The 287088-nt window shown below is 44.5% G+C and overlaps 9 protein-coding genes, 1 long non-coding RNA gene and 1 other non-coding gene across 15 annotated transcripts; 5 read left to right on the top strand and 6 right to left on the bottom strand.

Annotated features, from left to right (window-relative positions):
- Positions 1-7220: 7220 nt before the first annotated feature.
- zmp:0000000991 (flocculation protein FLO11) lies at positions 7221-25994 on the top strand. The gene is made up of 5 exons (XM_041861864.2): positions 7221-7472; positions 11575-11690; positions 12869-13013; positions 20400-20442; positions 21142-25994. Exons 1-5 carry the CDS (start codon positions 7342-7344, stop codon positions 25951-25953), a joined length of 5247 nt encoding a protein of 1748 aa, XP_041717798.2. The 5' UTR covers positions 7221-7341; the 3' UTR covers positions 25954-25994.
- An 18219-nt stretch (positions 25995-44213) lies between these two features.
- trnac-gca lies at positions 44214-44285 on the bottom strand. The gene has a single exon. It is a non-coding gene; the product is annotated as a tRNA-Cys (tRNA).
- Positions 44286-44461: 176 nt separating this feature from the next.
- LOC121549518 (proteasome maturation protein) lies at positions 44462-46624 on the top strand. The gene is made up of 6 exons (XM_041861310.1): positions 44462-44541; positions 45458-45558; positions 45676-45736; positions 45892-45993; positions 46123-46216; positions 46393-46624. Exons 1-6 carry the CDS (start codon positions 44539-44541, stop codon positions 46458-46460), a joined length of 429 nt encoding a protein of 142 aa, XP_041717244.1. The 5' UTR covers positions 44462-44538; the 3' UTR covers positions 46461-46624.
- A 5087-nt stretch (positions 46625-51711) lies between these two features.
- Positions 51712-53893, top strand: LOC121549900 (NADH dehydrogenase [ubiquinone] 1 beta subcomplex subunit 4). Its single transcript, XM_041861863.2, has 3 exons — positions 51712-51927; positions 52523-52666; positions 53727-53893. The coding sequence occupies exons 1-3, from the start codon at positions 51751-51753 to the stop codon at positions 53787-53789; spliced, it is 384 nt and encodes a 127-aa protein (XP_041717797.1). The 5' UTR covers positions 51712-51750; the 3' UTR covers positions 53790-53893.
- A 229-nt stretch (positions 53894-54122) lies between these two features.
- Positions 54123-69304, bottom strand: LOC121549899 (homogentisate 1,2-dioxygenase). Its single transcript, XM_041861861.2, has 14 exons — positions 69125-69304; positions 68167-68238; positions 62646-62734; positions 61222-61327; positions 61019-61078; positions 60808-60899; positions 58451-58485; positions 58277-58356; positions 58043-58142; positions 57817-57941; positions 55549-55653; positions 55234-55360; positions 54849-55030; positions 54123-54766 (listed from the first exon to the last, which is right to left on the bottom strand). The coding sequence occupies exons 1-14, from the start codon at positions 69137-69139 to the stop codon at positions 54623-54625; spliced, it is 1332 nt and encodes a 443-aa protein (XP_041717795.1). The 5' UTR covers positions 69140-69304; the 3' UTR covers positions 54123-54622.
- A 28025-nt stretch (positions 69305-97329) lies between these two features.
- On the top strand, positions 97330-103987 carry arxa (aristaless related homeobox a). 2 transcript variants are annotated; one of them, XM_041861859.2, is made up of 5 exons: positions 97330-97653; positions 98122-98710; positions 100837-100882; positions 102740-103065; positions 103440-103987. In XM_041861859.2, the coding sequence occupies exons 1-5, from the start codon at positions 97467-97469 to the stop codon at positions 103696-103698; spliced, it is 1407 nt and encodes a 468-aa protein (XP_041717793.2). In that variant the 5' UTR covers positions 97330-97466; the 3' UTR covers positions 103699-103987. The 2 variants fall into 2 exon arrangements, with proteins under 2 accessions (XP_041717793.2, XP_041717794.2); XM_041861860.2 differs by having other exon boundaries at positions 102740-103077; positions 103440-103531.
- Positions 103988-107972: 3985 nt separating this feature from the next.
- Positions 107973-197283, bottom strand: pola1 (polymerase (DNA directed), alpha 1). 2 transcript variants are annotated; one of them, XM_041861857.2, is made up of 37 exons: positions 197056-197283; positions 196042-196160; positions 195798-195894; positions 195636-195716; positions 195441-195556; positions 195203-195265; positions 194790-194888; positions 194512-194656; positions 189658-189817; positions 188956-189122; positions 187555-187667; positions 187246-187359; positions 186976-187050; positions 186763-186901; positions 186486-186640; positions 183661-183745; positions 183481-183542; positions 183218-183307; positions 180425-180541; positions 180048-180223; positions 179816-179945; positions 179587-179706; positions 179130-179223; positions 178433-178557; positions 178199-178348; positions 177880-178002; positions 144106-144138; positions 143740-143832; positions 143338-143543; positions 142951-143083; positions 142682-142813; positions 142341-142515; positions 140032-140213; positions 136350-136481; positions 131602-131718; positions 125975-126071; positions 107973-109669 (listed from the first exon to the last, which is right to left on the bottom strand). In XM_041861857.2, the coding sequence occupies exons 1-37, from the start codon at positions 197120-197122 to the stop codon at positions 109530-109532; spliced, it is 4422 nt and encodes a 1473-aa protein (XP_041717791.2). In that variant the 5' UTR covers positions 197123-197283; the 3' UTR covers positions 107973-109529. The 2 variants fall into 2 exon arrangements, with proteins under 2 accessions (XP_041717791.2, XP_041717792.2); XM_041861858.2 differs by having other exon boundaries at positions 197074-197283.
- A 38021-nt stretch (positions 197284-235304) lies between these two features.
- pcyt1ba (phosphate cytidylyltransferase 1B, choline a) lies at positions 235305-249574 on the top strand. Of its 3 annotated transcripts, none has more exons than XM_041861855.2 (8): positions 235305-235669; positions 241477-241576; positions 241789-241902; positions 243411-243562; positions 243862-243940; positions 244059-244201; positions 244954-245142; positions 245330-249574. In XM_041861855.2, the coding sequence occupies exons 1-8, from the start codon at positions 235580-235582 to the stop codon at positions 245543-245545; spliced, it is 1083 nt and encodes a 360-aa protein (XP_041717789.1). In that variant the 5' UTR covers positions 235305-235579; the 3' UTR covers positions 245546-249574. The 3 variants fall into 3 exon arrangements, with proteins under 3 accessions (XP_041717789.1, XP_041717788.1, XP_041717790.1); XM_041861854.2 differs by having other exon boundaries at positions 235307-235669; positions 241786-241902; XM_041861856.2 differs by lacking the exon at positions 235305-235669 and adding an exon at positions 236739-236879 and having other exon boundaries at positions 241786-241902.
- A 17-nt stretch (positions 249575-249591) lies between these two features.
- On the bottom strand, positions 249592-257854 carry pdk3a (pyruvate dehydrogenase kinase, isozyme 3a). Its single transcript, XM_041861853.2, has 11 exons — positions 256645-257854; positions 255559-255700; positions 255184-255255; positions 254598-254782; positions 254306-254395; positions 252646-252723; positions 252179-252258; positions 251998-252099; positions 251716-251826; positions 251397-251510; positions 249592-251234 (listed from the first exon to the last, which is right to left on the bottom strand). The coding sequence occupies exons 1-11, from the start codon at positions 256742-256744 to the stop codon at positions 251085-251087; spliced, it is 1224 nt and encodes a 407-aa protein (XP_041717787.1). The 5' UTR covers positions 256745-257854; the 3' UTR covers positions 249592-251084.
- A 173-nt stretch (positions 257855-258027) lies between these two features.
- On the bottom strand, positions 258028-264330 carry LOC121549893 (organic solute transporter subunit alpha). The gene is made up of 8 exons (XM_041861852.2): positions 264021-264330; positions 260684-260835; positions 260396-260469; positions 259830-259988; positions 259379-259490; positions 259067-259213; positions 258717-258822; positions 258028-258575 (listed from the first exon to the last, which is right to left on the bottom strand). The coding sequence occupies exons 1-8, from the start codon at positions 264088-264090 to the stop codon at positions 258430-258432; spliced, it is 966 nt and encodes a 321-aa protein (XP_041717786.1). The 5' UTR covers positions 264091-264330; the 3' UTR covers positions 258028-258429.
- A 3782-nt stretch (positions 264331-268112) lies between these two features.
- Positions 268113-274841, bottom strand: LOC121549610. Its single transcript, XR_005996843.1, has 2 exons — positions 274800-274841; positions 268113-268768 (listed from the first exon to the last, which is right to left on the bottom strand). It is a non-coding gene; the product is annotated as an uncharacterized LOC121549610 (long non-coding RNA).
- Positions 274842-287088: the final 12247 nt, after the last annotated feature.

Genomic DNA, 287088 nt, shown 5'->3' with positions numbered 1-287088 from the left:
AGAGAGAGAGAGAGAGAGAGAAGAGAGCGAGAGAGACAGAGAGAAACAGAGAGAGAGAAACAGAGAGAGAATCAGAGAGAGAGAGTGAGACACAGAGAGAGAGAGAGACACAGAGAAAGAGAGAAACAGAGAGAGAGATGGAGAGAGAGAGAAAGAGAGCGAGAGAAACAGAGAGAGAGAGAAACAGAGAGAGAGAGAGAGTATTTAGTTAATTACCTGCACTCTTTACAACCCTTAAGAGACCCAATGGACCAAGACCCCATCTAGTCCTACTGATCCTCATCAGTAAGAGGAACGACCACACACAGGTTGTTCCACGAAACGAGTCCCTTTTGCGCTTCTTTGATATTTTAAGTAGATATTGTGCACCAATACTGGAATTTAAAAGCCTGTTATATTAAATGGAGTGTCCTTTAATATAGACCACATGAAAAATGTAATAAATAAGATTTTTAATATAGATAAAGACTTGATAAATACCCTAAATTCAGCATTTTGATATGTCCCTCTGTGCACTCACTGTGACTTCTCTGAAGATTTTAACCCGCTTAACCCCACATTTCTCCAAGTTTTCACCATCATTGTAAAGCCCTACTTATTTTGTTGCTTTGACAAAGTCATTTCTGAAGATGATCATTTTAGGGTCAACCCTGTAACGTGTACTGAACTCTCGTTTTAATAAGGTGAAACTATTCCTTTTTAAATATTTTTTTCAAAAGATACATTGAACATCTAGTAGTCAAATCATGGTGTAAAAGCAGATGAGCTGGTTCTACTCTTCTTTACCATTTTCTGGTGTTTTGTGGTGGAAAACTGAGCAGGTCGAGCATAACACGTCAACCCTGTTACCGTAGATAGACAGGCTAGACATTTTTTTACAATTTAATTTTTTTTGTGAAGCTTACATTCAATTGACCCTCCCTGTTGCACACAACAAGCATCCATTCCCCCTGTCACAAGGGGATTTATGGCTGATTTAAGATGAAATCATCAACCCTGTTACAGTCAACTCTGTTACTTTATTTGACACTTAACAGGCACTTACTATAGTATTTTTTTGAGATGGAAAACATGTTTTATTAAGTTGAACATGTGCTCATCATGATTTGGTGAAAATAAAATAAAAATAAATAAAAGTTACACTACTCAAAAAGGACTCATTTCGTGGAACAACCCACACACACACGCTCACACACACACGCTCCAGCCATTCCTTCAAACACAAATATACTCACACACACATGTGTACCCGTCGTCGTCAACTGGTTACTAGTATAGTGTTCTATGGGATGACATCAGCAGATGAGGAGGTGTCACAGCAAAGCTAATGTAATCAGTGATTACATAATAGGCCACAGGGTCAGGTCACCAGACCTATAAACACACACACCATCCCATTCGTCTTTTTATCTATGCTATTATCTGTCCGGAGAGGAGAATAAAAGGGGAAAAGAAAGACAGCAGTTGAGAGAAAGTAGAGGAAAGAGAGGGAAGGAGGGATAGGGAGGAGAACAGAAGAAAATAGACAACTAAAGGGGGTTAAAGAATACATCTAGAGAGACTAGATCGAGGGACTAAAGTAGACGATTGGAAAATAAAGAAGGAAAGGCAGGTAATAAGGGAAGGGACCTAACCAAAGTCAGAGAGAGAGATTGTTACTCCTACCCTGCCTAAGTGTATACTGTCTGGGCCAGGGACAGGGGCGTATTTCTCCCCAAATTGCTCAATTTCCACAAATTGACTTGTATTGATTAGAAGGAATGCATCTCTTCAGAACTGCTAATCTGTTAGTGCCATTCTCCCTCCGCCAGTCTCCACTTAAGGCTAATTACCCAGAAGTCAATAATGCGGCCGAGGACGGTTAACTTGTCGCTCTCCGATTGGACAGTATAGCCTGGAGAGAGCGAGAGAGAGAGAGAGAGAGAGAGAGAGAGAGAGAGAGAGAGAGAGAGAGAGAGAGAGAGAGAGAGAGAGAGAGAGAGAGAGAGAGAGAGAGAGAGAGAGAGAGAGAGAGAGATGTAGAGGGGAAAGAAGAGAGGAGATAGAGAGGACTAGAGAAGTGTAACCAGTCAAACTCAGACTGCAGCCAGGTCTGTTTATGTTTATAATGGTATCAGTCATCAGTCAGAGAGAGAAAAAAAAAAGAGAAAGGTCAAAAACAAAACAGCAGAGGCTAGATTCACCTGCTCTATGAGAATGTTTCTCTCTCTCTCTCTCTTTCTTTCTTTCCCTCTCTAAACAAACTATTTCTCAAGCAATAATTTTGCTAGGACTGTCAGGGGGTATCTGTACTTTACTTTAGTATTTATATTTTTGACTACTTTTACTTTTGCTTCACTATATTCCTAAAGAAAATTATGTACTTTTTACTCCATACATTTTCTCTGACACCCAAAAGTATTTAGAAGGACAGGAAAATTGTCTAATTCACACTTATCAAGATAACATCCCTGGTCATCCCTAATGCCTCTGATCTGGTCAGACTCACTAAACACAGGCTTTGTTTGTAAATTATGTCTAAGTGTTGGAGTGTGCCCCTGGCTATCCGTAAATAAAAATACAGGTTTAAAAAATGGTGCCGTCTGGTTTGCTTAATATAAGGAATTTGAAAAGATGTATACTTTTACTTTTCATACGTAGGTTTATTTTAGTAATTACATTTACTTTTGGTACAGTTGAAGTTTTGGCAAGTCAGTTAGGACATCTACTTTGTGCATGACACAAGTAATTTTTCCAACAATTGTTTACAGACAGATTATTTCACTTATAATTCACTGTATCACAATTCCAGTGGGTCAGAAGTTTACATACACTAAGTTGACTGTGCCTTTAAACAGCTATGAAAATTCCAGAAAATGATGTCATGGCTTTAGAAGCTTCTGATAGGCTAATTGACATCATTTGAGTCAATTGGAGGTGTACCTGTGGATGTATTTCAAGGCCTACCTTCAAACTCAGTGCCTCTTTGCTTGATATCGTGGGAAAATCAAACGAAATCAGCCAAGACCTCAGAAAAAAAATGGTAGACCTCCACCAGTCTGGTTCATCCTTGGGAGCAAATTCCAAACGCCTGAAGGTACCACGTTCATCTGTACAAACAATAGTACGCAAGTATAAACACCATGGGACCATGCAGCCATCATACCGCTCAGGAAGGAGACGCGTTCTGTCTCCTAGAGATGAACGTACTTTGGTGCGAAAAGTGCAAATCAATCCCAGAACAACAGCAAAGACCTTGTGAAGATGGTGGTTAACAGGTACAAAAGTATCTATATCCACAGTAAAACAAGTCCTATATCGACATAACCTGAAAGGCCGCTCAGCAAGGAAGAACCCCAATAAAAAAGCCAGACTACGGTTTGCAACTGCACATGGGGACAAAGATCTTACTTTTTGGAGAAATGTGCTCTGGCCTGATGAAACAAAAATAGAACTGTTTGGCCATAATGACCATCGTTATGTTTGGAGGAAAAAGGGGAATACTTGCAAGCCGAAGAACACCATCCCAACTGTGAAGCACGGGGGTGGCAGCATCATGCTGTGGGGGTGCTTTGCTGCAGGAGGGACTGGTGCACTTCACAAAATAGATGGCATCATGAGGAAGGAAAATTATGTGGATATATTGAAGCAACATCTCAAGACATCAGTCAGGAAGTTAAAGCTTGGTCGCAAATGGGTCTTCCAAATGGACAACGACCCCAAGCATACTTCCAAAGTTGTGGCAAAATGGCTTAAGGACAACAAAGTCAAGGTATTGGAGTGGCCATAACAAAGCCTTGACCTCAATCCTATAGAACATTTGTGGGCAGAACTGAAAAAGCGTGTGCGAGCAAGGAGGCCTACAAACCTGACTCAGTTACATCAGCTCTGTCAGGAGGAATGGGACAAAATTCACCCAACTTATTGTGGGAAGCTTGTGGAAGGCTACCCGAAACGTTTGACCCAAGTTAAATAATTTAAAGGCAATACTACCAAATACTTATTGAGTATATGTAAACTTCTGACCCACTGGGAATGTGATGAAAGAAATAAAAGCTGAAATAAATCATTCTCTCTACTATTATTCTGACATTTCACATTCTTAAAATAAAGTGGTGAACCTAACTGACCTAAGACAGGAATTCTTATTAGGATTAAATGTCAGGAATTGTGAAAAACTGAGTTTAAATGTATTTGGCTAAGATGTAAACTTACGACTTCAACTGTATATTTAAAACCAAATACTTTTACTCTAGTATTTTACTGGGTGACTTTCAATTTTACTTGAGTAATTTTCTATTAAGGTATCTTTACTTTTACTCAAGTATAACAACTGAGTACTTTTTCCACCACTGCCTATTTACTTATAATGCCTGGTGATGTCACCAGGCAAGCCAAAATGTCACCCATGCAAAACTTGCTGTTTAGAAGGTACTGTGTAAATAGATTTTCAACCAGCAACTATCAGGAAATTACATTGATCACATTTTTTCACAGTTTTACAGTGTTAGTTTCATCAGTTGTACAATATGAAGCAAAACACAGGAAAAACAGCATGTTGACTTCACTGGGCCTTTGAGCAAGTCTCTCTGGTCGTTGTGGTAGGATGTGGCCACTTTGGACGGTTCTCAAATTAAAAAGACATTTCCCTGTGGGCCCCTATTGCTCCAACAGCTCTCCCTACAGCCGTAAGGGCTCCCTCAGGATCACAATAATACATTTTCATACAGTCATAAAAAACTCCTGACTGCTCTTAGTAGCACAACCACAGGTACTAAGAGGATAATGTATGGTGATGTTTCAGCTGGAGGAGAGGTAGGGATTGACAGAGGTAAGCCACAAACCTGACACCATACATGGAGACAGATGGACTGACACATCAATCAAGTGTAGGTGACTGTGGGTAGTCGGTTCAAAGCATTGATCAAACATTGTTGAACTGTCTGTGCTCTGAATATATATCATTTTATCCAAATTTATCCAAATTATCCAACATATCATAAAAACCGGTGACTGTACACTGAGTGTACAAAACATTAGCAACACCTTCCTAATATTGAGTTGCACCCCCTTTTGCCCTCAAAACAGTCTAGGGGCATGGATTCTACAAGGTGTCGAAAGCGTTCCACAGGGATGCTGGTCCATGTTGACTCCAATGTTTCCCACAGTTGTGTCAAGTTGGCTGGATGTTCTTTGCATGGTGGACCATTCTTGACACAGATAGGAAATTGTTGAGTGTGAAAAACCCAGCAGCATTGCAGTTCTTGACACACTCAAACCGGTGCGCCTGGCACCTACTACCATACCCCGTTCAAAGGCAAGTAAATATTTTATCTTGCCGATTCACCCTCTGAATGGCACACATACACATACACAATCCATGTATCTACACTGATTGAAGTGGATTTAACAGGTGACATCATTAAGATATCATAGCTTTTATCTGGATTCACATGGCCAGTCTGTCATGGAAAGAGCAATGTTTTGTACACTGTGTATTTCAGGGGTTTTCAGAGCTAATCTCAAGGCCCGTTTACAAGCAGTACTTACCCCTTGACCTCTGATAATTTAACAGGTGCTCTTTTACAAGGCATCTTAGATGTATAGGAAACATCTGTACAGCTAAATGTAAGGTATTATTGAAGTGTCCTGGCTTGTTATAAGAGTGCCCCCCCCCCCAACTCCAACCCTGCAGAGCACTACGCAATCCTGACAATAATCAAACAACAAACAAAGCAGAAATGGAGTGATTATCCAGGTCCTGAATCTGTCTCTCAGCCTGTTTACTAACAAATTAAGCCCCAGAGTGATTGTGTCCTCCCTGATTATCCTTTGTGATTACTTTTTTTGGGAGACCATATAAAAACTCAATTATGCTAACTACAAGACGTGCCCTGAATGGCTCTCCCTCAATGTGGCCACTTTTAAAAAAATCAATTCTGGGTTATGAATTGGCCCTGTCTGAATCCCTCCTGGAGATAATGTATTTTTAAAGGCCTGACGGCAATTTATGGATCAGATGACAAGATGGGCTTATGAAGTATGTAAAGCCTACCTGTCTCAGTCTGCCAACTACACCTCACTCACACACACACACACACCACCACCTCTTCATTCCAAATAGGTTTGTGGCATCAGTCACAACAGAACTCAAATGTCTTTATTTCTGTCTAACTTTCTCCATCTCTTCCTTTTTGCCCCCATCATTGATTAACCCTGATGTATAGTATAGTGTCTTGCATTATATGCATTTGTGGTGTAGGAGCATGTGGTGTACATCTGAGTGTCAAAGAAAGTCTCAATGTGCATGTATTTGTGTCTACTTGTCTGTACCCGTGTGTGTGTGTGTGTGTGTATTTCTCATTGGGGATAATGAATGGCTTCCAGCGATTCGATACAAACAATTATTAGCCTCCTCGCATCATCAATCTCCACAGAGTTATCCTGAACAACAGCAGAGGCACCACCACACACACACACACACACATACATACACACAAATCCTGATTTCTCAGCTGGAGAAAAACAGCTAAAAATCAAACCGTGTGTGTGTGTGTGCAAGATGTAAAAATGCAAAAGCCTCTTCGAATCAGCCCAGTGTGGCTGCGTCCTCTAGTGTCTATTCAGTCACATTACAGTGCGAGAGAGAGAGATAGTATCTATTAACTTGCTTTGGCTATGTATACATGTTTCCCCTGCCAATAAACCTATTTTAATTTAATTGAGAGCGAGCGAGAGGGGGGAGGGCGGTATGTCTCCTGTTCTAAAGGTGAAATTCCTTCCAGATTACCTATTATTTACTCAGCGCCAGACTGTAGCCTATTTAAAGAATAAGAAAGTCATTCAAATCCGCAAGTGTAGAAATTAGACTAGCCTACTTTAGGAAGACGTTAGAGCTCGAAAACGTTTTATCGCAAGTGTAGAAATTTGACTAGCCTACTTTAGGAACACGTTTAGAGCGCGAAAACGTTTTATTGCCTATAAGGCCAAAGCAAATGTCGGTTTGTTTAGAAGTCTGCGTACATTCAGCAAGGAAATGACCCTCACCTTATCTCGGTAGTAACCTTATCTAATCGATTCCCTAACGGTCTTTTGTTTTCAGAAAGTGAAACTCTTCGCTGCACCTGTCCTGTCCAGTTCCCATGCTCAAAGGTGACCTTGGGTCACACCCAAGGGCGGGAGAGAGGAAACCCATTTCACTCGGAGAGTGCCAGGAATGTCGGATCTGCCTCAGGAATGGAGATGTGCGATGTATTTAAATTCCTTTCTGCATTTTTACCGCCTGTGTGTTAAGCCTCCCTCCCGCCTCAATTGGTTAACGGAGGCTAACCAAACGGGAGCCGCCAGCCAGGAAGTCTGATAATGTCAACACATGACACAGCGAAGGTAGAACTCAGATTTCTCCGTGGAGAGAAGGATAGAAAGGAAGAGGAGACAGAGGGGCCAAAGGTTCCTGGCCAGAGAGACTCGAAGAGGACGAAAAAGACAACAGAGTAAGTGTCTTGATTAATTTAAAACGTAGTTTTAAAAAAATAATCAAGCTGTAATTGCTTCTTTGCAAATGATATACTAGGGAACTGTGAAGTCCATACATTTGCAGCAATTTTAGGTCAGTGGGCTGATATCATTCCATATAATTTGGACACGTGTTTGGTTTTACTATTGTTTTGTGTTTTTTTGTTTTATCTTTTAGCCTTCTTGTTCAGCCTAGGCCCACTGCGTTTGAACTTGTATTATTTTATCAAATGCAAGACACGAACTTTCGAGGTGTTTTATGTAACAGTCAGATAGTTCAGCTCTGGTTCATCTGTAAGGGACTAGCTCACACATGCATGCTCCCTGACATTTAAAGTAACTGTCCAGTGTTTCCGATTTCTATTAAATATAACCTATAATTATTTTAAAATATGAGTTAAATAATTTATCTTCCAAAAAATGGTAATGAAGTATTATAAAAAGCAATTTTGGAATGGTGTGGGCATACCCCAACAACAGAATGGTGTGGGCATACCAGTCATAAAGAATATTCATAAAAAGGCGTGGCTTAACGTGACCACGCCCCTGAGTAGGGTACAGATGAAGGGTACTCCCGTTACTCCCATGTATTTAGCCTAACTTTGGCATCATCCTAAGCAAACTACTGACAGTTTTTTGTCATTTCAATAAACGTTTTCAGCAGCATCATGTGTAGTTATTAACAAAATGATTAGCATGATACTTATTCTGCCACTCTAATGTGTTACCCGACCTGCTAACACTGACAGTAAAGCTATTAAAGCTGTCGCATAATACTTACCTCACTGTTTGTTTACCACTAGCTTTTTCGCCAGTTAACTGACATTAGCTGGCTGGCTAGCAAGAGAAGTTAATCTCGATCTAATTTGCTAGTCTTAGATATGCCACGTAACTACTTCCAGTCTTTGCCTGCCCTTGAACGGTCTAGGTATTTAGAAAAGTGTATTATTGTTCGTTTGCCTATTTGTTCTTTCAACTTACCGGAAACCAGCTGTGCAGACAACCCTACCAAATGGCCCAAAGTAGCCTATGGCAATATTTACACCTACTTGGTGGAATTTCCAGGTTTGCACAGGTAATACACATAGCTAGTTAGATACAAATAAGTGTTAGCTAGTGACTTATCATGAATGAAGTGCATAGAACACACAAATGTATTGAGTAACCACAGCTCACGGCTTTCCATCATCATCGCGGCATATAGCATGAAACCATGAGGTTCGTCTAACCTGGTCCTTGGGCAGTTGATTAAACTTAATTTGGTGGTCTTTTCTCCTACTATTGTTCAAACAAAACAGTACGCAACAGTTTTTCTTCATTTTAGCTATAAAAGCAGGGTTAGTTAGCTAACATTAGCTAGCTGAAGAAAGTCTATTGGAATCGGCTCTTTGGCTGATAATCATCATAGACTGTAGCATGGAATGTTCATGCTAATCTGTTCATGCTAACATTTTTATGTTTAGAGTCAGTGTTTTTAGGTATGATGTAGTTTATTGATTAAGACGGCATGGAAGTATGTTAAAAACAACCAACCAAGCATATACAAAATGTTTATAGAATGGAGTAACGGGAGTACCCTACGGCTGTACCCTACTCGGGGGCGTGGTCACGTTAAACCATTCCTCACCGTGTGTATCTATGCGAGTAGACCGCTGATTTGCCAGCTCAGTCAATGAGCCAACATAACATAGCAAGCATTTTTGAAACGGTCTGTTTGAGATACAAGTTTGAGGTGGGGTTTTTGAAGAGTTTTTGCTTTGGCCACAAATATGAGTATAGGACTAGTCAACAACATTATATGGGTATGAGTTAACAGAATATTAACTTTTAAAAGTGAGATTTTCACTGGACAGTTACTTTAAACGTCACCTAGGAAACATAGTTGTGCTGGCAGTTGTATATATCCATAGGCCTCCATGCATGTTCAGATTTGTTCCTTTGCCAAATAAGTCAACCTTCTTAATCCCATACCAATCCCTCTACAAACGGTCAACAAATCTGTGCTATAAAGCATTGACTTTACTGTACAAGTATTGAGTTGGGGTGGGACTGGCAGATGGTTGTGACATTACCAATGTTTGCAGTGAGGTCATAGGCTAACCTATTGCATAGGCAAAATTGACAACAGGTCAATTCGTCCCCCCCCCCACAATAATGTATTTGTGTTTCCAGATCATCCTGTGTGAGGAAATAGCAACTTCCACTTATCCTTCCACTTATAGTGTGTTTTCAATATACCCCTCGAGGGCCATAATAAGTCATGTCAAACTGTGTAGAATTGCAGGAAATCTGTTTTAAAATGTCGGACCCCCCCGTCTACTATTCGTCCCCACCAGTATCTACACCACAATTTCGGCCTTGACCTATTGTACAGCTAAATCCCCTTGAAGGCTTAAAAATCCTTCTTTCACCTGTCTCCTCCCCTTTATCTACACTTTAAACAAGTGACATCAATAAGGGATCATAGCTTTCATCTGGTCAGTTTATGTCATGGAAGGACCAGGTGTTCCTAATGTTTTGTACACTCAGTATACATCTGTGAAGATCAAAATGGACAGCCATTATATGGCTTTACAATAAGCTTACAGAAATGTTGATTCATGCAAATCATTTTGAACGTCTTATGACAGGACTATGACCTTTCATGTAGATATTATCTTGCATGTCGTGCTGGGCTTGTTAGACATGAAGAGAAGAAGCCTTGAAGCACATGCATGCAGTTATGGAGTGCAGAGTGGTTTGACCAACTTTTTTATTTACTCAGAACGGAATGTGAAGCTTTCCTTTAGGATAGATGTTTGCTTTGGCTTGAGGTGCTCAGTGCTGTAAGCATGCCAGTTTAGTTTGATCATAGTTTGGAAGATTTAGACCAACCTCACCAGCAACCAACAACAGTGTGGTGTTTCTGTGAATAGAACATGTTCACCTATTTTTCCTTGTTGACATCAATGCCAAGAGTAAAAACATTGAGTGAATCTGCCCTGCAGTTTGTTGAATTTGGCATTCATATCCAGTTAAAGGAATGATTACCACAGAAGAGATCTACTTATAGCATGTCCTGCCACGTTGTCCTGTTATGATACAGAGCTTAGTAAGCCTTACAGCCAAACAAGTCTTTTCTAAAGGAAAGGCGTAACAGCTTGTGTAATGGCTTGTTTCACCCACAGTATAGGGCCACGCCTCTGTATTGGGAGGGAGAAAGAAAATGAAAGAAAGAAAAACAGAAGAAGGGCAGACTGAGAGGCAGACTGAGAGGCAGACTGAGAGGCAGACTGAGAGGCATACTGAGAGGCGGACTGAGAGGCGGACTGAGAGGCGGACTGAGAGGCAGACTGAGAGGCAGACTGAGAGGCAGACTGAGAGGCGGACTGAGAGGCGGACTGAGAGGCGGACTGAGAGGCGGACTGAGAAGCAGACTGAGACAGAGAATCCTTGTGTGACTTCCATGCCAAAGACAGCCAGAGGCTTTAAACTGTAGTCACATTGGATTTGAACTTGGCCCATGCTAGTAGCCGCCAGCCAGCCAGGCCAGAACAGGACAAGACAGTGTAGTTGAGATGGTAATCACTGCATCTCCCTGAGGTATAGTACTCTCTGGTTACTTTGGGATCTTTCCCAGTGACCAGATAATGTTTAGAATCAGGGTGAATAATCAGATCTTTAGTGGGATTATTCTGACAGGTTGTGATTGGTTACATTAATCTGTGCAGAGACAGAGATCATCAGATAGATGTGTGTCAGATAGTTGCTCTGTAACAGCATTGTGAGCGTTATGGGCATATTTATGTTATCAGATTTCTGTCTGTGTTGGTGTTTTAGCTGGTTTATCAGTCAGCAGTGTGTGGCTGCCTGGGCGTGTGAGAGTGTTGAGTGACAGGAGCGGATCATTATAAAATAAATCAACTGATTTTATATGTCAGGTAAGGCTGATAGACAGATAATGTGAGTGGTAGAATCAGCCTATGACTGATTGGACCTTGTCTTTATGGTCCTGCTATGGTCTAGTTCCATATTATTGGACTTAGGTTCTGGTCATACCTGGTCTGGTTTCTATGGATACTTAGGTGTGTTGTTCCCTAGGAGACCCCAGGATGTGAGGTGGTCCCAGGAGAAGAATCATCATGGAAATGAAGTGGAAACTGACCAGTGCACTCAGACGCCACTCAGTGCCAACAGTGGGGGGATAGAACAGACAGGTGAGACTACTCATACACCTTAGAGACACAGGGGACTAGTGCTGAGCGATTATCAGTTCAATTACTTGAATTCCATTTAGTTCTGTGTTTTTGTGAGCCCAATGCGCCGTTTCTCTAGAGAGAAATCAAATCATTCACGAGAGAAATTGGAGAAATCAATTCAAGAACTATGTGGGCTGAAGGGAGTTGTAGTTTTCATTAAGTAAACTCAACCTAGGTCGGCGCAGAAACTTGGTAATTAAATACAATGACCATAATCCATTGCGCCAGTTTTTTCTGTCTCAGAGACAGATCAGAGAGGAAGAGGCGAAGCGAGAGGTTTCACTCTCGCCAAAATCTGTCCAAAATAAGCCCAATGTGTTTCTATGGGTTTATTTTGGACTTAAGCTTGTTGACTGCCTTCACGCGTTTGGAACAACGACTCCCATTGTTAGGGAATAGACATGAGCATCTCGTCATTGTATATAGATCTCTGGACGGATACACTTTTACGCCTGCTACATTAGGTTAGATACACATAGACCGCATAGACTGCATGAGAAAGGAATGTACACAACACAAGGACAAGAGGCACAGAGACAGTTTGTGAAAGTATACCTTATCTACTAGTAAAATGATTTTGTCAGCCAGCTCTGCAGCATACTCAGACAGGCTAGCTAAATAGGATGACTAAAGATTGTACAGTATGGGGAGCACATAACGTTAGATGGCCTGGCTGCTACTGATGAGATGACTTTAAGGAATGAAAAATAATAGTAATTAAATAAAAACTAAGTAATATACACAACTGAAATATTTTTTATTTCATAGTAATTTCCTATTTCTCTATTGATGTCTACCCAATGTGGACCTGACAGAGCCAATGGAATAATTGAAGTTTTGGCAATTAAATGTTCACTATTTTTGACTTTGTAACGTCATTATTTCATAATAGGTTTCATGTTTTTTTTAAATAATCGAAATCGAAACAGTGATTCTTTTTTAATAATCGAAAAGAACCGACCTCAAAAAGCACTATACGCTCAGCACGACAGGGGACACAACTGAGAGAACTTACAGCACTGTGCAGTGATATACCTGTCTGCTGCAGATCCACATGGACTGTTATACTATTACCTATTACAGGCGTAGCTATAAACTCTAAAAACTCTAATATCATATGTAATGTTTGTGACCAGAGCTAACTTTGAGGACCAGGGAGGAGAGTCACTGCCAACCTGCAGTTCTGACCAGGAACCCCAACCAGACCTGTTTTACATCCTCCCTCTCCTTCAGACTCTCCTCTCCACACAGCAAGAAACACGACCTGGAAAAACTACACAGGTGAGGCAGAGCATTTTTAGAGTTTATACAGTGATGCATTTTTTTTTTATGGCCTTTCTCTTAAAGACACTCTATCCTTCTATCAGCATCTATGTACAGTACCAGTCAAAAGTTTGGACACACCTACTCATTCAAGGGTTTTTCTTTATTTTTACTGTTTTCTACATTGTAGAATAATAGTGAAGACATCAAAACTATGAAATAACACATATGGAAGAAATGTTAAACAAATTAAAATATATTTTAGATTCTTCAAAGTAGCCACCCTTTGCCTTGATGACAGCTTTGCACACTCTTGGCATTCTCTCAACCAGCTTCACCTGGAATGCTTTTCCAACAGTCTTGAAGGAGTTCCCACATATGAAGAGCACTTGTTGGCTGCTTATCCTTAGCTCTGCGGTCTGACTCATCCCAAACCATCTCAATTGGGTTAAGGTTGGGTGATTGTGGAGGCCAGGTCATCTGATGCAGCACTCCATCACTGTTATTCTTAGTCAAATAGCCCTTACACAGCCTGGAGGGGTGTTGGGTCATTGTCCTGTTGAAAAACAAATGATAGTCCCACTAAGCGCAAACCAGATGTGATAGCGTATCGATGCAGAATGCTGTGGTATCCATGCTGGTTAAGTGTGCCTTGAATTTTAAATAAATCACAGACAGTGTCACCAGCAAAGCACCCCCACACCATTACACCTCCTCCATGCTTTACGGTGGGAAATACACATGCAGTGATCAAAGGACACATTTCCACCTGTCTAATGTCCATTGCTCGTGTTTCTTGGCCCAAGCAAGTCTCTTCTTATTATTGGTATCCTTTAGTAGTGGTTTCTTTGCAGCAATTCGACCATGAAGGCCTGATTCACACAGTCTCCTCTGAACAGTTGATGTTGAGATATGTCTGTTCCTGGAACTCTGTGAAGCATTTATTTGGGCTGCAATTTCTGAGGCTGGTAACTCTAATGAACTTATCCTCTGCAGCAGAGGTAACTCTGGGTCTTCCAGTCCTGTGGCGGTCCTCATGAGAGCCAGTTTCATCATAGCGCTTGATATTTTTTGCGACTGCACTTGAAGAAACTTTCAAAGTTCTTGAAATGTTCCGTATTGACTGACCTTCATGTCTTAAAGTAATGATGGACTGTTGTTTCTCTTTGCTGATTTGCCATAATATGGACTTGGTCTTTTACCAAATAGGGCTATATTCTCTATACCCCCTCTACCTTGTCACAACACAACTGATTGGCTCAAACGCATTAAGAAGGAAATACATTCCACAAATTCACTTTTAAGAAGGCTCACCTGTTAATTGAAATGCATTCCAGGTGACTACCTAATGAAGCTGGTTGAGAGAATGCCAAGAGTGTGCAAAGCTGTCATCAAGGCAAAGGGTGGCTCCTTTGAAGAATCTCAAAGATAACACTTTTGTGGTTACTACATGATTCCATATGTGTTATTTCATAGTTTTGATGTCTTCACTATTATTCTACAATGTAGAAAATAGTAAAAATAAAGAAAAACCCTTGAATGAGTGGGTGTGTCCAAACATTGGACTGGTACTGTATGTGTACAGATAGATTAACAATAACACGGCTCCATAAATCAATGATATTAATGTAAACAGGTTTAACCAAGGTTAATTAGTTCCTTGGCCTGCTGTACTGAGGAAATACTTCAGATTGATTTCTTAGATATACTGTGTGTGTGTGTGTGTGTGTGTGTGTGTGTGTGTGTGTGTGTGTGTGTGTGTGTGTGTGTGTGTGTGTGTACACATACATGCTGGCATGATTCCGCGCGCGCTTGTGTAATATGTGTCAGAGATTAATGCAACTCTTATCAGTAGGAGTCATTTATCAAACACTGTCCCTTAGTAACAGACAACCTTTAACCTGGTTATCTCGTCACCTATCCATGTCAGCCCTTTAGACTGAGGCTACACACCTCTCAGCATCACGTTATATAGTAGCACTGTGGCCCTGTGTGTGTGTGATTTAAGGCATTCAGTTATTAGTTCCTCTGTTCCACTATTGCTAACACAACCGTGCTGAAGATGTCTATATGGTGTCTGCTAAAACAGGACTAGTAAAGGCCCTTGGCACTACTTTTATGATTTTTGTTTTTTTAACTAAATGTATTTGTATTTGAGTGTTTACCAGCATGTGTAACTTGAGTCTGATAATTATCTGTACCAAACAGTTAATCTGATAATACTTGTGGAATATAAAAACACTTGTTATGTCTCCCAGTTTCTTGAAATACTTTGCAAATGCAACTTATTTCTATGTGAAAACTGAAATGGTCTATTCATTCCTTTTACATTTTAGTAGCTGCTCTTATCCAGACCAACTTACAGTAGTGAGGGCATACATTTTCATACTTTTTTGTACTGGTCCCCCGTGGGAATCAAACCCACAAACCTGGCGTTGCAAGCGCCAAGCTCTACCAACTCAGCCACATCATCACAAACCACTTGATGTCTCAATGTACTCAATTACTGTGTTGTGCATTGTTTTTCTTCATGGTGATGGAAAGTACAATACAGTAATGTACATTTACATTAAGTCGTTTGTAAGGATGGTAAATTAATACTGCACAAAAAGTGGTTGTTTTCCATGTTATTTGATCAATACAAATATTTAATTTAATGTATTTAATGTTTTGTGTCTTTTCCCATAACTTTGCACCTTTTGATGTAAATGTTTGAGGACATGGTTTTGTTCTTTCTGGATCCCATTAGAATGACAATAGCAGAGAGAGGGACAATTCCAACAATTGAATCTTGCAAAATACTGTTCTTAATTATACAACTACCATTTTTTGCCAAAGCGGAGACGCTTACATTTTTTTGTCTGTGCTACAGACAGCTACATACATCCATATCAGTTTGCTAATACCTCCTGAGTGGCGCAGTGATCTAAGGCAATGCATCGCAGTGCTAGCTGTGCCACTAGAAATCCTGTTTCAAATCCAGGCTCTGTTGTAGCCGGCCGCGACCGGGAGACCCATGGGGCGGCGCACAATTGGTCCAGGGTAGGGGATGGAATGGCCGGCAGGGATGTAGAGCATGGCGTTTGCAACGCCAGGGTTGTGGGTTCGATTCTCACAGGGGGCCAGTATGAAAAATTAAATAAAAATAATGTATGCACTCACTAACTGTAAGTCGCTCTGGATAAGAGCTTCTGCTAAATGACTAAAATGAAATGAATGAAATGTAAAATGTCTAATACTAGTAAAGGCCCAGTGCACTACCTTTGTGAAAAAATATTTTTTTTTATTCTGATATTTGAGGGGGTGCTGCATCACCCTCAGCACCCCTACTTTCCGCGGCTATGAGCCCAGGTAAACATAAATCATGAAAGAAACAGTGAGAAAGGGAGAGATTGAGGAAAGACGAGGAGGGAGAGAATGAGTAATGGAGGTAAAGAGAGAAGATGGAATGTAGTTGATCCTGTGGATCGGGGTGAATGTGTAACGTGTGACGCCTGTAATCTTTACAAAAACATTAACACCCAGGAGGTGTGTCTGTGCATGCTTGTGTGTCTTACCTATGTTAGTGCATTCGGAAAGTATACAGACCCCTTGACTTTTTCCACATTTTGTTACGTTACAGCCTTATTCTCTGCAGATCCTCTCAAGCTCTGTCAGGTTGGATGGGGAGCGTCGCTGCACAGCTATTTTCAGGTCTCTCCGGAGATCAAATCAAATTTTATTTGTCACACGCGCCGAATACAACAGGTGGGTAGACGTTACCATGAAATGCTTACTTACAAGCCCTTAACCAACAATGCATTTCACAAAATAGTTAACAAAATATTTACTAAATAAACTAAAGTAAAAAATTTAATAAAAAGTAACACAAAATAACAATACCGAGGCTATATACAGGGGGTACCGGTACCGAGTCAATGTGCAGGGGTACAGGTTAGTTGAGGTAGTTTGTACATGTAGGTAGGGGTAAAGTGACTATGCATAGATAATAAACAGCAAGTAGCAGCAGTGTAAAATCAAAGGGGGAAGGTGTCAATGTAAATAGTCCGGGTGGCCATTTGATTAATTGTTCAGCAGTCTTATGGCTTGGGGGTAGAAGCTGTTAAGGAGCCTTTTGGACCTAGACTTGGTGCTCTGTTACCGCTTGCCGTGCGGTAGCAGAGAGAACAGTCTGACTTGGGTGACTGGAGTCTTTGACAATTTTTTGGGCCTTCCTCTGACACCACCTAGTATATAGGTCCTGGATGGCAGGAAGCTTGGCCCCAGTGATGTACTGGGCTGTACGCACCACCCTCTGTAGCGCCTTACGGTCGGATGCCGAGCAGTTGCCATACCAGGCGGTGATGCAACCGGTCAGGATGCTCTTGATGGTGCAGCTGTAGAACTTTTTGAGGAACTGGGGACCCATTCCAAATATTTTCGGTCTCCTGAGGGGGGAAAAGGTGTTCTCGTGCCCTCTTCACGACTGTCTTGGTGTGTTTGGACCATAATAGTTTGTTGGTTATGTGGACACCAACGAACTTGAAACTCTCGACCCGCTCCACTACAGCCCGTCGATGTGAATGGGGGCATGTTCGGCCCTCCTTTTCCTGTATCAGCTCCTTTGTCTTGCTCACGTTGAGGGAGAGGTTGTTGTCCTGGCACCATACTGCCAGGTCTCTGACGACCTCCCTATAGGCTGTCTCATCGTTGTTGGTGATCAGGCCTACCACTGTTGTATCGTCAGCAAACGTAATGATGGTGTTGGAGTCGTGCTTGGCCACGCAGTCGTGGGTGAACAGGGGGTACAGGAGGGAACTAAGCACGCACCCCTGATGGGCCCCCGTGTTGCGGATCAGCGTGGCAGATGTGTTGTTGCCTACCCTTACCACCTGGGGGCAGCCCGTCAGGAAGTACAGGATCCAATTGCAGAGGGAGGTGTTTAGTCCCAGGGTTCTTAGCTTAGTGATGAGCTTTGAGGGCACTATGGTGTTGAACGCTGAGCTGTAGTCAATTAACAGCATTCTCACATAGGTGTTCCTTTTATCCAGGTGGGAAAGGGCAGTGTGGCGTGCGATTGCGATTGCATCATCTGTGGATCTGTTGGGGCGGTATGCGAATTGGAGTGGGTCTAGGGCTACCGACGTTAGTGCTACGGGGCGGAAGTCATTTAGGCAGGGTACCTTCGCTTTCTTGGGCACAGGGACTATGGTGGTCTGCTTGAAACATGTAGGTATTACAGACTCGGTCAGGGAGATGTTGAACATTTCAGTGAAGACATTTGCCAGTTGGTCCACGCATGCTCTGAGCACACGTCCTGGTAATCCGTCTGGCCCCGCGGCCTTGTGAATGTTGACCTGTTTAAAGGTCTTGCTCACATCGGCTACGGAGAGCGTGATCACACAGTCGTCCGGAACAGCTGGTGCTCTCATGCATGCTTCAGTGCTTGCCTCAAAGCGAGTATAAAAGGCATTTAGCTCGTCTGGTAGGCTCGCGTCACTGGGCAGCTCGCGGCTGGGTTTCACTTTGTAGTCCGTAATAGTTTGCAAGCCCTGCCACGTCCGACGAGTGTCAGAGCTAGTGTAGTAGGATTCAATCTTAGTCCTGTATTGATGCTTTGCCTGTTTGATGGTTCGTCTGAGGGCATAGCGGGATTTCTTATAAGTGTCCTGATTAGTGTCCCGCTCCTTGAAAGCGGCAGCTCTAGCCTTTTTGCTCGGTGCGGATGTTGCCTGTAATCCATGGCTTCTGGTTGGGATATGCACATATTGATGAAGCCGGTGACTGAGGTGGTCACTGGTACTTCCAGCTTTAGTTTTTGCTTGTAAGCAGGAATCAGGAGGATAAAATGATGGTCAGATTTGACAAATGGAGGGCGAGGGAGAGCTTTGTATGCATCTCTGTGTGTGGAGTAAAGGTGGTCAAGAGTTTTTTTTCCTCTGGTTGCACGTGTGACATGCTGGTAAAAATGAGGTAAAACAGATTTAAATTTGCCTGTATTAAGGTCTCCGGCCACTAGGAGCGCCGCTTCTGGATGAGCATTTTCTTGTTTGCTTATGGCCTTATGCAGCTCGTTGAGTGCGGTCTTAGTGCCAGCATCAGTTTGTGGTGGTAATAGAGATAAACTCTCTTGGTAGATAGTGTGGTCTACAGTTTATCATGAGGTACTCTACCTCAGGCATTAGATCGGGTTCAAGTCCGGGCTCTGGCTGGGCCACTCAAGGACATTCAGAGACTTGTCCCGAAGCCACTCCTGCGTTGTATTGGCTGTGTGCTTAGGGTCGTTGCCCTGTTGGAAGGTGAACCATCGCCCAGTCTGAGGTCCTGAGCGCTCTGGAGCAGGTTTTCATCAAGGATCTCCCTGTACTTTGCTCCGTTCATCTTTCCCTCAAACCTGACTAGTCTCCCACAGCATGATGCTGTCACCACCATGCTTCACCGTAGGGATGGTGCCAGGTTTCCTCCAGACGTGATGCTTGGCATTCAGGTCAAAGAGTTAAATATTGGTTTCATCAGACTAGAGAATCTTGTTTCTCATGGTCTGAGTCCTTTAGGTGCCTTTTGGAAAACTCCAAGCGGGCTGTCATGTGCCTTTTACTGAGGAGTGGCTTCCGTCTGGCCACCATAAAGGCCTGATTGGTGGAGTGCTGCATAGATGTTTACCCTTCTGGAAGGTTCTCCCATCTCCACAGAGGAACTCTGAAGCTCTGTCAGAGTGACCATCGGGTTCTTGGTCACCCCCCTGACGAAGGCCCTTTTCCCCCTGATTGCTCAGTTTGGCCGGGCGGTCAGCTCTAGGATGAGTCTTGGTGGTTCCAAACGTCTTCCATTTAAGAATGATGGAGGCCACTGTGTTCTTGGGGACTTTCAATGCTGCAGACATTTTTTGGTACCCTTCCCCAGATCTCTGCCTCGACACAATCCTGTCTCGGAGTTCTACGGACAAATCCTTCGACCTCATGGCTTGGTTTTTGCTCTGACATGCACTGTCAACTATGGGACCTTATATAGACAGGTGTGTGCCTTTCCAAATCATGTCCAATCAATTGAATTTACCACAGGTGGACTCCAATCAAGTTGTAGAAACATCTCAAGGATGATCAATGGAAACAGGATGCACCTGAGCTCAATTTTGAGTGTCATAGCAAAGGGTCTGAATACATATGTAAATAAGGTATCTGTTTTTTAGTTGTAATACATTTGCTAACATTTCTAAAAAACAGTTTTTGCTTTGTCATTATGGGGTATTTATTGTGTGTAGATTGAGGAAACAATCTAATTCAATCTATTTTAGAATAAGGCTGTAATGTAACAAAATGTGGAAAAAGTCAAGGGGTTTGAATACTTTCCGAATGCACTGTATAACCATTAACGGTCTTTCTAATGATGTGTTATGTTTTTCTCTACATTTCCCTGCTGCGCCAGTTCTCAGGGAGCTGTAAGGAACACACCAATAGCTCATGCACAGGTAAACAAGCATGACCATTTAGTGACAACACAACAGTCATGTTATTAATAGTCATTACAGTTAATGTCACCAGTTTGTGTCATTACAGTGTTGCCATTAGCCAACATCAACTGTCATGACTGCTAATGGCATCTGCTATATTAAGTCATTATAACAACAGCGCCATGGAGGCCATATTATAAACGGTTCAATTAAACTGTTGACACATAATCAATGTCAGTTTGAACATTGTGTAATCTGAAAACAACCAACATGAATGCCAGTTTGGAGAGGAGAAAAGTTGTGTTTCTGTGTAAATCTCATGTACTTGGAAATAACCTGTTGGTCCAGTCTAATTATCTTAACATTTCCATGGGAACATGACTCCTGCAACGCTCCAGTTTCAATAAGTACATTATTTGGATTTCAAAGTCAGATTAAAGGCGTTGTCAAACACAAATGCTCTACCACTCAGCCTGCATAGCTTTGGGAGGCGTGGAGTGACATGCCAGAGTATTGACATAAGAAAACCATTACATGCTGCAGTTTGATCTAGGGCCATAGACTTGACATGTTTGACGTTGCATAACTAAAAGCAAAACAGTTCAATGATATATTCTCTTTTTCATGGAAAACCTTTGGCTGTGAGGTTAATGCTTAACAGATCCCTAATTGTTGAAATCAATATAATCTGATTGGAACTTTGAACTTTCTCGATAGGTAAAAGGAGAAGTCTCAGCATCGGATTATTTTATTCCAGCCAATCGCCCTTCAGAGGAAGAGGAAGTGACATCGCTTCCTTTTAAAGAGGAAGAGGATTCCGAGACAGCCATGTTGTCCTCCACGCTGGTGTCGGTTCTCGCCCCACAGTGGAGTGGCCGACTACGCAGGAACAAGCGGGGTGTGGCCGGTACAGACATTGGTGTGGTTGGCACGGCAACCAGTGAGTCTGGACAGGAAACCCAAGGTAGCGGACAGGAAGTGAGGGAGGGGATAATGCTTTTGAAGCCGCAAGTCCCTCTCGAGACAGACTCTGTAGGACAACGGCAACAACAACAGTTTCTGGAGACCCAGAACCAACGTGTTGGGGAGAGGGGGTTGACCCTTGGATCACAAGCCCATGAGAAGGCTTCAACACTGGGTAGCAGCAGAAGCACAATGGGGGGCTGGTATGAGGGAAGCACTCCCAGCCTCAAACTGGACAACCCAACAAAGTCCCCAGTTTCTAAGCCTGTCTCTCTGGATGTGAGTTGGGGGAGGCTGGTCAACAGAGGGGAAAAGGGGGGAGCTGTCTCCCCTGTTACTCCCAGCTCTCCCCTCTCTCCCGACCTGCATGTACACAAGGGAATGTTACAGGCCGGTCGTCAAGGAGACCAGACATCATTGCTGAATTCCAAACCAACAACCAGTAGCCTTCTTTTCTCTCTGAGGAGGCTCAACACTATTGCTAGCTCTACCCACTCAGAGACCAATATCTCCTCTCCAACCAATAACAGGCCCCTCCCCTTACCAACTTCCAATCACAGAGAAGCAAATACACACAGGACACACCTATTTTCAACCTTGCCCAATTACAAAGACACAGAGGGCACACCCTTTACCAAACTACTCCAGACTTCCAGGGCATATCCAAACCCAACCTTCCCCAGCAAGCAGGCTCTTCTGTTTAGTGGTCTAGAGAGACTTTCCCCCTCAGAGAGACCAGATGGAACCACGGTTCCCATCAATGATACTCATCTTCCTTCCTCTCCACCGTCCCAATATGACCACCTGGATTTTCAAAGGAGCCAGTCTCTTCCCAGAGGAACCACCCTGAGATCTACTAGCTGGAGAAATCACATTACTCTGGAGGACAGTGTGTCTAATCCCAGTTCCCCCCTCAGTCCCACTACCACCACCACTATCAACAACAACAACAACACATCCAGCCTCTCAAGCACTTCCAGCAATAATATCACAGGCCCCTCTAGCACCAATGATAACACTGGTGTCAATCTCCAAAGCAGCATCAATAACAACAATAACTTAGTCACCCCCAACAATACCAACCTAAACATCAATACTGTCACTGGCAAACACTCAACTCCGAGCACCCTTATAAGGACTTATGCTCAAGATATCCCAGACCAGGATTCCTATAGAATACTCAAAACTCAGGATTCCCTTAACTCGAATGACCGACAATCACAAAAGCCCTATTGTTTGTCCAATATCTCCTTCAGCTCTAACATCAGTAGCCCAGCTAGCTCGAGCACTTTGAGTAGCCCAATAAAGTCCAGCAAGCCTGATCGCTACAGTAGACCATCAAGTTATGACACCATCTACACCCCTCTGACCGTATTTAGCCCCAACTCCCCCAAGACTCCAACCCGCACTGAAACCAGCGACACTCTATCCTCCCTCAGTAGTCATAGAATCCTTTATAAGTCCCATTCCCCAAACCCCTCTTCCAGACAGCTCTCTGCACAAACCAGTAACGCCCCCACATCCCTCAGTAGCCACAGACCCCTCTATAGTTCCTGCTCATTCAATACCACCAGCTCTATGAGCCAAGACCCACAAAACACCCCAAAATCTCCACCCCCGGTCGTCAGAAGCCAGATTCCCATATTGAGTAACACCCACACCCCCACATCCCAACTGCAGGCACCTAAAACTGCTTACACCCCTACCACATCCCCCCAAGCACTCATACTTAAAACCGCCTACGTCCCCAGTATCCCGACCCCCACCCGCTACACCCGACCGTTGTCCCCAGCCAGCTACACCCCCATATCTCTGAGTATCACCACCACCCAGGCCCCCTCCACCCTTCCCCTCTCCCCACCCAGCTCATCCCCTCTGGTGGAGAGGACATTCAAGGGCAGCCTGGACCTCTCCCCTAACAAACACCAGCCCCCAGTGGAAGGGAGGGTAACAGCACATAGAGCGTGGCAGGAGTCTCTGGAGCCACAACGCTCTGAGGAAAGCAGTAGGAGGCTGTCACAGTCTCATTCACCTCAGAGCCCTCTGTCCCCAACCAGACCCCTCCGTAGTGTAGGGGGTCCCGCCATCTTCTCCTCCCTGAGATCGGGCAGCCCAACCTGGGCTACATCACCTTTGTCTCCCCCAACTCCCAGGACCACCAAACTACAACTTTGGAGGGGAACCTCGATGCACAACTTATCCATAATATCTGATACGTTAGTGAAGGAGGGAGAGCATCTCTCAGAGCGTGTTAGCGACCACACTTCACAGTTCACATTCAACCACACAGGAACCGACTCGACCGCACTAGGACCACAGAGGAAGACCGCTGCTCCTCTCTCCCTTCCCAATTTTGAGAGCTTTTACAAACCAAGAATTAGCTCCCCACCCTACTCCACACTCAAGTCTTCAAGCCCAACACTGGGTGAGGTCACACACACAACCTCACCCCAACCCCTTCTCTCACCCCCTACCTCACCCCAACACTACCCATTCTACAGCCATCACAGGGCTAGGTCACAGAACAGTTCAAAGATTGTTGCCTTAGAAATGGATTGTGTCAACAACAACTCCAAACAGACCAGTCAAGAAAATGTTGAGACACTTGTGTACAGGATTTCTAAAGTTGATTCCTCTGCCATATTGGACAGTATTAGGCCTGCACAGCCCTGTTTTCCTCGACACACCCCAGACACACGAGTCGTCACAGAGATAAAGTCCAATGAACACTCCCGTCTCCCCTCACAACACAGCCAGGTGATTGGAAGTCCCAGCTGTCAATCATACCAAAGCTCCAATGACAGTGGAGCATTAGACACTGAGAAGGTTGTGTGTAAAAGAGAGAGATTCCCTAAGAGTGCAGTGGCTCCATTACAAACCCAGAGCCCAAAGAAAGGCTTATTCTCACTGAGGAGTAAGAGAGACAATGTTGTTGGTACACCTGCTGCCAATCTCCCTAGAAACCCAGAGATACCTCAGACTGAGAAACCAAAGAAAGAATCAGAGAAGTCGCAGAAGGAAAGTAGCAAAATGGACCTGGTGCTGAGTCGACTCCGGCAGACCTTCAGAGTCAAATGTCTTGATGAAGAGAGGAGGAAGAGAACACCCCAGCCTCTTTCTGTCAGAGGAGCCAGTGACAGTGATGTCACTGAGAGTAGTGGTTCTAGCGATCGAGCAGAGGAGGAGAGAAAGGAGAAATGGAGGGAGAATGATGAGGTTCTCAAACCTTCAAACTCTTTCTGGGCTGGCAGTGAGCACACATCAGATATGACTAAGGAAAATGAACACTCACAGTTTGAGGGTTTTAAAGACAATGAAGAGGCTAGAAACAGAGACCAGCCTCGTGTTATGGACCTTCCTCAATTTGAGGCTTACAAGGACGAAAGCGTCACTAAACCCAAAAACCAACCTTCTAGTAGAGAGATCAGCCCAACGAGGCGGCAGTTTGACGCTTACAAAGAGGAGAGTATCAGTAGAGCCAGAAAGCAACCTCCTCAGAGAGCCTTCAGCTCCGTTAGGTGTCAACCCTGGGACCAAAGCCGCTCTGCAACCCTCCCTGCCTACAGAACCTCCTCAGGCAGCCCCAGAAACACTTTCTCTGTCTTCCACTTCAGCCACAAGGACTCTGAGAACGACAACGTGTTCCACATTCCCAGGTTTCCTCAGAGGAAGAAGACCACCTCTCTCTGTGAGCCAGGGGACAGAGGGTTCGGTTCCGGGGTGGGTCAGCATGGCAGTGAGGGACGTCTGGCATCCTTCTCCTCCTGTGCTGATCTCAAATACGGTCTGGAGGCTGTGCGTTCCTTCTCTGTGACTTCTGTGCTCTCCAGCCGACCCTCGGGTCCTGGCCGCATCTCCACAGGCCCTAGGGTCAGCAGTGTCAGTGACCTCACTTACCCCGCTCTGACCTTTGGAGAAGAGGTCATGACTTGGGATGACTTTAGGGTCAAAGGTGATTGGACAATACCAATGTGGGACACACACACAACCACTGGCCACAAAACCACAGGTGACAACCAAGCTGTAGATGAGTGGTCCGTCATTAGTGACAGGACATCCAAAAATGAGCGCAAAACAATCAAAGCAAATTGTATAAATCCACACAAGGCTAGATCCAAATCCTTACCCAGAAATGTATCCTGGAGTTCACAGGTCACCGCCCCATCTCCGACCTCCACCACTGGCCGCATGTGGAACCCCGACAGCCTGGAGACCTCTCACTTCCTGTGGGATACAGAGGGTCCTCCAACCCCCCCTCCGTCCCCTCCCTGGTCCCCAGCCTCCAGACGCATATCTCGCCCCCCCCCAGCTCCTCCTCCTCTGCCTCTCCCTCCCCCACAGACAGCAGGGCGTCACAGGACAGCCTGTCCCCTAGGGGGCGCCTACCTTCCAGGGGCTACGTCTCCAACCTGGCAGCCTTCGAGGAGTCCGACTCAGGCTCTGACATGGACTCTGACACAACCACAGATGATGAATACTACTTGGCAGGTGATGGCGGTGAGAAGGAGACAGAACTGTGAGAAGAAATACTGTATGGGATCAATCAATCAATTTTATTTTATATAGCCCTTCTTACATCAGCTAATATCTCGAAGTGCTGTACAGAAACCCAGCCTAAAACCCCAAACAGCTAGTAATGCAGGTGTAGAAGCACGGTGGCTAGGAAAAACTCCCTAGAAAGGCGAAAGCCTAGGAAGAAACCTAGAGAGGAACCAGGCTATGAGGGGTGGCCAGTCCTCTTCTGGCTGTGCCGGGTGGAGATTATAACAGAACCATGCCAAGATGTTCAAAAATGTTCATAAGTGACAAGCATGGTCAAATAATAATCAGGAATAAATCTCAGTTGGCTTTTCATAGCCGATCATTAAGAGTTGAAAACAGCAGGTCTGGGACAGGTAGGGGTTCCATAACCGCAGGCAGAACAGTTGAAACTGGAATAGCAGCAAGGCCAGGCGGACTGGGGACAGCAAGGAGTCACCACGGCCGGTAGTCCCGACGTATGGTCCTAGGGCTCAGGTCTCTCAGTTGGCTTTTCATAGCCGATCATTAAAGAGTTGAAAACAGCAGGTCTGGGACAGGTAGGGGTTTCGTAGCCGCAGGCAGAACAGTTGAAACTGGAATAGCAGCAAGGCCAGGCGGACTGGGGACAGCAAGGTGTCATCATGCCCGGTAGTCCTGACGTATGGTCCTAGGGCTCAGGTTCTCAGAGAGAAAGAGAGAACGAGAGAATTAGAGAGAGCATACTTAAATTCACACAGGACACTGGATAAGACAGGAGAAGTACTCCAGGTATAACCAACTAACCCCAGCCCCCCGACACATAAACTACTGCAGCATAAATACTGGAGGCTGAGACAGGAGCGGTCCGGAGACACTGTGGCCCCATCCGAAGAAACCCCCGGACAGGGCCAAACAGGAAGGATATAACCCCACCCACTCCGCCAAAGCACAGCCCCCGCACCACTAGAGGGATATCCCCAACCACCAACTTACAATCCTGAGACAAGGCCGAGTATAGCCCACAGAGGTCTCCACCACAGCACAAACCAAGGGGGCGCCAACCCAGACAGGAAGATCACGTCAGTAACTCAACCCACTCAAGTGACGCACCCCTCCCAGGGACGGCATGAAAGAGCACCAGCAAGCCAGTGACTCAGCCCCTGCAACAGGGTTAGAGGCAGAGAACCCCAGTGGAGAGGGGAACCGGCCCGGCAGAGACAGCAAGGGCTGTTCGTTGCTCCAGCCTTTCCGTTCACCTTCACACTCCTGGGCCAGACTACACTCAATCATATGACCTACTGAAGAGATAAGTCTTCAGTAAAGACTTAAAGGTTGAGACCGAGTCTGCGTCTCTCACATGGGTAGGCAGACTGTTCCATAAAAATTGAGATCTATAGGAGAAAGCCCTGCCTCCCGCTGTTTGCTTAGAAATTCTAGGGACAATTAGGAGGCCTGCGTCTTGTGACCGTAGCGTACGTATTGGTATGTACGGCAGGACCAACTCGGAAAGATAGGTAGGAGCAAGCCCATGTAATGCTTTATAGGTTAACAGTAAAACCTTGAAATCAGCCCTTGCCTTAACAGGAAGCCAGTGTAGGGAAGCTAGCACTGGAGTAATATGATCAAATTTCTTGGTTCTAGTCAGGATTCTAGCAGCCGTATTTAGCACTAACTGAAGTTTATTTAGTGCTTTATCCGGGTAGCCGGAAAATAGAGCATTGCAGTAGTCTAACCTAGAAGTAACAAATGCATGGATTAATTTTTCTGCATCATTTTTGGACAGAAAATTTCTGATTTTTGCAATGTTACGTAGATGGAAAAAAGCTGTCCTTGAAACAGTCTTGATATGTTCGTCAAAAGAGAGATCAGGGTCAAGAGTAACACCGAGGTCCTTCACAGTTTTATTTGAGACGACTTTACAACCATCTAGATGAATTGTCAGATTTAACAGAAGATCTCTTTGTTTCTTGGGACCTAGAACAAGCATCTCTGTTTTGTCCGAGTTTAAAAGTAAAAAGTTTTCAGCCATCCACTTCCTTATGTCTGAAACACAGGATGCATCTTAATAGTCTAAAGTGGGTCTGTCTATCTCCTTTTGGTCTCCTTATATAGAAAGGATACTTACAAACCTAGTTATGCTCACTAAAAACGGACTTGTTAAGTGTGCATGGCTGACAGTAAAGACAGCACTGTCATAGTGAACATGATATCATATCACAGGTTAATGTCGTGCTTTTATACTGGGATCCAAAGAGCAGCTTATCACATGAACTCCACACCACATCCAAGAGCATGGCACTTTGTTTGTTTTGTCATGTCGCAGGTTGGTTAGATATATGGGCCTCTCACTCTAGCTATAAAGCTATCCTGTCCTGTTTTAATACTTATGCAGCTATTCTGATCAGGGCCTTTATTCCCAAAGCATCTTAGAGTAGGAGTGCTGATCTAGGACCAGGTCCCTCTGTACATACACACATATTCACTGTGATCTGCAAGCCAAAACTGATCTTAGATGAGCACTCCTAAACTAAGACTTGTGAATACGGGTCCTGTTGTGGTAGCGCCCTGCACCCGGTGAGAGGAATACCTACCATACTTAGTTTGACCGGGGTCACATTTCATTGTCAAGTGCTGCTTATCAATACGCTTTAAGCTAGCATGCTATATGATATGCAAGGTAAATATCTTTGAATGTTTTAATTCTCATGGAAATCAGTATTTTCTATTTTGGTTGTCATGGAAGGTTTTCCTGAAATGCGTATGTGTGCATTATAAACAGATGATTGTTATTCAACTTTTGTGAATTAATTTTTGTGCAATTCAACTGTTGTTTTGGATCAAGTATATGATAAATATATTGTGGATGAACAATAAACCATTTCTAATTGTGTATCTGCCCCAATGTATTATATTTATATCAAACTGTTATGTCCAACTATCATATCTAACCAAAGACTGTGTGCTGTGACATTAGTGTTTTGACTTTCCCCTTGCATACCTGAATAGTTATGCCTGCCACCAACACCAGAAGAGCAGGCCTACCAAACCACATTCCAACTATAATAATGGACCTAGACTAACAATATTGAACACAAAGCCTTATTACATACTTGCTGCTTTAAATAGTGCATTTAACCAGTGTGTAGGTGGGGCTATTTAGCTATATTTTACTAAAGAGGGTGTTTTCTCAGTATTCCAATTACAATGCTGTTAGAATACCGCGATATAGTCATTTGTCTGTGTGGTTAGCAGGATAGAGTGCAGCTGGTCACAGTTAACTTTGGCCATTTTCTATGATGTCACTTGGAAAGAGCCACACAGGCCTACACACCCAGAACAATGTGTACAAGCTGTAATGGTTTTGTCATACATTAGACATCTTGACCTCTTCGACCATCTTGGACTTCATTTGTGTTCAGTGTGTCTGTTCAAACTCTGTCTGTTTGTGTCCGTGTCTATAGTGTTTTCCACATTGATTATTAATAGGTAATGCAATGTTATGTATACAACACAGGAGGTTGGTGGCAGCTTAATGGGGGAGAACGGGCTCATGGTAATGTCTGGAGCGGAATCAGTGGAATGGTATTAAATACATCAAGCACATGGTTTCCAGGTGTTTGATGCCATTCCTTTGGCTCCGTTCCAGCCATTATTATACGCCATTCTCCCCTCAGCAGCCTCCTGTGGTATACAATGTTATGTACAGTGCATTCGGAAAGTATTCAGACCCCTTGACTTTTTCCACATTTTGTTACCTTACAGCCTTATTCTAAAATGGATTAAAAAAAAAAAATAGATTCCTTATCAATCTAAACACAATACCCCATAATGGCGAAGCGAAAACAGGTTTTAGACATTTTTGCACATTTATATAAAAAAAAAAAGGTATTCAAACCCTTTGCTAAGAGACTCGAAATTGAGCTCCAATACATCCTGTTTCCATTGATCATCCTTGAGATGTTTCTTCAACTTGATTGGAGTCCACCTGTGGTAAATTCAATTGATTGGACATGATTTGGAAAGGCACACCTCTCTATATAAGGTCCCACAGTTGACAGTGCATGTCAGAGCAAAAACCAAGCCATGAGATCGAAGAAATTGTCCGTAGAGCGCCAAGAAAGGATTGTGTCCAGGCACAGATCTAGGGAAAGGTACCAAAACATTTCTGCAGCATTGAAGGTCCCCAAGAACACAGTGGCCTCCATCATTCTTAAATGGAAGAAGTTTGGAACCACCAAGACTCATCCTAGAGCTGGCTGCCCGGCCAAACTGAGCAATCGGGGGAGAAGGGCCTTGGTCAGGGAGGTGACCAAGAACACGATGGTCCAGAGTTCCTCTGTGGCGATGGGAGAACCTTCCAGAAGGACAACCATTTCTGCAGCACTCCACCAATCAGGCCTTTATGGTAGAGTGGCCAGACGGAAGCCACTCCTCAATAAAAGGCACATGACAGCCCGCTTGGAGTTTGCCCAAAGGCACCTAAAGGACTCTCAGACCATGTGAAACAAGATTCTCTGGTCTGATGAAACCAAGATTGAACTCTTTGGCCTGAATGCCAAGCGTCACGTCTGGAGAAAACCTGGCACCATCCCTACGGTGAAGCATGGTCGTGGCAGCATAATGCTGTGGGGATGTTTTTCAGCGGCAGGGACAGGGAGACTAGTCAGGATCGAGGGAAAAATGAACAGAGCAAAGTACAGAGAGTTCCTTGATGAAAGCTGCTCGAGAGTGCTCAGGACCTCAGACTGGGGCGAAGGTTCACCTTCCAACAGGACAATGACACTAAGCACACAGCCAAGACCATGCAGGAGTGGCCTCGGGACAGGTCTCTGAATGTCCTTGAGTGGCCCAGCCAGAGCCCAGACTTGAACCCGATCGAACATCTCTGGAGAGACCTGAAAATGGCTGTGCAGGGACACTCCCCATCCAACCTGACAGAGCTTGAGAGGATCTGCAGAGAAGAATGGGAGAAACTCCCCAAATATAATAATATGCCATTTAGCAGACGCTTTTATCCAAAGCGACTTACAGTCATGCGTGCATACATATTTTTTTTTTTGTGTATGGGTGGTCCCGGGGATCGAACCCACTACCTTAGCGTTACAAGCGCCGTGCTCTACCAGCTGAGCTACAGAGGACCACAATACAGGTGTGCCAAGCTTGTAGAGTCATACCCAAGAAGACTCGAAGCTGTAATCACTGCCAAAGGTGCTTCAACAAAGTACTGAGTAAAGGGTCTAAATACTTATGTAAATGTGATATTGCAGTTTTAGATTTTGTATACATTTAATACAAAAACCTATGTTTGCTTTGTCATTACGGGGTATTGTGTGTAGATTGATGAGGGGAAAAAACAATTTAATCAATTTTAGATTAAGGCTATAACGTAACAACATTTGGAAAAAGTCAAGGGGTCTGAATACTTTCCGAATGCACTGTATGTATGGCTCTCAGGTGACATTGAATATGTATTCAGTGGGCGTAAGTGCTATCAGCAGCGCTCATGGTATTACATGCATGCACCTGCTTGTCTCTGCCGCTACACTTCAAAGTACTTCTCCCCACTACAGCTCAACCTGTCAGCACAACAACAACATTCGAAAGGGCATCTCCTAATAGTTATTACATAATGATGGGTTATTAAAATTAAAATTAAAATGGTCATTTGGAAAATATTACCTTTCTCTTCTCCCCTCCCATCCTCCCTCATCTTTCCGTCTACCTCACACCCTGGCAAGGTTTCTCGCTCTCTCTGTCTCTCTGTCTCCCTCCTCTCTCTCACATATTCTGGCAAGGGTTCTAGAGTCATTGTTTCCCATAGCTGTTGGGTGGAATGCAGTCTCAGTCAGAACATTGGGTGCAGGTGTGTGGTGTTCACTGTTTGGCAGGCAGGAGACAGCTACACCCCAAAGTAAGTGTGAGAATCTCTTTCTCTGTTTCATGTAATGTACAGTACCAGTCAAAAGTTTGGACACCTACTCATTCAAGGGTTTTTCTTTATTTTTACTATTTTCTACATTGTAGAATAATAGTGAAGACATCAAAACTATGAAATAACACATATGGAATCATGTAGTAACCAAAAAAGTGTTGTACAAACAATAGTACGCAAGTATAAACACCATGGGACCACGCAGCCGTCACACCGCTCAGGAAGGAGGCGTGTTCTGTCTACTAGAGATGAACGTACTTTGGTGCGAAAAGTGCAAATCAATCCCAGAACAACAGAAAAGGACCTTGTGAAGATGCTGGAGGAAACAGGTACAAAAGTATGTATATCCACAGTAAAACGAGTCCTATGTCGACATAACCTGAAAGGCCGCTCAGCAAGGAAGAAGCCACTGCTCCAAAACCGCCATAAAAAAGCCATATTACAGTTTGCAACTGCACATGGGGACAAAGATATTTTTGGAGAAATGTCCTCTGGTCTGATGAAAAAAAATAGAACTGTTTGGCCATAATGACCATCGTTATGTTTGGAGGAAAAAGGGGAATGCTTGCAAGCCGAAGAACACCATCCCAACCGTGAAGCATGGGGGTGGCAGCATCATGCTGTGGGGGTGCTTTGCTGCAGGAGGGACTGGTGCACTTCACAAAATAGATGGCATCATGAGGAAGGAAAATTATGTGGATATATTGAAGCAACATCTCAAGACATCTGTCAGGAAGTTAAAGCTTGGTCGCAAATGGGTCTTCCAAATGGACAATGACCCCAAGCACACTTCCAAAGTTGTGGCAAAATGGCTTAAGGACAACAAGTCAAGGTATTGGAGTGGCCATCACTAAGCCCTGACCTCAATCCTATAGAAAATGTGTGGGCAGAACTGATATTGCTCTTTGCGAGCAAGGAGGTCTACAAACCTGACTCAGTTACACCAGCTCTGTCAGGAGGAATGGGCCAAAATCCACCCAACTTATTGTGGGAAGCTTGTGGAAGGCTACCCGACACATTTGACCCAAGTTAAACAATTTAAAGGCAATGCTACCAAATACTAATTGAGTGTATGTAAACTTCAGACCCACTGGGAATGTGATGAAAGAAAAAAAGCTGACATAAATCATTCTCTCTACAATTATTCTGACATTTCACATTCTTAAAATAAAGTGTTGAATCTAACTGACCTAAAACAGGGATTTTTTACAAGGATTAAATGTCAGGAATTGTGAAAAACTGAGTTTAAATGTATTTGGCTAAAGTGTATGTAAACTTCCGACTTCAACTGTAGGTTTTCCTCTTTTCCAGGTGGGAAAGGGAAGTGTGGAGTGCAATAGAGATTGCATCATCTGTGGATCTGTTGGGGCGGTATGCAAATTGGAGTGGGTCTAGGGTTTCTGGGATAATGGTGTTGATGTGAGCCATGACCAGCCTTTCAAAGCACTTCATCGCTACAGACGTGAGTGCTACGGGTCGGTAGTCATTTAGGCAGGTTATCGTAGTGTTCTTGGGCACAGGGGCTATGGTTGTCTGCTTGAGACATGTTGGTATTACAGACTCAGTCAGGGACATGTCAGTGAAGACAATTGCCAGTTGGTCAGCGCATGCTCGGAGTACGTGTCCTCGTAATCCGTCTGGCCCTGCGGCCTTGTGAATGTTGATCTGCTGAAAAGTCTTACTCACATCGGCTATGGAGAGCGTGATCACATAGTCATCCGGAACAGCTGATGCTCTCATGCATGCTTCAGTGTTGCTTGCCTCGAAGCGAGCATAGAAGTGATTTAGCTCGTCTGGTAGACTTGCGTCACTGGGCAGCTCGCGGCTGTTCTTCCCTTTGTAGTCTGTAATAGTTTGCAAGCCCTGCCACATCCGACGAGTGTCGGAGCCGGTGTAGTACGATTCAATCGTAGTCCTGTATTGACTCTTTGCCTGTTTGATGGTTCGTCGGAGGGCATAGCGGGATTTCTTATAAGTGTCCGGGTTAGAGTCCCGCTCCTTGAAAGCGGCAACTCTACCCTTTAGCTCAATGCGGATGTTGCCTGTAATCCATTGCTTCTGGCTGGGGTATGTACGTACGGTCACTGTGGGGACGATGTCATCAATGCACTTATTGATGAAGCCAGTGACTGATGTGGTGTACTTCTCAATGCCATCGGAAGAATCCCGGAACATGTTCCAGTCTGTGTTAGCAAAACAGTCCTGTAGCTTAGCATCTGCGTCATCTGACCACTTCCTTATTAACCGAGTTACTGGTGATTCCTGCTTTTGTTTTTGCTTATAAGCAGGAATCAGGAGGGTATAATTATGGTCCCATTTGCCAAATGGAGGGCGAGTGAGAGCTTTGTAAGCGTCTCTGTGTGTGGAGTAAAGGTGGTCTAGAGTATTTTTTTCCTCTGGTTGCAGATTTAACATGCTGGTAGAAATTAAGTAGAACTGATTTAAGTTTCCATGCATTAAAGTCCCCGGCCACTAGGAGTGCTGCCTCTGGATGAGCGTTTTCCTATTTTATTATGGCCTTATACAGTTCATTCAGCGCAGTCTTAGTGCCAGCATCAGTTTGTGGTGGTAAATAGACAGCTACGAAAAATATAGGTAAATAGTGTGGTCTACAGCTTATCATGAGATACTCTACCTCAGGCGAGCAAAACCTTGAGACTTCCTTAATATTAGATTTTGTGCACCAGCTGTTGTTTTTATAAATATACACAGACCGTCACCCCTTGTCTTACCGGAGTCAGCCGTTCTATCCTGCCGATGTAGCGTATATCCCGCCAGCTGTATGTTATCCATGTCGTCGTTCAGCCACGACTCAGTGAAACATAAGATATTACAGTTTTTAATGTCCCGTTGGTAGGATATCCGTGATCGTAGGTCGTCCATTTTGTTTTCCAATGATTGTACGTTGGCTAATAGGACTGATGGAAGAGGAAGATTATTTGCTCGCCGTCGGATCCTTAGAAGGCACCCCGACCTACGTCCACAATATCTCTGTCTCTTTCTCATGCGAATGACAGGGATTTGGGCCTTGTCGGGTGTCTGTAGAATATCCTTTGTGTCCGACTCGTTGAAGAAAACATCTTTGTCCAATACGAGGTGAGTAATCGCTGTCCTGATATCCAGAAGCTCTTTTTGGTCATAAGAGATGGTGGCAGAAACATTATTTACAGAATAATTTACAAATAACGCTAAAAAACATACATAACAGCACAATTGGTTAGGGGGCCGTAAAACGGCAGCCATCTCCTCCGGCGCCATTCTGCTATTTCAGCCACACCCGTTGCTGACAGGTGTATAAAATCGAACACACAGCCATGCAATTTCCATAGACACACATTGGCAGTAGAATGGCCCCCGAAGAGCTCAGTGTCTTTCAATGTGGTACCGTCATAGGATGCCACCTTTCCAACAAGTCAGTTTGTAAAATGTCTGCCCTGCTAGAGCTTCCCTGGTCAAGTATAAGTGCTGTTATTGTGAAGTAGAAACGTCTAGGTGCAACAATGGCTCAGCTGCGAAGTGGTAGGCCACACAAGCTCACAGAACGGGTCCGCCGAGTGCTGAAGCGGGTAGTGCGTAAATATCGTCTGTCCTCGGTTGCAACACTCACTACCGAGTTCCAAACTGCCTCTGGAAGCAATGTCAGCACAAGAACTGTTCATCGGGAGCTTCATGAATTGGGTTTCCATGACCGAGCAGCCGCACACAAGCCTAAGATCCATGCGCAATGCCAACTGTTGGCTGGAGTGGTGTAAAGCTCGCCGCCATTGGACTCAGTGGAAACGCGTTCTCTGGAGTGATGAATCACGCAGTCAGATGGAAGAATCTGGGTTTGACGGATGCCAGGAGAACGCTGCCTGCTTGAACTGTAAACTGTAAAGTTTGGTGGAGGAGGAATAATTGTCTGGGGATGTTTTTCATGGTTCAGGTGTCATGAGGTGAGGTGTATGTGGGGTGGAAGTCAGGCGCAGGACACCGAGGCTCAGTCCAACAGAGTTTACTCAAATAATCCAACAAGGAAACGGTAAACAAACTGCCTCGAAAAACACAGAGGCGAGCATTACGCAAAATGCGTAAAACACTAAAACAGAAAACAAGAAACGAAACACGCAGCACTACGACAGGCGAACAACAACACACAATCCTACTAAGCAAACAGACAGAACTTATAGGACAGGTGATCAATAAACAATTGGACACCGGTGTGACAGACAGACAAAAGCAATCACACACAGAACAAAGATCGGTGGCAGCTAGTACTCCGGGGACGGCGACCGCCGACGCCTGCTCGTACAAGGAGGAGGAGCAGCCTCGGCAGAATCCGTGACATCAGGCTAGGCCCCTTAGTTTCACTGAAGGGAAATCTTAACGTTACAGCATATTTTTACATTTACATTTTAGTCATTTAGCAGACGCTCTTATCCAGAGCGACTTACAGGAGCAATTAGGGTTAAGTGCCTTGCTCAAGGGCACATTTACGTCATTTAGCAGACGCTCTTATCCAGAGCGACTACAAATTGGTGCATTCACCCTATAGCCAGTGGGATAACCACTTTACAATTATACTATTTTTTTATTTTATTTTATTATTTTTTTTTTTTTTTGGGGGGAGGGGTAGAAGGATTACTTTATCCTATCCCAGGTGTTCCTTGAAGAGGTGGGGTTTCAAATGTCTCCGGAAGGTGGTGAGTGACTCCGCTGTCCTGGCGTCGTGAGGGAGCTTGTTCCACCATTGGGGTGCCAGAGCAGCGAACAGCTTTGACTGGGCTGAGCGGGAACTATGCTTCAGCAGAGGAAGGGGAGCCAGCAGGCCAGAGGTGGATGAACGCAATGCCCTCGCCTGGGTGTAGGGACTGATCAGAGCCTGAAGGTACGGAGGTGCCGTTCCCCTCACTGCTCCATAGGCAAGCACCATGGTCTTGTAACGGATGCGAGCTTCAACTGGAAGCCAGTGGAGTGTGCGGAGGAGGGGGGTGACGTGAGAGAACTTGGGAAGGTTGAACACCAGACGGGCTGCGGCATTCTGGATGAGTTGTAGGGGTTTAATGGCACAGGCAGGGAGCCCAGCCAACAGCGAGTTGCAGTAATCCAGACGGGAGATGACAAGTGCCTGGATTAGGACCTGTGCCGCTTCCTGTGTAAGGCAGGGTCGTACTCTCCGAATGTTGTAGAGCATGAACCTGCAGGATCGAGTCACCGCCTTGATGTTAGCGGAGAACGACAGGGTGTTGTCCAGGGTCACGCCAAGGCTCTTCGCACTCTGGGAGGAGGACACAACGGAGTTGTCAACCGTGATGGCGAGATCATGGAACGGGCAGTCCTTCCCCGGGAGGAAGAGCAGCTCCGTCTTGCCAGGGTTCAGCTTGAGGTGGTGATCCGTCATCCATACTGATATGTCGGCCAGACATGCAGAGATGCGATTCACCACCTGGTTATCAGAAGGGGGAAAGGAGAAGATTAGTTGTGTATCGTCAGCGTAGCAATGATAGGAGAGGCCATGTGAGGATATGACAGAGCCAAGTGACTTGGTGTATAGGGAGAAAAGGAGAGGGCCTAGAACTGAGCCCTGGGGGACACCAGTGGTGAGAGCACGTGGTGCGGAGACAGCTTCTCGCCACGCCACTTGGTAGGAGCGACCGGTCAGGTAGGACGCAATCCAGGAGTGAGCCGCGCCGGAGATGCCCAGCTCGGAGAGGGTGGAGAGGAGGATCTGATGGTTCACTGTATCAAAGGCAGCAGACAGGTCTAGAAGGACAAGAGCAGAGGAGAGAGAGTTAGCTTTAGCAGTGCGGAGAGCCTCCGTGACACAGAGAAGAGCAGTCTCAGTTGAATGACCAGTCCTGAAACCTGACTGGTTTGGATCAAGAAGGTAATTCTGAGAGAGATAGCAAGAGAGTTGGCTAAAGACGGCACGCTCAATAGTTTTGGAAAGAAAAGAAAGAAGGGATACTGGTCTGTAGTTGTTGACATCAGTGGGATCGAGTGTTGTTTTTTTGAGAAGGGGTGCAACTCTCGCTCTCTTGAAGACGGAAGGGACATGGCCAGCGGTCAAGGATGAGTTGATCAGCGAGGTGAGGTAGGGGAGAAGGTCACCGGAGATGGTCTGGAGAAGAGAGGAGGGGATGGGGTCAAGCGGGCAGGTTGTTGGGCGGCCTGCAGTCACTAGTCGCAAGATTTTATCTGGAGAGAGAGGGGAGAAAGAAGTCAAAGCATAGGGTAGGGCAGTGTGAGCAGGACCAGCAGTGTCATTAGACTTAACAAACGAGGATCGGATGTCATCAACCTTCTTTTTCAAAGTGGTTGACAAAGTCATCCACAGAGAGGGAGGAGGGGGGAGGATTCAGCAGTGAGGAGAATGTGGCAAAGAGCTTCCTAGGGTTAGAGGCAGATGCTTGGAATTTAGAGTGGTAGAAAGTGGCCTTAGCAGCAGAAACAGATGAAGAAAATGTAGAGAGGAGGGAGTGAAAAGATGCCAGGTCGGCAGGGAGTTTAGATTTCTTCCATTTCCGCTCGGCTGCCCGGAGCTCTGTTCTGTGAGCTCGCAATGAGTCATCAAGCCACAGAGCTGGAGGGGAGGACCGAGCCGGCCGGGAGGATAGGGGACACAGGGAGTCAAAGGATGCAGAAAGGGAGGAGAGGAGGGTTGAGGAGGCAGAATCAGGAGATTGGAGGGAGAAGGATTGAGCAGAGGGAAGAGATGATAGGATGGAAGAGGAGAGAGTAGTGGGAGAGAGAGAGCGAAGGTTGCGGCGGCGCGTTACCATCTGTGTAGGGGCAGAGTGAGTAGTGTTGGAGGAGAGCGAGAGAGAAAAGGATACAAAGTAGTGGTCGGAGACATGGAGGGGAGTTGCAGTGAGATTAGTAGAAGAGCAACATCTAGTAAAGATGAAGTCAAGCATATTGCCTGCCTTGTGAGTGGGGGGGTGGTGAGAGGGTGAGGTCAAAAGAGGAGAGGAGTGGAAAGAAGGAGGCAGAGAGAAATGAGTCAAATGTAGACGTGGGGAGGTTGAAATCCCCCAAAACTGTGAAGGGTGAGCCATCCTCAGGAAAGGAACTTATCAAGGCGTCAAGCTCATTGATGAACTCTCCAAGGGAACCTGGAGGGCGATAGATGACAAGGATATTAAGCTTAAATGGGCTAGTGACTGTGACAGCGTGGAATTCAAATGAGGAGATAGACAGATGGGTTAGGGGAAAAATTGAGAATGAACACTTGGGAGAGATGAGGATTCCTGTGCCACCACCCCTCTGACCAGATGCTCTCGGGGTATGCGAGAACACATGGTCAGACGAGGAGAGAGCAGTAGGAGTAGCAGTGTTTTCAGTGGTAATCCATGTTTCCGTCAGCGCCAGGAAGTCGAGGGACTGGAGGGTAGCATAGGCTGGGATGAAGTCAGCCTTGTTGGCGGCAGAACGGCAGTTCCAGAGGCTGCCTGAGACCTGGAACTCCAGGTGTGTGGTGCGTGCAGGGACCACCAGGTTAGAGAGGCAGCAGCCACGCGGTGTGAGGCGTTTGTGTAGCCTGTGCGGAGAGGAGAGAACAGGGATAGGCAGAGGCATAGTTGACAGGCTGCAGCAGATGGCTACAATAATGCAGAGGAGATCGGAATGAAATGAACTAAACATCAGGGAAAGGAGAGAGCAGGCCTCCCTCACCAAAAAAAAAAGAAATATATATATAACTCTCCCAACTTCCACCTCAGAAACTATAATTGTTTCACTGAACCACCCGAGTAAAACTCTCCCAACTTCCACTTTAGAAATTAGAATTGTTGTAAACTACAGCAGACTGTTATCAGTAGCTGTAATTAAGTACAGCAGCTACCAACCACCTAACGTTAATGCCTCGGATGAGGTTAGAAAAACAGCTGAATGGTAGCAGCTAGCTGGCTCAATCACAGGTACTCTTAAGCATGAAATAACATTGGAAACAATTAACCACAGTTGCAAAAAGTTACCAGTAGCTACCCGCTAGCTAGCTAGCTAGCTTTGTTGGTCCAAGTAGTGGGTAAGCTAGCCTCGTGTTCGCCGGGTCCGCCGAATACAGTCCTTACCTACAATAATTACCTACAATAACCTTCAATAACTACCTGAGTAAGCTACCTATAATACCAAACTACAATACCTACCTACAATCTAAATACATGGTTTAAGCTTAACTCAACACCATATAAGAAGCCAAGCTTACCTTTCATAACGCAGCAATGATTAAACGTTGGGTAGCTAGCACAAAGATATTGTATTTAGCTACCACAGTACAGCCAGCTGGTAGTGTTGGCTGGCTAGCAATGGCTACTGTGTTGACTTTGTTTGAAAAACGGCGTCGCTGCAAACGAATGTAGCTGGCTAAAAGGATATTGTTTTTTAGTTGCAACCGTTGCTAATAGCAACTCGCCAGCTAATCCAGGAGGTGAGTTAGCTAGCTAGCTTCGTGCTACACCCGGCACCGCCGAATACAAAAGTAACCTACAATAACTACACAACAGCTACCCACAACAGCCCACGATGCCTACCTATACTACTTAATAATATACAGCCCACGATGCCTACCTATAGTACCTAACTACAATCTAAATACATAGTTTAAGCCTTACTCGACAAAGCCCAAGCTATGTATAAAGCCAAACTGGCAGACTGCAGTCAGTAGCCGAAATTAAGTACAGCAGCTACCAACCACCTAACGTTAATGATAATGAGGTTAGAAAAACAGCTGAAGGTGGCAGCTAGCTGGCTCAATTACAGGTACTCTTAAGCGTGAAATAACATTGGAAACAGCTAACCACAGTTGCTAAAAGTTACCGGTAGCTACCCGCTAGCTAGCTAGCTTTGTTGGTCCAAGTAGTGGGTAAGCTAGCCTCGTGCTTCGCCGGGTTCCGCCGAATACAGTCCTTACCTACAATAACCTACAATAACTACCTGAGTAAACTACTACCTATAATACCTAACTACAATACCTACCTACAATCTAAATACATGGTTTAAGCTTTACTCAACACCATATAAGAAGCCAAGCTTACCTCCTGCTAGAGAAAACACAACCTCTCCCGTCAGCTCTCCGTCGTGACAATGGACATTTTCAACTCTTATTATGGTGGCGATTTGACAAAATTACAATCATGGTCTTGAATTGGACTCACATTTTTCTGGTCTCGGTCTTGACTCGGTCTTGGACCCCTTGTCCCCCTCCCGGTCTTGGTCTTGACTCTGTCTCGCCCCCCCTCCAGTCTTGGTCTTGACTCGGACTCGATTTGCTCCGGTCTTGGTCTAAAATGTAACGGGAGTGCTCCTAATCTCAGCTTGTTACCTGTATAAAAGACACGCAATCAATCAATCAGATTCCAAACTCTCCACCATGGCCAATACCAAAGAGCTCTCCAAGGATGTCAGGGACAAGATTGTAGACCTACACAAGGCTGGAATGGGCTACAAGACCATCGCCAAGCAGCTTGGTGAGAAGGTGACAACAGTTGGTGCAATTATTCGCAAATGGAAGAAACACAAAATAACTGTCAATCTCCCTCGGCCTGGGGCTCCATGCAAGATCTCACCTCGTGGAGTTGCAATGATCATGAGAACGGTGAGGAATCAGCCCAGAACTACACGGGAGGATCTTGTCAATGATCTCAAGGCAGCTGGGACCATAGTCACCAAGAAAACAATTGGTAACACACTACGCCGTGAAGGACTGAAATCCTGCAGCACATGCAAGGTCCCCCTGCTCAAGAATGCACATATACAGGCCCGTCTGAAGTTTGCCAATGAACATCTGAATGATTCAGAGGAGAACTGGCTGAAAGTGGTGTGGTCAGATGAGACCAAAATCGAGCTCTTTGGCATCAACTCAACTTGTCATGTTTTGTCTCCTGAGTGGCGCAGTGGTCTAAGGCACTGCATCGCAGTGCTAACTGTGCCACTAGAGGTCCTGGTTCGAATCCAGGCTCTGTCGCAGCCGGCCGCGACCGGGAGACTCATGGGCGGCGCACAATTGGCCCAGCGTCGTCCAGGGTAGGGGAGGGAATGGCTGGCAGGGATGTAGCTCAGTTGATAGAGCATGGCGTTTGCAACGCCAGGGTTGTGGGTTCAATTCCCACGGGGGGCCAGTATGAAAAAATATGTATTCACTAACTGTAAGTCGCTCTGGATAAGAGCGTCTGCTAAATGACTAAAAATGTTTAAAAAATGGAAGAGGAGGAATGCTGCCTATGACCCCAAGAACACCATCCCCACCGTCAAACATGGAGGTGGAAACATTATGCTTTGGGGGTGTTTTTCTGCTAAGGGGACAGGACAACTTCACCGCATCAAAGGGACGATGGACGGGGCCATGTACCGTCAAATCTTGAGTAAGAACCTCCTTCCCTCAGCCAGGGCATTGAAAATGGGTCGTGGATGGGTATTCCAGCATGACAATGACCCAAAACACACGGCCAAGGCAACAAAGGAGTGGCTCAAGAAGAAGCACATTAAGGTCCTGGAGTGGCCTAGCCAGTCTCCAGACCTTAATCCCATAGAAAATCTGTGGAGGGGGCTGAAGGTTCGAGTTGCCAAACGTCAGCCTCGAAAACTTAATGACTTGGAGAAGATCTGCAAAGAGGAGTGGGACAAAATCCCTCCTGAGATGTGTGCAAACCTGGTGGCCAACTACAAGAAACGTCTGACCTCTGTGATTGCCAACAAGGGTTTTGCCACCAAGTACTAAGTCATGTTTTGCAGAGGGGTCAAATACTTATTTCCCTCATTAAAATTCAAATCAATTTATAACATTTTTGACATGCGTTTTTCTGGATTTTGTTGTTGTTATTCTGTCTCTCACTGTTCAAATAAACCTACCATTAAAATTATAGACTGATCATGTCTTTGTCAGTGGGCAAACGTACAAAATCAGCAGGGGATCAAATACTTTTTTCCCTCACTGTATACAGTGTAGGCCTCCACCACCTAAACACTCAAGTTACCATGAAATATATCAGCTATTTTAGAGTAGGTATAAGAGAGGTGCCACCACTCAAGCCGTAAAAGTGCAGGTTCTTAGTACCAGTCAGCACCACCCCACTTTAACCACTGATCTTAGCCCACCATTTATGGACCCCCCTCTCTAACCCAGTGGTTCCCAACCTTTTTCAATTACTGTACCACCAACTGAATTTTGCTCTGCCCGGAGTACCCTTTAAGTACCTCCTCATGTGCATTTTACCAGTAGGCCTATGGTCTCATGAGTCTTCTCAAATATCCATGTGGATTGGCCAAGTCCCCCCTAAGGGGGTTCTGGTACCCCTGACTGGGAACCACTGCTCTAACCTATGCTCCACCCTGATCCCCCAGTGCCCCTACTTCCTTGTGAGGTTCCGTAACCAGGGAGACCCTCGACTCCTGCTCAAAAACGTCAACCCCAGAGAGGTAGCACCCTATACACACGCACACATTGACCATTATGAATGGTACTATGGTTGTTATTGCAGGCAGATATTCTGGATGCTGCAGCAGGAGTCCACATCAGATTCAGACTGGGAAGGGTGAGTTCATTTTGACAGTGCTAAAAAAGCTGAAAAAACACCCATCACTCACAATACAAATAGATGTGTGCATGCTAATGTGAGATTTGTTTGTCTTTCCCCACATAGACCACCTTTCCCCCGAGCACATCGTGGACATGTGTGCCAACAATGAATAAAATTATTTATTCCTTGAGTTGAGGCACAAAATAACCAAACCAACAACTTCTGTGTGATTATAGCATCCCCTTCTGGTCAAATGGAGTAATAACTCTCTGTCTCTGTCTCTGTCTCTGTCTCTGTCTCTGTCTCTGTCTCTGTCTCTGTCTCTGTCTCTGTCTCTGTCTCTGTCTCTGTCTCTGTCTCTGTCTCTGTCTCTGTCTCTGTCTCTGTCTCTGTCTCTGTCTCTGTCTCTCCCAGATAAGCGGCTGGTCCCGTCCTAGCTGGAACCTTGTGTTGAGTTCTCAGGGCTGGGGAAGGAGGACAACCAAGTTGGCACCTACAGCAGTATCCTCCACCCCCTGGTCTCCAGCCTCATGAAGTCAGAACACTCCAAGGCCAATCTCTCTGACGGACTGAATGGCTGGCTGACTGACTGTACTGTATCGCTGACTAGACCAGAAAATTGCAATACAGACTAACAGAGACTACTAAACCATGACCCCTATGCAGTGAGATTCAATTAAATGTGAAGAGAAATAAAGCGAAGTGTTGAATGTCACTTTGTGATATATACTTTTAGTCCTACATTTTGGAGCGTAAACTATGTATTTTCTACACCACTGTTTTACAAACTGTAATGGGTCTAAGGAAATCAGATGTAGTAGGCAAGCCAGATACAATGTGCTTCTAAAGATTATCCCTATTCATCTTCAAATTATCACTCAAAGAAGGACACAAAAATGAGGGGGCACCCGGATTTGAACCGGGGACCTCTTGATCTGCAGTCAAATGCTCTACCACTGAGCTATACCCCCATGGAGTGATAAGTGAAATATATTCATATATAAAGACACATCTGTCTAACTGTGGCTGTTGTGTATAGTATTATAAATTATATACGAAAACATGTAAACGACAACACTACAACAGTTTAAACTGCAGCATACGTTGTACTTTCCTTTTTATTTCCTTCTACTTGCCTGGTTGTATTCGGATGTGTCGTAAAACTAACGCGACCCCAACCGGAAGTTTTGTACTGAAAGTGAAAACAGCCGCATCACAGCGACAATGGTAGCAACATTTGTTGTTTAATTATTACAGTAAATGTGTAAAATTGATGTTTGTTCTAGATAACTATATTGTTTATAATACCAAATAATCGTGGGGTTCTGGGCCTTTACTGCTAGCTGTATTTGTAGAGACGTTTTGATTTTGATTAGTCACTTACTAACAGGAGCTAGCTAACGCTAACTAGCAGCGATGATGTAGCCAACGTTAGCTAGCTACCAGTAGCTATCTATCAAGCTATCTCTTTTTGCGTCAGTCCCTTTGGTTAATGTATCTAACTTAAGCGAAAAACAAACCAGAAGTGGGCGAAGCAAGCAGAGCGAGGCAGGTGGAAAGGAAGGGACAGGCAGAGTAGTGACTATGCTAGAAGGATAGGCCAAAGCTCAAATATTATTTGCTGATAGCGATATTGTATCCATAAGTTGATGAATTTGTCTAAGTTAGCATGTATGGTAAAGCCTCAACCCTTAGCTACCTCTTCCAATTTAAATGAGGCCGGGAAAAAACGGAATAAGGACTAAGTGTTTTGTTTTATGTGACTACAGGGCAAGCGGTAACACACACGTTCTAAATGAGTGAGGCATCAAAGCGGACAACCCGCCCGCCCGGCTTCGGTTGGGTCATTATAATGAAAAACAATGCATTCAAAAATAAATCACAATGAAAAACAATGCATTCGAAAATAAATCACACACGCTTCGCACGACACCTTTGGTGAGTTTAGGTCATTAACGTTAGCTAGCTAACGTTAGCAACATAGCAACGCGCCAATCATCATCTTCCTCTGTCATTTGTTTCGTGGCAACTATCTAACAATGTAGCAACTCGCTGAAGTTAACTCAGTTGTTTGAGTTGCCGTAAACAGTGTTACCATGCCTCTGCTATAATTCTAATCGAGTTGTGTTTTGTTAATCTCCAGAATACCCGTGGACTCAGATCACAGCTGAAGGACAGTGTACCGGTGACGGGCATGGGTCCCCAGGTTGGGGCTTATGGCGTTCAGGACACACTCAGGAGCGGGTGAGAGTACTGTCTCTGTGTTGGACACTCATTTAAGTCAAAGTATGTAGCTAGCTAACTATCCGTTTTAGATATATAACTGACATTTGCACCTCTCCCTCGGTTTCTCTCTCTCAGATTCAGCAGTGTGAAAAATGAGCTTCTCCCCAGCCATGCGTTGGAGCTGTCAGAAAAGAATGTGAGTGACCAACACATTTGACACACAAGGTGTGCTACAGCCTAGGCATCTTTCCTGGGAGCTAATACAAATCTTCGGGTCTCATACAGCATTAATGTCCCAACCACCTCTGCTACTTTAGCTCCAGTATTGAGTGTTTTCTCCTCTCCCTGCAGTTTCAGCTGAACCAGGACAAGATGAACTTCTCTACCCTCAGAAACATCCAGGGCCTCCACGCTCCCCTTAAACTACAGATGGAGTACAGGGCAGCCAGACAGGTATATACAAACTCTATCTCACTCACAATAGCGTATCTCTGATGTTCATTGAAAACAATGAACAGTGTCTGAGCAATTTCAAAAAATACCTTTCCCACTTATCCCTTCCCTCTTTCCTCCCCATCTCAGATCCAGCGCCTGCCGTTCCTGCAGAGCTCACACCTGGCTCTGGACACTCTCAAAGGGAACGATGAGAGCATCAGCTTTGAGGACATCCTCAACGGTAAGTCACACATTAACAATAGGTTTTCTACAAAGGAGGAGAACAGAAAGATGAGATCAAGAACTAAAGCCAACAGGGAACACAGTTGAAGTGAAACTGATGAGAACTCACTGCCATGTTGTTTTTCTGATGCGAAAATGTTGTGAGTTCACCATTTTGTGTCCATTTCCTTGCAGATCCAGCCCAGAGTGAGATGATGGGCGAGCCCCACGTCATGGTGGAGTATAAGTTGGGCATGATGTAAGAGCCGTCCAACACCAGGACGTTTGTTTTTACCCTCTGTTAATTAGTTACCGTGTGACAATGCATCTGCTTTAGAGGTGGTCACTCACTTCCTCATTTGTGAGACAGCACTCAAGACTTTTGTATCATTGGATTCCTTTGTTTCTAATAAATCCTGTAACTCAACCATGATGGTGTTGATTTATTACGGGTGTGTGGTAATGTTTTTGTTGTATGATTGCTTGTTCATTTAATTTCTAGAAATACACACCTAAGCACACAACGCATCAAGTTTTTTATTGTTAATACAAAGGCAATATTTGTTGCACTGAGCAATGGTTAGTGGTCCTTATTTGATTCGTTGATTGTGTGTAGGTTTAACTCTTCAACGATTCATCTTATCCATCATGACCACACTAATCTGTCTGTCGGATGCCCCTGACAGTACGTACTCTCCCTTGTAGTCAAAAACAACACTGCACAGTGCCCTCGTGCTTCAACACACACGCCACATAGGACACCAGATCCACCACCCGGTTGCTAGACTGTGGCCCTGTCTCTATGGTGAACATGTCCGCTGCCCTCCTGACTTCACATAGCATGACAGCACCACAGGAATCGCAGGTCGCAATCAGCTCTCCTTCAGGAAGCCCCCACAGCCTCCAGAGCTGGTCGTCACTAGCCGAGGCAACCAATAATTTTCTGGAGTGAAGAGCCAGGCAGCTGACAGGATGTGGGCCTAGAGAGATATGTTTTGTGACAGAACAAGACAACAGTAAAGTTGATAGCGTACACAATAACTTAGTAATTTGAGTTGCTACTAGGTATAGCCGTGGGAAGTAGGGGTGCTGAAGCACCCCCTGAAAAATGTAAATAAATATACTGTATATACAGTGCATTCGGAAAGTATTCAGACCCCTTCACTTTTTCCACATTTTGTTACGTTACAGCCTTATTCTAAAATTGATTTAATTATTATTTTTCCTCATCAATCTACACACAATACCCCATAATGACAAAGCAAAAACATAAATACCTTATTTACATACGTATTCAGACCCTTTGCTATGAGACTCGAAATTGAGCTCAGGTGCATCCTGTTTCCATTGATCATCCTTGAGATGTTTCTACAACTTGATTGGAGTCCACCTTTGGTACATTCAATTGATTGGACATGATTTGGAAAGGCACACACCTGTCTATATAAGGTCCCACAGTTGACAGTGCATGTCAGAGTAAAAACCAAGCTCCGAGACAGGATTATGTCACGGCACAGATCTGGGGAAGGGTACCAAAACATTTCTGCAGCATTGAAGGTCCCCAAGAACACCGTGGCTTCCATCATTCTTAAATGGAAGAAGTTCGGAACCACCAAGACTCTTCCTAGAGCTGGCCGACCCGGCCAAACTGAGCAATCGGGGTAGAAGGGCCTTGGTCAGGGAGGTGACCGATGGTCACTCTGACAGAGCTCCAGAGTTCCTCTGTGGAGATGGGAGAACCTTCCAGAAGGACAACCAGCTCTGCAGCACTCCACTAGTCAGGCCTTTATGGTAGAGTGGCCAGACGGAAGCCACTCCTCAGTAAAAGGCACATGACAGCCCGCATGGAGTTTGCCAAAAGGCACCTAAAGGACTCTCAGACCATGAGAAACAAGATTCTCTGGTGTGATGAAACCAAGATTGAACTCTGGCCTAAATGCCAAGCGTCACGTCTGGAGGAAACCAGGCACCACTCATCACCTGGCCAATACCATCCCTACGGTGATGTATGGTGGTGGCAGCATCATGCTGTGGGCATGTTTTTCAGCGGCAGGGACTGGGAGACTAGTCAGGATCAAGGGAAAGATGAACGGAGCAAAGTACAGAGATCCTTGATGAAAACCAGCTCCAGAGCGCTCAGGAACTCAGACCGGGGCGAAGGTTCACCTTCCAACAGGACAACGACCCGAAGCACACAGCCAAGACAACGCAGAAGTGACTTCGGGACAAGTCTCTGAATGTCCTTAAGTGGCCCAGCCAGAGCCCGGACTTGAACCCGATCTAACATCTCCGGAGAGACCTGAAAATAGCTGTGCAGCAACACTCCCCATCCAACCTGACAGAGCTTGAGAGGATCTGCAGAGAAGAATGGGAGAAACTCCCCAAATACAGGTGTGCCAAGCTTGTAGCGTCATACCCAAGAAGACTCAAGGCTGTAATCGCTGCCAAAGGTGCTTCAACAAAGTACTGAGTGAAGGGTCTGAATACTTATGTAAATGTGATATTTCAGTTGTTGTTTTTTTTATACATTTTCTAAAACGTCTAAAAACCAGTTTTTGCTCTGTCGTTATGGGCTATTGTGTGTAGATTGATGAGGGGGGTAAAAAACAATTTAATCCATTTTAGAATAAGGCTGTAATGTAACAAAATGTGGAAAAAGTGAAGGGGTCTGAATACTTTCCGAATGTACTATATATATATATATATATATATATATATCTGTATTGCAGCACCCCCACCCCCAAACTACTTCCTGCAGCTATGCTACTAGGGAAATAATAAAATGACTGGATACATAAAGGGTGTGCCATGACATCCAGTGGTGTAGAGGAGGGTATACACAGCATACCCCCACATTCTTCAGTGGACATTGCCTATATTCCCTTCTTAATCCCCACTGATATGTATCAAAGTAGTGTAGTGGATGTATATGCCATATCAATGAATAAGGCTTGAACAGATCAGAATGTTTAGCTTAAAATGTTGATAAATTATTATAATTTCTTCACATTTTAGGCCCAGAAATGTACACATGGCGGTAGGCCTAGGCTTGAACGTTCCAAAATGCAATTGCGTGAAAACACTGTTCTAAAATACACACCGCACATGCGAGTTTCAGATGGAAATATCCGTTAGAAATGTTGAAAGGGGGATTTAAAGATGCAACAACTATCATGGGTTGCTAATATTACTAGGATAATGGCTTTGGCTGCTAGACAATGAAATACATTTTAAAGAAAACCAATAGAACAGGATAAGACATGAGTAAGTCTTTATTAGCTATAGGCTACTTTGAAGCAAGGTAAGATATGCCTCATATGAAGTAAAACGTCTAGGTGTCAAACAATTAAGGAAAAGGGAAAATATAGCGATGCTGTCTTCAGGTAGATGGAAAGGCTTTCCCAAAAACATTCTCTATTAAATGTTAACTAGCTACAAAGTAGCCTATTTTGCTTCAATCCAGTGCCCATTTCTTTTGCAAACACTGCTAACCAAACAACAGTGCTATGTGCCTGCACACTTGAATTAAAAGGCAACTAAGTACACTCAAATCTAAATTTCTTAGATTTTTTCCCAGACCTCAAAGGTGGTATCCTGATGTGGTTCAAGCATTGTCGTGGTATTAGAACATACCATTTTGGTGTATTTCTGTTTTTAAAAAGTGTAACTTTGAGAGCGAAAACCTGAAAAAATTGCAACATTTGAAAGGTGAATTTCTGACTCAGTTGACAGCCTAATGGATCTGTTTCAATAGTAGGCCTACTATTAGCCTACTTGCACAGCTTGGGTTGGCCTGACTGTGTTCAATATGGGATTCATGATTTTAGGTCATTCAGAGTGTATGTCACACAGTTTCTCATATAATCTTTCACACAGGGCACCTTTCCTTCGCTGGGCGGCGGTTTGGAAATGTTTTGGCAAAATTAGAGTATACCCACTTCTCCGGGCAGCACTACACCACATCTCAACATCATCCTCTTACCTCGGCGCGTTTTTCAGCTCGCTGTCAAGAATATGGTTTTGCATATACACATCTGGAACTAGCCCCACATCCTCCATGCTCAAGAGACATTTGTGCGCCATCTCGTTCCACTCGATTTGAAAGCAGTCCATCGTTTTGTTCATGCCCATTCTGAAGAGGAAGTTGCGTAGAAAGTCGTCCACAATTTCGTGCATGCAAGAAACTTGGGGCTTGGTGTCTTGTTTTGTACGCTTTGTACAAAATTATAAAATGCAGGACGACAGGATATTTATAAACGTAGCTCTTTATTAACTAGCTATAACGTGCATGTCCATGTGTCTCTGGCCATGATCATCTTAGAATGACCTCACCACCTGGGTGGTCTTAACCAATCATTGCACAGTATGATGCATCCAATTACAATTCAGTATGGTGACACATATGAATATTACACTTGGATGTGTCAGGGTTTTGCACAATGGACGCAGCAGTCATCTGCGCGTTCCTGGAATAACCTTCACCGTTGCCTCAATCCTCATCCACCCTCTTCGATGTCAACCTCTTCGTATGGAGAGTCTATGGATATTGTAACGGACTCAAGGTAAAATATATCGGACTTTGATGTTTGGAAGTCTTTGTGTACATTTTTCGCCACTCGAAAGTTGACAGTCCCGTGTGGAACGCTTCGAGGAGCTGATGGCCATACTGTTGGCCTTGCAGTGGGTGGAGGAAGTTAAGCCAGACAGCGTAGTTATTTGCTCTGATTCATGTGCAGTGTTAATGAGTCTCCAGTCCTTTAGATCACGTAGCAGACAATACCTGCTTTATGAGGTGCTACAAACCCATGGCAGGATCAGACAGATGGATAGACAGATAAGATTTACTTGGGTCCCAGCCTATGTGGGGGTGGAGGGGATGAAGCAGTTGATGTACTGGCTAAACAAGCACTTAGTAGTGGGGATGTTGATGTTGTAGTTTCAATGAGCAAGGCAGATGGGGAAAATACTGATATGGACAGTGATGGTGCAGAGATGGCAGGAGCAGTGGAATAGAGATACTAAGGGCAGGCATTTATTTCAAGTACAGAGGAAAGTCGGGGAGGACGGCAGGAAGGCACAGAAGAGAGGAGGCTATTTTTTTACAAGAATAAGATCTTAAATGTGATAGGAAAACATCCAACAGGAAAGTGTGATTATTGCCAGGAAACAGAGACCGTGGAGCATGTATTACAGTTTGGGCAGGATCAGACGGAAAGAGAGAGGATGAGATCTAGTATGAGGAAGAAGGGGATACAGGAAATTAGTTTAAAGAGTATATTGAGTAGAACGTCATTAGATATAGTCTCAAATATTTTGTTATCTTTTTTTTAAGAGCAACGGGGCTGGCAGGTAGGATTTTGTTTCACACTGTCTCTGGCCCACACTCCAGTATAGTAGGTGGCGGTAATGCACCATAACGTTGGATGCCAACCGCCGATAAAACCCACTGAAGAAGAAGAATGGCACGCTTCGTGTTTCCATGGGAAACAGTATTGCTGGATGAGATAACGCGAGATTTTGCGACAATCACGTTGCCTGTCTCTTCTCACAAACATGGCGGACTACCGAGAAGCGCCCTTGGCCACTCGGCCAAAAACGTTGGACCCAGCTGAATATTTCAACCTTTCGCTGGACCAGAGACGTGCCGAGGAGGAGAGGGCTGGTTTAAGGGCTCAGCTGAAGAGACAATATCAGATGCAGCTGAACAACCCCCACAGAAAAGAGCTTATTGTAAGTACAGAGGAAGCTAACATGCAAACGTTAGCTAACTTGCTAATGTCAAACCCACATTTCACCCAGGGTAATGCTAACGTTTGGTAGCCAGCTAGCATTCGCTAGTCAGACTAAAAACCCGAGCCGACAAGATAATGTTGTGCCTGCATTCGGCATTTGAGCTATTCAGCAAATGCCATCTTATGTTTATCTACCTAACTAGCTAGTTTGCTAATTTACTAATCTAACATCAGGCAACAGCACAGGAAGTTTTTGAGAGTAAGTTAGCTAACGTTAGGCAAGCTGGTTATATGATGCCTGGCGTTCGCTAGTTTAGTTGATGTGACCTTGATGTTAGAATTTCATAGTCATTTTGCTATTTAAACTAATTTGGGTTGCATTCAGTAACATGTATTCTGGGGGGAAATTACTGTTTGTGCATTCAACCGTTTCTGCCCTGCATAGTAGTTGACTGCAATAAGACTGGCACCAACTCTCAAAGAATGGCCATCATTATTGACATCAAATGTTATTAGTCACATGCGCCTAATACAACAGGTGTAGACCTTACCGTGAAATGCTTACTTACATGCTGCTGTTTTTTTATTTACAGGAAGACCCTGCCTTGACACGCTGGGTGTACGCACGTACCAACCCCTACAACCACTTCAGAGCCACCAAGAAGACGTCGCTGCTAGGTGGGCTCTTCGGAGTAGTGCCACTCTTCGTCCTGTACTACGTACTGAAGACTGACAGGGTATGGATGAGATGACACAACCCGTTATCCTACTCATTCCCTGACATTAGGTGTCTATTCCAAATCCACCCTAGCCTCTATACTAAGGCACTTTATTTAGATAAGGGATTGGATAGATTTTACATTTACATTTTAGTCATTTAGCAGACGCTCTTATCCAGAGCGACTTACAGTTAGTGAGTGCATACATTTTTCATACTGGCCCCCCGTGGGAATCGAACCCACAACCCTGGCGTTGCAAGCGCCATGCTCTACCAACTGAGCTACAGATTTGAGCAATATGGTGGACATTCCTCCCATCAAAGGGCTTGGTGAAGTTATTGCCATATTGATCATACTGAAGTAGTCCTGTGCCTTGGGTTAGGGGTTGATTTGCAACTGTTGTGTGGTGGGCTGTAGATTGATCAAACATGTAGATCTATCTTTAGTTTTTTTACAAAAAAGTTTGGGAGAAACCTTAAAAATATTGTCAGACAAAGCTTCAAAGCGGATTCGCTCCCCATAATGCAAAAATGATCACTTTACCATGTCAATGAGCTAAGATGAATGAACAGAGTGACTTAATACTGGCTCTGAGGTCTCATACATCACTGCTGTATTAGGCTACATTTGTGTCTGTTCAATAGATTACTTTAGTGGGCACAGTCTGATGGCCCTGTATGAATGTAGTAGGCCTACCTAACTATAGTCAGGGGGAAGAATATGTGCTGCTCATGTCTAAGCTCATCTTCTACTCTGCCACCGTTCTCTGTAGTGTCTGTGACATTTTAGTCTGAATGGCAGCCCTTCCTTCTCCCTCCATTGTTATTGAGATCCTCTCCCTGAATCTGTGCCTGAATCAGAGAGCGATGTCACAGAGACCTGGGTACTGAGTGTGCCATTGTCACACTGCTGTAATTCCTCTGCTATTTCTCCACTGAGAGGAAGAAAAACGACCTTGTATTTATTCATGAGACATTCATTCATATTCTAAGCGGTGGAGGATGAGGAGGTTGCTTAGGTGATGATGCCATCTCTCTGTTGCCATGGGGACCTCACTAACCCTCTCCTCTGTCTCCAGGACAAGAAGGAGGAGCAGATCAAAGCTGGGACCTACGACCGCAAGTTCAAACTCGCCTACTGAGTTTGCTCATCACGGACGTCCAATGTAAAGTGTTGTAGAGATAATGTCAGTGTGTATCTATTATTGATAACTGAATAAAACTTCCTTCATTGTTTAAAACAAAATGAGTGTCTGCATGTCATTACAAACATCAAAGAGCTATGAATGTGTGGTCCTCTGTAGCTCAGCTGGTAGAGCACGGCGCTTGTAACGCCAAGGTAGTGGGTTCGATCCCCGGGACCACCCATACACAAAAATGTATGCACGCATGACTGTAAGTCGCTTTGGATAAAAGCGTCTGCTAAATGGCATATTATTAATGACATGAGCAGCAAAGTGATGAAAACATGCTAATAAGACTTCCAGGGTATTTATTCATTTCTGTCCAGTACAATTTTTTATCAATGAACTGGTCAGTCAAAGAAACGGGCATAGACCAAATTACCCAAGCACTCAATATTATGCTGTGAGTGATATGTAAGGGATAATCAACGAGAGGCTATGTGTTCTAAGGAAAAATAATGAATGACGTGGAAGGTGTGTTCCACGACGCACTAGTTTAGCTAACCAAACCATCAGTCCTAGCTTGCTATTTTGAAAATCGAATTCAACAATGCCGAAAATGTCTTCAATTCGACTTTTGCTATCAAAAGCAGCTCAAACATAGAACATGTAAGAATGAACTAGAGCCATTGAATTCTAGAGCTCCAGAATGCCCTTCAAGCCAATCAGAAATGAGTATTAAACAATGCCATTATATAAAATCTATTGAGCCACAGTTTAGTGGTATTACATTAAATCCTAGATTATCTTCTGGGTGATCTAGGGGAAACAATGACTGTTCTGCCTCTGCTCTACTGTTTCCTGGGCCTCCAGTTGGGGTCAAAGTGTTTGCGGAGCGGCTCCCAGCACTGCCAGTAGCTCTTGTCCAGTCTCTGACACGTCTCTAGACCCCACTTAGTTACCGCCATGCTGAACGACGACTCAAACATGAAGGCCTGAGATGGAGGAAGGATGTTACTTGATGTCCCACTCTGATATGTACAGCTGTTTGAGAATTGTGATCACATCATGTGTTACCATGGTCCCCTCGGCCACCCTCTCTGGTTTGAGGGGAGCGGTGCTGTTCTTCTCGAAGCAGTCTCTGTCAGGACCGTGAGGGGTCATCATGCTGTGGAGACTACCCCCTCCTGGCTGGAAGCCCTCCTCCTTGGCCTCATAGTGGCCCTTGATCAGCCCCATGAACTCACTCATACAGTTCCCTGGAACACAGACAGGGGGTGCTCTGACATAACACAAACACACTACTACAAAACACACAAAGAGACCAGGGTAAGGGTAGTCACTAGAGTGGCATGCTAGAAAGGACAAACTTGTCGGTAACATCAGAACTAAAGACAAGCATAAGAAGTAGCTATTTAGTTATTCTTTCTGAGGGTAAGGCTTAGAAGTGTATGTATCATACTGTGGTAGTAGGGGGGTCTGAATGTGTGGTCGGCCACTCCCCAGCGCGGGGGGAAGATGACAAAGTCAGCGATGGCGACTCCTGGACGAGTGGACTTGGCCGTCAACACTGTGAAGATGGAAGGATCCTGGTGCAGAGATGGAGGAGAGGAAGGATAAGTGTGCGTGCTTGTGCGTGTGCACGTGTATGCATTTGTGGGAAGATCTCAATTGCATACTCCTGGCATCCTCTCCTCGTCACCTTCTCAAAACCCATTGGAGGAGAAGGTCAGAGGGGAGGGACCTCTGGCTTTCTGCCTGTGTGTGAGGTTCTCACCGCATGATCGAAGGCCACACAGTTGATGACCATGAAGTTCTCCAGGTTGTATTTGTACGGTGTGTAGTTCCCGTGCCACGCCACCACATTGAAGGGAGAGAAATCCTACAAACACACACAAGAAGAAACATAATAATAAACAAATGTATAGCAGGGAACGCGGTAGCAGGGGTGAGGCAGCACCGCCTGGTCTACTGCACCTTTGAACTTGAGATATAGCCTTACCTAAAGCCAATGTTCATTTTAGGCAATTGAAAAAAAAACAGCCGTAAAGCTACATGAAAATAAGAAAAAAAGAACTCAAGGGTGATTTAAAACACGGTGTACCTCTTTTCCTTCTCTGCACTTTTTTTAATTTACCCCGTTCTTTGTGATCCTCAGCACCAGCAGGTATTATGCAGTAATTGGCTTCACTATCAAACTTTCAGCGCCCGTGGCGCAGAGAGAGGGGGGAGAGGGAGACGGTGTAGAGATATTTCTTTATCTTGATTGTTAAAACCAGAGCAATTTTATATAGCAGTGCTGTTCTGATAATGTCACTGTGAAAGAGATATTCAATGGTAGCTCTAAAATCAATATAATTCATTACAAGCTGTCTTCAGGGCTGACCCATGTACCTTGTCACATGTGCGCAAGCACACACACACACATTCTCACACACATATATTCTTCCTACTCCCACAGACATAAACCATAAAACACACACTAGCATACAGTTCAAACACACACACACACACAGTCACCATACACCCAGGGGGTCTAAGGACCCCAAGGCAGGTAATCTCTTGGGCATTACAGTTCCGGTGATAACTCTGGCAGACTCGATTAAAAATGTAGCACAAGATAATAAAAACACACACACACAAAACACAAACATATTGGCCCAGTCAAGCAAATAATAAGTTAATTTGAGCAATTTCATCTCTCTGCAGGAGGACCAAACAGCAGGATGAGATGCAGCAGAGATGGAACCTGCCCCCCCCCCCTCCACTTCCAATCTGTGTGTGACACACACACACTCCCTGCAGTCTCAGGTTAGGTGGGGGGAAAGAGCAAGCCCCAACACCCAGTCTGACCCCAAAGAGGGAGACAGAGAGAAAGAGAGGGGTGGATGGAGAGAGGTAGAGAGAGGTTAACGAAAGAAAGAAGGGTCCGGTGTATATCCCATGCATATATCCCCTCTAACAGGTGTTTCCACAGTTACCTCCCTCACACACACATACACACAGAGACACACGCATCCTTTCGCCCTGTCTCCTTAAAATCCCCTACTGTCAGACAAAATGAGTCGATCCAATTACCTGCTCGACAGGACGCGTTCAGAGCAGGGCGGGAAATCATTCCCCAGTGAAATATGCTGAAATTAGTGCTTAACTCAAGCAAGGTTTTCTCCCCTGAAAGGACAGGCAGGTATCTGGCGGGAACTCCTGGACGAGCTAACTAATTATTAGTGATTAAGGCTGGTAAGGGAGCCGAGACTGGAGCCTGCTGCTGAGCAGAACAGTCAGGCGTTTCACATTAAATCATTTGGGGATGGCAGTTTAATGTTAATGTGCAGCTAACCGCTAATAGAGCCCAATAGCAGTTCTGTATTAACTCGCAGCTAACTGCTAATAGGCCTCACTTTAATAGTCTGTACAGCTATTCTCAGGGCCCGATTCAATCAGATCCGCTTTAGCCGACATCCGCATAGCTGATGTTTGGACAGTGTCAAAGGTAGAACTGCTTTAGAGCTGTCAAATCCACAACCAGCTCCCGGCATTATACCTAAAGCAGACGTTGCCATTGGCTGCACTGAGTCACATTAAGAGAAATCCCATGCAGCCTTGTTTACAAGTTCGAACACTGGAATGTGAGATGTAATCTACACCTTGATTAGGCTGATAGAAATCCTCATTAATTCTATATAGCCTACACTTTCTTGTTCTGAACTTCTAATGGGAGTGGGATGGGTGTGGCTTAATGGCAATGATCACAAGAGCAGCTGCTCACCGATTTGACAGCTCCAACGCAGTTCCACCTCCGACACCGCCAAAACATCAGCTATCGGCTATCTGATTGAATCTATGCCTCAGTGTTGGGATGGCTAGCTAAACGCTAAAATTAGTGGTGTCCCATGTATACATTACAAGCTACTATCATGAATTATAATGCAGTGTATTGTAATGTCTGTGCAAGAACATGCGCATATGCTCCCAAAGACACACACGTGTGTACTAACGCACATAGCAGAAATAAGCAAGCATGTCCCCACACACACACACACACCTGTTGGCTGGAGAAGAGCTTGCCCTGGTACTTGTTGATAACAGTGTAGCCTGTGGCTACCTCGCGGTCCTCATACCACGCCACCGGAGTTACGAAGTCCCTGGGATTGGCCAGTCCGTTGCCCCCTAGTAGGACGATTGGTTCACAGATGTTATGGTGTTGAAAGGTGAGAGGGTTAAAGTCAAGGCGTTGACATGTGGAGGTGGAGAAGGGGTGTCACACACACCTATGGGTCCCAGGTCGGGGAGCTCAAAGTGCGCTCCGTACACCTCCAACACGTAGCCTCTGGTCTCCCCGAACACATCCACACTGAAACGCATTCCTTGCTGCAACACACAGGGCACATGCAGGTGAGGTGATGGACAGGTAAGGAGGACGGGTAAGAGAGTCAGGTGATGAGGGAGAAAAAGGTAAGAGGATTCAGGTGAACAGCAGAGATTGAAAGGTGTTGCCGTCTCACCTGGATGACACAGATCTCGTTGGGTTCCACCATCATCTTCCCAAACTCTGTAGTGACCAGAATCTCCCCCTGCTGGGGCACTACAAGACAGAGGAAGGTGGGAGAGTACTTAAGACTGCTTATGTTATGTTGTGTTTATGTGTACTTCAAAGACCAAATACATATTTGACTGACCAATGAGAAAGTCTCCATCGGAGTTGTTGAAACAACTGAAAAGCAGAGACTACATTATTAAAAATTTGATATTGGGCACAGAGTTGTAAAGATCAATGATGGGAGAGATCAAATCGAGTATGTACTACTGTACAGTTGAAGTCGGAAGTTTACATACACTTAGGTTGGAGTCATTAAAACTTGTTTTTCAACCACTCCACAAATTTCTTGTTAACAAACTATAGTTTTGGCAAGTCGGTTAGGACATCTACTTTGTGCATGATACAAGTAATTTTTCCAACAATTGTTTACAGACAGATTATTTCACTTGTTCACTGTATCACAATTCTAGTGGGTCAGAAGTTTACATACAGTGAGGGGAAAAAAGTATTTGATCCCCTGCTGATTTTGTACGTTTTCCCACTGACAAAGACATGATCAGTCTATCATTTTAATGGTAGGTTTATTTGAACAGTGAGAGACAGAATAACAAAAAAATCCAGAAAAACGCATGTCAAAAATATTATAAATTGATTTGCATTTTAATGAGGGAAATAAGTATTTGACCCCTCTGCAAAACATGACTTAGTACTTGGTGGCAAAACCCTTGTTGGCAATCACAGAGGTCAGACGTTTCTTGTAGTTGGCCACCAGGTTTGCACACATCTCAGGAGGGATTTTGTTCCACTCCTCTTTGCAGATCTTCTCCAAGTCATTAAGGTTTCGAGGCTGACGTTTTCCAACTCGAACCTTCAGCTCCCTCTACAGATTTTCTATGGGATTAAGGTCTGGAGACTGGCTAAGCCACTCCAGGACCTTAATGTGCTTCTGCTTGAGCCACTCCTTTGTTGCCTTGGCCGTGTGTTTTGGGTCATTGTCATGCTGGAATACCCATCCACGACCCATTTTCAATGCCCTGGCTGAGGGAAGGAGGTTCTTACCCAAGATTTGACGGTACATGGCCCCGTCCATCATCCCTTTGATGCGGTGAAGTTGTCCTGTCCCCTTAGCAGAAAAACACCCCCAAAGCATAATGTTTCCACCTCCATGTTTGATGGTGGGGATGGTGTTCTTGGGGTCATAGGCAGCATTCCTCCTCCTCCAAACACGGCGAGTTGAGTTGATGCCAAAGAGCTCGATTTGGTCTCATCTGACCACACCACTTTCACCCAGTTCTCCTCTGAATCATTCAGATGTTCATTGGCAAACTTCAGACGGCCCTGTATATGTGCTTTCTTGAGCAGGGAGACCTTGCGGGCGCTGCAGGATTTCAGTCATTCACGGCGTAGTGTGTTACCAATTGTTTTCTTGGTGACTATAGTCCCAGCTGCCTTGAGATCATTGACAAGATCCTCCCGTGTAGTTCTGGGCTGATTCCTCACCATTCTCATGATCATTGCAACTCCACGAGGTGAGATCTTGCATGGAGCCCCAGGCCGAGGGAGATTGACAGTTATTTTGTGTTTCTTCCATTTGCGAATAATCGCACCAACTGTTGTCACCTTCTCACCAAGCTGATTGGCGATGGTCTTGTAGCCCATTCCAGCCTTGTGTAGGTCTACAATCTTGTCCCTGACATCCTGACAAACGTTTCGGGTAGCCTTCCACAAGCTTCCCACAATAAGTTGGGTGAATTTTGGCCCATTCCTCCTGACAGAGCTGGTGTAACTGAGTCAGGTTTGTAGGCCTCCTTGCTCGCACACGCTTTTTCAGTTCTGCCCACACATTTTCTATAGGATTGAGGTCAAGGCTTTGTGATGGCCACTCCAATACCTTAACTTTGTTGTCCTTAAACCATTTTTCCACAACTTTGGAAGTGTGCTTGGGGTCATTGTCCATTTGGAAGACCCATTTGCGACCAAGCTTTAACTTCCTGACTGATGTCTTGAGATGTTGCTACAATATATCCACATAATTTTCCTTCCTCATGATGCCATCTTTTGATTTTCCCATGATGTCAAGCAAAGAGGCACTGAGTTTGAAGGTAGGCCTTGAAATACATCCACGGGTACACCTCCAATTGACTCACATGATGTCAATTAGCCTATCAGAAGCTTCTAAAGCCATGACATAATTTTCTGGAATTTTCCAAGCTGTTTAAAGGCACAGTCAACTTAGTGTATGTAAACTTCTGACCCACTGGAATTGTGATACAGTGAACTATAAGTGAAATAATCTGTCTGTAAACAATTGTTGGAAAAATTACAAGTGTCATGCACAAAGAAGATGTCCTAACCGACTTGCTAAAACTATAGTTTTTTAACAAGAAATTTGTGGAGTGATTGAAAAACGAGTTTTAATGACTCCAACCTAAGTGTATGTAAACTTCCGACTTCAACTGTATATAATGGTATCATACAATGGAAATATACACACACCTGTCAATCATGGAGATGTTGCAGGTGAACATGTGGATGCCGATCCCGTTGCGGGACTTGGCGTCTCCTGCTCCACATAGGGTGTGCAGACCCTAGGATTGACAGATGGGAGAACCAATCAGACCCAGGAAAGAAGATAGGCTGTACCAGAAACAGCTAATCGCTGTCATGGAAAACCAGAGGGTTTAATGATGGAGGGTTAATGTCTTACTGTCACAAAGTCCACTTTCTTTTCTGAGGATTTGGGGATGGTGAATGGCAGCCATCGTAGCTAAGAGTCAGAAAAAACCATTTCAAAACCACATTTCTCAGTTTCTTCCTCCTAATCTCTCTCTAATTATCTCCATTGTCTCACTTCCCAAACCCTGGCCTTTTCCTTTCTCTCTCTCTCGCTCTCTCTCTCTCTTCCTCTACCTGGTTAGGGTCAGGTTCCACTTCATCCCACTTCTCTGTTAGGCTCCCACAGTGCATTGCGGTGTAGGGCTTGTGACGGACAGATGGCAGGATACGGTAGAACCAGCTGGGAAACAAGGAAATGGAGTTAGGAAAGAGAGAGAGAATGTCTGTGTATGTTCATGATTAAGTGTCTGAATAATGTTTATTACATTTGTACATTTTAGTCATTTAGCAGACGCACTTATACAGAGCTATTTTCAGGAGCAATTAGGGTTAAGTGCCTTGCTCAATGGCATATGGACAGATTTTTTTCACCTAGTCGGCTCGGGGATTCAAACTAGTGACCTTTCGGTTACTGGCAGGGTTGGGGAGTAACTGATTACATGTACAAAAAAAATGTAAATGTAATCAGTTACCTTAACAGAATTTTTTTTTGTATTACATTATTGGATTACATTATGACACCTTTCTGTTTTTTCAATAACATTCAATTCAGCATTTAAAAAAGGCGCAAGTTTACATTTATTCCACCACAGCGAGTCTGACCACAAGTCAGAGACCACTATGATGACAAACCAAATGCCTTTGATGGATTGTTTTTTTGTCTTCTTCTAATGCCTCTTAAGGGGAAAGTAATCAAAAAATAACTGGAAGTAATCAGATTACATTACTGAGTTGGGGTAATCCAAAAGTTACTTACTGATTACAATTTTGGACAGGTAACTAGTAACAGTAATGGATTACATTTAGAAAGTAAGATACCTAACCCTGGTTACTATCCCAACGCTCGTAACTGGAAGGCTACCTGCTGCCCTATATCTGGTGCTAACATGCGCCCTTTGTCTTAATCTTGTCACACCTACTGATTGTGCCAAAATTTTTAGACAGGTGTAGATGATTAAAAGACAACTTGTGATCTGATTGTTATCATATCTTCCTGACCACCTCCAGAGGTAGTCAGGCACGCATTGTGTTTGGATATCAATCAAGTGTAAATAGATCTGGATGGTCAAACTATTTAAATCATCATTATACTGGCCTCTAAAATCATTGACAGGCAGCATCATTGACTTACGGCATCAGTAATTGTCTTAAAATAAATGAATTCAGAATATCTGTCAAAGAATTTGTATACAAGGAGGCACCAGCTAATATGGTCTCATGCTGACACAGTGGATGGATGAGACATATTTTAATACAATGTGTAGACGTGACAAACCTTGATCAGATAGGCTGCATCAAAAGACCAATTAGTAGCAAAAGATCAGAATTGGGCTGCCTGTGTAAACGCAGCCATAGTGATTAGATCTTATTGATCAGATCACAAAACTCACATATTAGCGGCAGGTGTAAACGAGGCTTCCGTGTAGGCCTATGTATTAAATCTGAGCGATGAAAGAGAAGGAGAAGTTTCTGTCAATCACTATGCAATGACTGGATACCTCCTCTTATTGGTTGGCCGTGGGCAGGTGAAAGCGGAGCCGGAGAGTTGTTCAGCGTAGAGACCGTAGGGACACACCTGAGGGTTGTTCTGGAGAGACAACAGAGCTGGGTTCAACATCCTAGAGGGGGGTAACGTACACTGGTGTACCGGACACCCCCGCAGCCCCCTGCCTACAAGCTCTGGGGGCCCATGCACCTGTCATCGGTGTCTATTATTATTTTTGTATTTAATAAATAATTTTGACAGTAACCCCTCCAAAAAGTAATTCATAAACCTTTTTAATTTCCATATGTACTAGGAAGCTAAGTACAGTTGAAGTCGGAAGTTTACATACACCTTAGCCAAATACATTTAAACTCAGTTTTTAAAAATGTCTGACATTTAATCCTAGTAAATATTCCCTGTCTTAGGTCAGTTAGGATCACCACTTTATTTTAAGTCGCATTCCCAGTGGGTCAGAAGTTTACATACACTCAATTAGTATTTGGTAGCATTGCCTTTAAATTGTTTAACTTGGGTCAAACGTTTCGGGTAGCCTTCCACAAGCTTCCCACAATAAGTTGGGTGAATTTTAGCCCATTACTCCCGACAGAGCTGATGTAACTGAGTCAGGTTTGTAGGCCTCCTTGCTCACACACGCTTTTTCAGTTCTGCCCACAACTTTTCTATAGGATTGAGGTCAGGGCTTTGTGATGGCCACTCCAATACCTTGACTTTGTTGTCCTTAAGCCATTTTGCCACAACTTTGGAAGTATGCTTGGGGTCATTGTCCATTTGGAAGACCCATTTGCGACCAAGCTTTAACTTCCTGACTGATGTCTTGAGATGTTGCTTCAATATATCCACATAATTTTCCTTCCTCATGATGCCATCTATTTTGTGAAGTGCAACAGTCTCTCCTGCAGCAAAGCACCCCCACAGCATGATGCTGCCACCCCCGTGCTTCACGGTTGTGATGGTGTTCTTCGGCTTGCAAGCACCCCCTTTTTCCTCTAAACATAACGATGGTCATTATGGCCAAACAGTTCTGTTTTTGTTTCATCAGACCAGACGACATTTCCCCAAAAAGTACAATCTTTGTCCCCATGTGCAGTTGCAAACCGTAGTCTGGCTTTTTTATGGCGGTTTTGGAGCAGTGGCCTCTTCCTTACTGAGTGGCCTTTCAGGTTATGTCGATATAGGACTCGTTTTACTGTGGATATACATACTTTTGTACCTGTTTCCTCCAGCATCTTCACAAGGACCTTTGCTGTTGTTCTGGGATTGATTTGCACTTTTTGCACCAAAGTACGTTCATCTCTAGGAGACAGAACGCGTCTCCTTCCTGAGCGGTATGACGGCTGCATGGTCCCATGGTGTTTATACTTGCGTACTATTGTTTGTACAGATTAACGTGGTACCTTTAGGCGTTTGGAAATTGCTCCCAAGGATGAACCAGACTTGTGGAGGTCTACACATTTTTTTCTGAGGTCTTGGCTGATTTATTTTCATTTTCCCATGATGTCAAGCAAAGAGGCACTGAGTTTGAAGATAGGCCTTGAAATACATCCACAGGTACACCTCCAATTGACTCAAATTATGTCAATTAGCCTATCAGAAGCTTCTAAAGCCATGACATCGATTTCTGGAATTTTCCAAGCTGTTTAAAGGAACAGTCAACTTAGTGTATGTAAACTTCTGACCCACTGTAATTGTGATACAGTGAATTATAAGTGAAATAATCTGTCTGTTAACAATTGTTGGAAAAATTACTTGTGTCATGCACAAAGTAGATGTCCTAACCGACTTGCCAAAACTATAGTTTGTTAACAAGAAATGTGTGTAGTGGTTGAAAAACGAGTTTTAATGACTCCAACCTAAGTGTATGTAAACTTCCGACTTGGGCTCCAAGAATGTGACTGATCAAAGTACCTCAGGCCTTGGAAAATAAATAATTGAACTGATTGAAAGTAAGGGGATATCGGTGAAGAAATGCCGTTGTCAAGTCTATGATGTCTCCAAGATGGGAGAGGGCGTGAGGACAGCTCTTGTCATGTAGGTTATACAGGACAGTTGTATTATTATTATTTTTATCAATTGTTTGCTGATTGTTTGCTGTTGTATCAAACATTTATTTTACAATCTGCAATGTTTGAATTTCTAACTTTAATTAATGAACAAGTAGGCCTAATTAAATTATTGCCGCCAGCCAGCAGTCTAAATCATGGCAGCCTTTCAATACCGCATAGGCTATAGCTTCCTGAAATGTTAGGCTTAACATGAGAAAATGACGACCAAATAGGCATACCAATAAACATTTATCCATTAGCTAAAGCAAAGCTATAGGGTACATGCCCTGGCACCACAGAAAGCCATATCATCTATTTGATAGGCAACCACATAGACATGTAGCAATTTCAGCACCATTGACAGCTATTGGGGCGCAGCTATATACAGGGGCGCAACTTTCACTGGGGACGGGGAGACATGACCCCCCAGTTGTATTATTGATACAAAATGCAGCACTGGTGTGCTTTAGGACCATGCAGACGCCTCAGAGCGGTTGGGTAGGCTGTTTTCCGGTTTTAGACAGCTGGATTTAGGACCGCATGGACACCACAGAGTGTGTGGACAGGCTGGCTATGTGAAGGCAAAGCTTCTGAAAGGCTGGTGTATAGAACCAGCATGTGAGAGATGAACAGAGGCAGCTGCTGTCTGTGTATGTTGTACTTTTTCTCAGAGATGTAAAAGAAAGCAGAGCAGAAACTGGCTACTCTTTAGTTGACTGATCTAGCTGGCAAAGTAACTGCTGTTTGACAGAAAAAAATGTATTTATTCCCAGCGCTGAGCTAGTTGTGTAACTGACATGTTACGTTAGCTAATGTTTCAGCCCCTCTCCACTGAAGTAAATGAACTACTAGCAGCTAGTTTAGTTAGCTAGCTAGTAGCTACCGCAGCCAGTTCAGCTCTAGCTAGCCTCTAGCTATCTGTCAGGTAGCAGTATCTAACAGCTCTTGTGTGTATGGATATGTTTTGTAGCCTTTGTTTTGTCCCATTTCAACAGAAGTAAATGTGATGATGTACCATTGTACCATTAGTTGGCTAACTTTAGCTAGCTAGCTCACTAGCTCACTAACGTTAGCTATTATTTTTGCTTCAATCACTCTAGACCTGAATCAAACGATGAAACCAGCAGCCAAACGATTGAAGACTGATATTCTGACTTTTTTTCAGTGCAATGTGAGTTTTTATTAGTCAGTATAGCAATGTAACGTTGTTGATCTGTCAGTTTCCCTAGCTAATTTCCTACTTTTCACACTGATACGGTATAAACAGCTCTACAGTCTTCACTGTCATGGTGCACAGTCAGTACACAACCCTATGCTCATCATGTCTTAGCAGAATCAGATGGTGACAGGTGTCCCTGCAGGGTCAGACAGCCAGGGAAGACCAGTCTACGGCACTCAGGTGAATTTTGCAGTATATTATAACAATCACTGAATGGATACAAAGTTCCATCTTGAGTTGATGGGTAGGCTACAGTCTGGGATCTGGGAATAATGGTCATTTCAATTATTGAACCATTGATTATATTATTGGATAATATAATGTATAAATGTACACCAAGGTAATTCTTTGTCATGCCTCATCTGAGCAGGATCAGATGGTGACAGGGGTCTTACCAGGGTCAGGTAGCCAGAGAACCTTTGCAGACACAACACTTTATTCTCTCTGTGCAGCAAACACTGGACAAGCAAGAAGCTTAAAAGGTTGAAACTATTTTAAGGCGGTCTGACAAACATCTAAAGTTGATTTACAAACAGTTTCAAGGGTTGATAGAGCCTTTTCCCAATAAGACAAAAGGGGACATATTTGCATATGTTATAGTCTTTTGAAGGCTGGCTGAATTCTGGCAAAGAGTATGTTATTTTATCTGAGCATGTCTACAGATTCTCCCTTCACCCTGTTTTTGTTTGCTTGGAAATGTTGATCCTGGAGACTGTTATCAGAAGAATCGGTGTAACCTAGCATTGATAGCGGCTAAGAAATGCATTGCCATTAATTGGACGGTTGGTTATCCTCCCGCAATGGATGGCAGAAATGTCAAGTTATGTATCACTAGATTTTAATTATTACAAGATTAAGGGTATACTGTGCAATTTTCATAAGGTCTGGATGCCTTAGATGGAATACTGTTCGACAAAAGGAGTCTGTATTGAAAACATGCCTACATCAGGGAAGATACCTATTTAGGCAATGCCTAGCTACTGGGCTGCTCAGTCCTGGCCCTGAGGATCTGCCGTACTGTTGGTTCTCACTCTGGACTTGGCCTAACACAACTGAAACCAATAATGAATGTTTCACTAAGATCCTAAAGCTGAGTGGGGTGTGTTGGGTTGGGTTGGGGCACTGCAGGGCCGTGGACCCCTAGGGGCAGGACGGGGTGACCAAGCTATATTGTGTGCAAAAAGAGCTCTACTGTACTATTAGGTCTATGATGTGAATTATATGGAGGATGTACTGTTTCTGGGTGTTCATATGTAGGTGTATGTGTGTTTTTATTAAACGTATGTTTTTCAAACCTTTCCCTTGAGACATAAAAAAAAGATGGGAAGGAAGTTGTTGGGGAGAGAGTTGAGTTACTGACAAGACTGGTGGGGGTCTGGCGTGTAGGTGGCTCGGGCTGGCTGGGTGGTCTGGCTGAAATTTGATATGGAGGATGTCTTAATAAAGACAATCAAAAGTTGTCTTTGTACTTTATTTGTAAGAGTTGTTCATTTGTTAGGCTATTGGTTAAAGGTGCAACACAATATTGATTATTGAAATATCATTGATCTAGTTCAGTCTTATCAATCACTTAAAACATATTTAATAATGATCTCTTACCTAGCTTGATGACTGTGGACATTTTTGCTTACATTTTGTTCTAAATAGAGACAGCTAGAAGGGCCATGGGTCTAGATTGACCCTGTATAGACCTACTTTGTAAGTGTCTGTCTGGCTGGGGAGGGGGGGGGACTCCGAACTTGCGGGGGTCCAGAGAAACTGCCTTATGCCGGTGGTAATGTGGGTGTGAGGGGGTGTTGCTGGATAACAGATGAGGGGTATAGATGGGTTAGCTGACGTCACAAAAACAATGCCCGCACTTCAATGGGGCAGAAGTCTTTGTGTTGTTGTGATTATGGATGGCCAGATAGCTAGCAACAATGACAAGAAGCTACCATGTGGGGAATCGTAAGTGGCTCATTTCAGCTCGTTGTATATTATTACTGATATCATGTCTTGTTTTGATGTGTTTTGACTGATGTCATGTGGTAATATGGCAAACAATCACAAGCTAACCAACAACTGTAACAATGTATATATTTGAGAGACAACAAATGCTCATTGTGCAAATGTATGTATGTTTTCAATAAACATTGGAGACGAAATATAGTTTACATGTTGTCAACAATCTAAGCCAACCCCATCTGTTTTGCCCATAGTTGTGCAAGAGTTGGTTTTGTTGCTAAGCAACCAACCCCTCTATGGAATGTTACCTGTCCTTCAGGTAAGGCTCCTGGACAGCGAGGGTCTTCAGAGGAGAACTCATTCCCAAACCCACTCAGGTACTGGAAGAGAGCAACATATTAGGGGACAGACAGTTGAGTGGACAGTGATAGGCCTAGTCTTTTTAAAAAATACATATTGGGTGATATTGTGACATGATAACTATACTTTGATTGGCGTCAATGTTGAGTCATGCTACTTGTGTCATCTGTTTGCATACTTGACACACAATGCAAACATACATGACTACTCTGATAGGCATGCAACTCCACAGGACGACCCCTCTTACTCTCTTCTCTGCTACACTAGGAACTTGGCCCGCGCACGAACCTAAAAATGGTGCTGAGTCATCGCGCGGTCTGCAAAAGCGCACGGGTCTGTTTCCAATAATGTACGCGCACACGTGACCTACATTCCTTACGGAGTAGGCTACTTTACTTTGTGGGGAGAAGAATGTCTGAAGTCTCAGTAAACAATACAGTGGTAATAGAATATATTATATAAATGTCAACTGACGTTAACTGATAACAGACACACACTGCCACTGTGTTTAGCCTACAGCGCTCAGAACTCTGCGCTCCACAAGCCGCTTGGGCACAACATCTGGGCAGCTGCTGAATCCAGCCCGATGATTGGACAGAAGGGAACGCCCCTTCAGCGCACCGCTTGACAGCGACAGTAGGCTACAGATGTATAGCTTACACACAGTTAAGTCTTGCATATTGTAAGATTTCTGACATTAGTTGATGCGATTGATAGCTCCATGACCCATAAAGTAAAACATTCAAATGACAGAAGAATAAAAATTATTATCGTTCCTACATGTAAAAATATATAATGAAGAAAACAATGAATGAAAAATAACAGTCAATCCCCGCAATAATATATAACCTGAACATTGCTTAATCATAAAAGGAGGTAATATTTACTGAAGTTCTGCCTCCTTACCTTGAGCCCAGCCATTGTGCTTACTTATGAAACTGTCCAACTGGAGCAAATACGTTTTCAATGTCCAACACCCTTGTTAAAACGTATAAAAGTTATCTCCAAACTTAACTAGGTTAGCTCCCTATCCTATCCGCCACACAACCCCCACGTCCCGTGATAGAGTGAAGAAGAGAGGAGGGCTGGATTTATGCTCTTTCTCAATATGGCATCAATTAGGACCAGACTCGGTCCGTGACGTATATGGAGGGTTCTCTCTGAGAGAAGGGGTTGGTTATCCAAAGAAAAAAACAGAAAGGGATGGAGAGGCTGAGGTCGGGGGGCTCAAAAGTGCGCAAACAAGGACCAAAGTCATAGCCAATGCAAATACAACCAACCCCAAACCACCTTTTAGATACAACATGGGTCCAATGGACATGATACGTTTCACGGTTTCCTGTGCTCCAACCACACTGACGGCTATGGATGCACTGGGCTGATGGTGATGCACATAGAAATATAATTAATATCTATGGTGATGCACACCAGCGCACTGAAACCAACGAGATGATGACCCCGGTAGACCTACTTCACTAGCTGGCGATGTTGGAAAGGACAAAAGTGGCAATATTGTCAGGCCTGTTGAGCATGTGGTATATCAGCCTGGGTATAGGCCTATGAATTATTGAACTTGGTATAGCCTAAGAATCAGGCATATAGGCCTATATCATTGTGGATAAAATCGAAATGGACAAGCAATCTGTGGTATAGAGATTTTGAAATGATTTATTATTTTGATCTGCTTGATAGCCTATGCACCTGCCTACACACTGGGCAAAACTGGTTGAATCAACGTTGTTTCCATGTCATTTAAACCAAAAACATAAATGTGATGACGTTGAATCAACGTGGAAACCTGATTGGATTTGCAAAAAGTCATCAACTTTGAACCTACAGTAAATCCAATGACATGGTGACATGGTTGTGTTGATTTCACGTTGAATTCATGTTAGTTGACAACTCAACCAAATGTAAATCAAAATTAGACGTTGAAATGACGTCTGTGTCCAGTGGGTAGGCCTGTCTAGGCCTATTTGTTTATTCATAATACATTAAATGGATATGACATGTAAACATGCAATCTAATTGTCATTTGAACAACATACAATATACAGAACAAAAGACGAAAAAAATCTACATTATTCCAAATGTATTCAGTTCATTTTGTCAAAAGGAGAGGACCAAACTGGGCGCACATAATCTCCCAGCAGTATCAAAAATAATCATTTTCCCTTTCTCATTCTTCCTCCCAATCCACTCTCTTGTCTATTTCTTTTCTTTTTGGGAGGTGTCGGACTAGGGTAAATGATGGCAATTCTCATAGCGAGTCGCAAATAAACTCTGTGCGGCAGAAGTAACTGTTCTCCAGCGAGGCGTGCAGTTGTCGCGGGCGCCCCGCTGCGAAGCAGTTAGGGTGCTGCGTCGCAGACGAGAAAGCCCAATTGCGAAAAATATCGCGACCCAGTCTGCGGAAATTGATCTCCTCCTTGGATGGAGGGGAAAAAAGTGATTTTAATTTCGCCTCCGAGTTTGATGATAGAATTCTAGAGTATTTGTCACCTCTCCGGGTAGGCCTGTGTGTTTTAAGAGGGGCTGAACGACTGAAGAATGGAGGAAAGTAGCCTATTCCATCCAGACGGTTGTATCTATGCATGAGTGAGTGGGTAGTAAATGGTTTGTTATTAGAGGCCTGCTGGACTCAATGTCTTGATGGGAAATGGCATCCATATCTTAGCTCACCTGCTACAAACCCCAATCCACCCACCCAGCACGAAACCATAAGCCTACACACAGTGCATCAGATTGTCTGGACCAGTCTGCATTTTGACCCGATTGAAACAGAATAATATTTAATGAAAAATATTTATTGTTGTCTGTCACTTGTTGTCTGTTACAGTGGGGGAAAAAAGTATTTATTCAGCCACCAATTGTGCAAGTTCTCCCACTTAAAAAGATGAGAGAGGCCTGTAATTTTCATCATAGGTACATGTCAACTATGACAGACAAAATGAGAAAAAAAACTCCAGAAAATCACATTGTAGGATTTTTTATGAATTTATTTGCAAATTATGGTGGAAAATAAGTATTTGGTCAATAACAAAAGTTTCTCAATACTTTGTTATATACCCTTTGTTGGCAATGACACAGGTCAAACGTTTTCTGTAAGTCTTCACAAGGTTTTCACACACTGTTTCTGGTATTTTGGCCCATTCCTCCATGCAGATCTCCTCTAGAGCAGTGATGTTTTGGGGCTGTCGCTGGGCAACACAGACTTTCAACTCCCTCCAAAGATTTTCTATGGGGTTAAGATCTGGAGACTGGCTAGGCCAGTCCAGGACCTTGAAATGCTTCTTACGAAGCCACTCCTTCGTTGCCCGGGCGGTGTGTTTGGGATCATTGTCATGCTGAAAGACCCAGCCACGTTTCATCTTCAATGCCCTTGCTGATGGAAGGAGGTTTTCATTCAAAATCTCACGATACATGGCCCCATTCATTCTTTCCTTTACACGGATCAGTCGTCCTGGTCCCTTTGCAAAAAAAACAGCCCCAAAGCATGATGTTTCCACCCCCATGCTTCACAGTAGGTATGGTGTTCTTTGGATGCAACTCAGCATTCTTTGTCCTCCAAACACGACGAGTTGAGTTTTTACCAGAAAGTTATATTTTGGTTTCATCTGACCATATGACATTCTCCCAATCCTCTTCTGGATCATCCAAATGCACTCTAGCAAACTTCAGATGGGCCTGGACATGTACTGGCTTAAGCAGGGGGACACGTCTGGCACTGCAGGATTTGAGTCCCTGGCGGTGTAGTGTGTTACTGATGGTAGGCTTTGTTACTTTGGTCCCAGCTCTCTGCAGGTCATTCACTAGGTCCCCCCGTGTGGTTCTGGGATTTTTTGCTCACCGTTCTTGTGATCATTTTGACCCCACGGGGTGAGATCTTGCGTGGAGCCCCAGATCGAGGGAGATTATCAGTGGTCTTGTATGTCTTCCATTTCCTAATAATTGCTCCCACAGTTGATTTCTTCAAACCAAGCTGCTTACCTATTGCAGATTCAGTCTTCCCAGCCTGGTGCAGGTCTACAATTTTGTTTCTGGTGTCCTTTGACAGCTCTTTGGTCTTCGCCATAGTGGAGTTTGGAGTGTGACTGTTTGAGGTTGTGGACATGTGTCTTTTATACTGATAACAAGTTCAAACAGGTGCCATTAATACAGGTAACGAGTGGAGGACAGAGGAGCCTCTTAAAGAAGAAGTTACAGGTCTGTGAGAGCCAGAAATCTTGCTTGTTTGTAGGTGACCAAATACTTATTTTCCACCTATGATGAAAATTACAGGCCTCTCTCATCTTTTTAAGTGGGTGAACTTGCACAATTGGTGGCTGTCTAAATACTTTTTTCCCCCACTGTATATGGCCTAAAAAATACAAAACTTCATCACAACAAAACAATTGTCTTGAAAGAAGGCCTTGCCATAGGCTATACCAAAGACTAAATATCTCCTCTCCCCAATGCACTATGCAGAAAACATCCACATCTGTACACACACACACACACAGTCACACCCGACAGCTCCACTTAACGCTGATGAGATTTGCAAGGACATCCAGTATACCCTCTCTGTTTCTCCTGCTCTGATAGTAAATGTGACTTAGCTCTCTCTCTCTTTCTGTCTCTGTCTCTCTCCTCCCCCCTTCTCCCCTCTCTCTCATTCTCTCTTTCTCTTTTTCTATCCCTCCTTTTCTCATATCCCCTTCTCTCTTGCTCAACCTCTCTGAGTTGAGTCTCTTCTGCGTTCTACATCACTAATGCTATGCAAATGTTTTAATATAAAGATAAAGACTGTTGCGGTGCGTTATGCTCTCCTGGTTCATGCCCTCAGGTTTCCACGACGATAGTTCTAACCACAAGCGCATTATTCAGGAGACATTAAACGGTGCCCTCTCTGACACACACACAAACACACTCTACACATGCCTTTTAGCACCGGCTCCCAGTTTCTAACACATCACAGTGTCACAGAATAGAAAATTACACTCTCCACCCACAGAGAAAATTGCTTTGGAATTGCTTGGTTATAAAGATGTGCTTTAAGAGGTAGAGAAAAAAGACAAGTAATACAAAAAAAAACACAGCACACAAACATAATTACTTTAGCGCTCTGTGGACAATTCGTACTGCTGGTTAATCAGTGGATTTACCAATGATATATCAGAAGATATTTGTGGAGTGTGTATGTGTAATGTGTGTTGTTGTGTGTGTGTGTGTGTGTGTGTGTGTGTGTGTGTGTGTGTGTGTGTGTGGGTGTGTGGGTGGGTGTGTGGGTGGGTGGGTGTGGGAGCGTATGTGTGAATGAGAGAGCAAGAGAAAAGAGGAAATGTTGAATTACTCATGAATGTATTACTTATCCATCTCGCCAAACTAAGCAGAAATACAATCATCGCTGCTTAGTGAACTGTCTGGAAGGCTTCAGCTGATTGCCCTCATGAGGGTCAATCAGGGGTCACACTAGGTTAAAGTCAAAGGTTAAAGCTCTTCCTGAGTGATGAAAACAGTGGAGGAAGGTGTCTGGTGTCGCCTTAGTCTTGATGAGTCAAGCAGAGGAACTGGAGAAGAAGAAGGTAGAAGATGAGATGGAGGAAAGGAACTGAAAGAGAAGGTAAAGCGTATCACCACCTGTTATGGAGAGGGATGGAGATAGAGATAAATGATTTCCCTGATAATGGTTTTGGCACTAAGTCTCCTACCAATGAACTATGATCAGACTCTAAAGGACAGTTAGGAAGGAAGGAAAGCCACAACACACGACATACAGAGAGAAGTAGAACAGAGGAACAGGGATTAACCAAGGACACTTGAATTGAATGTTCAGTCCTGTCTCTCTCTCTATCTCTCACTCTGTCTATCAGTGAGTCTGTTAAATCCCACCTTTCTTGACCCCTGGGCGACTCCCACAGGGACAGAGAGAGTGTGCAGTTATGACTTGCTTACTGTGGGGGGGACTGTGTGCGCGTGTATGTGTGTATTATCTGTGGACAGAGAGCCTTCTTCGCTGCAGGGTGTTTGGGGCTTGTAGATGGGACATGAGTGTGTGTGTGTTTTTGTGTGTTTGTGGTGTGTGTGTGTGTGTGTGTGAGTGTGTGCATCTGTGTGTGCATTTCTTACTTCCTAACCGCGGGGTGTGTGTGGGGCCAGGCGATGGGAGAGGAATAAATCCCAATAGAGATTGCAGGGCTGCGCTGTCCCCCACTGGGCACTACCAGACCTGCAGGCCAGGATCGAAGAGCTGTTCTCCCACTAAATGGTCCAGAGGGGCCGCAGAACCGACCTAACCAAACCCCACACACTGGGGCTGCCTACGACCTAATGATGGTGCTACAGACACACACACACACACACACACACACACACTTTGATACACACACAAATATACTCACACACAACACACAAGCACACCCAAACCCACAGAAAATGACAGACACTCCTCAAGTCTTCATCCCACTTCATGCCACTCAAACCTCTGACACAAACGATACCAATGCAATGCACTGCACCCTCACTCACACTCACACTCTCACTCTCACTCTCACTCTCACTCTCACTCTCACTAACACTCACACTCACACTCACACTCACACTCACACACACACACACACACACACACACACACACACACACACACTTCCCTCTGACAGCCATGCACCCCTGACCATTCTATTCTCCATCAAAATGTAACAATATGATACAGTTGAAGTAGGAAGTTTACATACACTTAGGTTGGAGTCATTAAAACTCGGTTTTTGTCACGGTTTCGGCCGAGACTGCTCCTCCTCCTGGTTCGGGCAGGCTTCGGCGTTCGCCGTCCCCGGAGTACTAGCTGCCACCGCTCTATGTTTTGTTATTTGATTGCTTTTGTCTGTCTGTTACACCTGTGTCCATTTGTGTGTTGTTTTCACTGTCATGCTGTTCGGAGCTACGTGTTTGCACTCTGTTTGTTTTGTGTTTAGTGTTTACGCGGGTATGCGTAATTCTCCCTCGCCTCTTGTTTTGTCGAGGTCGTGTTACTTTTGGACATTTGACTTTGGATTATTAAAGTCTGTTGGACTTAACCTCTGTGTCCTGCGCCTGACTCCTCCACCACATCCACATCGGTTCCCTTCTGACAGAACAACACACCAACATGGAGTCAGCAGGAACAGCGGCGGCACCCGAATCCCTGGAAGACCGGATCAACTACCAGGACACCATGATCCGGCAACTCGGGGCCGCCATGGAGGATGTGTCCAACACTCTGCGCCGATTGGTGAATCGAGAGGTGCCCACGCACTCTTACAACATCCCATCACCAACGGCCAGTCCTCCTCTCTCAGCACCGGAACCCAGTGGCATTCGGCTCGCTCCCGAGGGCATATGACGGTTCTGCAGCTGGGTGTCAGGGATTTCTCCTGCAGGTGGAACTTTACCTGGCCACCATACACCCGGCGCCCTCGGGATACGAGAGCGTCTCCGCCCTCATCTCCTGTCTATCCGGCAAGGCGTTGGAGTGGGCCAACGCCGAATGGAGGGGAATAGACGCCGCAACCATCACCTACGCGGAGTTCTCCCGCCGCTTCAGGGCTGTCTTCGATCATCCACCTGAGGGGAAAGCGGCGGGAGAGCGTCTGTTCCACCTCCGACAGGAGAAGAGGAGCGCACAGGAGTTCGCACTGGAGTTCCGGACACTAGCAGCGGATGCGGGGTGGAATGAGAGGGCCCTCATCGACCACTACCGGTGTAGCCTACGAGAGGACGTTCGTCGTGAGCTGGCCTGCAGGGACACCAACCTGTCGTTCGACCAGTTGGTGGACATTTCCATCCGTCTAGACACCCTGCTGGCTACCCGCGGACGTCCCGAGTGGGGGTCGTCCATTCCGCCCTCCAGCACCTCCGAGCCGATTCCCATGGAGCTCGGGGGTGCTGGCGCTAGAGAGAGGAGGAGAGCTAACCCGAGGGGGGCCATCCCCTGCACCACCTGTGGTCGTGGAGGACACACTGCGGCCAGGTGCTGGGGAGGGTCTCCTGGGAGAGGTGACAACAGGCCACGCACTGGGGAGTCATTTCAGGTGAGCAGGCGCCCCACTTACCCAGAGCTTTCTGTTGGTCACATGAGTATTCCTGTGAGATTTCCACAGGTGGCACCTCATTCCCAGCATAAGGCGCTAGTAGATTCAGGCGCAGCTGGGAACTTTATTGATCGGGCATTTTGTTGTAGGTTAGGAATTCCCCTTCGGCCGGTAGAAGCTCCATTTCCTGTCCACGCATTAGACAGCCGGCCGTTGGGGTCGGGCCTGATCAGGAGGTCACAGCACCACTGACGATGACGACGCAGGGGGGTCATGAGGAGATCATTCAGTTTTATCTGATTGACTCTCCTGCGTACCCCGTGGTGTTGGGCCTTCCCTGGTTAAGCACCCATGATCCTACCATAGAGTGGCAACAGAGAGCTCTTATGGAGTGGTCTGCCCAGTGTGTAGGGAGATGTTTAGGTGTTTCCGTAGGGGCGACCTCGGTAGAGAGTCCGAACCAAGTGCCCGCACTGCGCATTCCCCCTGAGTATGAGGATTTAGCACTTGTGTTTAGCAAATCGAGGGCAACACGGCTACCTCCTCATAGACAGGGGGACTGTGCGATAAATCTCCAAACAGGAGCGGCTCTGCCACGGAGTCGTGTGTATCCCCTGTCTCAAGAGGAGACAGCGGCTATGGAGACTTACATAGCCGAGTCCTTGGCACAGGGATACATACGGTCCTCCACTTCCCCGGTCTCCTCGAGTTTCTTCTTTGTGAAGAAGAAGGACAGGGGATTGCGCCCGTGTATTGATTACCGTAGTCTCAATCAGATCACAGTTAAATACAGTTACCCACTTCCACTGATTGCGACGATGACGGAATCGTTACGCGGAGCGCGGTTCTTCACAAAGTTGGATCTCAGGAGCGCGTATAATCTGGTGCGCATTAGGGAGGGGGATGAATGGAAAACAGCATTTAGCACCACCTCGGGTCATTACGAGTATCTCGTCATGCCATACGGGTTAATGAATGCTCCTTCAGTCTTCCAATCCTTTGTTGACGAGATTTTCCGGGACATGCATGGGCAGGGTGTAGTAGTTTACATCGACGACATCCTAGTGTATTCTTCCACACGAGCCGAGCATGTAGCCCAGGTGCGCCGAGTGTTGAGAAGACTGTTGGAGCATGACTTGTATGTCAAGGCAGAGAAATGCCTGTTCTTCCAGGAGTCCGTCTCCTTTTTGGGTTATCGGTTGTCCGCGTCTGGTGTGGAGATAGAGGTAGACCGGGTATCGGCCGTGCGTAATTGGCAAACTCCAACAACGGTAAAAGAGGTGCAGCAGTTCTTGGGTTTTGCTAATTACTACCGGAGGTTTATTCGGGGGTTTTGGACAGGTTGCAGCTCCCATTACGTCCCTGCTAAAGGGGGGTCCGGTTCGTTTGCAGTGGTCGGCTGAGGCGGACAGGGCATTTGTCAAACTAAAGAACCTGTTCACCTCGGCTCCTGTGCTGGCGCATCCGGATCCCTCTTTGCCATTCCAAGTAGAGGTAGACGCGTCCGAGACCGGTATTGGGGCAGTTCTGTCACAGCGGTCCGGCACGCCACCTAAACTCCGCCCCTGTGCGTTCTACTCCAAGAAGCTCAGCTCGGCGGAGCGCAACTATGATGTTGGGGACAGGGAGCTGTTAGCCGTAGTCCAGGCCCTAAAGGTGTGGAGGCATTGGCTTGAGGGGCTCAACACCCTTTCCTCATTCTGACTGATCACCGTAACCTGGAGTACATCCGGGCAGCTAGGAGATTGAACCCTCGTCAGGCTAGGTGGAACATGTTCCTAACCCGGTTTGTTTTTAAGATCACATACATCCCTGGGTCCCAGAATGGTAAGGCAGACGCCCTGTCCCGGCGGTATGACACAGAGGAGAGGTCCAACGAGCCTACTTCCATATTGCCGGAGTCTTGTTTGGTGGCTCCGGTGGTATGGGAGGTCGATGCGAAATCGGCGGGCACTGCGTACCGACCCTACTCCCCCGAGTGTCCTGTGGGGCGGACGTACGTGCCGCTCGAGATTTGTGATCGTCTTATTTATTGGGCTCATACATCACCCTCCTCTGGACATCCAGGTATTGGCCGGACCGTGCACTGTCTTAGCATGAAATACTGGTGGCCAACGTTAGCTAGGGATGTGAGGGTTTATGTCTCCTCCTGCTCGGTGTGTGCCCAGTGTAAGGTGCCTAGACATTTGCCCAGGGGTAAGCTACATCCCTGCCCGTTCCACAACGACCATGGTCCCACCTATCGGTGGATTTCGTAACCGACCTACCCCCCTCCCAGGGGAATACCACCATTTTGGTCGTTGTGGATCGGTTTTCCAAGGCCTGTCGTCTCCTTCCCATGCCGGGTCTCCCTACTGCCCTACAAACCGCTGAGGCCCTATTTACCCATGTGTTCCGGCACTATGGGGTCCCCGAGGATATAGTGTCTGACCGAGGTCCCCAGTTCACCTCCCGAGTTTGGGGGGCGTTCATGGAACGGTTGGGGGTCTCGGTAAGCCTTACCTCGGGGTATCACCCAGAGAGCAATGGGCAGGTGGAACGTGTCAACCAGGATGTGGGTAGGTTTTTGAGGTCCTATTGCCGGGACCGGCCGGAGGAGTGGTCTAGGTTCATTCCCTGGGCAGAGATGGCCCAGAACTCTCTCCGCCACTCCTCCACCAATTTAACACCTTTCCAGTGTGTTTTAGGTTATCAGCCGGTCCTGGCACCATGGCACGAGAGCCAGATCGAGGCCCCTGCGGTGGACGAGTGGATTCGGCGCTCGGAGGAGATGTGGGACGCTGCCCATGTCCATCTGCAGCGTGCCATCCGTCAACAAAAGGCGAGCGCCGATCGCCACCGCAGTGAGGGACCGGTATACGCACCGGGAGATAGAGTCTGGCTCTCGACTCGAAACCTGCCCCTCCGCCTGCCCTGCCGGAAGCTGGGTCGGCGGTTTGTGGGGCCCTTCAAAGTCCTGAGAAGATTGAACGAGGTGTGTTACAGGTTACAACTGCCTATAGAGTATAAAAATATTAACCCCTCGTTCCATGTGTCTCTTCTCAGGCCGGTGGTAGCTGAGATAGGAGAGACCCCTCCGCCCCCTTTGGACATCGAGGGGGCCCCGGCGTACAGAGTCCGGACCATCTTGGACTCGAGGCGCCGGATGAGTGGTCTCCAGTATCTCGTGGAGTGGGAGGGGTGCGGTCCGGAGGAACGGTGCTGGGTGCCCAGGAGGGACATACTCGATCCATCCCTCCTGACTGAGTTTCACCGTGGGCATCCCACGCGCCCGGGTCCGCGTCCTCCTGGCCGTCCCCGAGGCCGGGTCGGCGCACGGCTGGAGCCGCGCGTCAAGGGGGGTACTGTCACGGTTTCGGCCGAGACTGCTCCTCCTCCTGGTTCGGGCAGGCTTCGGCGTTCGCCGTCCCCGGAGTACTAGCTGCCACCGCTCTATGTTTCATTATTTGATTGCTTTTGTCTGTCTGTTACACCTGTGTCCATTTGTGTGTTGATTACGTGTCGTATAAGTTCCTTGTTTTGCACTAGTATGATTGTGTGTTGTTTTCACTGTCATGCTGTTCGGAGCTACGTGTTTGCACTCTGTTTGTTTTGTGTTTAGTGTTTACGCGGGTATGCGTAATTCTCCCTCGCCTCTTGTTTTGTCGAGGCCGTGTTACTTTTGGACATTTGACTTTGGATTATTAAAGTCTGTTGGACTTAACCTCTGTGTCCTGCGCCTGACTCCTCCACCACATCCACATCGGTTCCCTTCTGACAGTTTTCAACCACTCCACAAATTTCTTGTTAACAAACTATAGTTTTGGGAAGTCGGTTAGGACATCTACTTTGTGCATGACACAAGTAATTTTTCCAACAATTGTTTGCAGACAGATTATTTCACTTACTATTCACTGTATCACAATTCCAGTGAATTATAAGTGAAATAATCAGAAGTTTACATACACTAAGTTGACTGTGCCTTTAAACAGCTTGGAAAATTCCAGAAAATGATATCATGGCTTTAGAAGCTTCTGGTAGGCTAATTGACATCATTTGAGTCAATTGGAGGTGTACCTGTGGATGTATTTCAAGGCCTACCTTCAAACTTAGTGCCTCTTTGCTTGACATCATGGGAAAATCAAAAGTAATCAGCCAAGACCTCAGAAAAATAATTGCAGACCTCCACAAGTCTGATTCATCCTTGGGAGCAATTTCCAAACGCCTGAAGGTACCACGTTCATCTGTACAAACAATAGTACGCAAGTATAAACACCATGGGACCACGCAGCCGTCATACCGCTCAGGAAGGAGGCGCGTTTTGTCTCCTAGAGATGAACGTACTTTGGTGCGAAAAGTGCAAATCAATCCCAGAACAACAGCAAAGGACCTTGTGAAGATGCTGGAGGAAACAGGTACAAAAGTATCTATATCCACAGTAAAACGAGTCCTATAACGACATAACCTGAAAGGCCACTCAGCAAGGAAGAAGCCACTGCTCCAAAACCGCCATAAAAAAGCCAGACTACGGTTTGCAACTGCACATGGGGACAAAGATCGTACTTTTTGGAGAAATGTCCTCTGGTCTGATGAAACAAAAATAGAACTGTTTGGCCATAATGACCATCGTTATGTTTGGAGAAAAAAGGGCATGCTTGCAAGTCGAAGAACACCATCCGAACCGTGAAGCACGGGGGTGGCAGCATCATGCTGTGGGGGTGCTTTGCTGCAGGAGAGACTGGTGCACTTCACAAAATAGATGGCATCATGAGGAAGGAAAATGATGTGGTTATATTGACGTTTCATCTCAAGACATGTCACGGATTCAGCCGAGGCTGCTCCTCCTCTTTGCTCGGGCAGGCTTCTGCGTTCGTCGTCACCGGAGTACTAGCTGCCACCGATCTATGTTTCTGTGTTCTACTTGTTTTGTCTTCATTGTACACACCTGGTTCCCATTATGTCTATGTTTTTTTTCCTATTTAACCCTCTGGCTCCCACTGTGTTGTGTGCGTGTTTGTTCATGTTTGGTTGTCGTCTGGTGAGCGGGTTTGTTTCCTCTCTGCGTGGAGGTTATGTTCTTTACTTTACCTACGAGTAAAGTAGGTTTTCGATTAGCTCTGTGTCCTGCGCCTGACTTCGTCCTACCGCATCACACTGACATCCTGACAGAAACACGCACTGAAAATGGAGTCAGCAGGTACATTAATTTCGTCCGGATCAATGGAGGAACGTGTCCAACAGCAGGCAACCATGATCCAGACTCTCAGCACCACAATGGAGCGCGTGTTGAACACTATGGAGCGATGGGAGAGGGGTGGTTATCCTACACCTTCTCCAACTACACAACCACCCACACCGCTGTCCACCCCTTCGTCACCTGGGTCCAGTGGGATTCGGCTCTCGCTCCCGAGGGCATATGATGGTACAGCTGCCGGGTGCCAGGATTTTCTGCTCCAGGTAGAGCTCTACCTGGCTACCATCCACCCGGCTCCCTCGGGATACGAGAGCGTGTCCGCCCTCATCTCCTGTCTGTCGGGAAGAGCGCTCGAGTGGGCTAACACCGAGTGGGAAGGAATAGACGCAACGTCAGTACGCTATGAGGATTTCACCCGCCGCTTTCGGGCGGTATTCGATCATCCACCGGAGGGGAGAGTGGCGGGGGAACGTCTATTCCACCTCAGACAGGGGAAGAGGAGCGCCCAGGAATTTGCACTGGACTTCAGGATTCTGGCTGCCAGCGTAGGATGGAATGAGAGGGCCCTGATCGACCACTACCGATGCAGCCTACGGGAGGACGTTCGTCAGGAACTGGCCTGCAGGGACACCACCCTTAACCTGGACCATCTCAGGTGAGTAGGCACCCGACTCACCCAGAGCTCCCTGTTGCGCATATGTGTATTGATATTGTATTTCCAGAGTTTTCCCAGCATAAGGCGCTCGTAGATTCAGGCGCAGCTGGGAACTTTATTGATTGTCAGTTTTCCCGTAGTTTAGGGATTCCTATTGTTCCTGTTGATGTGCCCTTCCCTGTACATGCCTTAGATAGTCGCCCTTTAGGGTCAGGCCTGATTAGGGAGGTCACAGCTCCACTCTGGATGAAGACGCAGGAGGGTCATGAGGAGAAAATTAGTCTCTATCTGATTGATTCTCCTGCGTTTCCAGTGGTGTTGGGGCTTCCCTGGTTAACTTCCCATGACCCCACGATTTCATGGCAACAGAGGGCTCTCAAGGGATGGTCTAGTCAGTGCTCGGGGAGGTGTGTAGGTGTGTAGGTGTTTCCATAGGGGCAACTATGGTGAAAAGTCCAAACCAGGTCTCCACCATGCACATTCCTTCCCAAATATGCCGATTTGGCTCTCGCCTTCTGTAAAAAGAAGGCGACTCAATTACCACCCCATCGACAGGGGGATTGTGCGATAAATCTCCAGGTAGGTGCTGCACTTCCCCGGAGTCATGTGTATCCCCTGTCACAGGAAGAGACGGTGGCTATGGAGACATATGTCTCCGAATCTCTGGGGCAGGGATACATTCGGCCATCCACTTCACCTGTCCCCTCGAGTTTCCTTTTTGTGAAAAAGAAGGATGGAGGTTTACGCCCGTGCATTGACTACCGGGGTCTCAATCAGATCACTGTTAAGTACAGTTATCCACTACCGCTCATTGCTAGTATGACGGAGTCATTGCACGGGGCGCGCTTCTTCACAAAATTGGATCTCAGGAGCGCGTACAACCTGGTGCGTATCCGGGAGGGAGATGAGTGGAAGACAGCATTTAGTACCACATCTGGGCACTATGAGTACCTCGTCATGCCGTACGGGTTGATGAACGCTCCATCAATCTTCCAATCCTTTGTAGATGAGATTTTCAGGGACCTGCACGGACAGGGTGTAGTGGTGCATATAGATTATATTCTCATATACTCCGCTACACGGGCCGAGCATGTGTCCCTGGTGCGCAAGGTGCTTGGTCGACTGTTGGAACATGACCTGTACGTCAAGGCGGAGAAATGCCTGTTCTTCCAAAAGTCAGTCTCCTTTCTAGGGCACCACCTGTCCAAGTCAGGGGTGGAGATGGAGATTGACCGCATTTCGGCCGTGCGTAATTGGCCGACTCCAACCATGGTTAAGGAGGTGCAGCGATTTTTAGGGTTTGCCAACTACTACCGGAGGCTTTGGTCAGGTAGTGGCTCCCATTACCTCCTTGCTGAAGGGGGGACCGGTGCGCCTGCAGTGGTCAGCCGAGTCGGACAGGGCGTTTGCAGATCGAGGCACCTGCGGTGGATGAATGGTTTCGGCGCTCAGAGGAGACCTGGAATGCTGCCCATGTACGCCTGCAACGGGCCATCAGGCGACAAAAGGCGAGCGCCGACCGCCACCGCAGTGAGGACCGGGTCTGGCTCTCGACCCGAAACCTGCCCCTTCGCCTGCCCTGCCGGAAGCTGGGTTGGCGGTTTGTGGGGCCATTTAAAGTCCTGAGGAGATTGAACAAGGTTTGTTATAGGTTACAGCTTCCTCCTGAGTATCGTATTAACCCCTCGTTCCATGTGTCTCTCCTCAGGCCGTAGGTAGCTGGTCCACTCCAGGAGTCTGAGATACGGGAGGTTCCTCCGACCCCACTGGACATCGAGGGGGCACCGGCGTACTCGGTCCGTTCCATCCTGGATTCGAGGCGTCGGGTGGGGGGCCTGCAGTATCTCGTGGAGTGGGAGGGGTATGGTCCGGAGGAACGGTGCTGGGTCCCGATCCCTCCATGTTGAGGGATTTTCACCGTTGTCATCCGACTCGCCCTGCACCGCATCCTCCTGGCCGTCCCCGAGGCCGGTGTCGGCGCACGGCTGGAGCGGCGCGTCAAGGGGGGTACTGTCACGGATTCAGCCGAGGCTGCTCCTCCTCCTTGCTCGGGCAGGCTTCGGCGTTCGTCGTCACCGGAGTACTAGCTGCCACCGATCTATGTTTCTGTGTTCTACTTGTTTTGTCTTCATTGTACACACTTGGTTCCCATTATGTCTATGATTTGTTTTCCTATTTAACCCTCTGGCTCCCACTGTGTTGTGTGCGTGTTTGTTGATGTTTGGTTGTCGTCTGGTGAGCGGGTTTGTTTCCTCCCTGCGTGGAGGTTATGTTCTTTACTTTACCTACGAGTAAAGTACGTTTTCGATTAGCTCTGTGTCCTGTGCCTGACTTCGTCCTACCGCATCACACTGACATCCTGACAAGATATCAGTCAGGAAGTTAAAGCTTGGTCGCAAATGGGTCTTCCAAATGGACAATGACCCCAAGCATACTTCCAAAGTTGTGGCAAAATGGCTTAAGGACAACAAAGTCAAGGTATTGGAGTGGCCATCACAAAACCCTGACCTCAATCCTATAGAAAATGTGTTGGCAGAACTGAAAAAGCGTGTGCGAGCAAGGAGGCCTACAAACCTGACTCAGTTACACCAGCTCTGTCAGGAAGAATGGGCCAGAATTCACCCAACTTATTGTGGGAAGCTTGTGGAAGGCTACCCGAAACGTTTGACCCAAGTTAAACAATTTAAAGGCAATGCTACCAAATACTAATTCAGCGTATGTAAACTTCTGACACACTGGGAATGTGATGAAAGAAATAAAAGCTGAAATAAATAATTCTCTCTACTATTATTCTGACATTTCACAAAATAAAATGGTGACCTAACTGACCTAAGACAGGGAATTTTTACTAGGATTAAAGGTCAGGAATTGTGAAAAACTGAGTTTAAATGTACAGTGGGGAAAAATAGTATTTAGTCAGCCACCAATTGTGCAAGTTCTCCCACTTAAAAAGATGAGAGAGGCCTGTAATTTTCATCATAGGTACACGTCAACTATGACAGACAAAATGAGATTTTTTTTCTCCAGAAAATCACATTGTAGGATTTTTAATGAATTTATTTGCAAATTATGGTGGAAAATAAGTATTTGGTCAATAACAAAAGTTTCTCAATACTTTGTTATATACCCTTTGTTGGCAATGACACAGGTCAAACGTTTTCTGTAAGTCTTCACAAGGTTTTCACACACTGTTGCTGGTATTTTGGCCCATTCCTCCATGCATATCTCCTCTAGAGCAGTGATGTTTTGGGGCTGTCGCTGGGCAACACGGACTTTCAACTCCCTCCAAAGATTTTCTATGGGTTTGAGATCTGGAGACTGGCTAGGCCACTCCAGGACCTTGAAATACTTCTTACGAAGCCACTCCTTCGTTGCCCGGGCGGTGTGTTTGGGATCATTGTCATGCTGAAAGACCCAGCCACGTTTCATCTTCAATGCCCTTGCTGATGGAAGGAGGTTTTCACTCAAAATCTCACGATACATGGCCCCATTCATTCTTTCCTTTACACGGATCAGTCGTCCTGGTCCCTTTTTAGAAAAACAGCCCCAAAGCATGATGTTTCCACCCCCATGCTTCACAGTAGGTATGGTGTTATTTGGATGCAACTCAGCATTCTTTGTCCTCGACGAGTTGAGTTTTTACCAAAAAGTTCTATTTTGGTTTCATCTGACCATATGACATTCTCCCAATCCTCTTCTGGATCATCCAAATGCACTCTAGCAAACTTCAGATGGGCCTGGACATGTACTGGCTTTAGCAGGGGGACACGTCTGGCACTGCAGGATTTGAGTCCCTGGCGGCGTAGTGTGTTACTGATGGTAGGCTTTGTTACTTTGGTCCCAGCTCTCTGCAGGTCATTCACCGTGTGGTTCTGGGATTTTTGCTCACCGTTCTTGTGATCATTTTGACCCCACGGGGTGAGATCTTGCGTGGAGCCCCAGATCGAGGGAGATTATCAGTGGTCTTGTATGTCTTCCATTTCCTAATAATTGCTCCCACAGTTGATTTCAAACCTAGATGCTTACCTATTGCAGATTCAGTCTTCCCAGCCTGGTGCAGGTCTACAATTTTGTTTCTGGTGTCCTTTGACAGCTCTTTAGTCTTGGCCATAGTGGAGTTTGGAGTGTGACTGTTTGAGGTTGTGGACAGGTGTCTTTTATACTAATAACAAGTTCAAACAGGTTCCATTAATACAGGTAACGAGTGGAGGACAGAGGAGCCTCTTAAAGAAGAAGTTACAGGTCTGTGAGAGCCAGAAATCTTGCTTGTTTGTAGGTGACCAAATACTTATTTTCCACCATAATTTGCAAATAAATTCATTAAAAATCCTACAATGTGATTTTCTGGAAAGAACATTCTCAATTTGTCTGTCATAGTTGACGTGTACCTATGATGAAAATTACAGGCCTCTCTCATCTTTTTAAGTGGGAGAACTTGCACAATTGGTGGCTGACTAAATACTTTTTTTCCCCACTGTATTTGGCTAAGGTGTATGTAAACTTCCGTAACTGTAACTGTGGAATGCTGAAAAGGAAGATGGGGAAAGGGGGGAGAGAGAAAGAGGGGAGTGGAGGAATAGAATGACTGGCATCATGCCACATCGCTGGGCACAGCGTCTGACCACCCTCCACACACGCACACACAGCCCAGACTGTGCCATTACGTGTCCTATCCACTCCGGCCATTTTGTGGCGGCCCGGGGAGCTAATTCCATCTGAGATGAAGTGTCTGACAAGCCACTGGGTAGCTGCCGTGATCAGGATCCAAAGCCAGCAACACTCAACGCCCCTCAGGAAGACATTGCGACTCTACATGCCTCATTACCAGCTCACAAGGCTCACAAGACTCACCCGGCGGCCATTTTGTGCCAACCGCAGAGTGTCTGCTACCCAGTTTCCCTCTGGAGGGTAATAAGATGCCTGAGGTTACTGAAGTAAATACAGACATGTAAGAGCGATCCACTTAAATGTTTCCAACTTTGTCTCGTTTATCATAATGGCAGCTTAGAAGACATCCTAGAACTATAGGCGAAGATTTGATTAATGCTGCTACTAGGCCTCGTACTGTTGGACTCTTGATGGTCCTTTCTCTTCAACATCAAGTTTCCTCATCTACCTGATATGCTACCAACCTCGGCCACAAGTTTGTGCTAAAATCACCCAATTCAATCAGGTTATGAGGGCCTTGAACCCATGGCCGCATGGGAACACATCAAAGCACCTGGGGCCCTTGTGCCCATGCAGCTCCAGCTACAAATGTGGCCCACCTCCAAAGCCCTCCAAACATCTTCAATCTGGCCTCAATTAGTTAAAGTAGAGGTTTTGTTTGGCCCTGGCCTCAGCCATGGAAAGAGCACATAAGTCTGAGTCTTTAGGTCAAGCACCAGTGGAAATCACAGCAGTGGAAATGCCCCATTATTACCGAGTCTGACCACCTTGTTTACCCCACACACTCTGCTCAATCCAGATCCAAAATGACCTAAAATGTTTTATCTTTTGGCATCTGCAGTGCCAACTCTGAGAGACTGTTTAACTTGAATCAAAGCAGCTGAAAGCTGGGATAAATCTCCAAGGGTTTAGGCCTATTAACACATCTCCAAAATAGGCCTATCACCTGATTAGCCATTTTCTTATCAAATGCATTTTTATCACATTATAATGCAATTTATCCTATCACACCGATTTTTTTCTATAATTTACATAAAACTCAGACACGGTCAGATAGCAGTGAGGTCCTTAATTTTGCCTAATCAACCATCATTTGCATCATGCCATCCACCACATTATTGCTGCTAACTGAATAAATGGACTTCTTCAGACTTGAGTGGGAGAGGCACATTTTGATAAGCTCATAAGATAATTAATTTGCATACATTACTTTGATTATCTCATTAAGGGGAGAGGCGATTCTTCTGCACCAGCAATCAATAAAAGGGCAAATGCACACAAGTTCATGAGTTCAATCACCTTTGCGTCCCCCGTTTCGAGCTTGCCTCATAGTGGAGAGACAACAGTATCAGCAAACATGGTCTATGGACTTATAACAGCAAGTGGCTCGAGTGCCTTGATTCATGCGAACAAAGCTGAGCGGAGAAAATGGGGTCGCCAGATTGCTGCAGTGCACATGCCTGACCTATCCACCCACAGTGGATGTAAGAACAGGTCATTCCACGGCGCATGTTCATTTGCAATTCCTTGGAATCGACAGGAAGGGCCCTGGGTAGACCCCGCACACATCTTTCCTGGTCATCTGTAGAATGTAGGCCTAGAACGCCCCATAGAACATAGAACGAAATCATGCACACAACTAAGTCTACTTGTGCTCCTTGGGCTTCCCAAAACAGTAGTCCATTAATAGGTGACCACACATATCGCTGTAGATATGCTTAATGACCCCAAAGTCTATTTTTTATTGTCTTCATATTCTTTGATATTGGAGTATGGTTGGTTGCAACATATTTCATGAGCTAAATGTTTTATATGCATGGGCCAAAACACATTTGTAACATAAAGGCCAGCATGCATGGGCTCTTCTGCTAACAGGCTTTTCTTAAGCAGAGTGATGGGCCCTGAGTGTATTTTTACTTAATCATTGAGGAGAATGAAGCCTAATCTTGGGGTTGAAATATTGAAGTCATTAATTATTTTCCTTATATAAGGGACTAATTATCCAGTCAGTTGAGTGAAATTAGAGCCCTTTGTTTTTTATCAGACCACATTATGGTTGGAAATTACCGATGATGACTGCATGTGCTGACGACTTTGTTGTTCTGATCATTGCCTGTCATTCTGAACCTCGCGCTAACAAAGTCATTAAATTGACTCCCTCGCGCTCTCATTATGCGGGACTGTTAATAACCGCTAATTAACTTTGCTTACATGCGCCTTTAAAAGCCCCAAGCCCCCTCCGTATCTCTCTCTCTCTTTCTCTATATTTCTCTCCTCCTGCTAGCCTTCTCAGGCAGAGCAGCATCCAATTATTTAACAGCGAAAGAATGAAGATAAGACACCAGCAGCGGGGCCACGACACTGGAACCTCATGTGGGTGTATAACCTCACTGGCTCATATTCGTGTTGCATATTCTGTCAGATTCTATCTGAACACAGGCTTTACCAACATGTCACTATGGGTGTGTTTACATGCACATCCCAATTCTGATCTTTTGTTTGACAAATTGGTCTTTTGACCAATCAGATCAGCTCTGAAATAGATCGGATGTGAAAAGATCTGATGTGATTGGTCAAAACACATTTTTGATGTATGGTATCCTTGGGACATCCCTCCCCCAATTGAAGGTGACGTTTAATAGGGATAAAGTAAGAGTAAGGGTTAGGTAAGGATTATGGTTAAGGTTTAGGGTAGGGACATCCCAAGGATTCGGTAGCACTAACAATAAACGCAGCCTCTGCTGTGAGGTTTCAATAAATCAATTAGGCCAGTCAACAGGAGAGAGAGAGAGAGAGAGAGAGAGAGAGAGAGAGAGAGAGAGAGAGAGAGAGAGAGAGAGAGGGAGAGGGAGAGGGGGGAGGGAGAGGGAGAGGGGGGGAGGGAGAGGGAGAGGGGGAGAGGGAGAGAGGGTTGGTTGGTTACAGTAGTGCCTGACCTGATAGACCTGAAACCTGTGTTGACCCCATGGCTTTAGGGATGAAGTCAAAAGTGCTTGCATTCAAACAATTTCAGCTTATAGGCTATACACAAAATATCCATGTGAAACTCGGGCCTAGTAGCATATGCCAGATATTCACAGTACATATAATGAACATGAGACCTGCATCAGAGACATTCTACAACCACGCTTCCCCAACATAACATACATAGAAGGCTGTTGCTTGCCTCGAAGCAAGCATAGAAGTGATTTAGCTCGTCTGGTAGGCTCGTGTCACACTGGGCAGCTCGCGGCTGTGCTTCCCTTTCTAGTCTGTAATAGTTTTCAAGCCCTGCCACATCCGACGAGCGCCAGAGCCGGTGTAGTACGATTCAATCTTAGTCCTGTATTGACTCTTTGCCTGTTTGATGGTTTGTCGGAGGGCATAGCGGGATTTCTTATAAGCGTCCGGGTTGGAGTCCCGCTCCTTGAAAGCGGCAGCTCTACCCTTTAGCTCAGTGCGGATGTTGCCTGAAATCCATGGCTTCTGGTTGGGGTATGTACATACGGTCACTGTGGGGACGACGTCATTGATGCACTTATTGATGAAGCCAGTGACTGATGTGGTGTACTCCTCAATGCCATCGGAAGAATCCCGGAACATATTCCAGTCGGTGCTAGCAAAACAGTCCTGTAGCTTAGCATCTGAGTCATCTGACCACTTCCTTATTAATCGAGTCACTGGTGCTTCCTGTTTTAGTTTTTGCTTATAAGCAGGAATCAGGAGGATAGAGTTAGGGTCAGATTTGACAAATGGAGGGCGAGGGAGAGCTTTGTACGCGTCTCTGTGTGTGGAGTAAAGGTGGTCTAGAGTTTTTTTTTCCTCTGGTTGCACATTTAACATGCTGGTAGAAATGAAGTAGTACTGATTTAAGTTTCCCTGCATTAAAGTCCCCGGCCACTAGGAGTGCTGCCTCTGGATGAGCGTTTCCCTGTTTTCTTATGGCCTTATACAGCTCATTGAGTGCAATCTTAGTGCCTGCATCAGTTTGTGGTGGTAAATAGACAGCTACGAAAAATATAGATGAAAACTCTCTGGGTAAATAGTGTGGTCTACAGCTTATCATGAGATACTCTACCTCAGGCGAGCAAAACCTCGAGACTTCCTTAGTATTAGATTTTATGCACCAGCTGTTGTTTACAAATATACACAGACCACCACCCCTTGTCTTACCGGAGTCAGCCGTTCTATCCTGCCGATGTAGTGTATATCCTGCCAGCTGTATGTTATCCATGTCGTCGTTCAGCCACGACTAGGTGAAACATAAGATATTATAGTTTTGAATGTCCCGTTGGTAGGATAACCGTAATCTTAGGTTGTCTAATTTATTTTCAAATGATTGAACATTGGCTAAAAGGATTGATGGAAGAGGCAGTTTACTCGCTCGCCGTCGGAACCTTACAAGGCACCCCGATCTACGTCCACGATATCTCTGTCTCTTTCTCATGCGAATGACAGGGATTTGGGCCTTGTCGGGTGTCTGTAGGATATCCTTCGCGTCCGACTCATTGAAGAAAAAAATCTTTGTCCAATACGAGGTGAGTAATCGCTCTCCTGATTTCCAGAAGCTCTTTTTGGTCATAAGAGACGGTGGCAGAAACATTATGTACAGAATAAATTACAAATAACGCGAAAAAACACACATAATAGTACAATTGGTTAGAGGGCTGAAGCATGCATGAGAGCATCAGCTGTTCCGGATGACTATGTGATCAAGCTCTCTGTAGCCGATGTGAGTAAGACTTTTAAGCAGGTCAACATTCACAAGGCCGCAGGGCCAGACGGATTACCAGGACGTGTATTCCGAGCATGCGCTGACCAACTGGCAAGTGTCTTCACTGACATTTTCAACATGTCCCTGACTGAGTCTTTAATACCAACATTTTCAAGCAGACCACCATAGTCCCTGTGCCCAAGGATACTAAGATAACCTGCCTAAAAGACTACCGACCCGTAGCACTCACGTCTGTAGCCATGAAGTGCTTTGAAAGGTTGGTCATGGCTCACATCAACACCATTATCCCAGAAACCCTAGACCCACTCCAATTTGCATACTGCCCCAACAGATCCACAGATAATGCAATCTCTATTGCACTCCACACTGCCCTTTCCCACCTGGACAAGAGGAACACCTACATGAGAATGCTATTCATTGACTACAGCTCAGCGTTCAACACCATAGTGCCCTCAAAGCTCATCACTAAGCTAAGGACCCTGGGACTAAACACCTCCCTCTGCAACTGGATCCTGGACTTCCTGACAGGCCGCCCCCAGGTGGTAAGGGTAGGTAACAACACATCTGCCACGCTGATCCTCAACACGGGGGCCCCTCAGGGGTGCGTGCTCAGTCTCCTCCTGTACTCCCTGTTCACCCATGACTGCATGGCCAGGAACGACTCCAACACCATCATTAAGTTTGCCGACGACACAACAGTGGTAGGCCTGATCACTGACAATGATGAGACAGCCTATAGGGAGGAGGTCAGAGACCTGGCCGTGTGGTGCCAGAACAACAACCTCTTCCTCAATGTGATCAAGACAAAGGAGATGATCGTGGACTACAGGGGGAAAATAAGAGGACTGAGCACGCCCCCATTCTCATCAACGGGGCTGTAGTGGAACAGGTTGAGAGCTTCAAGTTCCTTGGTGTCCACATCACCAACAAACTATCATGGTCCAAACACACAAAGACAGTTGTGAAGAGGGCACGACAAAGCCTATTCCCCCTCAGGAGACTGAAAAGATTTGGCATGGGTCCTCAGATCTTTAAAAAGTTCTACAGCTGCACCATCGAGAGCATCCTGACTGGTTGCATCACCACCTGGTATGGCAACTGCTCAGCCTCCGACCTCAAGGCACTACAGAGGGTAGTGCGTACGGCCCAGTACATTACTGGGGCCAAGCTTCCTGCCATCCAGGACCTCTATACCAGACGGTGTCAGAGGAAGGCCCTAAAAATTATCAAAGACTCCAGCCACCCTAGTCATAGTACCGGAGTGCCAAGTCTAGGTCCAAAAGGCTTCTTAAGAGCTTCTACCCCCAAGCCATAAGACTCCTGAACAGCTAATCATGGATACCCGGACTATTTGCATTGCCCCCCCACCCCACCCCACCCCAACCCCCTCTTTTACGCTGCTGCTACTCTGTTTATTATTTATGCATAGTCACTTTAACTCTACCCACATGTACATATTACCTCAATTACCTCGACTAACCGGTACAGGTACCCCCTGTATATAACCTCCCTACTGTTATTTTATTTTACTGCTGTTCTTTAATTATTTGCTATTTTTATTTTTGTCTTAAACTGCATTGTTGGTTAAGGGCTTGTAAGTAAGCATTTCACTGTAATGTCTACACCTGTTGTATTCCGTGCATGTGGCAAATAAAATTTGATTCGATTTGATTTTATATGAATAATCCCATCATGTAAATCACCACTTGATGTGATGTCAGAAGATAAACCACATTTACTCTCAAGGAAAACACTCACGAGATCGGCTTGTTGATTAATTATGCAATTATGCATAACTGTCGAAAATCAGCCTTAACCAACGGAATAAAATATGTAAATTAATTAAAATCAAGATGTAAACCCTTACATTTTGTAATGAGCACTTGCTGTCAGTTAATGTTACTCCAGTTCACAATTCTCTGATTATTAGGCTATTAATGGGTTATTAGGCAGATCTCTCTCTCCAGATGCAATGACAGACAGGTTGATTAGTCCAGAAGATGGCGCCCGTGGAATGGATGGAAATAATATGGAGATAGTTGGTCCAACCTTTAAAGCATCTGTGCGGACACATGCAGAGTAGGCTATAGACACGAAAAGAGACACACACACACACACACACACACACACACACACACACACACAAAAGCTCACATGGCTAAGCGGTGACCCACGGAACACTAGCTGGAAACGTTCCAAGATCTAAGCATTTTGAACGACACACCTGTGGTTAGGCCATGTCCTTAACCACTGCCCCGGGACCTGTTATTGTTTAACTCATACTAGAGATGGGGTGTGGAAGAACTGACCCTAAATCAGTAGTCTGCTGAAAGTGACCCCAATACTTAGCCTTGTATTGTTATGCATATGCAAACACACCGGGAAATGGTCTTGAAATTGACCCTGTGGTGAAAATGGTTTCTAGTGCCTTTTCTGTTGCACGTTATGCTACACTTGCACGAATTCCAATTGGGACCATAACAGCAAAGCAACACAATACACTACATAAGTGCATGGGATGTAAAAAATTATCAAGTTAGGGTGTTATGAAAATACAAAACACACTGTGGCAAATGGTGAAAGAGAGGTGGAGAGAGGGGGAGAGAGGGGGAACGGAAAGAACACGAGCCTCCCCTCCTCCCCCAACTTCTGCAACCCGCATGAGGCGGGCTAAATAGAGCGGAAATTGAAAATGTGAAAATTGCGCTTATTTCGTCCCTCGCTAATGTGTGCTGGCATAATTAGTGCGTTTAAACAAAGCGCGGATGTCCTGCTGGCTCAAACGGCGGCTGACATCTCTCTTTTCACGGGTTAATAACAGAGCGCGGATAAATGAATCAAATTGTGGCCCCCAAATTACATAGCTACGCTAAATACCCGTCTGTATTACATGCATCTGTTTGTGACCGCGGAGGACAAAAAACTGAACATTTTATATTGTTATTAAATCTCATTACTGTGCTGATCTGTGAGCAGAAAACGAGGCCTGAAGTTTCTGACTCAATAAACGCGGTGAATTGTTTGTAATTGTCAGTAACGAGGAACATTTGGTTACGGTCACGCGTTAGAGGCCTGATTTGAATGAATGAATAAAATGCTGCCTGCAATTTTCACCAAGATGAGTGAATCGTTTTGAAATAAGATCAGGCATACAAATAATGTGTCATCCTGAAAATGCATTCAATTAAATGAATTCAATATCCTATTGAATATTGTCTATGACAGAACTGAATCTTGGGCATCTCTCTAACCAGAAAACCTAATTCATTTTATTTTCACAAAATAACAATGCCATTCTTGGAAATCCATGAACGAGAGCTAGAACAATCAGAAGGTTATATCACTTGAAAAAAGTTTTAACAATTTTCTGAAGATATGTTTTATTGTTATTTTTCATGTTCTTCAGAATCGTAGTAACTGGGCAGCCACATAAAGGGAGAGAAGCAGCAGAAGAAAGAAAGAAAGAGTCAATTGTAGCTTGTTGAAGTTTTGGGATTGAATTCTGAAAATGATCCTTTTAAAAGTGATGGGCTTGCGAGGCGAAGGATGGGGTCACGCCATTTTCAGCGGGTTAAAAAGACTTTCATTTAAAATTACATTCTCGATCCATCTCCCGCTCTCTGGCGCTAGCCTGCAAGGCGTCCCGGCTCCCCACGCGCCTTCTCATCATCCCCATGCACCTTCACTTTTTAAGTCAATCATCCAGCAAGCGGACCATCTGATCGCCTCTGCGATTGCCGGAGAGAGGCTAGGCAATTAGTGTTTCGTGTTCCCCTGTTGCAGTGTGCGTGTGCGTGTGTCTGTGTGTGTCTGTGTGCGTGTGCGTGTGTGTGGAGCAAGAGATGGAAGGTGACAGGGATTTTGAGAGCGTTTCTGTGTAATCAATAGCAATCAATTTATCAAATTGTCATCATAATTTGGTAGTTATTGCAGTGATTGTTTGATTATGTTTACAGCTAATATAAGGCAATTGTTCGTTGAAAAGGAGAGTGTATGAAAGTACTCTACTGTAAAAATCCTTATTCTATTACAGAACATCGAGCCTATAATCTTACATTTTATATTTTTCTAATTTGTCCTGGGAATACACAAGATACATTTTACGTTTTTCTAATTTGTCCTGGGAATACACAAGATTAAAGTCCTAGTTTACCAGGATAAAATATGTCACTATTATTCTGAATATTTCTAAGATTACATAGGCCTACAGTTTGGTAACTTTTATTTTCTCTCTTATTAGATAGGCTATTGATCCGAGGGACTTGATGGAATTAAAGTAGGCTATAAAACGAGGATGATGAAGTTTAGAGAGGCGTAGACAAGGCTCACATTAAACTATGGACTAGATTTTTCGATCGCTGGATTCGAACATACAACCTTTGGCACCAGAGGCAGATGCTTACGCCCATCCAACACCCTAGCAAAACCAAAACCTGAAGGTAACAGTGCTCACTGTTGCCCCTAGTGGCCGCATCTAACCTCCTCAGACATGGATGGACATCGCAGCCCAGCAATCATGCATCAGTTCAGCCCTTCAGTTAAAGGAAAACTCCACCTCAAAACTATCTTTTGATATTTGTTTAGTCCATTGTTGATATAGTCCCAAAATGTTTTGCATGTCAGTGTAAAGGACGTCATGCTGCTTGCTTAGCGAGAACCACTTCCTCCCAATTCGGCCCATACACAAACTCAGGACCACTGCCTTGCGAGCACACTTGACCGTCCTCCCTCAAGCGTCTTAGCAGATCACACCACCTCAAAAACTAACTAATGAGGCAACACAAGCGGGACACTTCAGGCTGAGGAGGAAGTTTCACACATCCCCATGTGCTACATTTACCCCTCAAACTTCCTCAACAGCGACCCCAGCATTGGGCTGAGCGCCACTGTAGATCCGGGTCACGGCACCACTGTAAAGGACATCACGCTGCTTGCTTAGCGAGTACCACTTCATCCCGATTTGGCCCATAGCTGGTGTGAACTCGGGACCGCTGCCTCTCAAACACATGACCGCCCTCCTCAAGCATCTTAGCCGATGCACCACCTCAAAAGCTAGCTAATGAGGCCACGGAAGCAGGACACTTCAGGCTGAGGAGTAAGTTTCACACATCCCATGTGCTACATCTGCAATCAAGTTTTCAAGATATAGTATATAACTTTAAAAATACAGAAATTCAGCCATATGATGCATTTTGCATCTTATAATGCAAAATGCATCATACCTGCTGTATTTCTGTATTTTCACAGTTATTTATATCTTGAAAACTTGATTGCTGACATGCAAAACATTTAGGGACTATATCAACAATGGACTAATAAAACAAATACCCAAAGATAGTTTTTGGGTGGAATTGTCCTTTAACTGAAGGGCTGAACTATGATGTATGATTATTTAACTCAACAAAAGAATCCATATTTGGATAGGCCAATATAATGTCTTTATTATTATTGTTGTTGTTGTTATTATAATTATAATTACTATTGTTAGGCTATTATAATTATAATTAGCAGCCTATTATATGTAGGCCTACCATATAAGCCTACTTAAATAGCCTATCTATCCTTTTGAAATCCAAAAGGAAAATCGAATACTGAGTTCAGTCCATCCGAGCAGGGCTCCACTGCGAGCTTTGTTTTTTTCCGTTTCTCCAAAATTAACTTTAACAGCTAAAATATATAAAGCTTCTCTTTCCCCGACGCGAGCCAATCAGGGGATATAACACACGTCAATGCGAGCACGCGGAGAGCGGAGCTTGAGCCAGCCAACCGTGTCTGTCATTAACGGCTGGGTAGGGAGGGAGAGTGAGAGGAACAATCTCGGAACGACAGAGAGAGAGAGGAAAAGAGAGAGAGAGAGTGAGGGAAAGAGAAAGAGCGAGTGAGGGAAAGAGAGAGAAAGAGAGAGAGAGAGAGAGTGAGGGAGTGTGAGTGAGGATCATATTTAGGCTACTGCCGCTCTCCTGTCAAATAAGCGCTTCACTAAACAGATCAAAATGACTAGTCAGTTCGAAGAAGATATCCACGACCGGGGAGAATGTAAGAGTAAATCGCCCACTCTGCTCTCCTCCTATTGTATAGACAGTATTCTGGGCCGACGGAGCCCCTGTAAAGTCAGGATGATAGGGGCGCAAAGTTTGACAGCTCTACCGGGGAGACAGGAGCAAGACAAGCAGACCGAAGGTAAGACAACCCCGCTCATGAAAACATGGCTCTCCAACTGGGGAAAGGTTTGCTGCATGCTACAAGGACATGTTTTGGTTGTTGAATATAGGCAATATAACGGTGTGTGTTTATAACATGATAATAAACCATCAACATAAAGCATTGGCTACAGCTGACTGCAGAATGGTAGTAAAAATTTGATAATAATGATCCATCCGATTAAAAGTGTCTTGAGTTTGTGTGACAGTTGAAAATAAGATATTTGTCAACTTTATCGTCAATACGATACATAGGCTACTCTAATGTGCATGCAACTGTAGACAGAAATAATACATTTTCATGTTTATTCAAACATTATCACTGTAATGCCTTCTGCATAAATTTGCATTGAACTATGCGCCTTGTTGCGCTCCAGGCTCCATTTGCTTTTCCTTCACTTACACATGTCTCGTCAACCTCTCCATACCTTTGTCACCCTCCCTATAGGCTCGACTAAAGACCCCCTATCCCTAGACACAGACATGCACCTTCCACCAAAGCTGCGCCGGCTCTACGGACCAGGGGGGAAGTACCTGGACCACGGCCGGGGTTTAGTTCACGACCTAGGGGAGAAATTGGACAAGGAGAGGCTCCTGGTGGACCAAGCCTGCGAGAGCCTCAAAATCATCCAGGCTCCACAGGTGAGCATCAGCCGGAGCAAATCGTACCGGGAGAACGCGTCCCTGATCCGGGGAGAGGGAGGCCAGAGTCCCGTTGAAGGGCCGGAAGATGGGCCTGGGCTAAGGCTGGGCGAGTTAGGGTCGATGAAGTTTGAGGAGGACGCGGGGAAAGAGGAGGAGAGCTGCGGGGAGGCGATGGGTCTCTCCCCGAAGGACGACGAGAGGGAGAGCCTCCACGCCGGGGATGGAGACGTGAGGGACGGCGAGGACAGCGTGTGTCTGTCGGCAGGCAGTGACTCGGAGGAAGGGATGCTAAAACGCAAGCAAAGAAGATACAGGACTACATTCACCAGCTATCAGCTGGAGGAGCTGGAGAGGGCTTTCCAGAAGACACACTACCCGGATGTCTTCACCAGGTACAGTATAGGCTACAGTTACAGCACAAACTCAGGTATTCATTCATATGCAACATCTCTAACATGAACACCATCATTGATGCAACATCTACAATAATGTCACCCAACCAAGTCTCATAACATCGTTTAATACACGTTTTGGATAGACGTTTCTATTTCACGTTACAATTTTTCGACTAAGCTACATTAATTGCATGCTACATAACGAACAACAAGTAGCAGTATGCCTACTGTAGTAATAATAATAATAATAATAATAATAATAATAATAATAATAATAATAACGGAATAGTTCAAGTTGGAAAATATAACATTATTTTATATTTACAGAGCCTGAGATACAACTACCAGAGGCAAACATATAACTCAGAAAAATGTGAAAGAATGTCACAAATCTGCTATATCATACCATGGTGTATCAACTTTTATAACATGAGGTCAAACATGCACAAGCCTTGTAATGTGTGATGCCTATGTTTTAATTTTGATGTCTGTGGTAACAACATTAAAACCCTTTATTGTCACTATTTATGTTTTAAAAAATAGTAGGCCTAGAAAACAGTCCACTTTTTATCCACTTAGGTAATTCAACCCGTCTATAATTCGACACTGGTGCGTTGACACCTACCGTGTAGCCGAACCAGTGCCTTACATAAGGCAGAACAATAGCTTAAAGTGGGAGCACCAATCCGTTTTGTCACATTTACCTCATCTCATTGTTATCGGCGATATGGATATTATTCTCATATGGAAAATGAGCTGGTGGCAGCTTGTCCGTGCGTAATGCTGATCTTTTCAACGCAATTTAGGTTTCTGGGCCTGCCCAAGCTCAAGGGTATAACACGCACACACACACATACACTCACCCACCCACACACACGGTGACGCGCACCTCAACTCTTTCTTGATTCATTCATTAGCTGACGGTCTAGGCTACGCATCTCGAGAGAAGAGAGGAAGTGAAAACAGCATTTTACACAAATCCACCTGTTACTGACAAATAAAGGCAAATAATGTTTGTGAACACTGATTTTTGGCAGTGGCAAATTAATTTAATCATATTAAATCGTGTCTATTTTTTCATTTTTTGTTTAGGCTCCACATAGGCTACTGGCATATAATTATATTTCAGACTCATTATGTTTTGCTCCTCAACCACGTCATGAATTGTTTTTCTTCTTCTTACTGATGAATTGAGAGTAAGTCACTGCTAAGGCTGGTGTTTTTTGTGGACATTTTTTATACACGAGTTGCTCCTACTTATTTTTGATGCAATAGACTACAAAATGTAGGCCTAGAAGGGAATTTCAAATGTATTTTTTTTCAACCAAACATGAAAACCTAATATTATTCTAAAAACAAATGTATTCTAGCTAGGCCTATATGTGTTTTCAGGACCCCACATGTAGAGTTGAATATTTCGATTTGAGATGAGATTTCTCTTATTAGCCTATTATCTTATTGTAATTTTACTATTACAGAATGGAATATTATTATGCATAATGAAATTTACAACAGGCTTCAGAATGTCATAATTATTTTCCATGCATGCAGCAGACAGACAGTGGCTTGTGTTAGCCTATCGCTTTCAGCAAGGTAAATCATCTATAGGACACGTTCAAGATAAGGAATAGAAAATATAATGTTTTAAACGGGGTAATTTATTTGGAAAATATTATTTAACAATGGCAACATGAGCCAAATAATAAATATGCTATTGTTGATCGATGTTTTTGTATCGATGTGCGTTTATTATTTCTTAGGCGAAATTGTGGTAATCAATTTGTGCAGGTATAGACTTCTCTTTCAGCCAAGCGCTCGATGTCTTTGTAATAGTTTGGGTGTCATTATTTCCAAATTCCACCATTATGTTGTTCGACTGACTCTAAAGAAAAGCGGTTGTATAAGGCAGCTATTATGGGCAAAAAAAGACAGATTACAATACAATCACCCTGACAATTTCTCTCAAACCATCGTAAGGAAAATAGCATAAATGACCGTCGTTTCGCTGTGGGTTTTCGGTGTCTGAAAAATAACAATTTTCTTGTATTGTTACCGGTGCGGGATAGAAAAAAAACAGTTGAGTTCTCGGTCAAAAACGGTAACCTCTTTCCTTGCCTTTTCAGAGAGGAGCTTGCGATGCGGCTGGATCTCACCGAGGCGCGAGTCCAAGTAAGTGGCTTTTTAACGTTTTATTGCTGCAATTATGGCTGACTGTCGCTTTCAACTAAAATGCTTATATAATAACACTTAAACATTTCAAATAGGTTATTGAAATAGGCTACCAAATTAGAAACGAATATAAAAGCCAGTATCACTTAGGCTTAGATTATGTAATGAAACAATTCCTATTTTATTATTATTAGGCCTATGTCTTGTTATATTATAATAATCAAAAACATCAAATGCATATTTATACAATGTAGGCCTAACATAATTTCCAAGCATCTTCAGATTTACACCTTCATAGAATCATAATTTTACTAAGTATAATTATTTGTGTTTTCCAATATGCCTATGTTATTTGCTGGTTTTTTGTTGACATGACGCATACACTAAAGTAGCCACAAGTTCAGGCCTTTAGCAGTAGCCTATGGATAAAAGTCTTTATGAGGGTCTGAGTGATTTACTACCCTGAGATGTGTTAAATGACCCCAATTGCTGCGTAGCGAAGCTCCATCCTGTTATTGGAAGTTATTACATGCACTGAGGGACGTTTTAACGGTAATTAAGCGGACGCGGACGATTCATAAAAGCGCACTTAGCCCAAGAGCAAACACGAGCTATTCTCAGGGAGAAAATGGTATTTGAATTACCATCGCCGGAACGAGAAAGGGAGAGAGGAGGAAGAGAGGGAGGGGGGAGATGGAGAGAGAGAGAGGAGAGGGGAGGGGGGAGAGGGGTGGCTGCAGGATAATGCTATTTGATTTCTCATTTTGTGATTGCAATAGAGCCGCATTGATCCGATGCTTTGCACTTGGAGCGAATGAGAGACCATTAAAGGTGTTTGCTCCCCCCACCCCCCCCCCCCCTCCCCATCTCCTCTCCTCTCCCGCTCCTCTCCCATCTCTCCATAGAGAGCGTGGCTTGCATGTATTAGCCCAGGGCTCATAACCAAAGAGACAGTTCAAACACAGCGATGCTCCGTCTGGGGTTACGGCCGGTATAAAACAACAGATGTCCCCTCGCGGGACCGTAGGTGAACAAATCACTTAACGGGCGCCATCGGGAGGTGATAAAAACTCGTAAATTCCCGAGGGGCCGTGTAATGCTAAACAGCTTCCAACTGGAATAGTGTGTGTATGTGTGTGTGTGTGTGTGTGTGTGTGTGTGTGTGTGTGCAGGGCTAATATCGTTCACTTTCTCTTACTGTTGACATTTTCTTCCATTGTTAGAGCCCCTGTTTCAGCAGCGCAATAGGCAAGGTGGGCGGGCGTGGGAAAGTTAAATACCCTTTGGAAATGACTTGTTCAACATTTTGAAGAATTTAATTTAAAGCGCATTAATTGTTATTGGACTCTGTTCAGCTGTTATTCTCCCCATCTTTTGTTAACACGGTTCTTAATTACCGCGCGCCACATCAATCTCAGTATATCAGTCAGACTGCAGGGGGAACTGATTTTAATTAGCTAACTTTAGACTAACGGACCATGAGGGAGCGCGGGTTTTAGTGCGTGTGTAATTACCGCTGACTTTCCGCCTGTTTGTCACCTCATGAACCAGAGCGATGGGATCTTCCGTTTACACAGGAGCTTGCGCTCGAGCAGGTTCGGTGTGGCATAGCAAGGGTTTCCCGATATTCCAAATGTAGGCCGCTGCCTAAACAGCCTTATGTCACCTTATATCGCTCCAAAGTTGTTCATGTTTCTCAATATCAATTTGTAGGTAGCCAGCATGGGCAGACAACTTTGTTTTATTCTGTTCTATTGTATTCTATTCACTCAATCTGATGAACCTGTACAAAATTAAATGTAGCCTACCTATATCTATGTTAGCTAACCTCTGACCTCTCTCCCACTCTCTCTCTAGGTATGGTTTCAGAATCGTCGTGCTAAGTGGCGTAAGCGTGAGAAGGCAGGTGTCCAGACGCACCCCTCTGGACTCCCTTTCCCCGGCCCCCTGTCAGCCGCCCACCCCCTCAGCCACTACCTGGATGGGGGTCCCTTTCCCCCACACCCTCACCCCATCCTAGAGTCTGCCTGGACAGCTGCTGCTGCCGCTGCATTTCCTGGTCTGGCTCATCCCCATAGCAGCCACTCAGGCCAGCACCTAGGGACACCGCTGGGCCTCGGAACATTCCTGGGTACAGCCGCCATGTTCCGTCACCCTGCCTTCATGGGACCCACCTTCGGCAGGTGAGACAATAGGTACCTCTACTTACATAAAGTTGTATCCTTAACACCTGTACTGTACCCTATAACACCACCTCACACCTGTACTGTACCCTATAACACCATCTCACACCTGTACTGTACCCTATAACACACCACCTCACACCTGTAATGTACCCTATAACACCACCTCACACCTGTACTGTACCCTATAACACCATCTCACACCTGTACCGTACCCTATAACACACCACCTCACACCTGTGACCATCAGCATCCACCATCATCAGTACTATTAAGCTGGTGATTGCAAATACCTGGAGAAGCCATTGACATTCTGGTCTAACACTCTCTTCTCTCTCCCATCCCTTCATCTCTCATCCCTTCTTCTCTTTCAGGCTCTTCTCCAGTACAGGCCCTCTGACCAGTGCTTCCACCGCCGCCACTCTCCTCCGCCAGCCTGCCCCGCCCGTCGAGACTCCCTCCATCCCTCCGCCGGTCCTCTCCAAACCTTCCTCCTCTCCCTCCTCCTTAGCTGCAGCGGATCGCAGGGCCTCCAGTATTGCAGCTCTGAGGCTGAAGGCTAAAGAGCACTCTGCTCAGATCACCCAGCTCAACATCCTGCCCAGCGGAGCTCCAGGGAAGGAGGTGTGCTGAACAGCTGTTACCCCACCCAGCACTTTCTTTCCTAGGCTTCTGTCCCTCACCTGTCTCCCCTTTCCATCTCTCATACCTCTGCAGATCTGGGAAAGGAGTGGTGGATGGATCCAACCCTGACCGCTGATCTCTGTCCCCTAAACCCTGATCCTCTCTGGGCTGATGACCCCTTTCCCAACTGCCCCGCCCCACCCCTTCCCCATACCTCTTATCCTCAAACAAAAAGCACGACCAAATTCAAAGAGCACTGGCAAACCGGAGCACTGTGTGTGTGTGAGAGCATCATCACCCCCCCCCCCACCACCACCACCACCACCACTCTTCCAGGTCTCCTGTATGAACTTAACCTTTAGCTGTAGAGCCCTTTGGTCCAGAATCCCCCTGACACACATACACACCTCCATATTGTGTTAACCCATCTCTAGCTCATGCTTCGTGCTTCACAAAGTCCACTTTATTTTCTGTGACAGATATAAACTACGAACTCAGGGGGGTCAACTCCATGACACCTGCTGGTTGGACACACACACACACACACACGCTCACTCGACTCCGGGGAGAGAGAATTAACCAGAACTAGAAACAGTGGAGACTGTGGCATTTGTCTGGACCCCATGAACCCAGTGCCAAAGCAGTCTGAGGAGGTCTCCATCCAAGCCAAAGCAACCAACCTGTCCATAGACCTTTCTGGCCTACTCTGCAACCCAACCTGCTGCTGGCTCAATAACCTGCATCAAGTTTGTTATTTTGTCTTGATTGATACTTACATTATCATCTGGAAGAGTTAAGGGGAAAAAATCTACACATTTTCAGCTAATTGAGTTTGACTAAAGGACAAATGAAGTGAAGTTTAGATTATATCCAGTGTCTCTTATGTCTGAACTGTGTGAGAAAGAAAAGTAAACTGCTGTAAATATTATTGTAAAAATGAAAAACAAAACAAAAAAGGATGATTTTCAAAACAGAGCCTTGTATATTTGAAAGAGACCATGTTTTGAGAAGTTGCACTTGGTGTAGTGTTTTATGAGTATGAATGTGTCCCTGTGTAAAATTCCCCAGTGTTTATGGAATATCATAGGTTTTTAGATTATTATTTATGTCGAAACTGTTCCCCAACAGATTGAGTGCAGGGCAGGATTTGTTTTTAATTCTTAAAGTGATTGTCTACATTTCCTTGTTTAATAATAAATGAAAGTGGTGAAATGAAATATCAGTTAGATTATTATTTCAACCCCTTATAGAACTGACAAATGCCCAGGAACAAAAAAAAATGAAATAGAATTATAGAACTATTAATAAAATTGTTATGAATAAAATGATGTTGTCTTGCATATTTATGAATAATATTATAACGAATGCCTCAAAACCAAATTATTTTGTGAATCCATTCTATGTTTGAAAATGAATAGTACAATTATAGCATAAAGAGTTAGTCCTATTCTAATGAGGTTGTTTTGATGATTAAACGTGGAATTACATTAATCACATTTTCTTTTATTATGAGAAATATTCAGACCCACTATCATAGCATTTCATATAATATAGGTCTATATCGAAATAACCTTTATTATAAGTAATTGCTTATTAAATTGCAGGACTTGAATTCTGGTAATATTCTTTAACATTAATGTAACATTTGAAAAGTCGTTTGGAATTAGGTCCAAAACGGATCTAAATTGTTTTCGAGATTAATTTAAAAGGAGAGGCTCACCAGAAAGAAAAATAATTAAGTTGTGAGTGTGAGGAGCTGAGAAAGGGAGCATAGTCCTATTTTCTTAGGCACTATGGTGACTGGTCTCCTTGGATAGGCTAACTGAAAGAGAAAATAGATTAGTTCAGTAATGACAGATATAATTCTAGGCCGCTGTGTGCGTCTGGTCTCTCCAGCAGAGTTGACAAAATACAGACCTCTACATTCATGAGCTAAATCCCCACATGTGAAACGGGCGACAAAGGCGAGGGGTTTTCAATTAGATCGCCCACTTTATTCGGGCTCTCTTTACAAAACGCGCTTTAAAAACTTTTAAAGGCGCTAAATTGGTGTTAACATCGGTAATGCCATGTCGATGGAAGCGAGTCCCTTTGTCATTAATGAAGTAACAAACCACTTTATCAAAACGTCTTTCTCTCGAGTCCCCCTCTTCTCCCCTCCCTGCTTTCATCCATCCCTCTACCCACGACTTAATTCTCCCAAATCCCTAAGAAGCGGTTCTATTACGCGCCATCAATGCGCTTCCTTTCACCGAAGTCATTCTCGCCCGTTTGACCCGTCCATGGTCTCGGACCAAACCGCGTGAAATTACCTTTCGGATTAATTTAGTCCGTTTTTATAGTCTCGCTCTGGTGGAAACCCTTTTCTTTCACCGGCCTTGTTTTATACACCTGCTAATCCAAGACAGAATGACATCAGATCAGATGGATGGGAATGATAACGCAATGAAAGATGGAAATGGTGTGTGTGTGTGTGTCCGAGAGAGAGAGAGAGGGAAAGGTGGGGGTGGCAAACTAAACTTTCTCCAGCTGGATCGGTCCTAATTTGACACTTAATATTTCCATAAATACCGCGAGCTAAAGACCCCCCTTGGCACCCACTTCGAGCCTGCATTATGCGCCAGTCTGACATGCCATGCACACATGACAACTTCACACTCGCCCTCTGCGCTCAAATGACTATTACGCAAAATAAAGACACAAAAAAACGAAGAAACCAATTTTCTCTTCTACCCAAACCCTCCCCTTCTATGTGAACTCTGAGAGTGTTTTACAAATTCTCATTCTATGGGAAAAAATGACCAATAGAGCGTGTTTTTATGTATAGGATTGTATATGAGATCTTATTGTGAACATTACTAATGAACGGCAAACCAATTTGCCCCTAATATCTGGGGAATGCCTGGGACTTCGCAGGAGGCAGGTGACCCGCTGCGCTCGAGGCTTAAACTTTCTTTCCAGAGCGAGAAAAATACGAGAAGATTGAAATGAGTTGTCGTGGCCACTGGGGCGCTTGTTCATGGTTCTATTAATTCTCATTTGTTGGGTGCGCGCACATTAGAGAATATTGAACATTCTTTGACAGACAATGGCCTGTAGATTAGGATTCAAACGACTTTGAAAAGACCATAATGTAGGTCTATACATCGAATAATGAAAGTTCCTTTTTAAGATAGATCTATGAATAGGGACTGAATATAATAAAATAACATTTTCAAATAGGGGACATTTATTTGAGTAAAAATGAGACTATATGGACCTATGGCCAACACGACCACAATCTTCTTATAAAGGTTGCCTATTAGAGATGTCTAAAATTGCTCTGCATTTCATCATATAGCTTACGTCCCTGGTCTGCGCGAGACTGATTTGACCGCTGATTTCCGATTCTCCAGGACCCCCTCTCTCCCAACAGAATAGCCCCAATCACTCCTCACCCCGTTCCCGTGAGTCGCTCTAAAAGCTGTTTTGATGAGGGGCCATCTCGCCTCCCCTCGGACTAGCGACGCAGGCTGATGAGAGGAGTTGGGGAGAGAGAGGAGATGGAGGTGAATAAAAGGAGTGAATAGGTAGGCCTCTGGCACTCTGGTTCTTTTTTCCTTCACCCCTTTAATCCCCTCCGCTCTCATCCAATTAGCTGGCTGTATTAAGCGGTTTATCGTCTCATTGCCGCCCTTTCAGGCCGAATAAGCAGGACACTGCAATAGGACCGGCTCTCCCTTTGACACCCTTCCTGGTACTTACACGTTCCACCGCGCTATGAATAATAGGGATAGAATAGGCCACTAATTACCTCATCAAAGAAGGCCTTTTCAGACGCTTTGCTCAACGCCGCCATTCTGGTCAAAGAGGACAAGTAATAAAGCTTAACATCACGCACACAATACAACGACTCGTTCGCTCTTTATTAGTTTAGGACGAGGTCGAATTAATGCGAAGCCTTGTTTGGGAGGTGATTCGGGGATCACAGCCTTATTGAAAAACCCAGTTCTTCGCCCATGGACTGACTTGCACATGGCTGCTGCTGATGTTATGATGCGATGATGCTTTTTCCTTCCCCAGAGCTCGAGGAATAGAATGCAAATACAAAAGCCAAACCACAACAGGCTCACGCGCCACTGATGATTTAATCTTGTAAAAGTAGATAGATTATCTTGGCTAAGGAGAAATGCTCACTAACAGGGATGTAAACACATTTTTGCAAAAAATCTGAGAAAAATTAGCTTTTTGTTCATATGGAAAAATTCTGGGATCTTTTATTTCAGCTCATGAAACATGGGACCAACACTTTACATGTTGCGTTGATATTTTTCTTCAGTATATATTAAAATGTAATGCCACTATATGCAGACACACACACAATAGGGAATGGTGGTTTAAGTGTTGAGCCTACTTAAGGTCTGTTCTAAGAGTCTGAGGCTGGCATGTAAAGTGATTTCTGAAGCGGCATTTATGGAAATGGTCCCTGCCAATGATGATGAGACCTAGTAAAAATGATAAGTCTGTCATTATACATACACAACTAGTGAAGGATGGAGAACACAGCGGATATTCCCTAATATACTAACTTAAGAGGCCCTTAGACACGCTAGAACACACACACCTTCCTACTGTCACACACAAATTATAGACATCTCTAAACCACCAAGCAGCTAATTGAAAAGGCCAGTCCATACAAACATGTATCAACATACAGTACCAAGGAGATTTTCATTTAGTTATTTCACTTTTATTTAAGCTTCAGTATCAAATGTTGTACAAAACACTTTCCGTATCAAAATATAAGATTATGAATCTCTACAAAAATACACAACATTTAGAACGAGAAAGTGGAAAATTACACACATTAAAAAGCCAATTTTCATAGCAACAGAAAAGGAAAGTGTGAAGGAGGCCATTCCAAAGACATCACTTAAACAGAGGAAGGTTAGACAGCGACGTCACCTGTTCAATACGAACACTAAAGAACGAGGGAACACAACACCTGCCCTCCCTCACCCCATCTATTTCACCACCCATCCTCTCTCTCGCTGTCCATCTCTCTCTCTCTCACCCACACACAATGAATGGGGGTAATGCTAACAAGTGTCCATTCGAGGCAGGAGTCCAGTAGACTCTTTGGCCAGGGCTTGTATCATTGGCTAATTGCATGTGTGAGAGAGTATGTTTGTGTGTGTGTGTGTGAGTGAGAGTGGTGAGAAGTCATCTGCCCCCCTCAGCCAGCCATCCTCTGGTGTCTCATTTAGCTCTGATTGTCACCCACCACCACCTCCCTAAAAAAAGTGTGACTAGGTCACAGAGTGTGTGTTTGACAGTGTGTGGGGGGAGTAGAGAGGGTATTTAGCCCCATCTCAGCAGCCAATCATAATGGGTTGATAAGAGAGAGATGTGCTGATATGAGAGCAAGGGTCACACCGACTGCCTGTAATCTTTCACACACATCATTATGTAAATCAAGGCCTCATTTCATACAAAGACCCTATACACGCCATCCTCCTAATCTCACTCAAATGTAGTAAAATGATAATGCATATAAAGAAAAGGCATCAAGAGCCAAGGGTCAATGCAACTTTAACAAACACACAAGCATCATGTACAAGCATTACCAGAATCATTCTGTGCCTTAACACCCATAGCAACATCAGGGCTGACAGTCACTGAGAAATATATTGTCTGAGAATTTAATTTTATTTTAGGTAAACCAAGTCACATCCATAATGATAGTCAAATCCAGAGGAGGTGGGCCTTCACTGCCCAAACTTCAATGCTGATAGGACTCCTTAGCTGTCAGTAAAGTCATTAAATCAATGAGGACTGTGATGGAGGAGTTGAGGCAGGATTTACTTGAGGGTAGTGAAGGCTTGGAAGAGTTTGGAGAGGTTGACCTCAGAGTAACCACTGGCAAGGAGGGAGCGGTCAGGAACATCTTTTAACTTCCTGTAGACCTCCATCTCTGCCTTCCATAATTTCTTAACCCTCCCTGGAGAGGAGGAAGGGAGAAGAGAGAAATGATTGAAGAACATGGTCAGTCTTTAAGACAGCGTTCAGAAGCACAACAGTGTCAAATATTGCACTGTATGACAATATTCTCTCTGGTAGAAATACAAGATTTGGTGTTTATATCACTCGTAGCTGTCGTTGTGCAAGGCACTTAACCCCTGACAAAGTGGAATACCTGTTAGGCAACTGTATAAAACACATATGGTCAACCCTCAGTCTGGAGAGCTACTGGGTGTGCAGGCTTTTGATCAAGCCCTGCTCAAACACATCAGAGCCAGTTTATCAAGGTCCGGTTGAGCAGTTAATTTCTAAAATGTGGTTTGTTTGAGGGGGGACTGGAATAAAAGCCTGCACAAGGGTATTAGCTCTCCTGGAGGATGGTTGACCACCCTTGATGTATAACATTGCAACCAAATACATTTGATGTCTTCTGAAATAATTTGCTTATTCAATATATCAAAAGATTGCCCCAAAAATGGAGGAGACAGGTGGCAGCGGGAGGAGGTAGGGAACTGGTCTGTCTGCCCAATATAAAAGGATCAAAACTGGCAGAGGAATAAAAATAGCATAAATAGGAAAGGACCAGGATGTTGACAGCTGTGCCACACAGATTGCAAAATAGCTGGGAAGAGATTTTTGATGTACCGATTCTATGGCACAGGGTGTATGAGTTGATATATAAAACGACGCAAGATTCAAGACTACGTGCTTTTCAGCTAAAATTATTGTATAGAATTCTTGCCACCAACACAATGTTGAATATTTGGTGGCATACAAACATCGCAGCTCTGCAGATTTTATTGTGAGGATACAGAATCAATAGACCATTTGTTAAGGTATTGCCCTCATGAAGCCTGTTTCTGGTCTCAGGTTCAGGAATGGCTGAAAATGCATAGCAATCTGAAATTGACCCTAGAAATAGCATTGTTGGGAGATCTAGAGAGACCTGGTCAGTCAATTACTAATATACTAATATTCTTAGTAAAAGTACAGTGGGGAAAAAAAGTATTTAGTCAGCCACCAATTGTGCAAGTTCTCCCACTTAAAAAGATGAGAGAGGCCTGTAATTTTCATCATAGGTACACGTCAACTATGACAGACAAAATGAGAAAAAAATATCCAGAAAATCACATGATAGGATTTTTAATAAATTTATTTGCAAATTATGGTGGAAAATAAGTATTTGGTCACCTACAAACAAGCAAGATTTCTGGCTCTCACAGACCTGTAACTGCTTCTTTAAGAGGCTCCTCTGTCCTCCACTCGTGACACCTGTTTGAACTTGTTATCAGTATAAAAGACACCTGTCCACAACCTCAAACAGTCACACTCCAAACTCCACTATGGCCAAGACCAAAGAGCTGTCAAAGGACACCAGAAACAAAATTGTAGACCTGCACCAGGCTGGGAAGACTGAATCTGCAATAGGTAAGCAGCTTGGTTTGAAGAAATCAACTGTGGGAGGAATTATTAGGAAATGGAAGACATACAAGACCACTGATAATCTCCCTCGATCTGGGGCTCCACGCAAGATCTCACCCCGTGGGGTCAAAATGATCACAAGAACGGTGAGCAAAAATCCCAGAACCACACGGGGGGACCTAGTGAATGACCTGCAGAGAGCTGGGACCAAAGTAACAAAGCCTACCATCAGTAACACACTACGCCGCCAGGGACTCAAATCCTGCAGTGCAAGACGTGTCCCCCTGCTTAAGCCAGTACATGTCCAGGCCCGTCTGAAGTTTGCTAGAGTGCATTTGGATGATCCAGAAGAGGATTGGGAGAATGTCATATGGTCAGATGAAACCAAAATATAACTTTTGGGTAAAAACTCAACTCGTCGTGTTTGGAGGACAAAGAATGCTGAGTTGCATCCAAAGAACACCATACCTACTGTGAAGCATGGGGGTGGAAATATCATGCTTTGGGGCTGTTTTTCTGCAAAGGGACCAGGACGACTGATCCGTGTAAAGGAAAGAATGAATGGGGCCATGTATCGTGAGATTTTGAGTGAAAACCTCCTTCCATCAGCAAGGGCATTGAAGATGAAACGTGGCTGGGTCTTTCAGCATGACAATGATCCCAAACACACCGCCCGGGCAACGAAGGAGTGGCTTCGTAAGAAGCATTTCAAGGTCCTGGAGTGGCCTAGCCAGTCTCCAGATCTCAACCCCATAGAAAATCTTTGGAGGGAGTTGAAAGTCCGTGTTGCCCAGCGACAGCCCCAAAACATCACTGCTCTAGAGGAGACCTGCATGGAGGAATGGGCCAAAATACCAGCAACAGTGTGTGAAAACCTTGTGAAGACTTACAGAAAACGTTTGACCTGTGTCATTGCCAACAAAGGGTATATAACAAAGTATTGAGAAACTTTTGTTATTGACCAAATACTTATTTTCCACCATAATTTGCAAATAAATTCATTAAAAATCCTACAATGTGATTTTCTGGATTTTTTTCCCCTCATTTTGTCTGTCATAGTTGATGTGTACCTATGATGAAAATTACAGGCCTCTCTCATCTTTTTAAGTGGGAGAACTTGCACAATTGGTGGCTGACCAAATACTTTTTTCCCCCACTGTATTTATCTTCAACTCGCAATCTGTGGATTCTATTCGATTAGATAGATACAAATTGTATGTTAAACATCACAGCATAGTTGAAAGATATCTGGCGATTAGAAATCCGAAGAGGGTGGCCAGCAGAGATAGGTGGGATGGGCTGAGGGAAGCTGAGGGTTGGGATGTGGAACTGGAGACAAGTGGAAGTGGAGTTGCTGGGCGGGGGATAGAATGACGTCAAAGATAAAAGTAAAAAAAAACAAAGTTTGAATGACAATGTTGTTACATCCAAAGCCTGTTTGCCTGAGACTGATGCCGCGCAGGTGCTTGTATGCGTGTACACATGCATATACACACGCTCTCATTCAAACAATAGTGCCAGACATGCACTCAAATGTATACAGTTGGCCGTGATGTTTAGATTTTTGTTGTCCTTGATGTCTTTTGTTTTTTGCATTGTTGTTCTCCTTAGTATTTCAATTTTTTGAAGACAGGTTTAGACATTTTTGCAAATGTATTAAACATAAAAAACAGAAATACCTTATTTACATAAGTATTCAGACCCTTTGCTATTAGACTAGAAATTGAGCCCAGGTGCATCCTGTTTCCATTGATCATCCTTGAGATGTTTCTACACTTGATTGGAGTCCACCTGTGGTAAATTCAATTGATTGGACATGATTTGGAAAGGCACACATCTGTCTATATAAGGTCCCACAGTTGACAGTGCATGTCAGAGCAAAAACCAAGCCATGAGGTCGAAGGAACTGTCCGTAGAGCTCCGAGACAGGATTGTGTCGAGGCACAGATCTGGGGAAGGGTACCAAAACATTTCTGCAGCATTGAAGGTCCCCAAGAACACAGTGGCCTCCATCATTCTTAATTGGAAGAAGTTTAGAACCGCCAAGACTCTTCCTAGAGCTGGCAGCCCCCGGCCAAACTGAGCAATCGGGGGAGAAGGGCCTTCTTGGTCAGGGAGGTGACCAACAACCCGATGGTCACTTTGACAGAGCTCCAGAGTTCCTATGTGGAAATGGGAGAAACTTCCAGAAGGACAACCATCTCGGCAGCACTCCACCAATCAGGCCTTTATGGTAGAGTGGCCAGACGGAAGCCACTCCTCAGTAAAAGGCACATGACAGCCCGCTTGGAGGTTGCCAAAAGGGACCTAAAGGACTCAGACCATGAGAAACAAGATTCTGAATGCCAAGCATCACGTCTGGAGGAAACCTGGCACCATTCCTACGGTGAAGCATGGTGGTGGCAGCATCATGCTATGGGGATGTTTTTCAGCGGCAAGGACTGTGAGACTAGTCAGAATCGAGGGAAATATGAACGGAGCAAAGTACAGAGAGATCCTTGATGAAAACCTGCTCAGTACCTCAGACTGTGGCGAAGGTTCACCTTCCAACAGGACAACGACCCTAAGCACACAGCCAAGACAACGCAGGAGTGGCTTTGGGACACGTCTCTGAATGCCCTTGAGTGGCCCAGCCAGAGCACGGACTTGAACCCGATCAAACATCTCTAGAGACCTGAAAACAGCTGTGCAGCAACGCTCCCCATTCAACAATGACAGAGCTTGAGAGGATCTGCAGAGAAGAATGGGAGAAACTCCCCAGATACAGGTGTGCCAAGCTTGTAGCGGCATACCCAAGAAGACTCGAGGCTGTAATCGCTGCCAAAGGTACTTCAACAACGTAAAGTAAAGTAGTAGTAAAGAGTAAAGTGTCTGAATACTTGTAATTATTATTATTTTTTTTTTATATACATCTGCAAAAATCTCTACAAACCTGTTTTTGCCTTGTCATTATGGGGTATTGTGTGTAGATTGATGAGGGGGGGGGAAAACTATTTAATCCATTTTAGAATAAGGCTGTAATGTAACAAAATGTGGAAAAGTCAAGGGGTCTGAATACTTTCCGAATGCACTGTGTGTGTACACTACCTTTCAAAAGTTTGGGGTCACTTAGAAATTACCTTGTTTTCGAAAAAAAAATGCACTTTTTTTGTCCATTAAAATAACATCAAATTGATCAGAAATACAGTGTAGACATTGTTAATGTTGTAAATGGCTATTGTAGCTGATTTTTAATGGAATATCTACATAGGCGTACAGAGGCCCATTATCAGCAACCATCAGTCCAGTGTTCCAATGGCACGTTGTGTGTTTGCTAATCCAAGTTTATCATTTTAAAAGGCTAATTGATCATTAGAAAACCCCTTAGCACAGCTGAAAACTGTTGTGCTGATTACAGAAGCAATAAAACTGGCCTTCTTGAGACTAGTTGAGTATCTGGAGCATCAGCAATTGTGGGTTCAATTACAGAATCAAAATGGCAAGAAACAAATAACTTTCTTCTGAAACTCGTCAGTCTATTCTTGTTCTGAGAAATGAAGGCTATTCCATGCAAGAAATTGCCAAGAAACTGAAGATCTCGTACAACGCTGTGTAATACTCTCTTCACAGAACAGCGCAAACTGGCAAAACTAAGCCAAGAGTGTGCAAAGCTGTCATCAAGGCAAAGGGTGGCTATTTGAAGAATCTCAAATATAAAATATATTTTGATTTGTTTAACACAAGTTTGGTTACTACATGATTCCATATGTGTTATTTCATAGTTTTGATGTCTTCACTATTATTCTACAATGTAACAAAATAGTCAAAATAAAGAAAAACCCTTGAATGAGTAGGTGTGTGTAAACTTTTGACTGGTAGTATATAAAATAGTTTATTTTCAGCAAACTTAACATGTGTAAATATTTGTATGAACATAACAAGATTCAACAAATGAGAAACTGAACAAGTTCCACAGACATGTGACTAACAGAAATGTAATAATGTGTCCCTGAACAAAGGGGGGGGGGGGAAATCAAAAGTAAGAGTCAGTATCTGGTGTAGCCACCAGCTGCAATAATTACTGCAGTGCATCTCCTCCTCATGGACTTCACCAGATTTGCCAGTTCTTGCTGTGAGATGTTACCCACTCTTCCACCAAGGCACCTGCAAGTTCCCGGACATTTCTGGGGGGAATGGTCCTAGCCCTCACCCTCCGATCCAACAGGTCCCAGACGTGCTCAAATGAGATTGAGATCCGGGCTCTTCGCTGGCCATGGCAGAACACTGACATTCCTGTCTTTCAGGAAATCACGCACAGAACGAGCAGTATGGCTGGTGGCATTGTCATGCTGGAGGGTCATGTCAGGATGAGCCTGCAGGAAGGGTACCACATGAGGGAGGAGGATGTCTTCCCTGTAACGCACAGCGTTGAGATTGCCTGCAATGACAACAAGCTCAGTCCGATGATGCTGTGACACACCGCCCCAGACCATGACGGACCCTCCACCTCCAAATCGATCCCGTTCCAGAGTACAGGCCTCGGTGTAACGCTCATTCCTTCAACGATAAAAGCGAGTCTGACCATCACCCCTGGTGAGACAAAACCAGTGAAGAGCACATTTTGCCAGTCCTGTCTGGTCCAGCGATGGTGGGTGTCACGGTGTTTAAATGGTGTGGTGTGGAATCAGGCGCAGAAGCAGATGTACAGTCCAACAAGACTTTACTAGTGAGCAAAATAATCCAAAAACGGCCTGAGGCCAAACAGACGCACACAGGCGTCAAACACGAGCGCACAAACACAGGGCGCAAAAACTCTCCTCAACCGAGGAGGAAGCAAATAGTAACTGGCGTACCGAAACACGGGTAACGCACAAACACCTGACACGAAACAATTACACACAACACAACACTAACAACAAGGAAACTAAATAGGGTGCTTAATGAGACATAACACAAGACAGGTGTGGCTAACAGACAAAACTAATCAAACAGGAAACATGGAACATATAACGGTGGCAGCTAGAATTCCGGAGACGACGAACGCCGAAACCTGCCCGAACAAGGGAGAGAGGCAGCCTCGGCCGAAACCGTGACAGTGGGTTTGTGCCCATAGGCGACATTGTTGCTGGTGATGTCTGGTGAGGACCTGCCTTACAACAGGCCTACAAGCCCTCAGTCCAATTTATTGCCCTGGCCGCATCTGCAGTCCTCATGCCTCCTTGCAGTATGCCTAAGGCACGTTCACGCAGATGAGTAGGGACCCTGGGCATCTTTCTTTTGGTGTTTTTCACAGTCAGTACAAAGGCCTCTTTAGTGTCCTAAGTTTTCATAACTGTGACCTTAATTGCCTACCATCTGTAAGCTGTTAGTGTCTTAACGACCGTTCCACAGGTGCATGTTCATTAATTGTCTATGGTTCATATATATACACAGTGGCTTGCGAACGTATTCATTTGAGATTCTTCAAAGTAGCCACCCTTTGCCTTGATGACAGCTTTGCTTCAAAGTAGCCCCCCCCCCCCGGAATAGGGTCTGATATACCACGGCTTTCAGCCAATCAGCATTCAGGGCTCGAACTACCCGGTTTATAATTAAGCAGTAAGGCCGAGGGGGTTTGGTATATGGCCAATATACCACGGCTAAGGGCTGTTCATATGCACGACACCACCAACCTCCAAGGTGCCTTACTGCTATTATAAACTGATTACAAACGTAATTAGAACAGTAAAAATAAATGTTTTGTCATACCCGTGGTAGACCACGGCTTTCAGCCAATCAGCATTCAGGGCTCGAACAACCCAGTTTATAATCTCCAATAAAGCCTTTCTTTCTACCCCTTTCATACAAAACATATATAGTATATATTCTAAATATGCACATGTATTAATTCCTCTATCCGATTCCACTCTCCTCTCTGCTACACTCCTATTATCCATCCTCCTCGCTCTCTGTCATCCCTTCTTTCGCGCTCTCATTTTCTTCTCTGTGTGGTGCATTAGTGGGTGTTGTATAAATACACAGGGACAAGCTGCCCAGAGGGAACAAAGGTTGAACACACACATGACAGAAGATGGCATGCTCGGGAACCGAGAAGGGAACAGATGGAAAAAGGATGATGCGCTCGCTTCCTCGCTTACACACACGACAGAGGTTGGTGAGGCTGACCCAGCCGCCACAAGCAACCATTACTAGATAATCCTCACCTCAGCGGAAGGAGAAAGGGAGAGAACAGGAGGGAGGAAAAAATGAAGAAAGGGGGAGAGAGAGGGTGAGAAAGTTAAAGCAGAATGGTAGAGGGGAGAGGAGGGGGGACTATTTATCTGAGGAATAGAGAGGGGGGGGAGAAGAAAGAAGATTATGTATGATCAAGCGAACGCAATCATGTCATCATTTCTGAAAGGTAGGAGAAAATAATTTTTTCTCTCGTCCTCCTCCTGCATTTCTTCATTCTTTCTCTTTTCCCCCTCAATCACTGTGTGTGGAATGGATAAAAGAATGATTTAAGAGTCAGAGTGAGAAAGAGGGAGGGAGGGAGAGAAAGAGGGAGAGGGCGGTAGAGAAAGATCGAGCCCAGTTCTCAGTAGGGGTTGCAGTTCAAATAAATGGCCTCCCTTTAAAAGAGTGGGAAGGAGAAAAATAAAATAAAAAGATAGGAAGGAGAGAAAGGGAGGAATGAGGAGAGGAAGACAGACAAACAAAAGGAGAAACAGAATGAAAGAAAAGGAAGGAACAGTCAGGAGAAAGGGAGAAAAGACTAGAGAGAAAAAGGCATGACGGAGAGAGGGAGACACCACACAGACACACTGCCGGGCCTGTCTGCAGTGTAACAGGGCTGTGCGGCGCGCCGCTCTAACTAGGTATACAATAACAAGGGTATAATTAAGTGTGCATGATGAAGTTAATGGAGATGGGCCAAAACGATCCTGGCGCCAACACTAACGTGATGAAAAATAATGGAGCCGGGCCATACCGTTTGCTAATGCTAACATGAATATTCTATTAGCAGATGGCTGTTAGCAGCTAGCGTAGCGGCCAACTGGGACAGCAGTACATTTAAATCACCTGTCGGAGCATGGTGGAGCACGGTTAGCACGGGGAAACGTCTTTGTGTGAAGGTAATTGCACAGAAGGAATAATTGATTTGACAATCGCACCCACAGACTTACCGTCCTTATATGGACTGGTAGGGAGGGAGGGAGAAGGGAGAGCGAGCAGAAGAGAGAAGACGGAGGGAGGCGGAGGGAGAGAGGGAGGATACAAGAGGAGAGAGGGGGGCAGGAGAGAGAGGGGAGGGAGGATACAAGAGGAGAGAGGGGGGCAGGAGAGAGAGGAGGGAGGGAGGATACAAGAGGAGAGGGGGGCAGGAGAGAGAGGAGGGAGAGAGGAGAGAGGGAGGATACAAGAGGAGAGGGGAGCAGGAGAGAGAGGAGGGAGGAAAAGCAGAGGGGGAGAGAGGGAGAAAAAGTGAGTGAAAGGAGGGGGTAAAGGTGTAGTGCTGTGAAGAGGGGCAGAGGAGCTGTGTGTGATTGAGGCATCAGGAGAGGACAATTTATATCTGACCAATGCAGAGAAATTAAATTATGGTTCACACACACAATCATATTCTCTACACAACAGACAGAGAGCGAGCGAGACAGAGAGGATAACAGAGAGAGGGAGTGAAGGAGGGAGGAGAGAAAGCTGAAGCGTGCCACAAAATGCTGTGGAAATCATTTAATTATTGCCAAGAATGAGATTGTTTTATCATGGGGGAACACTGCTGGCAGCTAGGTGTGTGCATGTGTCTGTGTATTCTATTAGAGATCTCCTGCTGGGGAGGAAATTACTTCCATGTTTAACTCAGTCACAGCAATCGGGCACAATAATGTAGATCAGACAGACAGCTTCTCTGTCTCCTCTCCGATAACAGAAAAGTAGTCCCTGCAGCAAACACAAGTCATATAGGCCTATTAAGGTAAAGATTTAAGAAATATTAGTGAATGCTATATGGATAGTTCGCTATAAGGTGAATGCACCTATTTGTAAGTCGCTCTGGATAAGAGCGTCTGCTAAATGACGTAAATGTAAATGTCCATTTTGGCGCCGGAGGAGATGGCTGCCGTTTTACGGGCTCCTAACCAATTGTGCTTTTGTGTGTGTTTTTTCGGGTTATTTGAAACTTATTTTGTACATTATGTTTCTGCCACCATCTCTTATGACCGAAAATATCTTCTGGATATCAGGACAGCGATGACTCACTTCATACTGGACGAAGATTTTATCTTTAACGAGTCGGATGCGAAGGATTTTCTTCAGACACCAGACAAGGCCCAAATCCCTGTCATTCGCATGAGAAAGAGACAAAGATATCGGGGACGTAGGTCAGGGTGCCTTGTAAGGATCCGACGGAGAGTGGGTAATCTGCCTCTACCATCAGTCCTATAGACCACCTTTACTCCACACAGAGACGCGTACAAAGCTCTCCCTCGTCCTCCATTTGGCAAATCTGACTATAACTCTATCCTACTGATTCCTGCTTACAAGCAAAAACTAAAGCAGGAAGCACCAGTGACTCGGTCAATAAAGTGGTCAGATGATGCCGATGCTAAACTACAGGACTGTTATGCTAGCACAGACTTGAATATGTTCTGGGATTCTTCTGATGGCATTGAGGAGTGCCTTCATCAATAAGTGCATCGATGACGTCGTCCCCACAGTGACCGTACGTACATACCCCAACCAGAAGCCATGGATTACAGGCAACATCCGCACTGAGCTAAAGGGTAGAGCTGCCGCTTTCAAGGAGCGGGACTCCAACGCGGACGCTTATAAGAAATCCCGCTATGCCTTCTAACGAACCATCAAACAGGCAAAGCGTCAATACAGGACTAAAATTGAATCGTACTACATCGGCTCCGACGGTCGTCGGATGTGGCAGGGCTTGCAAACTATTACAGACCACAAAGGGAAGCACAGCCGCGAGCTGCCCAGTGACACGAGCCTACCAGACGAGCTGAATTACTTTTATGCTCGCTTCGAGGCAAGCAACACTGAAGCATGCATGAGAGCATCAGCTGTTCCGGACGACAATTTGATCACGCTCTCCGTAGCCGATGTGAGTAAGACTTATAAACAGATCAACATTCACAAGGCCGCAGGGCCAGACGAATTACCAGGACTTGTACTCCGAGCATGCGCTGACCAACTGGCAAGTGTCTTCACTGACATTTTCAACATGTCCCTGACTGAGTCTGTAATACCAACATGTTTCAAGCAGACCACCATAGTCCCTGTGCTCAAGAACACTAACGTAACCTGCCTAAATGACTACCGACCTGTAGCAGTCACGTCTGTAGCCATGAAGTGCCAGAAACCCTAGACCAACTCCAATTTGCATACCGCCCCAACAGATCCACAAATTATGCAATCTCTATTGCACTCCACACTGCCCTTTCCCACCTGGACAAAAAGAACACCTACGTGAGAATGCTATTCATTGACTACAGCTCAGCGTTCAACACCATAGTGCCCTCAAAACTAATCACAAAGCTAAGGACCCTGGGACTATACACCTCCCTCTGCAACTGGATCCTGGACTTCCTGACGGGCCGCCCCCAGGTGGTAAGGGTAGGTAACTAATCTGCTACGCTGATCCTCAACACGGGGGCCCCTCAGGGGTGTGTGCTCAGTCCCCTCCTGTACTCCCTGTTCACCCATGACTGCATGGCCAGGCATGACTCCAACACCATAATTACGTTTGCCGACGACACAACAGTGGTAGGCCTGATCACCGACAACGATGAGACATCCTATAGGGAGGAGTTCAGAGACCTGGCCATGTGGTGCCAGGATAACAACTTCTCCCTGAATGTGATCAAGACAAAGGAGATGATTGTCGATTACATGAAAGAAAAGAGGACTGAGCATGCCCCCATTCTCATCGACGGGCCTGTAGTGGAACAGGTTGAGAGCTTCAAGTTCCTTGGTGTCCACATCACCAACAAACTATCATGGTCCAAACACACCAAGACAGTCGTGAAGAGGGCACGACAAAGCCTATTACCCATCAGGAGACTGAAAATATTTGGCATGGGTCCTCAGATCCTCAAGAAGTTATACAGCTGCACCATCAAGAGCATCCTGACTGGTTGCATCACTGCCTGGTATGGTAACTGCTCGGCCTCTGACCGCAAGGCACTACAGGGGGTAGTCCGTACGCCCCAGTACATCACTGGGGCCAAGCTTCCTGCCATTCAGGACCTCTATACCAGGCGGTGTCAGAGTAAGGCCCTAAAAATTGTCAAAGACTCCAGCCACCCTAGTCATAGACTGTTCCCTCTGCTACCGCACGGCAAGCGGTACCGGAGCGCCAAGTCTAGGTCCAAAAGGCTTCTTAACAGCTTCTACCCCCAAGCCATAAGACTGAACAGCTAATCAAATGGCTACCTGGACTATTTGCACCCCCCCCCCCCCCTCCCCCTTTACACTGCTGCTGTTTATTATCTGTGCATAGTCATTTTAACTCTACCTACATTTACATATTACATTTTAGTCATTTAACCTGTGCCTCCGCACATTGACTCAGTACCGGTACCCCCTGTATATAGCCTTGCTACTGTTGTTTTACAGCTGCTCTTTAATTATTTGTTATTTTTAGATTTTAGTAATCGATTTTTTTCTTAAAACTGCATTGTTGTTTAAGGGCTTGTAAGTAAGTATTTCACTGTAAGGTCTACACCGGTTGTATTCGGCGCATGTGACAAATACAATTTGATATGATTTGTAGACGCTCTACAGACTATCAGTAACATTTCAACTACCTACTTTTCAACTATCTACTAACCCTAACCACAAATTTAGCAAGCAATTGCATATCAACAGATAGTATGAACATCTGCAGAGCATCTATAGATGGACTAGCCGGACTATCCAAATAAAGTGAAACCGTGAAAGCAAAAGGTTAAGGAAACTAAACTAGGTTAAAAGTTTGGTAACCCAACACCCCCCAGCAGGTAAGGAGTGTGTAGGACCACTGTGTTGTCTGGCCCTGTAATCCTAGCAGAGCTTCCCCAGGGAGTGTAATACAGTAATATGTGGTATTACTGCCCCAGGACCAGGGGATAACACACACAACATATACTTTACAGCTGCACGGGTCTGTGTGTGTGGGTGTGCGTGTCGGCCCAGTCAGTCCACTAATCCAGTCACACCTAGAGTTATCCCAGTCTGAGCGAATCCAGGACGTGTGTGTGTTGTGAGGGCGAGTGAGAGTAGTCCTATACAGTCTTGTGTGTTTAAGCCTGGGAGATGAAATATACACAGTGTGTAGTTGAAAACTATACAATAAAAGTATAGCCCTTTATGGCAGATTTGCACACTGATAAGTGCCTAAACTGTGACGCAGTGGCTGTCCAGTAACATGCTATACATGACGTCAGAGCTCAGGCTCTGCACTTCACAGCGCTGTATTGGTTTTGACTGACAGACGTTCTGAACTTGAGCACCGCGCACGACAAGTTGCCGACCCCATCCCTCCTGCTAATTGGGTATATTTTGCAACTTTTTTGTTGTCTGAGTGAGGGAAATGCTGTAAATTATGAGGACTCAATGTATTTTGAAAGATGAGACATTGAGGATTATATAATAAATACCGCTTTGATGTCATACAAGCAAGCCAAATACCCGTGAGAGTCCAAATGTGCACTTCACATTTCCATATCATAACACTCATGTAATATAGTGTCAATGTTTATGATCACTATGTTTGATGTACAGTTACAAGATGACATGGCGTTATACCCTGGGTTGTCCTGAACAGAATGAGCCTGTTTGTTGTATTGTGAAGAAAGTTTGCCACGGACGCACATCTGAATGCACTCATGACTTCTTTCTATGCGCACCAAAATTACGATCTGCTTCTCTGAATTGCCTTGTGAAAGCCTAACACTAACATCGTATCTTATAATTTAACTAGTCATGTTGGCAATAGAACAAGCTTTCAAATGGGCCATTTTTGGATTGCGCAAACAGTAATTGTGTGATGGCGGGGATGCAGTGCTGTGTTCCAAACAAAACAACTACAAGTGTGCTTGATCTAGTTCCTCAAAGGCACAGCTAGGAGAGCTAATAGATGAAGACTCTTCTTTGAGTCATAAAAGTGCATTGAAATTACTTAGGACCTGTGCACACTTTGGAGAGGTGTGTGGCCACTTGGAGGCACCAGTTAGTCCTCTCACTCAAAACCTTGTCATTTTTGTTGTCTTATGTTGCAACTTCCCCATATTCTTATCATGTTACTGAATGTATCAAGAGTATTTTCTGATTTCGTTAACAAATGCAGCGAAAGTACAGTAAATGTAAAATGCTCATAAAATCAACAGTGTAATGTTTGGATTCAGGTGAACTGTTGTGTACTCACCTTTAATCTAATAATTTCCCCATTATATCCAAACGGTTTCCTTTTAATTGCTAACATGGTTATGCATATGCTTTCCATATTTCTTCTGTAAAAAACATTTCATTTTAGCCCTATCCATATAGGCCAATTCCCACGAGTGAAAAGGGTGAAACGGTTCTTTCTACAGTTGACCAAACAAAGAACCTGACAAGGCCAGAAGCAAAAGAAGGAAATAATAAAAAGCAAGTAAAGAAAGGAAGGCAGAAAAGGGGCGGGAAATAAAGGATTGGCGTTGATTTCTCACATCAAAGAAAGAGGGGGAAAAACACAAAAGAAAGAGGCTATAATCATGTTATCCCTCCTCACCGCCGCCACCTCTCCTCCATCCCTATCCAGCCATTCCTGCGCTATCCGTCTCCAGAGTGGTCATCTATTGATTACAACTTATATTTACCTCCGCTGCCTCGCTCTTTCTCTCCCTCTCTCCGGCCCTCGCTTACACACATGCATCCACACACACACACGTCCTTACACATACATACATAAATATTTAATCAAATAAATAAATCTATTCGCAGAGCGACCCTTTCTAATCAAGTGACATCAATCAGAGGACTGTGGGTAAGGGGCCTACTGAGCGAGCCCAGAGCGCGGTGCGTCGCGGCTAAATGGGTCCGGGTGGAAATATACGCTCCATGTCCTATTAAGGCAGAAGGGCTATCCTTTCATCCGCTTGCCTATTACTCCCCCTATCATTTCCCCAAATCTAAAACCTGTTTTCAATCAACACTGGCAACAGAGTGGCTGTCGGAGAAAAGGAAGGAGAGCAGGAAAGAGAGAGAGAGAGAGATGGAGAGCTCTTTCCCTCTTTCTCTCCGTGATTGGACCGTTTTGCATTCGGTGTGTGTATGATTGTGTGAGATTCTCTCTCTCTCTGTGTGTGTGTGTGTGTGTGTGTGTGTGTGTGAGAGAGAGAGAGAGATTGAATCCGTCTATGAAATTAGGGCTGTCGACTTGAGGAGCTGAGCGTCCTTAACCCAACCCCCTCATAGCCCACGCCCATCCACCAACGCCTGGGTGTGTGTCTACTAGTGATGCGTTGGTCAGCTGTTTGTTCATCCACCCCCGCCCGCAATTGCTAATAACCCACCCGCAACCGCATGACTGTGAGATAGTTAAAATCTGAGGCCCGCATCCGAACCTAACCCGCAAATATAGAAAATGTGCTGTACAGTCAGTGAGGCGGACCAATTTTTTGACAGGCCTTTTAGATAGGCCTATGTTTCTGCTTATAATTTCCGAGATTTTGGTAGGCTATTTGTCAGTCAACTTGTCTATAATTAGATACATGTAGCTTTTCTTCTGTCATTACTTGTTGCCTTAGAATACTAAATAAACCCTTGCTCACCAGAATAATGTCAAATCGATAGAATGAATGCTTCAATCTAGTTGACATCGGTAAAGTAATTTTTTTCTGTTGCTTAACTCGTGCAGCAAAGATGTCTAGGGACCGGGGAGAAAATGCAACAAAAAAAGATTATCTGTGCAAAATTTCCAAATGACAGTTTGACCGGTTTTAAGGAAATTAAAAGCTGTGAAAACTACCTAACATGTTTCTGATTTCAGTTTGGCTTGGATGCATATTTTATGATGCTGATAAAGATAGCACCTTTACAGACAGTCCCTAACCTCGCATTAATTCTCTCAAGATGCTGAAAGAAAGAAATCATTCTGCAGGAGTTCATATTATTTTAGGCTATGTGAGAGGTTATAGACCTACTGTCAGTGTCCAGATTTCAGGCTACTGTTCCATTTAACCATCTGAACAGAAGCCTACAGTTCCCTTGACATGCAATTTTGAAGTCCCCGTCATGTGACTATTAAATTTGTATAGCGCCTCACAACCATCACATTTCACATAGCCGGCACTGCTATTATCCTCTTTTACCACTTCACCAAATCTTTCCGAAACATTAGGCTACTGTTCTGGCCCTCCCTTCTATTTATTTTCAACTGTCCATTTTGCAGCTTTTCTCTTATTGAATTAAACTCTGATAGTATTTTTTTGCATTAGTGGATCAAAGTTAACCTTTTCTGCTCAAATTCCCAAAGCATTTGGCAATTGGTGTGTATTTGGCGAGCGTACAGTTAGGCCCTAAAGGGTAGGCTTAGGCTACGCACTAACATAAAATAACAATAAAAAAAACAATGTAGCCTATAGATAATAATTATATATGGATTTTTTATGCATTGTTTGCTCTATTCAACCCGCCCGTCATCCACAAAATACTTAATGCCCCTAAACCAGCCAGCCAGGCGGATATAACCGCGGGAAGTGTGGGTTATGAGTGAACCCGCGCATCACTAGTGTCTACACGTGAGTGTGACAGTTACGACAATAAACTGTATGTGTGTCTTAATACATAGGCCTATGTAAGATGTATGTACAGTAAGTGGGTGTCAATTGAAATATTGATTGAATGCTAGTGTGTGTGTGTGCAGTTTTACCTCTCTCGTCGCTCTGTAGTATTTTGGTGAAAGCGTACTCCCAGTCGAAGATGAACCTGTAGTAGCACAGCTGGGTGTACAGGGCTTTCTCAGAGTACTGTGGAGAGAACACACACATTATTACACACTCTTCAACAGGTACTGTAGCAGTCAAACTTGCAGTTCGTCAAATGAGAAAAAAGACTGTTCCAAGCCCTTTAATCCAACCCCAGTGTCACTAAAACCCAAGGTGCTCTGATAATATACAGGTAACTGCCAAAATAATGGAAACAAGTAAATGAGGGATATGAATTGTTTTGAAAGCAGGTGCTTCCATACAGGTGTGGTTCCTGAGTTAATTAAGCTATTAACATCCCATCATGCTTAGGGTCATGTATAAAAATGTTGGGCAGCCCATTATTTTGGCTACCATGGCTATGCCCCCATAGGATGACAATACCCCCCATCCACAGGGCACGAGTGGTCACTGAATGGTTTGATGAGCATGAAAACGATGTCAACCATATGCCACAGCCATCTCAGTCACCAGATCTCAACCCAATTGAACACTTATGGGAGATTCTGGAGCGGCGCCTGAGAAAAGCGTTTTCCACCACCATCAACAAAACACCAAATGATGGAATTTCTCGTGGAACAAGGGTGTCACATCCCTCCAATAGAGTTCCAGACACTTGTAGAATTTATGCCAAGGTGCATTGATTCTGTTCTGACTCGTGGTGGCCCAACATCCTATTAAGACACTAAATGTTTGCATTTCATATTATTTCGGCAGTTACCTGTATTTAATGAGCTGTCATAAAATATACAGTCTCCTCCTCCAACTCTTTCCTCCCCTCATCTCAGACCATGCTCTCACATCCCTGATCATCCTATTTCCATCTCTCCCCTCTCATCTATTTCCATCTCGCCAGCCTCCTCTCAGGGAGCATGACCAATAAAGCAGTAGACAAATGTGTTTGGTTTGTTAATTTCAGCAACAATTAACTCTGGTCACACGCCTGAGAGCGAGAGAGAGAGAGAGATAATGAGGTAGTGGGTGAGAGAGGGAGGGAGGTAGAGAGGGAAAGGAGGGTAGTAAAGAGGGAGAGAGGAGAGGGAAGTAAAAAGAGAGAAAGAGGTAGAGAGAGAAAGAGCAATAAGATAATGTGCAAATCACCTGGTTGATAATAGTTTGTTGTGATAAGGTCTTTGAGAGAGAGAGAAGAGGCAGCTGAACAACAGACGCTGTCAATGTGATTAGTCATTATACTGCATGAAGCCATTATCACAACGCTAATTACACTGACTGTTACATTCAACTACAGGACACCCAACAACTGGCATCAAGGGTATGTAGTATGTTATTATGATGCGTGTATGACAGTGTTAGCATCCGTAATGCCTGTGTCTGCGTATGGATTGTGTCTTCAATGTCTATGAATGAGTGTGTGTAGTGTTTGACAAGTGTGTGCGTGCGTGTGTGTGCGTGCATATATATATATATATATATATATATATATATATATATAATGGTCGTCTATGGCCATGCGAGACACACAGCAGTTGACCCACGATGCACTGCCTGGTCAACAACCAACAATGAATCCCATAATGGACCCTTGGTTACCGTTGCCAATGCAGAGCTGAGCACACACACTTCCTCTCTCACACAACCTAGCCATAAACACAAAGTCGCACTGGACTTGACTGACAGGTGTCGAAGAGGCGTGGCTAAAGGTGTTACAGGTCGTTATTGAATTTAGAGCACACACAACCACAAACGCCTCGTCATTCGGCTCAGTGCTTTGTTCTTGTACTGACACCATTTCAGTTTGCACCACAAGTCTGCTGCATTTTCAGCCTGGCTGCCCAAAGAGCAAACCAGCTGTGAAATTGCCTCTCTTGGGAGCGAACACCCCCCCCCACAACCTTGCTAACTACCCCCCTCACTCAATTTGCACACACAGACACACACACACACATAGAGTAGGTGCACTTCCCTTTCTCATACAAGTGAACCTGTAAAGTATGGGGTGAGAGGGAGATAGAAACAAGGTGAGAGGGAGAGAGAAGGGGGGGGGGGGGGAGCAAAGAGAGAGGGAGTGGAGAGTGAAAGAGGATGAAAGAAAAAGAGAGCATACAAATGGGTCTAAATCGCTAAACCACAGCCAACAGTCTAAAATGGGCCACAAAAGCGCACACAATCGACTGAACATGCTAAAATCCCCCCCCCAAAAAAAAGAACAACAACAATTAGTATTCTATTCAGACAGGTACTAAGAGGTCAATGACTACATGGATAACTACATGACTAAATAAGTGTGACTGTGACAGTCTCCTTCTCAGTATGAGATTCATACAGTAAATACTGCACAGTCAGCCATCACTAGTACTAATCCATAAACACTGGAGCTACATCTAAAGGTTCCATGCCATATACTGAGTGTACAAACTCTTTCCATGACATAGACTGACCAGGTGAAAGCTATGATCCCTTATTGATACCACTTGTTAAATCCACTTCAGTTAGTGTCAGGTTAAAGAAGGATTTTTAAGCCTTGAGATAATTGAGACATGGATTGTGTTTGTGTGCCATTCAGAGACTGGTAGATGGTAGTGGGTGCGAGGCGCACCGGCTAGCATCAAGAACTGCAACGCTGCTGGGTTTTGCATGCTCAACGGTTTCCCATGTGTATCAAGAGTCCATGCCCCAACAAATTGAGGCTGTTCTGAGGGCAAAAGGTGGGGTGGAGGTGCAACTCAATATTAGGAACGTGTTCTTAATGTTTTGTACACTCAGTGTATATTCCCCCTAGACACTGTTAACCTACAGATCCAGTTGACCCCTTACAACACACACACACACACACACACACCACTGCAGCTGCGAGAGACAGAAGAGAGAGAAATCCCTGTGTAGCTGTGTGTTGTGATATTTGATAGGGTTTAACTCAGATGTTGTAGCGTTGGGTTGAGTCCTAGCGATCGGCTTCACAAGCCTCCATAATGAGTCAATATATGTAAATCTTTACTAGCCAAACACTGCAGGAAACAAAGACATTTAACTGGCGCTCCCGCTCACTAGCGCAGCCCTGCACCAATGGGTAATTTCTCCCCATTCACAAGGCATAATTGCCTGCTATTTGAAGATATTCATGCTCAATTTTTGAAATTAATTTCAATTGGGGGGAAATGTAGAAATGTCAGCTTCAGTGAAAGGGATTTGATTTCAATTATCCTCGCTCAAAGGCCCTGTGATTTCCAAATACACTTAAGCGAAATTATGACAAGAATTTTTGTTCGGTGAATTTCAGTGTTTAAAGAGCGATTAGGCGATAATGGGGCGGCTTTGAGCCGGGAGTGAATGCAGCCGTCTCCCTCTGAAAGGCACTCAATTATCTCTGATTGCTCCAGCAATAATGTATCAAATAGAGATACCTGCTATTGCCGTAATTTGTGTGAAAATTAACATGCTGCAATTTCCACTAGAGGAAAAAAGAGCTTTAATGGGCGCCTGAACATACATCAATAAAACGGAGGGAGAAAGAGAGAGGGAGGGATGTAAGGAGGGAGAGAGAGATTTATAGGGAGAAAGATAGGGAGGGAGAAAGAGGTAGGGAGTGAGTGAGAGAGGAAGGGAGAAAGAGGGAGGGACAGGGAGAGAGAAAAAGAGTGGGAGGGGACTGAGCGCATTGCTAAACAGAAAACGAAGGGGAAAAAAGGGTAGAGAAACAGAAAATGAGAGAGAAAGGGAGAGTGAAACAGCGCATCAGATAAAAAAACGAAAGCGAGGGAGGGGGAGATTGTTAAAGAGGGAGAGAGAAAGAGAGAAATTTAATTTACTGAAAATATTACAAATTGCACCTGTGCATAACTCCCTCAAATTACCAACCAATCAACAAGAGTGGCTATTACTCCTCTATTACATGGAGATCAGAGAGAGTGAGGGAGAGCGTAGGGCGAGAGAGAGACAGATAAGGGGGGGAGCAAGGGAGGGAAAATGAGAAGGAGAGAGAGAGAGGGGGAGGTAGCAGGAGGGAGGGAGAGAGAGAGCAAGCAGAAAACACATCACTGACAGAGACAGGAACGAGGCTGTGGAATGAAGAGTAAGAAGAGAATAGAGGGATAAGATGATAAAGGAGAAGAGTGGTGGAGGCAAATGGGAGAAAGAGGGGATGACGGATAATGAGATAGAGAACGAGACAAGTGAGGTATGAAAGTACAAGCGGGAAGAAAGAGATGGAGAGAACAGAGAGGTGTGAGCGAGTGGGTGAGGAGCGAAAGGGAGGAAGGCTGAAGGAGGAATGGCGGGAGCAGGGGAGAACAGGAGGGATGAGGGAGCGGAGGAGAGAAGAGGTGGGTTAAGGGCAGAGGGGTGAGTTAAATGTTTTATTCAGCCAGCAGTTTAAAGTGGCAGGGCCCTCAGGCACAGAGAAGGACGCCTAAGTGGCCGTGGTGACAAGACAAATTGGCCTTTTGGGTTTCAACCTGTCGCCACACAAACCTAGACACTGCTAGAGAGAGATAGAGGGAGAGAGGATGAGGGGGGAGAGAGAGGATGAGGGGGGAGAGAGAAGAGGGGGGAGAGAGAGGGAGGAGAGAGAAGAGGAGAGAGAAGAGGGGGAGAGAGAAGAGGGGGAAAGAGAAGAGGGGGAAAGAGAAGAGGGGGGAGAGAGAAGAGGGGGGAGAGAGAGGGGGAGAGAGAAGAGGGGGGAGAGAGAGGGGGAGAGAGGAGAGGGGGAAGAAGGGGGAGAGAGAAGAAGAGGGAGAAAGGAGAGGAAGAGGGGGAGGATCGAGAGAGCGGAAAAGGAGGCAGAAAGTGGAGAGGGAGTGAAAAAGAGCGGAGAAAGGGAGAGAACTACAGGAGAAAAATAAATGGAAACGTCAGGGATAAAATGAGAGGGAAAGAAACGTCAGATCAAGTGAAGGCAAAGAAACACAGAAAGAAAGAAAAAAAAATCTACCCTTCAGGCTAACTTGGTCTTCATAAAGGAGAGAGTTTTAAACTACCAGTGACCCTCCTACAGACACACACACACACACAAGTGCACACACTCAAGGCCGTAAGAGTCCTGTGTAGAGAACAGAGGATACCCTTATCAGTCTGTGTGCATGTTGTACTTCAACATTAATTACAAGTGTGTGTGTTGGGAAGGCCTGTGTAAGAATCTCATTAAAGTATGAACACAACAGTTGAGGCAAGGACAGGGTGGGAGAGTGAAAGAGGAGAAATATGGAGGGGAGTTAAATAAAAAAGAAGAGCGCAAAAACAAGGGAATGTGAGATGGGAGTGAGAAGAGATAATTTAGACCATGTGAATGGTGGAGAGGATGAGAGAAGCGGATGAGAGACGAGAAGAGGATGAGAGACGAGAAGAGGATGAGAGAAGAGAAGAGGATGAGACGAGACGAGGATGAGAGACGAGAAGAGGATGAGAGACGAGAAGAGGATGAGAGACGAGAAGAGGATGAGAGAAGAGGATGAGAGCTCAGTAGCTTTTAAAATGACTCTACAGCACCATCACCTGGACAAACCATCCAACATCGATACAGCGAGCGTGTGGGTGTGTATGCGTCCAGTGTGTTTGTGCGTGTGGATTATGTGTGTGTGGTGTGTTCATGTGTGCGGTGTGTTAGTGTGTGTGTTACCTCTGGTCTGAGTGCAGAGCGGGAGCAGGCAGGACAGATGGGTCCAGATCTGGAGAAGGAGATGGGCAGCCTCCTGGTCCGGTTCTGGCAGGCTTGGTCCTCACACACCAACCAACCCTGAGATACAGAGAGAGAGATGGGGGGGGGAGGGTATTGAGAGATGGCGTATTCATATCAAGGACACTTTTAAAATGAGGCTAACTTGCTGGAAACTGCTGAAAACAATTACATAATTACCTGCCAAAACACACATAGATAAACGTTCTCCCTATTTCTCTCTGCCTCCTCTCTAAATTGTATATTCTCTAATTTTCTAAGTCAACCCCTCTGTGTGAAGTAGGCACATCTGCCTGAGCCTGGGGGTCCTTCCCTTTTCAGACAGGCAGCGCAGAGGGCAGCAGGTGGTTAGGACCCCTGGGGTGAGTCAGCGGCCTTGGACAGGTGCAGACCCTACCCCCCTCTGTTCCCCTCCTCTTCATCCCTAATCTAATACCCTATCTCTCCCTGGCCTGCCCTTTCATTACATAGGGGGGGCTTTGGTGTGTGTGTGTGTGTGTGTTGGGGGTATTACCCAACTAATAACAGTTCCCAAGACATCCCCAACCCCTTACTACATACTGCACCTGTCCTACCACCTCACATACCAAACCACACACAACGACCCAGTCGAGCGCTCTAAGGGTCAGCCACACTCCCAGATATACTAGGCCACAGGGAAAAGGAGGAAATATGGAGGTCTCTTTTTCCCTGTCTCAATTAAAATCATACAGTAGACAGAAACTGAAGGGTCTATTGTACTGTTATCAATCTCATTAACCTGGCTCTAACCACACACACAGCATTGGGGTGAATATTATCAGAGCCAACAGAGCGGTGTAATGTCCCATGATCCTCGTGTCTGTATGTGTGGCAGTTGGCAATGTTTAGATAACCGGCTTTGGCCCAGGGGGTTGTGGGTAACGCTGTGAACTCTGGGAGATTGTAATTGAATTGGGACATATGTGTGTGTTTGGTTTTCATTTAGAGGAGATTGGCAGGACGCTGTGTGTGTGTTCATTAGGGATGTTATTGCCTGACTGTCTGATCCCAGAGTCTCCTGAGGACACAAGCCTAAACACACAGCACTGTTCCCATGGGCTGGAGATTTGCGAACACACACACACGAGAAAGGGCATATTAACTGATAAAGTCATGTGGGTCTTTGAGTGAAACTGAGCAAGAGAAAAACAGAGAGAAAAACATTAAGCCAGAGAGAGAGCGAGAGGGAGATGGGGGGGGCTGATAATGACATAATTACAGCAGTCGCTACCTGACACACTGAATCCAGACTTCAGATGACTTCCACACCATTTAACTAAACAGATTAAACTGCAGTGAGACAAGACACAAAAACTAGCCTACACTTCCTGCCTCTCCATCCCTAGTCCTCTCTCCTCCTTTCTGTTCTCCTTTCACCCTCTCCTCTGTTCTCTTTTCTAACACACTCCCCTTTCTTTCTTCCTCTGTCCAACTCTCTACCTCCTTTTCTCCCTACATCCAGGGTCTGTGACTATGAAGCAGATAGTTGACTCTGTGGAGGGTTTCTGTTTCACACAGTGATCTCAGACCAGTGGAACTCAACACACAGGAATCAACCAGGTACGCGCACATACACACTATTTTGACTGGTGGTTCTCAGGATAAAAGGACTAGAGAGAGAGAAGAGACAGAGAGGTTCTAGCTTGAAAAGTAATCAATCCTGCCAGCTCTAGAGTTGAATAGGCCTGAAACCAGTCCACTTTTGTAGACAAAGCATGCAACCACACAGGCAGGGACACGCACGCAGACAAACACGCACACACACTCACCTCTCACTCTCTGAATAGAGCTGAAACAAGTCCACTTTGTACATCCTCCGCTTAATCAAAGCGGCTCCATTCAGCAATTTGACCTTTTGTTCAAAATAGGATTAGCACCTTCTTCTCTATTTATTCCCTACCTCCCTCAGCCAGTTTCCAGGGGTGACCCACATGACGAGCGTAATTGCAATAATTTGTTAAACGCCATGGCAACTGGTGTTTGAATGGGGTAAATAAGAGGGGGGGGGGGCGGATCGACAAAACGAACCAACGACACTCGGAAGACAGATGGAGAGAGAGAGGAAGATGGATGGAGAGAGAGAGGAAGATGGATGGAGAGAGAGAGAGAGAGAGGAAGATAGATGAGAGAGAGAGAGAGAGAGGAAGATAGATGAGAGAGAGAGAGGAAGATAGATGAGAGAGAGAGAGAGAGAGAGGAAGATAGATGAGAGAGAGAGAGAGAGAGAGAGAGAAGATAGATGAGAGAGAGAGAGAGAGAGAGGAAGATAGATGAGAGCGAGAGAGAGAGAGAGAGAGAGAGAGAGGAAGATAGATGAGAGAGAGAGGAAGATAGATGAGAGGAAGATAGATGAGAGAGAGAGAGAGAGAGAGAGGAAGATAGATGAGAGAGAGAGAGAGAGAGAGGAAGATAGATGAGAGAGAGAGAGAGAGAGGAAGATAGATGAGAGAGAGAGAGAGAGAGAGGAAGATAGATGAGAGAGAGAGAGAGAGAGAGGAAGATAGATGAGAGAGAGAGAGAGAGAGAGGAAGATAGATGAGAGAGAGAGAGAGAGAGAGAGAGAGAGGAAGATAGATGAGAGAGAGAGAGAGAGGAAGATAGATGAGAGAGAGAGAGGAAGATAGATGAGAGAGAGAGAGGAAGATAGATGAGAGAGAGAGAGGAAGATAGATGAGAGAGAGAGGAAGATAGATGAGAGAGAGAGGAAGATAGATGAGAGAGAGAGAGGAAGATAGATGAGAGAGAGAGAAGAAGATAGATGAGAGAGAGAGAGAGAGAGAGGAAGATAGATGAGAGAGAGAGAGAGAGGAAGATAGATGGGAGAGAGAGAGAGAGGAAGATAGATGAGAGAGAGAGAGAGGAAGATAGATGAGAGAGAGAGAGAGGAAGATAGATGAGAGAGAGAGAGAGAAAGATAGATGAGAGAGAGAGAGAGAAAGATAGATGAGAGAGAGAGAGAGGAAGATAGATGAGAGAGAGAGAGAGAGAGAGGAAGATAGATGAGAGAGAGAGAGAGAGAGAGAGGGAAGATAGATGAGAGAGAGAGAGAGAGGAAGATAGATGAGAGAGAGAGAGAGAGAGAGGAAGATAGATGAGAGAGAGAGAGAGAGGAAGATAGATGAGAGAGAGAGAGAGAGAGAGGAAGATAGATGAGAGAGAGAGAGGAAGATAGATGAGAGAGAGAGAGGAAGATAGATGAGAGAGAGAGAGGAAGATAGATGAGAGAGAGAGAGGAAGATAGATGAGAGAGAGAGAGAAAGATAGATGAGAGAGAGAGAGAGGAAGATAGATGAGAGAGAGAGAGGAAGATAGATGAGAGAGAGAGAGAGAGAGGAAGATAGATGAGAGAGAGAGAGAGAGGAAGATAGATGAGAGAGAGAGAGAGGAAGATAGATGAGAGAGAGAGAGAGAGGAAGATAGATGAGAGAGAGAGAGAGAGGAAGATAGATGAGAGAGAGAGAGAGAGGAAGATAGATGAGAGAGAGAGGAAGATAGATGAGAGAGAGAGGAAGATAGATGAGAGAGAGAGAGAGAGAGAGAGAGGAAGATAGATGGAGAGAGAGAGAGGAAGATAGATGAGAGAGAGAGGAAGATAGATGGAGAGAGAGGAAGATAGATGGAGAGAGAGGAAGATAGATGGAGAGAGAGGAAGATAGATGGAGAGAGAGGAAGATAGATGGAGAGAGAGGAAGATAGATGGAGAGAGAGGAAGATAGATGGAGAGAGAGGAAGATAGATGGAGAGAGAGGAAGATAGATGGAGAGAGAGAGGGCAGAAGAGAGAGGGATGGGTGTTTGGCCAGTCTAGCAGAGCAGGTCAGTTGATAATGAGGGGGGTAATGTCTCTGAAGGAACACACGCGCAGAGGTGCAGGCCATGTCTTTCAGTCTATCTGGCCAGACAAACAGCTCTATTTGAGCTCTCCCTTGGTCTGAAATAAATCCTTAATTACCACTCTTCATCGCCCCACCTGTGTGTGTATATACGTGTGTTCCTACAGAGTATGTGTGGTGTTAGTATTCCGTGACAGCAGCTGTTTCACACATTACAAAGGGGGTGAGGGGCTCGTTCCCTGAGAGAGAGTGTGTGTGTGTGTGTTTGGGGGGTGGGGGGTGGTAGGCACATTCGCCCCACTAATTGATTTCTGCTCAGCACTGTGGGAGTGTAACACCCCCTCCCCTACCTCCACACAATGCTCAACCTAAAAGACTAGCAGGCAGCCCCACTCCAATCTTCCACTGCATTCCACAACCCTGAAGACAGCATCAGTGCTAGTTCTAGAAATCATACAAGTTTTACAAAACAAAAAGTTCTAAAAGAGTTCCGGAACAGTTCTAAAATCCTCCACACTATTTCTCCAACTAAAGACCTCCAAATATAAGCTCCAGTCAGAGCCTGACTACTACAGTGAGTACAGTGTAGTGTATTCAAGGAAAGCATTAAAGCCTGAAAGAAAACTAAATTAAGTCAATTTGCAGTAATGCAGGTGGGCGAGTGGTGTGTGTGTGTGTAGCAGAGGGAAAGGCCAGTGTTTGGCATTCAGTAGAGAGTAGGAATAAATAGTAACAGTAAATCTGAGCAGGACAAAACTGCCTGCAATAAACCACACACACACACACACACACACACACACACACCCCTTCACACACACACACCCTCGTCGGTACTCACGCTGTAGTATTTCCTGATGTGCTTGCGGATGTCCAGTAGCAGCTTGTTGCTGATGTGTGTGGGATAGTCCAGAGGACGCCCCCCACAGGACAGGTTGCAGCAACGCATCATCGCCGCCTCCACCATCATACCCTACACACAAACAGGATGGGACTTTGTCAGCACAGAGTACACACATACACACACAACCAACAAAAGCCTGCTCTCCAGGTTTAGCAGTGGAGAACTCTGGACTGTAGGAATCATGCTGCGCCACATATAGGCAGATCAGACAGACCCCCAGCCTGCAGACCCCCAGCCAATCTCCTCAGCCTGCAGATCCCCAAGCTCCAGTCAATCACCCCCCTCATTCACCTGTCAGACCAGGCTTTCATAGGCACCTAACTGGACTGCTAACACAATGGAAATTCCACAACTAGTAGCTAACTACTTTCTAACTGCCAAGGCCTAAAAAAAATTATCCATCAGTCAGTGACAGGACTGGGGAGTGTCTCAACAGGGCTATGCATTTACTGCACTGGTACACACATTTCTACACAGTGGTACAGTGAGGGAAAAAAGTATTTGATCCCCTGCTGATTTTGTACATTTGCCCACTGACAAATAAATGATCAGTCTATAATTTTAATGATCGGTTTATTTGAACAGTGAGAGACAGAATAACACCAACAAAATCCAGAAAACGCATGTCAGAAATGTTATAAATTGATTTGCATTTTAAATGAGGGAAATAAGTATTTGACCCACTCTCAATCAGAAAGATTTCTGGCTCCCAGGTGTCTTTTATATAGGTAACGAGCTGAGATTAGGAGCACACTTTTAAAGGGCGTGCTCCTAATCTCAGCTTGTTACCTGTATAAAAGACACCTGTCCACAGAAGCAATCAATCCGATTCCAAACTCTCCACCATGGCCAAGACCAAAGAGCTCTCCAAGGATGTCAGGGACAAGATTGTAGACCTACACAAGGCTGGAATGGGCTACAAGACCATCGCCAAGCAGCTTGGTGAGAACAGTTGGTGCGATTATTCGCAAATGGAAGAAACACAAAAGAACTGTCAATCTCCCTCGGCCTGGGGCTCCATGCAAGATCTCACCTCGTGGAGTTGCAATGATCATGAGCATGGTGAGGAATCAGCCCAGAACTACACGGGAGGATCTTGTCAATGATCTCAAGGCAGCTGGGACCATAGTCACCAAGAAAACAATTGGTAACACACTACGCCGTGAAGGACTGAAATCCTGCAGCGCCCGCAAGATCCCCCTGCTTAAGAAAGCACATATACAGGGCCGTCTGAAGTTTGCCATTGAACATCTGACTGATTCAGAGGAGATCTGGGTGAAAGTGTTGTGGTCAGATGAGACCAAAATCGAGCTCTTTGGCATCAACTCAACTCGCCGTGTTTGGAGGAGGAGGAATGCTGCCTATGACCCCAAGAACACAATCCTCATGTCAAACATGGAGGTGGAAACAATATGCTTTGGGGGTGACAGGACAACTTCACCGCATCAAAGGGACGATGGACAGGGCCATGTACCGTCAAATCTTGTGTGAGAACCTCCTTCCCTCAGCCAGGGCATTGAAAATGGGTCGTGGATGGGTATTCCAGCATGACAATGACCCAAAACACACGGCCAAGGCAACAAAGGAGTGGCTCAAGAAGAAACACATTAAGATCCTGGAGTGGCCTAGCCAGTCTCCAGACCTTAATCCCATAGAAAATCTGTGGAGAGAGCTGAAGGTTCGAGTTGCCAAACGTCAGCCTCGAAACCGTAATGACTTGAAGATCTGCAAAGAGGAGTAGAACAAAATCCCTCCTGAGATGTGTGCAAACCTGGTGGCCAACTACAAGAAATGTCTGACCTCTGTGATTGCCAACAAGGGTTTTGCCACCAAGTACTAAGTCATGTTTTGCAGAGGGGTCAAATACTTATTTCCCTCATTAAAATGAAATCAATTTATAACATTTTTGACATGCGTTTTTCTGGATTTTGTTGTTGTTATTCTGTCTCTCACTGTTCAATTAAACCTACCATTAAAATTATAGACTGATCATGTCTTTGTCAGTGGGGAAACGTACATAATCAGCAGGGGATCAAATACATGTTTCCCCTTACTGTACATACATATCCACACAGGAGTAGTGGTATTCCTACAGGGTTTCACATTTACCTGCTTTTACAGCAGTGGTGGATGGGGAGTTGGACAGCCGGACGTACCCACACAGCAAAAGTTTGAAGTTGGGTTCTCATCCTCACGAGATGACTAAAGAACATCAATTGATTTTCCTCCTTTCCCTCCCTCGCTGTTTCTTCTCTTCTCTGGTTTTGATAACAGCAGTCTACCTCGCTCTATTTGATGTTCTCTTCCTCTCCCCAGTCTGTCTTTCCCATTCCCTCACGCTGTTCTCCTCTCTTGCAATCTCTTGCCACCCCCTTTCAATCTCCCTGGCCTCTTTCCTTCACTCCCCCTGTATCTCAAGTCAAGGCCCGTCTGATTTGTTAGACCATGTCACCACTAATTAACTTACCATCTTATCAGTGTGTGTGATGTCAGAACCATGGGAGGACAAACAGAGGGGAAAGTGTCAGCTTCATGAGTTTCTCTGCGACAAGAGAAAGCTGCGTCTGTCTAACTCATTACTGACTGATAAGAAAACACATCTCACTTCTCCAGTGACCTCGGTTGTAGGAATGGCTGTAGTAGGGGGGTAGGAGTGTGGTGTGTGAGGGAGGAAAGCTTTGACTATGTACAGACTCAGTGAGCATAGCCTTGCTATTGAGAAAGGCAGACCTGTCTCTCAAGAGAAGACAGGCTATGTGCACTCTTCCCACAAAATGAGGTGGAAACTGAGCTGCACTTCCTAACCTCCTGCCAAATGTATGACCATATTAGAGAGACATATTTCCCTCAGATTACACAGATCCACAAAGAATTCGAAAACAAACCCAATTTTGATAAACTCCCTTATCTACTGGGTGAAAAACCAGTGTGCCATCACAGCAGCAAGATTTGTGACCTGTTGCAAGAAAAGGGCAACCAGTGAAGAACAAACACCATTGTAAATACAACCCATATTTATGTTTATTTATTTTCCCATTTGTACTTTAACTATTTGCACATTGTTACAACACTGTATATATACATAATGACATTTGAAATGTCTTTATTCTTTTGGAACTTCTGAGTGTAATGTTTACTGTTAATATTTATTGTTTATTTCACTATTTCATTGTTTACTATCTACTTCACTTGCTTTGGCAATGTTAACATACGTTTCCCATGCCAATAAAGCCCTTAAATTGAAATTGAATTGAGAGAGTGAGCGAGTGAGTGAGAGAGAGAGAAAGCACAAGACAGAAAGAGAGAAACAGAGAGAAAGACACAAAGAGAGATAGAGATAAAGAGTGAGAGTATGTATGTGTAGGGGTTTAGGAAAGCCTTTAAGTGCAGGAGTGTAAACTATGCCAATGAAAACAGACTGTGTATGAGTCTGTCCTGTCTAAAAATAAGAGATGAGGTACAACACTGAAAGACTATAGCATACTTAACACAGGAAGTACCAAACGTGTGTGTGTGTGTCTGCATGCTTGTGTGTATGTGTGTGTCTGCATGCTTGTGTGTGTGTGTGTGTGTGTGTGTGTGTGTGTGTGTGTGTGTATGCGCACGCGCGTGTACGTACCGCTCCCTCAAACACGTTGTCGTAGACGTTATCAGTGTTACAGAGAGGGCAGGTGAATGTGAAGCGTTCACAGTCTTTATATTTCTCCTCATCAGTGAGTTGGACCGGAGCTCCTAGGAACCCATCTCCCTCCTCCTCTCTCTGTGCCTGCTGCTGGGCCCGGAACTGACTGGGGTCCAGACCTGGGGAACACACAAACAATCACAATATCTACACAGATACTATTTGCGCCAGTTATAAACACACTGCTACAGAACAGACACACAAAACCAGTCTGAGACAGAAACAATTAAGACTACTTTGTGTGAATGTGTGTCAAGTGGCAATGCACAAGGGTGAAGTTGACATATAGTGCATTTGGAAAGTATTCAGACTCCTTGACTTTTTCCACATTTTGTTACGTTACAGCCTAATTCTAAAATTGATTAAATTGTCCCCCCCCCTCATCAATCTACACAATACCCCATAACGACAGAGCAAAAACAGGTTTTAATAAATTTTTGCAAATGTATTAGAAATAAAAAACTGAAATATCACATTTACATAAGTATTCAGACCCTTTACTTAGTACTTTGTCGAAGCACCTTTGGCAGTGATTACAGCCTCGAGTGTTCTTGGGTATGACGCTACACGCTTGGCACACCTGTATTTGGGGAGTTTCTCCCCTTCTCTGCAGATCCTCTCAAGCTCTGTCAGGTTGGATGGGGAGTGTCGCTGCACAGCTATTGTCAGGTCTCTCCAGAGATGTTAGATCGGGTTCAAGTCCGGGCTCTGGCTGGGCCACTCATGGACATTCAGAGACTTGTCCCAAAGCCACTCCTGCGTTGTCTTGGCTGTGTGCTTCGGGTCGTTGTCCTGTTGGAAGGTGAACCTTTGCCCCAGTCTGATGTCCTGAGTGCTCTGGAGCAGGTTTTCATCAAGGATCTCTCTGTACTTTGCTCCGTTCATCTTTCCCTCGATCCTGACTAGTCTCCTAGTCCCTGCAGCTGAAAAACATCCCCACTGCATGATGCTGCCACCACCATGCTTCACCGTAGGGATAGTGCCAGGTTTCCTCCAGACATGATACTTGGCATTCAGGCCAAAAGGGTCAATCTTGTTTCTCATGGCCTGAGAGTCCTTCAGGTGCCTTTTGGCAAACTTCAAGCAGGCTGTCATGTGCCTTTTACTGTGGAGTGGCTATTTCATCTGCATTTTATAATAATAATAATAATATGCCATTTAGCAGACGCTTTTATCCAAAGCGACTTACAGTCATGCGTGCATACATTTTTTTGTGTATGGGTGGTCCCGGGGATCGAACCCACTACCTTGGCGTTACAAGCGCCGTGCTCTACCAGCTGAGCTACAGAGGACCACATTTATATTGAAAGTCCGTTTTTTTTGCCTCAATAGAGTGATAAGGGCAATTAATTTACATTTAATTCTGCTTGTGTCATGCCAATTTAGCTTTTTCCGAACCGCAGAAATAACTTTGAAGATGACCACCACAATATGTAAAATCCTCAAAGTTGCTGCGAGAAAGCTGCACGGCTGTAAACAGAGCTCGGTGCTTATCGGATGTATTAGGTTACGAAATCCAACTTTTTTGATATACTGTTGTTAGAGAAAAACCCTACTGAACGACTCAGAACATTAATAATCATATTTATCTTGGTAAAATGTATTTTATAACATAAGGAAGTGAAATTTCATCACCAAAGCGCATTTTCACCCACTCTGGGGACAGACACCTTAACATATGGAATGGTGGAGACTGTAGTGGAAAAGTTAGAGAGGAAGACAAAGACTGAGGAGGTAGAGAGGAAGGACAGACAGAGCGCAGATAGTGAGGGAGGTGTGATAAAAATAAACCGGAAATATCATATTTTTGTAAGGATGCCAAAACAATCAAATCACTGTGTGTGTGAAAGCAGCTGAGATAATCATATCATTAGAAGCTGAGCAGCTGAACACCCATTTAGTATTCCCAGGTGAACCCAAACACTGACACACACACACACAAAAACACACACCTTCCGTGACTAAGTGAATAATGTGTTAGTAAATCAGTGTTGAGGACTAGGCCACAGAACGCCCCCTCCTCCCCACAGCAACACACACAGCGCCATCTACAGACAGAATGTGAAGACCAACGACACTGGTTTCTGTTAAGAACTAAATATCTATTAGCTCTCATCTCTAAGGCCAGGGTTTTTTCCAGACCATGTGACTTTACCAGTGAAAACTTCAGGCCCCAGGCCAGGAAAGCATCTACAATTCATAACTACTCTAATAACAGTGAAACAGTGCTGAGAACTGAGACCCACCCAGCCATGTAGCGATGAGGACCCCGTCGATGCCTTCGATGGGCTCACAGATCCTGCCCACCACGGGGTGCACCTGCTGGGCAAGGTAGTACTGGGTGTCCAGGCTCAGCCCGGCCTGCTTCTGGAGCTGCTCCAACGCATAGGCCCTCTGACTGGCTGCCAACGTAGAGCCATCCTGGGGGAGAGGAGAGAGGGTCAAAACACTTCTGTTATACGACACTGACACACTTTCATCCATATCCACAGATACACTGACTACTAACTCAGTCCCTCTCCAAAAAGACACCTGTAAACTCATAATACACTTGCCGTCCCATACACACACACTCCCCCATCCCTACCTGGCAGATGATGTAGGAAACTGTGTCTCCAGCTTTAACCCTTCGTCCGCTCTGAGAGTTGATCCAGAGAGCCACGTGAACGTGAGGAAGAGACTTCTTGTCTGGGTAGTCCTGGGGGTCCTTAGTCAGGGCCTGGGAAACGGGAGGGGAGACGAGGGAGAGAAAAATAGGGAGAGAGAGAGAGAGCAAGGGGAGAGTGGGCATTGATACAAACTCACACTGTAGACACACATACCAACACAAAGAACGTTGAAAAAACACACACACACCTTGTGTATCTCATACTGGTTGAGTGGGATGGTTCCGTTAGCAACCTTCTCTCCCAACTCCAAAAGGTGACGCTGGATGTTCTCCACGATGACATCACGGTTCTGGTCCGACAGGATCTGACCAATCACATAGCTGAGAAAGAGGTGGAGGAGGAAGATGGGTAGGAGGAGGAAGGTTAGCATCTTTAAGAATCAGGTCATTGATTAACATTGCAATGACTGAGGGGAAGCAGCCAGAGCAAGGTCTGAACCAGCAACCCTGCAGCTACAGCAAACACACAACCTCCTGTGCCAAAATGGTTGAGACCTCTTGGCATAATCCAAGAGGAAAAAGGGGATGAGTGGAAATACAGTATATAGCGTACTCCAGTTGACGAGTCCACCTACTTGCCACACTCCTTGGCGAGGTCACACCAGTCCCTTCTTACGATGTCCAGCCCCTTGAGTTCCTGCTTGGTGCTGTAGCGGCCGTCCCCCTGCGGCTCCACCACCAGGGCGGCGTACTTCTTCTTCTTCAGCAGCAGCAGAGACTTGAACACCCCGTCGATGTCAATCTCCAGGAGCTTGTAGAGCTTGTTCACCTCAGCTTTCACCTGGGGGAAGACACAGGCAATATCAATATCTCTTTATCCATCTGGCCTTGTGTTTTCTCTCTATTCCACTTTCCATGCCTTTATCTCACCATCAACCCACCCACCCAGACAATCTAACTCTTGGAGTTTGATTACGATGGAGTCTCTTGCTCTAGACCCCTCTATTTCTCCTTCCCTCCCGCCTCCCTTTCCTTACCTTGTTTCCTAGTTTGTAGACCTCCTCCAGACTGGAGCTGTTGGTGTTGATCATGATGGAGTCTGTGTCACCGTAGATCACTTCCAGGTTCATCTGACACACACAGGAAGTCAGGGGTCAGAGGTGAGGACTGGGTTCTAAAGAAGGACTGGGTTCGAAATGGTACGCTATTCCCTATTTAGTGCACTACTTGGCCCTGGTTAAAAGAAGTGCACTATATAGAAAATAGGGTGACATTTCGTGCGCACCTAGCTCTTGGTCATCAGTAAGGATATTGTTACATTGTTCTTTCCAACATGGCCATGTGGTGACTACTGGTGGCGGTATTCCATTGATCAGTTAGGTTTAGAGTACAACAGCACTCACCTTCTGAACCATGTCTTTGGTGTGCATCAGGATCTAAGGGAAACACAGGACAGAACATAATTAAATACAAAAGCACTCAAATAGCATAATGAACTGTCAAGTAGGGCTGTTGCGGTGGCCGTATTACCACCACACTGGCAGTCATGAGTTATGACCGCTGTCAAATTCCACATGACCGTTGGAGTCACGGTAAACTCCTAGTATGCACTCTGGACATGCGTTGGTAGTACCCAACTCACTAACGATCATCAGGTCGCTAATGGCCCGGTACTCAGTGCTGTATTGTCCCTCTAACCCAGGGTTCTTCAATTCCGGTCCTGGAGGGCCGAGACACCTCTGTTTTTCATCCTCTCCTTCTAATCAGGGGCTAAGGGACACCAGGTGAGTGCAATTAACTACCAGGTAGAAATAAAAAACAGATGTGTTTCGGCCCTCCAGGACCGGAATTGAAGAACCCTGCTCTAACCACTCTGACATCAATGCAAATTAAATTGAATATCACAAACATTTTAAAAACTCACCATTACGCAATATATATATATTTTTTTACCTAACTGTGTTGATACATTTCAAGAAAGAAGTTCAACAATAGGTTGAAATTCAGTAGAAAACATGGTTGTTGTGGATGTTGTTTCAAAGCCAAACAACACTAATGGACAGCGCTTTCTAAGGTGATGATTAATTCAAAGCATTTAAGACGTTGCATGTAGAACATCCATACGCATATTAGAGCTTACGCATACACATACCTATATATTACATTTACATTTTAGTCATTTAGCAGACGCTCTTATCCAGAGCGACTTACAGTTAGTGAATACATTTTTTTTTATACTGGCCCCCCGTGGGAAACAAACCCACAACCCTGGCGTTGCAAATGCCATGCTCTATCAACTGAGCTACATCCCTGCCGGCCATTCCCTCCCTTACCCTGGACGACGCTGGGCCAATTGTGCGCCGCCCATGAGTCTCCCGGTCGCGGCCGGCTGCGACAGAGCCTGGATTCGAACCAGGATCTCTAGTGGCACAGTTAGCACTGCGATGCAGTGCCTTAGACCACTGCGCCACTCAGGAGACATATAGAGAGATATATGAGCTCAAGCCTTAAAAAAACAAAACGGAATTCAAATAATGATTGTGCCGTTATACTGCATATGTCTAGCCTATACTCTGAAATAAAACATTATAATCACCTTTGAGTGTGACTGTATTATTATGCATACTGGATGGACTGGTTACCCTATGCTATGCTCCAAACTTTCTATGCATGAGTCTGGGAGAGAACGCATAGGCCTAGGCAATGCTGTTGGTTCATTGATTGTGTAGGGCGGCTTACAGAGTTAGTCTACAATTACAGTGAATTTGTATTTGATTTTGAATAGCCTAGGAATAGGGCATTTTTTATATTTTAATAATGAACAGGCTGACATTACCTTTAGCTACAGAATATCTCACCACAGTGAGTTTCCATCTCTTCCTCTCTTCATTCCTTTCTCAAACGCGCAGAGATAGGGGCTGTCAACAGTTTAATTAAATATGTTTTTGTTGTGAAAACATGTTACTATCAATGTTCCCAAAAATACTTCACTTGGTTTCCCAAATTAAGCACTGGGTAGCTGCAGGTACATGGTTGAAGTTCCGAGTTTGGGCGGAATATCACCTGTCGAGCAGCGAGAGGCTGCATGCTCCTCAAACAGTGGTTGATGCATGAAGGGAAATAAGTGTTCTTATAAGCCAAAACATTTCTATATGCAATCACGTGTACAAGCAGAGTTTTGATGGTTGCCACTAAAAAGAGGAGGATCCCAGCTGCTATTTAGGCCTCTTTCTCAGCTGCTCCACTTTAAAACCGGAGTAGCCTACCCAGCATGATTTAAACTGCAGGAAAGCGGCCTCCATTCGCTATTGGAGTGCATACGGATGACGTCTTTTACCCCCTGCCCCTGTTCCTACCATTTTGATAATGGGCCATTCTAAATTGAAACAAATTTCACATATTAGTAAAGATGAGAGTAAATTGAAAATAGTCTGATGAGTGAAAATATGATTACCTCATGAGAGAATACAGCCTGGGTCAAGCAACAGAGCGCAAGCTTTTCATTAGACTTTTTCCAAATAGTCAATAGTCGCATCATGCAACCCATATAGGTTTTGATTTCTAAGACATTTTAAGATTTGTATCATTCACAACTAAATTGGCCAAATAACTAAATCTAGCGTATAGGACCCATTTCTAATGATCACTTAGCCACTTCATATGCGAACTCACTCAGAAACAGGAAAAATATTATTTCTATTTTATTCAGTTTCTATTATCTTATTCTTACAATAAAATCAGAATATAAAATAATGGCACAGGACTTATAAGCATATCCTGTCAGCTAAATGAACTAGCCGACAGCCTTTGGCATGGCGCATAGCCAGATAGCATACAGTACAGGTCGACTCATTCAGTTCTTCTGAAATACATTTTCTTCATATCATGTTTCTTTAGACCTGCCTAAAATAAATAATGGATTTATTGTGATGGTGTATATTGAATGGATTTATTAGACTTTTAAAATGTAGACGTTCCAAAGGCACGCATAAGCAGAGTGGAGGCCTGGAGATGCTACACATGTTTATGTTAATTAACCGTCAATTACCGTGAGACCGGCAGTCACTTGCATAACACTAACCAGCTGACAACATTTCACGACCGCCAAAGCCCTACTGCCAATAAACAAAATCATGCACTTCTCACACACACACACAACAAAAGGAGGCCAATTAGGAAATCAATTTACATTTAAGTCATTTAGCAGACGCTCTTATCCAGAGCGATTTACAGGAGCAATTATGGTTAAGTGCCTTGCTCAAGGGCACAGACAGATTTTTCACCTAGTCGGCTCAGGGATTAGAACCAGCAACCTGTCGGTTACTGGCACAACGCTCTTAACCACTAAGCTACCTGCCGCATATTATTAATCATTCACATTGTTCAGGGTTTTTTCTGTATTAAAAAGGGGCTTAGGTGGTGGGCATGTCAGGGGGCGTGACAATGGGCACAACTGAATTTTAGAGCAGATTTGAGGACCCCCATCTTGGGGGTGTAGAGAATTATTTTATTATTTCTACCCATTTTCCATGGAGCTGAGAGAAAATGTTATAGTTTTAAATATCCAACGCAGCCGTTTTTATATTGATATCAAATAATTTTGGGGAACAATTAAGTACCTTACTGTGATTGTTTTTTATTAAAATGGTCAAAAAAGAAACAAAAATAGCTTCTTAGAAAAGAGCAATTTCTCAAGCAAGAACTCTGCTAGGACTCTGGGAGTGGTCTGAATTGGGAGGAGAAAACTGAAAACTAGCTGTTCTTGGCAGAGAGTTTAGGAACTTTTTCTTATTTGTCTATTAACTATGTGATGTCCCCAGGCGAACAAAACTCCATCCCACCAAAACAAGAAGAAATTTCAGGCTGTCTTTTTAATCCGCTTTTACATTAACAGAGCATTATCATAACTTTCAAAATTTCACAGTATTATTCCAACCTCATGTGGAAATATACGGCGCATTCGCAAAGTATTCAGACCCCTTTACTTATTCCACATTGTTACGTTACAGCCTTATTCTAAAATTGATTTATTTTAAAATCTCAATCTACACACAATACCCCATAATGACAAAGCAAAAACAGCTTTTTAGAAATGTTTGCACATTTATAAAAAATAAAAAGCTGAAATATTTACATAATTATTCAGACCCTTTACTCAGTACTTTGTTGAAGCAACTTTGGCAGCGATTACAGCCTTGCGTCTTCTTGGGTATGACGCTACAAGCTTGGCACACCTGTATTTGGGGAGTTTCTCCCATTCTTCTCTGCAGATCCTCTCAAGCTCTGTCAGGTTGGATGGGGAGCGTCGCTGCACAGCTATTGTCAGTTCTCTCCAGAGATGTTTGATCGGGTTCAAGTCCGGGCTCTAGCTGGGCCACTCAAGGACATTCAGAGACTTGTCCCGAAGCCACTCCTGCGTTGTGTTGGCTGTGTGCTTCGGGTCGTTGTCCTGTTGGAAGGTGAACCTTCGCCCCAGTCTGAGGTCCTGAGCGCTCTGGAGCAGGTTTTCATCAACGATCTCTCTGTACTTTGCTCCGTTCATATTTCGCTCGATCCTGACTAGTCTCCTAGTACCTGCAGCTGAAAAACATCCCCACAGTATGATGCTGCCACCACCATGCTTCACCGTGGGGATGGTGCCAGGTTTCCTCCAGACATGACACTTGGCATTCAGGCCAAAAGGGTCAATCTTGGTTTCATCAGACCAGAGAATCTTGTTTCTCATGGTCTGAGTCCTTTAGGTGCCTTTTGGCAAACTCCAAGCGGGCGGTCATGTGCCTTTTACTGAGGAGTGGCTTCCGTCTGGCCACTCTACCATAAAGACCTGATTGGTGGAGTGCTGCAGAGATGGTTGTCCTTCTGGAAGGTTCTCCCATCTCCACAGAGGAATTCTGGAGCTCTGTCAGAGTGACCATCAGGTTCTTGGTCACCTCCCTGACCAAGGCCCTTCTCCCCCGATTGCTCAGTTTGGCCATGTGGCCAGCTCTAGGAAGAGTCCTGGTGGTTCCAAACTTCTTCCATTTAAGAATGATGGAGGCCACTGTGTTCTTGGGGACCTTCAATGCTGCAGAAATGTTTTGGTACCCTTCCCCAGATCTGTGCCTCGACACAATCCTGTCTCGGAGCTCTACGGAAAATTCCTTCAACCCCATGGCTTGGATGCTCCGACATGCACTGTCAACTGTGGGACCTTATATAGACAGGTGTGTGCCTTTCCAAATCATGTTCAATCAATTGAATTTACAACAGGTGGATGTGACGAGGTGTGAATGAAGGAGTCAGGCGCAGGAGGTAAAACACCGAAGTCCAGAGTTTATTCAGTTTACATAAATAAAACGCACCCAGCGTCAAAACGAAACTATCACAAAGGAAATATTCCACCTTGGCAATAACAGCTCAACCGAGCTACTCGCTCTCACAATGAAACAATCACTCACAAAGACAAGGGGAACAGAGGGAACACTTATACACATACTAATTAGGGGAATGAGCACCAGGTGTGTGTGATTGACAAGACAAGACATGACAAGTGGAGTGGTGAGAATGGGATCGGCAGTAGCTAGTAAACCAGTGACGACGAACGCCGAAACCTGCCCGAACAAGGAGGGGAGGCAGCCTCGGCGGAAGTCGTGACAGTGGATTCCAATGAAGTTGTAGAAACATCTCAAGGATGATCAATGGAAACAGGATGCACCTGAGCTAAATGTTGAGTCTCATAGCAAAGGGTCTGAATACTTTTGTAAATAAGGTATCGGAATCTCAAAACCTGTTTTTGCTTTGTCATTATGGGGTATTGTGTGTAGATTGATGATTTTGTATTTAATCCATATTAGAATAATGCTGTAACGTAACAAAATGTGGAAAAACTGAAGGGGTCTGCATACTTTCCGAATGCACTGTGTGTGCCCAATGATTTCAATGTCAGAAAAATCCCTGTTATTGCATCTTTGTGTGTGTGTGTGTGTGTGTGTGTGTAAAGCCTTGGTGATTTGCTATTAAATGGCGGATAATTGGCTAATAGGGCTATTAGTCATGCTGCAACGGGCCTTCAAACCCAGACAGCGAGCCTAATGACTCCTAATGGCTTCAATAGCCAACAGAGTGAGTGACGGACCAGAGTGTGGGAATGAGAAAACAGATGAAGCGAGCGAGAGAACGAATGGAGCTGTGCTCAAATGGGGACGAACATAGAGAAAAAGAGAACAGAGTGAAACCAAGAGTGAAGAAGTGTCTGTTCAAATGCATCAAGGAAAGGTGTAAGAGAAAGATGGACAGAAAAAGGAAAAGAGAGCTTGAGGGATAGATGGACATAGTCTTAAGAGAGACATTAAGGCACAGTATTTACGTTTATGAGTGCCTGTGTCCTCTGTAGCAGAGGGATCCTAACAGGTGGGGGTTGAGTGTGTGTGTGTGTGTACGGTGCAAGGATGAGGGATGCTAATCTGGGGGGGGTAAGAGTAAGAGTGACTGGGTGCAGTGTGACCTGACATCAGCAATCTGTCAATTCACACACACACCCCAGGGTTTCTGTTAGCCGGCAGTAGCCTGCTTTTGGCTGATAAAAAAACCCGAAAGGTGATAAATAACATTTCCACTGGCCATTTGTCCGGGAGACAAAAATTACATCACAAAATAATGCTTTTTAACCTATTCATTTATGAAAATACCAGTCGATGTAAATACATGCTTATCGGTCGATGGGTTAATTTGCATAAGTTAGTGGAATTAAATTGGCATACAGATACACAGCCTAGTTTCAGTTTAGAATCTGTCAGACAGCGCTTGAGTTGCTGCTACAGCTTGCTGCTGGAGTGAAATGTGTTTTACAAGCCCAATCATTAAGGAACAATTCTAAATTAAATCACGTTAAAAACTTTTTTGAAAGCCATGATTTAAAAAAGCTACTAGGGGTGTAACGATTCGTTTTAACAACGATTCGATTTGTATCACGATTCGTGGTTGTCGATACGATTCAAGGACGATATTGGTTCATTTAGAACGATACGATCCGAAACGATTCAGTGACTTGAAATCGATTCAGTAACCTTTTAGCCAAAAATTCAACCAGTGTGACTGAAATAAATACCTGGATACTGGACAGTGCAGGTGAAGTTTCCTAGATTCCTGTTTCTTGTAAGGACCGCAATGGTGGCTTAATAATTTCTCGCTCGTCGGCTTCTCCTCTGTCGTCCGCCATGCTATGTTTTGTTGTCTTTGCGCCTTTGCGCTGCTGCTGGCGCGGGGGGCGATGACGTCACGGATAGGCAGACTGAATCAAGTAATGTTTAAAGCCTTTATCATTAAAAGTGCTAAGAAAAAACATCCATATAAAGTCTGACGTGCTTAAATCCAATGGGTTATTTCCTAGTATCGATACAATCGATTTATTACATTTTAAAACGATGTTAGATTGATATATGTTGTCCAAAAGGCCAACTCGCCGAGCACAGATCGATGTAGTTGGATCATAGGAATATAAATCGATACATCGATGTAGTAGATGGATCGTTACACCCTTAAAAGCTACTATTTGTATTTTTTCTCAACTGGTAATCGAAGCGCACTTTCCATTCGCCATTGAAGTGCATATAACGGTAGGCAGGCTTCAGAGCGTCACACACCACTTTGCAATGAGCTGGAGGCAGTATGAATTTTGAAAACATATACTTAACTGCTTGAAACGTGAACATTTTAGTACATGAGGCATGTTTAATTTGCTTCAAAGTAGCCTAGCCAAAATACGACCAAACATGGAGGCAATTATTTTATAAAGACTTCCATATGCCATTGAAACCAATAGCCTATTTCTCTTATGTTCTATTGGTTTTCAAATTAACTTTATTTCATTGTCCTGTAGCCAAACGCACAATCCTAGTCATATTAACAACCCATGCTAGTTGTTGCATTTTTAGATCTCCCCTCTTTCTACATTTCTAACAAATATTTTCATCTCAGTCTCATGAAACCGCTCAAGTGAGGAGCGCTTTTAACAATAGTGTTTTCCTGATAATTGCATTATGGAATTAACATTCACGCATAGCCTACTGCCTTGTGCGTATTGCTGTGCTTATGTGAAGAAAATAGTTTTCAACATTGTAAGCTAAACGTTCATATTGGTTGCATCAGCCTCATTGCTGTTTTTATTGTATATTTTATGTAGCCTTCGCCTACTGGTTGTATGAATTTGGGATCCATCGTCCCACAACGGTCCCCGAATTTGTTTGGAATAGGCTATTTCTTTCTCGCACAGAACGACAAGTTGACCAATAGAATAGGTCAACTTTTCTATTATAGGGGATAAAAGATTGACAGAGTAGTGATCGTTAGTCGTCTTGTTGGCTGAGGAAAAGTAAATGTGGACCGATACTCTAACATCTTCAAATTCGCATCGGATTTCAGTAAGGAGCACGCATGCAGTTGCTTCCTCAATTTGCATGTTCTGTTAAGATGAATTACCATAATCTAAATATGATTTCTGTCATTCTGAGCACCGTGGGTGGACGCCCTAATCAGGCACCCAATGCATATGCGTCCGGTAAATTAAAATGCTGCAGGTCAAATGTCAGGTGCCACATTTTCCTAACGGAAACCCTGACACACACACTTCTAACGGAAACCCTGACACACACACTCAACCCTCCGCAGGGACAAGGACATGGCTATTTGAGACCAACAGCGTGGGGAGAGGAGAGGTTACGAGGGGTTTCCCCTCCCTGAAACTAGAGTGGGACTTAAGCTTTATGGGCTGCTACATACCTCCGATACAGGATGGAGGGAGATGTGGAGGGGGGTTTGAGTAATTACAGCACAGCCTCGTCCATTAGAGACTACCACCAAGGTCATCCTACATCGCATGCACATGGACGTGCAGACAAATGCCTAAGAAGGTAATATTGTGCCTAAAAATGTCAAAACAGGGAAGAAAGAAAGACAGACGGATGAAAAGAGGAAGGGAAAGAAAGTAGTGGTAGGAATAAAGCAGCTGAGATTAAAGAAAGAGGTGGAGCGAGGGAGAGGTGGTGAGGCAGTATTGATGTAAATGATGCGTGGTCTGGTCGTATTTAGCCAGTTTTCCATCTGCTGTCAGTGACGACAGGATGGACCGCTCAAGGAGGCACCCCACTAAAAGACTAGTCATTTGACCATGACTCCGGAATTTGTGTGTGGTATCCAAACCGACGACTGTACTGTACTAACCACCGCACATAGCACACACACAGTGCCTTCAGAAAATATTCACACCCCTTGACTTTTTCTTCAATTTGTTGTGTTACAGCCTGAATTTAAAATAGATTACATTTAGATTTTGTGTCACTGACCTACACACAACACGCCAATGTCAAAGTGGAATTATGTTTTTAGAAATGTTTAACAATTAATTAAAAATGAAAAGCTGAAACGTCTTGCGTCAACAAGTATTCAACCCCTTTGTTATGGCAAGCCTAAATAAGACCAGGAGTAAAAATCTGCTTAACGAGTCACATAAGTTGCATGGACTCACTCTGTGTGCAATAGTGTTTAATGATTTTGAATAACTTTCTAGTCTTTCTGGGTAAGTCTCTAAGAGCTTTGCACACCTAGATTGTACAATATTTGCACATTATTATTCTTTTTAATTCTTCAATCTTACAGTACCAGTCAAAAGTTTGGACACACCTACTCATTCAAGGGTTTTTATTAATTTTTACTATTTTCTACATTGTAGAATAATAGTGAAGACATCAAAATTATGAAATAACACATATGGAATAATGTAGTAACCAAAAAAAAAAAAAGTGTTCAACAAATCAAAATATATTTTAGATTTTAGATTCTTTAAAGTAGCCACCATTTGCCTTGATGACAGCTTTGCACACTCTTGGCATTCTCTCAACCAGCTTCATGAGGAATGCTTTTCCAACAGTCTTGAAGGAGTTCCCACATATGCTGAACACTTGTTGGCTGCTTTTCCTTCACTCTGCGGTCCGACTCATCCCAAACCACCTCAATTGGGTTGAGGTCGGGGTATTGTGGAGGCCAGGTCATCTGATGCAGCACTCCATCACTCTCCTTCTTGGTCAAATAGCCCTTACACAGCCTGGAGGTGTGTTTTGGGTCATTGTCCTGTTGAAAAACAAATGATAGTCCCACTAAGCCCAAACCAGATGGGATGGTGTATCGCTGCAGAATGCCGTGGTAGCCATGCTGGTTAAGTGTGCCTTGAATTTTAAATAAATCACAGTGTCAAATCAAATGTTTTTTATAAAGCCCTTTTTACATCAGCAGATGTCACAAAGTGCTGTACAGAAACCCAGCCTAAAACCCCAAACAGCAAGTAATGCAGATGTAGAAGCACAGTGGATAGGAAAAACTCCCTAGAAAGGCAAAGCACCCCCACACCATCACACCTCCTCCTCCATGCTTCACGGTGGGAGCCACACATGCGGAGATCATCCGTTCACCTACTCTGCGTCTCACAAAGACATGGCGGTTGGAACCCAAAATCTAAAATTTTGACTAATCAGACCAAACGACAGATTTCCACCGGTCTAACGTCCATTGCTTGTGTTTCTTGGCCCAAGCAAATCTCTTATTCTTATTGGTGTCCTTTAGTAGTGATTTCTTTGCAGCAATTCGACCATGAAGGCCTGATTCATGCAGTCTCCTCTGAACAGTTGATGTTGAGCTGTGTCTGTTACTTGAACTCCGTGAAGCATTTATTTGGGCTGCAATTTCTGAGGCTGGTAACTCTAATGAACTTATCCTCTGCAGCAGAGGTAACTCTGGGTCTTCCATTCCTGTGGTGGTCCTCATGAGAGCCAGTTTCATCATAGCGATTGATGGTTTTTGCGACTGCACTTGAAGAAACTTTCAAAGTTCTTAAATGTTCCATATTGACTGACCTTCATGTCTTAAAGTAATGGACTGTCGTTTCTCTTTGCTTATTTGAGCTGTTCTTGCCATAATATGGACTTGGTCTTTTACCAAATAGGGCTATCTTCTCTATACCACCCCTACCTTGTCACAACACAACTGTGTGGCTCAAACGCATTAAGGAAAGAAATTCCACAAATTAACATGGCACACCTGTTAATTGAAATGCATTCCAGGTGACTATCTCATGAAGCTGGTTGAGAGAATGCCTAGAGTATGCAAAGCTGTCATCAAGGCAAAGGGTGAATACTTTGAAGAATCTAAAATCTAAAATGTATTTTGATTTGTTGAACACTTTTTTGGTTACTACATGATTCCATATGTGTTATTTCATAGTTTTGATGTCTTTACTATTATTCTACAATTTAGAAAATAGTAAAAATAGAGAAAAACCCTTGAATGAGTAGGTGTGTACAAACTTTTGACTGGTACTGTATATATGGATGATTTATAAAGCCAGGCACATTTAACAGTTAGGCTATTGATTATAGACCTAATTAAGTTGGAGTTTCCCCTCTCCTCAATGTTCTTAGACAATTAGGCTAAGGCAAGTGCTGTTTCCTCGTGTCTGCTGCTGCTGCCTCCGCCGCATAGTTCTCAATCCCAATATGCTGGATAACTTTGCTCTTATGCACATAGCAATACAGGGAAAGGCGCAATTCTACGGCGCACTGAAGATTGTTTCAGAACCACGTACAGTGACCGTATCCAACGCGGGAGAAAGCGCATGTTATAGAATATTAGATTTATTAGTGTTGCACTATTAATTTTACATAATATAACCATATACAATTTTAGAGTGATGGACTGTGCCATCCCCGTGGCCTCTGCAATGGATTAGTCCACTGATACAGGCTCGAATCAGACAGGTGTCTTGTGCACCATGGAAAAAATAATGTGACTGCTCGACTAAAGAAATCTCAGTCGACCAACAGCCTATAGACCAGTCGACTAAATGGGTTCAGCCGTAGTGTAGATGGGTGAGATTTTGTTTTTATTTAATCCATTTTGAATTCAGGGTGTAACAAAATGTGGAATAAGTGAATGGGTATGAATACTTTTTGAAGGCACTGTAGTCCACACACACAACTGAACAACGCCACTCATGTTACAGATAAACAACTAGTAGTGGTGCCACAGAGACAGATTCATTATGATAGTGTAGTTTTGTGAAGATCGACTATATATCTATTTTCATTGTGTCTTCCCCTAAACTGCAGTATCCATTGCTCTCTAACCCGCTATACTCCCTCTCTCACCTCCCTTCTCCACTTCACTCTACCTCTCCCCCATCCCTCCCCGCTCCCCTCCTGTCAGTGTATAATTAGTCTGGTCAGTAAATTAGCAGCTGGCTGACGGGCCCTCCTGCGGTGCCAGGGGCAGGAGCACAGACTTGAAACCTCTTGGTAACGAATGACGTACACAGGGTCAGGCTGGGTTTTACAGGCTGTCACTAAATGGGAGGTCAGAGTTCAAACCATCACAGAGGATGATACAGATACACCCAGGGAAAGACTTGAGTTGTTCAGACTGCGAAAAGGTAGATATGGAGAGGGTGGAGGTGGCAGGGAAGGGAGAGAGAATAAATGGCAAGAAGAGGGAAAGAAGAAGAGATGCAAAGGGAGGGAAGAAAGGAGTGCAATGAAAGGAGGAGAAAATGTATGGAAGGTAGGATAGGAAGTAACTGATGGATAAAGCCTATGCCCTAATTGATCAACAGTCAAGGCACTGGCAGTCAAAATATGCATGTCCCCTTAACACATTTCCTCACCCAAGACACCAAAGAGTCATTTGCTCAGTCAAACTGAATTATGCGCCCCCTACCCCAGCACACACAGCCCGCCCAGATCAGAGGAGGTATGTTAAGCCCTGTCAAAGAGCAGACACACACACAAACAAGCACACACACTACACAAGTGACCCACACACACCTGTCCTAGTGGATGCCTTGGCAGTGCGGTCATGTGTAATCTCAAGAGTAAATCTGTTGTAAATCCAGGTCTGATTTAATACAACCACCTCACATCAAATCAAATGTTATTTGTCATGCTTTGTAAACAACAGGTTGTAGACTAACAGTGCAATGCTTACTTAAGAGCCCTTCCCAACAATGCAGACAAAGAAAATATAGAAATAATAGAAAAGTAAAACACGTAATAATAAATACACAATGAATAATGATAACTTGGCTATATACACAGGGTACCAGTACCGAGTCAATGTGTAGGGGTACGAGGTAGTCGAGGTAGATATGTACATATAACTAGGAATTAAGTGACATAATAAAAAAGTAGCAGCAGCGTATGTGATGAGTCAAAAAAGTTTGTGCAAAAAGAGTCAAGGCAGATAGTTAAATAGTTAACCATATAGCTACCCGGACTAACTATTTAGCAGTCTTATGGTTTGGGGGTAGAAGCTTTTCAGGGTCCTGTTGATTCCAGACTTTGTGCATCGGTACCGCTTGACGTGCGGCAGCAGAGAGAACAGTTTATGATTTGGGTGGCTGGAGTCTGAACATTTAGGGCCTTCCTCTGACACCACCTGGTATAGAGGTCTTGGACGGCAGGGAGCTTGGCCCCAGTGATGTACTGGGCCGTACGCACTACCCTCGGTAGCGCCTTGTGGTCGGATGCCAAGCAGTTGCCATACGAAGCAGTGATGCAGCCAGTCAAGATGCTCTTAATGGTGCATCTGTAGAACTTTGAGGAGCCGAGGGCCAATGCCAAATCTTTTCAGCCTCCTGAGGGTGAAGAGGCGTTGTCGTGCCCTCTTCACGGCTATGTTGGTGTGTGTGGACCATGTTAAGTCCTTAGTGATGTGGACACCAAGGAACTTGAAGCTCTCGACCCCCTCCACTACAGCCCCTTCGGTGTGAATGGGGGTGTGCTCGGCCCTCCTTCTCCTGTATTCCACGATCAGCTCCTTTGTCTTGATGATGTTGAGGGAGAGGTTGTGGTACTGGCACCACACTGCCAGGTCTCTGATCTCCTCCCTATAGGCTTTCTCATAGTTATCGGTGAGCAGGCCTAACACCGTCGTGTCGTCAGCAAACTTAACCTGTTTAAAGGTCTTACTCATATCGGCTACAGAGAGTGTGATCACAGTCGTCTGGAACAGCTGGTGCTCTCCTGCGTGGGTCAGCGTTGCTTGCCTCGAAGCGAGCATAATGGCATTTAGCTCATCTGGTAGACTTATGTCACTGGGAAGCTTGCGGCTGGGTTTCACTTTGCAAACTAACATGGAGTACAAGCCCTGACACATCTGACGAGCGTCAGAGCCGGTGTAGTAGGATTTGATCTTAGTCCTGTATTGACGCTTTGCCTGTTTGATGGTTCATCGGATGTAGACGGATTTCTTATAATCATGGGCATTAATTAGGAGTTGGTCCCCCCCTTTGCTGTTATAACAGCCTCCACTGTTCTGGGAAGGCTTTCCACTAGATGTTGGAACATTGCTGCGGGGACTTGCTTCCATTCAGCCACAAGAGCATTAGTGAGGTCAGGCACTGATGTTGGGTGATTAGGCCTGGCTCGCAGTCAGTGTTCCAATTCATCCCAAAGCTGTTCTATGGAGTTGAGGTCAGGGCTCTGCGCAGGCCAGTCAAGTTCTTGCACACCCATCTTGACAAACCATTTCTGTATGGACCTCGCTTTGTGCACGAGGGCATTGTCATGCTAAAACAGGAAAGGGCCTTCCCCAAACTGTTGCCACAAAGTTGGAAGCACAGAATCGTCTAGAATATCGTTGTATGCTGTAGCGTTTAGATTACCCTTCACTGGAACTAAGGGGCCTAGCCCGAACCATGAAAAACAGCCCGAGACCATTATTCCTCCTCCTCCAAACTTTACAGTTTGAACTATGCATTGGGGCAGGTAGCGTTCTCCTGGCATCCGCCAAACACAGATTTGTCTATCGGACTGCCATGAACTATACCTCTCCCAACGTGACTATTTGTTAAATACAGGCATATTAGCAGCAAATCCCTCTATTTAGGAAGATGGAGGAGTGTGCAACAATACATTATATTGCAAAATGAACCCGTTGTCTTATTTGTGTGGCTTTGTGGAAACTTCGGGAATAGCTCTCAGATTAGCCAGTCATGTCATGATCACCAGGTTGATACAGGCGAGCACATCAGCGGTGAAGCCGTGTTTAGCTATAGGTCCTGTATAGTCAGATAACTAGATAGTTGGTTGTTTTGTTTCTTCCTAAGTAATTCATATGGAAAAGACCCAAGATGATTGCTATAGCTAGTCCCAGCTTCGTATCTAATCAGCTAACAAGATCTAACTGTAGTTGTCTGTCAGACAAGAAAACAAGAGTTGTGGCAACATTGTGCTTTGCTCGCGACGCTGCCACTTGATCGTCTCACTCACCCCCTACAAATACAACCAGCTAACTAAGTCTGACCCTGGGTCTTGAAGTGTGTGTACCATATATAGCCTTTACGCTTATAATCTAACCCTGCGGGTCCTCTACGAACATATTTATTAAGGTATTTTTGTGTGCTCTAAGGCTGGGCCGTATTTTACTATATACTGGTATTGATGCACGGACCGGTTTGAGTTTTTACTTTACCTTCTATAACATTATTTCAATGTTTGGTTTGTTAAATGTGATCCGCAACTCCGGCGCTTATGTCAGTTTTTATAGTTTACTCCGTTTGCTACTTGAGTCGTCTCCCTCCCTCTCCTGCTGCTGCATGCCTCTAACCACACCAAGCCCTGTCCCGTCACTCAAGGAGAGAGCAGTTGCTCGACCATGGAGTCACGAGCACTTTCTTGCCATTCATTCTGCATGGTCAGATGGATGCAACATTGTTGGTGACATGCTGCTTTATGCAAGCGTTCTATACATGATTAGTTTGTGTATCTTACTGTTTGCAAACTAGTATCTGCTAGTTTGTATTTTCTGTTGCTAAGATACAGTGGGGAAAAAAAGTATTTAGTCAGTCACCAATTGTGCATGTTCTCCCACTTAAAAAGATGAGAGGCCTGTAATTTTCATCATAGGTACACGTCAACTATGACAGACAAATTGAGAAAAAAAAATCCAGAAATTCACATTGTAGGATTTTTTATGAATTTATTTGCAAATTATGGTGGAAAATAAGTATTTGGTCACCTACAAACAAGCAAGATTTCTGGCTCTCACAGACCTGTAACTTCTTCTTTAAGAGGCTCCTCTGTCCTCCACTCGTTACCTGTATTGATGGCACCTGTTTGAACTTGTTATCAGTATAAAAGACACCTGTCCACAACCTCAAACAGTCACACTCCAAACGCCACTATGGCCAACACCAAAGAGCTGTCAAAGGACACCAGAAACAAAATTGTAGACCTGCACCAGGCTGGGAAGACTGAATCTGCAATAGGTAAGCAGCTTGGTTTGAAGAAATCAACTGTGGGAGCAATTATTAGGAAATGGAAGACATACAAGACCACTGATAATCTCCCTCGATCTGGGGCTCCACGCAAGATCTCACCCCGTGGGGTCAAAATGATCACAAGAACGGTGAGCAAAAATCCCAGAACCACACGGGGGGGACCTAGTGAATGACCTGCAGAGAACTGGGACCAAAGTAACAAAGCCTACCATCAGTAACACACTACGCCGCCAGGGACTCAAATCCTGCAGTGCCAGACGTGTCCCCCTGCTAAAGCCAGTACAAGTCCAGGCCCGTCTGAAGTTTGCTAGAGTGGATTTGGATGATCCAGAAGAGGATTGGGAGAATGTCATATGGTCAGATGAAACCAAAATATAACTTTTTGGTAAAAACTCAACTCGTCGTGTTTGGAGGACAAAGAATGCTGAGTTGCATCCAAAGAACACCATACCTACTGTGAAGCATGGGGGTGGAAACATCATGCTTTGGGGCTGTTTTTCTGCAAAGGGACCAGGACGACTAATCCGTGTAAAGGAAAGAATGAATGGGGCCATGTATCGTGAGATTTTGAGTGAAAACCTCCTTCCATCAGCAAGGGCATTGAAGATGAAACGTGGCTGGGTCTTTCAGCATGACAATGATCCCAAACACACCGCCCGGTCAACGAAGGAGTGGCTTCGTAAGAAGCATTTCAAGGTCCTGGAGTGGCCTAGCCAGTCTCCAGATCTCAACCCCATAGAAAATCTTTGGAGGGAGTTGAAAGACCGTGTTGCCCAGCGACAGCCCCAAAACATCACTGCTCTAGAGGAGATCTGCATGGAGGAATGGGCCAAAATACCAGCAAGTGTGTGAAAACCTTGTGAAGACTTACAGAAAACGTTTGACCTGTGTCATTGCTAACAAAGGGTATATAACAAAGTATTGAGAAACTATTGTTATTGACCAAATACTTATTTTCCACCATAATTTGCAAATAAATTCATTTTTTTTCTCATTTTGTCTGTCATAGTTGACGTGTACCTATGATGAAAATTACAGGCCTCTCTCATATTTTTAAGTGGGAGAACTTGCACAATTGGTGGCTGACTAAATACTTTTTTCCCCCACTGTAATTAGTGTTAGCCACTAATGATAATCGCTCGTAGCTGGCTAGCTAGCTTGCTAAATGTACTAAGTCAGAGCAAACGTAGCTAGGTAGCTAATACTGCCTGGTACCAGTGCTGGTGTAGACCTAGATAAGCATGTTTGTGCAAAGAGATCTTATCATATGTTGGCTAGCTAGCTACCTAGATGAAGAAAACATTTACATTTTACATTTACATTTTAGTCATTTAGCAGACGCTCTTATCCAGAGCGACTTACAGTTAGTGAGTGCATACATATTTTACAATTGTTATAATTTTTTTATACTGGCCCCCCGTGGGAATCGAACCCACAACCCTGGCGTTGCAAGCGCCATGCTCTAACAACTGAGCTACACGGGGCCCTACAACATGTAATGTAACATCTATAAATTAGGGTCACCTGGAAACCCTGTCTAAGCCGGGGGAAGGGGGTGGGGTTCTACAAAGCTATATGAAATTGTTTTAAGAAGGTCATACCAAGGATCATTTAGCTATTTAATTTGGAATTTTAAGACCCCTTTTAGTATCCCAAAAACATATAAAAATGATTTGATGAAAAATATTTTTGGGCCTTCCTGCTATTACCCCATACAAACGTACTGAATAACAGATTCACTACAAGGAACAAAAGATAGTCCCCCCCCCCAAAAATCTAAAGGACGTTTGTTCTGAAGTGTCTGTCCTATAGCTGAGAGATAAGAAAGATCAGGAAAAACGTTTTTTCACATGTATTTAACCTCTTATTGTTGGCACTAAACAGTCTCCATACACAGTACATTTTACTCATTTAGCAGACACTCTTATCCAGAGCGACTTACAGCTAGTGAGTGCATACATTTTTTCATACTGGCCCCCCCGTGGGGTAGGCTAGGACATCAATATATATATACACACAGTGGGGAAAAAAGTATTTAGTCAGCCACCAATTGTGCAAGTTCTCCCACTTAAAAAGATGAGAGAGGCCTGTAATTTTCATCATAGGTACACGTCAACTATGACAGACAAAATGAGGAAAGAAAATCCAGAAAATCACATTGTAGGATTTTTAATGAATTTATTTGCAAATTATGGTGGAAAATAAGTATTTGGTCAATAACAAAAGTTTCTCAATACTTTATTATATACCCTTTGTTGGCAATGACACAGGTCAAACGTTTTCTGTAAGTCTTCACAAGGTTTTCACACACTGTTGCTGGTATTTTGGCCCATTCCTCCATGCAGATCTCCTCTAGAGCAGTGATGTTTTGGGGCTGTCGCTGGGCAACACGGACTTTCAACTCCCTCCAAAGATTTTCTATGGGGTTGAGATCTGGAGACTGGCTAGGCCACTCCAGGACCTTGAAATGCTTCTTACGAAGCCACTCCTTCGTTGCCCGGGCGGTGTGTTTGGGATCATTGTCATGCTGAAAGACCCAGCCACGTTTCATCTTCAATGCCCTTGCTGATGGAAGGAGGTTTTCACTCAAAATCTCACGATACATGGCCCCATTCATTCTTTCCTTTACACGGATCAGTCGTCCTGGTCCCTTTGCAGAAAAACAGCCCCAAAGCATGATGTTTCCACCCCCATGCTTCACAGTAGGTATGGTGTTCTTTGGATGCAACTCAGCATTCTTTGTCCTCCAAACATGACGAGTTGAGTTTTTACCAAAAAGTTCTATTTTGGTTTCATCTGACCATATGACATTCTCCCAATCCTCTTCTGGATCATCCAAATGCACTCTAGCAAACTTCAGACGGGCCTGGACATGTACTGGCTTAAGCAGGGGGACACGTCTGGCACTGCAGGATTTGAGTCACTGGAGGCGTAGTGTGTTACTGATGGTAGGCTTTGTTACTTTGGTCCCAGCTCTCTGCAGGTCATTCACTAGGCCCCCCCGTGTGGTTCTGGGATTTTTGCTCACCGTTCTTGTGATCATTTTGACCCCACGGGGTGAGATCTTGCGTGGAGCCCCAGATCGAGGGAGATTATCAGTGGTCTTGTATGTCTTCCATTTCCTAATAATTGCTCCCACAGTTGATTTCTTCAAACCAAGCTGCTTACCTATTGCAGATTCAGTCTTCCCAGCCTGGTGCAGGTCTACAATTTTGTTTCTGGTGTCCTTTGACAGCTCTTTGGTCTTGGCCATAGTGGAGTTTGGAGTGTGACTGTTTGAGGTTGTGGACAGGTGTCTTTTATACTGATAACAAGTTCAAACAGGTGCCATTAATACAGGTAACGAGTGGAGGACAGAGGAGCCTCTTAAAGAAGAAGTTACAGGTCTGTGAGAGCCAGAAATCTTGCTTGTTTGTAGGTGACCAAATACTTATTTTCCACCATAATTTGCAAATAAATTCATAAAAAATCCTACAATGTGAATTTCTGGAATTTTTTTTCTCAATTTGTCTGTCATAGTTGACGTGTACCTATGATGAAAATTACAGGCCTCTCATCTTTTTAAGTGGGAGAACTTGCACAATTGGTGGCTGACTAAATACTTTTTTCCCCCACTGTATATATATATATATACACACACACACACACACATATATATACATTACACACATACACTACCAGTCAAAAGACCAAGTCCATATTATGGCAAGAACAGCTCAAATAAGCAAAGAGAAACGACAGTCATTCATTACTTTAAGACATGAAAGTCAGTCAACACGGAACATTTCAAGAACTGTGAAAGTTTCTTCAAGTGCAGTCTCAAAAACCATCAAGCGCTATGAAACTGGCTCTCGTGAGGACCACCACAGGAAAGGAAGACCCAGAATTAACTCTGCTGCAGAGGATAAGTTAATTAGAGTTACCTGCACCTCAGATTGCAGCCCAGATAAATGCTTCAGAGTTCAAGTAACAGACACATATCAACGTCAACTGTTCAGAGGAGACTGTGTGAATCAGGCCTTCATGGTCAAATTGCTGCGAAGAAACCACTTCTAAAGGACACCAAAAAGAAGAAGAGACTTGCTTGGGCCAAGAAACACGAGCAATGGACATTAGACCGGTGGAAATCTCTGATGAGTCCAAATTTGAGATTTTTGGTTCCAACTGCCGTGTCTTTGTGAGACGCACAGTAGGTGAACGGATGATCTCTGCATGTGTGGTTCCCACCATGAAGCATGGAGGAGGTGGTGTGATGGTCCTTTGCTGGTGACACTGTCTGTGATTTATTTAGAATTCAAGGCACACTTAACCAGCATGGCTTCCACAGCATTCTACAGCGATACGCCATCCCATCTGGTTTGCGCTTAGTGGGACTATCATGTGTTTTTCAACAGGACAATGACCCAAAACACACCCCCAGGCTGTGTAAGGGCTATTGGACCAAGAAGGAGTGTGATGGTGCTGCATCAGATGACCTGGCCTCCACAATCCCCTGCCCTCAACCCAATTGAGATGGTTTGGGATGAGTCGGACCGCAGAGAGAAGGAAAAGCAGCCAACAAGTGCTCAGCATATGTGGAAACTCCTTCAAGACTGTTGGAAAAGCATTCCAGGTTTAGCTGGTTGAGAGAATGCCAAGAATGTGCAAAGCTGTCAAGGCAAAGGGTGGCTATTTGAAGAATCTCGAATATAAAATATATTTTGATTTGTTTAACACTTTTTTGGTTACTACATGATTCCATATGTGTTATTTTATAGTTTTGATGTCTTCACTACTATTCTACAATGTAGAAAATAAAGAAAAACCCTTGAATGGGTAGATGTAATAAACTTTTGACCGGTAGTGTACGTGTTCACCTTTCCACAGAGGGTCAAATTAGTGTGTAGCCCAAACTGTTCGGACGCTACAGACAGAAGTTGGCAGATTGTCTGTACCGAGTCCCAAGGCGCATGTGGGGGTCGTGGAGCAAAACGGATAACACCATCGTGTTCGTGAGAGTCTCATCTTTCCATAGAGGGGCCATACTAGTTTTGTAGGCCAAACCGTTCGGACGCTACAGACGATTGTATGAGAAGACCGATTTTCTGGATGTCTCATGGTCTGACAAACACCGCTCTAGCTCTGTCACCTTTCACTGCAGATGAGGACGTGCGACATCGGCAGATGTGGTGGATATGTCTCTTGCTTAAACTGAATAAATAAATGTGTCCGCAGGGGAGTGGACATCGACTCTAGGGGGTTAAAGAAGAGGTTGTGCTCTTTAAATCTAAGTTACCTTGTAATTGTCATTTGTTCTTTGTTTTTGAGCTATGTCTGTTTGAAATGTGTGAGAAAATTAACTTTATCTTGAAAATTCTCAGTAATCTACAGTAGCATTCTAGAGTTCTATTGGGGTCTAAAGGGTTAACAAGGCAACATTAACTTAACTCCTCCTATAATTTTACTGGATTGGTTGAACACTACAGAAGACAACCTCCAAACAGTTTTTTTTATTCTCGTAAAGACCAGAATGTGGAGGATCTAGTTTCAGGCATTTATTTTATGCCTGGCTACATTAAATTAATTGAATCTATCAGCAATCAAAAACTCGCAATTTCTTGGCTTGCAATGTCTCGCAACTTCAGTAAAGCAGGGCCCATCATCAATGAATAGGATAGGATATGCAACAGACCGAAGACTGAACACACACCCGCATTATTAGCGAAGAGAAACAGCAGGGGTGTAATCATTAGTCCAAACAGTTTGTAACTAAAATGAGAGTTTCTATCGGACAAATTCAGGTAGGCCCCTCCTTGTTTAATTCCATTTGTTTCTGTTCCGAAACATTTTGCAACAGAATCGGCGTAATACGTGACTCGTTTCAGGAAACTAGGCATGTATGTCGCATGTCACTACTTCACAGGAGAGGCATTTGAACGTAAACATTATTTATCAAAATGTGTTTTTTTGGCCGAAATGTGTTCTGGACCATGTGAACTTTTATGTGCCATAAGAACAAACTTGTATGCCATCTGTAAATAGGAACAAAATTGTTAAATTACGAGCCTAGTTGGTTTAGCAATGGAAAAACAAATCAAATCTTATTTGCCACATGCGCCGAATACAACAGGTGTAGACCTTACAGTGAAATGCTTACCTACAAGCCCTTAACCAACAATGCAGTTTAGAAAAATAAGTCCCGACTTCTTGGCGCTGACGGAAACATGGATTACCACTGAAAACACTGCTACTCCTACTGCTCTTTCCTCGTCTGATCATGTGTTCTCGCATACCCCAAGAGCATCTGGTCAGCGCGGCGGTGGCACAGGAATCCTCATCTCTCCCAAGTGTACATTCTCTCTTTTCCCCCTGAACCATCTGTCTATCTCCTCATTTGAATTCCATGCTGTCACAGTCACTAGCCCATTCAAGCTTAACATCCTTATCATTTATCGCCCTCCAGGTTCCCTTGGAGAGTTCATCAATGAACTTGACGCCTTGATATATCCTTTCCTGAGGATGGCTCACCCCTCACAGTTCTGGGTGACTAACCTCCCTACGTCTGCCTTTGACTCATTTCTCTCTGCCTCCTCCTTTCCACTCCTTTCCTCTTTTGACCTCACCCTCTCACCGTCCCCCCCTACTCACAAGGCAGGCAATACACTTGACCTCATCTTTACTAGATGCTGTTCTTCTACTAATCTCACTGCAACTCCCCTCCAAGTCTCCGACCACTACTTTGTATCCTTTTCTCTCTCGCTCTCCTCCAACACTACTCACTCTGCCCCTACTCAGATGGTAATGTGCCGTCGCAACCTTCGCTCTCTCTCTCCCGCTACTCTCTCCTCTTCCATCCTATCATCTCTTCCATCTGCTAAATCCTTCTCCCTCCGATCTCCTGATTCTGCCTCCTCAACCCTCCTCTCCTCCCTTTCTGCATCTTTTGACTCTCTATGTCCACTATCCTCCCGGCCGGCTCGGTCCTCCCCTCCTGCTCCGTGGCTTGACAACTCATTGCGAGCTCACAGAACAGGGCTCCAGGCAGCCAAGCGGAAATGGAGGAAAACTAGACTCCCTGCGGACCTGTCATCTTTTCACTCCCTCTACATTTTCTTCCTCTGTTTCTGCTGCTAAAGCCACTTTCTACCACTAAATTTCAAGCCTCTGCCTCTAACCCTAGGAAGCGCTTTGCCACCTTCTCCTCCCTGCCGAAACCTCCTCCTCCTCCTCCCCCTCTGTGGATGACTTCGTCAACCATTTTGAAAAGAAGGTTGACGACATCTGATCCTCATTTATTAAGTCAAATGACACCACTGGTCCTGCTCACACTGCCCTACCCTATGCTTTGACTTGAAATCTTGCGACTTGTGACGGCCAGCCGCCCAACAACCTGCCCGCTTGACCCTATCCCCTCCTCTCTTCTAAACCATTTCCGGAGACCTTCTCCCTTACCTCACCTTGCTCATCCTTGACCGCTGGCTATGTCCCTTCCGTCTTCAAGAGAGCGAGAGTTGCACCCCTCCTCAAAAAACCTACACTCGATCCCTCCGATGTCAACAACTACAGACCAGTATCCCTTCTTTCTTTTCTCTCCAAAACTCTTGAGCTTGCCGTCTCTAGCCAACTCTCCTGCTACCTCTCTCAGAATGACCTTCTTGATCCAAACCAGTCAGGTTTCAAGACTGGTTATTCAACTGAGACTGCTCTTCTCTGTGTCACGGAGGCTCTACGCACAGCTAAAGCTAACTCTCTCTCCTCTGCTCTTATCCTTATAGACCTATCTGCTGCCTTTGATACTGTGAACCATCAGATCCTCCTCTCCACCCTCTCCGAGTTGGGCATCTCCGGCGCTGCTCACTCTTGGATTGCGTCCTACCTGACAGGTCGCTCCTACCAGGTGGCGTGTCGAGAATCTGTCTCCGCACCACGTGCTCTCACCACTGGTGTCCCCCAGGGCTCAGTTCTAGGCCCTCTCCTATTCTCTCTATACACCAAGTTACTTGGCTCTGTCATATCCTCACATGGTCTCTCCTATCATTGCTACGCAGACACACAATTAATTTTCTCCTTTCCCCCTTCTGATAACCAGGTTGCGAATTGCATCTCTGCACGTCTGGCAGACATATCAGTGTGGATGTCGGATCACCACCTGAAGCTGAACCTCAGCAAGACGGAGCTGCTCTTCCTCCCGGGAATCTCGCCATCACGGTTGACAACTCCATTGTGTCCTCCTCCCAGAGTGCAAAGAACCTTGGCGTGACCCTGGACAACACCCTGTCGTTCTCCGCTAACATCAAAGCGGTGACCCGATCCTGCAGGTTCATGCTCTACAACATTCGCAGAGTACGACCCTACCTTACACAGAAAGCGGCACAGGTACTAATCCAGGCACTTGTCATCTCCCGTCTGGATTACTGCAACTCGCTGTTGGCTGGCCTCCCTGCCTGTGCCATTAAACCCCTACATCTTATCCAGAACGCTGCAGCCCGTCTGGTGTTCAACCTTCCCAAGTTCTCTCATGTCACCCCGCACCTCAGCATACTCCACTGGCTTCCAGTTGAAGCTTGCATCTACTACAAAACCATGGTGCTTGCCTACGGAGCTGTGAGGGGAACGGCACCTTACCATCAGGCTGATCAGACCCTACACCCAAACGAGAGCACTACGTTCATCCACCTCTGGCCTGCTAGCCCCCCTACCTCTACGGAAGCACAGTTCCCGCTCAGCCCAGTCAAAGCTATTCGCTACTCTGACACCCCAATGGTGGAACAAGCTCCCCCACGACAGCGGAGTCACTGACCACCTTTCGGAGACACTTGAAACCCTACCTCTTTAAGGAATATCTGGAATAGTATAACAGTAATCTTATAAAAAAATAAAACAGAAATACCTTATTTACATAAGTATTCAGACCTTTCGCTATGAGACTCTAAATTTAGCTCAGGTGCATCCTGTTTCCATTGATCATCCTTGAAATGTTTCTACAACTTGGAGTCCACCTGTGCTTTATTCAATTGACTGGACATTATTTGGAAAGGGGCACACACCTGTCTATATAAGGGCCCACAGTTGACAGTGCATGTCAGAGCAAAAACCATGCCATGCGGTCAAAGGAATTGTCCGTAGAGCTCAGAGACAGGATTGTGTCGAGGCACAGATCTGGGGGAAGGGTACCAAAACATTGAAGGTCCCCAAGAACAGAGAGGCCGCCATTCTTAAATGGAAGAAGTTTGGAACCACCAAGAATCTTCCTAGGTCTAGCCGCCTGGCCAGCTGAGCAATCGGGGGAGAAGGGCCTTGGGTCACTTTGACAGAGCTCCAGAGTTCCTCTGTGGAGATGGGAGAACCTTCCAGAAGCACAACCATCTCTGCATCACTCCACCAATCAGGCCTTTATGGTAGAGTTGCCAGACGGAAGCTACTCCTCAGTAAAAGGCACATGACAGCCCGCTTGGAGTTTGCCAAAAGGCTCTTTAAGGACTCAGACCATGAGAAACGGGATTCTCTGGTCTGATGAAACCAAGATTGAACTCTTTGGCCTGAATGCCAAGCATCACGTCTGGAGGAAACCTGGCACCATCCCTACGGTGAAGCATGTTTTTTTTTTCAGCGGCAGGGACTGGGAGACTAGTCAGGATCGAGAGAAAGATGAACGAAGCAAAGTACAGAGAGATCCTTGATGAAACCTGCTCCAGAGTGTTCAGGACATCAGACTGGGGTGAAGGTTCACCTTCCAACAGGACAATGACCCTAAGCACACAGCCAAGACAACGCAGGAGTGGCTTCGGGACAAGTCTCTGAATGTCCTTGAGTGGCCCAGCCAGAGCCCGGACTTGAACCCGATCTAACATCTTTTGAGAGACCTGAAAATAGCTGTGCAGCGACACTCCCCATCCAACCTGACAGAGCTTGAGAGGATCTGCAGAGAAGAATGGGAGAAACTCACCAAATACAGGTGTGCCAAGCTTGTAGCGTCATACCCAAGAAGACGCAAGGCTGTAATCGCTGCCAAAGGTGCTTCAACCAAGTACTGAGTAAAGGGTCTGAATACTTATGTAAATGTAATATCAGTTATTTATCTTTTAATACATTTGCAAACATTTCTAAAAACCTGTTTTTGCTTTGTCATTTGGGGTATTGAGTGTAGATTGATGAGGGAAAAACAAAACAATTTAATCAATTTTAGAATAAGGCTGTAACGTAACAAAATGTGGAAGTAGTAAAGGGGTCTGAATACTTTCAGAATGCACTGTACATGTCTAAACAAAAGACTCCACTATGCAAGTAACCATTTCACTTCACCGTTTACACCATATGTATCCTTTGTCTGTGACAAATAAACTTTGATTTTATTTGATATAGTGTGTTTACCAGAGACAGTAATGTAAAGAACAAAATGACCTGCACCAAAGTCAAATTAGGATATAACGTTAGGCCAACGAGACAGTGTCCAAGTTTTTAAATTCTCTGGTAGAATGCCCTGCTTTTATTTCGTCACACTCACAACCGTAAGCTATTTTCTGTAATTAGCTCGCCATTAACTTGTAAATAATGATCTTGTGAGTTTATTTTCCTGTAATAATGAATAAATATTTGCTAAAGTTAAGATGTTGTCAGCTTTGATATGGTAATTATTTGAACTGGCTAGCCATCTAATTTAACGTTAGCTAGCTAGCTAACAAGCTAGAAACCAACCCAAACATTGTTTAGAAAGTTGCTTTTAGTTGCCTGGTTTGCTAGATTGACATATACTAAACAGATGAGTTTATCGGTGTTAAAATACAGAAGGTATGCTATTTTTGTGTTTATACTTTTTCATAACGACAAGTTTGATGTTGGACGACAATAGAATTTTCATGATGTCACTTCGACAACTGTCTACAGACATGTCGATAGACGTAGTATAAACCAGCCATTAGTCTTGAAATCTTTGGTTGTCTAGTACACTACCGTAATCACTGTTTAGCACAAGACCTCACATGGGAATCCTTAAAGAGATGGGTGGGGCTAAGGCTTGAGAGTGTGTGAACGATGCTGCATGAAAATCTCTCCAGTAGGTGTACCAAAACATTCAAGGGACATTTTCTCAAAAGTGGGGTTACAAGTTTATCAACTTTCAAAGCAGAATTACTTTCCCATTTTTCCTCAACTGTAGTGTATGATATACCATTTTCTATCTGAGTCTCTACTTTTATCCAATGTAAAAAACACCCCTTCAAATTTTGCTACATAAGACCGAATCGAGCCGGTCGGTCACATATGAATATGCCCCCAGGCGAGCCAGAGCGAGGGAGAAAAAAAACATGGTAAGCATGTGTCTTGGTAATCTGAATCTCGCAATGTCTTGCTCCGCAAATTCAAAGGTAGCCTAAAGTTCACCTTTTTCTCAGGTTTTATTAAAATTGCACAACTTTCCCCAGGCCTTTATAGCCTATCATCTAGTTAGGCTATAACACGGAAAATAACATGTTTCGTGATAACTGCACTGAGATTTGAATTTTGTACATTTAAAAAAACAAAAACATTTGTTAGGCATTTTTCTTAACGTTAAGGATCCCAAACTTTTTGAAGTTTAAAACGTGCACACCCCTAATAACAACAATCCCCTAGCCTTAGCGCCATGCCTCTCCTTTCATTCGACCCCCTTAGTCCTCACCTATGACCCTGGCCGTTCCATCCACCTTCCCCGCTGACCTCCCTAATGTAAGTTACAGGCGTCTCTCTGTTTTTAAACAAGGACAGTCAGGGACTCAATTACAACATAATGGGTTTTAGGTGTCCTCCGCAGTCCTGAAATATGGCCCTACACAGCAGGGTTTCCGTTAGGAAAATGCAGCGCCGGACATTTGACCGGCAGCATTTGAATTTAACGTACCCATATGCATTGGGTGCGTGACCTGATTAGGGTGTCCACCCACAGTGCTCAGAATGACAGAAATCACATTTAGATTACGGTTCTTAGTCTTAACAGAACATGCAACTCGAGGATGCAACTGCGTGCGTCCTTCTTACCGAATTCCAACGTGCACTCTGAAGATGTTAGAATAACTACCACATTTACTTTTCCTCAGCCAAGAAGACGAGTAACGAACAGCAAAATCACTAGCCAATGTCAATCTAACATCCCCCATACTAGAAAAGTTTAGGGTAAGCTTACCCATTAAGCCCACTTCCATCTTTGGATTGAAATAAAAAAAACAAAAATGTTCTTCTATTTAATGTTTCAACTAATTCATCTAGTTGTTATATTCATTATTTTATTATAAACCAAATCAGATGTTTTATTATTAAGTTATTGACAATTATGTGTAAGTTCCCACTAGTGGCCAATTTCAAAGCTGCAAAAAAACATTGGCTTTGAGGCTAACCCCTAGAAAAACACATTTAAAAATGTTTTTTTGTACCTTCTCAGATAATTTGTCTCTTAAGTGATCATACTTTATATAATGTGCTGATATATGGACATGATAGCATATTTCATGAGCATCAATTACTATTTATTCCCAATTTAAAATATGCATCTCAAGGTCCTGGAGTGGCCTAGCCAGTCTCCAGACCTGAACCCAACAGAAAATCTTTGGAGGGAGCTGAAAGTCCGTATTGCCCAGCGACAGCCCCGAAACCTGAAGGATCTGGAGAAGGTCTGTATGGAGACGTGGGCCAAAATCCCTGCTGCAGTGTGTGCAAACCTGGTCAAGACCTACAGGAAACGTATGATCTCTGTAATTGCAAACAAAGGTTTCTGTACCAAATATAAAATTCTCCTTTTCTGATGTATCAAATACTTATGTCATGCAATAAAATGCAAATTAATTACTTAAAAATCATACAATGTGATTTTCTGGATTTTAGATTCCGTCTCTCACAGTTGAAGTGTACCTATGATAAAAATTACAGACCTCTACATGCTTTGTAAGTAGGAAAACCTGCAAAATCGGCAGTGTATCAAATACTTTTTCTCCCCACTGTATATTGTTGTCTTTCATTCATCCAGGTGATTCTGTTTTTTGGTCTACCACCTGTACCTTTTTAATACAAAGAGGGAGACTTAAAACTGTCTTCAGATAGGCTTTAGGGAGACAAGTTAATCTACTTAACAGGAATAGCAGTACAGAAAATTCATTGAAAGTTGTGTGTTATGTCTTTGTTGCATGGCTTCTTATCCACAGAGGACCAGTGTGGGTGCAGTTTTGTGTTCTAACCAAGCAATAACACACCGGACTCAACTAATCATAGTCTTGATTGAAGACTATGATTGGTTGAATCAGGTGTGTGCTGGTTGGCAAGAAAAAAAGCCTATGTCCACATTGATCTCTGTGGATACGATTGGACACCCCCCTGTTAAAAGTGCTACTTTCATGATGTATAGCAATGATCCGTTTATTTTAATAACTTTAAGGGGGATTAATATAATCACATTTTACATAAGAAATGTCATTTAGTAAATTCTGAACATTTGGAAATTAATTACAATGTATTATTTAAAGAGGTGGGCTTATTTGGAACACTCATGGGTTTAAAGGGTACACTCTGTACCCATTAAGCCCAGTCCAGGGTTCTCACATATTTCATCAAATATTTTTATGCCTTATTAAAACATGCAAGTCAAATCATAAAACTTCATATGAGAGATTAATCTTTCATTTATTTTATATCCACTTGTCTTACAAAAATTAGGGCAGTATATGTTATAAATGTCTAAACTTAAATTTTGGTGGGCTTAATAGGTACACCTACCCTACCTATTCTATTGGTCAGCTTGTCATTCTGTGCGAGAAAGAAATAGCCTATTCCAAACAGACTCTGGGACAGTTGCGGGATGATAGATCCCAAATTCCTACAACCAGTAGGCCTAAGCAACAAAGTTTAGTTTAAAATTATAAACGATTATTTATTCACATTATACGCGCTGCAATGAGATCAAGGCAGTAGACTATGCGCGAATGTACGTTCATAATGCAATTAGCGGTGAAACACTTGTCAGAAGCGCACCACACACGTGAGCGGTTTCATGCGACAGAGGTGAAAATGTCCATTAGATATATAGAAAGAGGGGAGATCTAAAGATGCAACAATTAGCATGGGTTGCAAATACGACTAGGATTATGCCTTTGGCTACTGGACAGTGAAAGAAAATTGATTTGAAAACCAATAGAACAGGAGAGAAATAGGTTACTGGTTTCAATGGCATGTGGAAGTAACATAATTGCCTCCACGTCGGATTTTACATTGAAGCAAGGTAAGACATGCCTCATAATAAATTGATGAAGTATACTGAAAAAATATATATCTATAAACGCAACAATATCAAAGATTTTACTGAGTTACAGTTCATATAAGGAAATCAGTCAATTGAAATGAATTCATTAGGCCCTAATCTATGGATTTCACGTGACTGGGAATACAGATATGCATCTGTTGGTCACAGATACATTTAAAAAAGGAGGATGTGGATACGAAAACCAGTCAGTATCTGAGGTGACCACCATTTGCCTCATGCAGCGTCACACATCTCCTTCGTATAGAGTTGATCAGGCTGTTGATTGTGGCCTGTGGAATGTTATCCCACTCTCCAATGGCTGTGCAAAGTTGCTGGATGTTGGCGGGACCTGGAACACGCTGTCATACACCTCGATCCAGAGCATCCCAAACATGCTCAATGGGTGACATGTCTGGTGAGTATGCAGGCCATGGAAGAACTGGGACATTTTCAGCTTCCAGGAATTGTGTGCAGATCCTTGTGACATGGGGCAGTGCATTATCATGCTGAAACATGAGGATGAATGGCATCTCAGTGCATTCAAATTGCCATCGATAAAATGCAACTGTATTCGTTGTCCGTAGCTTATGCCTGGCCATTCCATAACCCCACCGTCATCATGGGGCACTCTGTTCACAACGTTGGCATCAGCAAACTGCTCGCCCACACAGCGCCATACAGGTGGTCTGCGGTTCTAAGGCCGGTTGGACGTACTGCCAAATTCTCTAAAACAATATTGGAGACGGCTTATGGTAGAGAAATGAACATTCAATTATCTGGCAACAGCTCTGGTGGACATTCCTGCAGTCAGCATGCCAACTGCACGCTCCCTCAAAACTTGAGACATCTGTGGCATCGTGTTGTGTGACAAAACTGCACATTTTAGAGTTGCCTTTTATTGTCCCCAGTTTCTTGATATGCCACACCTGTCAGGTGGATGGATTATCTTGGCAAAGAAGAAATGCTCACTAACAGGGATGTAATTAAAGAAATAAGCTTTTTGTGCGAATGGAAAATTTCTGGGATTTTTTATTTCAGCTCATGAAACATGGGACCAACACTTTACATGTTGCATTTATATTTTTGTTCAGTGTAAAACGTTCAGGTTTCAAACAATTAAGTACGTTTTCAAAATGCATACTGCCTCCAGCTCATTGCAAAGTGGTGTGTGGCGCTCTGAAGCCTGCCTACCTTTGCCTATATGCACTTGAATGGCGAATGGGAAGGGCGCTTCAATTAGCCACCAGTTGAGAAATAAAAATAGTAGCACTTTTTAATAGTGGCCATTAAACTGTTTTAACACAGGATTGCATTTCGAATTGTTACACAATGATTGGGCTTTTAAAAGCACGTTTCACTCCAGCAGCAACGAATTAGTTGATGTTTGAGAAGCTGTAGCAGCAACTCTCGCACCGTCTGAAATATTTTCCGCTCATAGGCTCTGTATCTGTATGCTATGCGCGTGTGATCAACATAACGACTAACGAAAAATACACACGTGCCAATTTAATTATACTAAATTATCCTATAGACAGATAAGCATGACTAGTCAAATGTATTTCCATCAACTGGTACTTCCATAAATTAATAGGCTAAAAAGCATTATTTTGCAATGGGATTTTTTTCCCTTCTCCCGGTCAATTGGCCGGTGCCAGTTTTAAATCGGCCAAAAGCCAGCTACTACCGACTAACGTAATCCCTGACACATGGAGACACACACACAGGTCAGAGTTCAAACTAAGTAGCATTCCACAACCATCAACAGCTCCCATAGACTAAAGTGGTTAACATCACTCAATTAGCACACACACACACACACGACACCCTGCGCCTGTTATCTCCTCACTACTACACTTTGTTACCCCCTTAACACTAACCTACCCAAAATAACCAGTGTCAAATGCGATTGTACATTACAACGGTGTATGCGTGTGCCCTCCCCTCTAGCCCTGGCTCTGGCTACCACACAAAGGAACCAAAAATAACACATTGGGGACATCTGTGCTGGAACCTGAGTCGTGTAACCTTAACCCCTTCCACTTAATGCTCCCTATCCCCTAATACCCCCACATACCAGGGAGGGGGGGGGGAGTGGGGGACAGGGACACAACAAATGTTTCCCTACAAAGGCCAGAGTTCAGACAGTAGAGTTGTATCGCTGCCTCACAAACACACGCTCGTACACGCCCGCGCGCACACACACACACACACACACACACACTAATGCGGGTGGGACTTGGCAGAAGTCTGGAGATAAAGGAGGGAGATTTCCCTTCCAACCTGGTAAATCAGACAAGAACATCCAGAGCCAGGGGGCTGTCATCCCCTCCTAAGCCCAGGCATCTTAACCCCTCCCTGGGCTGAGAACTCAACATGGCCCCAGGCCTGACCCGCTATTCTCAGAGGGGTTAGGCCTCGGCTTAGACAAGAATGAGAGAAAGACGAGACACCACACACACACAAACGATGAGGGGACCACAAAGGGAGCCGCGAAAAGGCCTTTATAAGCAAAGCATTCTGGGTCAGTGGTGAGTCGTGTACTGTTTATTTATAAACAGCCCTAAATCTGATTATATAAGGAAAGCATAAATGGGAAGATTAAATTGATGATGGGTGTGTGTGTGTGATACAGGACAGCTATGGGGTTTCAGACAAGTATAAATATACTAGAAAACACACTACAAACACCCAGCTGCCCTTTTTGGCTCCCAATCACTGGAAACTAACTTGGAGCTATTTGGCTTTCAACAGTCAGAAGTCTAATCTGAGTCAAGGTCTTTCCTTTTCAAAGTGACTTCTTAGAACTGGTTATTTTCAGTGTTCTATTCCGGAGTTTATACCGTTGAGTAGGGATTGAATTAACCATATAATTAGAACTTACTCTAATTCTATAGAAGGGGAGAATCCTGTGTACATCACTGATAACTTACTAAGTGGCAGCTCAGCTCTGAAGCAGAACTATATAGGAGAGGATAGCCGTGGGCTAAGGCTGGTCCTATCTATTCTACTGTCACAGAATGAGGTTTGAAATTAAGCTGGGCTAAGCCCAAACCCAAGGCTCAGGGCTACAGATATGGCACACCTGTTAATGATGGTATCAGTCACGCACTCTCACAGAGCTGCACCAAAAACAGACAGTCTCACACACACACACACAAGCACTGACCTCTATTAGGGAACACAATGCCGCTGTAAGAGAATCACAATAAACAGCTGCCTGAGGATCACTGGAACACCACTGAGGTAGGTGTGGGTACTGTTAGAGCTGAGGTGGTGTGTGTGGCGTTCAGCTACAGGTAAACCCCTAACTAAAATTAGAACATTATGTCACTGTGTCATGCTTCAGCATCCTCTCCTGTCCCTAAGGCTAAGAGGGAAAAGTACAGACACTGTTGCTACCTCACAGTCCAACCACAGACGACTAACAAACAAGATTTACTAAATGTATTCAGAATCATACATTACATTTGTCAAGGCTAAAAATAAAAAAGGGATTATCAATAGAAGAAAAAAACATGGAAGAAAGAGTAGTGGTGTGTGTGAGGCTGGTCTTGGACTGCCCTCTAGTGGGATTTGCTCCAGCATTCATACTTGACCAGTCGTTCACATCTACAGTATACCCAGCAGTACGTAACTCACCTCTCTGCCCTTGTGTGTGACGAGCGCGGCCAGTGGCTTGGCGTAGAAGCGGCTGAAGCTAAAGCCCAGACAGCCATACATACTGTTAGCTGTCAGCTTCAGAGCCTTCTGACGGATGTCATACTGCACACAGAGAGAGAGAGAGATTTAGAGAAAAGCAAAAAAGTTCCCAAATAGTCCTGTGTTATTCAAGAAAAGCCACCACCTACGCATTTCAGCTTCAAGCAAGTGTGGTCTGGGTTAAGAGTAACAAGTCAGGGGTTTCTGAAACTGAAATCACAACAGAGAAACCTGACTGCAGAAGTCGTTATGCATGTACCTGCAGGTAAAGGTCAGGGTTGATGTCTTGTGCTTTCATCAGCTGTTTCACTTGTTTACGTCGTTCCACCAGTTTGCGGATCTCTTTGGGCAGAATTCCCATCTCCAGGTCTGGGTCCGGGACCTCTGGAATCTCATCAGGGTCCTCCTCCTTTTGGCACGGAAACAAGAAATGGTACTGTTCAAATAACACACACACACACAAAGTGAGTCTCTCTCTGACAAAGACACACACCTCAGTCTTCTTGCGTCTGCTGTGGGCCTCTCTCTGTACGGTGGTGAAGCAGATGTTGAACTCCTGGATGATGGAGGGGTACAGACTGTTGAAGTCCAGCAGCAACACAAACTTATCATAGAAACCTATGGGGAGTGAATAGGTGTTACTGCACACAGACCATTTCATCAAAATACATTTTGGTGCCACTCAGAATTCTTTGCTTCGGTGAATGTCTTACTCTAGGGTGCATTCTGATGAGCAGGGTATTTCATAGAGACACACGTCTGTCATTATTTTGTTGTTGTAAATATTTTGTACATAGTATGATTCATATTTAAAAAATCTGTGTAAAAACCAATAGTTACTACATACACTTTGTTCAATGTGAAACCTAGCAGAACTATCAGTTTTATGAAACACACTTCTGACAGTATGCAGGAAGCGAGTACAGTAGCCTCAAACAAAGACCATTTTATTTGGGAGGGTGGTTACATTTCTGGGAATGTCAAAAACAATTCAAAACAATCCAATCCCTGCTACAGTACTAATGATGACGTGTATAGACAACACTTAAGGTAGGGACAGGAGAACTTCCCCACATATTACTTATGTTACAGCATGGACATTTTGGGGCGAAATTCACACAGAATGTTACAAAAACATAATAGAAACTTGAGAGATTTTGTAATGCGCATATTCAACCCCCAAGACTCACCCACTTTGGGGTCCAGTACCAGTCCACCTGCGTATGCTGCTTTCTTTCTTCTACTCTTGCCTTTCCCCGAATCCACCTCCTCCTCTCCCTCTGCCTGCGCGAGGGAACACGAGAGAAAGTAAAACGGAGAAAGTGAGATGGAGCGAGAAAAAATTTGAGAGAAACAGAGAAAGTGAGAAAAGGAGAGGTGAACGTAAGAGAGAAATGTAGAATGTCCATCTTGCAGTAGGTCCATACAGTGAGTGAGTGATGATAGGCAAATCTAAATATTTTATTACATTGGTAGGCTTCCTGTTCCTTTTAGTGCAAAAACCTGAATACGCCAGACCTCAAAATCCCTAAAACCGTGTGTGTTTAGACTTTAGTTTAGTGCAGTTCTCTACCCTGGTTCTGGCTACCACACAAAGGGGAAAAAAATCAAGGGTCTGGCATTGGCCTCATGCAAGTGTGTGTGTACCAGTTCTTGTTGGGCCTTCTTGAAGGAGGGTTTGTCAGGTACGATGTAGTTCTTGTCATGGAAGGCATGGAGCAGTAGATACTCATTCCTCTCAGAACGACCCCCCATCAGAGTACGAGACTAGAGAGAGGGAGGAGAGGAAAGGAGAGGTAAGAGACAGGGAAGGGGGAGAGGGCATGTGTTAAGAATTACTCTGCATTTCATTCAATGGTGAGCGCGTCTCTCTCACCAGTACATTGCCTGCTATGTTGGTGATCTGCAGGGCGAGAGGAAGCACGTTGAGCTCACACATGATCTGGAGGATCAGCTTGGCATCCGTCCACGTCAACTCCAACAGGTACAACAGGTGGGGGGAGTCACTAAGGGAGGGACAGACACACACCAGGACCTTTACAACTGAACTTAAGATTTTTTATTGTGGGACCAAGCACTCATATGGAGAGGCGCACACACACACACACCTGTAGAGGTTTTTGATGTTCTCAGCAGGTATGGTGGCTCTATCAGTCTTCAGCACCTGAGCAGCCAGCTCAGTCAGGTGGTAGCTCTTACAGCGAATCAGCTCCTTGGCCGAGATCTCCACGTCACACACCAGACGACCACAGGTGGCGCTCTTCTCTGCAAAGCCACCGCGACCCTACGCAGCACAGGAACCAGAGAGGAAGACCATTAACACCCACTCTAACCTCCATTATCCTTTGCTCTAGGCCTAGATACAGACCAAAGCCACCGCAAAGGAGTGTGACATGTGCAAGCATAATGAAGGAGGCTTTAGCTCAGTGGGCTAACATGGTCTTGAGTAGCTCTGAGGACCCGGATTCGAGTCCCTGGTACTCACCCCTAGTTTGGGCATGTTGGACCTCTTGAGGCGTCCGATCTTGGACCAGTGGGGGACCTTACACACAGTGATCCTCTGGAGGAGCACTTCCAGGTCAAAGCCAAAGATATCATGACCCTACAGGAAGTAGATGAGAAGTGAGGTCAGCTGAGGTGTAAACATAGACGTAATATACAGTGCATTCGGAAAGAATTCATTCCACAGTTACGTTACAGCCTTATTCTAAAATGGATTAAATCATTTTCCCCCCCTCTATCTACACACAATACCCCATAATGACAAAGCGAAAACCGTTTTTGACATTTTTGCAATTTTATAAAAAATAAACTTATTTACATAAGTATTCAGACCCTTTGCTATGAGACTCGAAATTGAGCTCCATTCATCATCCTTGAGATGTTTCTACAACTTGATTGGAGTCCACCTGTGGTAAACTCAATTGATTGGACATGATTTGGAAAGGCACACACCTGTCTATATAAGGTCCCACAGTTGACAGAGCATGTCAGAGCAAAAACCAAGCCATGAGGTCGAAGGACTTGTCCATAGATCTCCGAGACAGGATTGTGTCGAGGCACAGATCTGGGGTAGGGTACCAAAACATTTCTGCAGCATTGAATTTCCCCAAGAACACAGTGGCCTTCATGGTTCTTAAATGGAAGAAGATTGGAACCACCAAGACTCTTCCTAGAGCTGGCCGCCCGGCCAAACTGTGCAATCGGGGGAGAAGCGCCTTGGTCAGGGAGGTGACCAAGAACCCGATGGTCACTCTGACAGAGCTCCTCTGTGGAGATGGGAGAACCTTCCAGAAGGACAACCATCTCTGCATCACTCCACCAATCAGGCCTTTATGGTAGAGTGGCCAGACGGAAGCCACTCCTCAGTAAAAGGCACATGACAGCCTGCTTGGAGTTTGCCAAAAGGCACTTAAAGGACTCAGACCATGAGAAGCAAGATTCTCCGGTCTGATGAAACCAAGATTGAACTCTTTGGCTTGAATGCCAAGTGTCACGTCTGGAGGAAACCTGGCACCATTCCTACAGTGAAGCATGGTTTCAGCGGCAGGGACTGGGAGACTAGTCAGGATTGAGAGAAAGATGAACGAAGCAAAGTACAGAGAGATCCTTGATGAAAACCTGCTCCAGAGCGCTCAGGACCTCAGACTGGGGCAAAGGTTCACCTTCCAATAGGACAATGACCCTAAGCACACAGCCAAGACAACGCAGGAGTGGCTTCGGGACAAGTCTCTGAATGTCCTTGAGTGGCCCAGCTAGAGCCCGGACTTGAACCCGATCAAACATCTCTGGAGAGAACTGACAATAGCTGTGCAGCAAAACTCCCCTTCCAACCTGACAGAGCATGAGAGGATTTGCAGAGAAGAATGGGAGAAACTCCCCAAATACAGGTGTGAAGACTTGAGACTGTAATCGCTGCCAAAGGTGCTTCAACAAGGTACTGAGTAAAGGGTCTGAATACTCACGTAAAAGTGATTACAGTTTTTTATTTTTTGATACATTTGCAAAAAATTCTAAAAACATGTTTTTGCTTTGTCATTATGGGGTATTGTGTGTAGATTGATGAGGGGGGAAAACTATTTAGGCTGTAACATTACAACATTTGGAAAACATCAAGGGGTCTGAATACTTTCCGAATACACTGTATGAAAATGACATCAAAGTAGCTCCTACGCATCTTATATTTTCAATTAGCTTATTAAGTCACTCAATAATCTCATATGAAGCTGGTCTGTAGCTTTATGGTTCTGCTATGTAGCTTGTCACTCATAAGTAGCTGGTATGTACCGTATTTTCCGCACTATAAGGCGCACCGGATTATAAGGCGCACCTTCAATGAATGGCCTATTTTAGAACTGTTTTCATATATAGGGCGCACCGGATTATAAGGCACATAGAATAGAAAATACTGAAGTCAAACGTTTGACTGGGGTTGCGTTATGCATCCACTAGATGGAGCTGTGCTAAAGGGAATGTCAACAAAACAGTCAGATAAAGTCAAACTTTATTAAGCGTTCTGACAACTCCGTTCACTCCCATGGTAACGTTGTTCAAACGTTAATGTGCATATTAACAATATCTCCCAGCCTTGCTCACTCTTCTCCCAAACGTGGAGGGGAACTTTTCCCTGATTCAGTAAACACGTAGTAAAAGAAACAGTCTGATACCACTAAATCAAACGTTAGTGCATAACTCAACATTGTTCAGTTACGTATAACACGTAAAGCTTTCCCCGTCCACGAATCCCTCAAATTCTTCTTCTTCAGTGTCCGAATTGAACGGAAACTCTGTTTAGTCTTCTTTACTTGGCGCAGGTCATCTTCTTGCTTCCTCCACTTCCGTACCATTGATTCATTAATGTTGAATTCTCTCGCTGTTGCTCTATTCCCATATTCTACTGCGTAAGCGTGTCTCTTGAAAGGTGCCATTTTGGGGTCTTTATACACACACAAGTGGTGTGAGACTGTGAGTAAGCACAGTACCGGTGTTTACTGACTACGGTAGCCGTAATGCTGCAAGCGGTGCGGCTTTGTAGTTTACCAGTCGTACTGAAACATTTCATTATTATTAAATTGTTTTTATTGATTTTTCATACTGAAACATTTTGACAGAGCGCCTTGAGCGCCGTGTACAACCAGTATGGATCAACCAATTAACCAATTGATCCATATATAAGGCGCTCCGGATTATAAGGCGCACTGTCGTTTTTTGAGAAAATTAAAGGCTTTTAAGTGCGCCTTATAGTGCGGAAAATACGGTAGTTTCCCGTCCTACTCACCACCACAACATCAGGGTCGATCTTGTGCATCTTGGCCAGGAAGAATCCCAGCAGAGTTCTCTCAGTGGCTGCTATCTCCACCTTACCATTCTGACAAAGAGGGTGAGATAGAGAAGAGAAAGTGGGGAGGGGGGGGGGTCAGTGATCAAGTCAGAGGAGGAGGGGGAAGCATTTCTAAGTATTTCAACAGGGCTCTGACTCTTCACCTGCTAATGGACAGGATTTCAGAGAAACCAGTGTGTTGTTGTTCTGTCATCACTCACCTTCTTCTTTACAGCATCCATGAAGTCATATGGGAAGATACAGTCGTTGGGTTTACTGACCACTAAAACACACACACACACACACACAGGACAGAACACTGAGTCAGCAAACATTTGAGACAGTGAACAAAGCTACAACATCCTTCCTCTCCTCCCTTGCAGGTTTTGATGCCAACTCACCACAGAAGTGTGTCTGGTAGGGGGGTCGAGGGGGGGCCTTGTCCAGGTGGAACCTGTGGTGGACCAGGGCAGCCAGGGACACAATCTAGGGACGGACAGGAAGCAGGAAATAATAGGTAAGGTTCAGGCCAGTTGCATCTCCGTAATTATTTTGAACTGTTTCGATCTAAGAAGAATAGCCGTCTAATGAGTCCGAGTCAGTATCACACACAATCACACCACACAGACAGAGACAGAGAAATAAAAACGTAATATTCATCAGTACCTTACAAGTTCTACTCTAATATATTGTTTCACTACTTATTTACTACATACATGAGTCGTAAGTCAGTAATGATGATTTTGTAATTTGAGTAGTGATGAGCAGAGTTTTGGGACATGCCTACTGGTGAACACACATTTCCTATTCGCATTACTATACAACTCCAGCTTAATTACTGTTTTTATTGGGCATTTGGGAATAGACTACTTAATAGCTACGAAAAAGTGTCTTGCTTCTGACTGGCAGCTTTAGTGTCGTCGGTCGGGAGAAGGGCGGGTGGGATGTGTGAGGAAAACGGCACGTGAACGGCCACCTGAAAGGCAGGAGCACGGTTGCCGCTTGATAAAGCGGAATATCGCGGGCGCCCCGTGAATGAGACAATTGGCAAAAAAAAGGTCTGGAGGTTGTTGCAGAGAACGTCACATAAATGTAGAACTGGCGCCAGCGCAGGATGCAGCGTTGTGTCTTTCCCCTTCATGTGGCTCTTCAGGGCCGATTCACCCATGCTCGCAATGTCAAACTCTGAAGCATTTTTTGCAACTTACACGGTGTGGGCATGGGTTGGGTCCAGTGATGTAGTGGTAAAAAAAGGTGAGTAAGCTATACTCATCAAAAATATAAAACGCAACATGTAAAGTGTCCCATGTTTCATGAGCTGAAATAAAAGTTCCCAGAAATGTTTCATACGCACAAAAGGCAGGTTGAATCTACATTTGCCTGGCATTTTAGCCATCGATGTGATGTTTGGCGGCGCCTAATCAGTCAGTTCTGAACCTGCCTGGCTGAGTGGCAGTGTGGGTGGAATGAGCGAGCTCGCCTGGCAACCACAGCACGAAACACGTGAGGAAATAAAACTCTAGTCTGTCTGCCTGGAAATGAATTCGGAAGGCCAATACATTTTTCTAATATTTTTCATAAACATATTTGATAATTCTCCTCATTTTAATTCAAGTACTAACTTGAGAAAATGTCTGATTTTCAAGGTATTCCAGTACTTGGAATTTCAGAGTGTCAAATTCAAGTACTTTAAGCACCTTATGTGAACCCTGGAGAGGGGGGGTAAGTCAAAGTCTAGGGCCTGTTGTTTTGTCCAGACTCTTCAGATATGAAGGGTTAATGTGTAACCGTGGCTTTTCAGCCCATTTGCGGCTCAGTGGCTGGAAAATTTGAACAATAACATGCAAACACAGAGGTAATGGCTGTGGTGCCACAGAGAGGGTATAACCAAAGCTAACATAACAGGCCATCAGATCACAGAAAACGTTGCAGTAACAGAGTTTCTACCACCATCACAAACAATCCCTACCAGACCTACAGTGTGTTTTACTTCATGCCATAACATCCACTATCCATTTTGATTGGAATGTGCATTATCTATCTATGGGCTGATTGATTTGATAAGAGATGGGGCCCATTGTTCAAGGGAATCATAGAATTAGTAATTTACTAGATTACTCACAGTGAGTGTAGCAATATAACTCATTGAATGGGAACATTCTCGCTTCAGACCATGTCAATCTCATAGAATGGGAAAGTCTGTTCTAGTGTCTGAATGGGAATGTGTTCTTGGAATTTTAATTCTATGGGTTAGTTAAAAGGTTCTTGTTCCACTTGTTAGTTCCACCTGGACTAAAAACTGCTGTGATGCAATATCCAGAGTGCTGGGGTTGGGGAGAGTGTTGTGCTGCCGTTAACCTATCTAAATAAGGGGTGTTCAACCGGGGGTTCGCGGCCCCAAGGTACTGTAGGGGGTCCGCGAAAATATATATTTAACAGAATAAACACATTTTGAATTACATATACTACCGGTCAAAAGTTTTAGAGTGTGCAAAGCTGTCATCAAGGCAAAGGGTGGCTACTTTGAAGAATCTCAAATATAAACTATATTCTGATTTGTTTAACACTTTTTTGGTTAATACATGATTCCATAAGTGTTATTTCATAGTTTTGATGTCTTCACTATTATTCTACAATGTAGAAAACCGTAAAAAATAAAGAAAAACCCTTGAATGAGTAGGTGTTCTAAAACTTTTGACTGGTAGTGTAGCTACAGTAGAAAATAAGAGAATATCTTCTTTCTAATGATGTCAACTTCATTTCTCAACTCCAAATATTGAGTCAATTAAACTCACTGGAGTATCTGACAGGCTTTGAAAAAGCAGCCGCGAATAGACTACCAGTGCGGCAAGTAAGCTTTCTTGACTTGGACATACATTTTTTCAAAACGTCTGACATTTGTTTAACCAGCTAAACAGCTGCTCTTAGCGAAAATGTGTTTGGAGTTACCTTTCTAGCTAACAGGCTATGCTAGAGTTTACACTTCCTCTTCCAATTATAATGTAGGGAGGTCAATATAATGAAAAACTATCTACCAACTCTATTCATTTTCAAATGTTGATTACTTGTCCTTGCCATTATCATTCACCTGATAAGATGTTATATTTATTTTTTGGTTACGGTATGATGGGGGTCTATGGCTCGCCGGTTTGCTGGGGAGGGGGTCCCTGGGCAAGAGAAGGTTTAAAACCCCTGATCTAAACCTATGACAGACAGAGAGACAGACCTCGTTGTGGTGTGTCTTGGGGTTCTGTACAGTCTTCAGGCTGATGGACATGACCGTGAGAGGTGGAGGAGGCAGGTCTTTGACCACGGTGACCAGGTCACTACGCATCGCCACCGCTTCCACCTTACACCAGCTCACAGGCACGCTGCTCAACTCTACAGGGAGACAGGAGAGAGGGTTAGTGTGTTAGAGGTGTGTGTGTTGCTTGTTTGTGTGAGTGTGGGTGTGTGCGCATCTGTGTGTCTCTGAGAGCGTTTGTGTGTGTGTGTAGTCTCACGTGGGGTTTTGATGTCCAGCCAGCAGGGTCCTTTGATCTTCCTGCTGAGGAGGAAGTGTTCCAGGCTGGAGGTGTTGGTTCCAAACACCTTGGAGAAAGTCGCCCCCTTGAGGTCCGAGGGCAGAGACGGATACTCAGCCTGCACAAAAAAATATAATAACAATGGATAAGATATACGAGAGAGAGAGAGAGAGCCCGAGCGAGAATACTCACAGAGTATCTGACTTCCAGGTACTCGGACTCTGTAGGGACGTCAGCAATCTCAAAGGCGTAGCTCTTCTCCACTTTCTACAGAGGGAAACAGAGAGCAGTCAGTCTATCAACTAATCAATCAATCAATCAATGTGTCTATAATAAACATGTTAAGGACGTCATGAAATGAAACCATTGGTTCCCATGTGTCGGCTACTTCCTGGTCTCTGCTATGACATTCTGTAAGTCTAATCCTTCTCTATCTGGTCCTAGGGGAGACGGCACACAGACCTTGGACTTGAACTTCATGATCTTGAACTTCTCAGAGAGGTTATTGACCTCCTGGTAGACGTCCATCATCCCCACCGGAGTGTCTGTCTCCTCGCCTGTCTTTGGGTTCACCTTCTGTCAATCACAACACACAACCAATCAGGAGAGCAATCCCTAAACACTCAAGACAGCATTAAGTGGAAACTTCAACCTTCCCTAATAAAGCTCATCAGAGCCAGTTTGGGTCACAGTTGATCCCAATAGTCTAACATGGTGTGAAAATGTGGCTATTCTGGAGTAGATGATCATGTGACAGGAAACAGGACTCACACGTTCGCGGGGCAGGAAGTGCATGGTCCTCTCGATGTTCTTCACTGACACACAGCAGCTGACGTGGGCCTTGGCCGACTCGATCCACACCTTACCAAATAGGTACACCACACCTGGAATACACACATTACATAACCATAAAATTACCACACGCACACATCTTAACATGTTTAGCCACATCTTTGTTTAGGAAGGGCTCACTTGCTTGGCTGTTTTAGTGAGGATTCCTGGACATCTGATTGGTAATACGAACTCGGTTGGCTGCACTGGTCTATGGGTTTAGTAAGAACACACCTGTTTGGCTGTACTAGTCTATTGGTTTGGTAAGAACACACCTGGTTGGCTGTACTAGTCTATTGGTTTGGTAAGAACACACCTGGTTGGCTGTACTAGTCTATTGGTTTGGTAAGAACTCACCTGGTTGGCTGTACTAGTCTATTGGTTTGGTAAGAACTCACCTGGTTGGCTGTACTAGTCTATTGGTTTGGTAAGAACTCACCTGGTTGGCTGTACTAGTCTATTGGTTTGGTAAGAACTCACCTGGTTGGCTGTATTAGTCTATTGGTTTGGTAAGAACTCACCCGTTTGGCTGTACTAGTCTATTGGTTTGGTAAGAACACACCTGGTTGGCTGTACTAGTCTATTGGTTTGGTAAGAACTCACCTTGTTGGCTGTACTAGTCTATTGGTTTGGTAAGAACTCACCTGGTTGGCTGTACTAGTCTATTGGTTTGGTAAGAACTCACCTGGTTGGCTGTACTAGTCTATTGGTTTGGTAAGAACTCACCTGTTTGGCTGTACTAGTCTATTGGTTTGGTAAGAACACACCTGGTTGGCTGTACTAGTCTATTGGTTTGGTAAGAACACACCTGGTTGGCTGTACTAGTCTATTGGTTTGGTAAGAACTCACCTGGTTGGCTGTACTAGTCTATTGGTTTGGTAAGAACTCACCTGGTTGGCTGTACTAGTCTATTGGTTTGGTAAGAACTCACCTGGTTGGCTGTACTAGTCTATTGGTTTGGTAAGAACTCACCCGTTTGGCTGTACTAGTCTATTGGTTTGGTAAGAACACACCTGGTTGGCTGTACTAGTCTATTGGTTTGGTAAGAACTCACCTTGTTGGCTGTACTAGTCTATTGGTTTGGTAAGAACTCACCTGGTTGGCTGTACTAGTCTATTGGTTTGGTAAGAACTCACCTGGTTGGCTGTACTAGTCTATTGGTTTGGTAAGAACACACCTGGTTGGCTGTACTAGTCTATTGGTTTGGTAAGAACTCACCTGGTTGGCTGTACTAGTCTATTGGTTTGGTAAGAACTCACCTGGTTGGCTGTACTAGTCTATTGGTTTGGTAAGAACTCACCTGGTTGGCTGTACTAGTCTATTGGTTTGGTAAGAACTCACCTGGTTGGCTGTACTGCTCCTCGAAGGCGTCTAGCCAATAGAAGCGGAACATGAGCTCTCCCTCTGGCCCCTCGACCAATGGGAGACGGCTGGTGTCGACTTGCACCTCCACAGGGGCCTCACTGTCCCCCTCCTCCTGACCCCAAGACCCCCCCAGCACGCCCCTCCTGGAGAAACAGGACAGAGGGGTTAAAAAGGTTCCCATGATCCAACGGTCGCTAATGTAAACACACACACACAAAGGTATTTGGCCATGACTCATAGCATAACCCACAGAGACAGAAAACTCTAGTGCCCAAAAGCCTATTTCAGCATTGGCAGTGCCATTGTGGACTTTCACCATTTTTAAGTTGTCAACTTGGTGGGACTTCCTATGGTTTAAGGAAGGATAACACAATTCCATCCAGGTCACCAGGAGGGATCAGCCAATTAATTATATGTGAGCAAACATTCCATAACTGCAGGTGACAGTGAATCACCAACGATGGCTTTATACATGTTCAAACAGTATGCACCCTTTCAAATTGTTTGCCAACTCATAAAAGTAGTAGAAGAAAATGGACTACTTGAAAATGGAGATGGCCTCAATGGCACTGCCTGTGCTCTCACAGACACCATAATGGCCAGATACAATGATGCCATGTCTAGCTAAGTCTATGGTAGAACCACTAACAGAAGACAAGCAAGCAGACACACACTCACAGTAGGACCGGGTCCTGTGGTTCTGCTTTGGGTTCCACTTTAATGGCCGGTTTGGTCTCTGGCTCCTCCTCTTCATTTACAGGGCCCTCCTTTTCCTGTTCAAGCCCCACCTCCATGGGTTCGTCAAAGTCCACCCCGTCAAACTGCAGAGAGTTGTCCTCTGGAAGAGAGGGGATGGGAGATTGAGACCCAACCAAATCATGAGAAAACAAAAAGAGAATTACTTGACACATTGGAAACAATTAACAAAAAAACAGAGCAAACTGGAATGCTATTTGGCCCTAAACAGAGAGTACACAGTGGCAGAATACCTGACCACTGTGACTGACCCAAACTTAGGGAAAGCTTTGACTATGTACAGACTCAGTGAGCATAGCCTTGCTATTGAGAAAGGCCGCTGTAGGCAGACATGGCTCTCAAGAAAAGACCGGCTATGTGCACACTGCCCACAAACTGAGGTGGAAACTGAGCTGCACTTCCTAACCTCCTGTCAAATGTATGACCATATTAGAGAGACATATTTCCCTCAGATTACACAGATCCACAAAGAATTCGAAAACAAACCCAATTTTGATAAACTCCCTTATCTACTGGGTGAAAAACCAGTGTGCCATCACAGCAGCAAGATTTGTGACCTGTTGCCACAAGAAAAGGGCAACCAGTGAAGAACAAACACCATTGTAAATACAACCCATATTTATGTTTATTTATTTTCCCATTTGTACTTTAACTATTTGCACGTTGATACAACACTGTATATATACATAATTACATTTGAAACGTAGGCAGACCTGGCTCTCAAGAGAAGACAGGCTATGTGCACACTTGTAATGTTTACTGTTAATATTTATTGTTTATTTCACTTTTGTTTAATATCTACATATCTACATACGTTTCCCATGCCAATAAAGCCCTTAAATTGAAATTGAAATTAGCTGGTCAGACTGACAGCCATTGGGGAAAAGGCAGTGTTTCCCCTAGGATAGTTTGCGTGGCCAATGGTGCACTCTCCGACTGAACATTTTAGAGGCCCTCCTCTTGGCTGCAGAGACAATTTTGCTGTTTAAAGCTATTTTCCTACAATTCTACATATTTTGCCATGGGGCTGAGAAAAAATTTGCAGTTTTAAAGTAACTGTCCAGTGAAAATCTCACTTTTAAAAGTTCATATTCTGTTAACTCAAACCCAAATAATGTTGTTGACTCGTCCTATACTCGTATGTGGCCAAAGCATAAATTGGAGAAAAAAAAAGACACTTCAAAAACCCCACCTCAAACTTGTATCTTAAAACAGACCATTTCAATGCTTGCTATTTCCTTATAGAGTATGATGTCATATTCCTGAGGAGAATGAGCTGGCGAATCAGCGGTCTAGAAGAGGATGAGCTGGCCAATAAGCGGTATACTCATATTAATATTTTCAATGACCGGTATTCTGTTATAGGGGTACGCCCATACCATTCAAACACAGAAAATCTGCTTTTTAACATACTTAAACTGAACAAAAATATAAACGCAACATGGAACAATTTCAAATATTTTACTGAGTTACAGTTCATATAAGGAAATCAGTCAATTGAAATAAATAAATTAGGCCTTATCTATGAATTTCACATGACTGGGAATACAGATATGCATTGGTTGGTCACAGACTATTTTTTTTTAAAAGGTAGGGGCGTGGATCAGAAAACCAGTCAGTATCTGACCTGACAGGTTGCTCCTACCAGGTGGCGTGGCGAGAATCTGTCTCCGCACCACGTGCTCTCACCACTGGTGTCCCCCAGGGCTCAGTTCTAGGCCCTCTCCTATTCTCGCTACGCTATACACCTATACACCAAGTCACTCGCTATACACCAAGTCACTTGGCTTTGTCATATCCTCACATGGCCTCTCCTATCATTGCTACGCAGACGACACACAATTAATCTTCTCCTTTCCCCCTTCTGATAACCAGGTGGCGAATCGCATCTCTGCATGTCTGGCAGACATATCAGTGTGGATGACGGATCACCACCTCAAGCTGAACCTCGGCAAGACAGAGCTGCTCTTCCTCCCGGGGAAGGACTGCCCGTTCCATGATCTCGCCATCACGGTTGACAACTCCGTTGTGTCCTCCTCCCAGAGTGCGAAGAGCCTTGGCATGACCCTGGACAACACCCTGTCGTTCTCCGCTAACATCAAGGCGGTGACCCGATCCTGTAGGTTCATGCTCTACAACATTCGCAGAGTACGACCCTGCCTTACACAGGAAGCGGCACAGGTCCTAATCCAGGCACTTGTCATCTCCCTTCTGGATTACTGCAACTCGCTGTTGGCTGGGCTCCCTGCCTGTGCCATTAAACCCCTACAACTCATCCAGAACGCTGCAGCCCGTCGGGTGTTCAACCTTCCCAAGTTCTCTCACGTCACCCCGCTCCTCCGCACACTCCACTGGCTTCTAGTTGAAGCTCGCATCTGCTACAAGACCATGGTGCTTGCCTACGGAGCTGTGAGGGGAACGGCACCTCCGTACCTTCAGGCTCTGATCAGTCCCTACACCCAAACGAGGGCATTGCGTTCATCCACCTCTGGCCTGCTGGCCCCCCTACCTCTGTGGAAGCACAGTTCCCGCTCAGCCCAGTCAAAACTGCTCGCTGCTCTGGCACCCCAATGGTGGAACAAGCTCCCTCACGAAGCCAGGACAGCGGAGTCACTCACCACCTTCCGGAGACACTTGAAACCCCACCTCTTTAAGGAATACCTGGGATAGGATAAAGTAATCCTTCTACCCCCCTTACCCCACCCCAAAGAAAGAAAAAAATTAACATATTGTAAAGTGGTTATCCCACTGGCTATAAGGTGAATGCACCAATTTGTAAGTCGCTCTGGATAAGAGCGTCTGCTAAATGACGTAAATGTAATGTAAATGTAATGGTGTGACCACCATTTGCCTCATGCAGCGCAACACATCTCCTTCGTATAGAGTTGATCAGGCTGTTGATTGTGGCTCGTGGAATGTTGTCCCACTCCTCTTCAATGTCTGTGCAAAGCTGTTGGATACTGTCGGGAACTGGAACACGCTGTCTTACACATCAATCCAGAGCATCCCAAACATGCTCAATGGGTGACATGTATGGTGATTATGCAGGCCATGGAAGAACTGGGACAGTTTCTGCGTCCAAGAATTGTGTACAGATCCTTGCGACATGGCAGCGGATGAATGGCACGACAATGGACCGCAGGATCTCGTCACGGTATCTCTGTGCATTCAAATTGACCGATTTGAATGCAATTGTGTTTGTTGTCCGTAGCTTATGCCTGTCCATACCATAACCCCACCGCCACCATGGGGCACTCTGTTCACAACGTTGACATCAGCAAACTGCTCACTCACACAACGCTTTATACACTGTCTGCCATCTGCCAAGTACAGTTGAAACCGGGATTCATCTGTGAAGAGCACACTTCTCCAGCGTGCCATTGGCCATTGAAGGTGAGCATTTGCCCACTGAAGCCGGTTACGACGCAGAACTGCAGTCAGGTCAAGACCCCGGTGAGGACTACGAGCACGCCGATGAGCTTCCCTCAGACAGTTTCTGACAGTTCGTGCAGAAATTATTCGGTTGTGCAAACCCACAGTTTCATCAGCTGTCCGGGTGGCTGGTCTCAGACGACCCTTTACCTGCAGGTAAAGAAGCCGGATGTGGAGGTCCTGGGCTGGCGTGGTTACACGTGGTCTGCGGTTGTGTAGTCGGTTGGACGTACTGCCAAATTCTCTTAAACGACGTTGGAGGTGGTAGAGAAATTAACATTAAATTCTCTGGCAACAGCTCTGGTGGACATTCTTGCAGTTAGCATGCCAATTGCACGCTCCTTCAAAACTTAAGACATCTGTGGCATTGTGTTGTGTGCCAAACTGCACATTTTAGAGTGGTCTTTTATTGTACACCTGTGTAATGATCATGCGGTTTAATCAGCTTCTTGATATGCCACACCTGTCAGGTGGATGGATTATCTTGGCAAAGGAGAAATGCTCAATAACAGGTGTGTAAATACATTTGTGCAAAAAAAGTGAGAGAAATAAGCTTTGTGTGTATGGAACATTTCTGGGATATTTTATTTGAGCTCATGAAACATGGGACAAACACTTTACATGTTGCGTTTATATTTTTGTTCAGTGTACAATTTTTTGGAGGGAAAACTATTTCACTCATATTGCAAGTAATTATAGGTCATATTTCATAGGAATCTGGAAACAATGGAAAGTTCCTTTAAAGCTAATTTCCTGCAATTCTACACATTTTGCATTGCTTATGCCGTTTTCTTATGCTATCCAAGTGACTCAAACATAAAGTCAATGGCGGGCTGCGCCATGCCATGCCATTTATTTTAGATTTTCATTGACTCAAATATGATCTTATTTTTAAAATATCTCCATTATCTTTTCTACATACTTTATACCTGGTTTTAGTCGTTTAAGTTTAGAGTTAAGACATTTGAGTTGAGAGTGGTTACATTTCTCAAGCCCCATCCATCAGCTTTTTAACGAAACAGGGGTGTAGTCCCCGTAGCTCAGTTGGTAGAGCATGGCGCTTGCTGCGCCAGGGTTGTGGGTTCATTTCCCACGGGGGGCCAGTATGAAAATGTAGGCACTCACTAACTGTAAGTCGCTCTGGATAAGAGCGTCTGCTAAATGACTAAAATGTAAAAATGTGAAACCGCTTTATCATTGTGTCAACTACTGATTGCCCCTTTAAGCCTAGTCCTAGACTAAAAAGTACTTTAAATTTATATTTTTAGTCTAGAACTAGGCTTAATCTGGGTCCAGGAAACTGGCCCAGCGAGTGCTAGATTAACTCCTAGTCTGATCTCTTACCCTCCTCCTCAATTTCTTCCACCTTCACTCTCTTCTTCTCCACGAGGACGGAGGGTCTGGAGGTCGGGGGGCGGGACGGCACCCGGGGAGTCAGCTCACCAGGAGGAGGGCGTTTCACCTTTGTCCCCTGGGCAGAGGGAGACTCCTGCGATGGAGGGAAGGGACACATTACAACAGGAAGAAGACCAGGGGTGTACTCAGTAACGTTAGACCTTAATGGAATATAAGAGGGGGCAGGGATCAATGGAGAGAGAGAGAGAGAAAGAGAATAAGTGTACCTTAGGGGTTTGGGTTTTGATGGAGAAGGGGTTCATGGGAGTTCCGGGGGCCTTCTTCTTCTTCAGCGTGACGACCGGAGGAGTCAGGAGAGACGGCCTCTGAAAGTGGTGGCAGATGGAGACTCTCAGACATACTGATAGTGTATTCTCCCCCAGTGAGTCCATGTCTCAGTGAAAAATAATCAAACAAGCTGAAATCTAAGCATCTACCAAATGATCTAGCTGAACTTCGTTTAAGAGAGGGGAATTACAGGAGCTGGACTAAACCATACAAAGCAACCTGACAAAAAACATTATAGCTGAAGCGTTGTTGTACCACTAGCTGAGTAAACTTCATGTTTGAGTGAGTCGACATGCACTGTTTTTCCCCGCTGTGAGAAGGTATGGAGGTTGACAGGACAGGAGAGACTGACCTCAGAGTGCAGGTCCTGTAGAATGTCCCCCAGTAGGTCGTCTTTGGACAGGTCCACATCTTTCTGTGAGACACAAAACACACAATCCTGGTTCAACTACAAAATAGAGACATTAAATGGACTAGAACAAACACACACTATGTAGTGTTTTGGATTGCATGTATAGGGTCACAGAGGCTGAGAAACACACGAAGGGAAGGGATTTGTGATAAACAGGTGCACAAATACAAACACTCACCTCAGCAGGTTTCTTGACGTTGCTGTTCATGAAGAGGTTTTTGATACTGTTGGGTTTGGCCACCGCTGCCTTCTTAATGTTCTTCTTAGAGTCTGCTCCCTTAGCGCCCGCTTTACCTACACACATACAAACAAACGATAAATAGGCTGGGGAGACACACAGGCTTACTTTCTCACACACACACAGGGTTCCTACCTTTGGCGCCTTTCTCCAACACATCATCTGCCAAATCCTCATCAAAGATTTCTCTCCCATCCTCCACATATCCTGTGCCATCTGAGAGAGAGAGAGAGAGAGCTTGCTATAACTTGGGACTGAGAAGCAGAAAGGGTCTGAAAGTATTTCAGACCAACTCACCATCATCAATGATCCAGTCATCGTCCTGCCTCTCTCTCACCATCCGAGAGTACTGCTCCTCGTCCACCTCCTCATACACACTAGTCAAATCCTCCACCTACACACAGCACACACAGATTCAACACACACTTCAAAACAAGGCTTGGCTATAACACCCACACTATAACTTACACACAGATTAAAAGGGGCGGACACAAACACACCTGTCAGATCAGGACATGGACAACAAACACAACTCTCTCACCTCGTATTTGACCTTCTCTCCCTTCTTAGCTCTCTTGAGTTGCTCCAGAGCTGACTTCCTCCCTGTCTTCTCCTTCTTCTCCCTCCTGGAACGACCCACTGCCAGGCCACAGTCATCCTCTGGAGAGAGAGAAAAGAAGAGAGAGTGGGAAAGAGTGAGGGGTGAGAGCGAGATGGAGAGAGGGGTGAGATTGAGATGGAGGGAGCGGAAGAGAGAGAGGGGAAGAGAGGGAGAGAAAGTAGAGAGTTCAAAACCCAGTTGTTCCCATTGATCTCCTACAGGCATGTGACAGACAGCTTTTAATGAGATTCTCTGATACTTTTGTATAATTTTTTGCCAGTAGAATGTAGCACTCAGGAGCCATAAGTGATTCCTGAAAATGGTGTCCTACACATATTTGCAGATACAGTATGTGCAACACATCATCGCTCTCTCTCTTCCTCTCTGCTGTTTCCACTGAGGTGTTGGGCCCGCCCTGCATCCTCATTGGATTACGCTGGGCAGGCGTCTTGCTAGATGTCAAATGCGAGGGGCTGAAGCTCATTGGCTACAACTCGAATTGCTGGAGGCTGGGGGGGGGGATTAAGAGAAAATGGCGCCCAGCACAGCTTCGAGAAAAGTTACTTTCAAAATAGGGATTTCGTGGCTAATCGAGATAAAACAGTAATTCTGTTCATGTCTTATGCATGTATGAACTACACATTCAGCCCAAAGCGGGAGGTTTAAAAAATAATTTCTGAGTCGCCAAAGTACCGGCGGAGTAACTGTACGTCTTAAATTATAGAATGTTAACATCACAGTAGCTAAATGGCCAGCTAACTGTGGGTAATTATGCAATTTATGAACATTCGGTGTTAATGTAATGGCACGTAGCTACCTACATTTAGTCATTCTAGTAGTTGCTTGCTTTGTTGTTAGCGCGCGCTAGTTAACAGTAACGTAGGCTGACAGCTTGTTGGCTAAGCCGTGTCTGCGTGTTCACGCTTGTCTAGCTAACTTGCTTGTTTGCAGTACCTTTCCGTTCAGACTCACCCCCGTCCGGGTTATCCACGTCCTTCTCTGGCTTAGAAACTGGAGACATTGCTATTTATTCAAAATGTATTGATAACCTTCAGCTCTTTCTTGGTAGCTACACAGTTCACCACAATAGAAGATTCCGCGCCAAAGCTCATTCCCGGGGAAAGTCATATGAAGGAAATGACGCAAAAAAAAGCAGCCAGTCAGAATATCGCTGGAGTTTCGAATCTTGGCATGGCAATGTGGTCCAGTGTCCGCTTGATGGCGATGTTCTTTCATAGTCCATGTAGCCTACAGTAATGTTTGCAATGTCTTCATCACTTTATTAGTCTGGGCTGGTGTCGGGACTAAAAGCGTTTGTTGAAAAAGTACTAAATTGTCATACTTGAGTAAAAGTAAAGATACCTTAATAAAAAATAACTCAAGTGAAAGTCACCCAGTAAAATACTACTTGAGTAAAAGTCTAAAAGTATTTGGTTTTAAATATACTTAAGTATCAAAAGTAAATGGAATTGCTGAAATATACTTAAGTATCAAACGTACAAGTATAAATCATTTCAAATTCCTTATATTAAGCAAACCAGACAGCACAAATATTTGTTTTTTTGTTTTTTACAGATAGCCAGGGGCACACTCCAACACTCAGACATAATTTACAAACAAAGCATTTGTGTTTAGTGAGTCTGGCAGATCAGAGGCAGTAGGGATGACCAGGGATGTTCTCTTGATAAGTGCGTGAATTTGACTATTTTCCTATATGTAAGGGGTAAAATGTATGGAGTAAAAGGTACATCATTTTCTTTAGGAATGTAGTGAAGTAATGGTTGTCAAAAATATAAATAGCAAAGTAAAGTACAGATACCTCAAAAAACGACTTAACTTGTACTTTAAAGTATGTTTACTTCAGTACTTTACACCACTGACTATAAGGAATGTTGGTGATGGTGATGCTGTTTATTGCTTGCTTCATCAAGAACACTCGTGCTCTCGGCCACATGATGCCAACAACACTCTCTCTCTCTCTGTCTCTGTCTCTGTCTCTCTCTCGCTCGTTCAAAGGGCTTTATTGGCATGGGAAACATATGTTTACATTGCCAAAGCAAGTGAAATAGATAATAAACAAAAGTGAAATAAATAGAAAATTTACAGTAAACATTACACTCACAAAAGTTCCAAAGGAATAGAGACATTACAGATGTCATATTATGCCTATATACAGTGTTGTAACGATCTGCAAATAGTTAAAGTACAAAATGGAAAATAAACTAACATAAATATGAGTTGTATTTACAATGGTGTTTGTGCTTACATTTTACATTTTAGTCATTTAGCAGACGCTCTCATCCAGAGCGACTTACAGTTAGTGAGTACAACAGGTCACTCATTCACACACTCACACACTGTCCAACCTCTGTTCATGACCACTAGTCCCACCTCTGCGAGCTAGTGGCACATTTCTAAAAGAGAGCCGAGTCCTATCTAAAGGGTTCTGACTGAGCTCATAGCTGTACTCCCTCTAGTCACAACCTACAGTGGGGAGAACAAGTATTTGATACACTGCCGATTTTGCAGGTTTTCCTACTCACAAAGCATGTAGAGGTCTGTAATTTTTATCATAGGTACACTTCAACTGTGAGAGACGGAATCTAAAACAAAAATCCAGAAAATCACATTGTCTGATTTTTAAGTAATTCATTTGCATTTTATTGCATGACATAAGTATTTGATACATCAGAAAAGCATAACTTAATATTTGGTACAGAAACCTTTGTTTGCAATTACAGAGATCATACATTTCCTGTAGGTCTTGACCAGGTTTGCACACACTGCAGCAGGGATTTTGGCCCATTCCTCCATACAGACCTTCTCCAGATCCTTCAGGTTTCGAGGCTGTTGCTGGGCAATACGGACTTTCAGCTCCCTCCAAAGATTTTCTATTGGGTTCAGGTCTGGAGACTGGCTAGGCCACTCCAGGACCTTGAGATACTTCTTACGGAGCCACTCCTTAGTTGCCCTGGCTGTGTGTTTCGGGTCGTTGTCATGCTGGAAGACCCAGCCACAACCCATCTTCAATGCTCTTACTGAGGGAAGGAGGTTGTTGGCCAAGATCTCGCGATACATGGCCCCATCCATCCTCACCTCAATACGGTGCAGTCGTCCTGTCCCCTTTGCAGAAAAGCATCCCCAAAGAATGATGTTTCCACCTCCATGCTTCACGGTTGGGATGGTGTTCTTGGGGTTGTACTCATCCTTCTTCTTCCTCCAAACACGGCGAGTGGAGTTTAGACCAAAAAGCTATATTTTTGTCTCATCAGACCACATGACCTTCTCCCATTCCTCCTCTGGATCATCCAGATGGTCATTGGCAAACTTCAGACGGGCCTGGACATGCGCTGGCTTGAGCAGGGGGACCTTGCGTGCGCTGCAGGATTTTAATCCATGACGGCGTAGTGTGTTACTAATGGGTTTCTTTGAGACTGTGGTCCCAGCTCTCTTCAGGTCATTGACCAGGTCCTGCCGTGTAGTTCTGGGCTGATCCCTCACCTTCCTCATGATCATTGATGCCCCACGAGGTGAGATCTTGCATGGAGCCCCAGACCGAGGCTGATTGACCGTCATCTTGAACATCTTCCATTTTCTTCCAGTTGTTGCCTTCTCACCAAGCTGCTTGCCTATTGTCCTGTAGCCCATCCCAGCCTTGTGCAGGTCTACAATTTTATCCCTGATGTCCTTACACAGCTCTCTGGTCTTGGCCATTGTGGAGAGGTTGGAGTCTGTTTGATTGAGTGTGTGGACAGGTGTCTTTTATACAGGTAACGAGTTCAAACAGGTGCAGTTAATACAGGTAATGAGTGGTGAACATGAGGGCTTCTTAAAGAAAAACTAACAGGTCTGTGAGAGCCGGAATTCTTACTGGTTGGTAGGTGATCAAATACTTATGTCATGCAATAAAATGCAAATTAATTACTTAAAAATCATACAATGTGATTTTCTGGATTTTTGTTTTAGATTCCGTCTCTCACAGTTGAAGTGTACCTATGATAAAAAATTACAGACCTCTACATGCTTTGTAAGTAGGAAAACCTGCAAAATCGGCAGTGTATCAAACACTTGTTCTCCCCACTGTATCTAAAGATGCTTTGACTGCGGAAAGTGTCCCCTTTTTATTGCAATGAAGCTTGTTTCAAGGGTGACCTTGGCTGGACTCTTAGGCGCTCACAAAAGATTATCCTGTCCCAGATAGGAGGATGAAAGCGCGCTCGGGCGTGGGGGACACGCAAACGCATAATATTATTGGCACAGTGACACTATAGTGCGTTCAACCACCAGTCCTACAAAAGTTCCATTGTAGCCCATGCAAGTCTCTACTACCCAGCTTTGTTCTTATTTTGGGCTTATTGAAGGAAGTAACACAGACAAAGTTGTAGAAATGTGATAGGCCTATTCTGTAGAACAAGAGTCCAGGTCCAGGATGACATTTTCTGGCCATTTGAGCTTGAAAAAATAATAGCCTATAGCACACTATCTGCTCCTATGAAACAACTTTGGGCACACAGTGCCTTCTTCAGTGTTACTAAATGAATGCTTGAAGTTCAGGTTTATGTAGACTTAAGAGGAAACCCCTCATGAAAAAGTACTATTGAATTACTACTACACAAGATCTACACAAAACCTACTGGTTTTACTACTTGATTGCTATTGAGATGTGTAGTAAACCAGTAGTAGTTTAAGTAGTAATGAGTGATACATTGGGAAATTTCACTACTGGTGAACACTACATATTTCCTATTCAAATCACTACATAATTCTCCCTTAATGACTAACTACTGAGCTTTTGGGTAACTACTACTTAAAGCCTACACATACCTAGACAATTCCTACATGTTCACTATTGAATTACTACGTAATGCCTACAGATTTAGTGCTGTATGCCTACTCAATCCCTATTGAATTATTACTGCCATTTGTGTGTGTAGTGTTGTGTCACTACTGAATTGCTCCTGATCCTTTTCATTTCCTACATAAACCCTTTTGAATTACTATTGAACACTGACACATTTACTACTGTTTGCCTGTTCAAAATCATTATTGACTTCTTGTTTCACTACTGTGTCACTACTAGACTAGTGCACATGTTATTTCCTCAAGTTTCTAACTGTAGTTATATCATCAAACAATAAATAATAAGCTTATACAAATGTAATAGCATTTTTTGTTATTCAATTATTTACATATTAAATTATATTTATACATTAAAAAAAAATATATATATATATATATATATTAGGCCTGGTCTTCATTCAGCTTTGACTTAACCATCTTCAGATCCTATTTTTTGTTGCAGCCACATTTCTCCACCATGTAACATTGAAGAGACAACCAATTACAAGCCATTATCAATCATCTGCTAACAGAGGTCACATAAGACAACACAGAAAAACATTTGATAAACAATGTTAAACAATGTTAATCAACAGTGGCCTCCAGTCTTCTTATGTCGAGGGCCTCCTTGGCAACAGGTCAAAAGGTACAGTTGAAGTCTGAAGTTTACATACACCTTAGCCAAATACATTTAAACTCAGTTTTTCACAATTCCTGACATTTAATCCTAGTAAAACTTCCCTATTTTAGGTCAGTTAGGATCACCACTTTATTTTAAGAATGTGAAATGTCAGAATAATAGTAGAGAGAATGATTTATTTCAGCTTTTATTTATTTCATCACATTCCCAGTGGGTCAGAAGTTTACATACACTCAATTAGTATTTGGTAGCATTGCCTTTAAATTGTTTAACTTGGGTCAAACATTTCGGGTAGCCTTCCACAAGCTTCCCACAATAAATTGGGTGAATTTTGGCCCATTCCTCCTGACAGAGTTAATGTAACTGAGTCAGGTTTGTAGGCCTCCTTGCTCGCACACGCTTTTTCAGTTCTGCCCACACATTTTCTATAGGATTGAGGTCAGGGCTTTGTGATGGCCACTCCAATACCTTGACTTTGTTGTCCTTAAGCCATTTTGCCACAACTTTGGAAGTATGCTTGGGGTCATTGTCCATTTGGAAGACCCAAGCTTTAACTTCCTGACTGATGTCTTGAGATGTTGCTTCAATCTATCCACATAATTTTCCTTCCTCATAATGCCATCTATTTTGTGAAGTGCACCAGTCCCTCCTGCAGCAAAGCACCCCCACAGCATGATGCTGCCACCCCCGTGCTTCACGGTTGGGATGGTGTTCTTCGGCTTGCAAGTTCCCCCTTTTTCCTCCAAACATAACGATGGTCATTATGGCCAAACAGTTCTATTTTTGTTTCATCAGAAAGTACGATCTTTGTCCCCATGTGGAGTTGCAAACCGTAGTCTGGCTTTTTTATGTCGGTTTTGGAGCAGTGGCTTCTTCGTTGCTGAGCGGCCTTTCAGGTTATGTTGATATAGGACTCGTTTTACTGTGGATATAGATACTTTTGTACCTGTTTCCTCCAGCATCTTCACAATGTCCTTTGCTGTTGTTCTGGGATTGATTTTCACTTTTCGCACCAAGGTACATTCATCTCTAGGAGACAGAACGCATCTCCTTCCTGAGCGGTATGACGGCTGCATGGTCCCATGGTGTTTATACTTGCGTACTATTGTTTGTACAGATTAACGTGGTACCTTCAGGCGTTTGGAAATTGCTCCCAAAGATGAACCAGACTTGTGGAGGTCTTGGCTGATTTCTTTTGATTTTCCCATGATGTCAAGCAAAGAGGCACTGAGTTTGAAGGTAGGCCTTGAAATACATCCACAGGGACACCTTCAATTGACTCAAATGATGTCAATTAGCCTATCAGAAGCTTCTAAAGCCATGACATCATTTTCTGGAATTTTCCAAGCTGTTAAAAAGCACAGTCAACTTAGTGTATGTAAACTTCTGACCCACTTGAATTGTGATACAGTGAATTATAAGTGAAATAATCTGTCTGTAAACAATTGTTGGAAAAATTACTTGTGTCATGCACAAAGTAGATGTCCTAACCGACTTGCCAAAACTATAGTTTGTTAACAAGACATTTGTGGAGTGGTTGAAAAACGAGTTTTAATGACTACAACCTAAGTGTATGTAAACTTCCGACTTCAACTGTAAGTAGAATGGGTAAGTATACCAATATGAACATAGGCTACCGTACATTTGCATACAAACAAACATACTTATTAGCTAGCATGACGAAAACATAGGCTACGTCGCTACATTTCAATGGGGCTAGCAAACAGCTAAGCTAAACATAATACCATTTTGGCTAGCAATCTTTTTGATGTGGTAAAAAGTTATATAAACAGCTACTTTCAATGACATAAAAGTATTCATAAAACATGAAGGAAAGTTAAACTTACAGATGGTGCCAGCAAAAGGGCTATGAAAGACAGGATGACAAATACAGTAGCTAGCTAACAACAACCAACTACTTCCTGTTTTGTCTTCTTCTGCGCTTGCAAAAAGCCTGTGTAGTAAAGGCGTAATATTTTGACTACTTATTTACTTTCAACATCAAGTAGTAAAAATCTCTACCTGATTACTATTGACAAGCCTGTGTAGTAAAGCTGTAGTGTTTTGACTACTAATTTCATACCAACATCAAGTAGTAAAAATCTCTACCTGATTACTACTGTAAACACTGTTTTCCTACTGAACACTACAAAACTCTACTTGTGTATCTTGAGTAGGGCATAAATTACACATTCACTACACAACCCCTACACGTCTCTACATAGTCACTACTGCACAAATAGGTTTTGTGTAGTAACTCAGTAGTACTTTTTCATGAGGGACAGATGGTCAGAAAGCCGAGGTGTGGCACATTTTGTCTTGCCTATGGCTACTCGAGAGTTTAGATATTTAGGGCATGAGAGTTTTGTTTCAAGATATTCAGGGCATGATACACAGTACATTTTGCAGTGTTAAATCAACACTTAAGAGTTCATTTTAGCACAACCTCAGATAACATATGGTCCCACTCTAGAGTGTAAGAAGTACTCTGATTATAGTGTTACATTTTGAGTGTTAATGTACAGTATATATTAACACTGCATTACACTTGCCAGAGTTACTCAAATTTAACACTATGGGATAATTTACACTTATTTCTATTCAACACTAGTGTTCATCTAGAGTTAACTCCTAGTGTTAAACAAAACATTTAACATTCACATTTCTGGCTACTCTGTCCGGTGTACAAATCTAGTGCCACCTGGAATTACAAAATAACAATGAATCCAAACAGAACGGTTGCATCATGTCTAAAAAAAGATTTATTCAGTGCTATGCTTCAAACATCAAATTAGATATATTTTGAAATCTCAGCACATATTATAAAAAAACAAAAGGAATTCTGTCATGTCAGAATGACACAAATACTAATTTTCACAAAGTCTGCTGCCTCAGTTCTAATGATGGTAATTTGCATACACTCTAGAATGTCATGAAGAGTGATCAGATGAATTGCAATTAATTGCAAAGTCCCTCTTTGCCATGAATATGAACTTAATCCCCAAATAACATTTCCACTGCATTTCAGCCCTTCCACAAAAGGACCAGCTGCTATCATGTCAGTGATTCTCTCTTTAACACAGGTGAGAGTGTTGATGAGGACAAGGCTGGAGATCACTCTGTCATGCTGATTGAGTTAGAATAAAAGACTGTAAGCTTTAAAAGTAGGGTGGTGCTTGAAATCATTGTTCTTCCTCTGTTAACCATGGTTACCTGCAAGGAAACACGTGCCGTAATCATTGCTTTGCACAAAAAGGGCTTCACAGGCTAGTAAGATTGCACCTAAATCAACCATTTATCGGATCATCAAGAACTTCAAGGAGAGAGGTTCAATTGTTGTGAAGAAGGCGTCAGGGCGCCCAAGAAAGTCCAGCAAGCACCAGGACCGTCTCCTAAAGTTGATTCAGCTGCGGGATCGGGGCACCACCTGTGCAGAGCTTGCTCAGGAATGGCAGCAGGCAGGTGTGAGTGCATCTGCACGCAGAGTGAGGCGAAGACTTGTCATGAGAATTTTGTTATCTCAATGGTTGAAGTCAACTACTTCTTAAATCTTTGAATAATTCCCAAAAGGTTGTAAATCTCTTAGTTTGAATAAATTAAACAAAGACCCAATTCTGCAATGGTCAGCATGTTTATTCATGAGAGCGCTCTGCAACAAAATGGTCGTACAATCTTTTTATACACACACGTCAGAGGAAAAATCCCACCCCGCTTTAGGCGGGCTGTATTTGTCCACCGTACACATCTTGTAAGCTCACACCTGGGTTTAGCTCATGTGATTTTCCTCTGCTCTCCTGATCATCAGGTCACACACACACACACATATATACACACACACACACACACACACACACGTTCTTATCATAGTCTACTCATTTAAATGTTTACTACGCCATCAGCCTAATAGTAAAAACGTTCTCCCATTGTTCAATGTGAACTGTCTGCATAACTCACTGTTGTATAAACAAACTATTCAGACATCCGCTTCACATTACCCTCTGCTTCGTTTACTAAATCCTGGCATTAGTAAATTCTATCCACACACCACCAAAAACGAATACAACTTGCATACACATAACTACTATTTACACAGGGCCTCACATTCTTTTGGCGAAGTGCCCTCCCTTGTTTAAAGCACCTAAAGTCCTGTCTGTTATTCTGCTCATGATGGATTGCATGTATCTTAACCTCAGCTAGTGGTGCAGCTCCCCACCCTATCAAAATATTTTTAATGGTTCTGCTTATCTCTGGTCTCATTCCACTGAGGAACGCTATCTTTAGTTGCTGATGGTAGGGCGTATCATTCCCCTGTGCCAGGTCTGGCTCGGGTATGCCACTGTTTGCGTTGAACACATCCTTAAGCCTCTCTAAGTATTGGCTGACAGTCTCACCATCCTCTTGTTTACACTCATGTACTTTAGAGAAGTCTGCGTGACGATGGTAATGTTTTCTGAGGCTATTACACAATTCAGTTATTTTCCCAACATACTCTCCCTGATCAGCCCATGGCAAAAGTGCCCTCTGGGCATCCCATGGAACCCACTGGCCTCTAACGGCAGCTCAGTCCTTTCTTGGGGTGGGTCATTCCTTCTACCGCTCGGGCCACGTCCCTCTGTGTCCATGGCCTGTATACATCTAAGGTTGCTGGGGCCCCTTCATTCCCTGCCAATAGATTAGGTAAGGCTATCATTGGGTACTGGCCCCCTCCTACTTTCTCATCTCCTGACTCATACTGACTCCCTCCTGAGCTCAGCTCCTAACTGGACTTTTGTTGTGGGGTTCAAGTCTCCTCAGTGACCTGGGTCTTCCACCCTTCGGTCCCTTGACCCCCCTATTGTACCCTAGTACTCTAGTTACTTTCTTAGCCTTCTCTTTCCGTCTCTCGCTCTCTCTCTCTCTCTCTCTCTAATTTCTGCAATTCCAATTGGGTTTGCTGCTGTTGTTCCAAAAGTTTCTTAAGAACCTCAACTGTACTTTCTTCCTTTTCTGCTTCAGCTTCCCCTTGGTTCTGGTAAGGGGGTGGAGACTCCACAGCGGCAGCCTGCTGTGGCACCCTTCCCCTCACCACCACTACTTCATTGTCTGGATCTTCCCTCCAGGCCTAATCTGCCAAGGAGGGGTATAATCTGGATCCAAACCGTTCTACAGGGGGAGCTGTGGGTTCTGTCTTAGACCTTTCTTACTTACTTTTTCCTTCTGCATAACTTCCTTTTTCCTTCTCTGACCCTCCTCTCTCTTTCGAAACTCAGAGAGCCACACCCTGGCCGTATCTAGCCCTTCCACTCGCTCTCTCTCTGCTCTGCCTTTACACACCTTGTGCATCTGTTTTACCATGGATTCGAGTTTGTCTGCGTCCAGACGTCCCTCAAAACCATACCTCTCCCTCCACCTGGTCACATAATGGAGGTTTCTCCTATCCCTTGACTCCTTTTCTATATGTAATTCAAAACAGTTTCACACAACACCTGGAATCACCCCTTCCTGTTTAAGTAGTCTTGACTAGTCCCCCAGAATTATCTCATACTGTTACGGAGGAATTTATCCCCACAATGTAATCTTGACAATTCCTGACAGTCTCATACAACAGGAATGGGTTCTCCCTCTTTTCTAGTGATCTTAACCGTCCAAATTTACTCACTTATATTAACCTTCTTTCTCACGCGACCTATTTCAGTCCCTGTCTTTTTTTATTTATTCTTAGATGTGACTTTTGAGCAAATATTAAGTCTCACATTTATACAACCTTACAAGATTATTGGTTAACACTATCGGTAACCCGGAGTTTGTAAGGCTCCAGTTTTCACTGAAACGGATGGAGTTACTGCTAATCTACTGATTGTTTATAAGGACTTATAAATATTCTATATCTCACACATGCTATTTTAATTCCCTCCCTTGATATTTATTGACAGTCCCTGACCGTCTCACCAGTCCCTGACCGTCTCACTATCACACTCTCCTCCCTTGAAGTTTCACCCCCGTTTTTTTTATTTCTCTAGAATACTGGCGCATGGGTTTTCTCTAGATAAACATCTAAAAAACGCCGAAGTTTACCTCCTTCTTGTGTACTCTTGACAATCCTAGATTGAACTCAACACAAGGCTAATTTATGTTCGGTAATGGCCTCTCTACCTGGAGTCAATTTCGGACCCCCCTTCCTTTTGCTATAGCTTCCTTTTGCTATACCATTCGTATTTTATACTTATCTAGAATACTGGCGCATTGGGTTTTCTCTAGATAAGTGTCTACAAATACGATGGCAAGACTTACTAGATTTTGGTAATCATTCTCTGCCCTTTACAAGAATCACAGCAGTATTATTGCAAGTTCAGATCACTTCCCCCAAAATCCAATGAATAAAGATTACTGACCTTATTCTTGCAGCTCAATTTTGGTTGGATATAGTCACCGTTTCTGTCGTTTCCAGGTTGTCACCGGCCTGTATTGATCCCCCAATCTCAGAGGGCAGGTCTTTGTCTATACGGATGTATCATCCGCCCCTTCCACGGTTTTCGGTGTCCCCCAGAACGACAGAAGACGGATATTGATATCCAGCTCGAAGGACCAAGCTGTCATGAGAATTTTGTTATCTCAATGGTTGAAGTCAACTACTTCTTAAATCTTTGAATAATTCCCAAAAGGTTGTAAATCTCTTAGTTTGAATAAATTAAACAAAGACCCAATTCTGCAATGGTCAGCATGTTTATTCATGAGAGCGCTCTGCAACAAAATGGTCGTACAATCTTTTTATATACACACGTCAGAGGAAAAATCCCACCCCGCTTTAGGCGGGCTGTATTTTTCCACCGTACACATCTTGTAAGCTCACACCTGGGTTTAGCTCATGTGATTTTCCTCTGCTCTCCTGACCATCAGGTCACACACACACATACACACACACACACGTTCTTATCATAGTCTACTCCTTGCTCGGGCAGGCTGCATTTTTTAGTTATCGCCGTCCTCACAATATCCTGCAAGCCTTTTTTCAGTCCCCTTTCCCTGTGTGTTTTGGGAACCAGTCTCCTGTTATTGGTTTCAATCGTTTTGCACTTCTGCTTGCCTAATTACAAGACACAAATACTCTGTTGCTGGGCAAATATGCATCTTATATAAACACTTTTGATTAACTCTCTAAGCTCTAGTCTACTAATTAGTCATACATTATTAGTTTAACTGAGGGTTAAACGGCCTGGTATCAAGAAGGGCAGCAAAGAAGCCACTTCTCTCCAGGAAAACATCAGGGACAGACTGATATTCTGCAAAAGGTACAGGGATTGGACTGCTGAGGACTGGGGTAAAGTCATTTTCTCTGATGAATCCCCTTTCCAATTGTTTGGGGCATCCGGAAAAGACCTTGTCCGGAGAAGACAAGGTGAGCGCTACCATCAGTCCTGTGTCATGCCAACAGTAAAGCATCCTGAGACCATTCATGTGTGGGGTTGCTTCTCAGCCAAGGGAGTGGGCTCACTCACAATTGTGCCTAAGAACACAGTCATGAATAAAGAATGGTACCAACACATCCTCAGAGAGCAACTTCTCCCAACCATCCAAGAACAGTTTAGTGACGACCAATGTATTTTCCTGCATGATGGAGCACCTTGCCATAATGCAAAAGTGATAACTAAGTGGCTCGGGAACAAAACATTGACATTTTGGGTCCATGGCCAGGAAACTCCCCAGACCTTAATCCCATTGAGAATTTGTGGTCGATCCTCAAGAGGCGGGTGACAAACAAAAACCCACTAATTCTGACAAACTCCAAGCATTGATTATGCAAGAATGGGCTGCCATCAGTCAGGATGTGGCCCAGAAGTTAATAGACAGCATGCCAGGGCGGATTGCAGATGTCTTGAAAAAGAAGGGTCAACACTGCAAATATTGAATCTTTGCATAAACGTAATGTAATTGTCAATAAAAGCCTTTGACACTTATAGAATGCTTGTAATTATACTTCAGTATACCATAGTAACATCTGACAAAAATATCTCATAACACTGAAGCAGCGAACTTTGTGAAGACCAATACTTGTGTCATTCTCAAAACTTTTGACCATGACTGTACATTCAAATGTTGACTTTGAAGAGCTTGCCAAACCCTTCACATCCATGAACCATGGAAATTTGGTCAGCAAATCACAGCTTTTATTTGGGTCTTCTTCAATGAGGTTTCATGGCAGTTGGCATCCAATAAATGTTTGCTTAAAAAAATAAACAGAATAATTAATAAATACCCTACCATCTAACCCTACACTCACTAAATATCCACCACCCTACTCCACTATTTAAATCTATCTAGTCCTACCTCAGGCCAACAGCCTGAAAGGACGGGACACCACCACTCAACACACCCTGTAACTTTTCTGACGTGAAGTCTCGTACACCTAAATACCTCTGCAGCTGCCACCACAACCTCCATTTTCTGCGACTTATGTTCCATCCATTTACATTTACATTTACATTTACGTCATTTAGCAGACGCTCTTATCCAGAGCGACTTACAAATTGGTGCATTCACCCTATAGCCAGTGGGTTAACCACTTTACAATTATTATTATTATTTTTTTAAGGGGGGGTAGAAGGATTACTTTATCCTATCCCAGGTATTCCTTAAAGAGGTGGGGTTTCAAATGTCTCCGGAAGGTGGTGAGTGACTCCGCTGTCCTGGCGTCATGAGGGAGCTTGTTCCACCATTGGGGTGCCAGAGCAGCGAACAGTTTTGACTGGGCTGAGCGGGAACTATGCTTCCGCAGAGGAAGGGGAGCCAGCAGGCCAGAGGTGGATGAACGCAATGCCCTCGTTTGGGTGTAGGGACTGATCAGAGCCTGAAGGTACAGAGGTGCCGTTCCCCTCACAGCTCCATAGGCAAGCACCATGGTCTTGTAACAGATGCGAGCTTCAACTGGAAGCCAGTGGAGTGTGCGGAGGAGTGGGGTGATGTGAGAGAACTTGGGAAGGTTGAACACCAGACGGGCTGCGGCATTCTGGATGAGTTGTAGGGGTTTAATGGCACAGGCAGGGAGCCCAGCCAACAGCGAGTTGCAGTAATCCAGACGGGAGATGACAAGTGCCTGGATTAGGACCTGTGCCGCTTCCTGTGTAAGGCAGGGTCGTACTCTCCGAATGTTGTAGAGCATGAACCTACAGGATCGGGTCACCGCCTTGATGTTAGCGGAGAACGACAGGGTGTTGTCCAGGGTCACGCCAAGGCTCTTCGCACTCTGGGAGGAGGACACAACGGAGTTGTCAACCGTGATGGCGAGATCATGGAACGGGCAGTCCTTCCCCGGGAGGAAGAGCAGCTCCGTCTTGCCAATGTTCAGCTTGAGGTGGTGATCCGTCATCCATACTGATATGTCTGCCAGACATGCAGAGATGCGATTCGCCACCTGGTTATCAGAAGGGGGAAAGGAGAAGATTAGTTGTGTATCGTCAGCGTAGCAATGATAGGAGAGGCCATGTGAGGATATGACAGAGCCAAGTGACTTGGTGTATAGCGAGAATAGGAGAGGGCCTAGAACTGAGCCCTGGGGACACCAGTGGTGAGAGCACGTGGTGCGGAGACAGCTTCTCGCCACGCCACTTGGTAGGAGCGACCGGTCAGGTAGGACGCAATCCAGGAGTGAGCCGCGCCGGAGATGCCCAGCTCGGAGAGGGTGGAGAGGAGGATCTGATGGTTCACAGTATCAAAGGCAGCAGACAGGTCTAGAAGGACAAGAGCAGAGGAGAGAGAGTTAGCTTTAGCAGTGCGGAGAGCCTCCGTGACACAGAGAAGAGCAGTCTCAGTTGAATGACCAGTCCTGAAACCTGACTGGTTTGGATCAAGAAGGTTATTCTGAGAGAGATAGCAAGAGAGTTGGCTAAAGACGGCACGCTCAATAGTTTTGGAAAGAAAAGAAAGAAGGGATACTGGTCTGTAGTTGTTGACATCAGTGGGATCGAGTGTTGGTTTTTTGAGAAGGGGTATAACTCTCGCTCTCTTGAAGACGGAAGGGACATAGCCAGCGGTCAAGGATGAGTTGATGAGCGAGGTGAGGTAGGGGAAAAGGTCACCGGAGATGGTCTGGAGAAGAGAGGAGGGGATGGGGTCAAGCGGGCAGGTTGTTGGGCGGCCTGCAGTCACAAGTCGCAAGATTTTATCTGGAGAGAGAGGGGAGAAAGAAGTCAAAGCATAGGGTAGGGCAGTGTGAGCAGGACCAGCAGTGTCATTAGACTTAACAAACGAGGATCGGATGTCGTCAACCTTCTTTTCAAAGTGGTTGACGAAGTCATCCACAGAGAGAGAGGAGGGGGGGGGGGAGGATTCAGCAGGGAGGAGAATGTGGCAAAGAATGTGGCACCACACCTACTACCATCCCTGCAGTACAGTTAATAACCGTTGCTATAAATGCTAAAAATCCAATCTTACTGAAGCATATATAACTTGTTGGCCTATCCCTCTGTACTGCTACAGATCTACTACTCAAACCATTCCTCTCAGGATCTTGACCCATCGTCCTCTACTTTCTTCACTGCCTCAGCATATGACAACTTCTGCACTACTTTAACCCTGGAAACCTCAACCTGCCTCTCTCGCACCGGGCATTTCTGATCCCCAGCCTCATGGGCTCCCCTACAATTAACATATACCACTACTTTCCCCAATGCTACACATTCCTTTGTCTCATGTCCTTCTGCACACTTCCCACACCTAGGAACCTCCCTCCTACACACTGCTGCCACATGCCCATAAGCTTGACACCTGTAACAACGTAATGTATTTGGCAAAAAAGCTTGTACGGGATAACTTATATATCCTAACATTACTTTGTCGGGCAAAGACTCAACATCAAAACTCAAAAGAGACAACGACTCTTCTGTTTCACCACTCACGCCACCCTGTCTGTGGCCCACCAAACGACGAGCATCACAAACACTGGGAATCCTCACCTTCACATTTACCGCTACTAATCACTCCTTTCAATGATGCCCTTTTCTTGAAAGCAAAACAATTCACATCTCTTGTCCCCATTTTGTTTAACGCGGAGCGCCTGCTCCCTATGACCAGCAAAAACACAAACAATTATCACAAAACCACTTCTGGTTATCTTCACCGATTCCACAGCACCCAACTCTGTTTTCACCCACCCTGAAACTACAAATGGATCAGCCAAAAGGCAAGGGTCCACAGACTCATCTTTATCCTGACCCTCGGTGCAAGTCTCTGGCTCCGACAACTTCACCACACCTACTACCTCTGATCAGAAGAATGTGTCATTAGGAAAATGGCCTCCCTGCACTGTTCATTACTCAGGGTAACATCTGGACTGGTTGGAGTCTCTCGCAGCTGTCGGGCCGCCGCTGAATGACTGGCTAAATGGTTGTTTCTCAGATGAAGCAGAATTTTTATTTTCCACGACAAGTAACCATCTCCAGTTCGAGGGTCAAAATAATGTTCCTTGAAGAAAAGGAGAACAAGTTCACTCATCTAAACACAATGAAAAAGTCACAGCAACATTTTGCTCACATACAGTACCAGTCAAAAGTTTGGACACACCTACTCATTCAAGGGTTTTTCTTTATTTTTACTATTTTCTACATTGTAGAATAATAGTGAAGACATCAAAACTATTAAATAACAGTTGTGTTGTGACAAGGTAGGGGGGTATACAGAAGATAGCCCTATTTGGTAAAAGACCAAGTCCATATTACGGCAAGAACAGCTCAAATAAGCAAAGAGAAACGACAGTCCGTCATTACTTTAAGACATTAAGGCCAGTCACTCCGGAAAATTTCAAGAACTTTGAAAGTTTCTTCAAGTGCAGTCGCAAAAACCATTGAGCGCTATGATGAAACTGTCTCTCATGAGGTCCGCGACAGGAAAGGAAGACCCAGAGTTAACTCTGCTGCAGAGGATAAGTTCATTAGAGTTACCAGCCTCAGAAATTGCAGCCCAAATAAATGCTTCAAAGAGTTCAAGTAACAGACACATCTCAACATCAACTGTTCAGAGGGGACTGTGTGAATCAGGCCTTCATGGTCGAATTGCTGCAAAGAAACCACTACTAAAGGACACCAATAAGAGGAAGATACCTGCTTGCGCCAAGAAACACGAGCAATGGACATTAGACTGGTGGAAATTTGTCCAAATTTGAGATTTTTGGTTCCAACCTCTGTGTCTTTGTGAGACGCGGTGTGGGTGAACGGAAGATCTCCGCATGTGTATTTCCCACCGTAAAGCATGGAGGAGGAGGTGTTATGGTGTGGGGGTGCTTTGCTGGTGACACTGTCTGTGATGTATTTAGAATTCAAGGCACACTTAACCAGCATGGCTACCACAGCATTCTACAGCGATACGCCATCCCATCTGGTTTGGGCTTAGTGGGACTATCATTTGATTTTCAACCGGACAATGACCCAACACACCTCCAGGCTGTGTAAGGGCTATTTGACCAAGAAGGAGAGTGATGAAGTGCTGCATCAGATGACCTGGCCTCCACAATCCCCCAACCTCAACCCAATTGAGATGATTTGGGATGAGTCGGACCGCAGAGTGAAGGAAAAGCAGCCAACAAGTGCTCAGCATATATGGGAACTCCGAAAAGTCTGTTGGAAAAGCATTCCAGGTGAAGCTGGTTGAGAGAATGCCAAGAGTGTGCAAAGCTGTCATCAAGACAAAGGGTGGCTATTTGAAGATTCTCAACTATAAAATATACAGTGAGGGAAAAAATATAATCCCTTGCTGATTTTGTACGTTTGCCCACTGACAAAGAAATGATCAGTCTATAATTTTAATGGTAGGTTTATTTGAACAGAAAAACGCATGTCAAAAATGTTATGAATTGATTTGCATTTTAATGAGGGAAATAAGTATTTGACCCCTCTGCAAAACATGACTTAGTACTTGGTGTCAAAACCCTTGTTGGCAATCACAGAGGTCAGACGTTTCTTGTAGTTGGCCACCAGGTTTGCACACATCTCAGGAGGGATTTTGTCCCACTCCTCTTTGCAGATCTTCTCCAAGTCATTAAGGTTTCGAGGCTGACGTTTGGCAACTCAAACCTTCAGCTCCCTCCACAGATTTTCTATGGGATTAAGGTCTGGAGACTGGCTAGGCCACTCCAGGACCTTAATGTGCTTCTTCTTGAGCCATTCCTTTGTTGCCTTGGCCGTGTTTTGAGTCATTGTCATGCTGGAATACCCATCCACAACCCATTTTCAATGCCCTGGCTGAGGGAAGGAGGTTCTCACCCAAGATTTGACGGTACATGGCCCCGTCCATTGTCCCTTTGATGCGGTGAAGTTGTCCTGTCCCCTTAGCAGAAAAACACCCCCAAAGCATAATGTTTCCACCTCCATGTTTGACGGTGGGGATGGTGTTCTTGGGGTCATAGGCAGCATTCCTCCTCCTCCAAACACGCCGAGTTGAGTTGATGCCAAAGAGCTCGATTTTGGTCTCATCTGACCACAACACTTTCACCCACTTCTCCTCTGAATCATTCAGATGTTCATTGGCAAACTTCAGATGGGCCTGTATATGTGCTTTCTTGAGCAGGGGGACCTTGCGGGCGCTGCAGGATTTCAGTCCTTCACGGCGTAGTGTGTTACCAATTGTTTACTTGGTGACTATGGTCCCAGCTGCCTTGAGATCATTGACAAGATCCTCCTGTGTAGTTCTGGGCTGATTCCTCACCGTTCTCATGATCATTGCAACTCCATGAGGTGAGATCTTGCATGGAGCCCCAGGCCGAGGGAGATTGACAGTTATTTTGTGGTCTTCCATTTGCGAATAATCGCACCAACTGTTGTCACCTTCTCACCAAGCTGATTGGTGATGGTCTTGTAGCCCATTCCAGCCTTATGTAGGTCTACAATCTTGTCCCTGACATCCTTGGAGAGCTCTTTGGTCTTGGCCATGGTGGAGAGTTTGGAATCTGATTGATTGATTGCTTCTGTGGACAGGTGTCTTTTTTACAGGTAACAAACTGAGATTAGGAGCACTCCCTTTAAGAGTGTGCTCCTAATCTCAGCTCGTTACCTGTATAAAAGACATCTGGGAGCCAGAAATCTTTCTGATTGAGAGGGGGTCAAATACTTATTTCCCTCATTAAAATGCAAATCAATTTATAACATTTTTGAAATGCGTTTTTCTGGATTTTTTTTATTGTTATTCTGTCTCTCACTGTTAAAATAAACCAACCATTAAAATTATAGACTGATCATTTCTTTGTCAGTGGGGAAACGTACAAAATCAGCAGGGGATCAAATACTTTTTTCCCTCACTGTATTTTGATTTGTTTAACACTTTTTTGGTTAGTACATTATTCTATATGTGTTATTTCATAGTTTTGATGTCTTCACTATTATTCTACAATGTAAAAAATAGTAAAAATAAATAAAAACCCTTGAATGAGTAGGTGTGTCCAACCTTTTGATTGGTAGTGTACATTTCAACACTCCTAATCAGACCACAATTGCAAGTTGTGTAACATACAATCCAAAATCCAAATGCATTCAAAATGTGGCCTATACAAATACAGCGCATTCGGAAAGTATTCAGGCCACTTGACTCTTTCCACATTTTGTTACGTTACAGCCTTATTCTAAAATTGATTAAATCGTTTTTTCCCCTCATCAAGCTACACACAATACCCCATAATGACAAAGCAAAAACTTTTTTAGAATATTTTTGCATAAAAACAAAAACAAATACTGAAATATAACATTTACATAGGTATTCAGACCCTTTACTCAGTGCTTTGTTGAAGCACCTTTGGCAGCGATTACAGCCTTGAGTCTTATTGGGTATGACGCTACAAGCTTGGCACACCTGTATTTGGGGAGTTTCTCCCATTCTTCTCTGCAGATCCTCTCAAGCTCTGTCAGGTTTGATGGGAAGCGTCGCTGCACAGCTATTTTCAGGTCTCTCCAGAGATGTTCGATCGGGTTCAAGTCCGGACTCTGGCTGTGCCACTTAAGGACATTCAGAGACTTGTCCCGAAGCCACTCCTGCGTTGTAGTGGTTGTGTGTTTAGGGTCATTATCCTGTTGGAAGGTGAACCTTCGTCCCAGTCTGAGGTCCTGAGATCTCTGGAACAGGTTTTCATCAAGGATCTCTCTGCACATTGCTCCATTCATCTTTCCCTTGATCCTGACTAGTCTCCCAGTCCCTGCTGCTGAAAAACATCCCCACAGCATGATGCCGCCACCACCATGCTTCACTGTAGAGATGGTGCCAGGTTTCCTCCAAATGTGACACTTCGCATTCAGGCCAAAGAGTTCAATCTTGGTTTCATCAGACCAGAGAATCCTTTAGTCCTTTAGGTGCCTTTTGGCAAACTCCAAGAGGGCTGTCATGTGCCTTTTACTGAGGAGTGGCTTCCGTCTGGCCACTCTACCATAAAGGCCTGATTGGTGGAGTGCTGCAGAGATGGTTGACCTTCTGGAAGGTTCTCCCATCTCCACAGAGGAACTCTGGAGCTCTGTCAGAGTGACCATCGGGTTCTTGGTCACCTCCCTGACCGAGGCCATTCTCCCCCAATTGCACAGTTTGGCTGGGCGGCCAGCTCTAGGAAGAGTCTTGGTGGTTCCAAACTTCTTCCATTTAAGAATGATGGAGGCCACTGTGTTCTTGGGGACCTTCAATGCTGCATAAATGTTTTTGTGCCTCGACACAATCCTGTCTCTGAGCTCTATGAACAATTCCTTCGACCTCATGGCTTGGTTTTTGCTCTGCCATGCACTGTCAACTGTGGGACCTTATATAGACAGCTGTGTGCCTTTCCAAATCATGTCCAATCAATTGAATTTACCACAGGTGGACTCCAATCAAGTTGTAGAAACATCTCAAGGATGATCAATGGAAACAGGATGCACCTGAGCCTAATTTCGAGTCTCATAGCAAAGGGTCTGAAATCATATGTAAATAAGGTATTTCTGTTTTTATTTGTAATACATTTGCAAAAATGTCTAAAAACCAGTTTTTGCTTTGTCATAATGGGGTATTGTGTGTAGATTGATGAGGATTTTTTTTATTTAATCAATTTTAGAATAAGGCTGTAACGTAACAAAATGTGGAAAAAGGGAAGGGGTCTGAGTACTTTCCGAATGCACTGTATAGGATAGGCTATTGATGGTTGCTAGGCAGTGCCCGTTACTATACGCCTGGGCCCGGTTGCATAAAACATCTTAAGTCAATTTTCCCCTTATCTTTTCCCTTAGTTTCCTTAACTTTAAGTCAGGTGCACAAAATATTTTTAAGTTAAGGGTGCCCATGAGGTCACTTAAGTGCTTCATTCAGTATGGATATCAATGTAAACAGCATTTGTGGAGGTGAATGTTGCTTTCATCTGCCCTGATTGCAAAAGGAAAACATCAACCAGTTAGCTAGGTGTATAAATAGCTAGCTACTTAGCTAAACAATGGAAGGTGCACAATCAATGGCTACAAAGCTAGCGGGCTAGATAGCTACCTACTCTGTAATTTTGTCACGGATTCAGCCGAGGCTGCTCCTCCTCCCTGCTCGGACAGGCTTCAGCGTTCGTCGTCCCCGGAGTACTAGCTGCCACCGATCTATGTTTCGGTGTTTGACTTGTTGTGTCTGATTGTGTACACCTGTTTCCCATTATGTTGTATTGTATTCCCTATTTAACCCTCTGTCGTGCATTGTGTGTTGTGTGTTCTTGTTTTGTGTCATCGACAGTGTACCAGTTGTTAATTTTCTCCGTTGTTTGGAGACTGTTCATTTCACTGGCGACTTTTATTAAAGTACGATTTCCAGTAGCTCCGTGTCCTGCGTGTGACTTCGCCTACCGCATTTCACTGTCGCCGTTTCTGACAGAATAACACACCATCATGGAGTCAGCAGGATCGGTTGTGCCTAGGGGATCACTGGAGGAGTGCATAATCCTCCAAGAGGCCAGGATCCAGCACCTGGGTACCACCATGCATGAAGTGATGGACACTTTGAGGCGATGGGAGAGGGGAGGTTTGCCCACACCTCCTCCTACGATGCAACCACCATCAGCCATACCCAGCAGTCCATCTCCGGAGTCCAGTGGGATTCGTCTCTCGCTCCTGAGGGCTTATGATGGCACCGCGGCCGGGTGTCAGGGGTTCCTACTCCAGGTGGAACTCTACCTCGCCACCATTCACCCGGCGCCTCGGGATACGAGAGCGTGTCCGCCCTCATCTCCTGTCTGTCCGGCAAGGCGCTGGAGTGGGCCAACGCTGAATGGGGTGGGATAGACGCAGCTACGGTCAGCTATGCGGAGTTCACCCGCCGCTTCCGGGCAGTATTCGATCATCCCCCAGAGGGTAAAGCGGCAGGTGAGCGTCTATTCCACCTTAGACAGGGGAGGAGGAGCACGCAGGAGTTCGCGCTGGACTTCCGGACGCTAGCCGCCAACACGGGATGGAATGAGAGGGCCCTCATCGACCACTTCAGATGCAGCCTGAGGGAGGACGTGCGTCGGGAATTAGCCTGCAGGGACACCAACCTCAGCTTTGACCAACTGGTGGACATGTCGATTCGCCTGGATACCCTGTTGGCTACCCGCGGACGTCCGGATTCGGGGCCGTCCATTCCATCCCCCAGCACTTCCGAGCCGACCCCTATGGAGCTCGGGGGTGCTGGTGCTAGGGAGTCTAGTAGGGAGACCAGGAGGGAGGCTGTCCCTGAACCAACTGTGGCCGCAGAGGACACACTGCTGGTCGGTGCTGGGGAAGGTCTCCTAGGAATCGAGGCAGTGGGCGACGCACTGATGAGTCTTTCCCGGTGAGTAGGCACCCAACTCACCCAGGGCTCTCTGCTGATCATATGTGTATTAAAGTGGTGTTTCCCGAGGTTTCTCCTCACTCTCAGCATAAGGCGCTAGTCGATTCAGGCGCAGCTGGGAATTTCATTGATCGTCAGTTCACCTATAAGTTAGGGATTCCTATCGTGCCTGTTGATGTGCCCTTCCCCATTTATGCCCTAGATAGCCGCACATTGGGGTCTGGGTTGATCAGGGAGGTCACGGCGCCTCTCCGGATGAGAACGCAGGAGGGTCATGAGGAGATAGTACGGTTGTATTTGATTGATTCTCCTGCGTTTCCCGTGGTGTTGGGGCTTCCCTGGTTAACCGGTCATGACCCCAACATTTCATGGCAGCAGAGAGCTCTCCAGGGATGGTCTGATCAGTGTACTGGGTGGTGTTTAGGCGTTTCCGTAGGGGCAACGACGGTGGAAAGCCCGAACCAAGTTCCCGCCTTGCATATTCCACCTGAGTACGCCGATTTGGCTCTCGCCTTCAGTAAGAGGAAGGCGACTCAATTACCACCTCATCGACAGGGAGATTGTGCGATAGACCTCCAGGTAGGCGCTGCGCTTCCACGTAGTCACGTGTACCCTCTATCTCAGGAGGAGACGGCCGCTATGGAAACCACCTACGTCACCGAATCTTTGAGACAGGGTTACATGCAGCCGTCTACTACCCCTGCTTCCTCTAGTTTCTTTTTTGTGAAGAAGAAGGATGGGGGTTTACGCACGTGTATTGATTACCGTGGTCTAAATCAGATCACCATCAAATACAGCTATCCTCTTCCACTGATTGCTAGCATGACGGAGTCATTACACGGGGCGCGATTCTTCACACAATTAGATCTCAGGAGCGCGTACAATCTGGTGCGCATTAGGGAGGGAGATGAGTGGAAGACAGCATTTAGTACCACCTCGGGTCACTATGAGTACCTCGTCATGCCATACGGGTTAATGAATGCTCCTTCAGTCTTCCAATCATTTGTGGACGAGATTTTTCGGGACTTGCATGGACAGGGTGTTGTGGTATATATTGATGACATCCTAATCTATTCTGCTACACGAGCCGAGCATGTGTCCCTGGTGCGTCGAGTGCTTGGTAGACTGTTGGAACATGACCTGTATGCGAAGGCGGAGAAATGTCTGCTCTTTCAGGAGTCCATCTCCTTCCTGGGACATCGGTTGTCCGCGTCAGGGGTAGAGATGGAGGTTGACCGCGTTTCTGCCGTGCGTAATTGGCAGACCCCGACCACGGTAAAGGAAGTGCAGCGTTTCTTGGGTTTTGCCAATTACTACCGGAGGTTTATCCGGGGCTTTGGACAGGTAGCGGCTCCCATTACCTCTCTGCTAAAGGGTGGTCCGGTGCGCCTGCAGTGGTCAGCTGAGGCTGATATGGCGTTTAAACGCTTGAAGGACCTGTTTACCTCGGCTCCGGTGCTGGCGCATCCGGATCCCTCTTTGGCATTCCAGGTGGAGGTGGACGCTTCCGAGGCTGGGATCGGCGCTGTGCTGTCTCAGCGCTCGGGTACGCCACCTAAACTCCGCCCCTGTGCTTTCTATTCTAAGAAACTCAGTCCGGCGGAGCGCAATTATGACGTGGGGGATAGGGAGCTGCTGGCTGTGGTTCAAGCCCTGAAGGTGTGGAGACATTGGCTTGAGGGGGCTAAACACCCTTTTCTCATTCTGACTGACCATCGTAACCTGGAGTACATCCGGGCAGCGAGGAGGTTGAATCCTCGCCAGGCAAGGTGGTCGATGTTCCTTTCCCACTTTGTATTTAAGCTCACATATATACCAGGGTCCCAGAACGCTAAGGCAGATGCCCTGTCCCGACTATATGACACCGAGGAGAGGTCCATTGAGCCCACTCCCGGAGTCGTGTTTAGTGGCACCGGTGGTGTGGGAGGTGGATGCGGAAATCGAGCGGGCATTACGTTCCGACCCTACTCCTCCACAGTGTCCAGAGGGTCGGAGGTACGTGCCGCTTGAGGTTCGCGACCGGTTGATATACTGGGCTCACACGTCACCCTCCTCTGGTCATCCAGGTATTGGTCGGATAGTGCACTGCCTTAGTGAGAAATACTGGTGGCCAACCTTAGCCAAGGACGTGAGGGTTTATGTTTCCTCCTGCTCGGTGTGCGCCCAGTGTAAGGCGCCTAGACATCTGCCCAGGGGGAAGTTACAACCCCTACCCGTTCCACAACGGCCGTGGTCTCACATATCGGTGGATTTTGTGACGGACCTTCCCCCCTCTCAGGGAAACACTACGATATTGGTAGTTGTGGATCGGTTTTCTAAGGCCTGCCGCCTCATTCCCCTGCCAGGTCTCCCAACTGCCCTACAAACTGCTGAGGCCCTGTTTACACACGTCTTCCGGCACTATGGGGTGCCTGAGGATATAGTGTCTGATCGGGGTCCCCAGTTCACCTCTAGGGTCTGGAGGGCATTTATGGAACGTCTGGGGGTCTCGATTAGCCTTACCTCAGGTTTTCACCCCGAAAGTAATGGGCAGGTGGAGAGAGTTAACCAGGATGTGGGTAGGTTTCTGAGGTCATATTGCCAGGACCGGCAGGGGGAGTGGTCGGGATATATTCCCTGGGCAGAGATAGCCCAGAACTCCCTCCGTCATTCATCTACTAACCTGACACCTTTCCAGTGTGTGTTAGGTTACCAGCCGGTTCTGGCACCTTGGCATCAGAGCAAGATCGAGGCCCCTGCGGTGGACGAGTGGTTTCGGAGCTCGGAGGAGACGTGGAATGCTGCGCACATTCATTTGCAGCGTGCCATCAGACGGCAAAAGGCGAGCGCCGATCGCCACCGCAGTAAGGCTCCGGTGTATGCACCAGGAGACCGGGTCTGGCTCTCGACCCGAAACCTGCCCCTTCGCCTGCCCTGCTGGAAGCTGGGTTGGCGGTTTGTGGGGCCCTTTAAAGTCCTGAGGAGATTGAAAGAGGTATGTTATAGGTTACAACTGCCCAGGTATTATCGCATTAACCCCTCGTTCCATGTGTCTCTCCTCAGGCCGGTGGTAGCTGGTCCACTCCAGGAGAATGAGGTACGAGAGGCTCCTCCGCCCCCGCTGGACATCGAGGGGGCTCCGGCGTACTCAGTCCGGTCCATCTTGGATTCGAGGCGTCGGACGGGGGGCCTGCAGTATCTCGTGGAGTGGGAGGGGTACGGTCCGGAGGAACGGTGCTGGGTCCCCAGGAGGGACATTCTAGATCCCTCCTTGTTGAGGGACTTCCACCGGAGTCATCCGACTCGCCCTGCTCCGCGTCCTCCTGGCCGTCCCCGAGGCCGGGGTCGGCGCACGGCTGGAGCCGCGCGTCAAGGGGGGGGGTACTGTCACGGATTCAGCCGAGGCTGCTCCTCCTCCCTACTCGGGCAGGCTTCGGCATTCGTCGTCCCCGGAGTACTAGCTGCCACCGATCTATGTTTCGGTGTTTGACTTGTTGTGTCTGATTGTGTACACCTGTTTCCCATTATGTTGTATTGTATTCCCTATTTAACCCTCTGTCGTGCATTGTGTGTTGTGTGTTATTGTTTTGTGTCATCGACAGTGTACCGGTTGTTCGTTTTCTCCGTTGTTTGGAGACTGTTCATTTCACTGGCGACTTTTATTAAAGTACGATTTCCAGTAGCTCCGTGTCCTGCGTGTGACTTCGCCTACCGCATTTTACTGTCGCCGTTTCTGACAAATTTAGCTTGACATGCTAGAAAGTAATAGAAACGTGTTTTATTATCTTCTGAATCAATTTGTTTATCCTATCTTGAATGTAGACGTTCTAGTTTGTGATCTACCAAAATAAATGCGATCTCTTTTTTATGAGACTTTCAGTCAGTGAATCAGATCATCTCCATGGTAACCAGAGACTCTTTCTGCCATACATGCCTTCATACTACTGTAAAATCCCGGGCCCTGCTCCCTAACAAAATATATGATATGACAGCAGTTCCACACGTTGCCTTGACGCAAGTTTATTTTGTATTATATTATGTTATAAATTCATGTCCAAAATTACAAAGTGACATACTGTATCTATTAGACATGACTAGGGGTTTGTCCTTATTTTTCATTAGATATTACAAGTTCAAATTCATTTAATTAATTCACATGGTAGAATAGAATTGAACTCTGAACTGCATGATAAAAACTTAAATTAAAATAAAAAGGAACATACATGCAACATATGTTTAGGGAACTATTGTTGTGGATGTTGTTTTGAGTTACCATTCAATAATTGAGTCATGTAGGGGATGGATGATCTTTGAGATCGTTCAGTTCTTGCTCTGACTGGTCTGAGTTTGTGTGAGTGGCGTGTTTTTCTTCCAGAGGTTGTGGTGATTGGCTGTGGTAGGAAGTTCCTGTTGTCAGGAGGAGATGATGGGCAAACTGGAGGCAGACTGTTGGGTTCTTCTCTCAATCAGTGGGTAGAGGTTGAGGAGATGATGGGCAGACTGGAGGCAGACTGTTGGGTTCTTCTCTCAGTCAGTGGGCAGAGGTTGAGGGTTGAGTGTGCTAGTGTGTAGCTACTGTATAATGGTCCAAGGATATTCCACCATGCTCGCTTCTGTATTCACTCCAATTGTCCAGTCATGGTTGAGGTGAGATAGTAGTGCCATGCAGGGGCACTGTATTCTAGTACAGGCCCAAAGTTGGTGGTGTAGATGTTGACCAGGCCGGGTTTTGGAATGGAACCCACGATCCTGGTGTTGCATGCCTTATGGGCATGTTCTACCAACTGAGCCACAGAGAACCACAAAGAGTTTGTTGTTGCCCTTTTCCACCTGCTGGTCTACCTCAGGTCATCCTGGATCCCAGCAGATTAATATCAGATGTTGTTTGCAGAGTGTGTCCATTTAGGTACAGGGGTCTCAAAGGGGGTGGGTTGTTTGTAAAGCAAACATGCAGGACTTTGCACTTGTTTGGGTTGAGCTGCATGGAGTGCTCATCCACCTAGGAGCACACCTTTTCTAGACCATGTTGAAGGCTGGAGAGCTGCCCCACCCTAATGCACTCTGCAATGCCATCAATGGGGAGAACAAGTATTTGATACACTGCCGATTTTCCAGGTCTTCCTACTTACAAAGCATGTAGAGGTCTGTAATTTTTATCATAGGTACACTTCAACTGTGAGAGACGGAATCTAGAACAAAAATCCAGAAAATCACATTTTATGATTTTTAAGTAATTAATTTGCATTTTATTGCATGACATAAGTATTTGATCACCTACCAACCAGTAAGAATTCTGGCTCTCACAGACCTGTTAGTTTTTCTTTAAGAAGCCCTCCTGTTCTCCACTCATTACCTGTATTAACTGCACCTGTTTGAACTCGTTACCTGTATAAAAGACACCTGTCCACACACTCAATCAAACAGACTCCAACCTCTCCACAATGGCCAAGACCAGAGAGCTGTGTAAGGACATCAGGGATAAAATTGTAGACCGGCTGGGATGGGCTACAGGACAATAGGCAAGCAGCTTGGTGAGAAGGCAACAACTGGAAGAAAATGGAAGATGTTCAAGATGACGGTCAATCAGCCTCGGTCTGGGGCTCCATGCAAGATCTCACCTCGTGGGGCATCAATGATCATGAGGAAGGTGAGGGATCAGCCCAGAACTACACGGCAGGACCTGGTCAATGACCTGAAGAGAGCTGGGACCACAGTCTCAAAGAAAACCATTAGTAACAAACTACGCCGTCATGGATTAAAATCCTGCAGCGCACGCAAGGTCCCCCTGCTCAAACCAGCGCATGTCCAGGCCCGTCTGAAGTTTGCCAATGACCATCTGGATGATCCAGAGGAGGAATGGGAGAAGGTCATGTGGTCTGATGAGACAAAAATAGAGCTTTTTGGTCTCAAGAACACCATCCCAACCGTGAAGCATGGAGGTGGAAACATCATTCTTTGGGGATGCTTTTCTGCAAAGGGGACAGGACGACTGCACCGTATTGAGGGGAGGATAGATGGGGCCATGTATCGCGAGATCTTGGCCAACAACCTCCTTCCCTCAGTAAGAGCATTGAAGATGGGTCGTGGCTGGGTCTTCCAGCATGACAACGACAAGAAACGCACAGCCAGGGCAACTAAGGAGTGGCTCCATAAGAAGCATCTCAAGGTCCTGGAGTGGCCTAGCCAGTCTCCAGACCTAAACCCAATAGAAAATCTTTGGAGGGAGCTGAAAGTCCGTATTGCCCAGCGACAGCCCTGAAACCTGAAGGATCTGGAGAAGGTCTGTATGGAGGAGTGGGCCAAAATCCCTGCTGCAGTGTGTGCAAACCTGGTCAAGACCTACAGGAAACGTATGATCTCTGTAATTGCAAACAAAGGTTTCTGTACCAAATATTAAGTTCTGCTTTTCTGATGTATCAAATACTTATGTCATGCAATAAAATGCAAATTAATTACTTAAAAATCATACAATGTGATTTTCTGGATTGTTGTTTTAGATTCCGTCTCCCACAGTTGAAGTGTACCTATGATAAAAATGACAGACCTCTACATGCTTTGTAAGTAGGAAAACCTGCAAAATCGGCAGTGTATCAAATACTTGTTCTCCCCCCTGTATAATGGTCTTGCATCAGTGGATTTTACATCATGTCCAGGAGGCTGACCAAGACATCTGTCGTTGACCTTACCTTTTCGCATCCAAGCTGTCTTGGGTCAAGCTTGTGGCCGATGTCTTCCAGCATCCAATCGGTGGACAAACTGTCAGCCACCTTAGCTCCAGTATTACAGCATTGTTCCAGTGTTCTACAGCTGCCTGTAGAACCATTCAGACTGTGTTCATGATGTTTCTTAATCATGTTTCTTAATTAAGTTCCGGCCGAGAAATTAGCGCCAGAAACAGCGGTGTTTCCATTTCTCACACTGGCAGTCTATTGTAAAAAAGGTTAATGTTATTATGACAATTACAATTCCACAGTAGCCTGTCAAGTACAATATTATTTTGTTATTTGACAGATATAGTGACAATATAAGTCTGTAAAGAAAAATTATAAATGAAGGCTAAAATATAATTTTACCTTATCTAACTAAGAATATGTTCAAATAGAATATAGCCTGTATTTGTGACTTTATAAGTGTATTTAGATCACGTCGATAAAAGGATATTGTGGTAAACAGGGTCTTTGAAGTCAAATTGTTACCTTTATTGGTAATGTAAAAAGGAATACAGTGGGGGAAAAAGTATTTAGTCAGCCACCAATTGTGCAAGTTCTCCCACTTAAAAAGATGAGAGAGGCCTGTAATTTTCATCATAGGTACACGTCAAGTATGACAGACAAATTGAGGAAAAAAAATCCAGAAAATCACATTGTAGGATCTTTAATTAATTTATTTGCAAATTATGGTGGAAAATAAGTATTTGGTCACCTACAAACAAGCAAGATTTCTGGCTCTCACAGACCTGTAACTTCTTCTTTAAGATGCTCCTCTGTCCTCCACTCATTACCTGTATTAATGGCACCTGTTTGAACTTGTTATCAGTATAAAAGACACCTGTCCACAACCTCAATCAGTCACACTCCAAACTCCACTATGGCCAAGACCAAAGAGCTGTCAAAGGACACCAGAAACAAAATTGTAGACCTGCACCAGGCTGGGAAGACTGAATCTGCAATAGGTAAGCAGCTTGGTTTGAAGAAATCAACTGTGGGAGCAATTATTAGGAAATGGAAGACATACAAGACCACTGATAATCTCCCTCGATCTGGGGCTCCACGCAAGATCTCACCCCGTGGGGTCAAAATGATCACAAGAACGGTGAGCAAAAATCCCAGAACCACACGGGGGGACCTAGTGAATGACCTGCAGAGAGCTGGGACCAAAGTAACAAAGCCTACCATCAGTAACACACTACGCCGCCAGGAACTCAAATCCTGCAGTGCCAGACGTGTCCCCCTGCTTAAGCCAGTACATGTCCAGGCCCGTCTGAAGTTTGCTAGAGTGCATTTGGATGATCCAGAAGAGGATTGGGAGAATGTCATATGGTCAGATGAAACCAAAATATAACTTTTTGGTAAAAACTCAACTCGTCGTGTTTGGAGGACAAAGAATGCTGAGTTGCATCCAAAGAACACCATACCTACTGTGAAACTTGGGGGTGGAAACATCATGCTTTGGGGCTGTTTTTCTGCAAAGGGACCAGGACGACTGATCCGTGTAAAGGAAAGAATGAATGGGGTCATGTATCGTGAGATTTTGAGTGAAAACCTCCTTCCATCAGCAAGGGCATTGAAGATGAAACGTGGCTGGGTCTTTCAGCATGACAATGATCCCACACACACCGCCCGGGCAACGAAGGAGTGGCTTCGTAAGAAGCATTTCAAGGTCCTGGAGTGGCCTAGCCAGTCTCCAGATCTCAACCCCATAGAAAATCTTTGGAGGGAGTTGAAAGTCCGTGTTGCCCAGCGACAGCCCCAAAACATCACTGCTCTAGAGGAGATCTGCATGGAGGAATGGGCCAAAATACCAGCAACAGTGTGTGAAAACCTTGTGAAGACTTACAGAAAACGTTTGACCTGTGTCATTGCCAACAAAGGGTATATAACAAAGTATTGAGAAACTTTTGTTATTGACCAAATACTTATTTTCCACCATAATTTGCAAATAAATTCATTAAAAATCCTACAATGTGATTTTCTGGATTTTTTAATCTCATTTTGTCTGTCATAGTTGACGTGTACCTATGATGAAAATTACAGGCCTCTCTCATCTTTTTAAGTGGGAGAACTTGCACAATTGGTGGCTGACTAAATGCTTTTTTTCCCCACTGTAGCATTCACACATTTCTACAAATTCTCCAAATTAAGGCATGATTATTGTTGGGGTGAGGGTGTAGGGTGTACATTACCAAAAAAGGTACACCCTACACCCTCACCGTAACAATGATCATGCCTTAATTTGGACAATTTGTAGAAATTTGTGAATTCTATTCCTTTTTACATTACCAAAAAAGGAAACAATGACTTCAAAAGACCCTGTTTACCACAAGATATCCTGTCATTTTATCGATGTGATCTAAATACACTTATAAAGTCACAAATATAGGCTATATTAATAATGGAGATTATAAACTGGGTGGTTCCAGCCCTGAATGCTGATTGGCTGAAAGCCGTGGTATATTTAAGCAATAAGGCCAGAGGGGGTGTGGTATATGGCCAATATAACATGGCTAAGGGCTGTTCTTAGACAAGACGCTACGCCATATATCACAAACCCCCGAGGTGGCTTATTGCTATTATAAACTGGTTACCAACATAATTAGAGCAGTAAAAATAAATGTTTTGTCATACCCATGGTATACGGTCTGATATACCACAGCTTTCAGCCAATCAGCATTCAGGGCTCGAACCACCAAGTTTATACGGGTATGACAAAACTTTTATTTTTACTCTTCTAATTACATTGGTAACAAGTTTATAATAGCAATAAGGCACCTCGGAGGGTTGTGGTACATGGCCAATATACCACGGCTAAGGGCTGTATCCAGGCACTCTGCGTTGCGTCGTGCATAAGAACAGACCTTAGCCGTGGTATACTGGCCATATACCAAACCTCCTCGGGCCTTATTGCTTAAATATACTACAATATTTGCATTACATTTAGCCTTTATTTCAGCTACCGCTCTTTCTAGCCCCTGGGCTTGTTGAGATTCTCCTTCCACAACCTCTTCTGCAAAACTGTATGATTTAGTTTTTTACCCGAAACCATCTCGCCAGGTGCAGAATGCCTGCAATCTTTCTGGACTTGCTAGAGGAATAGCGACCTGATAATGGTGTTCTGCAACCAGAAAAGACTGTGCTTATCTGCTATGATTGTCTCATCCAAGCTCAACAATCTCTTTAAGGTTTATCAACACCCCTGGCACAACATATTTTTAACCCTACTGGAGCTGGACTTACAGTCAGGTCCAAAATTATTGGCACCTTGATAAAAGATGAGCGAAAAATAATGTATAAAATAAATAATACAAATACTGAGCTATATTGTATGCTCAAAAGTATGTGACAATTATTTTAGATTAATATAATTGCTTAGAGAAAAATATTTTGTTTAAAAGGCACCCCTGTTTTCAATACCTCACCTTGCAAGGAGAACGGCACTGAGCCTTTTCTTAAAATGTTTTTTTTGTTGTTGACATTTTAGTCATTTAGTAGACGCTCTTATCCAGAGCGACTTACAATTAGTGAGTGCATACATTTTTCATACTGGCCCCCTGTGGGAAACGAACCCACAACCCTTGCGTTGCAAGCGCCATGCTCTACCAACTGAGCTACAGATTGGAGAACACGTTGGGAGGGATCTTAGACCATTCATCCATGCAGAATCTTTCCAGATCTTTGATATTCTTCGTCTGCACTTATGGACTGCCCTCTTCACTTCAAACCACAGTTTTTCAGTGGGGTTCAAATCCGGAGACTGAGATGGCCATTGCAATTTTATTGTTAATTAACCATTTCTTTGTGGATTTTGATGTGTGCTTGGGGTTGTTTTCTTGCTGGAAGATCCACTTGCGGCCAAGTGTCAGCCATCTGGCAGAGGGAACCAGGTTTTGGGCTAAAATGTCCTGGTGCTGGGTGAAGTTAATGATGCCACTGAGCACATCTTTATCAAGGGTGCCAATAATTGGACCTGACTATATGCTGTCGTGGTGGGGCAGGAGGCTACTGAGGAGGCTACTGAGGCCCTATGCTCCACTTGGAGGCTACTGAGGCCCTATGCTCCACTAGGAGACTACTGAGGCCCTATGCTCCACTAGGAGGCTGTTGAGGCCCTATGCTCCACTAGGAGGCTGAACCCTCAATGCTGCTGAGGCCCAATGCTCCACGAGGAGGCTGAACCCTCAATGCTGCTGAGGCCCTATGCTCCACGAGGAGGCTGAACCCTCAATGCTGCTGAGGCCCAATGCTCCACTAGGAGGCTGCTGAGGCCCAATGCTCCACTAGGAGGCTGCTGAGGCCCAATGCTCCACTAGGAGGCTGCTGAGGCCCAATGCTCCGCTAGCTAAAACAAAAGTAAGTAATATGTCACCACCAACCAATATATGACTTTACAAATCTCAAGCTTATTGAAGTTACAACTTGAATACTCAGTGTCTTTTTTCCCTTAATGGCCCACGTACGCACTCAGGTTGTACCACTGATATATAAAGCATTTGACACAACGGTTGTGTAAATATTTTGTGCCAAACAACTGTTGTGTTAAATGCGTTGTACAACCTGAGCGTGTGTGTGTGTTTTCAAGTATGTTATTTCAATATGATCCTATGAACAAATCTGAAGTCAGATGTGTCTTCTACATAAAAAATAAAATGTTATTTATAGGACCATGGGAAAGGTGGGTCCCCATAAACCATGTTAGAAACTGATTGACCTCATAAACCATATAAACAAGTATGTGTGCATGCGTGCGTGTGTTATGTGTGTGTGGGGAACAGTTCATATACTGTATGAAAAAATACCTGATTAAAGAAAACATTCTTCTTCAGAGTCTTCTTCTGTTTCCACCTCATCATATGTTCTTTGCCCACCAAAGGGATTTCCAACCCTTACATCTTCAGGTGGTCCTGACCATTCACCCTGGTCATCTCCATCACCAGGATAGTCCCTTGCAAAATGTCCTGGCTTGCCACAGTTGTAGCAGCTCCAGTCTCTCCCTCCAGTGGCGCATTACGCTCCTCGCCCTCTGCCTCTTCCCCTTCCTCTACCTCCTCCTCGTCCTTGACCTCCACTTCCACGGTATCCTCCTCCTCCAGTGAAAAACATCAACTGTGCAGCTTTTGTAGTTTAGCACCAGTCTTGGAGTTATTCGACCTGATCTGTCTTTCTGCATGGGTGATGTGAGGTTTGACATCAGCAAGGGTCTTTGTCTCCCACCCAATGCATGTAGTGGTCACAGCTGTCTTCAGGTCTTGTACCATTCCAAACATTTAGCAGCAGCCTGCATAATTGCTTAATCTTCTCTCTATCTGTCAACTGGCCCCGTGTAGCTCAGTTGGTAGAGCATGGGTAGAGCATGGGTTCGATTCCCACGGGGGGCCAGTATGAAAATGTATGCACTCACTAACTGTAAGTCGCTATGGATAAGAGCGTCAGCTAAATGACTAAAAAATTTTAAAAATAAAAATAAAAAACTGTATTGGACTGGCTGGACTGCCACATACTTCCCCAATCTTTTCACGTTATGAGACAGGAACACCAGCTTGTCAACATTTTTGGGCAGAAAGCAGCTCCTCGTTTTATTGACTATAAACCCTGCCTTGGAAAAGATCCGCTCTGATGGAGTGGAGGTGGCGGGATGGAGAGGAGGTATCTCGCTGCTCTGGCCAGCTTCGAATACCTGTCCTAATTTTTCCCCCACCAAGCTAGTGGTCCAGGGTCGACTTTCATTCTATCTTAGAGATAATCCTTCATTTAGTTTTCGCTATCACCTTGATAATCTTTCTCTCCCTCATCTCCACACATGAGCATCTCAATCTCCCGCTCCTTGTCCATTGTCTTTTTTTTTGGTGCGGGTTCCTCCTCTTCATCCGTGGATGTAGAGCCGTCTCATCTGCCTCAGCGGGCCCTGGCTCCTCTGGCTGCACCGCACTCAAACGGTCAGCTAGCTGGGACATGTTGATGTACGCTTCTTCACGTTTTGCATCTTCAAAGATTGAAGCCAACTTGAAGCGGGGGTCTATGTCTGATGCTTGGACATATAGACTATTCTCAAATATTCGGCCGTTGAGCTGCCATCTTCAGTCAGTTTCCTCCACCAGCTTTGTTTTAAGACTCTTAATGGTGGGGCTGTCATCCTCCACTGCGGCCAAGTGGCGGCGTTTGAGGTTGGCCAGTATGGGCATGGTTGTAGATGAGGATGTTTTGTCCTCCTTGGACTGCAGCTCAGTCAGAGTGACCATAGGCTTCAGCACATTCTAAATGTCCTCTGCCATGTTCCATTGCGCTGTGGTGAGATCAAGGTTGCGTCATTTTTCCCAGTGTAGTTGGGGTCGGAGAGCACTGGTGTTAGGGGCCATCTCTGTTCTAGCAGACGCTCTAATGTGGTCTGAGAAGAGTTCCACCTTGTGGAAATGTCTTTTGGATCATATATTCGACCACCATTTGTTGTTTCTGTTTCTGGCTTTTGCTCCCTTCTTAAAATGAACCAAGAGGTCTCTGGCTGCAGACACAGTGAGACAGATTTGTTCTTGTTTGAGAGCGCCATTTATGCACAGCTGTAAGGTGTGCCCAGCACATCTGACTTCTTTAACATTTGCCCATTCCTCTTCCTGCCCCAGTATACCTGCACACAAAACCATGTTTGCGGTGTTGTCTTGTACCACAGCGACCCTTTTACCTCCTGGGATTTCTTATGCGTCGGCAAATTCTCCAAGTCTCTGCACAATGTTGGCTACGGTGTAATTCTCCAGCCTGGTCAGCTGTAGGCTAGTTGTCTAGTGATATTGGCGACCATCATCAGCTGATCAATAACACTAAATAAATGGTCTACTTTTTCTGGCCACGCACAGAGAACATTAATACCCGCACGCACCTGAAAAACAGAGCGATGAGCGCTTGTCGTGGAAATTCTAATCAAAAGGAAGAGAGACTGCAGATTCTTCAAAACAACAACTTTTTATAATACGATTTGCAAATCTGGAGCAGTTAACAATCCACTCAACAGTGCAGCGTTAAGAGCCCAACAAACAAGAGTTGGGTCCCAGCTTTTTTAACCTTTGTCTACGTGTCAGTTTAGCAGGTGTGTGAGATCATGGTGGGAACATAGCCTACAAACAAGTGATAATGCCAGTTTTGTTACTCCTTTTGCTGATAGAATTGTCGCTGCTGCTCAAACTAGCCTCTGTTCTCTTCATATCTCCACACAGCTGTGCCCTCTCTCCTTTATCAGATTAGTCTGCTACATAGAAGGAGATTAAATTGAAAGAACAAACCATAGCATTAGCATCAGGTATTGTTGGCTAGCTAAGCACAGAAAATGGTGTACCCAGTCGTTGTCAGCAGTGAGCGAGCGAGCTAGCTAGCTAAGCAGCAGAGAGCACGCTGCAAGTGGTGGCACAGCAGTTAGCTATGGTAGCTAGCTAGCTAACGCTAGATGGTGGCTGGCATGAATCACCTGCACAACACTCAAAATCAATGACATATTATTTTAGAAGCTTTAGCTCGCTAGCTTGACAAGCTAATCATTTCCCTCAGAGACATTGGTCTAAAAACCTTTCATGGAAAAAATATTGAGCAAGAGTCAATCAAGCTAGCTAACTAACCCCTCTAGCTATAGGCTAGCTAGTGACTTTTAACAAATGTTTCCAAAAAATGTAGTACAATAAATCTGACAATCGAATATGAAGTACATTTTAATTGGAATACCAAACTATTTTAGGTTCCAACCGCCGTGTCTTTGTGAGACGCGGTGTCGGTGAACGGATGATCCCCGCATTTGTATTTCCCACCGTAAAGCATGGAGGAGGAGTTGTTATGGTGTGGGGGTGCTTTGCTGGTGACACTGTCTGTGATGTATTTAGAATTCAAGGCACACTTAACCAGCGTGGCTACCACAGCATTCTGCAGCAATACGCCATCCCATCTGGTTTGGGCTTAGTGGGACTATCATTTGCTTTTCAACAGGACAATGACCCAACACACCTCCAGGCTGTGTAAGGGCTATTTTACAAGGAGAGTGATGGAGTACTGCATCAGATGACCTGGCCTCCACAATCCCCCGACCTCAACCCAATTGAGATAGTTTGGGATGAGTCGGACCGCAGAGTAAAGGAAAAGCAGCCAACAAGTGCTCAGCATATGTGGAAACTCCTTCAAGACTGTTGGAAAAGCATTCCAGGCGAAGCTGGTTGAGAGAATGCCAAAAGTGTGCAAAGCTATCATCAAGGCAAAGGGTGGCTATTTGAAGAATCTCAAATATAAAATATATTTTCTGATTTGTTTCACACTTTTTTGGTCACTACAAGATTCCATATGTGTTATTTCATAGTTTTGATGTTTTCACTATTATTCTACAAAGTTGAAAATAGTACAAATAAAGAAAAGCCCTTGAATGAGTAGGTGTGTCCAAACGTTTGACTGGTACTGTACATAAATGTGATATTTCAGTTGTTTCTTTTTAATAAATTTGCGAACATTTCTAAAAACCTATTTTTGCTTTGTGATTATGTGGTATTGTGTGTAGATCGATGAGAAGAAGAAAAAAAACAATTTAATCCATTTTAGAATAAAGCTGTAATGTAACAAAATGTGGAAAAAGTCAAGGGGTCTGAATACTTTCCAAATGCACTTTATGTGTAATGGAATGGAACTAAGAGTCATGATCAAGGCCTACCTCGCTGCAAGGTGCTGCCTCATAATGGCATTTATGAGAATCTTGAAGGCAGCAACGGAAATTGGTGGGCTGACTTGTGATATTTCTTATACTAATTAGAGTTTTAAAAAATTACACCATAACTAGAGGTTATCTACATCCACACTAGGGGTCGTTTGATACTGCAGGATGTTCAACCAAATCTAGTGTCCTTGCTATCTGGAATCCTTGCGACGTCCCAACTCTGACGTCACCTCATTGAAGTTTACATTTTAACTGGTAAGGGTAAGGGTTAAGGTTATGTGTAGGTAAGGGTTATGGTTAAGGTTAGGGTAGGGGTTAGGGTTTGTGGTAGGGACGTCCCAAGGATCTAGGATTGCACTAACCCCAAATCTAGGGGAGTGAATCACTTTGGACACTGCTAATTTAACACGGGTGATTTTACTGTGTAGTGTTTTTTCAAGAGACAACCTAATTTGGCCACAAACTTTAGTAACCTGGACACAGCCTACTCGTTTGTTCAGCCCACTTGGTGGCGGAACATGACCCACCAATTGGACATTGTTGGTGAACTAGGCCTATGTCCCTGCTGTCCCCCGGTGTGGTCGGTCATGCATGTGATGTGTGGTCGGTCATACGTGCGGTCCCGACCCCGCCAGCGGTTTTTAAAAACGCGCACGCCGACCTGGATGCCTAACCCTAATCTTCTATGTTGGCTGGTGTTTCCTGAGGCTCGTGCGCGTGGTCTGGCTCTCCGTCTGGTCCGCGACACTTGCACGCTGTGTGTCAGTGTCCGGGTCTCGCTGCCTGTTGGCGACGGGTGGAACGAGGGAAGGGGAAAGCCAGGACCGTTTTTACATACTCAATGGTTGACTGACGACGGACAGATACGGATCTCTCAAGATGGTGGGGCGTACAAGCAATGGAACGCACGATTATGCATGCGATCCTGTTGCACCCGTTGCGGTCGGACATAGGAGGGAATCGGGCACGGTAAGTCAGCCAACCAACTATGTACTACTTACCTATAGCCTAAGTGTACTATGACAAGATGTCTGGACCTTTATGGCACGAGACAATGGGCTTGGGCAATCCTCATGTTTGAAATTAAGTAGGCTATCAGGTATTTTCTCCCAGGTTACTTTTTGTGGCTGTGGTGAGGTAAGCATGGATCATGAAATTCAACCCAAGACAACTAAAGTTGTCTCTGACTATGAGATGGTGTCCTATATGTTTTTGAACTTTTATTTAAAGATTAAAAGTCTAGGAGACTCTTACATAAAGTGGTTGAAAGTGAGACTGAAAGAAAGAAAGTGAGAGGATGCTCTAGGGTAGAGAGAAGTAAAGATAGAGACAGGAGAGAGAAGTGTAAAGTTCAGCAAGATCCACTTCCATGTCCTGTTCCTGCTGCTTCATATAAATAGAATGTCTTCTCTATTCCGTGTATCAGTGTAATTCAGTAGAAAACAGATACTGTTCCTTGTATATTCTTAAATGTGTCCTCTCCTCTCCTCCTTTCGCCATAACAACTGATCTCCAAAAGCACTGGATAGGTGTGTCTTCTGCTGTAAAAGCCTTCTGCTTTCACCTATCCTCAAAGAGGAAAGGGGACAAGAAACAGAAGCCGGTTAAGACTGTTGGGACACAGCACAGGGAGGAACCTCAATGTGCATGTATCATATTACTTTCACCTATATTGTGTTTTCAGAGGAGAGGAGAGCAACTGTAGACTATTGAGATACAGCCTCCTAGACACTGATGCTCAATGCCATCCTTCACTGATGGTCCAAGCCAGCTCAGCCAATCCTTGTCCTCCATGCAAATGAGACAGTGGGATCTGTGCTCTGATTGGAGCTCTCTCTCATTTTTGTCGTCGCCATGGCTAGAGTTTGGAGGTGCTTGGCTGCTGGTCTGTGAGTGAGGGATCACTCTGCCAAAGAGAGGAGGAGAGGGGGAGGAGAGATGGCTGGAAGAGGTGGAATAGAGGGAAGGAGAGAGGAGGGCAGAGTGGGTGGGGATACACAGGGAAGTGAAGAGGGAGGGGACAAAGGCAGAGCGAGGAAGAGAGAAAGAGAGAGAGAGAGAGAGAGGGGGATCATCTCACTGATGCTGAGTCACAGACAGGGGGTTCAGCCGCCGTATCCCATGAGCCTTTAGGGGAAACATGGAGGAGCTCGAGCACACCTGCCCCCATCCGCGCACGGTAGGGTGTGTTTGTGTGTGTTCGTGTGTGAAGGAGAGAAAGAGGGAGAGGCTGGCTAGTCTGCTTGTTGTTATGAAACAGATCCACTGTCTGTGTGTGTCTTTGCGGGATGCTCTGAATGCTGAATGGACTGTCTGTGTGGAGGGTGGGAGGTTGGGTGTGTTTCGCAGTATTGGCAGGGGTGTGTGTATGTGTGGGTATAGGCAGCCTGGCATAGATCTCCTGATGAGGACACAAAAGCGCAAGGATACAGAGGGGCGATGCTAGCTCCATGCCAGCTCCATTCAGTCTCTCTTTCTCTCTCTGTCCTTGTCATTCCCTTTTATTCCCTGTGCCTCTCTCCTTCTCTTCATCATATCTTCCTCTCTGTTCCCATATCCCTGTGCCTCTCTCCTTCTCTTCATCATATCTTCCTCTCTGTTCCCATATCCCTGTGCCTCTCTCCTTCTCTTCATCATATCTTCCTCTCTGTTCCCATATCCCTGTGCCTCGCTCCCTCTCTTTCTTTCCTCCCGTGTGCTACCATCACAGCGTTCTGGTTGTTTTTTTAGCTGACGTTTTTAGTGTGGTTTTTTTGTTAGTTAATCCTTCTTACACCAGATGTTCTCTGCTTGCGCCAGTTTCAGGGCTTTAGTGAGCACATTTGCTGCGGTCACTCTGATCTGTCGATCGTCCGAGGCCGCCGCCTGCCCTTTGTCCACACTGGGCTCCTCCCCCTTCTCACCTTGCAGTGGATTGTGGGAGAAATGTTACCTCAGTGCGTCCTCCTCACTGTTCCTTTCTGCCCCATCTGTTACTATGGGGTTGGGAGCTCACAAGACCATCTGATGATGTTATGATTTTATCTCCACCTCCTTTCTGTTCTTCCTCAGCCCTTATCCCAATGGAATATGTACAGGTGGAACTGCCTTTAAATATTTAGTGTTATGGATGACAAATGTAGACAAAAGTATTAATAAGAACAACGATTCTTATTTAATCTAAGATCCTATCTATCCCTAGAAATCAAGAAACCTTGGTTTCTATGTGGCCCTCTAGAGGAGACTGCGCTGTGTGTTTTGTGATAATGGTTACTGTTCAGTTGCACTCTCTCTCTCTCTCTCTTCCAAATTTTGTTGTTAAACACAGCCTTATTCTAAAATGGATTAAATTGTTTTTTTCCCCTCATCAATCTAAACACAATACCCCATAATGACAAAGCAAAAACAGTTTTTAGATATTTTTTGCAAAAAAAACAGAAATACCTTATTTACATAAGCATTCAGACCCTTTGCTATGAGACTCTAAATTGAGCTCAGGTGCATCCTGTTTCCATTGATCATGCTTGAGATGTTTCTACAACTTGATTGGAGTCCACCTGTGGTAAATTCAATTCATTGGACAGGATTTGGAAAGGCACACACCTGTCTATATAAGGTCCCACAGTTGACAGTGCATGTCAGCAAAAACCAAGCCATGACGTCGAAGGAATTGTCCGTAGAGCCCAGAGACAAGATTGTGTCGAGGCACAAATCTGGGGAAGGGTACCAAAAAACCCCAGAAATATCACATTTACGTAAGTATGCAGACCCTTTACTCAGTACTTTGTTGAAGCACCTTTGGCAGTGATTACAGCCTAGAGTCTTCTTGGGTATGACACTACAAGCTTGGCACACCTGTATTTGGGGAGTTTCTCCCATTCTTCTCTGCAGATCCTCTTAAGCTCTGTCAGGTTGGATGGGGAGCGTTGCTGCACAGCTATTTTCAGGTCTCTCCAGATATGTTCGATCAGGTTTAAGTCCGGCCTCTGGCTGGGTCACTCAAGGACATTCAGAGACTTGTCTCGAAGCCACTCCTGCGTTGTCTTGGCTGTGTGCTTAGGGTCATTGTCCTGTTGAAAGGTGAACCTTTGCCCCAGTCTGTTATGTGTTAGATGTAAACTCTGTCTGTCTTCTCCAGTAGACCGCCCAGTACGTGTATATGCAGATGGGATATTTGATCAAGGATCTCCCTGTGCTTTGCGCCATTCATCTTTGCCTCAATCCTGACTAGTCTCCCAGTCCCTGCTGCTGAAAAACATCCCCACAGCATGATGCTGCCACCCCCATGCTTCAACATAGGGATGGTGCCAGGTTTCCTCCAGATGTGATGCTTGGCATTCAGGTAAAATATCAGACCAGAGAATCTTGTTTCTCATGGTCTGAGAGTCCTTTAGGTGCCTTTTGGCAAACTCCAAGCGGGCTGTCATGTGCCTTTTACTGAGGAGTGGCTTCTGTCTGGCCACTCTACCATAAAGGCCTGATTGGTGGAGTGCTGCAGAGATGGTTGTCCTTCTGGAAGGTTCTCCCATCTCCACAGAGGAACTCTGGAGCTCTATCAGAGGGACCATAGGATTCTTGGTCACCTCCCAGACCAAGGCCCTTCTCTCCCCGTTTGCTCAGTTTGGCCGGGCGACCAGCTCTAAGAAGAGTCTTGGTGGTTCCAAACTTCTTCCATTTAAGAATGATGGAGGACACTGTATTCTTGGGGACCTTCAATGCTGCAGACATTTTTGGTACCCTTCCCCAGATCTGTGCCTCGACACAATCCTGTCTCAAAGTTCTACGGACAATTCCTTTGACCCCATGGCTTGGTTTTTGCTCTGACATGCACTGTCAACTGTGGGACCTTATATAGACAGGTGTGTGCCTTTCCAAATCATGTATAATCAATTGAATTTACCACAGGTGGACTCCATTCAAGTTGTAGAAACATCTCAAGGATGATCAATGGAAACAGGATGCACCTCAGCTCCATTTCGAGTCTCATAGCAATGGGTCTGAATACTTATGTAAATAAGGTATTTCTGTTTTTTATTTTTAATACATATGCAAACATTTCTAAAACCTGTTTTTGCTTTGTCATTATGGGATATTGTGTGTAGATTGATTAGGATTTTTATTTATTTAATCCATTTCAGAATAAGGCTGTCGTAACAAAATGTTGAAAAAGTCAAGGGGTCTGAATACTTTCCGAATGCGCTGTAGTCTCCATTATGTCTCTCAGGTTTCTCGTGTGTTTGGGAGTGGATCCATGAAGTCACTGGGAACAGGAAGTCATGCATGTTCCAATTCCTCTTTCTCTATCCCTCTAGACAAAGAGAGAGAGATGGAAAATGAGGTGTTAGTAGGGGGAGGGATGAAGTTCCATTTTAGCCAGTAGCGGATCAATAGCACTGAGTGCTGCTTGTCCCCTCATCATGTAATCAATAGTTGTGATAGAGAATAGATATCAGCCCTGATCAATAATCTAATTACTGGAATTATGCCGGAGAGAGACATGGGATGACTATCAAGAAGGGGACATGAATGTCATTCAACTTTCCTTCTCTCCTCTCTTCCTCTGTCGCTTTCCCTCTCTGCATCTCCTGTTCCTCTATTCATCCCCCTCTCAAATTCTATTTTTTCTGGTTTTGTCACATTATCTCACTCCTTTTCTTCCCTCTTTGACACGCTCTTCTATCATGTTGTGTCTCTGACACTCCATACCATTTTTTATTTATTTATTTAACCTTTTTTTAACTAGGCAAGTCAGTTAAGAACAAATTCTTATTTACAATGACGGCCTACAAAAAGGCAAAAAGCCTCCTGCGGGGACGTGGGCTGGGATTAAAAATAAAAATATAGGACAATACACACATCACGACAAGAGAGACACCACAACACTACATAAAGAGAGACCTAAGACAATAACATAGCATGGCAGCAACACATGACAACAACATGGTAGCAACACAACATGGCAGCAGCACAACATGGTACAAATATTATTGGGCACAGACAACAGCACAAAGGCAAGAAGGTAGAGACAACAATACATCACGTGAAGCAGCCACAACTGTCAGTAAGAGTGTCCATGATTGAGTCTTTGAATGAAGAGATGGAGATAAAAACTGGCCAGTTTGAGTGTTTTTTGCAGCTCATTCCAGTCGCTAGCTGCAGCGAACTGAAGAGAGGAGCGACCCAGGGATGTGTGTGCTTTGGGGACCTTTAACAGAATGTGACTGGCAGAACGGGTGTTGTATGTGGTGGATGAGGGCTGCAGTAGGTATCTCAGATAGGGGGGAGTGAGCCCTATAAATAAGCATCAACCAGTGGGTCTTGCGACGGGTATACAGAGATGACCAGTTTACAGAGGAGTATAGAGTGCAGAGATGTGTCCTATAAGGAGCATTGGTGGCAAATCTGATGTCCGAATGGTAAAGAACATTTAGCCGCTCGAGAGCACCCTAACCTGCCGATCTATAAATTACGTCTCCGTAATCTAGCATGGGTAGGATGGTCATCTGAATCAGGGTTAGTTTGGCAGCTGGGGTGAAAGAGGAGCGATATTATGATCAAGGAAACCAAGTCTAGATTTAACCTTAGCCTGCAGCTTTGATATGTGCTGAGAGAAGGACAGTGTATCGTCTAGCCATACTCCCAAGAACTTGAATGAGGTGACTTGTTTGTTGAAAGGAGTGAAAGAGTTTTGTAGGGGTTTGAATTTGATGCGTGCTGTTTTAGTATGCCGTTGTTAGCGCCATTATGCTGAACCAAAAAAGTACTTAACAGTTAAATCTCTCTCCTCCCTCTCTCAGATGCTGACTGAGCCTGCTATCTTTGCTAAGGACACCAGCTGTGAGTGCCACGCCCCTCATGAGAGACTCTCCATTGCTCAAGCCCGCAGAGGGACCCCAGGTATACCTCCTCTCGTCCTCTGTTACACGGCACTCTTCATCCCTCCTCTCATCCTTATTCTTCATCCTCTCTTCCTCCCATCCTCAGCATCTTCACTCATAGACGTCTCTTCTTCTTTTCCTCTCCTCCTCACATTCACTCACTTTTCTGCTTCTCTCCTCTCCTGATGGTGTTATGTGTTAGATGTAAACTCTGTCTGTCTTCTCCAGTAGACCGCCCAGTACGTGTATATGCAGATGGGATATTTGATCTGTTCCACTCCGGCCATGCCAGAGCCCTGATGCAGGCGAAGAACCTCTTCCCCAACGCATACCTCATAGTGGGAGGTATGCACACATACACACATGTAGATACAGTTGAAGTTGGAAGTTTACATACACTTAGGTTGGAGTCATTCAAACTAGTTTTTCAACCACTCCACACATTTCTTGTTAACAAACTATAGTTTTGGCAAGTCGGTTAGGACATCTACTTTGTGCATGACACAAGTAATTTTTCCAGCAATTGTTTACAGACAGATTATTTCACTTATAATTCACTGTATCACAATTCCAGTGGGTCAGAAGTTTACATGCACTAAATTGACTGTGCCTTTAAACAGCTTGGTAAATTCCAGAAAATGATGTCATGGCTTTAGAAGCTTCTGATAGGCTAATTGACATAATTTGAGTCAATAGGAGGTGTACCTGTGGATGTATTTCAAGGCCTACCTTCAAACTCAGTGCCTCTTTGCTTGACATCATGGGAAAATCAAAAGAAATCAGCCAAGACCTCCACAAGTCTGGTTCATCCTTGGGAGCAATTTCCAAACACCTGACGGTACCACGTTAATCTGTACAAACAATAGTACGCAAGTATAAACACTATGGGACCACCAGCCGTCATACCGCTCAGGAAGGAGACGCGTTCTGTCTCCTACAGATGAACGTACTTTGGTGCGAAAAGTGCAAATCAATCCCAGAACAACAGCAAAGGACCTTGTGAAGATGCTGGAGGAAACAGGTACAAAAGCATCTATATCCACAGTAAAACGAGTCCTATATCGACATAACCTGAAAGGTCGCTCAGCAAGGAAGAAGCCACTGCTCCAAAACCGCCATTAAAAAAAGCCAGACTACGGTTTGCAACTGCACATGGGGACAAAGATCATACTTTTTGGAGAAAAATCCTCTGGTCTGATGAAACAAAAATAGAACTGTTTGGCCATAATGACCATTGTTATGTTTGGAGGAAAAAGGGGGTCTCTTGCAAGTCGAAGAACACCATCCCAACCGTGAAGCAAGGGGGTGGCAGCATCATGCTGTGGGGGTGCTTTGCTGCAGGAGGGACAGGTGCACTTCACAAAATAGATGGCATCATGAGGAAGGAAAAGTATGTGGATATATTGAAGCAACATCTTAAGACATCAGTCAGGAAGTTAAAGCTTGGTCCAAATGGGTCTTCCAAATGGACAATGACCCCAAGTATACTTCCAAAGTTGTGGCAAAATGGCTTAAGGACAACAAAGTCAAGGTATTGGAGTGGCCATCACAAAGTCCTGACCTCAATCCTATAGAACATTTGTGGGCAGAAATGAAAAAGCGTGTGCGAGCAAGGAGGCCTACAAACCTGACTCAGTTACACCAGCTCTGTCAGGAGGAATGGGCCAAAATTCACCCAACTTAAAGTGTATGTAAACTTCCGACTTCAACTGTATGTACACAAATACACACACACACATGTGGTTATAATGACTCTTAATATGAATAACTCATACATGTTTTGCTATCTGTTTCTTTGTGCCTTTGTGACTATGTTTCGTGTGTGTGTGTTTGTTTGTCTGTGTGCGTGTCAGTGTGTAGTGATGAGCTGACCCATAAGTATAAGGGTTTCACTGTGATGACGGAGGATGAGAGGTACGAGGCTCTGAGACACTGTCGCTATGTCGACGAAGTGGTCCGAGACGCACCATGGACGCTCACACAGGACTTCCTGGAAAAGCACAAGGTGTGTGTTTGTCTATTCCCATCAAAGCTCTCTCTGTGTGTGTGTGTGTGTGTGTATAGAGAGTATATATGATGCAGGCATGTCTCTTTTCTGTGTGTCAGTTTATCAGCATGTGTTTTCATTTTGTTTCTCCCATGCTGTGTGTAGAGACTGTGTATAGACTGTGTAGAGACTGTGTATGGACTGTAGAGATTGTGTACATATCGTGTAGAGATTGTGTAGAGATTGCGTAGAGATTGTGTATATATTGGCTATAGATTGTGTATAGATTCTTGTCTTGTGTTCTGATTGTTTCTCAGATCGATTTTGTGGCTCATGATGATATCCCATACTCCTCAGCAGGAACTGAGGACGTCTACAAACACATCAAGGAGGCAGGTGAGTGTGTGTGTGAAGCTGTATTTATGATCAGTGTATGCATACATGGACGAACACATACATGTTCGTCCATGTATGTATTTATAAAGTATTTATAATATGTGTATGTGTGTTCCAGGCATGTTTGTGCCAACTCAGCGGACGGAGGGTATCTCGACCTCTGACCTGATCACTCGTATTGTACGAGACTACGACCTCTACGCTAGACGCAATCTACAGCGAGGCTACACCGCTAAAGAGCTCAATGTCAGCTTCATCAATGTAAGTGTGTGTGTCTGTGTGGTGTCTACCTTCAAAATAACGTGTGTGCGTGTACTCTGTTCACTGGGAACGTAACTGATGTCTTTCAACGAACACACACACAGACAGACATACAGTATGTTCTGTCTGTGTATTTGTTGAGAGACACATACAGGTAACTGCCAAAATAAAGGAAACACCTGAGTAAATGAGGAATACAAAGTATATTGAAAGCAGGTGCTTGCACACAGGTGTGCAATTAACATCCCATCATGCTTAGGGTCATGTATAAAAATGCTGAGCAGGCACTGTTGCCAATTATTTTGGCTACCATGGCAAGAAGACGAGATCTTGGTGACTTCGAAAGAGAGATGATTGTTGGGGCACGTTTGGCAGGAGCTTCAGTGACGAAGACTGCTCAACTTTCTAATGTTTCACGATATGCTATGGCCGCCTCAGTCACCAGATCTCAACCCAATTGTACACTTATGGGAGCTTCTGGAGCGGCGCCCGAGACAACTTTTTCCACTACCATCAACAAAACACCAAATTATGGAATTTCTTGTTGAACAATGGTGTCACATCCCTCCAATAGAGTTCCAGACACTTGTAGAATATATGCCAAGGCGCATTGAAGCTGTTTTGGATCGTGGTGGCCCAACGCCCTTTTAAGACACTATGTTGGTGTTTTCTTTATGTTGGCAGTTACCTGAATGTCAGTTACGTTCCTACAACATTCCTACAACCTTTCTACAACCTTCCTCCAACCTCAGGAGAAGAAGTACCGCCTGCAGAACCAGGTGGACCGTATGAAGGAGAAAGTGAAAACGGTGGAGGAGAAGAGTAAACACTTTGTCTACCGCGTGGAGGAGAAGAGCCATGACCTCATACAGAAGTGGGAGGAGAAATCACGGGAGTTCATCGGTAACTTCCTGGAACTGTTTGGCCCAGATGGAACGTGGGTAAGCTAAAGCCTGTCTCTAATGCTCCACTCATGGACATATTACAATCACTCATCTGACATTTCACTTCTTTGTTTGCAAATCTGATCTATGAACCTAAACTGTGTTTAGCTTCTACCTCTAGCCTAGTCCTAGTCTTTGAAGTGATAGTTCTCTCACAAACCTCTTTATCTCTGTTTCTTAACAGAAACAGGTGTTTAGTGAGCGTAGTGGTCGGATGATCTCCTACGCCCTATCACCCCACGGATCACCTAGCAACAGTCCCCCCCGGCAACTTTCTCTGTCTCGTTCCCCGTCTCCCCCTTCTCGCTGGCTTCACCCCCGACCAGCCTCCCCTTCCTCACCCAAAGGGGCTTCCGCCTCTTTCAGTAGCATGAGTGAGGAAGATGAGAATGAGAAATAGGGGCCTGGACTGTGGGACAGACACCTGACACCACGCATATACACACGCCTAACAGCTGATGCCATGCATACACACACACACACACACACACACACACTTAAGACCACACACTCACATTCTGCCTGAAAGGTGCTGTCACACGCACACATACACACACACACACTCTCTCTCTCCGACATCCCCTTCCACACACTGGCAGCAATGACTGGATGCTGAAGGAAGTTGTAGATATGCAAGACATGGGAAATGTAGTGTAGTGCTGTAGCACGAAGAAGCCATCACAGTCTCTGTTGCCTGGGCAACGAAGCAGACGGGAGTGTAGAGAACAGAAGATGATGCGACAGACCTGTTTTCGATTGCTCAGGTCTGACAGACGGTAAATAAAAGATTGCCTGTTGATCATATCACTCCATTTTATGTCCTCCTTTTTCTCTATCCTTTCTTTTTGTTTTTAAATCTCATGTTATTGTCATATTTTAGAGAAAAACTAGGATAAACATGATAGATGCAATTTTACAGCAATCGTCTGCAGTGTGACTATTTGCATTGTGATATTACGTGAGTAGCAGGGTTGGGGTCAATTCCATTTTGATTCCAGTCAATTCAGAAAGTAAACCAAATTCCAATTTAAAATGTTCCTAATTGAAGAGAATTGGAATTTCAGTGTACTTTCTGAATTGATTGGAATTTAAATGGCCCCAACCCTGGTGAGTAGACCTACACCATTACAGAACTCTCCAGATAGAGACTGAATTTATAGACAAACAGACACAGTTCTCTATACTATACAGTAAGAGAATAGTCTGTGTCTGCCCTATGCATTCTGTTTCTAACTGCATCATTCTGTAATGTGGTGCATACTGACTGTGGCCTAGTTTGTAGATTTAACAGAGAAACACTGTCCTCTAGTGGAGTAATAGTGTGACTGCAGCCTTCCTGGGAGACAAGAGGCCACTTTAGACTATTGAGATGCACCCCACTGAATCACAAATAATTCTGTACCAGATGATTTGCCATAGCTACTAGTCTCCCTAGGCAGAAGAGTTGCCTCCCACAGTGTTAACAATGTTCCAGCATAGGTCTGGGATTTCCGAGACTACATAGCGACTGCATAAATGAATGGATGTTACGTTTCAACAATGTTAACACCATGGAACTTAGTACGTGATTGGTGATTGCATAACGAACAGAACACTTGTCCCTCCCCCCTCCCGCTTTCCCAATATGGCCGCCTGGCCGGCCTGTCTCTTGTAAACAGTGCTTTCAATTGGAGAAACTGATCTGTCAATTTATTTGCTTTTAGAATGTACAATTGTGACAGCTTATTCAGAAGCCGTCCTTATTAGAAATGAGAGAGCAAAGGTTGTATAGTACAGGGATGGTCAGTGTCATCCACAAAGGGCTGGTGTGGCCCTAGAATCAGGTGGCTGGAATAAAAGCTTGCACCCACACTGGCCCTTTGTGGATAAGCTTGGTCCGCCCTGTTGTAGTAGAATCATTGTGCTCTCCTCTTGCTCTCTCGCCCAGCTAGTCACATGACACAGAACTGTTCTTCAACTTGATGTCTCTCGCTATGACACATCATAGGCCACAACTGTTCCACAGCGGAAACCCACGAGATCACTTCCTACCACACACCTCCTGATCCACCTTAGAGACGTTCTTGTCCCGTATTCATTATATGTAACCCTGCACTGTGTGTACAAGATTGGGAATGTGTCTTTCTGTTTGTATGGTCTTATTTTCTAATGTATAATTCCTAATGGCGTAATATGTAAATAAATAGAAAATGAAAGTCATTGAAAGAGAAGCAGCTTGGTGATTGTTTCCTCTCAATCTCTCTTTTTCCAACAGATACAGACTTGGATGCACGCGTATGCACGCATGCATAGAACAGACGTACAATGTCCGTTTTTTGTTCTCTTTATTGTAGGTTTGGAAAATTGACAGTAGGTATTGCAAGCTTGATCTCATGCTGAATACCTCTATATTGTTGTATTTCACCGTGTGTCTACTGTCTAAGCTAGCCGCTACTGTTCCACATGTATACATACAAAAGTGACTGGTTTATGATAAGATGGGCTGCATACATTTGCACAATCTTTCTCTACAGGGAGGAGCTCAAACAGTGCACAGACATCTCCTTACATCAGAGATACAGTAAGGATACATGAGTAATCACTTCACACCAGTTCAATATATTACCATACTGTATATACAATATAAGCTACTAACACCTTAGAGGTACAGAAAGGTAAGGAAGGATTCACTACCTTATCTACAGCTAAGCCTACTTTAACTCTTTAGGTGCCTCCTTGGCAGTGCTGGAATGAGTTAGTTCAGGTTTTGCTGAAAACTGAGAATGGATGATGTCAGCTGATCTGAGCTCCATGATTGGTCCAAGTTTGGCCCACTTTTCATAAACCAGCGAATGAGGATAACTAGAAACACAAACAAACAAGGTAATATTATCCCAGAGTTAACTAAGACAATTGATCCTTATTAGAGAGGCCTGAATGAAATGTAATCCTCATATGAAGACATTGATGAAGAAAAACAAAGTATGTGTATACTGTAGCTTGTGACCTTTAAAATCAAAAGAGGGCGGAAAGAGCCCTCAGAAATAATCATCATCCAGCTAAAAAATTGAAGTAAAAAACAAATGATCAAAACACAACCCTGTTCCTATGCAAAATAACCCTTGTTCCAGGAATACAATATATTTGTTCCCTAAAGCGCCATTAACAGGTCCATACTCCGGCACAAACAATGGAGTTTCAAAATGGCCACTTTGTAACACCACTACAACACCCCAGATTCTTCTGGACACTTAGATACAAATATTAATTTAATCCATTCCCTTCCATCCTTGAAGAGCATTATTCACACACTTCAACCAATGACAACCATTACATGTCTTATTGGAAAACCATTCAAAATACTCCAGTTGATGTTCGTTCAATGTTCAGAAGACAGAAGGTTTAGTGAATACCACATTGTTAGCGATAGTCTTGGTTAACGTGAGAATGTTCATATTGCTTTGCAGGGTTGATGGTGCCACAGGTGGACAAACAAGGCTAACATAATGTAGCCATCTTTATGATTGGTAATTTAGCCTTTGCATGGTCTTATCAGGATGTGGAAGGAGCAGGGAGGGTTAACAGTAACACATGTAATGCTGGTGAGGTTTATAAGCAATAAACTACATGAAAGACAAGGCTCACATGGTGAACCATCTGTAGTTAACATTAGCGTCCTAAAAACATAATTTTCTTTGAGGCTCAGAGCAATGCTTCCTATAGATTACCTCCTAAATGCGGCACCAATTTGTTCAATAGAAACAACTTGATGCCAGAGGTTTTTAGAAAGGGGGCAAGACTGCTAGGTGGGCTGTCTCTGACCTTTCAAAGGGTTCGGGAGGATCAGTATCGCTGGTTAAGATCTGGGGGAAAGTTTGAGGATGACTATTTCACTATGTTCTCCTGTCAAACCAACACGTCACAATACATTTAAAATATAATAAAAACGAAATCTCCCTTTTGGAATGGAGTTGAAATGAAACTATAGCCATCAGGGCATTTGACATGCAATACTTTTTCTTTAACTCCTCAGAGTTCCAAGTCTCCCTCTCTTTCTGAGATAATGGAATAATAAAAAAGATACATCGGTTTGTTCCTGATTCTTTCTGTAATATACAATATAACATACGTAATGCATAATAATGATCTGTAGTTAGTTTAAAGCTTGATCCCATCGTTCATATAGGCATAGTTATTCACTGCAACTATTTTCTATAACTTGGCATTGGCGCGCGCCACTGTAACCATGACAATCGTACCAATCGTAACTATGACTACGGCCCACACTGACCCCATTTGTGCCCAATTAACCTCGTGCCAGTCGTGCCCCGGCTCGAATTACTGGCGCCTACAGCCTGGTAACGGGGGTGGTCAGTGCTATCTGGGATCCTTGGGATGTCCCTACCCTAAACCCTATATCCAGTCAGATAAACACTCCAAACAGCCTACCCGACCGCTCGGGGACGTCCGCATGGTCCTAAAGGCTCGTTTTGTATCACATTCCAATTATAAAACTGGGGGGAAGAAAATGCAATTTCAGAATCCCCAGTGAGAGTTGCGCCCCTGCCTTAACCCTTACCTAAACCATTTTACATTTAAACTTCAAAGGGGTAGGGACGTCTTTGGATTCCTGATAGCAGGGACCGTAATAGGGTGGGACTGTTTGGAACTTAGGGGGTGTGAATTTACCGAGTGACATACTAATCAAGTCAACTTCTAAGCGAATCACACGACTATGAGGCGTGGCTTTAATTCGAGGCGGGAGAGGGTCCTCACTAGTTAACACAGCCACAAAGTCATTAACCCTGCCTATATCTAAAATGTCTCTTCTTAAAAATGAGACCTTAAGCAAACTGCTAACCTTATGCTTAACCCTAACCTTAAATGAAGACCAAAAAGCTCATTTTTGTAGCCAATGTTGACTTTGTTGCTGTGGAATCTGACTTTGTGGCTATGGAAGCTAGTAGAAACCGAGAGGGCGTGAGAGCCTGCCACAGTTTTATTAGCTGGGACTTTGCAAAGTTGTAAAAATCGTCAATCAAAATAAATGTTCAATTACATAAACCATATTATTTTTGGGAAGCCCAATTGATTCTGATTTTGGGCATATAAAGTTAATATGTGAAAACTATTTCCAATATGCGTACTTTCAGATTTTCTGAACTCACTTCCTTGTTTAAATCACTTGCGCTTTGAAGTCCACAATGTAGCTGTGGTAGGTTCTAAGGGTTGCGCTAGATGGTGATGGACAGAGATCAGCCAATTAAAACAGACGGCTGTTTTCGCCGCTCCTGCCATAGTCTCCCATTCAAGTTCCATTCTGAGGCGCTGTGAGACCAGACGGTTCGACAGAGAGTTCGGCTGGTGGACGAGATTAGTGCCCATTCAAAACTGTGTCCTCAAGGGAAAAAAGGAGGTCCTTTTCTCTGTCGGGTCTGAAACCCAAATCCTCAGCCTGTCACAGCCTGCTGCTTTGTAGGGGAGAGAAGAGCGAAACAGAGGTTCTATTATGTTTGACTGAACAAACCGTGGACACAGAGAGAGCAGAACAGATACCTTTCCCAGCACAAAGACCGAGCCTCTAGCTGCAGTGGCTGGAGAGAACCACAAGGGGTGCTGTGGTCAGTAAAGCTGAATATAGGAGATAGAAGGAAAGAGTGACTGAACTCAACCTCATCCATCTCAAACTGACTGTCTGTCCAATCTGATCGCTGCAGTCCCACTTAGAACAGATTGTGAAGAGGACCAACTGACCAAATAACCAATCAGAGGAGTCAGGGGGTGGGGCTAAAATCCTGTTCTAAAGTCCACCCTGGGACAACATCAATGACTGCAGAGGGAGTTGTGTGGCAGCGGCAGCTGAAGTTCAACCCATTATGATTTTGGTAGCGAGGGGATCATTGAAGGGGCAGAGTTCAGTGTGCCAGGCAGGTGGGCGGGGGAAGAGTTTTAGGGCAGAGTTATCGGTTGGCCTTGTAATTTGATTTGCTGGTGTCTCGTGGCTCTTTGCTTGGGTTGCTCCAATCGTCTGCCTCAGGGCTGGTCTGGTAGTGTCGCCATGCCGACTTATTAAAGACGGGCAGGCGCTCGAACGACTCACTGGACAGAGCCTGGATTGGGGGCGGGACAAAAGAGGAACCAATGAAAAGGGATGGAGTGATGTTGCTATAAATGTTGATAGTGAATAGTATTACAGAGCAGAGGTATATCAGAGCCTGAAAATCACAGAGTAACATCAAAATGATTAGTGGTGTGAGAAAAGCCCCTACTACCTTGAGATAAATGACAGCATCAGTGCCCACCCCTTCCATGGAGTAGAGCTTCAGGTCTCCCTGAAAATACCTGGCATACAACCTGGAGATGGGCAGACCATAGCCAAAACCTGCCTGGAAGGACGGAGGGAGGAGGAAGAGAAAGCGTGGAGAAAGAGATAGCAGACAAGAGGGGGAGAGTGTGGTATAAGGGCAACCACTTCTCAGAAGTAGTTGTTTACAATCACTGCATAAAAACACTGGCATCTATTACTGGCTTCAGAATGATGAGTCAGAAAACCTGAGAAATATGGGGAACAATGCGTATGTGTGTGTGTACCAGTGGAACAGTGCTGGAGGGTTCTAGGCTGGGCGTGGGGGCAGTAGAGTACATGTAGTTAAACAGACGATCGATCTTCCTCAGAGGTACACCTCCACCCCTATCACTGATCTGACAGAGATAGATAAAAGAGAGAGGAAAGGAAGAGAAATAGGATATGTCACTACTGTACATTTGACACAATGGGTAAAAGATGATAGTAAATATAACAATTTATGAAGCATTTATCATACATCCCACTCAAAGATGGCATGTCTTAGTATTGGCAGGTGTGTGTGTTACCTTTATGGACAGGTCCTCTTTTCCCAGTGTGACTTTGGCCTTCACCGGAGGTAAGCCCTCCTTACTGTCCTCATGGAGCTCCACGGTGGCCCGCATAGAGTTCTACACACAAAGGTCAGTTTTATTAGTATGATGATGATCGTGCATTGTGTATGTGTATTTGCGTGCGTGTGCGTCACACCTTGAAGAGTTCAAACAGCATGTGGAAGAGGTGAGAGGGAACATACACAGCCTGGATCGACTTGTCTTTGTCTTGTTTCACTGGGACACAGGGAGAGAAAATAAGACATCTCACACACACACACACACACACACACACACGGCTGGAGTTAGTGAGATGCACTCTCTGCATTTTAATCACAGCAGGACAAAATCTGGCCTCTGCAACCACCGTCTCTAAATAGAAGCAGTCCTGTGGTTACAACACACAACACGTCTCTTTAAAGGTGGAGCTCCTTTATCTCTCACACAGAGAGGGATCAGAGATGTTAAGAAACCACAAAGATAAAGCGTATGTGTTTAGACAGCAGATCGAGATCAAAGATATCAGAGAGTGAAGAAAGGTAAAGAGTTTCTGTGTGTGTTTACTGTACATTAGACAACATGGAGGGGGATCAGAGATGTCGTAAAACAGGGAAGATGTCTTACTGTTGAACTCTTGGATCTGGAGTGCAGGGGCAGCAAGGTAGTACTGTTCACACAGCATCTTGGCTGTCTCATAGGCATCTGAAACAGGAAGGCAAAGTCACATGATGGACAGATGCATGCATGCATGCACACAACTACCTAAGAAAAGCAGAACCATTTAGGGGTGGTGATGAGAGAGGAAAAATAGGAAGGGGCTAAGGGGAGAGAGATGACTTGTTTCGCTTCAGAAAACTGCCATCATCACTGTTGAGGTTAGGGTTAGAGTTGGGTTTGGTTAACCCAAGGAGGCTGAAAAGATTTGGCATGGGCCCTCAAATCCTCAAAAAGTGATACAGTTGCTGCATCACCGCTTCGTATGGCAACTGCTTGGCATCCAACCGCAAGACGCTACAGAGGGTAGTCCAATTCATCCCAAAGGTGTTCGATGCGGTTGAGGTCAGGGCTCTGTGCAGGCCAGTCAAGTTATTCCACACCAATCTCAACGAACCATTTCTGTATGGACCTCGCTTTGTGCATGGGGACATTGTCATGCTGAGACCGGAAAGGGCCTTCCCCAAACTGTTGCCACAAAGTTGGAAGCACAGAATCGTCTAGAAGGTCATTGTATGCTGTAGCGTTAAGATTGACCTTTACTGGAACAAAGGGGCCTAGCCCGAACCATGTAAAACAGCCCCACACCATTATTCCTACTCTACCAAACTTTACAGTTGGCACTATGCATTCAGGCAGGTAGCGTTCTCCTTGCATCTGCCAAACCCAGATACGTCTGTCGGACTGCCAAATGGTGAAGCATGATTCATCACTCCAGAGAACGCGTTTTCACTGCTCCAGAGTCCAATGGCGGCGAGCTTTACACCACTCCAGCCAACGCTTGGCATAGCGCATGGTGATCTTAGGCTCTGCCATGGAAACCTAATTCATGAAGCTCCCGACTAACAGTTATTGTGCTGACGTTGCTTCCAGAGGCAGTTTGGAACTCGGTAGTGAGTGTTGCAACCGAAGACAGACGATTTTTACGCACTATGCGCTTCAGCACTCGCCGGTCCCGTTCTGTGAGCTTGTGTGGCCTACCACTTCGCAGCTGAGCCGTTGTTACTCCTAGACGTTTCCACTTTACAATAACGGCACTTACAGTTGACAGGGGCAGCTCTAGCAGGGCAGAAATTTGACGAACTGACTTGTTGGAAAGGTGGGATCCTATGACAGTGCCATGTTGAAAGTCACTGAGCTCTCAAGTAAGGCCATTCTACTGCCAATGTTTGTCTATGGAGATTGCATGGCTGTGTGCACGATTTTATACACCTGTCAGCAACGGGTGTGGCTGAAATAGCCGAATCCACTAATTTGTAGGGGTGTTCACATACTTATGTATATATAGTGTATCTACCTCAATTACCTCGTACCACTGTACATGGACTCGGTACTGGTACCCCTTGTATTTGCCAAGTTATCATTACTCATTGTGTATCTATTATGACGTATTTTACCTTTCTATTATTTCTCTATGTTCTTTCCGTCTGCATTGTTGGAAAGGACCCGGAAGTAAGCATTTCACTGTTAGTCTACACCTGTTGTTTACCAAGCATGTGACAAATACAATTTGATTTGTTACCACTGCTTCTGAAAAACACAGTGAGTGAGACAAAGACACACCCCTCACCTTTGACTACCTCAGCCACGCTGCAGGTGGGGTCTATGCTGCCGATATGTTTGGGGTGGGCTGGGTTAGTGTCGTTCCCGAACAGGAGAGCTGAGGAGACAGACATGAACATTATGGATACCATAGCTCCAACAAAGACATAACACCTTTACACACACACACAGTCCACATATCTTAAACATCGTCCAGTGGACGTGTGTATTAATGTGTTGTAAATGTGTGTCAGAGTGTATTGTGTGTGTGTGTGTGTGTGTGTGTATATACACATCTGTGTGTGTGTGTGTGCTCTCACTGTGTTGGTTGATGAGCATTCGGAAGGATATGCGGTTGGTGTAGAAGCGGTCCAGAAAGTACTGTATGTTACTGCTGATGAAGGGGTCGAAGCCAAACTTCTCCTTATACTCTATCACCCCCTGGGCCATGGTAGGGACCACGTCATTATGACGGTTACGGATCTCTATCAACAACTCAAGGAAACTGAGAGAGAGATGGAGAGAGAGAGATGGAGAGAAAGGAGGAGAAGGCAGAGGAGAAAAAGGGAGGTGGTAATAAAATACCTCAGTTGTCAACTGGGGTTGTTATCAGTGGTTCCTATCTAAATCGCTCTCACATGGTGTGAACACTATTATGGTATAAATATAAATATACATAATTATAAGTCCAGGAGTTTAGCATCAGGTGAGTTTGAGGACAAGGACACAGGCGGTTAGCAGTAAGCTACGTCTACCCCTCCACCTCTTCATAGCTCCACTCATCCCCCTCTCAGGTTCTCACACTATTCTACCTCCCTGTTGTCTTTAGTTCAACATCAGCTGATTGATCTGTTGAACCAACAAGGAATAAAACATCTAGAAAAAAACATTGTCCTCCATACTCACTCATTGAGGGCCTGAGGGTCCTCTGGTTTTCTGTTCTCATACCCCAACAGCTCCACAAAACTCTGCATGTACCTGAAGGGAAAACACACAGACACACACACACACACACACACACACACAACCCACAACGCATACCCACAGAGTTCATTCAATGAGTTTGGGGTATGTAAATTGCATGTTTGTGCTGATGTCACTGGCATGTCGATGTGTTATGACTCACGTCTCACTATCCTGATCCCAGATCTGTTTGTGCTTTTTCCAACTCCTTTGCTCATCGTCAAGTGTTTGGCATGACAATAAGTGACAAGTGTTTGGCATGACAATAAGTGACAAGGGGTTGGCATGATAGCACAAACAGACTGGCTAATGTCTCACCATTTCTGCACCAGTTTGATTGAGGGCTGACTGAGAAGGTTATCAGGCAGCAGGTTGACCTCTCTCATGGTGTTAGCCAGCCTCACCGGCAGCTCCTTCCTCAGGAACATAAAGGACGTCTTCTCACACGCATTGTCCCGACCTAGAGGAGGAGGTGGGAGGGGAAGCGAGGGAGTCTTTTAAAAGTTGACTGGGAAATGCACTCTAAAAAGCAAATGGCATTCTACCATAAGACACCCCTCTGTGACATACTGATGTGAACAACTGGACATCCCACCACGGTTACAATGAGATCAATGCTGGAAATACCGGAGCTGCTGTGTGTTTGACTATAGGCACGTCCCAGCATCTTTCTTTCACTCTCTCTCACTTACATACAGTCTATCCATAGAGACTTCAATGTGTGTTCTGAAACAGCAATGAGTAATGTTTGTTTAACCTCCAGGGAGAGGTGCCCAAGGCGACTAATGCTGGGCCGAAGCGGGCTAATTTGATAAGAAAAGCTCAAATAGGCAAAGAGGCTGAACACAGTCAGAAAATAGGCAGACAGTTACGCAGGCAAGTAGGCACACACGGATGTACCGCACACACACACAAACAGGATTATTAACTGTTCCAGTGACACAACAAGACATGAGCTGTTATTACTGTAGACCTGTTCAACTAGTAATAAACAGCCCTCTGTACACCTGTGAGTGTAGCCTATCTATCTTTATGAAAGAGAGGGAGAGATATAGAGAGATAGGGAGAAAGAAACAGAACGCTTTCCTTTTGACTTCATTAACTAAATTGTTACTTAGCAGTCAGAAACTGATGATTTAGCAGAAATCACATAGGGGAGCATGTTACTAACCTATACTCAGCATTTACTTCTTGAAAAACGTCTAGAAAAACATTTTGACAGTATTCAAGGGAATAAAAACAACACTTCCAAGGATGTTCACCTTCAGAGATTCACATTGCCTTATTTTTGTTCGTCAGGATTTCATTAATATTACAGAATAATAGACAACAGCCTAAAATTAAAACACATTGACAGTGACAGCCCATCACAAAGACAGTGTAGGCCTAGTCTAGGCTACTTACCAAATTCCAAAAATTGCTTGATGGAGAGAGGCGACGGTGAAAATCGTGAATAATATTCAATTTTTTTTGTGTTTTTCAATAAAACCGTAAACAACCTCATTGTGAAAAGTTGCTATTGTAGATGTCGTTCCGGAATGATGATGGTTAAATTAAAAACACTCCACCACATCCAATGACACTGACAGCGATGTGCATCCTCCCCAGACAACGTCTTCATTTGACGTTTCTCTCTGTCTAGACCTGCAAATCACTGGACGATATAACTCAAATGTTACTGTAGCTAAATCATACAAAATATAGCGCTTCTATTTTCCGGAATAGCTTCGACGCAACATAGTTGCATAGTACGTACTGTCGCGAGCCCCGACTCAACCGCGCATGACTCCGACTCTGTTGATGTTTAACGGTGATTGGTCGACACTTGCTCTGTCAAACCCGGAAAAGAGAAAATGGGAGATAGCGATTGAAGGGCTGGTCTGTCTGCCAGAAAGGGGCGGGTCTGTAGCGGTTTGACAGGTCGGTTAATTTGATAGAATTAAACGATGTTGCTTGGAACGGGAGCAGTCACAGTGTATCCTTGATAACTGATGCCAAACCGCATGTAATTGATCCATCGTTTTTTTTTGTGTATAGCCTATCATAAACATCAGCTAACCTTGAATAAGTTATGGAGAGGGCAACAGATCAGCAACATAACTAGCCTACATAGAACACCTGTGGATACAGTAGCCTTGACTAGAAAGTGGTAGAGCTTGGAACATAAATTCAAAGTAATCTACTAATTATCCTTTACAATAATACAAATTATAACAATTATTTGAAGTTTCAGTTTGTGCCTGCCATTTGCTAGTTACTTTGGTATGTTCACCTGGAGTTCTAAACTAAACCTTATCTGCAGAGTGCATCTGGGTTGTGATAACTCAGATTCCACAAGTTTAAGGTCTAAAGAGGATAGGAGGAGGAGAGAATAAAGAGTTGTGTGTCTGTGTTGATCATGATTATGATAGAATGACCTTATCCAAATGTTATCAATGTAGGCTACTGCCCAGTGTCACTCTGCCAAGCGAACCCATTGTTTCCTACTGTCACCTAGTGGAGCAAGTTTGCCACTACAACAAATACAGGGTTCTTTACAAATACAGTCTGCCAAACATACCCATAATAATAATATGCCATTTAGCAGACGCTTTTATCCAAAGAGACTTACAGTCATGCGTGCATACATTTTTTGTGTATGGGTGGTCCCGGGGATCAAACCCACTACCCTGGCGTTACAAGCGCCGTGCTCTACCAGTTGAGCTACAGAGAACCCATAACCAATACCTGTGTGTGTAAGTGTGTGTGTTTGCATGCCTATGAAAAAAACAAATGACAAAACACAAATCCTAGAACAAATTTTTAAAATTGATATATTATAAATTGATCATGATGATACACTATAAGGTTCACCATGGCTATGGCAAAATATACAACTTGTGAGGAAAAATACATTTCTGAAATGATTCTTAGATTACAGTCACATAATAGCAACACTATCACATCCAAACACACTGGCTGAGGGATTATGAGTTGTGATCAATCTTCACAGCGTTGCTCACCCAGAAAATGACATGACTGATTAAATTCTTACTGCAGACCTCAGTGTAACATAACATACACACATACTCTTTCTCTTGAACACACACTCGCGCATACACACACTTTCTCCCTTTCTAACAAAACCACACATACACACTGTCTCTAATACATGCACATTCACACGCACAGATACAGTCTCTCTCGCCCTCACGCTGTTAGAGCCGGTAGAACCCTCTTGGTGAGTTCATCGTCATGCTCGTCATCAGGGAGTGGGTCATACTGGCGGCGGTACAACAGGCGGGTTACCAAGGTGATGATGAACATCTCCAGGATCAACAACTGTTGACTCATCACTACAGATGGAGAGAGAGAGAGAGGAAGGGAGGATAGGTTACTTAAGTTATGTGCTTGCCTGAGAGCAGTAGCGTTTGTGTGTGTTTGTAATAAGGGATATAGTGATGAAGGGATGGATGGAGATAAGGAGAGAGACTCACAGTATCCCCTGGCCTGTGAGGAGTATGGCGGGGTGCAGGCGATGGTTCCGTTCAAAGCCAGGATGTTGATGATGGCCGACTGGAGCTGACTCAGCACCAGTACCAACTACATGCACAGCATCACGGGTAAAACACATCAACATATCATAGGTAAAACACATCAACATATCATAGGTAAACACAAAAAGGACAGCACTCTGCAGGAGTAAACAGGTAAACACAAGTTATCATTTGCTGCAACTGCTGTCATTTCAGGGAATTAATTAACTGACCTCTGATTGGTTGAAGAGGGCCTTACTGTACATCTTTCCTCAGATTGGCTCACTTACATGGCATGTGTGTAATCTTACCTGGTACATGGCATATTTGGGGATGATCTTGAGGCTGCGCAGCGTGATCCTGAGGTGCATGAACATGATGGCTACAGGCCACAGTGCTATGATGGTCAGAACCCCCACACCTGGGTTAATCCAGATAGCTGCTCCCGTTATCGCCATCTGGAACACACACACACACAGTGTTGGGAGTGTGTCTGTGTGTATTGAGAACGTGTTCTCTTCCTTTGAAGCACAATTTGGTGTGTGCTTATGAGTGTGTATGTGTGTGACTGTTCATATGTGTGTGTGATTGTATGTATGTGTGTGTTGACGCCCCACACTCACGTCTGCGATGTCGAAGTTGTCATTGGTCCAGAGGATGATTGACAGTATGGTGAAGACGATCTTTAGCACAGCGAACTGGAACGATCCCAATTTCAGCAGGAACAGACTCCGTCTGGGGAAAACCAGAGGAAAAGATTCAACAAATATTTAATACTGAAAATTATAATTATTTGTACATATTTCTAAAATGTTGTTATAGGCCATGCCTATAGGGGACGTATTTGGAGTGATAATGTCAGATGTGCTGTGAGACATGGAGGGGCCCATACAGAGCCAGGGGGAGTGGGTACATTCAACCTGCCAGAGCCTAAACAAATCCAGCTAGTGTTTTATTACTAACATAGTAGCTGGACTCTGACACAACCAAGAAACAGGTCTTGCTATGAATTACATTTGATCCTGAACAGTGTGTGTGTGTACGTGTTTGTGTAAGCGTGTGTGCATGTGTTACCGTGTGATGTTAACATGGGGTAGACAGGGGCAGCAGCAGCAGCAGGGACCAGTACTGATCCTCAGTTTGTTTTCCCCTGCACGCCGTAGAAATGCCTCGTCACCCCCCACTTCCTCAATCATCAGCACCAGAAACTTAAACACTACGATCGCAAAGTAGCTGCGGAGACAAACACACACGTTACACACACTAAGAATATACGAGGAGGGAAGGAGGGAATAAAAGATGGACAGAGGGAGATGGGTTTGGAAAGAACTACACAAGCACGAATTCAGACACTCACTATTGTAATAGTGTTTTTAGTATCACTCTGTATGTTTTGCTGACACAGTATGTGTCTTCCTGCACTCTACAGAGTTTCCTGCCTGTCACAGCAGGGGGCTGAGATCCAGAGAAGCCCAGACCCACACACAGACACAGGGAGAGATGGAAGGTGGAGGAGAGGAAAGGAAAGGAAAGAGGATAGGATGGGAGACGGACATTATGAAAGAGAAACTGATATGTAAAGAAAGCGAAAGACAAGGAGAGAGAGAGAAGAGAAAAGGAGTGAAGGATGAGTGACATACCAGGCGGAGGTCATGTCAGTGAACATGGTGGCTCGGGGAATCCACATCCCCAGACAGGACATGGTGCCGATCACCTGACACACACAGACATAGAGCAGAGACATACAGCTTTAATCTGGATACTTTAACAACGCATCTTTCCTAACCGTGCTACTGCCCTAGCATTTCCTAGTAAACTGACAGGATGTGTTTGTACTGTAGCACAATGAGTTGTCACAGGGAGAGGATATGAAAGTAGTAAGTACCAGATCGACCTTTAAAGGCTCCTGATAATCAGTATGTTCTTACCGGCGCTGCCCCGTTGACCCAGATGATGGCGCTCTTCTTGTGGGAGGGAACCTTCTGGTAGATGTACCAACACTCCTCTATGTAGACCAGCATGGACACCGCTGCCATGAAGGTCAGCACAGAGTACAGGATGATACCAAAGATGTCCAACTCTAAGGACAGAGAGAGAGGAGAGAGAGAGAAAGACAGAGAGAGGGGGGGGAGGGGAGCGAGAGAGAGAGAGGCAGAAAGAGAGAGAAAGAGAGAGAGAAAGACAGACACACACCGAGAGAGGGAGAGAGATGATCAAAATCCAGAAAAGAGACATTAAATTCTACAACCACCTAAAAACAAGCGATTCCCAAACCTTCCATAACAAAGCCATCAACTACAGAGAGATTAACCTGGAGAAGAGTGCCCTAAGCAAGCTGGTCCTGGGGCTCTGTTCACAAACACAAACAGAGCCCCAGGACAGCAACACAATTAGAACCAAACAAATAATGAGAAAACAAAAAGATAATTACTTGACGCATTGGAAACAATTAACAAAAAAACAGAGCAAACTAGAATATTATTTGGCCCTAAACAGAGAGTACATAGTGGCAGAATACCTGACCACTGTGACTGACCCAAACTTAAGGAAAGTTTTGACTATGTACAGACTCAGTGAGCATAGCCTTGCTATTGAGAAAGGCCGCTGTAGGCAGACCTGGCTCTCAAGAGAAGACAGGCTATGTGCACACTGCCCACAAAATGAGGTGGAAACTGAGCTGCACTTCCTAACCTCCTGCCAAATGTATGACCATATTAGAGACAGATATTTCCCTCAGATTACAAAGGCCCACAAAGGATTAGAAAACAAATCAATTAATTTTGATAAACTCCCATATCTTTTGGGTGAAATACCACAGTGTGCCATCACAGCAGCAAGATTTGTGACCTGTTGCCACAAGGACAAACACCATTGTAAATACAACCCATATTTATGTTTATTTATTTTCCCTTTTGTACTTTAACTATTTGCACATTGTTACAACACTGTATATAGACATAATATGGCATTTTAAAATGTCTCTATTCCTTTGGAACTTTTTTGAGTGTAATGTTTACTGTTCATTTTGTATTGTTTATTTCACCTTTGTTTATTATCTATTTCACTTGCTTTGGCAACGTAAACATGTTTCCCATGCCAATAAAGCCCTTTGAGTTGAATTGAATTGAATTGAGAAAGACAGAGAGAGAAAGAGAAAGGAATCGAGAGAAAGACAGAGAGAGGAAGAGAGACAGTTAAAATCTATAGTGCTATAAACTTTCAACAGTCTAAAGTAGCCTTCTTTCCTGGTGTCCGCTCTCTTCACCTGCACTGGTGTGATAAAATAAAACAGACTGATGAAAGCAATAAGAGCGAGTCCACGAAACTAAAGGACCTGTCCAGTTCTAGAGACAATACACCTACCCAATCTAGGGGCTTGGTGATTGACTTTACCACTTTCTATGGAACTAATTTCTGACCTTCCAGTTCCGAAAAACATATGATGAATCGATGAGTCAATTTCAGGGAAAGAGAAATGGTTGTTTTCTGGAAAACATGTAATGAACAGATTAAATCAGTTAGAGCGAAAGAGAAATTGTTGTTTTCTGGAAAACAAGACAAGTAGTAAAGGAAAAAAAGTTGGAAAAGAGCACCTTCTGCCAAAGACTGAGTAACTAACTCACTCATGCAAACACACACACACACACACGCACACACAATTAACTAAGACTGCACTAACACATACACTAATACACTTCAACAAATGTGTCATCAGACAAAGCCATGTGTTATGGAAGTGGGCAACTTGGCTTGTGAAACAGGCATAGACAGACCCATAAGGACATGATTAGACAAGAGAGAGGGGAGGGATGGGATGAGGGTAGCGGCGTAGGCACTCATCTCACTCCCCCATCCCAATCAGATACAAAAAATAAAAAAGATGCAATCTACTAGACAGTGTTCCAAACGGGACATTATTTGTCTTTTTACCTAAATTGAATTAATGATGATAGATACATAGTACGTTTCTGCATGAGTGCTTTGTAGATAAACAAGAAAATGCTGCTCTCTCCTTACATACAAAGAGATACAAAACACAATGGTGAGTTCTATAACCATCACCAGTAATAAACCTAAGGGCACAATGGTTTAAGTGCTGCTGCATGCATATAGATAATATCCCCATAATCTAAAATAGACATACCTAAACATGCAAACACTCTCAGATAGAATTCATAGCAAGAAGTGCACTGGAATGACACTCAGATTAAATGGAATGACATTCACTCTCTTGGGATGGGTGTCCAAAAATAACTACCTGAACGCTACACCCCCAATAAGCCACGAATATGACCACATTGAGGCATATGTCACTGAGGTTCTATGGCTATATGCGCCATGTCACTGCCTATTTCATTTGTTGATTTAGCAAACAAGACAGCTCATAATCCAGTGCCTTTATCACAGTCAACACACTTATATTTTAGCTTTAAACAATCAAAGTGTTCTCTCAGCCTCATGGCAAAATGTGTAGAATAGCATGAGATTAGCTATAGAACTGCACATTTCTCTTTGCCCCCTGGCAAAATGTAGGAAGTTAACTGTCCCCCCTGTAATATTCCAGATGCCAGTAACAGATGTGTTTTAATGTAGTGTTGTGAAATCATTGCTTCTTAAAATCTAGGGTCATCTTACCTCAACTTAGTTTACCACAATTTAACAGTTAAGGAGGCAAATGCACCCTCCTTTCCAACACACACACACACACACACACACACACACACTTCAAGACTGGATTCAGAGCTCAGGTGATGCAGTGCAGGGGTATGATGTAGAACTGTTGACCCTCACCCTAAAAAACATGTTGGTATGTTAATTCTACATCATAACAGAAGTTTGAAAGCAACAGGCACAGGAGAGTTTACAGTAGTTGAAAAATCATAAGCAAGTCACTGAGTGTCAGTTTCTAAATTATATTATTGGATTAAAGGGATTATTCGATTTTTAAAAGGTTAGGCTAATCTCTCCAGACTCCAACAGTCTCAAATGTGACTGAATTAATATGCAGCTCAGTCTGTAACAATGTCGCTTAAAATGTTACCGAACCTCAATGAGTGTTTAATAGCCCAGGCACATGGGTGGCAATTACATGTTTATGTTATGACGACAGGTGCAATCAAGCTGTCAGAAAAAGAGTACGCCTAACCGCCGGCAGATTGAAGAAAATAACGGCACTTGGCCCAGAGCAGCTGAAAAGTTATGGATAGGCTAGTATAAAAAAGTTGCCTATAGAAAACATAGGCCCAGACGAGTGGTTCAACTCACGGAAAATTATGTCGATGGCCACGGGAGGTCTGTCCCTGCAGCTCGGGTCGCTGGTTCTGTTCCCGTCCATCCTCAGTCGGCTTCGTTAGAAGTTCTACGGAGCAAGTAGAGAGTGGGCGTCGTTGACGAAAACAAAGATCTATCTATCTGTCTATCCCTGCTCTGTCCCTCTACCACCCACACGCATTTAGTTGGCAGCAATGTCAGTGTTGAAAGGAAATCTCAAAATAAATAATGTGTGGAGTGCTGCAAGGGACATCGGCTGCGGTTCCCCTCTGGACTGCAAATGCGGGCGAACTCAGAGAGAAATCAACGGTTTCTACAAACATGTTGAAATAATTGGACCCGCCTTCTGCCCAGCACGGTCGCTTTCTGGGAACTCACGGTTTTGTCTCTAATCGTAGGCCGAGGAACCCCTCCACAGGGCCAATTGTGCAATCACACCCAGCGCGTAGAATCGCTCAAACATTTTGAGCTCCGTCAAATCTGCACCAATACGCGCTATTAACGGGTCCAAATCACGCAAAAACACAATATCACAAATTGTACAGTAGCAGCCTTTATTTTGGCTGTATCAAGCGGTCTGTTTCTCTGATCCTACCCTGCTCTTTTCATGCTATTTTAGGAGGCTTATTGTTGAGTTCTAGTGGTTCAATCAAACCAATCAATCAAACTGTATTTATTTTGCACATTTCTTACAGGGGATGCATTTCAAAGCGCTTAACAAATAAAATAATACAATTGAGAAAGATAAAAACACCATACGTTCTCTAAAATGACACAAATTAAAATAGTCAAACAATATTACAATAAAAGTAGGCTGGACATGAGAGACTAATGCATACAAAATAAATAAATAAGGTAAATAGAATGGGATAACATAGAGAGCATGGTTAAAAACACCCTAAGTAAAAACATGGCTAGAAAGGCTTGTCCTACATATGTAAAATCTTAATTTGAGCCAGTATGCTACAGCAGGAAAATAATCATGCAGAACAGGAAATGTGAATTATTATGTGGATCATATTTAATGGACATTTTTGTAGGGGTTGATACATTTTTCGTCTGACATTTGAAAGTGAAAATGACAAACTTTACAAGCCTTTTTAAAACTCAAATACACTACATATTTGCAGGGAAATTATCAGCAACAAAAGAGTAATCAAGTTAAGATCCTACATTCTTAAAAATGTCTACAGTTTTTGAGGCCCTTTGATCCTCTAGCAGCCTGTTCCAAAGGCCAGGACCATAGTGGCTGAAGGCACCCTCACCAAACATTTTGGTTCTGACCTTTGAAACAACTAAATGGCCAGTGGCAGAGGATCTGTTGGATCGACTGGGCACATATCTTAAAAGCATACCAGACATGTATTTGGGTGCAATGCCACATAGTGCAAAAAAAAACACACAAAAAAAACAATAAAGCAATTCTAAAACTAACAGGCAATCAATGCAGGGAGTATAAAATAGGTGTTATGTGTGCTCTCCTTCTGGTCTTCTTAATCACACGTGCTGCTGCATTCTGAATTAATGGTAATTGGCCAATGTTTTTGGGGGGGAAGACCAGAAAGGAGAGCATTGCAATAATCAAGTCTGCTAGTGATAAAAGCATGCATTAGTCTCTCAGTGTTGGCCTGGCAGAGAAACCAATGCACTTTGGCAATATTTCTTAAGTGATAAAAAGCTGATTTAGTCACATTTCAGATGTGAGACTCAAAATGTACGTCAGAGTCACACCTGTTTTTAGCCTGGGAATGTAAATGTGCCATCAGTTCTTCTCTATGGGCCTTAACACCAACAACCAGAACCTTGGTTTTGTCTCTGTTTAGCTATAGGAAGTTTTGTGCCATCCATATATTTATGTCAGTGATACATTCAACCAGGGTGTTAATTGGGCTAACATCGTCAGGTGATGCAGAGATATACAGCTGTGTATGATCAGTATAACTATCAAAATTAACACCATGTTTCCTAATAATACTACCAAGGGGTAACGCATAGACTGAACAGTATAGGACCCAAAATGGAACCTTGAGGCACACCACATGAGATCGGTACTTTTTCAGACACATGTTCACCTAGGGCAACAAAATATTCTCTATTTGTCAGATGTCCTTAACCAGTTCAGTACTGAGCCTGACAGGCCAACCCAATTCTGGTGTCTATCCAGGAGGATAACATTATCTACAATGTCGAAGGCTGCACTTAAATCAAGGAGTACGAGGACAGATAGCTTTTTAGCATTAGTGTTCATTCTGTACCAATGACATATCTGTTAGAACAAGACAATAAGTATGTGCTCCACAATACAAAACATTATCTTATCTGTTGTACCAATAACATATCTGTCAGAACAAGACTAAAGGGTGGTGCAGACGGCCCAGTACATCACTGGGGCCGAGCTCCCTGCCATCAAGGACATTTATACCAGGTGGTGTTTGAGAAAGAGACAGAAAATTGACAAAGACTTCATCCACCCAAGCAATGGACTGTTCTCTGGGCCACCGTCAGGAAAGTGGTACCGGAGCATTAGGTCTCGGACCAACAGGCTCTGAGACAGCTTCTATCTCCAAGCAATTAGACTGTTTAATAGCTAACCAATGTCATTTTGGAGTCACTTTTATTGTAAATAAGAATAGAACACGTTTCTGAACACATTAATGTGGATAATGGATAATTATGGATAATCATGAATGAATCGTGAATAATGATGAGTGAGAAAGTTACAGATGAATACTTTATTTCCAAAACACTATATCCACCAATTTTTCACATTTGTGAACAATTATTACTTATGGGTACCTTCATATGTATGTAAAACATTACTGTACTCAGCTTGTTTATTCATAGATTTTAAATGTGTATGAAAACGTGTTTTTTTTGCAAAATGCTATATATCCATTGTTTAGCTGGAATGGAATGTTTGTATCCTGTATATTTGAGTGTGATATGTGGTTGTCTCACCTACTGTAGTTATCTTAAGATGAATGCACTAACTGTAAGTCGCTCTGGATAAGTGAATAAAATGTCAAATGTAAATGCTTTACATACAGATCTCATATTACTGTATTTAATTTTTATTTCATTTTTATGTTGATGTCACAAGTGTATCATTTGTACAGTTCTTTATAAGAAATGTAATTATTTGTTACATTTAACTGTGTAAAACCTAGCAGTACTATTTATTTGTCTGAGAGTGAGGTGGATATGTAGCATTTTGCAAAAAGAAACATGATTATTTGTCTCTCTGAAATGAAACCATCAAGTGATAGATTTTAAATAAATACATGTCTATCATTGAACAACCCCATGCCATGACTAGATAGTGAAAAAACACACCAATCTCTTTCATAATTTCTATAAACAATAAAAGGTTTCTGAAAATGGATATATAGCGTTTTGGAATGAAACTCTTCAGATGCACAAAGATCATGCCCCCCAAAACATGCTAACCTCTCACCATTTTTTTTTTTTGGGGGGGGGGATATGATATTTATGCCTCTGAAACTTTCTCACTCATCATAATTCACGATTCATTCATGATTATCCGTCATCATGGTAGCATCCACATTAATGTAGAAGTGTTCCGAAACATATTATATTATTATTTACAATAAAAGTGACTCCAAAATGACAATACATTGTTTAGCAGTACAGCAGAGTAGACGGTTGATCTCTAGTGCCAGTTGGGGAGTAGAGTGTAGAGCTTTTCATCTCAGTTTTTCTACCATTTCATCTGCACCGTCCAACAATTGTACAGTAGGCACATTAAGTGTGACAATATCCAGGAGAGTGTGTCAGGTGTAGAGTGGTGTAGGTGGGGCTGATAAAAACAGCTCCATGTCCTGGCTTTTGAGATGGGTATGATTGCCCGCCAAGTACACAGCTGATTATCTTGTATCATTATTTTTATTTATTATAATGAGGACCTGTATTGAGAATGTCAATTTTTGACAGTACCCTAATGACACAAATCTTCATGGTATGACACTAGATCCTATTAGTAGAGAGTCTGAGGATTCCAAATCACCCCCCTTTATTGGTGACAACTTCTTTAGTTTAATTGGTACAGAAGCAAACATGTGTAGATCATTCAATCAAATGTATTTTTATAAAGCCCTTTACAGTGCTTAAAGAACAATTAAACCACTCTATAACCAGTTATTATGTGTTTGTATATAATTTATGTACTACTGTAAGAATTGATGCACATTTGGATGTTTTATTGTTTTTGTTAGTCATACTGCACAATTCCACATTTTTGTCATTTTTGAAGCTTCTGCATAGCACTCAACTATAGCATACTACAATTCCCAAGGTGCAGTTCACCTCCTATAATGCATTGCTCCGCCCAGTCTGCAGTTAGCTTAGCTGGCTAGCAAGCCCAGATGAAACTTATGTCATAAATTATGAGTGCATTTCACATTACTTTTGGGTTTTAATCACATTATGATGAAAGGGGGGTGAAAGAGAGGGAGGAGGAAGGGGTGAAAGAGAGAGAGGAGGAGGGAAAGGGAGGAGGGGGGAGGCATTACTGTTTGTTTCATATCCAAATGATAGTATAATAATATATCTACCATTTCATGTGAGAAAATGCCTTTTATACTATTCCTGACTAGTTTATGGTAGTTTAGAGTGTTACAGTATATGAACTCATAATTGAACATGACTGTAGCGCAGCCTCCATTCTGGAACATAGCCTTTGACTCTCTGTCTTCCGCTCATCTCAAAGACAGCATTCAGCACTGCTAACATGAGAGAGAGAGAGAGAGAGAGAGAGAGAGAAAGAGAAAGAGAGAGAGAAGAGAAAAGTCATTCCTACATTTCTATTGCACTCTTTTTCCATCTATTATTATTCTCTCACCTATGTAGCTGATAGTACTAACCCCCTCTATCTCCTACTGTTTCACACCAGATAGCTTTATCAGAAATATTACCATAATCTTGTTGTCTTTCTGACCTTGGTTCCTTCAAAGTCTCAGATAACTTTTGTTTTTGCTTCTCAGTGGCGTTGTTAGATCTGGGCTTTATATTACATTATTTTCAGTCTGATACGAGTTTCCATAAACTTGCGCTCATGGCCGTAACTACATATGAGGACACCGAGGTCCAGACCTTGGACATTTGTTATAATTAAAATAATAATATATACAGTGCTATGAAAAAGTATTTGCCCCCTTTCTAATTTTCTCTACTTTTGCATATTTGTGATACTGAATGTTATCAGATCTTCAACCAAAACCTAATATTAGATAAAGGGAACATAAGTGAACAAATAACACAACAATTACATATTTATTTCATTTATTTCATAAACAAAGTTATGCAACACCCAATTCCCCTGTGTGAAAAAGTAATTGCCCCCTTACACTCAATAACTGGTTGTGCCACCTTTAGCTGCAATGACTCCAACCAAATGCTTCCTGTAGTTGTTGATCAGTCTCTCACGTTGCTGTGGAGGAATTTTGGCCCACTCTTCCATGCAGAACTGCTTTAACTCAGTGACGTGTGGGTTTTCAAGCATGAACTGCTCGTTTCAAGCCCTGCCACAACATCTCAATTGGGATTAGGTCTGGACTTTGACTAGGACATTCCAAAACTTCCAATTTGTTGCTTTTTAGCAATTTTCATGTAGACTTGATTGTGTGTTTTGGATCATTGTCTTGCTGCATGACCCAGCTGCGCTTCAGCTTCAGCTCACAGACGGATGGACTGACATTCTCCTGTAGAATTCTCTGATACAGAGCAGAATTCATGGTTCCTTCTATTAAGGCAAGTCGTCCAGGTCCTGAGGCAGCAAAGCATCCCCAAACCATCACACCACCACCACCATGCTTGACCTTTGGTATGATGTTCTTACTGTGGAATGCAGTGTTTGGTTTTCGCCAGGCATAATGGGACCCATCTTGTCCAAAATGTTGACTCAAGTTTGCCAAAAAGCACCTGGATGATCATCAAGACTCTTGGAAGAACGTTCTATCGACAGATGATTCAAAAGTATAACTTTTTGGACGACATGGTTCCAGTAATGCTTCCGGCAGGGCAGGTGGAGGGGCAGATTCCGGGTCGAGAGCTAGACCCGATCACCCGGTACTTAGACCGGGGCCTCACTGCGGTGGCGGTCAGCGTTGGCCTTCTGACGACGCACGCCGCGTTGGAGGTGGACGTCAGCATCGTCCCACGTCTCCTCCACGCGCCAAAACCAGTCATCCACTGCAGGAGCCTCGGTCTGGCTCTGGTGCCACGGTGCCAGAACCGGTTGGTAACCTAAAGCACATTGGAATGGTATTAGGTTAGTGGAGGAGAGAGTTCTGGGCATATTCGGCCCATGGCAAGAACACCAACCACTCCCCCGGCCGGTCCTGGCAGTAGGACCGCAGGAACCTACCCACATCCTGATTTACCCGTTCCACCTGCCCATTAGACTCGGGGTGGAAACCAGAGGTCAGGCTGAACGCCTTCCAGACCTTGGATGTGAACTGGGGACCCCGGTCAGACACTATATCCTCTGGTACCCCGTAGTGCCGGAAGACATGTGTAAACAGGGCCTCCGCAGTTTGCAGGGCCGTGGGGAGACCAGGCAGAGGAAGGAGGCGGCAGGCCTTGGAAAAGCGGTCCACAACGACCAGGATGGTGGTGTTACCTTGAGAGAGGGGAAGATCGGTAAGGAAATCAACACTCAGGTGAGACCATGGTCATTGTGGAACTGGTAAAGGCTGTAACTTACCCGCTGGGGGGTGCCTAGGTGCCTTACTCTGGGCGCACACCGAGCAGGAGGAGACATACACCCTCATGTCCTTAGCCAAGGTAGAACACCAGTACTTTCTGGTCAGGCAGCGCACTGTACGACCGATACCTGGGTGACCAGAGGAGGGTGACGTGTGTGCCCAGTAGATCAGACGGTCAGGGATAAGAGCAGGCACGTACTGCAGCCCAGCTGGACACTGAGGTGGAGATGGCTCTGTGCGTAACGCCTGCTCTATATCCGCGTCCATCACCCATACTACCGGCGCCACAATGCAGGAGGCCGGGAGTATGGGGTTGTTGTCTCTGGGCCTCTCCTCTGTGTCATACAGCCGTGACAATGCGTCTGCCTTCACGTTCTTCGTACCCGGGATGTATGAGAGTGTGAAATCAAACTGGGTGAAGAATAGGGCACACCTGGCTTGGCGAGGATTCAGCCTCCTCGCTGCCCGGATGTACTCCAGGTTACGGTGGTCCGTCCAGACGAGGAAAGGGTGTTTCGCCCCTTCGAGCCAATGCCTCCACACGGTCAGGGCTCGGACAACAGCCAAAAGCTCCCGATCACCAACGTCGTAGTTCTGCTCCGCCGGGCTGAGCTTCTTGGAGAAGAAGGCACAGGGGCGGACCTTGGGTGGTGTGCCCGAGCGTTGAGATAGGACAGCGCCTATCCCTACCTTGGACGCATCCACCTCCACTATGAACGGTAGTGATGGATCGGGGTGGGCCAGTACCGGGGCTGAGGTGAACAGACCCCTCAGGTTACTGAAAGCCCTGTCAGCCTCAGCAGACCAGCGGAGCCGGGACTGCCCACCCTTCAACAGAGATATAATGGGAGCTGCGACCTTGCCAAAGCCCCGGATAAACCTCCGATAGTAGTTGGCAAAGCCAATAAAGTGCTGCACCTCGTTAACCGTGGTTGGAGTTGGCCAATTACGCACAGCTGAAATGTGATCTCCCTCCATCTCCACACCTATGGTGGTAATGCGGTATCCAAGAAAGGAGACGGACTGCTGCAAAACAGACACTTTTCTGCCTTAGCATAAAGGTCATTTTGCAACAGTCGGGCCAGCACTTTGCGAACCAGGGACACATGCTCGGCGCGCGTAGTGGAATACACCAGAATGTCATCAATGCAGACTACTACACCGCGACCAAGCATGTCCCGAAACACCTCATTCACAAAGGACTGGAAGACGGATGTTGCATTCATCAAACCGTAGGGCATCACTAGGTATTCATAATGCCCCGTGGTTGTGCTGAATGCTGTCTTCCACTCATCCCCCTCTCGGACACGCACCAGGTTGTACGCACTCCGGAGATCTAATTTGGTGAAGAAGCGCGCCCCATGCATTGACTCAATCACTGAATGAATGAGGGAGAGAGGATAACTGATTCGTATCGTCTCCTTGTTCAGTGATCGATAATCAACGCAAGGGTGCAGACCACCGTCTTTCTTCTTCACAAAAAAGAAACTTGAGGAGGCGGCGAAGTGGAGGGACGTATAAACCCCTGGCGCAGGGACTCGGTGACGTATGTTCCCATAACCTCCGTTTCAGCCTGTGACAGGGGATACACATGACTCCTGGGAGGCACAGGCAGACCCCCTCCAGGACGTCCTCTGGCCGCCAGCAGGTTGTCCAAACGGATGGCCATGTCCACCAGTTGAGAGAAAGACAACATGGTGTCCCGGCAGGCTAGCTCCCTTCGGACGTCCTCCCGCAGATGGCACCGGAAATGGTCGATAAGGGCCCGCTCGTTCCACCCGGACCCAGCTGTTAGAGTCCGGAACTCCAGGGCGAAGTCCTGCGCGGTCCTCGTCCCCTGCCTCAGGAGGACCAGCCAATCGCCCGCCTCTCGACCCTAGGGCGGGTGATCGAAGACAGCCTGAAAGAGGCGAGCGAACTCCCGTAGTTGTCCAACGCGGCTCCTCCTTCATTCCAGACCGCGTTGGCCCACTCCAGGGCTTTCCCCAAGAGGAAGGAGACAAGGGCGGACACCTTCTCCCGCTCCGATGGGCCCGGGCTGATGCTGTAAAAGTAGAGCTCCAGTTGGAGGAGGAATCCCTGGCAGAGAGCAGCTGTGCCATCGAAATCCCGTGGTCGGGATATATGGATCCCTCTGGGTGCTGCGGTTTGGGTTGCTGGATCCGGTTGCCCAGCTGGTCTTGACAGATCGGGTCCTCTCCTCTCCAGGTGTTGGATGACCTGGAGAACCCGATCCATCGCTTCTCCCAAGCTGGCTAGCATTGTTGAATGCTCCTGGACCCGTGCCAAGACTCCAGGCATGCGCACCTCTCCCGCTGACTCCATAGCGGGTGGGTGATTCTGTGACACGTGATTTGAAGGAGTCAGGCGCAGGAGGGTAAATCACAGTGTACAGAGTTTATTTCGTAATACAGCATTAACCAGTCCAGTGCGCAAAACAGGCGCACTGGAACAAACAGGCACACAGGGAAAATACCCCGGCAATACAAAATACACTGAGCTCAACCGAGCTACTATCTCCTCACAATAAACAATCACTCACAAGGACAAGGTGGCAGAGGGAACACTTATACACGTACTAATGAGGGGATATGAACCAGGTGTGTGTAATAGACAAGACAAAACAAATGGAATGATGAGATATGGAGCGGCAGTGGCTAGAAGGCCGGTGATGATGAACGCCGAAGCCTGCCCGAACAAGGAGAGGAGGCCGCTTCGGAGGAAGTCGTGACAGTAGAATAATAGTGAAGACATCAAAACTATGAAATAACACATATGGAATCATGTAGTAACCAAAGAAGTGTTAAACAAATTACAATATATTTTATATTTGAGATACTTCAAATACCCACCCTTTGCCTTGATGACAGCTTTGCACACTCTTGGCAGTCTCTCAACCAGCTTCACCTGGAAGCACCCCCACACCATAACACTTCCTCCTCCATGCTTTACGGTTGGAAATACACATGCAGAGATCATCTGTTCACCCACACCGCGTCTCACAAAGACACAGCGGTTGGAACCAAAAATCTCAAATTGGGACTCCACCCCAAAGGACCAATTCCCACTGGTCTAATGTCCATTGCTCATGTTTCTTGGCCCAAGCAAATCTCTTCTTCTTATTGGTGTCCTTTAGCAGTGGTTTCTTTGCAGCAATTTGACCATGAAGGCCTGATTCACACAGTCTCCTTTGAACAGTTGATGTTGAGATGTGTCTGTTACTTGAACTCTGTGAAGCATTTATTTGGGCTGCAATTTCTGAGGCTGGTAACTCTAATGAACTTATCCTCTGCAGCAGAGGTAACTCTGGGTCTTCCATTCCTGTGGCGGCCCTCATGAGAGCCAGTTTCATCATAGCGCTTGATGGTTTTTGCGACTGCACTTGAAGAAAATGTTCCATATTGACTGACCTTCATGTTTTAAAGTAATGATGGACTGTCATTTCTCTTTGCGTATTTGAGCTGTTCTTTCCATAATATGGACTTGGTCTTTTACCAAATAGGGCTATCTTCTGTATACCACCCCTACCTTGTCACAACACAACTGATTGGCTCAAACGCATTAACAAGGAAATATATTCCACAAATTAACTTTTAAGAAGGCACACCTGTTATTTGAAATGCATTCCAGGTGACTACCTCATGAAACTGGTTGAGAGAATGCCAATAGTGTGCAAAGCTGTCATCTAGGCAAAGGGTGGCTATTTGAAGAATCTGAAATATAAAATATATTTTAATTTGTTTAACACTTTTTTGGTTACTACATGATTACATATGTGTTCTTTCATAGTTTTGATGTCTTTATTATTATTCTACAATGTAGAAAATAGTAAAAATAAAGACAAACCCTTGAATGAGTAGGTGTGTCCAAACTTTTGACTGGTACTCTATATACAGTGCATTCGGAAAGTATTCAGACCCCTTGACTTTTTCCACATTTTGTTACGTTACAGACCTATTATAAAATGGATTAAATTACTTTTTCCCTCATCAATCTACACACAATACCCCATAATGACAAAACAGGTTTTTAGAAAATTAAATAAAAATACCTTATTTGCATAAGTATTCACACCTATGAGTCTCGAGATTGAGCTCAAGTGCATCCTGTTTCCATTGATCATCCTTGAGCTGTTTCTACAACTGGATTGGAGTCCACCTGTGGTAAATACCTGTGGATTTGGAAAGGCACACACATTTACATTACGGTCATTAGGCAGACGCTCTTATCCAGAGCGACTTACAGTTAGTGAGCGCATACATTATTTTATTTTTCATACTGGCCCCCCGTGGGAATTGAACCCACAACCCTGGCGTTACAAACATCATGCTCTACCAACAGAGCTACATCCCTGCCGGCCATTCCCTCCCCTACCCTGGACGACGCAGGGCCAATTATGCGCCGCCCCATGGGTCTCCCGGTCGCGGCCGGCTACGACAGAGCCTGGATTCGAACCAGGATCTCTAGTGGCACAGCTTACACTGCGATGCAGTGCCTTAGACCACTGCGCCACTCTGTCTATATAAGGTCCCACAGTTGACAGTGCATGTCAGAGCAAAGACCAAACCATGAGGTCGAAGGAATTGTCCGTAGAGCTCCGAGACAGGATTGTGTCGCGGCACAGATCTGGGGAAGGGTACCAAAACATTTCTGCAGCATTGAAGGTCCTCAAGAACACAGTGGCCTCCATCATTCTTAAATGGAAGAAGTTTGGAACCATCAAGACTCTTCCTAGAGCTGGCCTCCAGGCCCAACTGAGCAATCAGGGGAGAAGGGCCTTGGTCAGGGAGGTGACAAAGAACCTGATAGTCACTCTGAAAGATCTCCAGAGTTCCTCTGTGGAGATGGGACAACCTCCCAGAAGGACAACCATCTCGGCAGCACTCCACCAATCACGTCTTTATGGTAGAGTGGCCAGACAGAAGCCACTACTCAGTAAAAGGCACATGACAGCCCGCTTGGAGTTTGCCAAAAGGCTCCTAAAGGACTCTCAGACCATGAGAAACAAGATTCTCTGGTCTGATGAAACCAAGATTGAACTCTTTGGCCTGAATGCCAAGCGTCACGTCTGGAGGAAACATGGCATCATCCCTACGGTGAAGCATGGTAGTGGCAGCATCATGCTGTGGGAATGTTTTTCAGCGGCAGGGACTGGGAGACTAGTCAGGATCGAGGGAAAGATGAACGGAGCAATGTACAGGGAGATCCTTGATGAAAACCTGCAGAGCGCTCAGGACCTCAGACAGGGGTGAAGGTTCACCTTCCAACAGGACAACGACCCTAAGCACACAGCCAAGACAACGCAGAAGTGGCTTCGGGACAAGTCTCTGAATGCCAGAGCCCGGACTTGAACCCGATCGAACATCTCTGGAGAGACCTGAAAATAGCTGTGCAGGTGAAGGTTGGAAGGTGAACCTTCCCCATCCAACCTGACAGAGCTTGATAGGATCTGCAGAGAAGAATGGGAGAAACTCCTCAAATACAGGTGTGCCAAGCATCTTAGCGTCATACCCAAGAAGACTCAAGGTTGTAATTGCTGCTAAAGGTGCTTCAACAAAGTACTGAGTAGAGGGTCTGAATACTTATGTAAATGTGATATTTACGTTTTTTTTTTTTTTACATTTGCAAAAAATTCTAAAAACCTGTTTTTGCTTTGTCATTATGGGGTATTGTGCGTAGATTATTGATGAGTAAAAAAAACAATTCAATCCATTTTAGAATAACACTGTAATGTAACAAAATGTGGAAAAAGTCAAGGGGTCTGAATACTTTCTGAATGCACTGTAAATATTGCTCCCAGCGTTGATCAAAGCTCAGAACGCTTATATTCTTTATCTGCCTGAGTTCTAATGGTGCATGCCTCTTTGCGAACGAGTGGATTAATGAACAGTAGTTTGTTGGTCATGTTTGCCTAAATCCCCTGGATTTGCCCTCCAGGTTTGCCTTTTTAGCAGCACATTCACCACTCTCTCAAATGGCTAACTCCATCCTCTCACGGCACAGGAATATATGAGTCCTCAAATGTTATTTAATGTAAAAATCTCACATTAGCTGGTAGAACTGATTAAATTAAATGAATCATAGAGGTCTTATAACTCATGTATCTTTATATTCATATAGCCTAGGGGCTATGTAGCTTCTTATCTGTAATGTTTTGAGTTGTGTTGCTCTGCTATGCGGACACTTGAATTTTACATTTGAGTTGCCCTGGTCGTGTCAGTATACAGTAACTTTAAAACAAACTACTGACATGTTGCTCTCTAACTTGCTACCTTGCAGATGAGCCAAGGATGAGGACAGATGACAACAGTAGGCCAGTGGAGCACTTAGAACACAAGCAACCAGGGGCAAATGTTAGGTAAGAGGATTATTTAGGTGACCCAGACACGGGCCCAAAACAAGTTAAGCTACCCCAGTATCCCCTTGACCGCTTTGGATTGCAAAATACACACACAAGACAAGACACAGAGACTGCAACAGAAGAGTAGAGGACAGAGAGAGACACCAGACAAGACACAAAGACAGCAACAGAAGAATAGGATATGATGGAGAGAGACACCAGAAGAACAGAACAGGCCATAACAGAAGAGCATAGACAAAGGAGACAGTAACAAACAAGAACCTGAGACAGCAACAGACAAGACACAGACAGCAACAGACAAGACATAGACAGCAACAGACAAGACACATAGAAAGTGACAGAAGAGGGCAGATGGAGAGAGATCAGAGGTGGGTTGAGCACACAGTAGACTGTATCAATTCAAAATGCTCTATAGATTCTAATTAGTTTTATTTGCAGAAATTATAAATACAGACAGTGAAAAAGTAAAACATGGTTTACAAAGAATTTGCAGGTGAGGTGAAAAAGCCTGTGAAATTACTATTTAAACAATTGTTTACTTTTACACAACCAGGACAGGACGAGAGAGGAGGGTAGACAAGAGACTGCAACATAGAAGACCAAGAGACAGCAACAGAAGAGTGCAAACAAGAGAGACAGCAACAGATGACACAGAGAAAGCGATGGAGAGAGGCAGAGGAGTGGTGAGCACACATTAGACTGTATCAATTAAAGCTGCTCTATGGATTCTAATTACTGTACAGTTTGTGTGTGTGTGTGTGTGTGTGTGTGTGTGAGAGAGAGAAAGAGAGGGTGTTTGGCTCATTGGACAGGTCAGAGTCTATGTTTGAAGTTGTTGAGTAGGATGTTATTTTTTGGCAATACACTGTGGGTGGACGTGTTCCAGAGTAGGGAGTAGAGAGTGTTCCACAGTAGAGACCACAGTAACTATTGTTATTGAGTACTGGCAGTGTCTGCTGTGGCAGGTGGGAAGTTCTCATAGTGCACCAAATTCATGCATTTAGCTGTTGACCCCCTACTGGCTTTGGGCTAAGCCCCCAATGCATTAAAATCCTAGAAACTCCCCTGGAGCTTCTTACGCCACTTGAGGATGAAACTAAAACCTCTCTTTCTCTCGTTATCTCATTCTCTCTCTCTTTTGCTCCCCCTCTCTGTGTCTCTATCTTTCTTTCTTTCTTTCCTAAATCTAGGATCTCTGAGCTGCAAGTGCAAACACAAAGATTTACACGCAAGGATGCATGCACATTCCCTAGCCCACGCTAGTCTGGTCAGGCCCATCTCAGGGTGTGTACACCTGACTGAAACCTGAATCCTCCTACTCGAGTCCAGACAGATGTGTGTCCGAGACTGGTGATCACACACACACCCATGGAACACCTTATCTGCCCCAGACCCACTTGGCCGGAGATGGCAGGGCTACACTGAGCCAAGAGGTAATGAGGGGGAACTCAGAATGGCTCTCAATAGTCTGGAGTGTCTTCATCTCCTAGTCTTCTCGCCTTTGTGTGCGTTGTGTCAGCTTACGTGTGTCTGTGTCTGATGCAACGGAATAGGGTGGTTACAGTGGCCTTGTGGGATTTTGGTATTGAACTGAATGGTGTTTGCTGTCTTCAGAAGCTCTGTGTGTCAGATCAACAGCACAGAGGCTATTCACCCGAGAGTACACACAAACACAGACATGCACATGCACACTCACACACACAATACTCATGTCTTTACACGTGCCCATATCACTCGTTACTGGAAAGGAAACTTTGCCATGCCCGCGTCAAATGTACTTCACCAAACCAATCCTTTTTCATCACTTCCTCCCCACTCACAATCAGACAGTTCCAAATGTTATTCCACTGTCTATCTCCCACCTGTGCTGGCATAACCATGGCGATGTTAACCCTTTACACTCGTGGAATTGGCCTACATGGATAGGGCTAAATTGAAATGTTTCTTACAGAAGAAATATGAAAAGCATATGCATAACGATGGTTGCAATTAAAAGGGAACAGTTTGGATATAATGGGGAAATTATTAGACCAAAGGTGAGTACACAACAGTTCACCTGACACAAGACTGAATCCAAACATTGCACTGTTGATTTATGTGCATTTTACATTTACTGTACTTTCGCCGCATTTGTTGATAACGAAATCTGAAAATACTCTGGAGACATACAGTAACATGATAAGACTATACCTGGAAAATGTGGGGTAGGTGCAACATAAGGCAAAATAATTACAAGGGCTTGAGTGAGAGGACTAACTGGTGTCTCCAAGTGGCCACACACCTCTCCAAAGTGTGCACAGTTCTTAAGTAATTTCAATGCAATTTTAGGACTCAAAGAAGTCTTCAGCCATAAGGTACTTTTTTTTTTAGCTCTCCTAGCTGTGCTGTTGAGGAACTAGAGCAAGCAGTTGTTTCGTAGCTAAGTTATAAAATACGATCTTACAGTGAGGCTTTCACAAGCAGTGACGTGTATTCATGGATGCCAAGGGAAGCCAGGCTTCCCCAAAACATTTACCAAGAAAAAAAGACAATAATTGATATTTTGTCTCTCTGTGTTTCATCATTTTCCTTCAATCGGCAAGAGGCTGAATGCATTTCACCGGCGAAAGCATCCTAGCAAGCGAAACAGTTCCCGTCTGTCTCAGTATGTGTAGGCCATCTATCTGATGCTGTCTGGTCAAAAAGAGTATGACATTGTTGCCGCACGTAGCATTGAATGCAAGGGAAACCAGCAAGCATTGGCTTCCCTTGATATTAAAACATTTATATATATAATAGACAATCAGCATTGAGCTAAACTGAGTGAGCTCAACTGTGAATGGTCCTGGTGCACTAAAATAAAGTGTCAAGGGAAGCCAGTTTGAATTTGGCTTCACACCAATCACAAGCCAAAAGTCATTTACAGAAAAAACAATGTTGTGTCATTGACCTCAGGTGGCTAGCTAGCTAGCTAGCTAGCTAAAATCCCTTTCCTAAATTAGCCATAGATGGAGATAGGGATTTGGACTTGTGGTTTTTATTTAATTCTCCGTACTGGCCAGTGAATATAACAGCCATTCTGATCTAACCATAAATTCATACATTGTGCTCCTGGCTTGAGAGGATGGATATTTAATATCTAGCTACACCGAACTTAAATATAAACGCAACATGCAACAATTTCAAAGATTTTACTGAGTTACAGTTCATATAAGGAAATCAGTCAATTGAAATAAATTCATTAGGCCCTAATCTATGGATTTTACATGACTGGGAATACAGATATGCATCTGTTGGTCACAGATACCTTTAAAAAAAGGTAGGGGTGTGGATCAGAAAACCAGTCAGTCAGTGTGACCACCATTTGCCTCATGCAGCGCGACACATCTCCTTCACATATAGTTAATCAGGCTGTTGATTGTGGCCTGTGGAATGTTGTCCCACTTTTCAATGGCTGTGCGAAGTTTCTGGAGATTGGCAGGAACTGGAACACGCTGTCGTACACGACGATACAGAGCATCCCAAACATGCTCAATTGGTGACATGTGTGGTGAGTATGCAGGCCATGGAAGAACTGGGACATTTTCAGCTTCCAGGAATTGTGTACAGATCCTTGCGAAATGGGGCAGAGTATTATCATGCTGAAACATGAGGTGATGGCGGCAGATAAATGGCACGACAATGGGCCTCAGGATCTCATCACGGTATCTCTGTGCATTCAAGTTGCCATCAATAGAATGCAATTGTGTTCGTCAGTTTGTGATGAAACAAAGGTGTGGTTGAATTTATTCTGCCACTGTGTCTTGTGGCAAGGGATATGAACTAACAGGTTATAGAGCAAGCGCAATTATCACAACACATAGGTTGTAATATGGCATTATTTTCCTGGCTTTTTACCTACGCACCGCTACTGTTCCAAGGCAATTCAGAGAAACAGATCGACATTTTGGTGCGCATAGAAAGGAGGTGCGTGTGCGCTGGTAAATGTTCTTCACAATAAACACACATAGGCTCATTCTGTTCAGAATAACCCAGGGTATGACAACATGTCATCTTGTAACTGTACATCAAACACAGTGATCATAAACGTTGACAATGTATATGACATGAGTTTTATGATTTGGAGATTACATCAAAGCCAGTGGAGGCTGCTGAGGGGAGGACGGCTCATAATAATGGCTGGAACGGAGCGAATGGAATGACATCAAACCATGTGTTTGATGAATTTGATACCATTCCACTGATTCCGCTCCAGCCATTACCACGAGCACGTCCTCCCCTATTAAGGTGCCACCAACCTCCTGTGATCAAAGCGGTACTCATCTTTCAAAATACATAAATTCATCTTAATTTACAGCATTTCCCTCACTACATAAATTTGAGCACTGACGTCATGTATAGCATGGTACTGTCCAGCCACTACGTTCCAATTGAGGCACCATTTTCAACACGTATACAGTAACGAGTGTAAAAGGCTACAGGTCCAATGCAGACGTTTTATCACAATATCAAATCATTTCTGGGTAAAATGTAAGTACCTTACTGTTTTTGTTTTAAATTAAAATGGTCAAAAAGAAAACAAAAATAGCTTCTTAGCAAAGAGCAATTTCTCAAGCAAGAATTACGCTAGGATTGTTTGGGAGTGGTCTGAGTGGGAAACTTAAAACTAGCTGTTATTAGCAGAGAGGTTTGGAACTCTCTTATTGGTGTATTAACTAATTTATTGGTGATGGCACCAGGCAGGCCAAAGTTCTTTTCAAATAGCTCTTACACTAAAATGGAATTATAATCATTTTCTAAGTTTTATTCCAACCTTATAGTAAGGATATATATATATATAAAACACAGGAAAATCAAGTTTTTGACTACACTGGGCCTTTAACATCATCAGATAAGTAACACCATAGCAGCCAGTAAAACAGTGTTACAGGTCTGGAGAGAGGATGGTGATGACTCACCTGGGATGGGTCCCATCGGAAGTGTGTGTGTGCGTGCAGATTATGTTTCAATTAGAATGATTCTGTGTATGTGTGTGTGTGTGTGAGAGTGACGAACCAAAGTTACAATACCAAGACTGACTACTGTTGACCTTTCCCCTCTTAAATATGTGCTCCGGAACATTGGCAGCTACTAAGTATTTTTTAAACCTCCCGTTTTGGGCTGGATGTGTCAATGTGTAGTTCATACATGCATAATCTATGGGCAGAATTACTGTTTTACCTCAATTAGCCATGAAATCCCTAGTTTGAAAGCAACTTTTTCTGGAAGCTATGCTGCGCCATTTTCTCTACATTTTCCCCCCACGTGGGCCACCCTAGCAATTTGAGTTCAACCAATGAGCTTCAGCCACTCGCCATATAAGTGTCAGCTAGCAAGATGCACATGACACACACACAGAGCGAGAGAGCAATGACGTGGTGCAAATATCTGCACATATGTGATGTAGTAAGCAATTTTTGGGGACCACTTTTGGCTCGTGAGCATTGCTTTCAGAACTACTGGCTAAAAAGTACCAGAGAATTCTAATCTCTTTAGAGCAGTAGTCAAGAAAACTCTAGAGCACCGGAAAGCTACCATGTGCAGTTTAGTAGCATGCTAATTCAGTGCTGTAAAGGAAAATTACTACATTGCCATGCTACAGTGCATTCGGAAAGTATTCAGACCCCTTGACTTTTCCCACATTAGTCTTATTCTAAAATTGATTAAATTGCTTTTTTCCCCCTCATCAATCTACACACAATACCCAATAATGACAAACAGGTCTAGAATTTTTAGCACATAAAAAAAAAATGTAAATATAACATTTACATAAGTACTTTGTTGAAGCACCTTTGGCAGCGATTACAGCCTCGAGTCTTCTTGGGTATGACGCTACAAGCTTGGCACACCTGTATTTGGAGAATTTCTCAAATTTTTCTCTGCAGATCCTCTCAAGCTCTGTCAGGTTGGATGGGGAGCGTCGCTGCACAGCTATTTTCAGGACTCTCCAGAGATTTTTATCGGGTTCAAGTCCGGGCCAGTCAAGGACATTCAGAGACTTGTCCCGAAGCCACTCCTGCGTTGCCTTGGCTGTGTGCTTAGGGTCATTGTCCTGTTGGAAGGTGAACCTTTGCTCCAGTCTGAGGTCCTAAGCGCTCTGGAGCAGGTTTTCATCAAGGATCTCTATGTACTTTGCTCCGTTCATCTTTCCCTCGATCCTGACTAGTCTCCCAGTCCCTGCCGCTGAAAACATCCCCACAGCATGATAATGCCACCGCTACAGTGAGGGGAAAAAAGTATTTGATCCCCTGCTGATTTTGTACATTTGCCCACTGACAAATAAATGATCAGCATATAATTTTAATGGTTGGTTTATTTTAACAGTGAGAGACAGAATAACAACAAAAAAATCCAGAAAAACGCATGTAAAAAATGTTATAAATTGATTTGCAATTTAATGAGGGAAATAAGTATTTGACCCACTCTCAATCAGAAAGATTTCTGGCTCCCAGGTGTCTTTTATACAGGTAACGAGCTGAGATTAGTAGCACACTCTTAAAGGGAGTGCTCCTAATCTCAGCTTGTTACCTGTATAAAAGACAACTGTCCACCGAAGCAATCAATCAGATTCCAAACTCTCCACCATGGCCAAGACCAAAGAGCTCTCCAAGGATGTCAGGGACAAGATTGTAGACCTACACAAGGCTGGAATGGGCTACAAGACCATCGCCAAGCAGCTTGGTGAGAAGGTGACAACAGTTGGTGCGATTATTTGCAAATGGAAGAAACACAAAATAACTGTCAATCTCCCTCGGCCTGGGGCTCCATGCAAGATCTCACCTCGTGGAGTTGCAATGATTATGAGAACGGTGAGGAATCAGCCCAGAACTACACGGTGGATCTTGTCAATGATCTCAAGGCAGCTGGGACCATAGTCACCAAGAAAACAATTGGTAACACACTACGCCGTGAAGGACTGAAATCCTGCAGTGCCCGCAAGGTCCCCCTGCTAAAAAAAAGCACATATACAGGCCCGTCTGAAGTTTGCCAATGAACATCTGAATGATTCAGAGGAGAACTGGGTGAAAGTGTTGTGGTCAGATAAGACCAAAATCGAGCTCTTTGGCATCAACTCAACTCACCGTGTTTGGAGGAGGAGGAATGCTGCCTATGACCCCAAGAACACCATCCCCACCGTCAAACATGGAGGTGGAAACATTTTGCTTTGGGGGTGTTTTTCTGCTAAGGGGACAGGACAACTTCACTGCATCAAAGGGACGATGGACGGGGCCATGTACCGTCAAATCTTGGGTGAGAACCTCCTTCCCTCAGCCAGGGCATTGAAAATGGGTTGTGGATGGGTATTCCAGCATGACAATGGCCCAAAACACACAGCCAAGGCAACAAAGGAGTGGCTCAAGAAGAAGCACATTAAGGTCCTGGAGTGGCCTAGCCAGTCTCCAGACCTTAATCCCATAGAAAATCTGTGGAGGGAGCTGAAGGTTCGAGTTGCCAAACATCAGCCTCAAAACCTTAATGACTTGGAGAAGATCTGCAAAGAGGAGTGGGACAAAATCCCTCCTGAGATGTGTGCAAACCTGGTGGCCAACTACAAGAAACGTCTGATCTCTGTGATTGCCAACAAGGGTTTTTCCACCAAGTACTAAGTCATGTTTTGCAGAGGGGTCAAATACTTATTTCCCTCATTAAAATGCAAATCAATTTATAACATTTTTGACATGCGTTTTTCTGGATTTTGTTGTTGTTATTCTGTCTCTCACTGTTCAAATAAACCTACCATTAAAAATTATAGACTGATCATGTCTTTGTCAGTGGGCAAACGTACAAAATCAGCAGGGGATCAAATAAATGTTTCCCTCACTGTATGCTTCACCGTACAGATGGTGCCAGGTTTCCTCCAGACGTGATGCTTGGCATTCAGGCCAAAGAGTTCAAATCATGGTTTCATCAGACAAGAGAATCTTGTTTCTCATGGTCTGAGAGTCCTTTAGGTGCCTTTTGGCAAACTCCAAGCAGGCTGTCGTGTGTCTTTTACTGAGGAGTGGCTTCTGTCTGGCCACTCTACCATAAAGGACTGATTGGTGGAGTGCAGCAGAGATGGTTGTCCTTCTGGAAGGTTCTCCCATCTCCACAGAGGAGCTCTGTCAGAGTGACCATCAGGTTCTTGGTCACCTTCCTGACCAAGGCCCTTCTCCCCCGATTGCTCAGTTTGGCCATTTAAGAATGATGGAGGCTGCAGACATTTTTGAGTGCCCTTCCCCAGATCTGTGCCTCGACACAATCCTGTCTCGGAGCTCTACGGACAATTCCTTCGACCTCATGGCTTGGTTCTTGCTCTGACATGCACTGTCAACTGTGGGACCTTATACAGACAGGTGTGTGCCTTTCCAAATCATGTCCAATCAATTGAATTTACCACAGGTGGACTCCAATCAAGTTGTAGAAACATCTCAAGGATGCTCAATGGAAACAGGATGCACCAGAACTCAATTTCGAGTCTCATAGCAAAGGGTCTGAATACTTATGTGAATAAGGTATTTATGTTCTTTATATTTAATACATTTGCTAACATTTCTAAAAACCTGTTTTCACTTCGCCATTATGGGGTATTGAGTGTAGATTGATGAGGGGAAAAAAACAGTTAATGCATTTTAGAATAAGGCTGTAACGTAAGAAAATGTGGAAAAAGTCAATGGGGTCTGAGTACTTTCCGAATGCACTGTAAATTGTGACTTTACCAAAGAGAATTAAGGTCAGCCTGGAGGTTTTAAAAAACATTTATTGTTATTTTTTTCACGTTAATAGTTTATAGAGGCATGTACTTCATTCACAAAATAGGAACAGGAAAAATTAAAATCAGAGAAGAAAAATAGATAGGCTGACACCCTTTTTTTTTTTTTACATTATCAATATATATATACAGTACACTTTGTAAAACATGACATTGAAAAAAACTATAGATCCAAGCTTGCAATAAGCAGAGTACAAATACATCTGCACTGTACATGCAGAAGACACATGGGTGTGGGTTAGTCAAATCATCCCCCCTAAAATATAGCAAGAATGATCAGAATCTTCCTCTGTTTTGACAGGAGTCACTATTGTGGCTTCAGGTATAATGGTGGGAAGTCTTGTAGGGTCAAACTAAATGGATCTAGTTGTAGTTAAATAAATAATATGGCTGTTTTAACACCACAACCTCCCATCTATCCCCATGAACACATTTACAGCTGAGCTCCATGCTGATGAGCATTAGCCACCATGTTATTTACACAGACTTTGTTCAAAATCTCATGTAAAGGCCACGTATGTTTAATGAAGTGTATTCTCCCAAAATTAAAAAAGAGCACTCTAGTTAATGTCAAACAATGAGCTCTTAGTCTCTGGATCAAGTAGCTCAGAGAGTGTAGCTGTAAGTAAATCTATTAGGTAGCAAATAGAGTGGCCATATGGAAAGAAACCACATTTTCATTCTGGGTTATAGAACACAAGGTGTAGAACACAGGGAGAACTATTCAGAGTTCCAGCAGAGTGAATTTAGAACCCTTGGCCGGTAGCAACCTTACCTCAGTATAACCAAGGTTACCATTCTGAGTGACATAATCCTCTCTTGGATTCATTGGTTTATGAGGAGGGAGGAGCTCAACAAACAATGACCGTCGCCGGGGTCAGGAGGTCAAACTAGAATGAAAGAACAACTAGAGGAAGTTCAAAAGGCCACACACTCAAAGGCACCATTCCAAATGGGATCCATTGCCCCTCAACCAAGGGCACTTGTCTAGATGCAAAAGGACTGGATGGTGGTAGCTTTTCACCATATTGCTTATACCTATCCAATCGTTCCAGATTTACACAAGAACCTAGAGGTAGGGGTTAGGGGTCGATTTGGAATTGAACACACTTCCATAACTGTATAAAATCCCATCACTATCCCTCTTTATTACATTCGGAACCTAAGCCACAATACTCAATGACACACACCACTAGGTCTACTACTAAC

The sequence above is a fragment of the Coregonus clupeaformis genome, chromosome 34 (genome assembly GCF_020615455.1).
Source record: "Coregonus clupeaformis isolate EN_2021a chromosome 34, ASM2061545v1, whole genome shotgun sequence".
Lineage (NCBI taxonomy): Eukaryota > Metazoa > Chordata > Actinopteri > Salmoniformes > Salmonidae > Coregonus > Coregonus clupeaformis.
The sequence above is the reverse complement of the archived record's forward strand: the minus strand, read 5'-3'. Positions and strand labels throughout refer to the sequence as shown.

Bases quoted from the DNA above. Each gene is read 5' to 3' on its own strand.
- pdk3a (XM_041861853.2), bottom strand. From the start codon at position 256,744: ATGAGGTTGTTTACGGTTTTATTGAAAAACACAAAAAAAATTGAATAT. The intron at 252,724-254,305 runs GTGAGGGGTGTG...TTCCTGTTTCAG, and splicing joins CGTGGCTGAGGTAGTCAAAG to ATGCCTATGAGACAGCCAAG. The intron at 251,235-251,396 runs GTAGTAGGGGCT...CCCCCAATCCAG, and splicing joins ATGCTGTCATTTATCTCAAG to GCTCTGTCCAGTGAGTCGTT.
- pola1 (XM_041861857.2), bottom strand. From the start codon at position 197,122: ATGTCTCCAGTTTCTAAGCCAGAGAAGGACGTGGATAACCCGGACGGG. The intron at 179,224-179,586 runs GTACACACACAC...TCCCTCGCGCAG, and splicing joins AGAAGGCCCAACAAGAACTG to GCAGAGGGAGAGGAGGAGGT. The intron at 143,084-143,337 runs GTAGGTGGACTC...CCTCTTTCTCAG, and splicing joins CTCGCCAAGGAGTGTGGCAA to CTATGTGATTGGTCAGATCC.
- LOC121549899 (XM_041861861.2), bottom strand. The intron at 58,357-58,450 runs GTCAGTCAAATA...TCTGTCTTGTAG, and splicing joins CGATGGAGACTTTCTCATTG to TGCCCCAGCAGGGGGAGATT. The intron at 55,031-55,233 runs GTATGATACATA...TCTGTGTTCCAG, and splicing joins CAGACCCCCCTACTACCACA to GGAACTGTATGAGTGAGTTC.
- zmp:0000000991 (XM_041861864.2), top strand. From the start codon at position 7,342: ATGTCAACACATGACACAGCGAAGGTAGAACTCAGATTTCTCCGTGGA. The intron at 13,014-20,399 runs GTGAGGCAGAGC...CTGCTGCGCCAG, and splicing joins GACCTGGAAAAACTACACAG to TTCTCAGGGAGCTGTAAGGA. The intron at 20,443-21,141 runs GTAAACAAGCAT...CTTTCTCGATAG, and splicing joins CACCAATAGCTCATGCACAG to GTAAAAGGAGAAGTCTCAGC.
- LOC121549518 (XM_041861310.1), top strand. The intron at 45,737-45,891 runs GTGAGTGACCAA...CTCTCCCTGCAG, and splicing joins TGGAGCTGTCAGAAAAGAAT to TTTCAGCTGAACCAGGACAA. The intron at 45,994-46,122 runs GTATATACAAAC...TCCCCATCTCAG, and splicing joins AGTACAGGGCAGCCAGACAG to ATCCAGCGCCTGCCGTTCCT.
- pcyt1ba (XM_041861854.2), top strand. From the start codon at position 235,580: ATGGTGGGGCGTACAAGCAATGGAACGCACGATTATGCATGCGATCCT. The intron at 243,563-243,861 runs GTGTGTGTTTGT...ATTGTTTCTCAG, and splicing joins ACTTCCTGGAAAAGCACAAG to ATCGATTTTGTGGCTCATGA. The intron at 244,202-244,953 runs GTAAGTGTGTGT...CTCCAACCTCAG, and splicing joins TCAATGTCAGCTTCATCAAT to GAGAAGAAGTACCGCCTGCA.
- LOC121549893 (XM_041861852.2), bottom strand. From the start codon at position 264,090: ATGGACGGGAACAGAACCAGCGACCCGAGCTGCAGGGACAGACCTCCC. The intron at 259,989-260,395 runs GTATGTCACTCA...TTGTCTCCGCAG, and splicing joins ACTGACATGACCTCCGCCTG to CTACTTTGCGATCGTAGTGT. The intron at 259,491-259,829 runs GTAACACATGCA...GGTTTTCCCCAG, and splicing joins CCCCATGTTAACATCACACG to ACGGAGTCTGTTCCTGCTGA.
- arxa (XM_041861859.2), top strand. From the start codon at position 97,467: ATGACTAGTCAGTTCGAAGAAGATATCCACGACCGGGGAGAATGTAAG. The intron at 97,654-98,121 runs GTAAGACAACCC...CCCTCCCTATAG, and splicing joins GCAAGACAAGCAGACCGAAG to GCTCGACTAAAGACCCCCTA. The intron at 103,066-103,439 runs GTGAGACAATAG...CTTCTCTTTCAG, and splicing joins ATGGGACCCACCTTCGGCAG to GCTCTTCTCCAGTACAGGCC.
- LOC121549900 (XM_041861863.2), top strand. From the start codon at position 51,751: ATGGCGGACTACCGAGAAGCGCCCTTGGCCACTCGGCCAAAAACGTTG. The intron at 51,928-52,522 runs GTAAGTACAGAG...TTTTATTTACAG, and splicing joins CCCACAGAAAAGAGCTTATT to GAAGACCCTGCCTTGACACG. The intron at 52,667-53,726 runs GTATGGATGAGA...CTCTGTCTCCAG, and splicing joins ACGTACTGAAGACTGACAGG to GACAAGAAGGAGGAGCAGAT.